This window comes from Cololabis saira, chromosome 13 (assembly GCF_033807715.1).
Source record: "Cololabis saira isolate AMF1-May2022 chromosome 13, fColSai1.1, whole genome shotgun sequence".
Lineage (NCBI taxonomy): Eukaryota > Metazoa > Chordata > Actinopteri > Beloniformes > Belonidae > Cololabis > Cololabis saira.
The window spans coordinates 23,614,227-23,892,124 of NC_084599.1; the positions used below are offsets into that span (position 1 = coordinate 23,614,227).

Below are 277,898 nucleotides of genomic sequence, written 5' to 3' on the forward strand. Positions count from 1 at the left end.
TTGCAAAACGTGGCCAATGTTACGATTTGCCCTCCTAAAACGTGAGATGTGAACGCGTTCCGTGGCTCATTCATTTTAATAGCTTTCGTTAGGTTTCGTTTCTGTCACGTGACTTTCAAGTTTTCGGCTGTGGAGGAAAAATAAAATTGCTGCCATTTCTTTGATTCTCGGTCTAAATTGCAATATTTTAAGATAGTTTCGCCATGAAAAGCAGATTTTATCATATTCATAGCAAGAAATATATTTTGGTTATTTTACCCTCATTTAATGGATCTTATTGACGGAAATGTATGAACCATGTGCTTGTTTTACTTCCTTTGAGTAATAAAACCACCAATTCTCTTGCATGGCCCCGTTATTAAAATATATGCCAGGCCCAGTGCTTAATTTGTAAAGTGGGAGGTCCCGGAGCGCAGACGATGAGTGGCTCCGGTGCGAGAGAAAAAAAACACACACACACACACACTGTTGAACTGTCCGTTTTGACGTTAACGGCGATTTTCACAATGATATCTGCAACATTTCTTAAGGCAGAAACACCACTGTATTACACAACATTAGTGGGTTAATTTCCTGCACATCAATTTTCATGTTTTTCCCTTCGATTGTGAGAAAAAAAAGAGTTGTTTCATCCTGAGAGCATCATGCCAGCCAATCAGAATCCTGGAAAAAACATCAACAAATGACACGTGTAACTTCCAGGCTGATTTATGGTTCCGCGTTACACCAACGCAGAGCCTACGGCGGAAGTGATACTAGTAGCTGATTGGCCGATATGTGATCATCATCATCATCATCACCACAACCATCGTCACCATCTTTATCATCATCTTTATCATCATCACCACCACCACCACCACCACCACCATCATCATCATCATCACCTTGATCACCTTCATCACCATCATCATCATCATCATCATCATCATCATCATCATCATCACCATCATCACCTCCATCACCACCTTCATCATCATCACCACCATCACCTTCATCATCATCATCATCGTCATCATCTTCATCATCACCTTCATCATCATCATCCTCATCATCATCACCATCATCATCCCCATCATCATCATCATCATCACCATCATCATCACCATCATCATCATCCAAGTCAAATTGCACGCGCGAGGTCCCGTTCATCGCTGCTTGCAGCTTTAATTTATATTTATATTTATATATAACTATTTTAACATTTCTAAACACAAAAACACGAAAGTGTCCTTGATAATTCAATAATACAATAAGTTCATGTTAAGGACATCCGTTTTAATTAGTTCTCCTTCGATTATGAGATGTTATTAATGCTCAGTAGGCACAGGAGGTTTGTTATGTATTGTTATGAGGCCTATTTCGTGTCTATTTTTGAACAGTTCACTTTGAGCTAGGAAGCTGAAATTCTAGACTCTGTATCAGGAGGTGACTTTCATCCACTGTGCGGATTTTCAGATCTGTGTGACCTTCGGAAGTGTCAAAGGTCACCGCGTCTGTTGCTTTTCGGCCTGCGAAGACCATTTCGTGTCTTTTTTTGCATAGTTCACTAACGCTTTGAGCTAAGAGGCTGAAATTCTAGACTCTGTATCAGGAGGTGACTTTCATCCACTGTGCGGATTTTCAGATCTGTGTGACCTTCGGAAGTGTCAAAGGTCACCGTGTGTGGTGCCTTTTTCAGGCCTTTTTTGTGTGTTTTTTGAATAATTCACTAACGCTTTGAGCTGGGAGACTGATTTATGACTATGTTGCAATGCAGAAGGCCCTTTGCTAGGATCTTTTGGTCCCGTGGCTGTACGACTTCCACAGAGCTAGTTGGCATTGCAGAGGGTTCACAGAGTTGAGACTTGGCAAGCCCAATCTAAGCCCCATATGGAGGCCACAGGTCGAGTTTTACTTGGTTTGGTCAAATATTGTGGCAACGGTGTCCGTTCGAATGTTGGAAAAGGTGACGTTTCAAGCCCCGCCCAACGAAAAGTACAGGTCTGATCTGCACCAAACTAACGTCTGTCTGATCAGGGGATGCCCCCAAACAACATATAAAAAAAGAAAAAGATTTCTATGACTTCTGCAACAGTGTTTCCTCTAAAACGTTCTGGCTGGTTAGGAGGGTGTAGAAACCTCTAGCTCTGAGAGCCTCCTGACTAATGGAACAGGGCCTATTTTGTGTCTTTTTTTGCATAGTTCACTAACGCCTTTAGCTAGGAGTCTGAATTTTTTATATGTTGTTTGGGGGCATCCCCTGATCAGACAGACGTTAGTTTGGTGCAGATCCTGTTGGCACAAATGGTTGAGCAGCTTCTCTGACAACAATCATTATTGCTCCTTGCAGGACCGTTGATGACCCACCCCAATAGGGTCCTCACGGCATATGGTCCATCACCTTCACTGTTTATGATCTCCCAGGGCTCCATAAGCTTTGGCGCATTAGTCCCAATTAAGACTTCCACCTCAGCATCCAAGTCTGGGATCCTGATATCTCGCAGATATTTCCATTTTTTAATGTCTTGCTGAGTGGGAATGTTGCTCCTTGACACAGGGATTGTTTCCTGTGTGTAGGTCTCTGGGAGCTCCACAAATTGATTTCCATCCAACTTGGATACTTCCAGTCCTGAGATCACTTGACTTTCCACAACCTTTTCTTGGCCCATAGTGCGCAGTAGGATGTTGGTTGTTTTGCCTTGTAGGTTCAGCTTCTTCACGAAAGTGTTAGTACAAAAGGTAGCTGTACTTCCAGGATCCAAGAAGGCATATGTCCGCAGCACCTTATCTCCCTTTTTAGATTTTATCTGTACTGGCACGATGGAAAGATTACAGTTGTCATCTCCGGCCCCAGTACAACCACATGCCTTTAAGGAGACAAGGGCACTGCTGACAGGTGTTTCTGATTCCTTGTTCTTGTCTTTCCTGTGGATGTGCAATATAGTAGGGTGTTTTAGACTGCACTCACTGCAGGTCAGACGGCTCCTGCACTCCTTACTCATGTGGCCAGCCTTCAAGCATCCAAAACACATTCCTTTTCTTCTCCCTTTGAGAAAGCTTGTTCAGCCTTGAACAATTGAGCAATGGGTGTGACTCCTGACAGTAGAGACAAGATTCTGAGGATGACTCCTTTGATGCTATTGACTGTCTGGGAATCTTGTGCACTGGGGGTTTGGTTACAGCATGGTCGGTTGCTGAAATGGTGGTTGCAAAACTGCTTCCTTTGATGTTGCTCCTGGGTAGCAGTTTGCTTGTATTTACAGACTTCAAGGTGTTTGATCGAACATCTGAAATATCACCAAACAGTGGATGAGACAAGACTTTGACTTGCTTCTCCAGAAAGCACACCATGTCAAGGAATGTAGCTCTGTAGCCTCGTCGCTCCTGTATGTCACAAGCTGTGGACCTCCACTTTTCCCGCAGCTTGTATGGCCACTTAATTAAGACATGCCTCATGTGAGATGGAACGTTCAACTCCTCCATATATTGTAACTCTGTCATAGCATTGCAGCAACCTCTTAGGAACAGCGCAAACTCCTGCAGTGCCTGAATGTCCTCTGTTTTAATTACAGGCCATCCAAATGCTTTGTTCATGTATGCTGTCGCTATTCTGTGCTCATTGCCGAAATGTTCTTTTAAAAGACATTTTGCTGTTTGATACCCTTGTTGCGGTGTCATGTGAAGGCAGCTTCGCACCAGCTCCCGGGGCTGCCCCCTGGTGTACTGTTCCAGGAAATACAAACAGTCTTGGTAACTGCTAGTTCTCTCTTCAATGCAATGCTCAAACGTTCTCATAAAAGAGGCAAACTGCAATGGGTCACCATCAAATATGATTATGTCTCTTTGTGGTAAAGTAGCTGACAGTTGTTGTTGTACGAGCATGTTGGTGATTTCATTCTGCTTCTGCATAATTCCACAAATAGCATCCTGGTCCACTGTATTTCGCACTGATGATCTGCTCTGTTCAGACTGATGATGTAGGGCATGAGACATTCCTGTGTTTGGTTGCAACTGTGGCCTGAGAGTGATATCCCTTTTTAGTGATGTCCCCTCTTCCTCCTTTAGGCGTGTTTTGATGTAAACTTTAGGTCGCACATCACCTATTGGAGTAATGGGTGGTAGAGCTTAGATGCAAAGCTGTGGTGTTTCCTTTCGGCACGAACTCACTGGCCTTTGGGTTGAATTCATGGCTTGGTACGTTAAATGCTCTGCTCACGTAAGAATTCATGCCATCCGAACATCTGCCAACATCACTGCCTTCCAGCACAGAAAGTCTTGCAGCAGCAATGGCTATTTGTGCATCAAGCTCCAGTTGCTCCTTCCTTTTCTTTAATTTGATTGTTTCTTGTCTGAGTTTTACCTCTTGTTCCTCCAAATCATGTTTCCTTTGCAGAGCAGCAGCTTTCTCTTCTAAAGCCGCTTTCTCTGCCCTTGCCTTTAAACGTGCAGATGAAACACTGGAAGCATATGATCTGACAGAGTGGTCTTTTCTGCTCGACCTTTTACTCGACACATTAGACACACTGTCACCCGGATTGATGTCATCACAGCATTTCAACTTTGCATTTTTATCACCACCAGCATTTTCATTTTCACCACAATTAGCAACAGCAGTATTTTCATCATCAGTTGCATTTTCATCACAATCAACTCCATTTTCCTTCAACCATGTTGATATTTCTTCCACAAACACATCATTGCAGGACCGCTTGGTGTGAAACCATGTTTCCTGTTTTCTCTGCTCCTCCTCTGGGAGAGAAAACTCAGTGAGCAATGTGTTGTGGAGATCAAAAGCCTTTTGACACAGTGTTTCGAAACTTTTTAGGTTTTGTTTAACAACAGAGACATTTTCCCTGGAAGGCAAGAGAGCAGTGATTTGTGCTTTTAATTTGCTTGCTTCTTTAAACTTCACATTCCTTTCTTTTTGAAGCCTTTCAATCTCCATCATGAGCCCTTTGACAGTACGCTTTCTTATTCTTTTTTCCACATCACATTGAATTTCCTTCTCACTTTCATCAATAATAATGCGTAAATCACTCATTTCATTTCAACAGATGTGTATTTTGAGAAGTTTCACGGATCAATATTGCGCCCTTTGCCAGCTGCGCAGAGCGTTTGCATCTCCAGTCTGTCCAGACAACACACTCCCGTTGAACAATGCCTCAATCCTCCACCACTTTGCATTGAAAGTCATCAGATCTGGCCGTTAATGCAGGACGGTCATGTTCATAGCAGCCCACTGCCGCATACAGCGTGAGTGATCTGAATTAATTGTGATGGTGATGGCTGGTAGAAAAGCTGTCTTTAAAGAGCGGTAAAAAACCCGTCACCCATGCATTAATTGGCCGCTCAGAACACCTGCGCCTAAATACAAATTGCACCGGTAGTGACGTGGACCCAAATCACCATCTAACCTGCCACCAAGTGACAACTTGTAAATAAACAAAAAGACTGAAATAAGCAGACAAATAATGGCTCCTACAATATGTATTTCTAGAAATGTAATCAAAACACATTTCTATGCAGAAACTAACTCAAGATATTGATTTTTTTTTCACAGCACTGTCCAGCAACCAAAAATGTAACGATTTCACGTTATTAAAAAGTTCCAGTTTTACATTATTCTGACGAGATCTGAAAAAACCTTGCAACCAGAGCAAGCAAGAGATTATGTACATTTATTGAGTGAATATTATGAAAGTGAAATATGTATTGCTAGAAATGTAATCAAAACGCATTTCTATGCAGAAACTAACTCAAAATATTGATTTTTTTTCCACAGCGTGTCCAGCAACCAAAAATGTAACCATTTCACGTTATTAAAACGTTTCAGTTTTACATTATTCTGACGAGATCTGAAAAAACCTTGCAACCACGAGCAAGCAAGAGATTATATACATTTACTGAGTGAATATTATGAAAGTGAAATATGTATTGCTAGAAATGTAATCAAAACGCATTTCTATGCAGAAACTAACTCAAAATATTGATTTTTTTCACAGTGTGTCCAGCAACCAAAAATGTAACCATTTCACGTTATTAAAACGTTCCAGTTTTACATTATTCTGACGAAATCTGAAAAAACCTTGCAACCATGAGCAAGCAAGAGATTATATACATTTACTGAGTGAATATTATGAAAGTGAAATATGTATTGCTAGAAATGTAATCAAAACGCATTTCTATGCAGAAACTAACTCAAAATAAGGATTTGTTTCCCAGCGTGTCCAGCAACCAGAAATGTAACGATTTCACGTTATTAAAACGTTCCAGTTTTACATTATTCTGACGAGATCTGAAAAAAACGTTGCAACCACGAGCAAGCAAGAGATTATATACATTTACTGAGTGAATATTATGAAAGTGAAATATGTATTGCTAGAAATGTAATAAAAACGCATTTCTATGCAGAAACTAACTCAAAATATTGATTTTTTCCACAGCGTGTCCAGCAACCAAAAATGTAACCATTTCACGTTATTAAAACGTTCCAGTTTTACATTATTCTGACGAGATCTGAAAAAACCTTGCAACCACGAGCAAGCAAGAGATTATGTACATTTAATGATTTGGGGCGGCAGTAGCTCAGGTGGTAGAGCGGGTCGTCCAATGATCCGAAGGTCGGCGGTTCGAATCCCGCTCTGTCCCAGTTTGCTGTCGTAGTGTCCTTGGGCAAGACACCTTACCCACCTTGCCCCGTGTGAATGTGTGTGAATGTGTATGAATGTTGGTGGTGGTCGGAGGGGCCGTTAGGCGCGATATGGCAGCCACGCTTCTGTCAGTCTGCCCCAGGGCAGCTGTGGCTACAAATGTAGTTTACCACCACTGGTGAGAATGTGTATGGATGAATAATGATTTCTGTAAAGCGCTCTGGGTGCCTAGAAGGGCGCTATAAGTCATTATTATGTACATTTACTGAGTGAATATTATGAAAGTGAAATATGTATTGCTAGAAATGTAATCAAAACGCATTTCTATGCAGAAACTAACTCAAAATATAGATTTTTTTCACAGCACTGTCCAGCAACCAAGAATGTAACCATTTCACGTTATTAAAACGTTCCAGTTTTACATTATTCTGACGAGATCTGAAAAAAACCTTGCAACCAGAGCAAGCAAGAGATTGTGTACATTTATTGAGTGAATATTATGAAAGTGAAATATGTATTTCTAGAAATGTAATCAAAACACATTTCTATGCAGAAACTAACTCAAGATATTGATTTTTTTTTCACAGCACTGTCCAGCAACCAAAAATGTAACGATTTCACGTTATTAAAAAGTTCCAGTTTTACATTATTCTGACGAGATCTGAAAAAACCTTGCAACCAGAGCAAGCAAGAGATTATGTACATTTATTGAGTGAATATTATGAAAGTGAAATATGTATTGCTAGAAATATAATCAAAACGCATTTCTATGCAGAAACTAACTCAAAATATTGATTTTTTTCACAGCACTGTCCAGCAACCAAAAATGTAACCATTTCACGTTATTAAAACGTTCCAGTTTTACATTATTCTGACGAGATCTGAAAAAACCTTGCAACCACGAGCAAGCAAGAGATTATATACATTTACTGAGTGAATATTATGAAAGTGAAATATGTATTGCTAGAAATGTAATCAAAACGCATTTCTATGCAGAAACTAACTCAAAATATTGATTTGTTTCCCAGCGTGTCCAGCAACCAAAAATGTAACCATTTCACGTTATTAAAACGTTCCAGTTTTACATTATTCTGACGAAATCTGAAAAAAACGTTGCGACCACGAGCAAGCAAGAGATTATCTACATTTATATATTGCTAGAAATGTAATCAAAACGCATTTCTATGCAGAAACTAACTCAAAATATAGATTTTTTTCACTAAAAAATGAAAAATGTCCACCGTGTTTGTTGGTATCACGGCCAGAATCTTAAAAGTCACGTGACTTGGACGCAAAACGAATAGGCAGAAAAATGTAACAGTTATACATTTCAAGCGCTAGAAAAATGTAACAGTTATACATTTCAAGGGCTAATATTGTAACCCCTCTACGTTTTTGCACTTTGGACCAACGTAGCCAGGGTACGTTTTTATATGAGACTGGGTTGAATCCTGAGGGGAGGGGAGGCTATGATAATGAGGCTCTGTGCTGATTGGCTGCTTGAATGACGTGTAGCAGGGGAGGGAACAAAGCCTCGCTCCGGGCTGAAGAGCCGGCTGCGTACACAAAGCGTGTCCCATGCGAGGGAGATTCTGCGACAAAATAAATTCCATTGCTTTATTTTTTTTGTATTGGACTGTCCTACTGGTCGCGAGTTTAACGGTTTCAGTGTGGACAGAGAGCGTCCCATGTCACGCAGCTCGACGCGATAGTCGGACGCTCGCATTCAGTTAGACGGTGTAAAAGGATCTTAAAGCCTGATTTACGGTTCTGCGTTAAATCGACGCGTACCCTACGCCGTAGGCTCTGCGTTGGTGTAACGCGGAACCATAAATCAGCCTTTAGTTACCTGACCGGGTCACCTCGTCTTCACACAGGAAGATTTAATTGAAGGTGTCGTTAAACAGCGTCAGGTGCATTGCTTGGAAGATCTGAAACCATAAACAGAAGAAAAATGTATTATTAATAGAGCTCCGGTGTTACCTAACGAGTGAGTGGCTCCGTTAGGGAACACTGGAGCCACCGGGGCCACCGGGAGCACGGTGAGCAGCTCCGGCAGCTCCGTGAGCAGCTCCGGTGCTCCGGAGCTAAGCTAAATACTTAGCCCATGCAAAGATCATACTTGTAGACAAATATAAATAACATAAAAAAAATAACGTCACTTACCGCTGACTCGTGTGCAGTTGCCGGGTCCGTGCTGTTGCTACTGATCCTTTTATGAGGGTAAATGTCGATTCAAAAACTGTCCCTCGCTGTGGAAGCAGTCACCGCTTCTGAACAATGGCGGAGCTCCAGCCGGAGGAGTTAGTTGTGGGCGTGGTTTCAACAGCGGAGGCCGACCTATGGAAATCTGCTCCCGTCGTGACTCATGATGGGAGGCCCGGACGTAGTAAAGGGAGGCATGAGTGAATGGGGGTTTGGACTTGCCGTAGAAGAAAACGCACCATGGGACACTGAAGCAGAGCGGCTGGGCATGCGTTTGTCGGCACGGCGCTCCTGGAGTCGGGTGTCCATCTTGAGCGCCAGGGATACAAGCTTGTTGAGGGTCGTTGGACTGTCACGGACAATAAGATCTTTCATGGAACCATTCAGACCTTTGCGATATGCACTCAGCAGGGCGTGGTCATTCCAACGGCTCTCCGCCGCAAGGATGCAACACTGCAGTGTATACTGGGCCACAGAACGTGACCCCTGGCGGATAGCTAGCAAACGGCTCGAAGCGTCTTGGCCGTCTGCAGGGTGATCAAATACTGCTTGAAACTCACTCTTGAATTGACTATAGTTGATGGCAAAGGCTGGGTTGTTCCCTACTGCGGCAATAGCCCAGCTGAGGGCGTCGTCGACCAACAAGGACATGACCAGGGCAATCTTCGACCCATCAGAAGAGCATCTTGAAGGCTGATGAGTAAAAAGTAACTCACATTGTGCCAAGAAGCCCTTGCTCTGATCAAAATTTCCATTGCATGGAGCGGGGAGACACTGGTTTGGGTGGAGGGAGCCTGGAACAAAAATAGTAGATCTACAATAGTAGATCTACAATAACACACACTTTAGAGACTAAACTTACTGTACCGTCCAACAGGAAAGGGTCTGCAAGGTAGGACCGGGGCCTACCTTGTTCATTCACATATGGTTATGCTTCACAATTGTGTAAATGACTATATTAACTTTTGTTTTACTTTTACTTTCTACTTAAGGTATATGTCATCTAATGTTATAGCAATCCAGTTGTGATTCCTGGCAAGGGCCAGAGGATTCTTTGAAATTTTTTGAAAGAGAGTGCACTTTCTTTTCCACACGACTGGTCATTTTTAACATGTTCAACTATGGTTTCCAACTTATTGTTTGTAAAATTTGATCTCAAGCTCAATCAAACTAAAGAAGAAGACTGAAGATGCTGAAGAATCAAGCAGCCCCTCTAGACACGTTCCCGTCCAACACGAACTGAGGAACAACAAGGAAGATTTCAACAGCCACTCATTCGCTCTGCAAAATAACAGCTCTATATGAAGCCAAATACTGTCATCATTTCAATCCTAATTGCTGTTCATGCCCAATGATCGGGAGGCTTTACAAGAATATTTGATTTGTGAATTTCAACCACCTGAAGATGTTGAATGATCACCTATAAAGAGTGGAAACCAAACATTTCAGCTGCTGATGTTTTGTGATCTTTATGATTGGGAGAAAATTAAGTGTAAATATATATTTTTTAAATACTATTAATATTGCTAAAAGCACTCATGTAAATTAGATGTCTGTCTGACATCATGCAGAAAACATTTACTTTGAGTTATTGCTGCTAAAGGTTGTTTTATTAAATCATGTGTTGTTCTTAGTGTTTCACACAATGTTTCTGTATTTTAAGGTAGTCTTTGTAAAATATGAAACTCTATAATGTGTCATATTGTTCGTCTGAGGTTGACCTAAATGCAAGACTTAATAAGAACCAGAGGATGTTTTTGTTTTCATGAAAAACTTAAAAACACCCAGCAGAGCAAACTTAATGGATGAATGTAAAAAGAATTAACAGACATTTGGTCCAGTTATTGCACTGGTAAGGAATGTGTTTATAGGAAGTCCTCTAAAATTCATGAAGTGTGACACACATTTCATGTATGAGCCAGATATGACCCAAGTTTCATAACTGCCACATCCACTCCACCTCCATACCTGTCTTTCACATTCACCTGTCTCACTCACCTGCCTGCACATCTGTCATTATGGTTTCTTCCACCTTCCACAGGTGTTTTCTGTTGTTTTGCTTATTACTGTGTAATTCGCCGACGATCTCTCACACAGACCGACGGTCGTTACGTTTGTATTATTATATCGTTACGTTTGTGTTAATATACTGTAAGTGGATCCATATAACGTGTTCCCTCACTACCGAAGCGGTTCGTGCTCCTGTTTCCCTGTCAAAAGCTTAAAGCGAGTGTGGTGGATTTAGCTCCACAGACTGGTTCCTGAGTGGGAAACAGTAGAACGGTGGTGAGAGATTACGCCAGCTTTCCTCCCCTCCTTACTAACCCACGCGGACAAGTTAGTATCATGGCCATCAGGCCTCCGATACTTTCATTTATCACTGGGTAAAGAAACCTTCCTCTGCAGTTTTGAAAAGCCCGTGTGTCCGCTTTCTCTCACACACACACACACACACACACACACACACACACGTACATGATCTGAAGTTTGTGTTTAATGTTTAGTTAGTTGTTGTTAATGTGAAGTTTAGCCATCAGAATTTATCACAAGTGTTGTTTCTATCTTTATCTATCTTCTATCTTTTAACACTTGTGTAAAAACATTCTGATTAATTTGAATGTTTATTTTAAACATATTGGTTACGGCTGCTGGTTGCAAAGGTCTGTATCGGACTCCTTCCTTCACTGTTATGGCGCTTTTCCACTAGTACCTCTAGTCGCCTCGCCCCCGTCTTGCGCTTCTCCACTACGGGCCGAGGCGGGTAGAGGCTGGCCGAGTAGGTACTTTTTCTGTACCTATTCTGCAGAGGTTCTAAGCGTGCTGAGTCGGCCCTGCATCTGACGTCATCACAATACACGCTACCGATTGGTTGGAGGGCGGGGCCGTCAGACGTTTGAATCAGGAAGCGGGAATCAGCGCAAGCGGCTCACGGTGATTTTATCCGACAGACAATGGTAGGGCAAACGTCTGTTTGGTGATCCAACTCTGAGGTGCAGATGTTCATAAACCTGGTGGCTGAGGAGAGAATTAAAAAGGGATGTAGACAGGCGATAAGGAACGATCAGATCTACCAGGTGCTCTGTTTTACTCTCATTCGCGGCTCCAGCTGATTTCTCATCAGCGCCGACACAAACAAATGTGTTGCGCAATCGAGTACGTCACAGCAGAGAGAAAGAAAAAAGCAAGAAGAGTTGCGAACCTGTAAAAGAATGTTAAAAAATATATGGTTTTGATGGGGAATTGGAAAGAGACAGAAAAAGGTAAAGAAAGCGTGAAGTTGGGGAGAAGTGCGGGCTGCAGCAGGGTGTGACTCTGTGTGTGTGTGTGTGTGTGTGTGTGTGTGTGTGTGTGTGTGTGTGTGTGTGTGTGTGTGTGTGTGTGTGTGTGACAAGCTGCAGCTCTCTCTCTGTGTGTGTGTGTGTGTGTGTGTGTGTGTGTGTGTGTGTGTGTGTGTGTGTGTGTGTGTGTGTGTGTGTGTGTGTGTGTGTGTGTGTGTGTGTGTGTGAGAGACACTGTCTCTCAGGCTGCAGCATGATCCAAGTCTGTGTGTCTGTGTGTGTGACAAGCTGCAGAGAGTGTGTGTGTGAAAGCACGCTCCGGTTTACGAGTGGCTGCGGGCTGAGAAGTGACAAGCTCTCCTTATGGAGGAGACGTAGAAATGGAGAAATATAGTTTGTTCTATCATTCTAAGTCCTGAATGAAGGCATAGAATCATAGAAGTTTCAAATTGGGTTAATTCATCATTTAATTTGCAGATTACTTTTGTAATACTGTATTTGACTTGGATTGTATGGAAATGTGATTCTTGCCATTTGTGAGTATGAGATGAAATTATTGGGTTGACTGTGACATGAATGTGAAACAAATCAATCATTTGTCCTTACTCTGTTTGTTGTGAAATCACTACTGATGATTGACAGCTTCAGAGGATGGGTTTCGTCCCGTAAAGTGAGCACCGCTGTATTTTTAGAATACAGTGGAGTGAGGCTGTTCATGAGCCTACTGTCATTTGCATGTCAGTGATATTTTAAACAGAAAGGGTTGTATGGAGGAGAAACAAACCCGTTGAACAATCTTTTTAGAAAAGAAGAACTCTGAGGGCCCGATTTACTAAGATCCTAAATAAAGAGTACTAAATTGCGTGTGCACTGAAAAAGTTTGCGCGTGCTGTTTGCGTGTGGTTTGCGGGTGATCAACTAAGATTGCGTGCGCAATTGATAACAGGTGCAAACAGCAGTATTTAAATGGGGTGTTGCGTGTCTTAAGGTTTGCGAGCGCAAACTCTGCGCCATGGAGTCTGGATGGAATGCACAGTCACAAGTCACAAGCGCAAAATGAAATTTGACGAGTTGGAGTTAGAGATATTAGTGGAAGAGGCAAATAAACACATTCATGAACTACAGCAAATAAATTTAAACATTACCAAAAGAAACACAATATCGGAGAAAACCTGCGATAGAATAAATGCAGTTGGTAACACAAAAAACGGAAAAACGTCTGGTTTTTCATATTTCAATTTTAGGCACAGATCAAAAATAAGAAATAGAAAAACGGGCCACATCTATTTATGAGTTAAGTTTTTATTCAGATGTCCACAGTATATTGCAAATATTATATATTATATAGCAAACACTGACAGTAAATGTGTGACAGACGGGACCATCATATGGCAAGAAGAGAAGAGAAGTGTTCAGAACAGCGCACAGAGCGCACACTAAAGGCTGATTTATGGTTCCGCGTCACACCAACGCAGAACCATAATTCAGGCGAAGCTGCAGTCTCTGCGCTGATCCTGACACAGCGGGTCGGAGCGGATTTGGTCATGATGTTTAACCTGTGTTTTGTGATTAATAAGCACGAGTTTTAATTAAATTAATTTACGAAGGATGATTTCACGTTCAATAAGATAAATAATCAATAAAATACAAAGTTTGGCACAAAGGCTTGGCCTGCTTGTGGGCGAGTGGAGGGGGGCACATTAAAAGAAGGTTGCAAGATATAAGGCGGAGAACTAAAGAAAAAGTGGCCTTTAATAAAACTTGTGCAACCATTTTTAAAATAGCATGCAGCAGAATAAAGACTCTCTCTCTGCATATTCTTTGATTTTGGATGTCGCCTCCTTGCCACAATAACAGCAGCAGCAGATTAGCACCTTCCTTTCGAACGTATTAAATACAGACGCAATCACAATACGCGCAATTACTTTCAGGCTTGGTAAATCTCATTGCGCGTGGTAAATGGAGCAATTTGCAGCTTCCCCTCCCAGTATTTAGGATTTCTGGCGGGTACGCCCCATATTGATTATTCATCAGGGCAAAAGTACTAACTGAATTGCGTGTGCAATTTTGCGCATTTCAGAGATGCAGTCCTCTTTGCACGCTGTTAGTAGATCAGCTGGCACTTTGGTTTGCGGGTGCTGTCAAGTTTGCACACGACACGCAAACCTTTAGTAAATCGGGCCCTGAGTGCATACTAGCCTATTCACACTGAAAATGTGTACATTTGTGATCAGTGTTGTTACCATTTAGTTTGGGAGTTAATTTGAAATGCACCAATTGAGTTTGCTTAGTTTAGTTTGAGGAGAAGTAATTTACACATATGCACTAACACACAAACCCACATATAGATGATCTGAAGTGTGTGCTTAACGTTTAGTGGGTTTTTGTCTATGTGTAGTTTACGCATAGGGATTTATCCCACAATTTTCTTAAGACTTCTATAAGTCTTCATAAAAGAGCATGCATTTGCGTTGCAGCATGAAAACAGAAGATTAAGAATCTCCTGAAGACTATATGATTCATCTGGAGACAATTTTCTGGCATTTCTTTTGATTTGGGGAAAATATAGCTCAACAACAGTTGAGAAGGCATTATTTGATAGAATGCCTCCTTTCAGTCCGACGTTTTGTGACAATTACTTATTGTTTATATATATATATATATATATATATATATATATATATATATATATATATAAGTTCACTGAAGACTACTGTTTACGTTGCAGGAGAGTTGCTGCACTGACAGTTTGTGTGGTGTTACTTTAATGAGACCATAACCCACTTGGGTTGAAATAAGAAAGTTTTGAAATGAGAAATTCTGTGGTCCTTGACTCAGGTAGAAGACAGAATTTAACAGGGTTTTGCCCCTTCTAATCTGGTGATGGGAGGGGGGATCTGAAGGACATAGAGACCTTCTTGTCCCTAGAGGGTCAGACCTGCCGACTTGCCAGGATGCAGAGGTCAAAAAGTGGGAGGGCCACTTATCTGGGGAGGAGTCAGGACTCAGGCAGTCCTGACCCCCTCTATCCCCTGTTGACATTCGAAACAATGCTCTTACAAAGAGAGAAAAGCATTTGGCTAAATGAAGGTGCTACTGCAACTAGCTACTGTAACTTCAGAAGGCCTTTGTCAGGAGCGCAGCAAACTGGTGCTTCCAAGGAAGTTGTTCCCCCTGGTGGCTAAGTTGAGCCATAGGGAGTTTCTATGGCTCAACAGGAGGGAGTAAGGGTACATAATAATAATAATAATAATAATTCATTTTATTTGGAGGCGCCTTTCACGACACCCAAGGTCACCTTACAGAATAAAAACACAAGAAATACAATTAAAAATACAATAAACATCCATACAAGCAACAAGACAAATAATATAACAGTAGACAAACAAACTGGTGGGAAGTAGTGCGTGATGTCCGGTTATAGTGAATGGGCAAGTTTGAACAGGTGGGTTTTGAGTTGTGTTTTGAATGTGGTGATGGAGTGTATTTGTTTTATGTGTGGGGGGAGGGAGTTCCAGAGTCTGGGTGCCGAGCAGCTGAAAGCTCGGGCACCCATGGTGCTAAGGTGTGAGGTGGGAGTGTAAAGGAGTCCAGCAGAGGTTGAGCGGAGGGTGCGGGAGGGGGTGTAATCTTGCAATAGGTCACAGAGGTAAGTGGGGGCTAGGTTGTGAAGGGCTTTGTGGGTAAGGAGGAGGTTTTTGTAAATGATACAGTATTGGACTGGGAGCCAGTGGAGTTGGATGAGGACGGGGGTGATGTGATCAGATGACTTGGTGCGGGTGATGATCCGGGCGGCCGAGTTCTGTATGAGTTGCAGTTTGTCGGTGAGTTTGGTTGGGAGGCCAGTGAGGAGGGCGTTGCAGTAATCAATACGGGATGTGATGAATGAGTGGACCAGGATTTCTGTGCTGGATTGGGACAGTGCTGGACGGAGTCTGGAGATGTTGCGGAGGTGAAAGAATGCAGTCCGGGTGATGTTGTGAATGTGAGGTGCAAATGAAAGTGTGCTGTCCAAAATGACGCTGACGCTCTTGACGTGGGGGGAAAAGGGTACCGGAAAGCCGTCGATGATGATGGGAAGGGCGGGAGAGGGTTGTGACTTGGTGAGGGTGGATTTGGAGCCCATGAGAAGAGCCTCAGTTTTATTGCCGTTGAGTTTTAAGAAGTTATTGCTCATCCAGGTATTGATGTCGTGTAGGCAGGTGGTGAGGGAAGTGGGAGGAATGGCAGCGGTGGGGTTGGAGGAGATATATATCTGAGTGTCATCGGCGTAAGTGGGAAAATGGACCCTATGGTGACGGAGAATTGAACCTAGGGGTAGGAGGTAGATGGTGAAGAGAAGTGGACCCAATACTGACCCCTGGGGGACACCCATTGTGACACCCGTGCACCCAGATTTATGGTTCCGTAGTTGGACAAACTGTTGACGGTCAGTGAGGTATGATGAAAGCCAGGAGAGTGCAACACCAGTGATCCCAATGCCAGCCAGGCGGTCCAGAAGTATTGGGTGAGAAATGGTGTCGAAAGCTGCGCTGAGGTCCAGGAGGATGAGGATGGTGAGTAGGCCGGAGTCAGCTGCATGGAGGAGGTCGTTGGTGATTTTAACCAGGGCTGTTTCAGTGCTGTGATTGGGGCGGAAACCGGATTGGAAGGGTTCGTGGAGGTTATTTGAATTGAGGTGGGACTGTAATTGTGCTGCAACCACCCTTTCCAGAGTTTTGGAGATGAAGGGAAGGTTGGAGATGGGCCTGTAATGATTGAGGTCGGATGGGTCTGCACCGGGTTTTTTTAGGGTGGGTGTGATGGCAGCTAGTTTGAGGATTGGGGGAACAGTTCCAGTGGTGAGGGAAGAGTTAATTATTTCAGTAATCATGGGGGAAATGGATGGCAGACATGCTTTGACAAGCAAGGTGGGGAGGGGATCAAGCTGACAGGTGGTGGTTTTGGCTTTACGAATGAGTTCTGAGATGGTGTGTTCTGATACCGGAGTGAAATTGGTGAGAGAGCTGGAGAGAGGTTGGTTGGTGGTAGTTATCCAGGGTGGGTCATTTGTGGGAGTGCGTGTTGAGGCCAGTTGATGGTGAATGATGTTTATTTTGGAGCTGAAGAAGTCCAGGAAGGCGGTGCACTGGTCTGTGGAGATGTCTGGAGGGAGGGTTTTTGGAGGCTGAAGTAAGTGGTTGACAGTTGAGAAAAGGACTCTATTGTTTCCTGTGGCAGAGTTAATGAGGTTGGAGTAATATGATGATTTGGCAGTATTAAGTGCATTTTTGTAGTGGTGGAGGTGGTCGGAGTACATTTGGTTGTGCACAGTGAGTCCGGTCTTTTTGTAGAGTCGCTCCAGTCGACGGCCTGTGGTTTTGAGCTGGTGGAGGTCGGGGGTGAACCAGGGGGCGGAGTGGGTAAATGAAACTGAGCGGGTTTTCAGTGGAGCCAGGGCAGTGAGGGAGGTGGAGAGACAGTTGTTGTAGTGGTTTACCAGGTCAGCAGGGGAGGAGGATGAGGGGGGATTGGGGAAGGAGCTGATAAGGGTAGAGAGATCTGTGGGGTTGATGTGTTTGATGTTCCTGAAGGAGATGATCCGTTGTTCTTTGATTTTGTGCAGTTTGGTATGGATGTCATAAAGTATGGCTTTGTGGTCCGAGATGGGGAAGTCCATGATAGTGAGGTTGGCGGGAGTTATGTCTGTGCAGCAGATTAAATCGAGAATGTGACCTTTGTTATGTGTTGGTAGGTTGACGTGTTGTGTGATACCAAGGCAGTTCAGGAGTGATGTGAAGTCGTTTGCCAGGGTGCAGGATGGGTCGTCAATATGAATGTTGAAGTCGCCATGGAGGATAACAGTAGGGGACATTGTGCATACAGATGTTAACAGTGATGAGAATTCAGTAAGGAAAACAGCGGAGGGTTTTGGTGGTCTGTAGATGGTGACAATGATGATGGGTTTGGGTCCTCAGAGTTTTACGGCTAGGCATTCAAAGGAGGAGTGTTGGGGGACAGTGAGAGCAGTGACTTTTGTGTTTTTACGGTAGATGAGAGCCAGGCCCCCCCCCCCTCCCAATGGCGCGGGGTTTACTAAAAAAGGAAAAAAAAAAGGGGTGGTTGCATTTAACTGGGTGAAATAATTCGGCTGTTGCCACGTTTCTGTGAGGCAGAGAATGTCCAGAGTTTTGTCGGTGATGAGATCAGAGATGAGAAGGGCCTTATTGGTTAGTGATCTGATATTGAGAAGACAGAGTTTGAGACAGGTGAGTGGTGTACATATGGTACATCATGAGGATTAAATACTAATTACCCTTTAAAATCTTTAGTAGGAGCTTTCCGACATGTTGCAGATACAACATGAAAGGACCTATCCATTTGAAGTTGTTCATATGGATTTCATTCTTGGAGTGAACTAATGGCCTGTTAAGTTAAGGCTCAGGAAAGCCATGGCCTGAATGCCAGGCCATTAGTCGAACAGTACATGAGAATGTTTAGAATTCTTGTGGGCTGCTGTTTTCTTCCTCTCTCCTTCTCCTAAGCAGGAACTGCTGGAAATGGGCGACCAGATCCTGAGTCGAGTGGTGAAAGCCTTTTGCTGTCCAAGATCAGGACACCAACAGCAGTAGAGGCTGCTGAATGATCTACTGCGTTCACCGGTTGCAGTGAAAGCTAGCGGAGAAACGTTCCAGGCTTGAGTAGTGCAGAGAAGTCGGGCGGTATCAAAACCTTTGCCCGCTGAAGAAATCATCTGATGCCTATCTCACCAGCACGGCCTGAAGAAGAAGACTAGCCAAACCGACTTGCGACAACAAACTAGGAGAGGAGTCCGAGGAATGGAAGAGACTTTTTCATTACTGAGTCATGCTGACATAATGACTGAGATTACGATTCAGATTCCGACTATTACTGTCTTTGTACTTCTCTGTGTTTTCATTATAGACAGGGTCAATTTTCACAAAATCAGAACCCCGAAGGCATTTTGCGAATATTTATAACTGACAACATTTCTAGGGGTATTAAGGGGTGCTGAATCCAAATCTGCTGTATATGAAGCTCAAAAATTACCCAAAATGCCTCAAAATTGAGATCCAACATGGCCGCCACCGCCAGGCTGAAATCTATTTTTCAGTATATCTTTTTGACTAAACAAGGTACAAACATGAATTAAATGTACTTTTGTAAGTTTTCCTACATGGGCAATTTGATGCCATATTCAGATTTGAGCTGTAATGTGAAAAAACTGCTTAGATATTGCAAAAATAGTTGTTTTTAACTACGAATAATTACTCAGTTATTATTATTATTATTAGGCTACTTTTACTTACTTTGTATTTTGTTTTGAGGTAAAATTTATCAAATGTGCTGGAATGGAACCTTTGCCATCCCCAATATCACCCCACCCCACCCCCCAAGCTTAGCCTTTCTCACACCTCTCAGAACGGCTGATCAGAAACATGAGACAGCTAACAGGTAAAGTCATGTCCAGTGTATATTTTGATAATTTGACATGTTTTATGTAGTTTAAATAATTGCAGTATATATTTTAGCATTTTTGATCACTAAAAGAAGCCTAACTACCTCATGTTAGTCAGCTAGTTGCTGGGATTAGCTAATGTTAGTGGCCAGCTAACATTACTGGTTCAATGAGCTAGCTAAATTAATACATATCGATGTCTTAGACTTTGCATTCGTATTCTAAGAAAACTCACTCTTTCTTTTAGGTCTGAATTAGTCAATTGGTGACAGAAACCATGGCTGAAGCAATAGATTATACTCAAGAAAGCTTAATGTCCTCGGACCCACAGTTATGCATCATATGCCAGGAAGACAATAAGCAAAATCTCATGACAGTTAGTAAGGATAGCCTCCAGTCAGCTGACACTATAAGACAACTCCGGATGAAATTACATCATGACAATTTCCGAGATGCAACCAATCGACTTACTGAGATACTTCATGGAGACTTGCCTCAGCAATTCTTATGGCATAGGAAATGCCGACCAAAATACATGAATGAACGTGAAATAGAAAGAAAATTGAAGGCAGAATCGAAAAAAGATACCAAACAAAGTTCCTCTGCATCCACCCCAACTCCGCAAAATGTTAGTCTACGGAGCAAAATAGCTCCAATAGATTGGAAGCAGTGTATCTCTTGCCAACAAGATCAGAAAGAAAAACTACATCTCATACAAGAAATGAAAGTCAGCAGCAGAATCCTACAAGCAGCAAAGTGTGATTCATTCTTAAGAGTGCGACTAGCTTGTGTAAATGATCTTATAGCTGCAGAAGGAAGTTATCACATGACTTGCAAAAACAGATTTGAACGTAGGACCAAACGAATGGAGTCACTTCCGAGCACGGAAATGCCATTAGAGTGGATCTGCCAAGAACTTGAACAATCAGCAAAGCAAGCGGATATTCTGGATCTTGTACATGTGTGGGACCGGTACTCTACACTAGCTAATGAGGCTCAATTAGATATACCATCTAGATTTCTAAGCCGAAGGAACTCCTTCAAGGAACAAATAGCTGATCGTCTTCAGGGCATATACGACTTTGTTGTACTGCATGATCAGCCTCGAAATGAACCTCGTACTGTCTTGGTTCCATCAAAATACCGGCACATTCCAGTATCAGCAATGGTGAAAGATGACACCTCCAATATTCATACAGTCATTCCTACATTCAAACATAAGGATCAAGATATGTTCCTGAACATGGTCCATGTGGCATTGCAGATCCGAAGAGATATGATCTCACATCCAAAACAAGAGGGGATAGACATCAGTGAAAACAGAGCAATAGACAGCATACCCAACAGTCTGTACATGTTCCTCAACTTGTTACTAGGTGGTCAGCGCCTGCTGGAGGATGACGTTGAAGATTATGATAATAACACAGCAAAACGACAGCTTAGAGTCCTCAGCATTGTGAGGAACTTGTCTCCACTAGCTGTGTACATAAGATCCTGTGCAATGCTGAGGACTCTAAACTGTCGTTTTGCTAAAAAGGTTAGGGTTAGGGTATTTTGATGGAACCAAGACAGTACGAGGTTCATTTCGAGGCTGATCATGCAGTACAACAAAGTCGTATATGACCTGAAGACGATCAGCTATTTGTTCCTTGAAGGAGTTCCTTCGGCTTAGAAATCTAGATGGTATATCTAATTGAGCCTCATTAGCTAGTGTAGAGTACCGGTCCCACACATGTACAAGATCCAGAATATCCGCTTGCTTTGCTGATTGTTCAAGTTCTTGGCAGATCCACTCTAATGGCATTTCCGTGCTCGGAAGTGACTCCATGCGTTTGGTCCTACGTTCAAATCTGTTTTTGCAAGTCATTTGATAACTTCCTTCTGCAGCTATAAGATCATTTACACAAGCTAGTCGCACTCTTAAGAATGAATCACACTTTGCTGCTTGTAGGATTCTGCTGCTGACTTTCATTTCTTGTATGAGATGTAGTTTTTCTTTCTGATCTTGTTGGCAAAAGATACACTGCTTCCAATCTATTGGAGCTATTTTGCTCCGTAGACTAACATTTTGAGGATTTGGGATGGATGCAGAGGAACTTTGTTTGGTATCTTTTTTCGATTCTGCCTTCCATTTTCTTTCTATTTCACGTTTATTCATGTATTTTGGTCGGCATTTCCTATGCCATAAGAATTGCTGAGGCAAGTCTCCATGAAGTATCTCAGTAAGTCGATTGGTTGCATCTCGGAAATTGTCATGATGTAATTTCATCCGGAGTTGTCTTATAGTGTCAGCTGACTGGAGGCTATCCTTACTAACTGTCATGAGATTTTGCTTATTGTCTTCCTGGCATATGATGCATAACTGTGGGTCCGAGGACATTAAGCTTTCTTGGGTATAATCTATTGCTTCAGCCATGGTTTCTGTCACCAATTGACTAATTCAGACCTAAAAGAAAGAGTGAGTTTTCTTAGAATACGAATGCAAAGTCTAAGACATCAATATGTATTAATTTAGCTAGCTCATTGAACCAGTAATGTTAGCTAGCCACTAACATTAGCTAATCCCAGCAACTAGCTGACTAACATGAGGTAGTTAGGCTTCTTTTAGTGATCAAAAATGCTAAAATATATACTGCAATTATTTAAACTACATAAAACATGTCAAATTATCAAAATATACACTGGACATGACTTTACCTGTTAGCTGTCTCATGTTTCTGATCAGCCGTTCTGAGAGGTGTGAGAAAGGCTAAGCTTGGGGGGTGGGGTGGGGTGATATTGGGGATGGCAAAGGTTCCATTCCAGCACATTTGATAAATTTTACCTCAAAACAAAATACAAAGTAAGTAAAAGTAGCCTAATAATAATAATAATAACTGAGTAATTATTCATAGTTAAAAACAACTATTTTTGCAATATCTAAGCAGTTTTTTCACATTACAGCTCAAATCTGAATATGGCATCAAATTTCCCATGTAGGAAAACTTACAAAAGTACATTTAATTCATGTTTGTACCTTGTTTAGTCAAAAAGATATACTGAAAAATAGATTTCAGCCTGGCGGTGGCGGCCATGTTGGATCTAAATTTTGAGGCATTTTGGGTAATTTTTGAGCTTCATATACAGCAGATTTGGATTCAGCACCCCTTAATACCCCTAGAAATGCTGTATATTATAAATATTCACAAAATGCCTTCAGCACTTTAAATAAGCACATTTTCAGAAATTCTGCCTAGACTATTACCTGTATGTTTACGATGACACTGGAGTGTTTTATTTTATTTACTGTGAAGTTTCATATGAACAAGAGGAGGGAAATGTGAGAATAATCAAAGATTTGAGGTTTGTCCTTATGAAACGATATGAAGAATCACAAACTGCCTGTTTATCCTCGTGACATTCTTTGACACACGCAGGAGGTTAAAACTGCTGACTTCCTCGTTGGTCAATTAACCATTGTTTTTAGGTGCATCAGTTTCAAGACCCCCATCACATGCTCTAAACAGATAACAGGGCAGCCACTTCCTTGGAGATACTCAGGGGGGTCGACTGACAGCCATCTCATTGTCTTTAAGGGTTAGTTGACCATCTCATGACAACAAAACCCCCTTGACCATTTCTTAAAAGGATGTCTGTTGCTCTGCACACCAGAGATAACTGAAAAGTCATAAGTGTGACTTTTCAACCATCATCTGATCTGTTTGACCATCTGTTTCTTCTAATTGTTCATTGTTTAGCAAATATGGTTTTTCCTGTCATCCTTGCTGAATAAAAAGGGCTCGACTGCAGGGAGAATTTGTCAGAAGGCCTGACGAGCTCTAAAGAGGAGGGCCGTGTTGCCCTAAAAGCTCCTCAGGACTTCTCTCCAACCTTCTGCAGAAGCGCCTTGAAAATCATTTCTAACAGTCTCTGTGTCTTTTCCTAAGTTATTAATGTAGGTTGATGATTTAGGAACCTAACAGAGGCGAGTGGAGGTGGGACGAGGCGAGTGGAGGCGGGACGAGGCGTGCCGAGTCGATGCGCGCTGAGTAGGTACTAGTGGAAAAGTGCCATTATTCTGTAACGCCCCCCCTGGCAAGGCTGGCATGTATGGAATAACGGTTACTTTAAGACTGATTTTACTGTTCAGTTATTGTTTTTCTGATGCCAGGTGGGGCCCCGTTTTGATTGATTCATTTTGATAATATATTGTGATAAGTCATCTTCTTTATTAATTATTAATAACTATCGTAAGACAATTATTAATACCTCTTTATTAACTGAACCAGCACCCCCTTTGTGGCACAACACTCTTCTAGATCTGCTCAATGATCACACCAGCTGTTTTCTGGTATTCGCTCTCCTGCCACTCTGAGCGTTATCACGATCATGACGACTGATCTCTGCTCTGCATCTTACTCTGCTCTATTGCCTGCTGTGAGGTTGCGTTTAATAAAGACTTTTACTAAACCCTCCAGTTGTGCTGCATTTCTGTCTGCCACCCTCCCCTGTCAATAAGTTAGCTTTGACGTAGGATGTGGCAAGTGGTGTGAGGGCCAGGCGTGGCCCAAAGGCCCAAAGAACATAAAGTCACTTTGAATCTCCTGACGTGATTGGGTCCTCAAGTCCAAATCCAATCCACCAATTATTGTAAATTGTCAGGTTCAAACAACCTAGAACATCAAAAACATAATATACAAAATACAAAAGAGGGAAAGACAAGAGGTTAAATTTTTACTTGCAAGAAGAAAGGACAGAGATGCATTCAGTTACAATCTCCTACTGCTCTGAAACGCACTCTGCCGACCTCTCTCTTTTTATTTCCTTAGGGTGGTCCTTAGTTACAATATGAGTTACAGCTCTAAGTATGGAGCTAGAACAGTCTCATAATTCACAAATGCACACGCTGATCCACAAATGCACAGGACAAGATTTACAAATGCACAGACCGAATCACAAATGCACAGAACAATTCACATGTGCGTAGGACAAGATACACAAATTTATTTTTGATGCACACACAAATATAAACTGATTTACAAACGTTTTTTAGTTTTTTTTCTGTGAGCTGCGCTGGATTTGCACGGAGGGATCTGCAGCCAATCAGATACCTTCCTTTGTTTCAGCCAATCATAAGAGCGCACCTCACATGGGGGACGATTTACTCGTAAACCAATCAGATTAAAGGGGCGGGCGGGCAGGCTCAAACCTGCTGTTTGAGCCTGCGTTTGCACCGTTCGCTTAGAAAAGTGATTCAATATTTCTAGTTGGTGGAGTAAAGATAAATAAACAAGACAGCAACTGCTCTGCTTTTCTTGTGATCTCGGTAAAGAAAACTGCGCGATCGGAGATGGTTTGTTGGGCCGTTCAACCAGAGCCGTCGGGAGACTGGAGAGCTCCAAGTCCTGCCGATGCAGCGACTGATGATGAGAAAAAGCGGAGATATTTCTGTATTGACGGTTGACGGTTGACGATTCCTCTCTGATCTTCTGACAGAGGTATCTATTCCTGTTCGTCTCTCCATCTCCCCTTCAGTCTCTGTTTCCCTTCCATGCGACTCATCCTCTTCTTTCTCCTCAAACTTTCCACCTCCAGTCCCGTCCACTTCCTCTTCACTCTCTGACATGTCAGACAACACCGGAAGCTGCTCATTCCGGATATCGTCGACATTGTTGGGCAAATGTTCTCTTTCCACAGGGCGTACACGTTCAGGTAGGTCGCTGTCCTCTACTGGACATTCGATATCAGGTGAGTCACTTTCAATTTTTCCTGTTTCATGTACTTGTTCAGTTTGGATGTCTCTTTCATTGGGTAAGTACTCAGTGTCACCCTGACAGCTGGTTCGTTCGTTAAGTGTCAGGGAACTGTCTGGTGTGCCTTCAGGCATACCAGGTGGTTTGTCAGTTTCGGGAATGCAATCAACATTCTGGGCATTTACTGGGGTCTCAACAGAACATACATCTGGAGGTTCAGTATGCTGTGTATCTTGTTCATTGGACATAGGTGGATCAGGCCGTAGTGAACTCTCATGGACTGAAGAGTGTTTGGGGGTTGTCTGTACCAGTAGACTGGAACAAGCTCGTCCTCCTCCGATGAAAAGTGATCAGCATCTACAGCAGGATTTGCACGAGTTGCTGGTATGCGCTTTGCAGGCTGCTGAACAGGCTTGTTGCTTTCCTCCGTAGATAAGTATCCACATTGTAGAAGCAAGTCCCTATGCAGTGTCCTTTGGGGACCGTCCTTGTTTTCAGGTTTGACCGTATAGACAGGAAGGGTACCTGCTCGGCTCACCACTACATGGACAGCTGACTCCCATTTATCTGAAATCTTATGCTTCCCCCATAGGCGGACATTCCTGACCAGCACTCGGTCTCCAGCTTTCAAGTCTGATGCAGTTACACGCCTGTCAAAACGTGTTTTGTTCTTGTGTGCTGTCTTTGCAGCATTATCCATGGCTATTTTGTAGCTTTCCTCGAGCCATGAATTGAGGTTCTGCACATACTCAGAGTGTGATGTGTGTTGGGTGTGATGCACTGGCAGTCCAAATGCCAGATCAACCGGCAGGCGAGGCTGGCGCCCAAACATGAGTTCATATGGTGAAACCTGTCATATCATTCTTGGTGCAATTGTACGCATGCCCCAGAGGTTGTACAAAATCACGCCAACGAGACTTCTCTTGGTTCTGAAGAGTGCCTAGCATATCTAGTAAGGTGCGATTAAATCGCTCAACAGGGTTGCCCCTAGGGTGGTATGGGGTTGTCCTTACTTTTTGTATGCCAGCTACTTGACAGAGTTCTTTTATCATACGAGATTCAAAATCAGGCCCCTGATCACTGTGTAGCTTTTCTGGCATGCGGTAGTGCACCATAAAGTTCTCCCACAGACACTTTGCCAGTGTGCGGGCCTTTTGATTAGGTGTAAGAATGGCAACCGCGAATTTGGTAAAGTGATCCGTGATGACAAGGATGTCTTTGATCCCACTTTTGTCAGATTCGAGAGAGAGGAAGTCCATACAGAGAAGCTCAAGGGGCCTTGTGGTTTTGATATTAACGAGGGGTGCAGCTCTCTCAGGCAGTGCCTTCCTCCGTACGCTGTACAAATAAAGTTTACTTACTTACTTACTTACTTACTTACACACTTGCCACAAGTCCTCACCGTCCGTTTCAAATCCGCAGCCATCTTTGGCCAGTAGAATCTAGTCCTTACAAGATCCATTGTACGGTCCACTCCCATGTGACTCATATAATCATGCAGGCTAGTCAGAACAGTGTCACAAAGCTCAGCTGGGAGTACAAGCTGGTAAGTTGTCTTGTGACCCTCTTGACGTTGTCTGTACAAGACATTATTCAAGAGCTCAAGGCGGTTTATTTCTCTTAGAAGGAGTGGGAGGTTAGAGAGTTAATTTCGCAAGGTGGGGGGTGGTTTGTCACCATGTTCAATTTGGGAAATGACATGCCTTGTACATTGGTCTGCTCATTGTTTATCTATCAGCTCTGCTTCAGATAGATATGGGATGACTAGCAATCCTCCAAATTGACCCTCTTGCTCATAGCTGTCTGGCACAGCATCAGCAGAGATGGCAAGGCATTCAACTAGAGCAACACTATCGGCGCTACTGTCAGCATCATCAACACTGTAGATGAAGTGCCTTTTGCAGATTGCTCGCACAACTGCTTGATCGACTGCATCAATATTTTCTGGATCAGACAGGTGATCTTGGGTGAATTTGAGAATACGTTCTCTTTCTGAGATTTGAGGTCATCCGCCAACTTTGCATGCGGTCTGCGGGAGAGACCATCTGCATCTCCGTTCTGCTTCCCAGACCGGTAAAGGAGTTTGAATGAGAATGTTGACTGTGCTGCCAGCCATCTATACACCCTACACCCTGCCATAGAATCCTTCTAGATACTTTAATATTTGTAAATATTCGAGTACTATTAAGGTTCTACCACATGATGAGAAAGTGAGTACAGCTATCTCTGATATTGTGGGAACGGTATAGAAGATGCAGAGGTCAAAACGGATCAATCTTTTTACAATTATGTGGGAACTCTTTATTATTGCTGGGATGTTTAAAGGCAAATCGAGGAAAGTTTACCATGATTAAATGCCATAAAATGTAGAGTACTCTGTTTTAACATTTTGTCTCAGGTGTATGTGAACTTCCAACAATTGCAGGTGTACTTTGTTTCACACATTAATTCATAGCTGGATTTTCTCATAAAGTCCATTTCCCAGATCTTTGTGAGCTTTTTGTTGCAGTTGAGCATTTTCATTTTAAAACACAAGAAGATAAACACAATAAAAACCTCAAATCAGTGAAATCCTATTGAGATGCTCTTTATTTAAAGTTACAGTTACAAACATACACATGATACCAGTGACAAACAGTGTTGTTCTCAAGCACACTGAGCAGTGCAACTACAGGCCAGATGAGCCTCTGTAGTTTCCCTCAGATCCACGCTGCTGTCAAAGATGCTGCTCGTGCGCTCAGGAGCAGAATCTGCAGAAGCAAGGAAGCAAAGCAATTAGAGACAGTTTGTTTTGAAAATGTTGTTTCCTACTGATTGGTTTTATTTCTTCTTAAAACTCACCAGAGGGCATACAGTTGAAGCCAACAGTGACAGGGCTGGTCTTGACTGGGAAGCAGCCAGGCAGACAGCGCAGCACAGGCTCAACAGAGAAACATCTGGAGTTCTCCCCTTCAATGTTCACCTGCTTCTCAAGCTGCACAGATTCAAGCTTCAGACGGCACTCTGTAAGAAATAGTACAGATAAATGGATTTCTGATGGATGCAGTGAGCCGATGACATGTTTAAAAACCTTTCATGTGCTGCAACATAAATATTAGATAAAAGTGGAGTAGAAGTTTGGAAATTAAGATAAAATGTCGTAGTTTTAATCTAAAAATGATTGCTTAGTGATCTTAGAGTTGTACCACTGTTGTCCCTGCAGCTCTCTGCAGAAAGAGTCCAGGAATGAGCAAAGCTGACTGCATTCTTGCTGACCCGTCCATTAGGTGTGCGATACTCCTCTCTGATCTCCCCATCAGCCTTTCCACAGAGTCCACAGGTCTTGCCTTTCATCCAGTCCACAACTTTAATCTACATTGCAAAATGATGACACATTAAGTGGTAGAAACATCAGACATATCTGGCAACTGTGAAAACTCCTTTGCTTCGCTGGTGTTTTGGTTTCTCCAAAATCACGCTTTTTTCTGATAATTTGTGCAGAAAGGTTCATCATGTATAATATTGTTTTTACCGTGTATGACTTCTTGTCAACATAAACCTCTTGAAGTCCGTGGCTAGGTGCAAAGACAGAAATGCCTTCTTCAGTTCTTCTGATCAGAATGCCGTCTGCAAAACAAGTTCTTATCATCAGTTTTTACAAGTAGTTTAATTCAGGAATTCAGGATGAACTATAAAACTGGAGAACGTGTAGCTTTAATTTTGCAACATTACGTTTAAAATGATCTTTTGTTAATGTAAAAAACTTTGATAGGACAAAGACTGTGTAAAGACACCTGTTGGATGGTCGTATGGGAGTGTGGTTTCCCTTCCATTGACCTTCACAGCCACTTCAATCTTGGAGAAGAGATCAATATCGCTACAAGAATAGAAGATAAAACCTTCATCAGTTTGATCAGCGTGCCAAGGAAATCTAACATTCTCTTTCATCTCAATGTTTCTGATTACTCACATGTTAGCAATTTTGACATTGATATGGCTTTGTCCAGTGGAGTCCTTCATCAGCAGAACCATGAACTTCAGCTCTTCGGTGCAATCCTGCGCTAAAACCTGGTAGCAAGACTGGGGCATGTCCCTCGTGTATGACCTGTTGTTGAATGTAATCAATGTGTCCTCGACTGATCTACATTGAGCTGGAAGAAACGAAAGTACTTTTAACCTTGGGTTGCATAAAAAAACATTAAAAACAGTGTCTACAATTGTGTTATGATTTATGCAGCATCAGCCATTACTTGCGACAGCCTTGGCAAAAACGTAGTGGGCCTTGTCAATGACTTCATCAAAGGGGGTGAAAGTTTTGATCTCTTTCAGAGGCAGAGTGACGGGAAGACTCAAAGTCATGTTGTAGACTGTACGCTGTCGAGGGAATAAATCTTGTTTATTAAAAAGCAGTAACATAAGTAGAACCTTAGGTAGAAAAACATGACTTTGCATACCACTGGTAATCTTGCAGTGAAGTTAAGTGCCTTTTCAGACGCTGCAATCACAGTGAATGAGAGTTGTCTGGTGCTGTTCTTTCCCTTGATCAAGTCAGCCAGCATTTTAGCAGGAACGTACTTATACACCCTGTTGAAGAATTTTTGTGTCAAGTATTTTGCAAGCTTTGCATGGAAAGGCTTTGGGCTTACGACAGCAAATATGAAATTTCTTACATTTCTCCATAGCGTCTAAGGGAAGAGGGCAGTCTTTCCCAGGACATTCTGAGGCGAGCTGCAGGGCTTGATTCAACAAGACCAGTTTCTCCAGAAATCATGGTGCTGTATTCCTTGCAGTTTGCTCCCCAGGAGATCTTAGCCTACAAAGAAACAGCAGGTACAAGAATAAGCCATTTTGCTTTAGAGGTAGTCCTCTTATTTTCATAAAAAAAACAAAACAATACAGTGTCTTACTGTGACTTTGTGTTTGCTTAGCACAACTCCATCAACACAGATCTTCCAGTTGTACTCAGTAGACAGAGGAGCGAAAACGATCTGAAGTCTGGCACTTGGTTTGTCAAGGTAGGCAGAGAGTTGGTATCCCTGCAGCTTCTTATCAGCTCTAACAGCTTGGAAGATGGCGACAACGGTGGCAGCCTCATTACCGAGGAATTTTTTCTGTGGGGAAAACCTTCGTGTGAGTGCTCACAAACCACCAGGGAAAAGAAGACTGGATAAGGATTTCTGATATCCAAATTTCACCTGTCTGTAAATGGCCTCAAAGCTTGAGTCACTACTCTTGCTCTTGGAATACATTGCAGAGTTGACAGCCTACAAGAAAGATATATCAACGTTAAAAAATGCCAGGCAAAGTATGTGAATGAAACTACACTTTCAAACATTACAATATAAACTTATATTTTGAAGTACAATACAAACTTACCTTCTTGTGATCCTTCTCAAACCTGTGACTTATCTGCTGTTAAGAACAAATATCATTATTTCCCAGGCACTCTACACTTATAATTTTTTTTTGCAGACTTACAAAATCATTTTTTATATTTTACCCTTGAACGACGATTGCTGGAGCTAGAGGAACTTGAGCCAGCACTGAAGAGTGATGTAAGGGTTGATGCAGAGCTGGATTTGGAAGAACGTCTGGAAGAGCTGTTTATGCTGCCGCTGCTGCTGGAGCGAGATGAGGAGCTGGAAGCGATGGAGGAGGAAGAGCTGCTTGAGCCAGATAAGGAGGACCTGCGGCTGGAAGCCAGGATTTTGTTGAGCTTCATCAAGACTGGTGTTTCCTCAATGATCTCTTCACTCAGGTTGATCTGTCTAATGAGCTTCTCTGCAGCCTTTACTCCAACCCTGACCTCCATCTGAAGTTTCTCAACGGCTTCACCTTCAACTGAAATTATCAGAACATTATAGCATTATAACCATACTTGTCCCTTTTTAAAATGCACAACATTTGTATTTTCAGCACTTACTTGGTGTGATGGATAAAGAAGCATGGTGACTTCCTGCCAGTTTGTACAGGGCAATGTCCCGGATAGATCCAGCATTTTTGGTGGCAACTTTGATACAGGCCTTGAGTCCAATACCAACATACTGAGCACAATATCTCTTTGAAAGGAGACGGATTTTGTGTTCCGTAAGCTTGGCATCTTCTACTTCCATGGAAATGGCCTCTTCAGATATTGACTATAAGAGGAAATAGATATCAATGATAATTGAAGATACTGTGTTAGCTATCAAAATCTTTTTTAATTTAACCACTCTCACTGTAATAGATGAGACAGATGACAAGACTTTGAGAGGAATGATGGGAGTGATTTTTTCAGAAGCAAGATCCTCGATATTTCTCACCACAGCAAAGGTCTCAACACTGTTGGGAAGGAATGTAAGTTTTAAATATGAGGCTAGAGGTCATTTTGAATCTTTTGATTGAACAATTGGATTTCTTTTCGTAAGTCCAGGGTGAATTAAACATGTAAGCCTTACTTCAGGGATGTAATGTTTTCAGGCACAGAAACTGGAAGAACTTCGATCTTAAAGTCACCCTCCTTGATGTCAAGTCTTGCAGCAATTTTGGATGGAACAATAGAGTTGAGCTTAACTCTTGATACCATGGTTGCCTGGATAATGGGGGTGTTAATTCCCATCACAGCAAAGGTATTCATTGCAACACTAGGAGAAAAATGAGTATGTTGTAAATAAGTATGAGTAGAGTGTTTTTGATATTGTCACATTAAATGGCTTCTGCTCATTTTGTGCCAAACAATAAGACACTGAACCTACCTTGGTTCGACTTCAGTCTCAAGCTGAATGTCAGTCTCCAGAAGGCTCACGATGGGGAAACCTTCTGACAGGGGTGGTTGTGTGGTGGGTTTGACTAAGCAAACAAATGAACTCATTAGCAATCAACCTTTCTTTTTCTTTTTGCATCCTTTTTCATATTATTATTTTTGTTGAAAAATAACTTATTTAGTATTGATAAAATATATTATGTTTCATGATATTCTATGTAGGACTTACTTTTCTTTGTTCTTCTACAACAAAGAAAAGTACGTCCAGCTGCTTTGATTCAAACCTTTGAGAGTTAGCAGAGAATCTACACCAGTATATATTATGATGGTATTTCCAGTTCTCCTAATTAGCTGAAAAAAAACAAAACACTTTTTTTCCTTACTCTTGACAACAGCTGCAGCTACAGCAGTAGAGTACAGACTGAGCTCCAATGGAAGACCAGCAGCCGTAGGCAAGATGCGTCGCACCTCAGCAGCCAGCACAGGCTTGGCATAGCTCAAGCTGACACCGGACAGCAGCAGAGTCTCAAGAGCCTGTCTTCCGTATTTCTTAATAGAAGGTCCACTGGCATACTGTAGGAGACAAATGTATCGTATCTTCTATCGTTGTGCTTTGCAAGACTTTTGTCTGACTTGAGGTTAACAAGTTTATGTACATATTACATACCGTAATAGCTTCTTGAATCAAGGTTTTGTCGATGTTTGCAAAGGCAATTTCTTGTCCAAACAACTTGACATACAAGGAAGCCAGGGGTTTGTCGGTGGGCAGAGACCTCCACTGAGACAGCTGTAGAGAGAGAAATATGATGTTTCATTGTTTGAGATTGGGTAATACTTTTAATTTGTGGTTTTTACTGGTGCTTACAGCCTTAAGGATACGCTTCATCTTGGTGATCCTGTCAGTTGTGTCAGTGATTGATGGGTTTTTCAGAAGAGCCTCTTGGAGGCCGTCAGTTCTCACTCCAATCTTAAAAAATCATCACACACACAATGTTAAAACAACAACTTCCAATTTAGTTATTCAACAGCTGGTCAAGTTTTAATTTTCCTTCACCTCCAGAACATCAGCTGCAGCTCCAGCAAGGAAGGCTCTGGTCTTAGCAACAACAGATCGTGGAAGAAGGGTGGCAGCATCATTGATGTAGAAAGCAGTGGCAGCCGCACCAAGCATCAAGGAACCTAATTTAGAGTTTGTAGAAGTACAATTAGTTGATGCCGTAAAACAGTAAAAAACCCAACATGATTGTATTTCACTTAGGTCTTACTGTCATAGAGGTCGACATGGACTGCTCTGCTGAAACGCATGCTCAGTCTGTCCAACTTTGGACCCAAGACTTTCATGGCCACACTGCAAGCTGCAGCACTATAGAGGAAACATGAAATAGATTCATAAACATGAATCCTTACGAGCAAATCGGCTTGATGATTAACAGGGATCTGACAGTATACTCACAGTGAAGGATGGATGATGGAGGGGCTCCTGCTCAGGGACTTCATGTGAGAGTAAGTGAAGCTGGCCACTTGCAAATTCTTCTCTGTCTTAACAATGTTGGCAACAGTTGTCACCAATCCCATACTAGGGCTTGTCTCAAACAGGACAATGCATGAAAGCATGCGAAGTTCTGGGTGAAGAGCCTTGTCCATGTAGAGCTGAAGAGCCAATTCCTGAACCTGTTTCAGAGGGGAAAACAAACTCAGTATGGACCTCAGTGTATGGACTTGAAGTTCTCTGAAATACTCTCCAGTATTCAGAACTCACCCTTCTGGGCTCTTTCTTTGCAATGTTCCTGAGGGCCAGGATGGCTTCAACATGGACTCTTAGTGGCAGAGTTACAGCAGTAGTGCCATGTATGGGTATGATCTTCGTGATTGACTTGAGACTTGAAGGATGTCCAGCATTTGCCAAAATCTTAACAAACAAGATGATGTTCTCTATCTCTCTCTTAGAAACAGCCTCGGAAAGACGGTCCTGGATGGGCTGTGGGAGGAAATGGGTTTATGAGATCAAAATTTCCTACTCTAAATTTTTCCTCAATGTTTGAAGTGATGATATAAATCAGGTAAACTCACCTTTACAAGTTCAACAGGACAGGCAGGTGTTTCAGCGCAGTATTTGGAAATCATTGTACCATAGCCGAGGAGGACAATCTCACGCAGAATTGGGTTTTCCAATATTTTGGGTTCCAGTGACAGGGTCTAGAACAGTGCAAATGTCAGAAACGTTTCACATATCTGTTGATGATATAAACAAAGTTACTTGCTCTAGAATCTACTAACCTCTACCAGCTTGATGGTTTCAAGGTTTGCTGACACCATGTGAACAGCTGCAACCAAAGCCTGAGATGCCTCAACAAGACTCAAGTCATCAGCCACGAATTTCTCCTTGATGAACCTAAGAACAGCAGGAGTTCCAGTGGCAGGGATTGCATCCAAAAACCAGTGTCTGAAAAAAGCAAGGATAAATTAAGTACACCTAGAGTATTTATAGTCACACATTTTTAAAAACATATATGAATTTTCAGTCACTCAAAAGCCACCTGTGGGTAGATATCTTTTTGTACTGGCCCCAGAACATTTCCAGGTCTTCATAGCGAGCTGTACGTAAGAGCTGAATCAATTCCAAAAACTTCATAGGGGCTTCCTCATGGACCTTCTCAACATTGTTTGAAACCAGGTGATTCAGAATCTCGACAACCTAAAAACACAAGAAACCATTACATGTGATTAGGATTCACATGTTTTGATTCTTTACATCACATCTTTTTAAGTATCCTGAAACAATACCTGGGCCTGTAAGTTACTGATCTTGATAAGCTGAAGGGGTGTCTGAAGAAGTTTGGTGGAGAACTCGTACTTGATAGATCCACGGGGAGTATACTGAGCTGAGATGGATGGAATAGGGTCTTTTGCAATCTCAAGGAACACCAGTCTCTGCCTTTGAAGTAAAGTGAAAAACAATCAATCTTCAACCCAGGTACACCAATAAATTACCACTTTTACGTTCTCAGTATATTTTGACATACTTGGTTTCCATTTGAACAGCTCCATGGACCTCAGAGAGAGGTAAGAATTGGATCAGCTCACTGACAGCTGCCTTCATGATCATGGTGCCGCTTGGAGATGGTTTCAAGGTGTAACTGAATGATGTTGTACCTCTAAGGTTTTTGGATTCCTGTGAATATGAGTAAAACATATGCTTATTTGTACAATATTTTGCTATCATACATGTATGTGTGGTACAAAATCAGTTTGATCTTACCTTCTGGCATTTGTCGCATGTCTCAGTGTATGCCAACCCGATGTTTTTAATGACCTCTTCCTGGCAGTGGTTCAAGTCCCTGGTCTTGGTCAGGAGGATACGTTCAGCCTTTAGATCTTCATTGATGGAGTAGAGGGTCTTGCACACACCCTGAGTTCCGGCCTGTGCAACAAAGCACCTGTTTAGTGGAGAATGGACTTCTCACAGTGGACTTATAATAATCTACCCAGGGATCTTGGACAAACCTCCTGCAGATCGTAGACATTGTGTGTCTTCTTGATGTTGAGCTGAAGGATGTTCAGGATGCCTCTGTAGATGTTCAGCACCAAAGTTGAGACTCCTTCCGGGGCCTCAATCTGTCCCACAATACCATTGGTGTATTGAAACTTGATGGGAATTGTGAGCTGAGGTGCCAGGGCTGCCTTTAGCTTGCTTGATGGAGTTAGAGGATCCTTTGGCCAAACACCACTGTACTCATAGAGCTCAGGTTCCGCAAACTATAATTTAGAAATTAGATTTATAAGAGGCAGTCTGCATTTCGAAGTTAAAATGCACATTGCTTGCTCGTGATATTGATCTTTACCTTCATCAGGTAAGTATTTTCAGACACTGCTCTGATGAGAACTTTGCTGGAGATGTTGAGTCCAGCCCTCGCCAGACCTTCATCAGGGAGACCCCCCAGGAGCAATGTCTCATACTTGTACACGTAGGTTTTACCAACAGCAAACTCAGGAGCTGTAAGCACAGTTTTAGTTGGTGAAAAGTGTTCTACCTCAGCCCCAAAACAGTTATGAGAAAGCTTTATTAGAAGAATTTACTAGTATCATTGCTAATAAGAAAAAAAGTAATATAGGTAATATAAAGTACTGAACTTACCAAAATTTGGACTTTGTCCGGCTGAAACGGAAATAAAATAAAGTTAATAATCCACTATGCAAATGGAATGTGTTATTACGCATCGCATTATTTATAATGTGGGGAAAAAAATACAATACATATATTTTAAATGTATATCTATCAACCATACAGTAGGATAATTACTTTTTCAAATACAGGTTCAGTATTTGTCTTACACATGAACAGTTTACAGCTATTGGCATTCTGATAGTGGATAGTGGATAGTTTGAAAGGGGCCTTCTCTCTTGTCTCCAGTTATTCAGCTATTTTTTCAAAATTTTCCAAACTCCCAAACCTTCATATTACATTCGCTACAACATTGTGTTATAATTCATTTCATGGTTAATTTAATCTATGTCAGAAATACACATGCTTAAAATGAACAACATAGTTCTATGTTACTGGCTAAAACTGTTAGTAAAACTGTTCTTTCAGTCCTAAATAAAAAAATAAAAAATACCTCTTTAGTATATTGCTCAAACCCTTGGAGACATTTTTTTTCTTTTTGGATAGTAAAGTTATATTACATTAAGGCTACAGAAAAGCATGGTGTATTAAAGCACGATATGACATGACAAGACTCCTGAAAGTTCTTCTGCTGTAAAGAGAAGCATCTAAAATCTAAAAGGTTTAAATTTAAAAAACTAAAGCAAACCACAAAGGAAGTTTTTCAAATAATGCTCAAAAGCGTATCTTTAAAAGTGGCAGTCTTTCACCAATGCAGAATGATTCTTACCCACGAAGGCCAGAGTCAGGGCAAGCACAACCGCTTTCATGGCTGATGGGGCTGTCACATTCTGAGGTGACGGGCAGCCTTTTAAAGGCAAAATCTGTGCTGAAAAAAAGAAAAAAGGATGCTTGTGATGTAATGATCCCTGCTGTTGCATATGAAAGTACATAGATAACTTATTAACTTTTTAGAGTGATGTGAGCTTGTGCTCATTTCAGCAAGTTAGGGCCACCTGACCTTGTTCTATTCAAATATGCCAGGGTTAATTTGATCACTTTGTTTCAAAATGTTTGCTGTGCATATACTTTTTATTATGATTGCTGCTTGAGCTAACAAATGCTTTACACTAGATTTTCCATGAAATGCTGTTCCAATTTTTTATTTTTCTACTACATGAAAAGGATGAAAAGTTATGAATGCTATTCATTACAGGCTGGAGTTAAAAGATATAAAACCTCCTTTTAGAATATGGAATCTGTGGTTTGTTGTTCACATATGAATGCTACACTATTGGTTAAATGACTCGATTAACTTTTTGTTTTACTTTTGTTCAAGTCTTCCATGTCAAACATTACAAAATTCCCCTTCAAAGATTAATAATATATATATGGGGGGGGGGGGGTGGAGCCAGAGCTTGTGCTGGAGCTTGCGAGATACCGACTACAGATAGTCGGTATCCACACATAACTCGGGCTCTGGAACCCAGCTCCTTGGAAGGGGCTGAACCCTCCACTACTCTGGAGTTGTCCAGGGTGAGAGGCGGCGGGCTGGTGTGGGCTTGTTTGTTGTGGGCTCGGGGACTTGACGTGGCTCGGGGACTTGACGTGGCTCGGGGACTTGACGTGGCTCGGGGACTTGACGTGGCTCGGGAACTTGACGTGGCTCTGGAACTTGACATGGCTGCAGGGGTACCCGGGTCCGAGGCGCCGGCTGCGGGGGTACCCGGGTCCGAGGCGCCAGCTGCAGGAGTACCCGGGTCCGAGGCGCCGGCTGCAGGAGTACCCGGGTCCGAGGCGCTGGCCCCCCCCTCAAGGGACAGATCCCAGATGTCCCCACAGTCCACATCCAGGGCGGGCGGGGGGGGCCTGGGCGCTGGCCGGTGTCGGTGTTGACCTCGCTTCACTAATGGTGGTTGCTTTGTTAAGTTCTTTAATTTTATTAATTTGAACTTTTATTTTTCATCACACGATTATTAATCTTGTGATTGATTTCCTCTGCAACCTTACTTCACTGAAGCTAATGCTACTGCTTCACTGAAGGTAATGGTTGGGTTTGCTTTAAGTTCTGTTAATTTGATTAACCTGAACTTTTTCTATCACTCAATTTTTGTTGATCTGTTTGAGTAATTCCCTTTTGCAACCAGGTTTCACGGAAACTAATGGTTGGCTCGCTGTAAGTTCCTGATTTTATTAATCTGAACTTTTATTGGTGGATCACTATTTTATTAATCTTTGATTAATTCCCTTTTGCAACCATACTTAACTGAAGGTAATGATTGACTTCAAGTTCTTTAATTCTATTAATTGAACTTTTGTTGATTACCCCATGTGAGTTATTAATCTTCTCAGATTAATCTCTACCGTGTTTTATTAAGTTGAATCTTTAATTTAAAAGTTGTTATTTAAAGATTCCTCCTTTTTAATTCACTTTATCAATTCCTTTCAGTTGGTTCTTGCTTCTAAGGTTATAACCAATACCCCAGTCTCTCAGGGTTTGTTATCGGTTTAATTTCTTCTAATCTGGGTGATAACGTGAGCTGACTTCGTTAATAAGTGTAATCTCTTGCCAGAATCCCAAGCGAAGCGCTGGTGTCTGGATCGTGAGCTGTGGTGTGGTTTATTAATGGCAGAAAGCTCCGCACCTCAGAGCACCGGGGGGGTCCCACGTTTGACCTTTTTAGCCAAAGAACACTGAACAGCTGCATTACCTTTTATGCAGCGGCCCCCTCGCAATTTTTCTGACCCAGAAGTGGAAGTCCGCTCCACACCTGGAAGGGGGGTAGGATACCTTGGGGCGTTAAAGAAAAATTCACGCCTACACACACTCCAGGCTTCCACAGCCGACATAAGTTAATTTGTGTGTTTTTGTCGCCTAGCAATTAATCGAAGAGTGGTTAAATTGTTAGCTTTTGTTTTTAGATACAGTGTACATACTGAAACCTAACTAACCTCTCCTTTTATCTTTCATCTACCGCACTTTAAGAGTGACATCACTGTGTTAGGTAAATTAATGATGTTATTGCTTTGAATATGTTTCTCTTTTCATATTTTTGTGCATTGCTCGCCTAGTGGAGGTAACCAGGCCACCTCACGCCCTCAATCGGATTTCATGATCACATGGACTCGGACCGTTTTGTTTTAGCTCCGACGCGGACCCTGCAGTCCTTCATCGAATCTAAAAGGGGGGATGTTGGGCGTCGCCCATATGCCCATGTGAACTCTGAACTTATAAATGTATGGACATTTTGTGAATGTGTATATTCAACTTTGAGACTGCTCAGCCGAAAATCGGCTGTAATGTGCCTCCTAAAATGGCCACCTTGCCATGAACTACAACCCCCAGCATGCCTTGCATGGAGGGGGCGGCGCCTACAAGCGGCGCGCATCCAATCGCAACAAGGCACTGATGACGTCACCGCAGCGTGCGTAGGATCAAAACGCTGCGCTGCTCCTTTTCCTGTCTCTTCTTCCTTCATCAACCGGTGGTCAGCATGTCCACTTTTTGGCTCCGGGCCAAAGGGACCACGACCTTTGGGGGGGTAAGAGGAGAGATCCGCGGCGCTGCGTCCCTCTCTCCCTTTTTCCTCTCTTCTCCACTTCATCTCATCCGAGCTGGATCTTTTGGCTCCGGGCCAAGATCCCATCTCCTTTTCTCCTCCCGGCTGGGGGGAGGTGTAAGGCCCGCGTCGGATCGGGCCGCTCCGTTGGACCTGTGGTCCACGGAGCCGCGGTCTCCGGGAGGCTCCGACCTCTCACTAAACTCTGTTCTGTTTAAGTTTTACACATCCGAGCTCACGACGCCCACGCGCTCCCGGCAATCAGATTGGGACACAGCTGCGACTGAACGCTCCGACTGAAGGCCCCCTCCCCGCTCCGAGCCCCTGTCTGCTGACCGCGCAGGGATCGGGACGGACGGCCGGCGTCTCGCCCGGTTGTGAGCTGGCCCGGACGGCCGCGCGTCGGCGACCGGCGAGCAGGGAAGCACGGCAAGGAGAGACCGGTCCCCCGCCGCGCCTAGGAATGCGCGGCGGGGGACCGGTCGACAAAACCCGCAGGCACCCGATCCGGATCCCAGAGGAGACGTGAGCCCGTGAGCAGTGATCAGTAGGATTTAAGAGCGTTCAGAACTGTGTGTGAAGTCATGATCCCTGGTTATCAGTAACTTAAGAGCGTTTCAGAGCTAAATCTGTGTGCCAAACTGAGATTACTGCATACATCATCATCATTGTTATCCTCATGACTGTTGTCATTAATTTGTAGTCATCACTGTCTGCTAGTCATTCATGTTTTAAAGCGCCGTTTCGCCAGTTGATCACGGTTTAAACACCGGGATCACCATCCGTTCTAATTGCACGTGTTACAGTGGTTACAGTCCCGCCATCTTTAAATACCACAGCCATCTTTGTGCAGCCACAATGTTTTAAACCGTAGACGTTGTTTATCATTATTGTAGCGACCCGCTACACGGCCCTTTTAAGAGTGACTGAAGGCGGGACTTCCGGGAGCTGTTATGTTGCTAGGAGACACAGGTTGACTCAGTAGTTTTTGGGTTAACTGTTCAGTTCGGACTGTTGGGGTCTTGAGGATGAGTGCTTTCTGACTTGTGTCTGGCTGAAGCTGTCTAATAAACCTGGATGTTGGAAATACCTGACCTTTTCCCTCTGCTGATGTTTCCGGGAACATTACAATATATATATATATATATATATATATATATATATATATATATATATATATATATATATATATATATATATATATATATATATACATATACATATAAATATATGTATATACTGTATACTGTAAGTATAATTCCAAAATATCGGATAACCCAGTATCTGCTTTTTTTTTTTAAACAAGAAAAACACCTGTCTATGATGACATACGGGTGCATCGTTGTCTGTGTCATGAGTGATTTGCATATGTGTGATGATAATTTCATTGCAGAGGAAAAGACATTGTGATACCATCAAAGCCAAATTTGTTGCCATAGAGATCTGGAAATTATTATTGGATTATTTCATTACATTGGACTATTTCAGCAGAACAATCTAATCTGCATATATTTTAACTGTTCTGTGTCATAGACACAAAGTGTGTGTGATTTGCAGTCCAAAATCTCCTTTGGAAAAAAATTATAACATAATGGTAGAGGTGAGTCAGAGAGGCTGAAATCTTTTATTCAGCAAGAATCGACAAATTGCTTTTCCGAACCTGAGAAAACAAATATCGCTAGTTAAGACATTATTCAAAAGTGTAAGCGTAATGTAACACAACTATTGTGTTTGTTTGTTTCTTGAGTGTATTATTTTATCAAATGAATTTAATGCATTGTCATGAAAATAATAAAAATGGTTTATAGATTTATAGATATAGAGTTCAAAGAGGACACGTTCTCTTTTCTTCTATTTTTTTTTATTTCTGTTTATATGAAGGGTAAAATAAATGAAACCATTATAGATTTAGGTTTTGTTGTATTTGAGTATACGCAGTATCAAAGTTCACTCCGGCAGGCACCCTGACTTTGCCTATTTGCTCACTTCGCTGTGGTCAGTATGACCACTGAGGTCATGACGTTTTAGCAGATCTTTCTGATCTTCCAATCCAATCCAATCCACTTTATTTATATAGCACATTTTAAAAAACAACAAGGTTACCAAAGTGCTTCAAAATGAGTAAAGCAAGACATAATAAAATAGTAAAAACTAAAAACAGAGTAATGTGGTGCCGAAGTACGGGAGTCGGAGGCGGAGTATAAATGTTGAAGGTAGGCGCTAGCCGTTTATTCACATCAGCCATTAATCCACAACACACTTAAAGCAGGAAGCTTGACGTGACGTAACCACGCTCTCTAACCGAGCGGAACAACATTAACCCGCAGAGGGTTCCTATGTGAATTATGTAACCCACTACACCAGCCCCCCCAGAATTCACCCATAGTCAAAATCCCCTCGTCTCGGGGGAACAGCGGCCCGACCACCACGGGTACGATAAACAGGGGCCGAGGAAGGAGGGGTCGAAGGTGCGGCCGCACCACCCACAGGGCTGGGGGGCAAACGTGCCGACAGCGGCGCGGGCCTCTCAACCGGGGGCAGGGAAGAGGGTCCAGGGGGTCGGCCCCTACGTGGGGCTTGCGCCAACTCCAATGGCCGGGAAATGTCCACGTGGGCCGGCTTAACCCTATCAACAGAGACAGTCTCAGGCCTGCCGCCAATGTCCACAACCAAGCTCTTATCCCCGTGCTGCAGGACCCTAAACGGCCCGTCGTAGGGAGGGCGCAGGGGGCCGCAGTGGGCATCATGGCGAATGAACACGAAATCCACTGATTGCAGACTGGGGGGCACCCTGAAGGGGGGGGAGCCGTGCTGTGATTTAGGGACGGGCGTGAACGCCCCAGCGGCCTCCAGCAGGGTGGCACGCTGCCTGGCTGCCGACCAGTGGGCAGTAGCGCTCGGAATTAAATCCCCCGGGACTCGCAGGGTCTGCCCGTAGACCAACTCAGCGGAAGAGGACTGCACGTCCTCCTTAGGGGCACACCTCAGGCCAAGGAGGACCCACGGGAGTTTATCCACCCGGTTGCCATCCGTTAGGCTCGCGCGGAGGGCTGCCTTCATCGAACGGTGGAACCTCTCCACCAGGCCGTTTGCCTGGGGGTGGTAGGCCGTGGTGCGGTGTAGCTTGACTCCCAAACCGTCCGCGACCACGTTCCACAGCTCTGCAGTAAACTGCGGGCCGCGGTCCGAGGAGAGGTCGGACGGGGTCCGGAAGCGTGCAACCCACGTCCCAATGAATGCACGGGCCACGTCGGATGAGGCTGTCGAGGAGAGAGGAATGGCCTCGGGCCAACGAGTCGTCCTGTCGACCACTGTGAGGAGATAGGTGAAGCCCTGCGAAGGAGGCAGCGGACCAACCAGGTCGATGTGAACGTGGTCGAACCTCCGCTCCGGAACAGTGAAGGTTTCAAAGGGGGCCCTGGTGTGACAGTGCACCTTAGTCCGCTGGCGGGCCACACACGCGTCGACCCACGCCCTCACGTCTCTCTTCAGCCCTTGCCACACAAACTTCTGAGAAACCAAATTAACGGTCGGCTTCCTGCCAGGGTGAGAGAGATTGTGCACCGGCTCGAAAACGCTCCGTCTCCAGTCAGCAGGAACAAGCGGTCGAGGTTGGCCAGTAGAGAGGTCACACCACAGTCTGACACCTGAGTCACCGACCGCGACCTCCTCCAGGCGTAACCCGGTGTTGGAGGCCCTGAGGGTCTGGATCCCGCGGTCCGAGGCCTGGTCCGCGCTCATGCGGGCGTAGTCGACACCCAACTGAACGGCCCCTACGACCGCCCTGGAGAGGCAGTCCGCGACCACGTTGTCCATGCCGCCGACGTGTCGGACGTCCGTGGTGTAATCGGAGATGAAGGACAACTGGCGTTGCTGGCGGGCAGACCACGGTTCAGCCACCTTCGACATGGAGAACGTAAGGGGTTTGTGGTCCACGAAAGCCGTAAACTTACGACCCTCCAGTAGGAAACGGAAGTGGCGGATCGCCAGGAAGAGGGCCAGGAGTTCCCTGTCAAACGCACTGTATTTACGCTCCCTGGGGGTCAGCTGGCGGCTGAAAAAGGCGAGCGGCTGCCAGGCGCCGTCGACCCACTGCTCGTGCACTGCGCCAACGGCGTAATCTGACGTGTCAGTTGTGACTGCTACTGGGGCCCCGGGCGCCGGGTGAGCCAGCACGGTTCACGATGAGGCCGTGCTCGCTGAGCCGTGTGAAGAGGCCTCGGAGGTGCGCCAGGTGCTCCTCCTCCGAGGAGCTGGCAACGAGAATGTCGTCCAGGTAGACGAAAACGTAGGGCATGTCCCTGAGTGTCGAGTCCATTGGAAGGACTGCGCCGCATTCTTAAGTCCAAACGGCATGCGTAGAAACTCGAATAAGCCAAATGGCGTGACTACGGCCGTCTTGGGGACGTCAGCGGGATGCACGGGGACCTGGTGGTATCCACGCACCAGGTCCACCTTGGAGAAAACCAGCTGACCCGTCAGGTGCACGGAGAAGTCCTGGATGTGTGCGACCGGGTAGCGATCGGGAGTAGTGGCGTCATTCAAGCGGCGGTAGTCACCACACGGCCGCCACCCACCACCTGGCTTGGGGGCGATGTGGAGCGGCGACGCCCACGGGCTGTTCGAACGCCGAACAATGCCAAGGCGCTCCAAGTTGGCGAACTCAGACCTGGCGACCTCGAGCCTCTCGGGGTTGAGCCGCCGGGCCCTAGCATGGACCGGGGGGGCCTCAGTCACGATGTGGTGCTCTACACCATGTTTGGTCGTGGCAGCAGAGAAGGTGGGTTCCGTCAGGCTGGGAAACTCACCGAGGAGGATCTGGTACTTGTCCCCCTCCGAGAGCGGGCTGGAGAGCCCACTGTAGGCCGTCTCTTCGGAAACACACGCAATTGTGGAGAAAGTCAGTGCGTCAACAAGGCGGCCATTCTTGACATCCACCAGCAAACCGTGTGCGCACAAAAAAGATGTCAGCAGTGACAAAGTCCCATGTGAATTGCTGACCCCCAAAACACAAGTTCACGGTCCTCGTGCCGTAGGAGCGGATAGGGGTGTCGTCTGCAGACATCAGCGGCGGCCCCTGGGAACCACCGGCGGTGTCGTTCGCCGTAGCTGGCAGCACGCTCCTCTGTGCGCCGGTGTCGCAGAGGAACTTGAGCCCAGAGATGGTGTTTCTGATAAACAACAGCCGGTTCGTCGTGCCCACACTCACGGCCGCTACTGAGCGCAGGCTTTGGCGTTTCCCGCCGCGTAGGTACAGGGGGGACGGCACTTGCTCGCCTTAGCGCCAAAGCGTGCATGGTAATAGCACATACCAGAGCTGGCACCGCCGTCAGCAGCAGTGAGTCCCTTCTTGGTCGGCGTGTCGCCACCCGCAGGTGCATAGCTGCGTGTCAGGGTTAGAACCTCCGGGGTGCAACGTTGAGGCCAGGAAAAAACGATCAGCCTCCTCAGCCAGGGCGCGGAGCTCCGTAATGTATATAGACATGGGTATGGATATGTGTGTGTAGGTGTATGTATATATATGTGTGTATATGTGTGTGTGTACGTACTGTACATGCGTATGTGTGTATATATATGTGTATATATACATATGTATATATTAAATACAATTAGTAGAGATACGGTAGAGCAATGTGCAATTTGATTATGCAGTTTATATTAACGACGGGTTTTGTGCAATATGTATACTCCATTTTGGTTCCTGTGCAATATAATTTATCTCCTCGCACTAAGCACTTTAAAATATAAACACTTTAACATATATCCACTATAACTGTACTCTACTGTTTAGACTCGTTTACACACTGGTCGTTGGTCTCCTGTTTTTATTCTTTGTACTGAGTTTCGTGTTGTGTTGTGGTATTATGTGTTTCTGTCTTTGTTTTTTCTTATTCCTTGTACTGATTTTCGTGTTGTGTTGTGGTATTATGTGTTTCTGTCTTTGTTTTTTCTGATTCGTTTATGTTCATGTTACCATCAACCTGCCAGGGGAAATGGAAATTAGCCTGAGGCTATAATCTGGCATATTTACATGTAAATGTTCATTAATATGCACTGTCCCATTTTAAATAAATAAATAAATAACCGTATTGGCAAGAGCTGTCTGAACGCGAGGAGGCATGTGGCGGAGGAACAACTCAATGAAAAGGAAGTTGGGCTCCTCTGTACCCAGCAGGCTTAACATCATCTCCATGAGCCCGGAAGGTTTACTGTCCCCAAGTCCCTGGATTGCAAACAGCCGTCTAGCCCGTTCTGCCCGCGACAGCTCAAAGGTCTTGAGGAGGTAAGCCTTAAAAGCTGCATATTTATGCTGGGCTGGAGGGACGGTGATGAAACTCAGTGTTCTGGCTGCAGTGGAATTCCCCAGCGCTGAGACCACGTGGTAATAGCGCGCATCATCATCTGTGATGCCACGGAGGGCGAACTGCGCCTCGGTCTGGGCGAACCATGCTGCTGCTGACGTCTCCCAAAACTCTGGCAACTTCAGAAAAGCAGCGTTGTTTGCCATATTCGGTTCAGTCTCTGAGTCTTCAGCGGGACTGACGTAGGGGTCACCAGTGTGGTGCCGAAGTACGGGAGTCGGAGGCGGAGTATAAATGTTGAAGGTAGGCGCTAGCCGTTTATTCACATCAGCCATTAATCCACAACACACTTAAAGCAGGAAGCTTGACGTGACGTAACCACGCTCTCTAATCGAGCGGAACAACATTAACCCGCAGAGGGTTCCTATGTGAATTATGTAACCCACTACAGTAAAATAGATAAGAGCACATAAAAGCACGAAATAAAAACACACCAGACAACAACCAGTGATTCATAAACATAAAAAACAGGACAGAGACCACACAACTTTCATGTTGAATTAAAAGCCAAAGAATAAAAATAAGTTTTAAGACGAGATTTAAAAATTTCGAGTGTGGGGGCCATTTTGATGTGGGGAGGAAGCTCATTCCAAAGTTTAGGGTCTATTGCTGAAAAAGCACGGTCACCCCTGGTTTTTTGCCTGGTTTTGGGAACGACAAGACGTGACTGAGCAGAGGACCTCAGATGTATTTTGGTGCCAACCCATTTAATGACTTAAAAACAAACAATAGTATTTTAAAATTAATTCTAAAAGAGACAGGGAGCCAGTGAAGGGAGGCCAGAACAGGGGTGATGTGATCATGCTTGCTTCCTGTTAAAAGACGAGCAGCCGCGTTTTGGACGACTAACTGTAAGCGTGCAAGGGAGGTCTGGTTGACGCCAGTATAGAAGGCATTACAGAGATAAAAGCATGAATCACTCGTTCAAAATCATTAAAAGATAAAACAGATTTAATTTTAGATAAAAGCTTCAGATGATAAAAACTGGATTTTACTACAGAATTTACTTGCTTGTCCAGTTTAAGATCACTGTCCATTTTGACGCTGAGGTTGGTGACTGTAGTTTTCAAGTAAATTAGTAGGGAACCCAGATCTATAGTGATCAATAGTCAATGATTTTGATAGTGATTTATCAGCTGGTTGAAAAATGCATCCCCCTGAATCCAGTTTTCTTTTCTTTTCTTTTTTTTATAGGATATGCATGTCCAGGATGTGCATGTTGCACAAGTTTATTACATAACTCACAATACTACAGAATGAAAAACATAAAGCATTAAAAACTCAAGCGTCAAATGGAAATGTGATGTAGCATGTCATCATACTTTGTACAGCTAAATAACTTTTTAACTCAAAATAACTGCTATGATGCCTTCCAGGTTTTAGACAGCACCTGTTAGGTTCCTAAATCATCACAACATTAATAACTTAGAAAAAGACACCAGAGACTGTTAGAAATGATTTTCAATGCCTTCTGCAGAAGGTTGGAGAGAAGTCTTGAGGAGCTTTAGGGCAACACGACCCTCCTCATAGAGCTCGTCAAACCTCTCCCACTTGCTGCTTCTGCAGGACGCTATTTATTGGTAAACTGACAGGAAACTTGACCATATTTGGAACAGTGAATGTATAGATGGACAATGGACAAAAACAGGAAACATGGTCACACAGTCATGGTATCAGATGATGGTTGAAAAGTCACACCTTATGACTTTTCAGTTAGTAAGTAACTTATCTCTGGTGTGCAGAGCAACAGACATCCTTTTAAGAAATGGTCTTGCCATCAGATGGTCCAACTAACCCTTAAAGACAATGAGACGACTGTCAGTCGACCCCCCTGAGTCTCTCCAAGGAAGTGGCTGCCCTGTTATCTGTTTAGAGCATGTGATGGGGGTCTTGGAAATGATGTGTCTAAAGACAATGGTTAATTTACCAATGAGGAAGTCAGCAGTTTTAACCTCCTGCGTGTGTCAAAGAATGTCACAAACACAGTCAGCTCTCTGATTTGACTTGATTCTGATTCTCATAAGAACAAACTTAATTCAGACTTTTGATTAATCTGACATTTCCCTCCTGTTTGTTCTTATGAAACTTCACAGTAAACAAAATAAAACACTCCAGTGTCATTGTAAACATACAGGTAATGAAAACACAGAGAAGTACAAAGACAGTAATAGTCGGAATCGGAATCGGAATCTCAGTCATTATGTCAGCATGACTCAGTAATGAAAAAGTCTCTTCCATTCCTCGAATTCCTCTTCTAGTTTGTTGTCGCAAGACAGTTTGGCTAGTCTTCTTCAGGCTGTGGCTGGCGAGATAGGCATCAGATGATTTCTTCAGCGGGCAAAGGTTTGAGTACCGCCCGACTTCCCGCCTACTCAAGCCTGGAATTTCTCTGCTAGCTTTCACTGCAACTGGTGAACGCAGTAGATCGTTCTGCAGCCTTTACTGCTGCCGGTGCTGTCGGTGTCCTGATTTGGACAGCAAAAGGGCCCGTCCTGACAGGTGATGACGTTTCACCACTCGACTCAGGATCTGGTCACCCATTTCAGCAGTTCCTGCTTAGGAGAGGGAGAGAGGAAGAAAACAGCAGCGTACAAGAAGACGATTCTCATGTACAGTTCGACTAATGGCCGTCATTCAGGCCATGGCTTTCTTGAGCCTTAACTTAACAGCCATTAGTTCACTCCAAGAATCAAATCCATATGGAAAACTTCAAATGGATAGGTCCCTTCACGACACAGACCTCTTTTAGGCCTCATATTGCCTTGCATGTTGTATCTGCAACATGTCGGAAAGCTCCTACTAAAATTTTTTAAAGGGTATTTAGTATTTAATCCTCATGATGTATCATATGTACCCCTACTCCCTCCTGTTGAGCCATAGAAACTCCCTATGGCTCAACTTAGCCACCAGGGGGAACAGATTCCTTGGAAGCACCAGTTTGCTTCGCTCCAGACAAATTCCTTCTGAAATTACAGTAGCTAGTTGCAGTAGCACCTTCATTTAGCCAAATGCTTTTTTATCTTTGCAAGAGCATTGTTTCTAATGTCAACAGGGGTAGAAGGGGTCAGGACCGCCTGAGTCCTGAATCCTCCCCAGATAAGTGGCCCTCCCACTTTTTGACCTCTGCATCCTGGCAGGTCGGCAGGTCTGAACCTCTAGGGACAAGAGGTCTCTATGTCCTTCAGATCCCCCCTCCAATCACCAGATTAGAAGGGGCAAAACCCTGTTAAATTCTGTCTCCCACCGTAGATTAGACTACAGAATTTCTCATTGAAAAAACGTTCTTATTTCAACCCAAGTGGGTTATGGTCTTATTAAAGTATCACCACACAAAAACTGTCAGTGCAGCAACTTTCCTGCAACGTAAACAGTAGTCTTCAGTGAACTTATATATATATATTGTATACATATATATAAACAATAATTCATTGTCACAAAACGTCGGACTGAAAGGAAGCATTCTATCAAATAATGCCTTCTCAACTGTTGTTGAGCTATATTTTCCCCAAATCAAAAAGAAATGCCAGAAAATTGTCAGAAAATTGTCAGAAAATTGTCTCCAGATTAATCATATAGTCTTCAGGAGATTCCTAATCTTCTGTTTGCATGCTGCAACGCAAATGCATGCTCTTCTATGAAGACTTATAGAAGTCTTAAGAAAATTGTGGGATAAATTCCCATGTGTAAACTACACATAGACAAAAACCCACTAACATTAAACACACACTTCAGATCATCTATATGTGGGTTTGTGTTTCAGTGCAAATGTGTAAATTACTTCTCCTCAAACTACACTAACCACGCTCAATTGGTGCACTTCAAATTAACTCCCAACCTAAATCGTAGCAACACTGATCACAAATGTACACATTTTCAGTGTGAATAGGCTAGTATGCACTCAGAGTTTTCTTTTCTAAAAAGATTGTACAACGGGTTTGTTTCTCCTCCATACAATCCAAGTCAAATACAGTATCACAAAAGTAAACTGCAAATTAAATGATGAATTAACCCAATTTAAAACTTCTATGATTCTATGCCTTCATTCAGGCTTAGAATGATAGAACAAACTATATTTCTCCAATTCTCTATGTTTTTTCCAAGACAAGAGCTTACTTCACTTCACTTCACCACTGAAAACCCCCCTTTTCCCAGCGAAAAGTTCTCTCTGCAGACACAGATCTTGCAGCCGCTCGTAAAGCAGAGCACCCACTGCTGGAGCACGCTTTCACACACACACATAGCGCTGTAGCCTTACACACACACACAGAGAGTCACACACAGACACAGAGCTTTGGGCTGCTATTTGTATCATTTTAACAAAAACTTCAACAGAGAGGAAATTCAACCCTCAACTCACGGACATGTAGTCTCCAAATGAGAAGACACCTCCCTCTTATGGCACTTTTCCACTAGTATCAGTTCAGCCCGGCACGGCTCGGCGCGGCTTTACACGGTTCCACACATGTGTTTTCGCACTGCCAGGGGAGAAGCGGGCAGGTTTGGGTGAAGCTGCTGTGACGTACTCGATTGCGCAACCGCTTTATTCATGTCGGCGCTGATGAGAAATCAGCTGGAGCCGGGAGCGGCTGAGAGTAAAACAGCCCGTCTACATCGCTTTTTTAATTTTTTCTCGACAGCCACCAGGTTTATGAACATCTGCACTTCAGAGTTGGATCACCAAACAGACGTTTTGCGCTTTATAATAAAATCGCCGCGAGTCCCCTCGCGCTGACTCCATGGATCGGCTGACTCCCGCTTCCTGATTCAAACGTCTGCCGGCCCCGCCCCCCGACCAATCAGAGGCGTGGAGGGTGGTGACGTCCCCGCCCCCCGACCAATCGGTGGCGAGGAGGTGGTGACGTCAGAAATAGTCCCTGCTCAGACCGCTTTCAGAACCTCACTGAAATGGTTACAGAAAAAGGTACCGGCTTGGAGCGGCTCTACTCGTCTCAGCCAGAGGTGGCAAATCCGGCTTCAGAAAGTAAAAGTCCTACCATGTATTTGTTCTGTCCATTCACTCAACCAGCTGATTCTAATCAGCACAGCTCTTCAGCCAGGTAGATGAGCTAATTAGTGAACTCACCTGGTTTTAGTGAATGGACAGAACAAATATATGGCAGGACTTTTACTTTCTGAAGCCGGATTTGCCACCTCTGGCTCTCAGCCCTAGTGCGAAAGCGCAAAACGGGTAGAACCGAGCTAAACTGATACTAATGCAAAAGCGCCATTAAGCTTCACTAAGCCTGTCATCTCATGCAGCTCTTCGTAAACGTGCAGCCACACTGCAGCAGAACTTTTACACACACAGACACAGACACACACACACACACACACACACAGAGACACACACAGAGAGCTGCAGCTTGTCACACAGACACAAGTCACACCCTGCTGCAGCCCCCACTTCTCCCCAACTTCACGTAGCTTTCTTTACCTTTTTCTTTCTCGCTAAACCTTGTCCCGTTTTGGACATTTAATCAGTTTTCTTTTAGTCTTAAATTAGTCCATTTACTTCTTTCTAAGTTCCGTATATTTGTCTCCATTTTCTTTACCTAAAGTTTTTAGGGACGTCTCCCATACCAGCTAAGCATCTTTTAGAGATTATTTAGGCATAAGTTTCAGCTTAACCACGCGTCGGCTATGTTATCTTAGCCAGTTATTTTTGCTTTCTCAAGTTTCTCTAAGAACATAAGTTTCCTTTTTCAACAGTTTGGTTTTAGCCTGATCTTTTAGTGAACAATTTAAATTTTTTCCTCTCAATTTTAGACAAACATTAGACAAACATAAAACACAACCATTAAAAATCATTCCATTAGAAACCCCCTCTCTTTATCCTGTACTTTTAAAGTCCCAGATTTCAAAAGCCGGTCCCCGACCGAGTTAGATGTTGGTCTTACGCACTGCTCTTAGGCAGTATTTTTAGAGGCCCCTATGCTTTCATAAAAATCGGGTCCCCGACCCGCCGCCAAACACCGTTTTCGCTAACCTCTTGTTAGTATACACAGAAATTTCACTCGTATTTTACACAAAAATACTTCAATACCCCAGGTATTTAAGTAAGAGGAGGTTTCTCACCAGCCTCCTAGTGCCTTCCCCTTGGCTCGGGAATCTCGTCGTCTGGACTCCTTGGAACAGCGCAGATCAATCTGGGCCCCGTCCCTGAAGTCGGGAACGGCTGTCGACAGATTTTAGATGGCCCCTTTTGATCGTACGCCGTGCCAATCGTCAGAGCTTGAGATCACGGGTTCTCGGCACCAAAATGTTAGGTTCCTAAATCATCACAACATTAATAACTTAGAAAAAGACACCAGAGACTGTTAGAAATGATTTTCAATGCCTTCTGCAGAAGGTTGGAGAGAAGTCTTGAGGAGCTTTTAGGGCAACACGACCCTCCTCATAGAGCTCGTCAAACCTCTCCCACTTGCTGCTTCTGCAGGACGCTATTTATTGGTAAACTGACAGGAAACTTGACCATATTTGGAACAGTGAATGTATAGATGGACAATGGACAAAAACAGGAAACAGATGGTCACACAGACATGGTATCAGATGATGGTTGAAAAGTCACACCTTATGACTTTTCAGTTAGTAAGTAACTTATCTCTGGTGTGCAGAGCAACAGACATCCTTTTAAGAAATGGTCTTGTCATCAGATGGTCCAACTAACCCTTAAAGACTTCAGCCCCCCTGAGTCTCTCCAAGGAAGTGGCTGCCCTGTTATCTGTTTAGAGCATGTGATGGGGGTCTTGGAAATGATGTGTCTAAAGACAATGGTTAATTTACCAACGAGGAAGTCAGCAGTTTTAACCTCCTGCGTGTGTCAAAGAATGTCACAAACACAGTCAGCTCTCTGATTTGACTTGATTCTGATTCTCATAAGAACAAACTTAATTCAGACTTTTGATTAATCTGACACACCACAGCACTGAGACTGTGCTAATGAAAGTGTTTAATGAAATATGTCTGAATACAGATGGTGGAAACATGTCGGTCTTAGTAAATTTACTGGATCTTAGTGCTGCCTTTGATACAGTTGACCACAATATTTTACTCAAACAACTGGAGAACTGGGCGGGTCTTTCCGGAACTGTACTAAACTGGTTCAAAACATACTTAGACAACAGGAGGTACTTTGTGTCAATAGGTAACTTTACATCTCAGCAGACAAGAATCACATGTGGAGTTCCCCAAGGTTCCATCCTGGGACCTCTTCTGTTTACATCTGCAGTGGGTATGGAAGATATTCACATCCCTTTAAATTTTTCCATCTTTGTTTTATTGCAGCCATTTGCTGAAATAAAAAGAAGTTCATTTTATTTCTCAATAATGGACACTCAGCACCCTATCTTGTCAGAAAAAAAAGATAAATGTAGAAATGTTTGCAAATGTATTAAAAAACAAAAACTGAAATATCACACACAAGGTTCTATTTTGGTTTCATCTGACCATATAACATTCTCCCAATCTTCTTCTGCATCATCCAAATGCTCTCTAGCAAACTTCAGACGGCCCTGGACATGTACAGGCTTGAGCAGGGAGACATGTCTGGCACTGCAGGATCTGAGTCCCTGGTGACGTAGTGCGTTACTGATGGTAGCCTTTGTTTCTTTGGTCCCAGCTCTCCGCAAGTCATTCACTAGGTCCCCCGTGTGATTCTGGGATTTTTACTCACTGTTCTTGTGATCATTTTTAACACACGGGTTGAGATCTTGCGTGGAGCCCCAGATTGAGGGAGATTATCAGGGGTCTTGTATGTCTTCCATTTTCTAATTATTGCTCCCACAGTTGATTTCTTCACACCAAGCTGCTCACCTATTGCAGATTCAGTCTTCCAGGCCTGGTGCAGGTCTACAATTTTGTTTCTCATGTCCTTTGACAGCTCTTTGGTCTTGGCCATAGTGGAGTTTGGAGTGGGACTGTTTGATGTTGTGGACAGGTGTCTTTTATACTGATAAAACAGGTGCCATTAATACAGGTAACGAGTGTAGGACAGAGGAGCCTCTTAAAGAAGAAGTTACAGGTCTGTGAAAGCCAAAAATCTTGCTTGTTTGTAGGTGACCAAATACTTATTTTACCGAGGTATTCACCAATTGATTCGGAAAAAATCCTACAATGTGATTTACTCGATTTTTTAAATTTTTTGTCCGCCCAACCCAACACTACCTTTATACAAGAAAGCTACTGTAGCAAGCTCGTTGCCACTGGGGCCGACCGACAGGACAGAGGACACAGGGTTTTGTGCAGGAACTGGTTTATTCACTCCTTCACTGCAGACACACATACACCAGCAACTTGAGCAGAGACCTCTTGCTGCTGTGCAGCCACGCCTTATGAAGGCAGGCAGGGTGGAGAGGTTGATGGGGCCTACCTGTGCACAATCACCTGAGTGGCTGCACCTCCACCCTGCCACACACCCCCATAGCCCAACTCAGGCCGGGGCCCGGAGCCTGTACATTTAGAACAGGGGTTTTCACTAACAACCTGCCATCTACCTGCAGAGGAGCTGGTTTAGTGATTGGTTAGAACAACTGCTGGACTGGATTTTTACTTTATGGCACCTGGATTATACACCTCTGGTTATTAGCAGGATGTCCAAGTAATTCACTGAATAGGCTCCAGCTGATCCAAAATGCACAGCAGGAGTGCTGACAGGAATTAAGAGAGCACGAGACCACGTCTCTCCAGTGTTAGCTTCGCTCCATTGGCTCCCAGTAAAACTCAGAATCCAATTCAAAATTGTATTACTTGCGTATAAAGCCCAAAACGGCCTAGCTCCTTGATATTTGCAAGACCTATTAGTACTTTATGTTCCTAACAGAGCTCTCCGTTCTCAGAGAGCAGGTTTATTCGTACTTCCTAGTAGGCTATGCCAACGATTTAACGCGGGACCATAATTCAGGCTTAAGGCACCGTGTTTGTTCTTGCTGAGCATCTTTGGTGTCTCCCACTTCGGGGTTCCTCCTCTTCCACTTCTTTTTGACGTTGCAGTTCCAGTACACAGTAGTCCGACCTAAGTATTATGAACGTATAGTGTGAGCAGACAGGTCGCATCAGAGCATCGGGACGTACAGTGTGAGACCATTACTCGTGGGCTGCGAACTTTTGAACTCAGCGATCTAGTCGTGCAGTGTGAGATGAGGCAGTCTCAAATGATTTAAAATACCGCACAGTGTATGCCCAGCTTTAGAGAGCGCCATTGTATCTGTCTCCTGCTCACTTGTCTCTCCGTCTTTCTTTTTGTCTCCAGCTCACTCGTCTCTCCGTGTCATCTCACTATATCGCTAACTTCCCTTTAAATCTGTTATGCGCCTCTTATAGAGTCACGCTGTTTACACAGATCTGATTGGCTGAGCAGCATCATGTGGGATGGCTTAACTCATATGCAATTGGTCTGTAAGGTCTGCTAAACAAATGCCGTAAAGAATAGTAAAGCTGCCCTGGTTAAAATAGAAGTGCCCCGTCAAAATATAGAATCCCTCGGTAATTTATTGATTACATGTCTGGGTCCGCGGAGGACGGCGTCTGGGTCCAGACCCGGACCGCAGTCTGCCTGTTAGTGACCTCTGTCCTAGAGTATCCAAATGTAGATTTGGAGGGCGGAGCTTCCGCTATCAGGCACCATTACTATGGAACAAACTTCCAATCTGGGTTAAGGAGGCTGACACCACCTCCACCTTTAAAACCAAATTTAAAACGTTTCTGTTTAGTAAAGCCTATAATTGGTGTAAACTCTAGTGTGTTTAGGGCCAGTAGTCATAGCTGCAGCTATAGAATAAGACTAAAATAGTTTGTCTCAAACATAGTTTCATAGTTGTAGATATGCTGCTATAGAGCTAGACTGCAGGGGGACACTAACTGATCCACTGAGCGGTGCCCATCACCCCTCCTTCTCTTTCCTTTCTCAGTTATTAATTATAAGTATTTCATAACCATCAAGGTTCTCCATTGTTCTTGTAGTTTGTTGTGCTGATCTGCCCCCTCCTTTTCTCTTCTGTGCATGTTTGCAGGCCAGAGGCTCAGGAGCTGCATCCTGACCTGCAGTCCCACCCTCTGATCATCCCACTGCTTGCTTCCACCTGTCTGTATGGATGTCTGGTGGATGCCTGCTGACATCCTGACTTGGGGTCCACCCCTCCCCGACCACATCAGTGTCTGCTGTCTACATCTGTTTATATAGTCATCCTTGTAGTGCACCAGTTAACCATTGTGTCTGTGTCTCTCCTTTCTCTGTTCTTCATTCTCTCTGTCTGTTCTCTCTTTTCCTGCTCTGCCCAGCTGGCCTCCAGCAGGAGGGCCCCCCCTTATGAGCCAAATCCTGCTCAAGGTTTCTTCCCTCCTAAAGGGGAGTTTTTCCTTGCTTAAGGTTCTTCTCCCACTAGGGGAGTTTTTTACCTGCCATTGTTTATGTTATGTTTATGTAATAATTGCTCGAGGGTCATGTTCTGGGTCTCTGGAAATCACCTTGAGACAACTTCTGTTGTAGTAGATGCAATATACCGGTAAATAAAATTGAATTGAAAATTGAATTGTGGACTTTGGGAAAGCTTGTGTGGTATGTGTCTGGAGATTGCGAGATTAAACTGTATAATTAAAATAAATGACAAAATGATAAAATATCTCTAAATTAAATGCTATGCTGCTGCAGAGACTGAACTCACTGAGGATGAACTGAGACAAGGTGGCAAAACAACCCTTTTTGTCTATTGACTAATGTTGGGCTTGCCTTGTTTTCTTTTCCTTGAGTTTTTTGGACTTTGTGGGCATTATTGCCAGCTCTGCATGTATATTATTAGTCTTTTTTACTTTCATCTGTATTTTATATAATTATATTTAGATGTGTGGAAGGTCACAGGGGACAGACCTTCCAAAAGGAATTATTTCTCCACTCAGTTTATTAATATTTACCACAACTCATACTTTGAAAGCTTTTTCAGTTTATTTAAGTTTACAATCTTGGAAACAACAATATAGAACGCAACATGATAGAAAGAGTTTAAGCACACTGAGCAGTGCAACGGCACGACAGATGGGCTTCTGCTGTCTCCCTCAGGTCGATGCTCTTCTCGTAGATACTGCTCAGACCATCATTGCTGTTCAAATATGAACCTGAAACGGTAATGAGAGCAAAGCAGTTAGACTCTGTGAGATAAAAACAAAGCCGATGTAATCCAGTCTGCTAAATGAGATGCCTCGCAAACTCACCAATGGGCACGCAATGGAAACCAACGGTGACAGGGGTGGTTCTCACTGGCATGCAGCCAGGAAGACAGCGCAGCACGGGTTCGACAGAGTAGCACTTGGACTCCTCACCTTGGAAGGTCATCTGCTTCTCCAGTTTCACAGATTCAAGCTTCATGTAACATTCTGGAAAAATATTTAAGTTGAGGGTGAGCATTTGTTATCATGCCCCTTCACATTCAGAGGTCCATGACTTTGGCCAAATTATTATATTTTTTGGTTTCAGGCTGTTTATCACTGTTACATGATAGTAATCATATCATTGCATTTAAACTTGAGATACTGTATTGTAAAGCTGCCACTAACCATACTGTGCTAATGAGTGGGGATGGATTGATACAATTTGTAATACCACTTTGTGCCACTAGAAATGCTTGTGATGTGCTGCACACATGGTTACAAATGGCATTGCTAAATAGAGTTGCTTAAAGGAAAAAAAGAGATCAAACGGGGACAGGAAGCATTACCGGATGTATCGCGGCAGCTGCTTCCAGACAGAACCCAGGAATGAGCGAAGCTGGTTGCATTCTTGGATACCCGCTCATTGGGTGTACGGTACTCCTGTTTAACTTCACCATCAGCCCTTCCACAGAGTCCACAAGTCTGACCTCTCATCCAGTCCGCAACTTTAATCTGTAAAATAAATAGACATCTGATTACGTCATAAATGGTAGCTTAATGAATGTTACTTGCCTAAGATGATGAGATTTGTTATATTACCTTCAGCGAGCTGAAACTGAAGAAGACTTCCTGAAGGCCATGGCTTGGAGCATGGACAGACACACCCTCACTTCTCTGTCTGATTTGTAAGTAGCCTATAACAAATAAAACAAATGAAAATATTTTATTTTTATTCTTAGCTTTCAATATATATTAACAAAGGTCTGGCAGTTTAGTTTAACTTGATTGAACAAAAACCTGCTGGATCCATATATGGCAAGTTGTTGGCAGGGATTTCTACTCCATTAACCTTCACCATGACAACACTGCCCTGGGCGTACAAGTCGATGTCACTGTAGAAAAACAGTTTATATACAGATTAAAGAGATTTTCTGAGACCTATTTTGAGTGATGTTTCAGTGTTTAGATGTAAGTTCTAGTTGTGAGTGCTCTTACCTGTTTTCAACCTTGACATTGATCTCATTCTGTTCCTGTGCTTGGTCCTTCTTTAGCAGAACCATGAATTTGAGTTCTGATGTGCAATCCTGAGCCAAGACCTGGTAGCATGAGTGTGGAGTCTCGGTTTTATAATTCCTCTTGTTGAATGTGATCATTTTGTTGTTAATCATGGCGCACTCAGCTGGAGTGATTAAGAGAAAAGAAAGAATCCCTTAAAATGTCATCAAAACATTCGACCATAGGGGAAAATTCTTCTTTTAAATTATTTTCACCTGCACCGGCCTTGGTGAGCATGTATGAGAACTTGTCCGTCCAGCTGTTTGGATAAGCTTCCAACTCAGCAGCAGTGTATCCAAGAGGCAGATACATGGGAAGAGCCAGTCCAAGCTTGTAAAGTGTACTCTGTAATGTTTCATAACAAAGGATAAAAATGAATGAAGGCAATTTGAGTAATGTAAGCATCATCTGTGTAAAAGCAAGAACACTTCCCAAAACCTTACATTTGGTGTCTTCAGCACAACATTCAGGCTTGTCTCGTTGGCGACAGCTACAGTCAGTTTAATCTGTTTTGGGACATTATTGATCTTTGTCTGGTTTACTCCATGTTCCACAGCGACACGGGAAAGATACTCAGAAATCCTAGACAAACAGGCGGGTTAGAGTGTTTGGCTTTTATATTTTTTAAAACAAGTAAAGAAAGTGTGGTTTTGCATATCAGTACATTAAAAAGGCATCCCGTCTCTACCAGGTCTTAAAATTGGATAAGTACAACCTTGAATTTACAGTTACGGATGAAGTATCACACATGGTATTCGTTGAACAAAATCTATACTAATATGCAAAAACTGAAGATATATTAGCAGTGTACTTGTCTGGAGCATTCCATTTTTTGTTTACACAAAGGAAAAGAGGAAGGAAATCAGCATAGACCTTGGAGAAGTTGCTCTCCATTAATCTAGGAAAGATTTAAGAGATATTTCCATCTTTCTGCAGTGAGAAGGATCATTCACAAATGGAAAACATTCAAGACACCTACTAGTCTTCCTGGCATTGGACATCCCAACATGTTATATGACTATACAAAGCTGAGAGGAACTCAAACAGTGAGCAGGCTACATACTAAAGAATAATAGTGCAATTACATAAATTGCTTGTGGCGTGTTTAGGCGGATTTCTAAGAAAAACCTTCTTTTCACTAAAAAGTGGCTATAGCTATAATGCACAGTACGATGCCAAATCCTTTTTCAGATAATTTCAAGACCTAGTAAGGACCAGATAATACGTAAAACCTTAGAACTTAAAGAGGATATACTTTCTTTGTCATATGACTATAGGTGGCTAGGAGCAGGACATTGTGCAAAACAAAGTCATGCCCTCATAATTTTAAATCTATGATATTTGAGACATGAAAATTATCCTTTTCAGATGGTCAATAGTTTGGTACATTACCTCCTTGCATATGTCGTCATGATCTTGGGGAGTCTTTCCCACATCAGTTTCACACGGACTGCAGGTTGTTTTTCCACAGCACCAGTTTCAACTATGATTGTTGTGTTGTATTGCTTGCATTGAATTCCCCAGGTAAGCCTGGCCTGAGAAAAATTTGTATTTTGTTTTTATTGAATCTAAAGCAACACATTATTTCCTATATTTATTAATACGTTTATGAGAGGTTTTTACCATCAGCTTATGGTGACTCAACATAACACCATCAGCGCAGATATTCCATTTGTCACTGGCAGTTAAGTTGGCGAAGATGACTTGCACTCTGGCATTTTCTTTGTCATAGTAAGCTGCAATCTGGTATCCCTGGTTCTTGTGGTCAGCTCTTATAGCACGGATCAGAACGGTAACAGCAGGAGAGATGGTGTTAGAGAGGTACCTAGCCTGAAAGAGCAAAGAAGAGACTAACATTAAATTTGTAATGTTTTTTTTTTTTTGCTTGTCTTTTTTTTCACTCATTTGAGTACCTAGAACTTTAAACAGCTTGATCTGACAACTCACCTTATTGTAGATAGCTTCAAAGCTGGAGGCACTGCTGCTGCTGTTGACACGTTCAATGGAGACTGAATGCTACGAACAAAGATCACACATTTACCCTCTCAGAAATGGTGCATGATATAGATGTTTCGCCCCGTTTGAAAAATACCTGGTGGATGTGGTTCTTAGCAAAGTTCATTTCAAACAGTACTTTCTGTAAGAAATAAACAAACACAAGTGAATGATGTCCTACACAATCTTTTGCTTTTACATGGTTTAGCGTTTGTGGCTGCCCACCTTTGACAGGGACCTGGAGCTAGACTGAAGAGATGACTGTCTGCTGGACAAGCTGCTTGAACTGCTGGAGGATGTCTTGATGAGGGAACCAATAAAATCAACTAACGTGTTTTCGCGGCGAGAAGAGGAGCTGGAGGACGACTTGGATGAGGAGCTGCTGGACCGAGAACTGGTCGACCTTGAGCTGCTGGAGCTGGAGGAAGATGCTGTGCTATTGTTCAGGCCAGGAACCAGAATCCTCTTCAGTTTCATGAGGACATTTCTGTCCTCGAGGACGTCCTCCTCTTCACTCAGGTTAACTACTCTAAGGATCTTTTCTGCTGCTTTTTCTCCAACCTGAACCTCGATTTCAATCATTTCAATAACTGGTCCAGCAGCTAAAATACAAATAAAAAGCAACTTTTAAAAGAACCCTGCAAACGCTTCTTATACATTTACTTTGGTTGTTAAGTAAACTTAATCAGCTTCACTTGCCTGGAGAAACCTTTACATAAACAGAGTGTTTTCCCACTGCAGCGTAGATTGGACTTTTTCTCAGTGAGGCAGCATTGCGAGACTCAATCTCAGCACAGGCTTTGATTCCAAATGTGTAACTTGCAGCACACATTTTCTTCACATAGCCTTTGAAGAGTTTCATCTTTCTGGCAAATTGTCTTGGCAGGTCAGCGGAAATGATTTCAGATGAAGCTGACTGTAAAATCACAGCAAAGGGTCACTATGTTGATTTGGAACCAGGTGCATTTTTGTATAGTAAAAGATGGAGAGTAAACCAAACTCACTGCACTCACCTCAAGAGAGGATAACATGCTAGAATTCCTTGAGGTGAAGTTCTGCCATGACATTGCATCTATAGGTTCAGCTGGGACAATTGGTGTTATTTTGGTAGCTGCAAGATCTTCCACATTTCTTGAGACAGCAAAAGTGTCAACACTTTTGAAAGAAAAGAAAAGAAAAAAAATACTTCAATAGTTCAGAAAGAACAAAGTGTTCAAAATACGGTAATGGACACATGTTCTTACAGTGCAGATGCAATCGTGTTAACCCCCTGAACAGGCAGGAGCTGGATCTTGAAGTTGCCCTTAATCAGGTCCAGCCTTGCTGCTATCTTTGCAGGAACAACTGTGTGAACTTTGGCTTTTGACACCAAAGCAGCCTGGATGAAAGCAGTATTCACACCCATGACTGCATAGGTGTGCATGGAAACACTGCAAGTAATAGTTCATAATAATTAGATGGGGATTTCTGAACATTGAGGGTAAACGTTTTTAAGAAAGAAATCAACATCTTTTTTTAGTTAGTCAAGTACAACTGTGCCACCTTGGAGCAATTGCAGCCTTCAGAGAAATATCAGACTTCAGGAGCTGGGTGAGAGGGAAGTTCTTAGGCAGAGGTGGTGACACAGTTGCTTGTACTATAAAAAAGGGAGACATGTTCAATTTCAGTATACATATTGTACTCAAGTTCACAATGCTTAAAGTAAATAAGTCAAATTTACCATCGACAGTTGCAGCTGCCACTGCAGCAGTATAGAGACTGAGCTCCATGGGTAAACCGACAGAGGTGGGGAGGATTCGACGAATCTCAGAAACAAGCATGGGTTTAGAGTAATGCAGCACGTAACCAGACAAGAGAGCATCCAAAGCTTTTCTTCCATAAGTGCGGATGTCAGCTCTGTTTGCATACTGTAAAATAAAAGGTTTCTTATGAGGAAGGGGATTTAGTTTTAAAAACTAATATAACCGCTCTTCACATAAAACTAGGAGATGCATTACCTGAATAATCTGTTCAACCATTGCTTTATCAATGTTTGCAAATGCAATTTCATGTCCAAGTACTTTCACGTATGCAGAAACCAGAGGTTGACTTGAAGGCTGAGCTCTCCATTCAGAAAACTAAAGTGGGAAGGAAAATGATGAGTTAAAACTATCTCATAGAAATACAATTTATTTTAATTATGGTTTTCATGAATGTGATTTTCAATGAACGTTTGTTTTCACTGTGACTCTTACAGCTTTAATGGCTTGTTTCATCTTGGTGATTCTGTCTGCACTCTCTGGGGTGTCACGGATTTTCAAAAGGGCCTCCTGGACACCTTCAGTTCTCACACCAACCTGTAGGGGGGGAAAAATACAGTTAAACAATCATTACAAGTTACACCAACCAGATATTCAGTATACTTTTTACAAATTGATTTATGCTCTTATGAAAGGATGCAATTTGTACACACAAGCAATATGTTGGAGATGGCTGTCATACCTCCACAACATCTACATAAGCTCCAGCCAGGTAAGTACGAGCTCTCGCCATCAAAGTTCTTGGCAAAACCGTTGCTGCATCATTGATGTAGTAAGCACTGGCAGCAGCTCCCACCATCCAAGGATCTGCAGGTCCAAAGGCAGAGTGTTAAACCTTGATTATGTATCTCAAGTCTGAGAAATTATAATTTTTTATCCTCTTACTGTAATAGGCATCATAATAGAAAGCTCTGCTGTAGCGGTAGCTCAGTCTCTCGTATTTGGGGCTGAGGATCCTCACAGCAACATTACAAGCAGCAGCTCTGAAAGAATAACATGCAAACATTTGTGTTTATTGCTGCTAATGTGTTGAAAAAAAAGATGAAATCATGAATATAATCTATTTTCTTACATAGAAGAATGGTCAGGGGATGTGGTCTTGGTAAGGGCCTTCAAGTAAGAGTAGATGAAACTAGCGACCTGCAGGTTTGATTCTTTCAAGATGCTCTGAGCGAGTGTAGTGACCAGACCCATGGGCAGCTTCGTCTCGAAGAGAACGATGGCAGCAATCATACGAAGTTCTGGGTTGAGAGTCTTGTACATGAATAGCTGAACAGCCATGTCCTGGACCTAATTCCCAAAGAGAAATGGCATTAGCACAACTGCACTTGAAAATAAGGGTGTTACGTTTGTTTATTGTAAGTGTGGGCAATAATCTGAAAATGTGCGCTGACCAATTTGGGCTCCTTCTTCGCAATTTTTCTGAGGGACAAGGCTGCCTCAATATGAACTCTGTGGGGGAGACTGATGGCAGAGCTCCCAAAGCCAGGTAGGAGCTTCATGATTGGCTTCAGACTGCCAGGATGTCCTGCATTACCCAGAACTTTGAGAGCCAAAATGACTCCATCATAGTCACGTCTCTCAAGAGCTCTGATGATGATTTCGTGTACAGGCTGTGGAAGAGAGAAAACATTCAAGTCACCCACAGCATTAACTCAGTATTAGTTATATAAATCATATCTTTCTCACAATACATACCCTCACAAGCTCAGATGGACAAGAAGGGTATTCTACACAGTATTTATAGACCATACTGCCGAATCCCAACATGGCAATCTCAAGCAAAACAGGGTTTTCTTTTATCTTGGGGGTCATAGCCAAGCCCTGTGGATTTATGAAAACAAAAAAACTGAACACTGATTGTATGTAGCAGCTACATTATGCAAAATAACATTATATATACATAAAGATGATTACATATTATGCATTGACATGCCTCTACAAGTTTGATGGCCTCCAGGTCAGGGGTCACCATCTGTAACGATGACATCAGAGCTTCACCAGCTTCAAGTTGAGTCAAATCACCAGCAATGAACTTCTCCTTGATGAACTTAAGAGCAACGTGAGTACCGATGGCTGGGATAGTATTTAGCACCCAGTGTCTAGGAAAGAGAGAGACTGTCAGTGTGATCATCTGTAGCACTTTTACTTCACAGTTCCTCTGAATAAAAGCAGCATTACCGATAGTCTTCTCTAGCTTTGAACTGAGTCCAGAGGCCTTCAATACTCTCATATCTGGCCACACGCATTAGCTGGATGAGCTCAATATATTTCAGGGGCGACTCTTCGTGGGCCTTGCCCACATTGAGGGTTACGAGGTGGTTCAGGGTCTCAACAATCTGCCAAGAAACCAAATATTCCCAAAATAACGTTTTCAGGTAAAAACTGAATCCAATTGAGATAAGGTTATTTCGATTTTATACCTGAGCCTCAGTGTTGGTTATCCTCATAAGCTGGACTGGTGTCTGCAGGAGTTCACTTCCAAACTCGTACTGCAGGGATCCACGGGGAAGGTAGTCAGCTCTGATGGGCTCCACTGGGTTCTTCTTGATGTCCAAGAAGGTCAGGATTTGCCTGTGAGCACACGTCAATATCAAATTCATCAGCACTGTGACACTTTGTGAAAAGTAGTGTGTACAGTACAATAATCGTGCACTTCCTTATAATTAAAAAGACATACTTAGCTTCCATTTGAGCGGCACCATTCAGGATATTGATCGGTGAGTACTGAATAAGCTCTGTCGCAGTTGCTTCCAAGATCAGGGTACCAGAAGCAGAGGGCTTCATGATGTAGTTTATTGCAGATGCTCCCTTCATAGTTTTTCCTCTCTGCATTGATAAAACCCACAAGATTATTAAAGTAGAAGATTGGTTTCTGTTGAAGAAAGGATAAAGTGGGAGGAAAATTGCACTTACAGCCTCACACTCAGCACACTTCTCTGTGTAACCTGTCCAGCCGATGTCCTTAATGATTCTTTCCTGGCAGTGATTCAGGTCCTTGGTCTTCGTCAGATGGATTCGGTCAGCTTTAGGATCCTCACTGATGACATAGTGGGTCTTGCACACACCCTGAGTTCCAGGCTAGTTTACAAAAAATCAAAACACAGTATGTGTGTAGGTACTGTAGCATTCTGAGTGTAGAACATGATGAAAATCAGACTTTTGTACCTCCTGCAGCTCGTACACATTCTGAGTCTTCTTGATGTTCAGCTGAAGGATGTTGAGTATTCCCCTGTAGATATTCAGCACAGTGACAGAGATGCCTGCGGGTGCAAACAGTTTACCGACTACACCGTTGGCATATTCAAACTTGATGGGTGCAAGGAGCTGAGCACCCAAGGCTGTGGTGAGCTTGGTGGCCGGACGGAAAGCCTCTTTAGGCCAGATCCCACTGTACTCGTAGATGACAGGGTCCACGAGCTGCAAGAAAGTAATGACAGTTTGGATAAAATGTGAGCCTCAGTTACTCAATGACAAATGCACAAATCCCATAAAATACGTTTTATAATGGAACTGCAGTAGAACATTACAAAAGTTGTTTACTTTCAGAACATAGGAGTCAGGAGTTGTTGCACTGATCCAGACTTTGCTCTGGATTTTCACTCCAGCCCTTGCCAGACCCTCTTCAGGCAGACCACCCAGAAGATGTGCTTCATACTTGTATTCATAGGTCTTTCCGACAGCAAACTCTGGAGCTGTAACAAAAACAATACAATCGTATTTCACTTACATGTTCTTATGTGTACACACAAAGTTCTTTGTATTGAATATGAAAAATACCTTAAAAAATACTTACAAAAGCTTAATTGGTTGGCAGCTGCAAAAATAGCAAAGTATTAATCAGTGTTCATGGACATTATATATTGTATGTGGAACAAAAGATACGTTTGTTGAGGAAAATCAAGGTGTGTTTTATTAAGAGTTTTTTTTATTTATTTTTTACTTTTTCTTTTTTTATGGCTTGATTTCTAGCATTGAAATCATTTCTATGAGAGCAAAGCCAGGTGTGTGTCTATTAACTGCCATTCTGTGGAAAGAATATAACTTTAAGCTAAGATATTTAAGATATACTTTAAATTTTAAAGTTTAAAATGAATTTAAACATACTCACCCACAAGGGCCACAGTGAGAGCAAACACAAGCGCCCTCATGACTCGTGGATGGTAAGGTCTGCAACCAGCAGCAGCTTTTTAAGGCAATTTATGTGCCAGCGCTATCCATCGAAATGTATCATTAACCAAATGTTGGCTATCACTGTTACTAATGTTACTGTGACCACCTGAGCACAAAGATTTGACCTAGTAAATACATTGATGAAAAAAAGCACAGACATAATACATTGTTTCTACCTAACTTTTGGATTTCACCAAACAACCAGATATTTTACCTATATAGTAAAGAGAATGCTATTTACACTATTTTCTAATATTATGCATCTATTACATTCCCCCCCATAAAACAAAGTACACATATAAGATTCTAAAAGTACCTTTTATCATACAGAGAAAAGATTTGTATCCAGATTTGTTACTTTTCAATAAGAAAAAAAGTCTTTCTGAAATTAAATAAACTCTTAAAAATAATCTACCTGGAAAGCATCATTCTGAAAACCAATGATTAAGTCGTGATTCAGTGAAATGTTGGCCTGTCTTGACCTGTAAAGTTTTCCCAATCCTGCCCATATTACTCCATGGATATTGATAAAACAACAGTCTACTAGTTAACTAGTTTAGTTAACTATGGTTGTCACAATGTTTCATACTCTTCATGAACAGAGTCAGATAAATCTGCTATAGCAGCTGATGCACCATCAGTCAAAATTTTAAGTGTATAGAAAGCGAATAGTATTGGCCTTTAAAAGGTTACTCTAGAAAATAAAACTGAAGCCCTTCTCAAATAGGAGTTGCATCATATGGGTGGAAAACACCTGTCCTCATGAAATTGGTCCCATTTGGTATTTCACATAGATGGAACTGAGGTCATTCTGCGCCACACCACTGTGTAAATAATTACTAATTATGTATAACATAACTTAGCATAACAGGCTTACTTTGCAAATGGGGCTCGTAATGCTTTTCAAAATTTGGAACAAGATTAATAAAACTGAAAGGAACTGGTTGAACTCCGGCTGAGGCCTTTCTGTGTAAAATGTTCATGTTCTCCCTGTGCTTGTGTGGGCTTTCTCCAGGTACTTCCTCTTCGTCTTAATTGATCCTAGGAGTGAGAGTGAGGGCGTGTGTTTCTCTGTGTATCACTGGGGTGGACTGACAACATGTCCAAGGTGTACTCCTGCCTTTTAGCTGTTCACAGTTGGGAAACCATAACGATATCCCCATGACCCGAAATAGGGTGACGCAGGTATAGATAATGGATTGATTGATAGTAATTTTTAATTTTGTTTGTTTATGTATTTGAGCACGTTGAGTCCATGCTCGTCATGTGAAATGTGCTTTATAAATACATTTGCCTTGCCTTGCCTAGTAAAGGGATTTTACAATTTCAGGGTGAAAAGAAAAAAGCATCATACAAATGCTTGGGAATCCTTGAAAAGGGTGATCAGGTTTTCGAATAATTTTAAACATTTTCAAGTTCGTCAACAGCCATGGGCTCCTTTTGACAAGCACATTGCGCTCTGAAAATGAAAAACACGTAGGATGCTGTAAGAAGATAAGTTGTTTTCAGGTGCATTTTTTTCTTATTTTATAATATCGTAATAATACAGCATTGAACAATGAAGATCCAGCTGAGGTCTGGAAGAAGAATAAAAGATTTCAGAATGAAGTAGGGTTGATGGACAAGTTATTCAAAACACATTTAAGGAGATTTGATAGTTGCTTAAGAGGTATGCTGGCCAAGCAAACATGACTTCAGTGAAGGAGGAGCCACTTTTCCTCTTTGCATATTTCATCATTCGAATTTTGCAGACACATATCTAAAAAAAAAAGAAAATTCTGATGTCTTTTGGGGGAATTTGAAATATAAATAAAACACAATGAATAATGAGAAGGTGCAGAATTCTCCACCTGTTACGCAGTTTGGGGGAATGACATGCTTTATTCTCGCTTTTCAGCCAGAGGGACAGGTAACATTTCCCCTGTGAATGGAAGAACAAAATTAATGGCATATTTTAGAGCCAAACAATGCACAAATGTAAAACAAGTGAAGATGGGAGGCTATGAAAAGTTTATCTATTCATTTTGCTGTTTAACCAGGGATGCCCTAAATATTGGTGCTGGAAACCAAGAGGATGAATTCTAGGAACAAAGACGTGTTTACGTTTGAATGTGTAGCAACCAGCAGCAACCCCTGAAAGGTCAGGTGTGATTGGGTCAAAATGACTGTAAACAATAGGAAGGTCAGGTCAAGCTCATTTGAGGTCCTGATATTTGGCATGACATGCCCCTTCACTGATATGTGCCAATATTGAAATATGCATTTGTTTGACAAAAACAATATGGCAGTCTGATTCAATTCAAGTCATGGTAGATGGTTGGGTATCAACAGGAAAGATCTCTGGTAGTGGTATGAGTTGCAGCCATAGACTAAACAGAGAATGTCCTCTGACTGAAGACTCTTGTCAAATCCCAAATTTATAAAGAGGATGCTCACTCTTGAAAATAATGCTTTTCATGATAATTTTGGTATGGTAAATGGAAATGTATAATTGAACATTAGGTGTTAACTTTCATTCCGGTGTTGTGCCGGATTCAGCACCCCTGCCGTGAAAAGCACCCCCTCGTCGTACACACTGTTTAGCGTCCAGTTTTGTGTTAATGATTCATGTTTAAATGCGCTCATGGATTCCACAATAGTTATACTTTCCCACAATCACAGTCACAGATAACAAAAATCGGGTAAATGGTTATTGATGTCATTAATTAATAGCCTGCTTACTGTGTTGTCTTCCATAATATTTGTAAATATATATAATATAAACTCCTAAGTATGTGTTCATGTGAGTGTGTGGAATGAGAATATAATTTTTGTCATTGTGTGTACGACAAGGGGGTGCTTTTCACGGCAGGGGTGCTGAATCCGGCACAACACCGGATACATGTTTACAAGTACAATTACAGTAACTAGTTTGTCCCATCTCGCACGCCGTAGAAACACTCACGAGACTCGACCGCAGTGGTTTCGATTATTTTACTTCATCATGGACTCATAAGTTGGGCTTCTTTTGTTCCTGCAAAAATGCTGTGGTTTCTTGTGTTTTTGTCCTCGCTGCTGGCGGTGTGTGGCTCCACCGGGTGTCCGTGCGAGAGAGCGGAGCTTTGCCAGCAAATACGTGACGACAAAAACTTTGAGGTAAAGCCAGCTGAAGCTGTTCAAACACAAACGATTAGAATCACAACCAGGTTTACTGGCCAAGTCAGGTCAAACGAGGTTATTTTCGCTCACTGTAAAGTAAATAGACAAATTACAGCTCTTATTAACATATACACCATTTTTTTTAAAGTGAAAGGTGCAGCAGTATGAGGTAGACATGGTTATTGAAAGGTGCGTGTTACAGCACAAGATTGTGGTTATTATTAATATTATTATTATTATTATTATTATTATTATTATTATTATTATTATTATTATTATTATTATTATTGCACAGTGATTGAACTACGACGGAGTATTAGGGCCAAACCAAGACAAAAAAAAAGGAAATTACGAGAATAAAGTCATAATATTACGATAATAAAGTCGTAATATTACGAGAATAAAGTCGTAATATTAAATATATTATAAATATATAAATATAACTTCACAAGATGCTCAATATTCCTAATTTTAACACAAGGAGAAGACTGCTCTTCCTGTTAAGATTTCTCATAAATGATATTTTCATAATATTACGACTTTATTCTCATAAATTACGACTTTATTCTCGTAATGTTACGACTTTATTCTCGTTATATTACGACTTTATTCTCATAATATTACGAGTTTATTCTATTACGACTTTATTCTCCTAATTTTACGACTTTATTCTCATTATATTATGACTATATTCTCGTAATTTCCCATCTTTTTTTGTCTTAGTTTGCCCCTAATACTCCGTCGTATTGAACACACTGGTCGTCACATAATCTTTTTGGTGAATGACATTATAGATATTGTCACACGACACACATTGTTGATGTATTTGTGACCCTGCTGATGTCGGACCCTTGGACTTTTAGTCATGCGACTCAAACCTGTGAAGTGTTGGATTTAAAATAAATAAGGGACATTTTCCGCCGCTGTCCCACCAGCCCAGCCGAGGTCCAGTATCCCCTTACATTTTTTGAGACAGGTTTCCAAGAAATCTAAAATAATCTACCTGTCAACGAATTACAAAATGATGTGCTCAGAATCTGATAGGCCGACCTTTGTTGTATGTAATTCCTATAATAGAGCCTACATGAAAACACAAAAGGGAATTAAAATACATTTATTTATTTAAAATATTAACAGTTTACACACATTGTCTTCAAGTGAAACATTTACATTTTCTTTTTAATTTGTCATTTTCACTCATGGGGCTCTCTGGCGCCGTGCTGAGACAGTAAAGTCGCAGTTACACATCTTTCAGAACGCCCCATCCTGCTCATTTTTAGGAAAGTTAAATTTCTATCCCATTTTTAAATATATTTACACGAAGTCTCCCTTTTTTTGGCAGAAATGCCTCCTCTCTTGTTACATCGATCCATCTCTGATGGTTGTTTCGAGTTTGTTCCTGTTCCCGTTGTCCCGCTAACCTCGCGAGAACTGCCACCCAGACTGCAGCCGGGGGCAGTTCTCGCGAGGTTAGTGACATTTCAGTTTGAATCAGAATCAGAAATACTTTATTTATCCCCGAGGGGCAATTTCAAGGCAACTGAGCAGCAAAACGTTGAAGGTATCAAATAGGATAATAAAAAAATAAAGATAAAATTGGAGGGGATGCTTTAAAAAATATATATAATAAAACGGAAAAATATTAATTTGGGAGGACGGTGGGAAAAAGTAGTAAAATACGGTAGTTTCCCGGCCAAAACGGGAGACTTGACAGGTAATACTGCATAGATCTGTCCCATGGATGTATTGATCTGTCCCCATACTGCTTGGAAGGAGTGGCTTTCCAGCAGCCAGGAAATAAACATCACATGGCTAAGCAAGCAGTGAAATTCACAACATTCATGACATCTTCAGCTCAATTTAGGGATGAAACGAAGATAACTTCCCAACCTCCCCAAACAAAAAATAAAAACAAAAATACTGTCTTTAACGTGTTTAGATTAGATTGTCCTTTATTCCTCCCTCCCTCGCTTTGTGCAGCAGCAGTACACACTACACGCACATACAGGGAAAGGGTAAAAAAAGTAAAAAATATATAATTACAAAATATAAACAGTACATACATTGGAATGAAAATAAAAGTAGTGCAGTACGAGAAAGAAAGAAAAACTGCAAAAAAGCAGGTAGGATGTTTATCAGGTAGACAAATATTGCACATGTTATTATTGTCCATTTTCTACTGAGAGCAGGCCTGGCTGTGGAGTCTGATGGCAGCGGGGAGGAAGGACCTGCGATGCCTCTCAGTGACGCATCGCAACGAAGCCGGTCGCTGATGGAGCTCTCCAGGGCTCTGACAGTCTCATGAAGGGGGTGGGAGACATTGTCCATGATGGATGCCAGCTTAGCCACCATCCTCCTCTCCCCTACCACCTCCACAGTGTCGAGACTGCAGCCCAGGACAGAGCCGGCTTTCTTCACCACTTTGTCTGATCTCTTCCTCTCTGCTCTCTCTGTTTGGAGGTATTATCAGTATAATAACAGAACCTTACACAATGCCATGCTTTGTGTTTTCAGGTGTTTGTGTTTGATGTGGGTGGAAAGTCATGGAAATCCTACAACTGGAGTATGGTGACTACAGTGGCAATGTTTGGAAAATATGACGCTGAGCTCATGTGTTACGCTCATGCCAAAGGTGCCCGAGTAGTCCTCAAAGGTACAATACGTTTGTTGTCATGCCCTGAAGAAGTGATGTCTTGTCTGAAAAATGCTGAAACCAAATTGAATCTTTCCGTTCATTTCTTCAGTAACCTTTTAGAGCAGCATCTTTCAGCAAATGATTATGTGTTTTATACTCCAGTGACTCTCCCTCTTCATTGACTTGTTCATCTCTTTATTTCCTTTGTGTGAAAAGGTGATGTTCGCCTCCCCTACATTGTAGACCAAGGCAACAGGACAGCATGGATAATGGAGAAGGTCAACTTGGCTAAAGGTCAGTTTATGGATGGGATCAACATTGACATCGAACAAGCAGTAGAAAAGGACTCACCGGAGTACTACGCTCTGACGGATCTGGTCAAAGAGACCACAGTGGCTTTCCACAAGGAAATTCCAGGTTCTCAGGTAACATTTTTTGTTGTTGTTTTTTTTTTAATCCACCTTTACTTTGCGCAGGTACAGTTGACAATATATAAAATCCCAACTTTTCACTTATATTCACCTGTCTCTGATCTCTAGGTCTCCTTTGACGTTGCTTGGTCACCAAAATGTATCGACAAGCGCTGCTATGATTATGTCACCATTGCTGAATCCTGTGACTTGCTGTTTGTGATGTCCTATGACGAGCAAAGTCAGATCACTGGGGACTGCATTGCAATGGCAAATGCCCCACTCACTCAGACTTTAAGAGGTTTGTTATCCAGTTTCACATTAATGAATTACAGATTTAAAAAAATAAGTTGTAAGACTATTCCAGACACCCACTTTGATACCTGTGTCTGTTATTTTAGCTTATGACAACTATTTGGATCTGAAGATTGATCCCAAGAAGCTGGTGATGGGAGTGCCGTGGTATGGGTATGACTACCCATGTGTCAACCTTTCCCAGGTACGATAACATGAATTGAAAAGTTACACACTATACTATAACACGGCTGTAAAACTAGCAATATCCCCAAAACTGAATGGAAAAAAAAAAAAACGAAAAAAAAGTGGATGAAAACCTTTGATTTTTATTTTGCTTTGTTTTTATCCTCTAACTTATTCTATATTTACATCACAATTGCTTTTGTCTAAAAACTCCGACTTCTAGTTTGTGGCACAGCTTTGTGAATAATGGGGTTGTTCCACCGGAATGTTGTCAGAATTTTCTCTGCTGTCTATGAGTGAACAGTTTTTCCCACACATTGATGGGAAGATAACTGTCATGAGATCATTTGTTTTAGTACGCTCAGAAAAGATTGAGATGGAGTATTGAAGATAATAAGAGGTTGAATAGGTAGAGGTAGAATAAGAGTTTTTGTTACCGTGGAACTTTTGATGGTTGTGTTTTGTGCTTTCATATGGTTAAAAAACATTTTTTTTAAACTTTTATGAAGACATTTTTTTCTTTCTTTTTCAATAAGTGTGGAAACACCTTTGTGCAATAAGCCTGGATGTAACGCTCCTGCCTTTTCTTGTGCTGCCACCTTGTGGTTAACATGAATACCTGCATTGGCTACGGATTTGTAGTCGGCTCAAGGGATCAGTTTACTCTCAAAGAGTGTGGTAAACAAGAAAAAATCCAGGCACTAGATTCCACTTTCAGTTATTATTGAAAAACTAGTGGTCAATGACTAGTCGGCTAACTAGTTCTCAGATAAACAGATGGCGTCATGGTTGTTAGATCTCTGGCTAAGAGCATCATATGAAGTCTGTTTATAATATTACAATGTTAGGAACAGGGTCGGTTTTGGCCTGCATAAAAACTTAAACTAATAACCAAAAAAATCCCCTTTGGAAAATATGTGAAAAGCTATTTAACAAACAACTCTGTAATTCAGGACTTATTCTTAACATGTTATAAGGGTCTGTTACCAAAACATATGTTTCTGTGCAAATCTCTGTATTTGTTTGACTCTGACTTTAATAAAACTGCATATTTTCGGTTTTACTTTTAAGGTTGTCTAATTAAAAGGCAAAGAGGGGGTCCAGTGCCATATAGACTGTGATATTTTCCTTTTTTTTTTACTATTAGTACGGAAACAGTAGAAAAATCTATATGCAAATACGCAGATGTGGATATGCTTTAATACGACTTTGCCTTAAATATTTATGAAAACATAATGTTTAAAATGAAACTACTGATATAGCTACAAATAACTGACTAAATAATAATATTTAGCCTTTTATTTTTCCTGTGATTCATTTAAGTCTTTATTTTTATATCTATAATATTCTGTTGAAGGCAAAGATCTGAGTACTAATTATGAACACTGAATCTGTTGCTGTTTTATAATGCTTATGTTTTTTATTCTCATATCAGGAGGGAATATGTTATATAGATAAAGTTCCTTTCCGTGGAGCTCCTTGCAGCGATGCTGCTGGACGGCAAAAACCATACAAGTGGATCATGAAGCAAATCCACAGCTCATTATCTGGGAGGCTGTGGGATGATGAGCAGAAGGCTCCTTACTTCTATTACAAGGTGCAACATCTTTTACACATCAGGTCTCTTTTAATATACAGCTGTTTGATATGTCATTAATCTCTTAATAAAAGACAGATGGACCCTCTTCCATGGATTATTTGTCTTTCCACAGTCCTATTTGATAAGCAAAGACATCTTGGAAAACATTTCTCTTGCTCACCTTTGAGGGAAATGTTAGTCTTTTATTATTGTCTCTTTTTGTCTTTTTCAGGACCAGCAGGAACAAATTCATCAAATTTGGTACGACGATGTTCAGAGTATTTGTACTAAAGCAGAGTCTGTGAAGGCTAAAGGTCTGAGGGGCATTGGCATGTGGAACGGCAACATTCTGGACTACAGTGATGAGCCAGTTGCTCGGCAGCAGACCGCAATGATGTGGAATGCTCTGTTAGGATGTTAGCTGGGATACACTGAACATTGCTGCAGGAATTCACACCACGCCTGAGCCCTCTTCTGTTTGCTGCCAAGTCAATATATCCTTTTGTAGCAACAGTCGGGTGTGGCGTCACTCGGACCACAGGGATACATGTACTTGCACATTTTTATCTTTATTATGATTTTGCCCTTGAATCTAATGAAAACTCCAACGTTTCTCCTTTTTTAGCCTCATTAACTGTGATTCTCCAACAAAGAAAGTCAATCTCTTTTAATGTGATTTGATTTTAGCAAATTTTGTTTATTGATCTTCATGAGATTTGTGCAATTTTAATTTGTTAATAAAACCTTTTTAGATCGAGTCTGGTAAATCAGTGACATTTGAAATAACTAATCATCTTTGTGTTCTTTTCAGATTTGAGTTGTTATTGCAACAACATACAATGTCCAGGAAAGATCTTCATAGACAAGAAAAAATTACAGCATACAGTTTCTGAAACTCAAAACAATTTAATCAGACAGACACAGTTGTAGACATTTTGGCATTTCGATCCATTTTTCAAGACCAGATGAGCAGCCTTAGTCACATTTTAGATGCAGCTGCTTTGAAGTGGTGCTCTGTTCTGAACGGTGTTTTGCATCAGTGAGGGATGAGATGATTGACTTTTCCTCTGGGCCAGCTCAGCCCTCAGTGCTCTTAGCTCTGTAGCTGCCTGCTTCCTCAACTACACACATGGGAGTGAAAGGAAAAAACAAGCAAATTAGTTCCGTTGTGCTCAGAGGTAAAACTTGTCTTCATTTGAAATATTTTTCAGATGCACCAACATCTCATTTGAAAATCAGTTACCTTCATCTCTGTTAGAAGTTTCATCTTGGCATCTTCTACCTTCCGCTTTAGGTCGTCAGTCTCATAGATCTCCTTCATGATCTGAATGATGACCTCATTCTGGAGAAAATGACCTTATATTAAGTATTCATGACAGGAACAAAAGCACCTTTGTACAGGGTATAGTGACACAGCATCATTACTATTTCTGTCAATATAAATAAAAAGCGAGTAATGGATGATTTCCAGAACACACTGATATGATACTGTTATAGGAGAAATTTTTCCTTTTTAAAAATAGTTAGAACTATTTTTAAGGACTTTTAAGTTTACCTTGCCATCCCCATTGTTTTATAGTAAAAAAAAAATCTTTACCTTAAGTTGGGTTACATTGTAGTCAGTTAAAAGAAAAAAAACACTCTTCGGCAAGTATCACAGTTTCTAGATGGACTCTCATCAAGCTCCTTTGTTGTTGTTTGGCTTTTTTTGACGTACTGTGAAAGATTCTTGCTTTTGTGATTTGCTGCTCTTAAACTATTTTCATCTGACTGTCAGAGAAATGCTCAACATTCCCCTGGCAGCAACACTTACCCGAAGCATCATCATGTTGTTTTAATTTAGTCAGTTCAAAATACATGTTTCTAAAATGCATTATTCTTATCCAATTCTGGTTCAAAATTATGCATTGATGGTGCAAGAAAGGCTTTCTCAATTACATTGCACAGTAGAGCAGAGCATGAGCATTCCAGTGTCTGTGAAATGTTCCTGGAGGTCTTTTGAAATAATGAGTTTTTATTGAGGTTCTTCCAAACCTAAGCTATTTTTCTTATGTGGGGCGGGGCTCAGGTGGTAGAGCGGGTCCAATGATCGGAAGGTCGGCCGTTCGAATCCCGCTCCGTCCCAGTTTGCTGTCGTAGTGTCCTTGGGCAAGACACCTTACCCACCTTGCCCTGTGTGAATGTGTATGAATGTTTGGTGGTGGTCGGAGGGGCCATTTGGCGCGATATGGCAGCCACGCTTCCGTCAGTCTGCCCCAGGGCAGCTGTGGCTACAAATTGTAGCTTACCACCACCAGAGAGAATGTGTATGAATGAATAATGATCTCTGTAAAGCGCTCTGGGTGCCTTGAAGGGCACTATATAAAACCAAGTCATTATTATTATGTGACAAACTGAGGGATTAGTCTTCTTGCAGCCTTTTTTTCTTTTGTACATCAGTTATCTCACAGCAGGTGCTGCTCTGAGGAATCTGTGGCTGCCCATTGTTGGGAAAAAGGTTTGAGGATTTAGAATATTTAAAAAGCTTTTGAAATTTGCAACACTTATTCTTTTAAGTCTTTAAAATGAATGAATAAGCCACAGTGCAGAGAAGTCAATTGAGTTCAGAGGCTTGGTGAGTTGGGAGACTTCAAACTTATTTCTTTACAATATTTTGTTTTACTATATTAAGCTTGTTAAGATATTAAGAGATCAGCCCATGGTATCACCTAACTCTTCAACTCAAACCACTATATGAGCACGGTGAAGTTGACGTCAGTGTTTTATTGTCCTGGTGGCACTTTCAACACCTAAACTCTTCATTAACAATATTTTAACCACATGCGGGCACTCAACATAGCCTTTTCAGTAGATATTCTTTACTCTGAATTAACTATTTATTATATATGTGCAATATTCCATTAATGTTCGTGCATACACAGATTTAACACAGAAATGTGGGATTAGACTGGACCTTTAATGAAGACGGTCCTGGTCGTCCTTGTTTTCCTCTGTAGTCTCTGGCCTGGAGCTGGTACAGGAGTTTGTTGTAATATATCTCCAGTTCTTGTCTTAAATCCCTCAGATTTTCTTCCAATGGTGCTGTGGCCTTCTTGGCTTCAAAGTATTTCTTTTTCCAGCGGTCACGCGCTATATGTCGATGAGGAAGACAAAGTTGACCCTTTTTTATGTACACATTTCAGGAATGTGATCTTTTATTCTTTTACATTTCTGAGTGCCCACCTAAGTTCCTGCGATGTTTGCTCTGAGCCAACAGGTCTTTGCCCTTTCTCAGCAGCTCTTGTCTTGTCCACTCTAGTTGCTTCCTCTCCTCCTTCATCAACTTGATTTCCTCGATTAGTGTCTCTCCTAACAGAGACAAAACATGCAATCTTTAAGAAGAACATGCAAAAAGCCTGAGGATATGACTGGTGTGAGAACTTACTGTTCGTGTGAAAGACTGAAGAACTAGAAGGCGTTTTGCTGGGGATCATCATCGGGTCTAGACCTGGTGCTGGCGAAATGTAACGAGCAGGGCGAGATAATGCAGGAGGAAGTTCTTCTACCTTAAGTCATATAAATACATATTTCCTCAATGCATTCTTCATGGCACGATTAAGATCTTTATTCCTTCTCTTTTTATCCTTCAACAAACATGTGAAGTCGATGAAGTGCTGGAAACTCTTCGACAGAAATAAAGATATTTACTGGTTTTTCCTGTGAGAACGTTCACATGCATATTTCCATACATTACCCCTGACGTTGCTTTGGCTCTGATAGTCTTGAGTGTATGTGCACCTTTGGATTTTCCAACCCTGTAAAACATAACAACTCTTATACAGAGCAAGCAGCAGGAGTGCTGCAGAGTAGAGGAGTCGCAGTGTGGTGTGAGATGCTGCAGCGTACCCATCTGAGAGTGAGAAGCCTGAATCCTTGTCCTCATGAGACTGGGGAGCTCCTGAGTTTCTGTCACTTTGGCATGGTTTCTTCTTTTTGCATGTTTCCTTTCCATTTGGTACCCGTTTCCCCTGAACGGACTCAGCTTCACATCTTCCTAAAGCTGTACGTGTATGGCAACTGAAGAGTTTAGTACAGTCTGTAAGGTCAGTAATGGTTTCAGTAATGCAATCACTAATCAATAATGACAAAAAAGGATAATTCTGATCCTGAACTGAAATAAGTGGGTTTCAGAATATATGCCAATGATTAGATCTTCTGTAGAAAGTTAAAAGTAGAAAATTAATTCAGTATTAAAAATAAATACATCGTTATTATTTAAAGTTCTCGGATTCACTCCTTGCTACCAAAGTGTGGGACCAAAGTCTGCAGAACTCTTGGAACCCTGCAGAATAATGGATACAGGTCTGGCATGTGTGGGTTTTTTTTTAAAGATCTGCAAAATAATTAGAGCTATGTTCAATAAAATCCTAAGAGAATCATAGAGACTATGAATATTTTAAATACTTGTCAAATAACCCATGAGTAGCTGCCCCATTAAAGAAGTCTCCAAGTTCCCCAACAGTTCATCATGAATTGTGCATGTCATCAAATTAAATAATTTTCTATAAAAGAGTTCTTAAAAAAAAAGAGTTATGGAGAAGCCTTGAATAAGACATTCTGCTAAAGAATGGTATATGAGCTCATACGACCTAATGTGTGCCAACTTTCTCCACAAAAATAATGACATAAATTACTGATTTTTTTTTTATCAAATAAACTATTTAGGAACCACATTTAGCTTCCGCAGACATTCAAAATAGTGTTTCAAACTAGATCAAGTCTTTGCCTGTCTAAATATTTCATTAACATGGGGCCTAACTATAAAACCTTATAGAGAAAATGTCATGTATTTCCACTTTAATTTGACCTTTTTTCAGTGAAACGAGCTGCAGTGTCGTCTGAGTCTGAGGTTTCCCTGGGCAACTCTGCTGCTCTGCTCTCCTGGTGGAGCACAGAGATTCCTCTTCATTTTCTGAGGAGCTGCAGCTCTGGTTGTCTTCATCCTCCTCTTCGTCCTCGTCCTCGTCATCCTCCTCCTCCTCCTCCAGCCCAGAAGTGGGAGGTGGCTGCTGGGAACACTGGGGGATGTGGGGGAATTTAACAGCTCCCTTTGTCCTCATTGGCAAGCTGAACATCCTGGGAGATGGACAGTACGTCTGCTCATCTGCGGAGCTGCTGCTGGTGTCCAGGGTGAAGGACTGGGAGAAGAAACTGCTCTCTGTCTCCACGGTGGGCAGCAGGTAAAGTTCTGGCTGTGCAGCCTGTTGACAGGTGACAGAAACTCTTCAGAGGTGCTGAACAGACACAAACTCTGAACAAAATGACAGAACACAAGTAAGAAACATGGACTCTACATACATAGGGTGGAGCGAATAATTTCACTTTCAGATCTCCTTCCTGTTTACCTTTCACCTATAACAAACAAGAACGTGGTTGTTGTAAGAGGTGCAGTAGTAAAGCTTTTGTTATTCCCCACATAGCTACACACAAAGTCTTCACACCATTTACTGCTGTGTGATTGAACAGCGCACTGTCTGCATTGTTTATCTCCTCTGTCTGTGGTTGAACATAATCAGCCCAACAAAAGGGCCCTTAACAGCCAGCTGTGCTCACCAGTGCCAGGCTCTGGCCCACACATTTCAGGAAGGAGTACTTGTTGATGCTCCTCTCCTTGCCAAGGAGAACACTCAGCTCGCTCCTCAGAGTTTTCAAGGTGATATCAGGGTAAACTCTGATGACCCAGTGAGAGACAAGAGGAACACACATGAAATCTTTGCACCAGTTTGAGTAATGCTGAAAGGATACATCTCCAACATCACACTGATAAAAAAGTACCATGGTATATATATATATATATATATATATATATATATATATATATATATATATATATATTTTTTTTTTTTTTTTTTTTTTTTTTTTTACAGGGTAAAAATTGCAAGATTCCAGTCACACTATTGTTTAAAAAAGGATACATCTCCAACATCACACTGATAATAAAAAAGTATCATGGTAATGAAACTTCACAAATAATACACAATTATATATATATATATTAATTATATATATATATATATATATATATATATATACACATACATACATACATACATACATACATACATACATACATACATACATACATACATACATACATACATACATACATACATACATACATACATACATACATACATACATATATATATATATATATATATATATATATATATATATATATATATATATATATATATATATTTTTTTTTTTTTTTTTTTTTATATATATATTTTTTTTACAGGGTAAAATTTGCAAGATTCACTCTTGCAAAGATTCACTGTGGCGTCACTCGGACCACAGGGATACATGTACTTGCACATTTTTATCTTTATTATGATTTTGCCCTTGAATCTAATGAAAACTCCAACGTTTCTCCTTTTTTAGCCTCATTAACTGTGATTCTCCAACAAAGAAAGTCAATCTCTTTTAATGTGATTTGATTTTAGCAAATTTTGTTTATTGATCTTCATGAGATTTGTGCAATTTTAATTTGTTAATAAAACCTTTTTAGATCGAGTCTGGTAAATCAGTGACATTTGAAATAACTAATCATCTTTGTGTTCTTTTCAGATTTGAGTTGTTATTGCAACAACATACAATGTCCAGGAAAGATCTTCATAGACAAGAAAAAATTACAGCATACAGTTTCTGAAACTCAAAACAATTTAATCAGACAGACACAGTTGTAGACATTTTGGCATTTCGATCCATTTTTCAAGACCAGATGAGCAGCCTTAGTCACATTTTAGATGCAGCTGCTTTGAAGTGGTGCTCTGTTCTGAACGGTGTTTTGCATCAGTGAGGGATGAGATGATTGACTTTTCCTCTGGGCCAGCTCAGCCCTCAGTGCTCTTAGCTCTGTAGCTGCCTGCTTCCTCAACTACACACATGGGAGTGAAAGGAAAAAACAAGCAAATTAGTTCCGTTGTGCTCAGAGGTAAAACTTGTCTTCATTTGAAATATTTTTCAGATGCACCAACATCTCATTTGAAAATCAGTTACCTTCATCTCTGTTAGAAGTTTCATCTTGGCATCTTCTACCTTCCGCTTTAGGTCGTCAGTCTCATAGATCTCCTTCATGATCTGAATGATGACCTCATTCTGGAGAAAATGACCTTATATTAAGTATTCATGACAGGAACAAAAGCACCTTTGTACAGGGTATAGTGACACAGCATCATTACTATTTCTGTCAATATAAATAAAAAGCGAGTAATGGATGATTTCCAGAACACACTGATATGATACTGTTATAGGAGAAATTTTTCCTTTTTAAAAATAGTTAGAACTATTTTTAAGGACTTTTAAGTTTACCTTGCCATCCCCATTGTTTTATAGTAAAAAAAAAATCTTTACCTTAAGTTGGGTTACATTGTAGTCAGTTAAAAGAAAAAAAACACTCTTCGGCAAGTATCACAGTTTCTAGATGGACTCTCATCAAGCTCCTTTGTTGTTGTTTGGCTTTTTTTGACGTACTGTGAAAGATTCTTGCTTTTGTGATTTGCTGCTCTTAAACTATTTTCATCTGACTGTCAGAGAAATGCTCAACATTCCCCTGGCAGCAACACTTACCCGAAGCATCATCATGTTGTTTTAATTTAGTCAGTTCAAAATACATGTTTCTAAAATGCATTATTCTTATCCAATTCTGGTTCAAAATTATGCATTGATGGTGCAAGAAAGGCTTTCTCAATTACATTGCACAGTAGAGCAGAGCATGAGCATTCCAGTGTCTGTGAAATGTTCCTGGAGGTCTTTTGAAATAATGAGTTTTTATTGAGGTTCTTCCAAACCTAAGCTATTTTTCTTATGTGGGGCGGGGCTCAGGTGGTAGAGCGGGTCCAATGATCGGAAGGTCGGCCGTTCGAATCCCGCTCCGTCCCAGTTTGCTGTCGTAGTGTCCTTGGGCAAGACACCTTACCCACCTTGCCCTGTGTGAATGTGTATGAATGTTTGGTGGTGGTCGGAGGGGCCATTTGGCGCGATATGGCAGCCACGCTTCCGTCAGTCTGCCCCAGGGCAGCTGTGGCTACAAATTGTAGCTTACCACCACCAGAGAGAATGTGTATGAATGAATAATGATCTCTGTAAAGCGCTCTGGGTGCCTTGAAGGGCACTATATAAAACCAAGTCATTATTATTATGTGACAAACTGAGGGATTAGTCTTCTTGCAGCCTTTTTTTCTTTTGTACATCAGTTATCTCACAGCAGGTGCTGCTCTGAGGAATCTGTGGCTGCCCATTGTTGGGAAAAAGGTTTGAGGATTTAGAATATTTAAAAAGCTTTTGAAATTTGCAACACTTATTCTTTTAAGTCTTTAAAATGAATGAATAAGCCACAGTGCAGAGAAGTCAATTGAGTTCAGAGGCTTGGTGAGTTGGGAGACTTCAAACTTATTTCTTTACAATATTTTGTTTTACTATATTAAGCTTGTTAAGATATTAAGAGATCAGCCCATGGTATCACCTAACTCTTCAACTCAAACCACTATATGAGCACGGTGAAGTTGACGTCAGTGTTTTATTGTCCTGGTGGCACTTTCAACACCTAAACTCTTCATTAACAATATTTTAACCACATGCGGGCACTCAACATAGCCTTTTCAGTAGATATTCTTTACTCTGAATTAACTATTTATTATATATGTGCAATATTCCATTAATGTTCGTGCATACACAGATTTAACACAGAAATGTGGGATTAGACTGGACCTTTAATGAAGACGGTCCTGGTCGTCCTTGTTTTCCTCTGTAGTCTCTGGCCTGGAGCTGGTACAGGAGTTTGTTGTAATATATCTCCAGTTCTTGTCTTAAATCCCTCAGATTTTCTTCCAATGGTGCTGTGGCCTTCTTGGCTTCAAAGTATTTCTTTTTCCAGCGGTCACGCGCTATATGTCGATGAGGAAGACAAAGTTGACCCTTTTTTATGTACACATTTCAGGAATGTGATCTTTTATTCTTTTACATTTCTGAGTGCCCACCTAAGTTCCTGCGATGTTTGCTCTGAGCCAACAGGTCTTTGCCCTTTCTCAGCAGCTCTTGTCTTGTCCACTCTAGTTGCTTCCTCTCCTCCTTCATCAACTTGATTTCCTCGATTAGTGTCTCTCCTAACAGAGACAAAACATGCAATCTTTAAGAAGAACATGCAAAAAGCCTGAGGATATGACTGGTGTGAGAACTTACTGTTCGTGTGAAAGACTGAAGAACTAGAAGGCGTTTTGCTGGGGATCATCATCGGGTCTAGACCTGGTGCTGGCGAAATGTAACGAGCAGGGCGAGATAATGCAGGAGGAAGTTCTTCTACCTTAAGTCATATAAATACATATTTCCTCAATGCATTCTTCATGGCACGATTAAGATCTTTATTCCTTCTCTTTTTATCCTTCAACAAACATGTGAAGTCGATGAAGTGCTGGAAACTCTTCGACAGAAATAAAGATATTTACTGGTTTTTCCTGTGAGAACGTTCACATGCATATTTCCATACATTACCCCTGACGTTGCTTTGGCTCTGATAGTCTTGAGTGTATGTGCACCTTTGGATTTTCCAACCCTGTAAAACATAACAACTCTTATACAGAGCAAGCAGCAGGAGTGCTGCAGAGTAGAGGAGTCGCAGTGTGGTGTGAGATGCTGCAGCGTACCCATCTGAGAGTGAGAAGCCTGAATCCTTGTCCTCATGAGACTGGGGAGCTCCTGAGTTTCTGTCACTTTGGCATGGTTTCTTCTTTTTGCATGTTTCCTTTCCATTTGGTACCCGTTTCCCCTGAACGGACTCAGCTTCACATCTTCCTAAAGCTGTACGTGTATGGCAACTGAAGAGTTTAGTACAGTCTGTAAGGTCAGTAATGGTTTCAGTAATGCAATCACTAATCAATAATGACAAAAAAGGATAATTCTGATCCTGAACTGAAATAAGTGGGTTTCAGAATATATGCCAATGATTAGATCTTCTGTAGAAAGTTAAAAGTAGAAAATTAATTCAGTATTAAAAATAAATACATCGTTATTATTTAAAGTTCTCGGATTCACTCCTTGCTACCAAAGTGTGGGACCAAAGTCTGCAGAACTCTTGGAACCCTGCAGAATAATGGATACAGGTCTGGCATGTGTGGGTTTTTTTTTAAAGATCTGCAAAATAATTAGAGCTATGTTCAATAAAATCCTAAGAGAATCATAGAGACTATGAATATTTTAAATACTTGTCAAATAACCCATGAGTAGCTGCCCCATTAAAGAAGTCTCCAAGTTCCCCAACAGTTCATCATGAATTGTGCATGTCATCAAATTAAATAATTTTCTATAAAAGAGTTCTTAAAAAAAAAGAGTTATGGAGAAGCCTTGAATAAGACATTCTGCTAAAGAATGGTATATGAGCTCATACGACCTAATGTGTGCCAACTTTCTCCACAAAAATAATGACATAAATTACTGATTTTTTTTTTATCAAATAAACTATTTAGGAACCACATTTAGCTTCCGCAGACATTCAAAATAGTGTTTCAAACTAGATCAAGTCTTTGCCTGTCTAAATATTTCATTAACATGGGGCCTAACTATAAAACCTTATAGAGAAAATGTCATGTATTTCCACTTTAATTTGACCTTTTTTCAGTGAAACGAGCTGCAGTGTCGTCTGAGTCTGAGGTTTCCCTGGGCAACTCTGCTGCTCTGCTCTCCTGGTGGAGCACAGAGATTCCTCTTCATTTTCTGAGGAGCTGCAGCTCTGGTTGTCTTCATCCTCCTCTTCGTCCTCGTCCTCGTCATCCTCCTCCTCCTCCTCCAGCCCAGAAGTGGGAGGTGGCTGCTGGGAACACTGGGGGATGTGGGGGAATTTAACAGCTCCCTTTGTCCTCATTGGCAAGCTGAACATCCTGGGAGATGGACAGTACGTCTGCTCATCTGCGGAGCTGCTGCTGGTGTCCAGGGTGAAGGACTGGGAGAAGAAACTGCTCTCTGTCTCCACGGTGGGCAGCAGGTAAAGTTCTGGCTGTGCAGCCTGTTGACAGGTGACAGAAACTCTTCAGAGGTGCTGAACAGACACAAACTCTGAACAAAATGACAGAACACAAGTAAGAAACATGGACTCTACATACATAGGGTGGAGCGAATAATTTCACTTTCAGATCTCCTTCCTGTTTACCTTTCACCTATAACAAACAAGAACGTGGTTGTTGTAAGAGGTGCAGTAGTAAAGCTTTTGTTATTCCCCACATAGCTACACACAAAGTCTTCACACCATTTACTGCTGTGTGATTGAACAGCGCACTGTCTGCATTGTTTATCTCCTCTGTCTGTGGTTGAACATAATCAGCCCAACAAAAGGGCCCTTAACAGCCAGCTGTGCTCACCAGTGCCAGGCTCTGGCCCACACATTTCAGGAAGGAGTACTTGTTGATGCTCCTCTCCTTGCCAAGGAGAACACTCAGCTCGCTCCTCAGAGTTTTCAAGGTGATATCAGGGTAAACTCTGATGACCCAGTGAGAGACAAGAGGAACACACATGAAATCTTTGCACCAGTTTGAGTAATGCTGAAAGGATACATCTCCAACATCACACTGATAAAAAAGTACCATGGTATATATATATATATATATATATATATATATATATATATATATATATATATATTTTTTTTTTTTTTTTTTTTTTTTTTTTTACAGGGTAAAAATTGCAAGATTCCAGTCACACTATTGTTTAAAAAAGGATACATCTCCAACATCACACTGATAATAAAAAAGTATCATGGTAATGAAACTTCACAAATAATACACAATTATATATATATATATTAATTATATATATATATATATATATATATATATATATACACATACATACATACATACATACATACATACATACATACATACATACATACATACATACATACATACATACATACATACATACATACATACATACATACATATATATATATATATATATATATATATATATATATATATATATATATATATATATATATATTTTTTTTTTTTTTTTTTTTTATATATATATTTTTTTTACAGGGTAAAATTTGCAAGAATCAAGTCACACTATTGTTTAAAAAAAAATTATCCTTTTGTGATTATTGAAATAAAACACTTCCAGTAGTTTTACCTGATGAAGCCAGCAGATACGAAGTTCTCCGTGGCTTCAGCTGGAACTTTATTGAGTTTCTCATTCCACTGGTCACTTGGCACATACAGCACATGGAGCTCCACAAACTACACAAAATTAATTTGACACCATGTTTAAGTGCATCTTGTCACTAATGAAAAATAGCTGCATTTGCTTTTGTATTTATTCACCCTAAACCTTTCCAAATCATTATTTTTTTTTTATAAACACTTTGCAATGAATAAATAAACTCCCCATCATACCTTGCAACTGGCTGGTCTCCTGCTGTCTTCTGCATATCTCACTGACTCACAGGAAAGCTCCATCAGCAGTCAGCTTCAGCAAACCGAAAAGCAGCAAAACACTGACACTGAGGTGTTTTTAGTGTAGAAGCAAGACAGCTTGTGTTTTCCATGTGCTTTGAAGACCCAGACTGCTAGGTAACAATCTGTTGTAATCAAACACACTGTTGTCCGGTGGAGGTTCTTTTATGAGAGTGCCAGCAGTGGTTGCTCTGGTGCTGATAATGACAGCAGCTCACAGAAAGATCCTTCCCATCATCTGGACCAAACTTGACACCAGATACACCACGTATATTTTTTGGTAACGTTCTATGTATCGTATCGTATTGTAAAGTTGTTTATTTTTATTTATTACAATTTTATTAATCCGTGTGTGTTGACACATTTTCACCACCAGAAGTCGCAATTTTTATTTCAACCACCGTGCAATAAAACTGTGATCTGATGCGGCATTCGAGTACTTGTGGGATTTGCCACAATTATTTAGGAGAGCCCTGAATTTTGTCCTCAGACATATTGGCTTACCCTTCTATATAGCCTAAATATGAACTAATTTGGGAGATAAAAAAAAATAAAAAATACAAGCTAGGTGTAGCCTAGGCTTGCAGTTTAAATAAAAAGGTTGTTTTTTGTCTGTTTTAAACACACGATTGAAATTATTTACAACCATACTAGCATGGCCACTTACCAGCAGAAATATTTATATTTCAGGCCCACAATATTCGGCTTGAGAGCAAATAAAATTTTACAAATAAAAACTTTATGATTCCTAAATTTGAGCTATTTCAGTTAGTTTACTCCATGCATGCAAAGTTTATAGACAGTCTTAACATGAAATGAAAAAAAACACCAATCGTTTATTTTTTTTAAAATGTTTTTCAGAGTAACCTACTTAAAATATCAACATAGGCAAGGCAAAATAAGTTTATTTGTATAGCACAATTCAACACAAGGTAATTCAAAGTGCTTTACATCAACATTAAAAGTGGCAAGACACAATTAAACAGTAAATAACAAATACAATTAAATACAATGATAAGAAAAGAGGTAAAATAATAAAAAGCACAAGTTCTTAAAAAGTAAGGGCAGTAGAATACGCTTCAGTAAAGAGTTATGTTTTTAACCCTGATTTAAAGGAGCTGAGAAATAAGTGCAAACACTTTCGACATTTACATTTTTGAAAAAGAAAACCAAACGAAACATTTCACATTTACGATCATCACCTGAAGGCAACACCAGCTGACACTCCTTTAAAGAAAACCGGAAACTAATTTGTTGAGGAAGAAGTAGTTCGTGACCACCAACATATTCATCACAATACTGAACTCTTTCTAAATCCCAACAATGTCGGGAACGTCTAACATTGTTGCGATGAAGAAAATTGTGCAACAGTTGCGCCTTGAAGCGGGCATAAACAGAGTCAAGGTAAGTGTTGAAGCAGATCCGTGCTAGGGCGTGAGTCTTTAATGTGTCACAGCTTTTTCTCGACGTTTAAACAAAAGGCTGATTTATGGTTCCGCGTTAAATCGACGCAGAGCCTACGCCGTAGGCTCTGCGTCGTTTTAACGCGGAACCATAATTCAGGCTAAAGAGCCCGTCAGTCCCTTGTCTTTGGTGAATTGTACTGGTGGAAAATTACAGAAGACAGAATTCTACTGTACTCATTGGTTTCATAGATGCATCAAAGGCATTTGATTTTCATTTCATTTTTCATTTATTTATTTATTCAAACAGGTTAAAACAAAAACAAAATAATCAGAATGCATAAAATGTATATACCCAAAAAAACAAAGAACAAAGAAAACCATAAGCAAAACAAAGCAAATTAAAGAGACAAATCTATATGTAAATAAATATTTCCTGTTTGAAAGGGTGTAGAATGAAGTTTCAAAAAAACGTTTCTAGTCCTACCCCTTCTAATATCCATACAGAGTAGTGTTTTTAAAGATTTGTTTAAACTTACTTAGTGATTTGCATGATTTCATTTCATCTTTACAGTTATTCCACAATTTGACTCCCTTCACTGATACACAATGGGTTTTGATGTTTGTTCGTACATGTTGTTTTTTAAAATTACATATTCCCCTGAGATGATGTTTATTTTCTTTTATTTGAAACAACTTCTGGATGTCTTGTGGCAACCGGTGATGATTTGCTTTGTGCATGATTTGTAAAGTTTGAAGTCGACCAGATTCTTGAATTTGAGTGTTCTCAGTTTGATGAAGAGTGGGTTTGTTGATTCTCTAAAGGCCGCTTTATCGCATAAATCATTCTAAATTGTTTTTAAAGTTACATCAGAGAGGAGTGCCTGGCACTTTTATAAGGATCCTGTCCTATTGGCACCATAACCAGAGCATGCAGATCAAATGGGGAAATGCTGTCTCTGCTACATTTGGGACAAGTAATGGCGTTAGACAGGGGGGGGGGGCTTTTATCACCGTGCCTTTTTAATATTTACATGAATGATCCCTCAGACCATTTAAGAAACTGTTAAACAGGTTGCATGGTTGGCAATTAACTTATTAATCATTTTATGTATGCCGATGATCTGGCAATTGTGTCACCTAGCTAGGGATGGGCGGTATAAAAAATGTATCACGATCATTTCTGGCATTTATCCCGATAACGATAAAAATGACAATAAAAAAATACCAATTCAACTCCATCTTTTTAACTATAAATCTATCTTGCTCTCAGATCCGCCATGTTTGTTACACAAAAATGTCATCAACGGGAATTTATCCTTCTTCCTTCCTTCCTTCCTTATTTTCTTCCTTCCTTCCTTTCTTCCCTCCCATCCTCCCTTCCTTATTTTCTTCCTTCCTTCCTTCCTTCCTTCTTTTCTCCCATCCTCCCTTCCTTATTTTCTTCCTTCCTTCCTTCCCGTACGTTGTGCGTGGATTTAACGCAGAACCATAAATCAGCTTTACACAAAAACGTCATCAATGGGAATTTATCGTTTTTACCGCGAGATGACAAATTCTTATCGTGGGGAATTTTTTTGACGGTTTATCGTGAACGGTAAAATATCGGCCATTCCTACACCTAACAGTGCTGGGTTACAAGAGCTTCTCAATATATGTTCTAATTATGGTGTACAATTTGATGTGAATTATAATGCTAAAAAGAGTTCTGTTCTTATTTGCAAAGTAAAAGGAGATAAGGACCTCACTTTTCCATCCTTTTACCTGTCAGGACAACTGCTTCCTGTTGCCTCTAAAACTAAATACCTGGGACACATCATCACTGATGACATGACAGATGATGAAGATATGAATAGACAATGTCGTATTTTATATATGCAGGCTAATTTGTTGACCAGAAGATTTTCCTGGTGTTCAGAGAGGGTGAAAGTGGGTCTTTTTAGGGCTTACTATACCCCTTCCTATACTGCACCCTTATGGTTTAAATTTAAGAAGGCCAGCATCCATAAATTACAGGTTGCGTACAACGATTGTCTGCGTATTTTGCTTGGGAAACCAAGATGGTCTAGTGCAAGTCAACTCTTTTTTTAAAGTACAAGTTATCACTTTTCATGCACTTTTGAGGCGATTGATGTTCAAATTCATATGTCGACTTAATAGCTCTTGTAATGCCATTATTATGATGTTAACCAACCCCGTCCTCAGTGCTGGAAGATACCAGTCTGCTATGTGGAAACACTGGTATGACTGTCTTTTTTAAATATTGTTGTATGTTTGTTTGTCTTTTTTAATGGACCTGAGTCTAAATAAAAAGATTGATTGATTGATTGATTGATTGATTCCGCAGGTGTCCCAGGCGGCGGCCGACCTGCAGCAGTTCTGCCTGCAGCACGCCCAGCAGGACCCGCTGCTCACCGGCATGTCGTCCAGCAACAACCCGTTCCGGCCGCAGAAGGTCTGCTCCTTCCTATAGCAGCTCCGCGGGGGTGAGTGCAGAAACAGACCGGCCTTTATTACTGGTGTATGTCGACTTCTCCCACTCAACCTGGACTGGGGTTTCAAGTTTAGTTTATTCATACATACATGGGTGCAGATTTCTGAAAAACATGAATTGTTCCCCCCAATAAAAATACCCTAAATTATTCAAAATTGAACAAATGTATTTTCAGACTTAAAAGTTGAATATGTAGAATATTTTAAAAAAAATGTACATTCACGGTGCGTTTTGAGGTGTGTTACAACCAAAAACGTAATAATGGCCAATAATGTAATAATTTTGGCCATTTCAAATCTAATAAAGCCAATAGTGTAATAATGTGCCAATATTATAATAAAACTTTTGAGTCAATAACGTAATAACTTTTTGCCAATAATGTAATAAGGCATTACATTATTGGCTGGTTATTACATTATTGGCCTGGTATTAAAAAAAACCTTTCATAATGTAATGCCTTATTACATTATTGGCAAAAAGTTATTACGTTATTGACTCAAAAGTTTTATTATAATATTGGCACATTATTACACTATTGGCTTTATTACATTTGAAATGGCCAAAATTATACATTATCGGCAGTTATTACGTTATTGGTTGTAACAAGGTGTACAGAATGAAAGCAATGGGTCCTTTTTTTTTTTTTTTTTTAGAACTGTTTACCACTATAACTGTGTTAAAACATGATCAGTTAGTTTAAACAACTTGTTTAGGGCTCCATATTTCATCCATATATCAATTGATCGTGCATAAAGTAGCCCCATAGGACAAAAGGAAGATGGTGGGAAGAATTTGAGATGAGTAGACACTACATGCCCAAAACCCTTAAAATTATGATTTACGAATATAACGGTTAAGTAAGCAGTGACACACATTGTTGGCTGTTTAGGACAAATAAACAAGAAAGGTAAGCACAATAAATGATTCCCTGTGCAGTATTTTTTGGCGAGCCTTTACCAATTTATGGCATGGTATGAGTTTCATATTGGCAAAAAATTAAAAATTAAAAACACGTTGGTGTCCCCCCCAATCCTGACATCGGATCTGCACCCCTGCATACATAGCCATTAAAATAAACGTATAAAATTGAGACCAATCCGAGATCTATAATGGTCCTTTGGCATGTATGAATGGGTGCCCCAAAGTAAGCTACTGAAAGCTTTTGGGAGGGGGCCCAAAGTGCAGTGCAATGTGGTACCGTTGGGAATATGAAAACAGTAGACATTACAATACAGACAATCAAACATACATACAATCATTCATCCCAATATCTCCATCATGTAGCAAGGATATTTTATAAATATGTAGACAATAAATTTACTTTTAGATTTCTTTTAAAAATGGAGAGAGAACACAGCATCTTCAGATCGTCATCAAGTCTGTTCCAGATCTGCGGTCCCTGCAGACAACACTCATACCAGTGCAATGTAAACGCTGTTGTTTACCTGTAATGAGGTGTTTGTTCCTGGTTTGGTGTTGGTGCTGGGGGTGGCAGATAGGGAGCAGGCCCATCAGTCTGGGGTTTGGACCATTTACAACTTCAAACATTCATGCAAGCATTATGGAAGAGATTGAATTCAGTGAGTCTTAGAAGACCATGGCGATAGAAAAATGGGCGAGTGGGAGTATCTATAGCAGTCCAAGACATGGCACGTATTGTTGCCAACTCCCTGTAAAATAAATAAGGGACACCTCATCGGCAGGGCCGGCCAACCTGATTGCCTTCACCCTTCCTGGCCCTTTTTTTTTTGACCCTTCATTGTGAGTGAAACGATTTTTTTAACTATTTGACTCTAACCTGAATTGAATTAGATGCATAAAACTAATTATTATCCAGCAATTCCCTTTAGTACAAAATAACAAAATTAACTGAATAAAATAAGTATATTTTCTTAAACAGAAACCTGTCTGGCTTAGCTTAAAATTGTATACATTAATATAAAACAATATAAAGAAAGCAATAAGCAATAATAAAAGGGCAAACAAAAAGTCTGTAGAAAACTTGTAAACATATTTGTGCCTCAAAGGCAATGACTGAAGGCTACAACTTATAAACTCAACTGCTCAATGCCATTTTCCATTGGCATTTTATGACTATTTTTTGACTCTCACAGTAATACGGGACAAAGTGCGTCCCTTTTCAGTTCAATACGGGACGCGTACTTTAGTTAAATAAATACGAGACGTTTCAGTTTTTCAAGGGACGATTGGCAACTCTACCCTGGAGGCGTTCTTTACTTGCAACCAGTCTAAAGAGATGTCACGGTTTATTTAAACTAAAAAGACACAGGCAAAGGATTTATTAATTTGTCAAAGTAGTTCACCATTTCAGTGGTGTCATATTTGATTTTGTCCACATAACTCACATTTTGCCACATAACTCAAACAAAGCTTCTTTTTTTTCTTTAAACTTTAAAATATTTATTTTCAGAGATAGTAAATCCTGTCAATTGCATGATTTAAAAAACAAACAAACATACAGTGAAGCCTCCCTGTAGTTCAACATAATTTAAAGATTTAAGTTTAAAGATGGACTTGAGTTTTACCAACTCCGGAGTGCACAACTTCACAAAAATCACTCCACTGATTTTGTTTTTTGAAGTTGAAAGGAGACCTATGTCTTGTCAAATTTCATAAGGTTTGTCAGTTTATTAAACCGCATTATAAATAAAGGATTCCAGAAAGGAGTCATTTTGCTTAAATATCCATCACATCATGTATGAGGTACATGGTAAAAGTAAAACTCATGCATCTTGTTCAAGTAAATTGTACTTTCTCACTATTGCATGTCAATTTTTTTTTGCAGGCTTTGGAGGTTCTGGTGATGTGGTGAACTGGACTGTAGGTTCCTTCATTGTGGACTGGATTTAACTCAGGAGTGTTAGGGAATTTGGGCCAAGCATCTAACTTAAGCCTTTTTGTTGTTTTGCCTTTTTTTTAAATCTACACAAATATTTCCAGGTGCTTATCTAGCCCAAGGAATGTCTTAACCTTCTTGGATAGAACTAACTCCTATGAACATGTGTGCCTTTTTTGAAATTTATATTTACATGCTTGATTAAAAATAAATGGTATCCCCATGTTTTAAACTTGTAGCTACATGTGCTTTACAAACCTACTCTGAAAATCCATTTTGTAAGAAGGCAGCTGCACAGAACAGTCTGAAGGCATTTGCCCATTTTCAGACAGGCGACTACTGTTGCACTTTTACTCATAGCTCGCTTTTATATGGTTTAACAGAGCAGATGCAGCAAGTGTCTGTTTGTAATATGTAAAAGAAAACGGGCTTTGTGAAGTCTGTTAAAGAGATGAAACTTAAATAAAAAGTCTTTAACCTGAACTTTACCTGGTTTCTCCCTGAATTCTGCCTCTTGTCAAGACTAAACCAGCTGACGGTTAAATGTCCCCACGAGACGACTGATAAGGACGCACAAATCAAAACTATTTGAATTTGTAAAATGTTATATCTTCCGACTTTATTGTGACTTGATATATTCATGACAAGATCATTGATGTAAAAATCAGACAATGTTCCTTTTATACTGCAGTGGACGTTAGGCAGTCTTCAGACTGTCACCCAGTTCTGAAACGCATCAAACACTGAATCATTGTCATGTTGCGGTTAGTCACACTTATGGGAGTTTCATCATCGGTTAAGTTGTAAATGATGGGATGACAAATGTGCTGCCGAAGCACTTAAGTTTCTCAACGTGAGATTTTGAAAAGAGGCTCCATGTAGTTGAGTCTTGACAAAAGTTAATGTATTAAACTATAAATCAAGAGAGATGGATTATGACGTTAACTGACCTACAGTTGTGTTCAAAATAATAGCAGTCTGTTTAAAAAAATTTAGTAAAGCCCAAAATCCTTATAATGGTTTTTATTTCCATGCATTGGGAACACTGCACATTATATACTAAATCAAAACATGAAGAAAAAAGCAGAAGTTCTTTACTCACTTTACAAAAAATGAAGGAAAATGAACATTGGGCTGTTCAAAAAAATAGCAGTCTGCATTTTACTTTACAAACTCATATTTACTGTATAAACTGAAAAATATCCAGGATTCAGCATTCCTATGAATCACTAAACTAATATTTAGTTGTATAGCCACTGTTTCTGAGAACCGCTTCATGGAGTCGACCAACTTCTGCCATCTGTGAACAGGTATTCCAGCCCAGGATGATTTGACAACGTTCCATAATTCCTCTGCATTTCATGGTTTTGCTTCAGAAACAGCATTTTTAATGTCACCCCACAAGTTTTCTATCGGATTAAGGTCCGGGGTTTGGGCTGGCCACTCCATGACTTTAATTTTGTCGGTCTGGAACCAAGAAGCCGCTTGCTTACTGGTGTGTTTGGGGTTGTTGTCTTGTTGAAACACCCATTTCAAGGGCATTTCCTCTTCAGCATAAGGCAACGTGACCTCTTCAAGTATTTTGATGTATCCAAACTCATCCATAATCCCTGGTATGCAATAAATAGGGGTGACACCATAGTAAGAGAAACATCCCCATATCATGATGCTCGCACCACCGTGCTTCACTGTCTTCAGAGTGTACTGTGGCTTGAATTCAGTGTTTGGGGGTCGTCTGACAAACTGTCTGCAGCCCTTAGACCAGGGGTCACCAACCCTGGTCCTCGAGGGCCGGTGTCCTGCATGTTTTAGATGTTTCCCTGCTTTAACACACCTGATTCTAATTAATCATCGTCATCAGCTTGTCATCCAGGGCTGCACAATTCTGTTAATGACACAGTCACTTGTATCATGGTGCAATGAAGCAGGGAAACATCTAAAACCTGCAGGGACACCGGCCCTCGAGGACCAGGGTTGGTGACCCCTGCCTTAGACCCAAAGAGAACAATCTTACTCACATCCGTCCACAAAATGTTTCTCCATTTCTCTTTTGGCCAGCCAATGTGTTCTTTGACAAATTGTATCCTCTTCAACACATATCTTTTTTTAACAGTGGGACTTTGCGGGGGCTTCTTGCTGATAGATTAGCTTCACACAGGCGTCTTCTAATTGTCACAGTACTCACAGGTAACTTCAGACTGTCTTTGATCATCGGCTGAGTTTTCACCATTCTGGCTATTCTTCGATCCATTCGAATGGTAGTCTTCCGTTTTCTTCCACGTCTCTCTGGTTTTGCTTTCCATTTTAAAGCATTGGAGATCATTTTAGCCGAGCAGCCCATAATTTTCTGCACTTCTTTATACGTTTTCCCTTCATTAATCAACATTTTAATCAAAGTACGTTTTTCTTCTGAACAATGTCTGGAATGACCCATTTTTCTCAGGTTTTCAGAGAGAAATGCATGAGCAACATGTGCTGGATTCATCCTTAAATAAGGGCCACCTGATTGACACCTGTTTTTTCACAGATTGAATGACTTCACTAATTGAACTCCACACTGCAATTTTTTTGAACACGCAACTTCAATTCATTATTCAATTACACAGACTGAGGAGCATACATATCATGAATGTTGGCTCTGTTGGTTTTATGACCCTACTACAGCAACTGGTAAATTATTTGCCATGCAGTAATATAATTTCTACCAAAAACAGGTAATTCATGTTGGACTGCTATTATTTTGAACACAACTGTATATTTTCCCACGCCTGCACAAAAGAACATGTTTACCAATGTTAAAATACACATTAGCAGACATTGATATACCTGGACTGGATTTAAAACTGTGGTTCATGTTTTTATTTAACTATTTTTACAATAAGTGATCAAAGTGGTGGGTTCTTTTTTTCCCCCTGACATTATCAAAATAAACAGAATGCACATATCCAGATTTGACTCAAGTCTGGTAGCTGTCCTGAAAACTAATGTATGATCCCAATCAGCTCCAAAGATCAGCATTAGACTCTTGAAACTGCTTTTAGGCTATTTAATTTTGACCTCAAACACAGAGTCTGTACCCTATGTGTCTTGTCTCTTATTTCCCACTCGTTCAACTTTAACTTAACCCTGACAAGCCCAGATAAAGGGTGGAGAGAGACAGCAACTGTGGATGTAACTTTATAAAAAATGTTTACATGGAAAGTACGACTCTTTGGCAGCACTTTGTTTTATATACCAGTTATCTCATCAAAAAAAGAGGTTTCAAGTCTTAACTGTTGCCCAAAGTATTCTTAAAAGAATCTGGGATATTATAAAGTCAACATGTGCAAGTCCAGTATGTTGAATAAAAGAGTCATCCTCCTCTGACTGGAAACGGTCCTCAACTCAAAGCTGAAACTTTCGTCTGCAGGAATCCATCTCATGGCGCTGAAATGAAGAAGATAGATACTTTTTAATTTTGCTCAAAAAGGCAGTATAAAAATAGTGTAATACAGCTGTAATTCTATTTATTTTTTTAATCAATTCGTAAATGCACTAGAGAAAAGTCAGAACACTTTAATATTGCTGCAGAAATATGTAATAAGCAGCATGATCATTTCTCAAAGGTCTACAAAACAGCCATATCCCACAAGGAAAAGAAAAGGCTGATTTAAAAAATATATATATATTTTTATCCAGATATTTTCCCCATTTTTATCACCCAGTGCTCCTACCTAAGTGACAGTCCTGGGCGTTGCTCCCACTACCAGCCCCGGGAGTTCCTGCACTGAGCTCATGTCTCCTCCTTAACCTGAGGAGTGAGCAGGCCGCTTCTTTTCACCAGACAGGGTGGGGCTTCTCTGGCTGGACGTAGCGCGTGGAAGGATCACGTTATTCCGGCCGGATCCTCCCCACCCCATCTGGCGCCCCGGCTGGCCAGAGGGGGCATGTATAGCCCAGGACTGCTGCATGTTTTTGTGAGGTTAACTACCCAAGGAAACATGGGGAGAACATGCAAACTCCACACAGAAAGGCCCTTTCACCAACCCCACCCAGGGTGTGGGCGCTGAAGTCATGGGGGAACTTAACACACATTCAGCAGCACCCACCACCAGGAAGTGAACCCAGGACCTTCTAGCTGTGAGACGGCTGCACTACCAGCTGCGCCCTCGCGCCCTCGTGCCCCCCCCCCAAAAAAACACAAAAGGCCTGTGATTTAAAGTGGTTTGACCTTAAACAGACTCACCTTCAACACCCACTCATACTCTCCATACTTGGAGTCAAAGGTGCCCTTCTGCAGAGACCGGAGTTTGAGAGTGAACCGAGGTCCCAGCTCCTGAATACCAACTTTCTTCTCATTCTTGAAGATGTACCTTTTTAAAATGACATTAGTTATTTATCCCTCTTAAATACAAAAGGATAACCAAAACAATAACAATGTGCAAGCTAAACCTGTAAGGAAAGTAAACGTAGAAAAGTGCAAAATGTTTACAGTATGTAACAGGTTTCGATTGAATTCACAGTTAAAATGTTCACCTGTGGAATCTGAAAAAGACAAAGTCTCTCTGGTTGTGGAAAGTAGCGACCTGTCGGCCAACGAACTGAGGGTTTTGAGGAAAGAGAGCAGCGAACAACCGCCCGATGCTGTGTCCCAGACGGGTGGTAAAGTTGTTGAGGATCACTTCTGGACAGTGCTCTGTTGGATCTTTACCTCGCCTCTGCAGAAAATAATAAATAAATAATATCAGCATTATCCAGGTAAGGTGTAAATATAAAAAAAAGTGTGCCCTCATATTTACAGGATATAGCAATGGTGCTCAATTTTGACAGATTTTTTACATAGAGAGAATAACACTTGGGGTCCTTTGAAAGCACTCAATGTTTCTGTTTTCCACTGTTTGAGATCAAATTAACTAAATCTACATTATTTTTCTGGGAAAATTAAAGCTGTTCACTAAAATCTGTCATTTTTCAGCGTCAGAGGAAACTAGAATCATTAAATAAAGGACAAATTAAAGGTTAGACCTTTTGCTTTCTTTTTCAAACATCCAGTTAGGATGTCTTGAAATCTGGGTGTACTGGATAACTGGCACAAATGAATGCCTGGTCTTGAGAATGTGGAATGCATCGCTCCAGGATTACAGCTAAAAGCACACACGTACCGTCAGGTTATAATGGGTTGAGTTTTCTGAGTTACGGTAAAATGTTACAAAAGTTACAATTTCTATTTTATCAAATCGGGGATCAAATTCATTTTACAGTCATGTTGCGAGCAGAGGGCGAAGTATCTAACAAAAATACACAAATTACAACCAAATTACACCAAATCAAATGGTGGAGCACCAACCGTGGAAGAACCTGTACAATTGAGGAGTGGACAGTAATTATTTAAACTCGCAAAATAAGGAGTTTGAGGTTACGTGCCTTCATTTCCTTGCGTAGTCGAACGCTGCTGACTTTGAAGTGTGCCGTCGGTCCATCAGGAAGATGACAGAGAACCAAACCATCTCAACATAACAGTTAAGGATATTCATGTGTGGAAATGATTTGTTTTTCTTTTCTTTAAGAAAAAAATACTTTTCATAAGAGTTTAACTTCAAACGGGAACTAAAACACCCAAAATCTGAAAAAGTTGCAACAGTATGAAAAATACAAATAGATTTTTTACATTTGCCTCTTTTCTTCCTTCACTGCAGCATTATAAACCAATATATGTGCTATTGTACTTTTTTCTGAACTTAATTTCATTTGTTAATATGCAAAAAGAAGAGTTGTGACAGAGACAGATTATGGCTATTATTATATATGAATAAATGAATGAAGTCTTACCAGAATGTATGACCTGACTACAAAAGCTGTATTCCCGATTAGCTTTGACCGTTTCAGTATCATAGTTATATCTATCTCAGAAATTATTAAAAAGGAACTAACACACATATAAAAGTCATTAAAACAAAAAAAAAAGCCTAAGTTACCTTGTCTCAGAGCAACGTATACATCTCTAGGTTGGGACGAATCTAGGATGGACCATCACATCATGGGAATGTGTATCATGGTCAAATAAATCAGGATTTAAATCCGTTTTAGAAGAAATTAGCACCGTGTGTTCCAGACTAAACCTGAAAACAGTCATCCAGACTTTTATCCGCTACATGTCCAAAGACAGGGTTAGTGATGGCACTGAGTTGCATCAATGCACTTTGCAAAGACAATGTACACTTCAGCATTAATTCATAAAAGTATATTGAGATGTTAGAGCAACTTATGCCACCTTCAGGATGACATCTCTTCAAAAAAGATCCATTGAAAACCACATTCAAGAAAGGCAGCAGAAGAAGAGGACACTGGTACTGAAGTGGACTGCCTGCACTCCTGACTTGTCCTAAACAAAGAACACGTGGAGAACTTTTTATGAAATGTGGCCATGCTATACTTTTAGACATGTGTGCAAAAAATGGTACATGCAAGTTTTCTGAGAAAAATAAAGGTCAAGGGCTTTTTTTTTTCATATGTTGGTGGGCTGAAAGGTGGGAAATTAGTAGCAGGGGGGCTGAAAACTTTCCCAACCATCATCAGACAAGGTCCATCCTGGAAACACAACCAGTCCCTCACTGGACTGGATGTATACCGACAACATGAGTTATTGACTAATTTAATTACGCTAATGGGACAAAACATAGAATAGATTGTCATGCTGTCTGCAATGAAATAAAAAAAAAGTCAAAGTAAATGAAAAAAAATAAAAATATCAGTAAATTTTCTATAATTTGCATCCCTCAAATCTTCGTGATCTCTTCTGATTTTGGGTTATAACTTTGTACAGATTAAGTTAAATGTTATTCTATGTAATTTCTGATGTTTAAAACAGCACTTTCACTGTCATCTCTCGTCAGTGGGAGGATACTTGGCACTAGACGATCCTCGTTGATGACCATCAGGTAGGTGAAGTTCCTGGCAACGCACTGGGGGACGATCCTCTTCAGCGCCAAACCTTTTCTGTAGTACACGTGGGAATCTGGGATTATTGTGGCCAGCTGCTCACAAAACCTCACCGTCCTCTGCAGGACAGATACCAAAGAACAATCAGTGTGTTGAAAAAGCAGCGTTTGAAATTCTTCTAAACAATATCTGAAATAAGTCACACAAAAATGGAGATCAAATGCATTCCACACGCTTGCTTTATGTGAGAACTTCAATGAAACAGTAAAAAAAGTACAAAAATAATTCGTTCATATTGTCGAACAGCAGCTTCTCACCCCTCTTGGCCTGTCTGATGTTGTGATGAGCACTTTTGGGTTCGTCAGCCCATTAAAGTAGGCAGAAAATTCATCAGTTCCTTCATCAAATGCAACCTGGAAATAAGGTTCACATACAAAAATCGAAGAGAAAATTTTAAATATATCTATCACAATAAAGGAGATTATTTGAGCCAGATGGGTTGAAAAAAAAACCCCCACCTCTTCATCTTCTGGGTCGACTGTTGTTTCATCATAGACTCTCTGGTTTTCTATCGTCTTGGGGACTTCCTTTGGTGGTGCCTACATCAGGAGTGAAAAATTCACAAATTATTTATTTATGAAAGAAAAAAGAGGAAGGTCAGATCAAGTCAAAAAAGTACATATATTCACTGAAAGACGAAACATCAACATATGAGGAGAACATTTGGTGTGCACAATAAAAACCTTTTATTTCAGCATATTTAAAGAAAAAAAGGATAAAAATCTTCACTTAGATGGAACTGTTTCCTTATGGGTAATTCCAACAGATTAAATTGACAAAAGACAGCACCACATCTCTGACACTGAGACACACACACACACACAATAATTCAAAAAAACTCACCTTATCACCTAAAGCCTCCCTTTCTTTCTTTCTTTTCTTCTTCATTTGCAGCTTTTGCTGAAAAGCACCACAAGAACACAGATTTATGACGTTACAAACACATTCTCACAATTTAACTCCTCTTACTCATGGATGATATGTCACCAAGTAAATACTCAAATGATTTACTGGAAAATTTCCTCTTACAGATATTCTAAAGTTTATACTTCATGTACAGCTGCAGATTCAGCTTTTCCAACAACTAATTACTGCTCTATCATAAATAAATAAGTTATTTGTCTATAAAATGTCCAACATTTGCCAAAATTGAAAAAAAACAACAAATGTCTTGCTTAGTGTTAGTAACAAATACATTAATGGGTTAATTTTTATTTCATAATTATATTTGCATCCGTGGTATTTCTTTGTGTTTTTAGTGAGGAGGTGTTTCCAGTATTGTATCCATTTCATTTATCATGTGGTTAACTGGTGTAAGAAGCTATTTTATTCTAGTGGCATAAACATAATTAAAAACTGGACTCCTTAGGAAGTGTAAAATATAGTCAGTCACAACAAGTTAAAGTAAGCATTGCTTGTTGTGAATGCTTACAAACGGCTGCATTAAGTAGTAACTTAATACCAGAACCTGTTGAGCAAAGCGTCACTGTCCATATATGATGTACTCGTTTTTTATTTCCTTAAAAAAAAAAGTTGTATCACCTTTTTTTTCCCAGATTGTACATAAAAATAAACAAACTCATGTATTGTATTCATTAGCCTTTATAAAACAAAAACAAATCAGTTGTAATTATTAGCTCATAATCAGCCCTTTCCCCCTCTGTAATGTCAGATTTAGACCGCGGTTGAATTGGTTTGATATTGGATATTCAACACCCATAAAACTTGTGATCCATACCACTGATTTTGGTCAAACCACTTGTGATGTGTTCATGGTCATCTAGACTATATATCACAAAACAGTAATTATTAAAAAATCATGTAAAAAAAAATCATATACCGGTATATGGGCTGATTTAAAAATCATATATATTGGCTGATTTAATGTGGTTTAATGAATTCAACACCCATAAAACAATCAGTGTTATGTATCACAAGTTTTATGGGTGTTGAATTCATTAAACCTCGTTAAATAAGCCCATATATATGATTTTTAAATCAGCCCATATATATGATTTTTTAATAAGATTTTTTAATAATTACTGTTTTGTGATATATAGTCTAGATGACCATGAACACATCACAAGTGGTTTGACCAAAATCAGTGGTATGTATCACAAGTTTTATGGGTGTTGAATGTCCAATATCCAACCAATTCAACCGCGGTCAGATTTAGTGCGTTACTTTTGTATCAGACCTAAACATTTTAAACTGTCCACAGATCGCAGTTTTCTTGGAAACAACATTTCCGCCCAGTGTCATAATCTATGCACTGAGTGTACCTTTCTTTTCTCCTGCTTGAATTTCATGAACATAACGTGTCTTCGCTGCTTGTTTTTGATTTCAGACGAGCTGAATGTTGGAGGAAACGCCGCCGCCGCCTGGCTGTTCTCCATCTTCTCCTCGTCTTTCTTCTCCACTCCGTTGCTCTCTCCGCTTCCCTCCTTACTAGCACTCTTCTTTTTTAAATTCTTATTCTTCTTTTTCTTACTTTTCCCGTCCTGATTTGCAGGAACCTCAGTAAAGTCCATGTTGAATCAGCAGTCTGTTTTGAATAGTTTTTCACGTGTTTGCGGCGCAGAGTAGTGCTCTCCGTTCACTTCCGGGGTCGGAAGGTGATCAACCTCGAGGTCGGTGATGAAAGAGTGCGACCCCTGGTGGCGAGGAGACGCACTCAGATTCAGATTCAGATTACGTTTATTTGCCATTTGTGTAACACACATAGGAAATTGTCACGTTGGTAACAGTGTGCCTACTCAGTATTCTTTTCACATGTAAATAAATAAAACACAGACACAATCACCGTAGTGAGGAATAAGCAAAAATAAAGTGCAGGCATATACATAAAATAAATTATAGTCCAGTTATGATTACTAGTATTATTATTATTATTATTATTATTATTATTATTATTATTATTATTATTATTATTATTATTATTATTATTATTATTATTATTATTATTATTATTATGCACCGTAGGCAGCACCGTAGGCAGACTTCAACCATTCTGTAGATTAAAACGTCAAATAGAATTCTATGCAAATAATTCAATGAAATATTTGCACCAGTTAACTCAATGTCACGTCTATTTTTTTAGATAAAATATAATAGTTTATATGATAATATTTTCAGATGAAAATATTCGGTTTTTTACTAACTTATCATCAAGTTGAGGCTCATGAGCTAAAATCTGATGCAGTTTTTTGACTGGCTGCTGGAGGCTGACTGCAAGAGCGAGTCAATCTTCATTGACTCCCACGTTAAAATGTCAAACTTTAGAGCAGAAAATGAGCATATTTACTGCCCGGTTCAAAAGACTGTTTTGGTCTCAACAGTCTTTGCATCATATGCAATTGATATAGGGTTTTAAATGTTTTAAAACCACTGCATTTTATTATTTCAGTAAAACAAGCCTTTAACTATAAATACTTACCATCCCTAAAGCGTGAGTATTTTGCATAGCTCCTGAAACTACGTCTTGATACAGAGGTCAACACTGTCAATCTGGTCCAGGGTTCCCTCTTTGGGTAGCAGCTTCGTTGTGCGACACACTGCAACTCCTTATGAAAAGTTGTTGGAACATCAGAGTCATATGAATAGGCATTGATTTAACAGTCATGACAACTCTGTGGAGGGTGAATTTTGGTGTTTACCATAACTTTGGCTATCAGCTCTTTCAGCGGATCCCCATCGAAATATCTCCAGAGCTGCCGGCAAATGTTTACAGAAGAATATACTGTTAGACATGTTGACTCAACAGTCAAATAAAAAGTTATTGTTTTGTTAAACTGACGCTGGGTCACTACAAATGGCTAATTGCAGTAACATGATGATAACAGATGAAGAAGTGATGGTGCATATTCATTGGCTGAGCCAACTGTCAATCAGTCATATTAGAAATAAATTTAATACTTTATAACTTCTCCTGGGTTGGTAGAATAAACTTAACTCCCTTTAGAGTTGTCATGGATGTGTAATTAAACCACTGAGACGAAAAGGGTTTTTTGAATCAGACTGTAAATATGTTTATTTCTGGCATTAAATTGGAAATTCATGGAAGTCAATGAACATTGACCTGCTTTTCAGTCAGCATCTAATGCCCAGTTGAGGAACTGCAAAGGGTCTTAGTTTGGGATGAGCCTCAAGCCGGAAATGAGATGGTTGGCATTTGGTGTTCACAAGTACTATCTTGAAGGTACAGTAACACATTTCTGGGTGATGTCACATCTGATGATATTTGAACAAAACATCATTAAAGCATGTAAGCTAAATTCCTCTCCAGACTTCCATGTGCTAGTGTTCGGGAGGATTCCCATTCTGTTTATTTAGTGTACTATGAGATGGTCATACATACTTTGATAAATGAGTAGGAAATATAAACTGAATGTTACTAAGAGTTCTGAGTTAGAAATTGTGTAGAATCACTTACTCTACCTTTACTACACATTTATACTGTATGTAGTGCTGTACAAGGACCAGCAAAAAGATAATGTTGGGTATGTTGTTTGACCTGGATGTGAGAAATACCAAGTGTGATGTGGAAGTGCTGCTTCTTTCCTCTCTGCGGGTGAGCTGCTGAAGTTTGCACAGTTTCCAGTTACTGGGGGGATGACTGATCAAGATCAAAATACAAAGAATCAGAACAACTCAATAATGTTCAGAGTTTTCGTTCTTTCTTTTAATTTATTCACTACAGATCTGAGAGTAACAATTTGGATTCTCTGTATCTGTTTTACATGAAGTGGAACAGAAATTAAAACACTTTGACTCAAACAATCTGCACAAAAAATGATACAGATGTGAATTACCCCATCAAAGTTGTGTGGAGGAAGTAACCTTAGTTTATCATTTATTCATATTCAGACTTTATTGCCATTACACGACAATTACAAAACCTTTGAAGAAATAACTAACTTTAAAATAATACACAAGCATATCACACAAAGCATCACTGACACCCAAATTTAAATGAAAAGAAAGAAAATAAAAGCCAGTTATGTTCCTAATATTTCTTGATGACTTGATCCCAGAAACGTCATTGTTTCCATCAGCAGCCCACTCAGATACCAAGCGGTTTGAGTGTGAATGAAGATGTCCCTGAATACGTCTACTGATTGATGTTGTTTTTTAATGTAAAAAGTTACTAAACACTACACACAAAGATGAGGGTTCAGCAGGTCATATAGACACAGAAGGACCTCGAAAAGTCTTAATCTCACTATAACTGAAAGACAGCAATACATATGGGATAACAATAAAACCATGGAGCAACATGGAATTTGATATTCAGTGTTGGCATTGGATCATATAGTCATCTACCTGTTTTCCATGGAGTAAAAATAGCTTGATTTTGGAACAAATAATGCTTAGGACATGATTTAAAATTCATATAAAACAATATTAGCATGCAACAAAATAAAGAAACATACACATTTCATGAGTCTTCAGTGCCTTTTAGTGTTTGGCACTCCATCTTTTTTCTCCTAGGTTGTGCCTTTACAGCTCTCTGTCTCTGGCATCACGGTGTAGCGACTTGCATGGCACATAATCTGAGATTAGTGCACGGAAAGCCCGTCCCACCCCAGGGTTGTCAGTGCATATTGCTCCACCGCCTCGACTCATCTGACTCTCCTCCCTGTTCATATCAGCAATGCAGGTCCAGCTACCATCTGCTGTCACACACCACTTTGAGTGATCCACAGTATTGCTGAAAGCCGTTCTCCCTGGCCACTGCACAAATGTTACATTGTAGACATGATGAGGGATGCTGGAGCTGCAATTGGAGGCCAGAGGTTTACGCAGCTTTCCCCAGCTCTTGACAAACAAATTCTGTGGCATGCTTTGTACAATAAAGCCAGAATAAAGATCTGCAGTATCGTAGAAAACAAAACAGAAAAACAATTGTGTTTACTCCCACGGTTTCATTTCAATAAAAGATGGAATACTGTGTAAAATGTAACTTTTAGTATGTTGTCTTTGCGTCGTATGCAATTGATATAGGGTTTTAAATGTTTTAAAACCACTGCATTTTATTTTTAAGTAAAACAAGCCTTTAACTATAAATACTTACCATCCCTAAAGCGTGAGTATTTTGCATAGCTCCTGAAACTACGTCTTGATACAGAGGTCAACACTGTCAATCTGGTCCAGGGTTCACTCTTTGGGTAGCAGCTTCGTTGTGCGACACACCGCAACTCCTCATGAAAAGTTGTTGGAACATCAGAGTCATATGAATAGGCATGGATGTACTTGAGCTGCAATCCTGAGAAATTGAATGAAAGTTTTTAATGCTTTTTTTTCCTTGTGGCCATGAAAAGAATGTATAAATATTGTTATCCTACCTATTTCTCTGAACTGATCGTAGGGAAAAGTCACACAAATAAATGTTTGAGCATTCATATTCCCGCTTTTTGGCCAGAAGTCTCTACGGCGATATGTTGGAAATTTAGGTGTACTGTGTGAAAGCCAAACTCCAGTTTGTCGATCCAAAATCACAATTCCTTCAAGAAGAGAAAATAACAGCAAAACAAAAGGCTTGTTACATTTTGATTTTTCCAAATTTCTGTATAATGAAAAGGAAGAATGCTGCACCCACCTTTACTGTGGCCAAAGGATGAAGCAGCAACATAAGGAGGTGGAGGCTGATCATTGTATAGCATATATCCAAAACCTTCAGTCTTTAAAAAGAAAAAAACAACAACTCTGAATTTCTGTCCACATCAAGATGCGTGCCTCTGTAAAAGGTTTTTGGTGCATTACTTTTTTGTCATAGAAGTCAAGCAGAGGTTTCAGAGTTCTTCCCAGAGAGCCAGATCTACTGTCGATGTCTTCTCCACTCTTAATCCACCCATCGCTGGTGTCATCCATGTACAAATATGAAGAACCAAATCCATTCAGATTAGGTTGCTTGTATAAAATATACCTGTTTTGGAAAGAAAAAGAACCCATATTTTAATAGTTATTGAGCTGAAACAGAGAGGAATCTAAATCAAAATCACCAAAAACTCAAATTTTTACCTACCAGTCAACGTCATGTCCCGTGTCATTCTTGCATGTCACATCTGAATGACACCCTTGAAGAAGGATCCCAACACTTGAGAAGAATCTCATCAATGATGTCTCAAAAAAAACAAAACAAACATAATCAAGTGGTACATGCTGGAACTTTCAGTAAAGCTGTAGCTCTTTTTGTTTTAAAGTTGTGTCGGGGCCATATTACCCCTCGACTTTACCTTGAGCCTTATAAGTAAAACTGGAAAGATTCAGTTCATTATAATTGCAAAATTTAAAAATTCATTCATTTTCTGCACCTGCTTCAGCCTTGAACAAGCAATCCGGTGTCATGTCTTAATTATTTACCTTTAGTTACAAATAAAACTATGGAAGCTAAGAAAGTTCACTTGATGAAAAATGTATTTACGACTGTTGACTAAATGAGTAGCGTCTTTAAAGTGAAACTGCTGCATCTAGATAGGGATTGTAAGAAATTATTGATGAGTCAAACTCTTCAGTGACCCTGCTTTAGGCAGATCATCTATGACCTAAGACTTTATAATTATCTGCCACCTGTATACATGATTTAGACATTAATATTAGATTCATTTTAGTGTTCATCGTAGTTTTTCATTGTTTGATTTTTTTAGAAATGTCGGACCAAAGAGGAGGGTGTGAGATCAGACGCCTGCATGACATTTGCCTGTCTAAAAAGCCGTTTCCTGGCCCAATGGGCTTAAGAGAGGCAACAACTACACCACTTCCCTTTTCAAGAGCACAAGTCAAACCGGTTGCCAAATCAGTTGGCTGCATGAAATGAAAGTGTATAAATGAAATGTTTTCAATGATCAATTTTCAGTTATTGATGACTTAAAAATATCTGTTCAAAAAGACCCAGTGGCTTCATCTGTTGTCAGTTAACTGAGCTCGCAATGAATGTTATTAATGATCTAGTCGTGTGTTTTATATCTGAATACATCAGAATCAGAATCAGAATCAGAAAAGGGTTTATTGCCAAGTTTGTTAACACACACAAGGAATTTGTTGTAGTGATTGGTGCAATACAATAAAAATAAAAATATAAAAACAAACAAATATGTAAGAGATAAAATAAGAGATCAAATAAAATGTATAAACAGAAATGTACAATATGAGGTTTTTAAAGTGCCGGATATGAGTCTTTACAAAAAGTGACGTAGGATGACTTAGGACAGATAAAATAAAATGTATAAACAGAAATGTACAATATGGGGTTTTTAAAGTGATATGGGGTTTTTAAAGTTTTACATTACGTTTCATAAGCAGTCATTTGTAGAAACTTTTATTTAGAAGTTACAGTTTATAACACTTTACTTGAGCAAGTTACAGTACTAAACCTTGTAAATTACCCGTTTTGCTAAACATAAACACAAATCCATACAGAACCTTCGCTGGTCAGTCTTTGCTGTTTTTGGCAAAATGGTTTTAAACTTTACTTACATATGAAGGCATTTCCATACGTCTCCAGCTGCAGGTCTGTTCTACAAAGCTGCCTCTGTCACATACCACTGATAAGGAAACTCACATCCCCGGCTCGTTTTTCTGTTTCACCTGTTTCCTTGTTGCTCATGAGCAGCATTTGAATTGGTTGTGCGTTGTGAACTGTAAGCGGCTGTCACTGTGAGGGTAGGACTTATTGTTTGAAACCGGAAGGATCAAGTTTAACTTGTATTTTCAAGCATGTTTACTTCACAGAAAGAGTAGTTATTGTGAAACTGAATGAGAACGTATAAAGCTGCACCCATCCATGGATTTACAAGAGATAACTCTTACTGAAATGATTTTAAACGTCCACCGATCTGCTCACTGCATCAGCCTGCAGAACACTTTTATTTTCTTTTTATATCATTTTTATATATTATTTTAAAATAATTTTTAAAATATTATTTTATTTTTGTCAACACCGTTTTGAGGTTCTCAGACATTTTGTTAAAGGGAGATTTGCAGTCCATCTCACCAACAACTGTCTTTTCTGTTAGTGTTTCATGAGCAAAGTATCTGAAGAGATGTTAAAAGACTGAAATAGCTCTGCATTATCGTGACGAGACACGGTGGAAACAACACCGGAAAAAAAAGGGAGACAAGGTTAGAGGTCAGAGGTCAGGATTAAAGAGTCATGTTGAAATTGTGGAGGTAAAGTTCAGTCTTGGATGAAGACGTGAAATGAAATGGATGGTTGTTTCACAACCGGATTCCACTTGACGTGAGCTTGTGTCACTGGGAACTTTTCATGAATTACTTGTCTTCATGCAACACAGAATAAGTCAAAAACCTCCCCAGCTCCTTAATGTTGACATTACAACACCTGAATCCGATTGGTTCTTTGTGGCGGAGAATTTATTATTCAGTTCTCAGTAAATGCTCAAGGCAATATGATGTAACAAGCCAAGACAATTCTGTCATGTTGTGGCAATCTTGCCACTAGGTGACACTGTTTACCTCAAGCATGTAATATTTCAGTTAAAATCCTTGTAAATAGTGCCCAAACTCTCCACCACCATAAAACAAAATAACCCCAAAATAATCAGCAGACACAGTCTGGGTGTTGGATGTCACTGGAAAGAATCCCGCCAACCTGACCCTCTTTCAACATTCCCATCTTTAAATGAAAGGCAGGGGTGCACCCTGGACAGATTTCAATCAGATGTTCCTAAAAAAAAACATAATTAAGGGATTTTATTCAGTGTAAAAATAAAAGATTGAAAAAATGGATAGAGTGAACTGAATAAATTGTGTCTTTCATGTACTGTATTACTCATAGAAACTTTGACAGTTTGAAGTTCTAATGCCTTAATTTAAACCACTTTTAAAGTAAAAAATAACAGCAAAAACAACACAGAAACAGTTCAAGATGGCATGTCTTAACATTCATCTACCAGTGAGTGAAACAAATGTGATAATCACAGTCTCAATATTGAAATTAATTCCCCTCTAAGATTTTCATGCAACAATACAGTAAATAATTATTGATTTTACTGCGCTGCTACAACATGTACAGCATCCTACTGTAAAACACCTAACATGAGGGCCAAATGATAAAGTAGATATAACAGCAACCGGTGGGTTTAGTTCACTTGTTGATGCTCAGAACTTGATTGTTTTTTGGTTATCGACGACTGTTCTAACAGTAAATCTTCTCATTTAGTCAAATACATTCAGATTCAAACTCAATCATCTTGTTATTTGCAGTTAATGTACCAATCCACCAGCTGTCTGAAAGCATTGTAAATCAGAGGGTTGTAGGAGCAGATCAGCCCCCCGCCACGCCACAGCTGGGCCTTCTCCCTGTTCAGATCGCCCAAGCAGGTAATATGGTCCTCATCAAGTCGCGACACGCACCACTTTGAATGGTCATGAAGGGACCAGAACAGGACGGATGAGGAAAGCCGAACCCTTTTGATGTTCATGGTGTGTTTGGGCAGCGAGCAGTTGGACAGCAGCTCATGACCTTTTGTCTGCCAAGACTGCACCAGAAGGTCTGCATCCAGGACCTGAGCCGCCCAGCCTGTGTAAATATCTGGATGAAAGCCAGGTAGTAGGTCAGGAACTGTTATCTAAAGATCGACACAATACAATCAAAATCATATATTCAATAAGTGAGACATAATTTGGCTCTTATGCTCTTGTCAGTTGTCCCTACTATTTATCAAATTGCATTCATTCCAAAGAGAAAAAACACATGGAAAGCTTGTGTAATCACTTTCTTCTAGATTAAAAAATTCAAAATAAGCTATGAAGTGATTTACTGCATATTTAAGGAAAGAATGGTTGTGCTCACGCATTCCACTATGTATGAAAAGACAGTCTCTTTACCTGATTATGAGCACAAAAGCACAAAAACAGGAGAGCACCAGGAATACGTTTTTGCCCAAGATTTGTACAGTTCTTAATTTTCCTTAATGGTATTCTTCAGCTTTGTCCTCATTAAGTTACAGGGGTTCCCCAAGGCTGCAAATTTTGGCCTATTCTCTATTCTTTACATATTCTTTCTTTGGGGTCCATTTTTAAAAAGCACAATATGTCATTTCATTGTTTTGCAGATGATCTTCAGACTTATCTGCCAATAAAAGCAGTTAGTCATATTAACATTCAGGCCCTGCTAAACTGTTTTAGTTATGTGCTGTCATGGATACACGTTGATAGATCTTGATGGATATTGCTTTGTTTATCAGTGCAATTTGTACAGGACTTTAGTCAACTTTTGTTGTTTTAAATGCACCATAAATCAGCTTTGACTTAACTTGACTGAATGATCAATTTAAATAGCTACAAGGCAACATGTAATTAAACAACAGTCCACGAGAAGTTTCTCACCATCTACATAGAGCTCGGATTTGGCAAAACTGACAAACTTGTCTCCGCCCAGAGAGAAAAGCTGCTGTAGCCTCTTGTTGGAGCTCAGCGGCAGTTTGGAGCCTTCACACAACTTTGCCAGCTCTGGCAGGTCTGCCAAGAACGTGGCAGGTACGGAGCAGTTATAGATGCGTGGGAAAAGGTAGACCAGCTGGCTTGCTGCAAGAGAGCAGAGAGAATGCAGATGTTGAGGTAGATTGGGGCACCGTTACTTATACAGCCATGAAGAAATTATGAGATCATTCATAAAAAATATATTTACATATATGTTTTATCTTCAAAACAGGCTTGAAGTGAATCATGCAAATGCAAGAATATATAGTTTAAAATTTTTTAAAACTTTTTGACAAACTGATTCTCCTAATTTTGAGATAAACTAATTAATGTATATCTCAGTAATATTACCATCCAGTCAGCAAAAATAAGAGGTTGACTAAGTCCTTCTTCACATGAAATCTGATAACCATAAAAGGAAATAATTTTGTTGCAAAATAATCAGTTTGTTATAACATGAAAACAACCTTTGTTATCGTAAGATACAGACCTAATACACTTGAAGTCTTCAGATGAAAGCATTAAAGGCTGATTTGCAGCCTGACCTTTCTCAGCCTCTGAAGAATTATTTCTTTTTTAATTTACAGAGGCCAAACGTGACTTACTTGGATACTGAATCTGTCTAACCCTCTGTCATCTACCATTCAAATCGATGCCACGTTTCTTTCAAGTTTATTAAATCAGTCCTTTAGTAATTTTTCTGTTCAAAGTTTCAAAGTTTATTTAGACGGGAAAATGCATATTAATTAACACTACATTAAGCAGTGTAAATACACTGGGTTTAGCAGAAATTCTTGTTTCCACCCGCAGTCCCCACAAGCAACCAGACACACTCACACTCACACCTACGGGCAATTTAGAATGATCAATTTACCTAGCATGCATGTTTTTGCGACTGTGGGTGTAGGTGTAGAAAGGTTTCATGTATGGCAGATTCTGCATAGTTTCAGTGAGCCAACACAAAATGGCACTAAGGAAATAGTCTTCACCTATAGACTAATTTAATATAATCTGACTGATATAGTTTATCTATATAATAAAGTAAGAAAGCCTAAAACTTATATTAATTCTAATGAAAAATCTCACTGAAAAATCAGGATGATACGATTCCGCATCATACACTGAAGGATGATTTTTGACTGGATTTTTGTTATAGAGCTGCAAAACACAATCAGAGAAACATAATTGGAAGACTGCACGTTTAGGGCTTAAAATATTGACGCTGCTGATGAACATGCAGAAGACAAGGTCACTTAGTTAATCTTTTCCTGATTTCAGAGCAGATGGAGGTCATGTGGGGTTGCTTCACTAGGGTTCACTCACCGATACGCAGGAGCTGATCGTATTGGTAGGTCACGCACAGGGCCGTCTGGCCGTTCACTTTACCTGAGGATGGGTAGAGGTAGCCCCTCTCAGGGAAGGAGGGGAAACGGGGAATGCTGTGTGACAACCAGAAACCTTGAGAGCGGTCAAATAGCAGAACCCCTACAGGAAACACAATGGCATAACTTATACAGGAAATCACATAATATGACACACATGTATGCAAATCAGTACATAAACTGGCAAACATTTACAGGATGTGCAAGATATAGTTGGAGTGTCTGCCAGCTTAGAGTCAACAGCAGATATCAGGCTGATGCTCTTTGGCCATTTTCTCCCCCTGATACTAAATAATATTGACCTAGTCTTTATTGCATAGTCATAGTATTGGAACCCCAAGCCTAAGAGTCTCCCATTAACTACCAAAGACACAGAGAGGACTAGAATTTCATCTAACTTTTACTCATCTACATGGTAATTTAATACATTTTTACATCAAGTACTTAGAACACATTATATTTACAGTGCTATCTGGGAGCAATCTTGGGGGTCAGTAGAGTATGTCTTCCACGAGATCTAACATGAACTGTAATATGGAAATCTGCTTACATTTCCCTCACTGTTAGATTTGACTTTGCATGCATGCAAAAACACGGGATACAAGGCTACTGTTCAGTCACTACATACAACTGACAAAGAGACAGGTTGTACTATAATAGATGCTATATAAAATAAAATAAAAAAAATAAAATAACATTAAAAATAAATAAATAAATAAAATAATATTAAATGTATTTTAAATATATATATATATATATATATATATATATATATATATATATATATATATATATATATATATATATATTAAGATATTTTATATTTGAAAAATAAAATAAAATAGAATTGATTTTAATTTAATTGAACAAAAAACATTCTGTCTGAATAAAGGGATTTTCTCATACACTACAAACTGGCTATAAAAGTATTAAAGTTACATTTATAACGACCCGCACCTTTAGTGTGTCCATATCCTTCCATGTATTTCAGGACTGGTGGTCCATCATTGTAGACCGCGTAGACTGAGCTATTAGACTGGAAGAGAATTTCACGTGCAGCGTTTGAAGAAAAAAAACATTTTAGAGATGTAATTTGTTTCAAGCATTTTATATATTGTAAATAATGACACGGAAAAATCTTATAGCTTTCAAGCAAATGGTTTTATAAATGTAGCCGCTGGTAAGTGACATACGAGTATAAGTTGCTATAGGTTTACTATTATCATTTTTATTGTCTCTCATCTCACATCAGTCAAGTTTCTGACCATCTCATTACAAAAAGCTCCCACTCAGAGGAGCAGGGACGTAATCTCACCATGTAAGCTTTTCCCTTGTACAGCTGATTCAGGGTGTTCCCCATGGCTCCCTGACTGCTGTTAATCATGAATTTACTCATCTGCCAGCTCCCTGATGAGGCATCCAGGTACATGTACTCCACCCCGCTGCCAACCTCACCAATTCTGTACCTTGGCATTTTGTATATGATAAACCTGTAAAATGAGACAGACACATTATGTGGAGAAACTTAACACAAATCAAATATAAAATATGTCAACTTACCAGCACAATGAAAGCAACAAAATCTGAAAACAGCATTGGTAGATCTATTTCACTATTGTTATCAACTCACCAATCAACTGGTTCACCAGCTTCATTTCTACAGGAAATGTCAGCTACACACTCTCTACAACACCATGATACCACAGTGATCTGGAGGCACCAACCGAAGAAACCCAAGTGTGAGACCATCCTGAGCGGCGTATGCAGCTGAAATGAAAATGCCAGAGAACAAAAAAGGGAAATCTGAACTCTATTTAAAGTTGGGGTGTTCATGACTGAGTGACTTAGAGAGTGAACACAGCGCAGCTGCTTGGACGTGCAAAACAGGAAATCACAAGTTGTCACATGATTGGGAAATACTAACAGTTCCTTAATGTTACTACATCTCCGTTAGGCTACTTTTAGCTGATAAAAAATAACGAATGTCAAATAATCTTTGATAAGTCTTTTAGTCTCTTATATACTGTAGGTCACATATATATATATATATATATATATATATATATATATATATATATATATATATATATATATATATATATATATATATATATATATATATATATATATATATATATATATATATATATACATATATAATATTTCTAAAAGAATACGTCCTAATTCATGGATTTGTGAACAGGACTTATGTGTCTTTATTTTCCAAACGTTTGGGTTTACCAGATGAACATCCAGTAGATGTTAATCTGCCCTCTCTCATCCTGGAGCAGCTCTTCAGAACATCTATGGCAAAATGCCTTTATAAACACCTTATTGATACATAAAATTAATGACTTCAGTACCCATAAAGAAATAGCAGAATATCATGTATCCATCGATACCCAGGGATCTGCTGGAGCTAATCCCAGCTCCTGTACCAGGTGAAAGGCCTGGGTCAACCCTGGGCAGGTCGCCAGTCTAGCGCAGGGCCACGTACAGACCAACGGCGACACGCTCTCATACTCGTTCATACAGCTAATTTACAATCACCAATTAATTTGATATACATGTTTTTGGGGAGTGGGGGGAAGAAAATCTACACAATGCTTTAGAAACTAGGAAGAAATCCAGGATCAAATCTACACAACCATGGGGAACATACAAACTCAACACAGAAAGACTGGGATTCAAACCAAGAGTCTGCTAATAACAAAACCTGCTTTATAAAATCCTAATCACACGTAATTTATTAAAAGAGAGCTCATTTAGATAAAACTAGCCTGCATTTCTTAAACAGAAAACGTTGCAGTTTTCTGTTGCTTAATTGTTTTTCCTTAGTTGTGAAGCAGGATGGAGATAGACATGGTGTAGTTGGATAAATCTACTCTGAACTTGGTCTGTGATATCATGGTACCCTGAAAAGCTAAACAGCTCTCTGAATTAGATCTTCAGACCTCGGCGTCCTCAAAGTGACAAAGGCACATTACGTTAGAACTTTTGAGATACTTGTCAGCCCAGCTGCAGAATTAAAGATTCTAAAGTACAAAGTAATTCAAAGCCAAACTGAATAAACGTGACCCTTATGTCTTAGAGAAATGTAAGGAAACATGATACTGTTAAAGTATTTTAAGATATATCACATCTGTAGGCCACGCCAAATATTTAATATGTAACTTGAATGTTTAGAACCTCAACTACCCTTTCTGCTGTAACATGGAGTTCAGAGTCAAAAACACATCAAAGAGGAAAACGGGACTGAGAAATTGCTTATTTTTTTTTTTTTTTCCCTTTTGGTGTGCATGTTTCATGTAAAATCACGCGTTCTTAGATGAAGAGAACTCCCAATAGTCTGAGTCCAAAGCTAGTAACACCCTCCCTACAAAGTCCTCCTACAAGGGGTCGGGTGAGAGACTGAGGAGGTCCAACACACATCAAGTGACGGAGAGGAAAGCACCATGGCAACTGCTGCAAATCAGGTATCCAATTATTAAGATTTGAGGATTATTACATTGATAAACGCATGATGACTTTTTTGTGGACAATGCAAATCTACTTTAAATGACACTCTGTAGTTTACCTCAACTTTGGGGTCAGTGACCACATGGCTAAACCCTAACTTCACATTGTGAAATGCGGTCAAAGCCTAACATGTCTCTACCCATAAGTCTTCTTATCATCAGAAACCATTATGTTTTCTTTTTTTTATCAGTTTTACTTTATAATGTTACCTTAACACAATAATATGGATTAAATAAAGCAACTGAATTTGAGGCTCATGCAAAAATGTCTACCAAACGCAAATATTCATCTACAATATAATCAAACACACAAACCTTATTGAGGAAGAAAATCACAGTAAATATGCAATTTAGAATATCAGAATGTGGTTAAGCAAAGAGAAACACATAAAAGTGTGAAGTGATGTTTGCACCGTGTTTTTAACATGTTCCGTCTATACAGAAGGTGGAGTTTGTGAGAACAGGCTATGGCAAGAACTCAGTGAAGCTGCTGTTCGTCAGGAGACAAGGAGCCCACCACTACATCATCGAGTTGAAGGCCGATGTGGAGATCACACTCAACTCACGCAAGGACTATCTGACAGGTGACAACTCAGACATCATCCCCACCGACACCATCAAGAACACCGTCCACGCACTCGCCAAACTCAAAGGGGTGAGTCAAACTTCATGAAAAGAAACGGGACAAAAACAAAAGAGCAGCTTTTACCTTGAATGAAGTAAGCTGAAGCAAAATGTTAACTTTCTTTTTTTTTAGCACTTGCTTTCTTTGAATAATATCAGAAAATACTGGGCAGCAGGGCCCAATGAGAAGCTTTAAAGTTCCATGATTTAGGATTCTAAACTATTGCATCCTTTTGCTATGAAAAGCTAAACTACAGATAGTTATTTCCAAAATGACATAACATTTGACCAGTTGAATTTACAGTTTGACTATAGAATATTTTCCTGAGAATTGAATGTGCTTTGAGGCCACTGTTAAAAATATATATGGGGGAAAACTGGGAAGAACCTTGTAACTTTGTATATGTTTTCAGGTGAACTTTTTTCTTCTTTAAGAAGAGAAAAATAGGCATCTAAGGGTTTCTAAGGTTAATCTAGATGTAAACATTATAACCGAGTTATTAACAGCTTAGAAAGTTTTCATTGATTGATTCCAAGGAAAAACGTTCTTTGTCAACCAGCTTTATGGAGTCAGAAGGTAAAGTGAGATTCAAAAGGGACTAAAAATATATATTTGTAATCTGCTTCACTGGGAGGGGAAATCAGGTCCTGCAAGGGCTGCAGGTTCATTTCGCTCATTAGTCAACTATACTTGAAGTATTGTTACCCAAACCGCTACCGAGATGATTTTCCTAACAGCCCGTTACTCCTGTTTTTGAAATCTGCATAGGTAAAAACCATTGAGCAGTTTTCCCTGGACATCTGCCACCATTTCCTGACCTCTTTTAACCATGTACTGAGAGCCAAAGTTTACGTGGAGGAGGTTCCATGGAGAAGGTTGGAGAAGGTAAAACATACCATCCTGGGATGAGCGTGTGGGTTTTTGATTAAACAGTAAATCAAGTGCACACTGACTCAATTAATTATTAACTGCAAAAAAATCCAGGAATTCTACAGACTTTAATCTTTGCTAATTTATAACTTTATCATATTTTTCCCAGAATGGGGTTGAGCACCCTCATGCATTTATCTACAGCCCAGAAGCTCATCGTTTCTGTGATGTAGAACAAAACCTCAGTGGTGATTGCACACACACATACACACACACACACACGTACAAAGATAGGGTTTTTTTGTTTTGCATGCCCTTTTTTGGGGAGGAAAAACCCTCCTTCCAAAGACAAATTTGATATACACAAATGTTATGAAATAAGTATTTCCCCTACGCTTCTGTATTTATCTTGCAGCTGCCCAAAGTTTTCTCTAGTGAATCAGAGATGCACAGGTGTACAGCAGAAACTGTATAATTATGCCCAGTTTAACTCCAGGGGCCTATTGACTACATTATTTAAGTGTTAGTGGTTCAAATACTGTCAAAAAGAGGGATCTTTACAGATAGAGCTAGATATGAAGTGTCAGTATTGCCGAGGCACTGAGCCAGTCTGAAGTTTGCTTTCCCTGCAAACATTTCAATGTTTACTTGCTCCACGCTCATCGACTCTGTGACCCATACAGGCGCCCCGGTGCTTCACAGTGGGGTCAAGAATATGAAGGTGCTGAAAACGACCCAGTCTGGTTTTGAAGGTTTCTTGCGAGATCGCTTCACCACACTTCAAGAGACCAAGGACAGGTTTTTCTGCACATCTGTGTATACCAGGTGGCGCTACAACAAGACTCATGGTGTTGACTTTGATGCTGCATGGTAATTATGTCTTTTTGGATTTATGAGGAGATCACAACATTTCCTACATTTCTATGGATCAGACATATGCAGTGGACTTTATCTACCTGAGTACATGAAAGAAAGTACATAAAGCAAAGTAAACATTTCCTTTATTTATGCTGAAAGACTTTCTAAACTTTCTAAAGGTGAATTTGCCACCCTTTTAGGGCGTGTGTGAAGGACACAATTATCGAGAGGTTTGCTGGCACTTTTAATGGAGGAGAGTACTCACCATCTGTCCAGAAGACCCTCTATGAAACACAGGTTCTGGTTCTGGAGAGAATTCCCGAGGTACATCCAAATACAATTGTTTCACCAGTTTTACCATGTGAATGATTATTTGCTACATATATTTTAGCCATGTCTCTGAAATCTGTCAAAAACCCTCCTTCCAAAGACAAATTTGATATACACAAATGTTATGAAATAAGTATTTCCCCTATGTTCATATGTATACGGAAGCAAATATTTATTGTTCAGTAGTTGCTGTGAACAATTTAGTAATCACGAATTAGAAAATCTGGTATAGTATTAAAAAAAAGGAAAAAACTGTCAAAAAGAAGGGCAGAGAGTTTCTTGCATTTATTGTGATGATCGTCGTTTTTGATTGCAGGCAGTATAAACCCGATATATCTGATGTTTTTTTGCTCCCATTTTTTGCATTTCAGGCCCACAACACATAAAACACAAAAAGAGATTACTTTTTTAGTGGTAATGAGGTACAATGAAAATATCTCAAACAAGTGATGTCGACAGAGGCTCATAATCTTAATTTGGCACAAAAGCTGAAAAAAGGGTTGATCCCTAAGAAACGTGTTTGTCAATCAATGTGAGTAATCCATTGAAATGTTTATAGTCTTTTTAAGGAATATTGAAACAGTATTCCTTAAAGAAAATATTAGCATATTTCTCCATCTACAGTAGAGAATATCATTAAAGTATTCAGAGAAATCCGTGCACTAAAGAACACAAGCCTTTGATTTTAGGGCAACTTACTGAAGATCGCCTTCATGACGATATCTTTTCCAAGGATATCCATGTATTATTTCCAATTTAACAATGCAAAACCAGACTCTGCACACATTACAAAGACAAGGCTGCAGAAAAATAAAGAAACACCTGTTTGCAATCCTGAACTTTCTTTGATAAAATCACATCTTACACTTATTAACAGAATTTCTTTTCAATGTTGTTGAAGGAATGACAACACTTCACGTGGTTAAAGTTTTACCTTGTAAATGTTTTCCTTTGGAAAGTGTTGCAGCCCTGAAATGCAGGAATGGATGTATATTACAGGCTGTTCAAAACACAGCATCTCACCTGGTAAAAATCATATCACTCCTGTACTGGCCTGTTTGCTATGGCTACCTGTCCATTTCAGGATCCATTTTAAGATTTTATTGTTTGTTTTTAAGTGCCTCAAAAGCACAGCGCCACCATATCTGTGTGAACTCTTGAAAACCTCACACTTAAGTTACTACAGATCAGTTACTCCTGGAGGTTCCCAGATCCAGACTGAAAAACGGTGCAGCAGTTTGACCCCGGATATCAGAGCTGTTAATCAGTTTTTTTTCTTTAGCTTTTAGTGGTGACTGTGCATGTGTATTTTTATTCTTCAATTTTAATAATTACTTAGACTATTTCATTACATCAGGTTTAATTGTCCCTAGCTCTGTATCTTTATCGATATTTTGTTAATTTGTGCAGCACTTTGGTTAAATTCTGTTGTTTTAAATGTGCAAAACAAATTTAATTTGACTTAACTGAGATAAAGTTAAAGTTTTTTATTGTTTTTTTCCCCCTCTTTTGACTGTAAAACTAAATCCTGTTTCAGGTGGATGAAATTGAGATTGTAATGCCCAACCAGCATTACTTCACCATAGACATGACCAAAATGGGTATTGTCAACAAAGATGAGGCAAGTTCTATAATTACATTCAGTCTTACAAGTTTTGTTGTCATGAAATAATTCGGTGACCGATATACATTTCTCTTCGTTAGGTGCTTTTACCTCTGGATAACCCTGCTGGCAACATCACTGGGACAGTGCGCCGTAAGCAGTTGGCTCGACTTTAAAAGTGCCGTCACAGCTTGAAGACAGAGCTGCATTGATAGTATTGTTATACTATAAGAAAGTGTTTGTACAAATATAAAACTGGTGATTCATATAACTGAAGTCAACATGATGCCACATAGAAAATTAATAGAAGCTCAAACATCAGACTCAACATAAATGACTACTACTGACTGTGTGATATGATTGTGTATCATTTAAGATAAAATAAAATAGCTATAAATGACATCGTGTTCGGTGAGAAAAGAGCACCATTTATTGCAAATTCAGAAATCCAAATTTCAGTGTTATGTTGCACATAAACATTGGTCCTACACACGTCAGTACAGCTGTCTATGCGACAAAGCTGAAAGCACCACAAGTAGAGACATAATAAGAATATATACACATAAATATTTTCATTTTAAGAACGACAAGCTTAAATAATGCAGGTGAGGAGAGACAAAGAGGCTTATGGCTAGGTCCTGGGGTCTAGGAAAACAAAAATGCACCATTGATACATGCGCAGGATAATTTATGGACTCAGATGTGCAGGTTATGACATAAAAATTCTATTTTGGGGACAAAACTTGTTATATCAGAATATTTTTATGCATTTATCAAAGTGTTTAGGTATGACAGAACATACAGTTTTCAACTATATATCATCTTATATACAAATACTTTTCTTTTAAAATCATCAGGATTATTCACTTTGCACACACACACACACACACACACACAGACACACACACACACACACCACACAAACGTCTTTTCTGCAATCTTCATTCCACATTTCCTTTTTTTTTATTTTAAATAAAAACACAAAAAAATACTTATCTAAAGCAGCAGGAAAAAAGAATGGCTGAAAGGGTAAACAGCAGACTGGATGCCATGTGCAGACCATTTTTGGGGTCCAGGCTATAAAAAACACACAGCATTCAAATCCTGTAAAGGTGCCACTGCGGGCGGAGGAGTCTCTGTGAAGCTAACCTGGAGTCTTCTGGCATGATTGTCAGTGAGGTGGGTGTGGGACGCCCGGTGATGCTACGAGGCATTGATTTTCAGGTGCTGAGTTTGCAGCGGTTTCACATGGTACTCATAGATCTTCAGTGCAGGACCAAGCTTTATCGACAGCCCCGTTAGGACGTCATTACGCGTCATCAGGAGCAGGGACTTGCCGTCAATTTCCTGTATAACGGGGAGAAAATGTTTGTTTTGGGATCCTATACTATCACAACCATTTGACTGGTATTTTGAGCAGGAGGAAAAAACAATACTCCAACCTGATCCTGGAATGCTATGGCTTGTTCCTCAAATCCTGTTGCTTTGAAATAATTGACAACATCAGCAACTCCCCAGCTGGACGGGTCAGGTAGCTGTCCGTTCTCCACTGGACTGTGGGAAAAAGTTTAAGGAGTCATCTCACTGAGAACAGTTTAACTAACTATTTCCAAATTTTCACAATCAATTTAGGTGATACTTTTTAGTGTCGACTGAGCCATTTGCCTTTTCTTCCATGGCAGCTGTAGAAATAAATAAAAATAGGGATGCATTAATATTATCAGCACTTTTAATTAGGAACTTATTAAGTAAACTGCGAAAGACAAAAAGATGCTTTTATTTATATGATAAATTGATTAAAAAAAAATTCTATTGAATGGGGTTGCACAATAGTGCACGAATGGTCTATTATTTTGAAAAAGCTATGCAATAACACTCACAAATAACACTCAATAACACTCACAAAACTTGTAAGGAATGACGAATAACAAAATTATTATTATTAATAATAATAATAATAATAATAATAATAATACACATGTAGATGAAGTAAAATGTATAAAAGTAATTTTCATGATTGTTTCTTGGAGGATATCATCCAATATTTTTAAAGGAGGCTGAATGATACAATTTTATTCAAATATGTAAATATATATGAATATAAAATATTTTACATGCAAATCTGTTGAAGTATTTGGTGTCTGGTGTACATTATTTCCTCATCAAGTGCAGTCCTGGAGTTATTCAAGAAATAACCTGAATTTGCTATCTAAATGAAAGGTCAGTCTGCAATGCACGGATAATTAAGATGAATTATAGAACAGTTGAGTGAATGAACAAATGAATACATAAACACATTACGAATCCAAACATGATTTTCACGAGGCACAAAGAGGAAGGGGTTAAGCGGCTTTTAGGGGCCTGCAGATAACACTATTGGGTGAATGGGTAGATTTGTTTATATTTATGTTCAGAAATGGGCAGCTAATTATATGTGTGTGTGTGTGTGTATATATATATATATATATATATATATATATATATATATATATATGTATGTGTGTATGTGTGTGTGTGTGTGTGTGTGTGTGTGTGTGCGTAAGTAGATATATACAAAGATATAAAGTAGATGCAGTAAATAGAGACAGTATGGTGTAAATAAGTATATTTATATAAATATTTATATTGGCAAGTTTGTACAAATATATAGAAATATTCAACTATGTGTATGTATGTATAGGTATGTGTGTGAGTATAATTACAGTATATAATAATAATAATAATAATAATAATAATAATAATAATAATAATACTGTTATTTAGCAGTGTGAGTACTTATAAATACGGGTTAAATGATTAGTGGGGTAGGATTAAATAAGTTTACACTTCTTCCTCCTCCTTTTTGCACATGTAAATTAAGATATCAAGTGTTAAAGTATGAATTATTTGTTTTGTTGTTTTGTTTTCTTATCTTCTCTTGAATTGTTGTTTTTTACATGTACAAAATAAATCAAATCAAATCAAACGCTGCAGCAAAACTGCTGGTGACTATGACACTTTGCAAGATCGCATGTATTTTAAGTTTAAGAGCTGTGAAACTGCTAAAATAAGCCTCTTACCTTCTGTATTGTTGCAGTAATTTTTCATCAGATGTCTTCTTCAGGACAACTCAGTTTGTTGGCAGTTCAAACACCATCATTGTTTTTGTTTTAATAGTCTGGCGTTCACTGGATGTTTCCGCTGGAATAACAGTGGGATAGTGTAATTGTTAATACATTATTTATAGGTACTGATTAAAATAAAACCTGTCATCTGTCAGTCACACTCATGTAAATAAAGAGCTGCGGAGTGAAAATCACTACCTGAAACTCCACATTATGAAATACAACAATGTTATAAAGCCACCCTAATGCGTTTATTTAAGTGTAAAATAAAAATGTAAAAAAAATAATCCTAAATATAGTACAATAAAGAAAACAATAAAGATATGTATGGTCCGCTCTTCGTGTTTTATATAAACGCTAACGTTGAGCTAACATGGACAGTTAGCTTCGTCTGCTAATACAACATTTAACAGTTACCTTGTTTAAGGAGATTCCACCTTGACAGCAATTGCTGGACCGAGATATACAAGTATGACAACCGCAAAAAGTTTCTTTACCCCCAAGATATTTTTTTAACAGATGAGGGATTGTATTTATTTGATAAAATCAAATTATAATCAAGTAAAGCCAACTAGCTCATTCGCTTTTGCCTTCTTCGCCCACGACCGCAGGTGCTGCTGGGAAATGTAGTTTTAATAACGCAAGTTAGAGCCTATCCGTAGTTTTAACTACTAGTGTGCTACATTTCCATATGATTAATTCACACTGAATGCACATACGCATATATTTTCATAAAAACAATATATTATAATGACATATCCTTCTTTACATAAACTCTGCTACAGAAAAGAAAATCTGGAAAATCTGGATAATCTAACAAACTGACCTTTCATCTATTGAAAATGCCATGTCTTTTTAAATGTACCAAAAACAATAATCGGTTGTGTGCAGTAATATATAATACATTTTCTACATATATTATATATATATATATATATATATATATATATATATATATATATATATATATATACATAAAATGTCTTTCCTTCAATTGAATACCACACCAACTTTTTTACTGAGGTCAAAAGTGAATATCCTGTGAACAGATATGGTTAAATAATGATATATTTGATAAATTAACAACAAAGCACTGACACATTTCTGCTTCCTATCTCGTCACTGTTTTGTCTGCGTCTTTGAAATTCAAAGCTGGAGTGCTAAAACGGAACCTTTGAGAAGTCATCATTGCTTTTCTTCCTTCACATAATGTTTAAAATTTGGTCATGTTAAAAAAAAAAAAAAAGATTTTTGAAACTGCTTGTCTCATGCATCTTTGTCTTTATGAACACGTACATGGCTCCAGGTCTTAAGGACGCCGGAATGACAAACAATGATTGCACAATTGATTTATGAACTAAATTCTTTAAAGACACCAAGACCAGTAAAAGACAATAGATAAATTGAATGCACATAAGCATATATTTTCATAAAAACAATTTATTATAATGACATATCCTTCTTTACATAAACTCTGCTACAGAAAAGAAAATCCCCCTTCAAACACAATATGGGTGGGAAAAACGTGTCAGCTTTCTAAATGATGTGCAAAATTTCAACAAACTAAATACACTTTTCTGGTTATTGATCCCATACTGGCACATGTGAATAGCTACAAGGACTCATAAACCTGTTTCCATCAGTTAGCAGTGTAAAGTGTTTTAGGGAAGGCTTCAAACTTTTACATCAAATCCGACAAACATTACATACATTGGAGGAAGAAAACAGCATGAAGAGCTGTGGCTCTTTTACACATTTTTCTGGGAGGATTTACACACAGGTAGTTTGGTGAGAGACATGCGAAATACTGAAGTGTACTTTTCAAATTTGTCTAAAATTAAAATATGGTGAGATTTTGAGGATTACGATTTTTTCACCACTGAAATTGGAAAGATTGTGTTGGTTCTCTTTTGATAAAGGTGACTTCATAAGTTGAAAAAAATATTAGTAAGGTTTAAGAACAGGCATCATTGTGAATTAACTATAAATACTTTGCTCCTAAAAGGGAAAATGAAGTTGCATCAATAAATTATCCGGTATATTAACAGTTTATAATACTTTTGAACATAAAACATCTGGAATCTTCTTATACTTGTATACTCCTTATATATACTCTGAGCTACACGTTTAAACATGGTAATTATTAGACATCTACAAATATAAATAAAAACAGTGTAAGAAACCATTGTGTTTTTGATATTAAATTAGGGCTACAATAAATGTCGCATCATTTTCCCAGACCAAGAAAATGTTCCAACTGAAACAAAGCATTGATTACCCAAATCTTTTTCACATTATGTGGTCTCGGATTGATGATTTTGGTTAAACTGCTTTCCCCTAACATGCAAAGACTCCAATGCCATGTCTAATAATGATTAAAACTTCTTAAAAGTTTCAAGACGTAACGTGAAAGACTATCAGAGGATTTATGCTTCAGACTCCGTGTGAAATATTTACTTCTCCACAGCCTTGAGAGTCCAGCCTTTAGAAATGATCTCAAACTGTGACTTCTCTGTTGACGACAGGTGGAGACAAACCAACTCGAAAAAGTTAATATAAAATAAAATGAATAAATAAAAATAAAATGCAACAAAAAGGATACTGTGGCGCCGTAGGTACTGAAAATCGTACATATTTTTTTTTGCCTTCTTCGATACAACATATGGACTTGTCAGGTCAACATGTTGTATAAAATGAAGGGATGTAGGGACTATATTTTAGCATCAAGGACAGGCAGTTTTTCAGAATTTATAGGCCTTGAATTTTGCTTAGTGTAAAACAAATACCTTATAAAACTTTTATTTCTCTAATGGGAAACAATATGCATTAAATATGCAGAGACTGCCTTAAGGACAATGTCCTAAATAAAATTATAATTTAAAAAAAACAAACTTTTTTTTTTAAACGTCATTTCTTTTGAAAATCATAATTTACTCCCATTAGTGCTCTCAAACTGACCTTACTCAGCCTTGTGAAGCAGAATGAGTAACTATTGTTCTATCACAGTGTGCAAGTTGGTCGGAAATTTTGCAATGAAACTGTATGTTATAACCCCAGAAAGAAGATGAATCAACCAAGTTGTAGCCAACATGAATGTATATTTTACATGTATATTTCTCTACACATAAATGGTTTGGTTTTGCTTCAAGTGGGTAACGGCACGCACATCAAAATGACTCATCCACTGTTTTGATGTCTCGGACTGTGACAAAATTTGAAGGTAACAGAAGAACAAACAAAATTGTGGGAACACTGTTTAGCCTGTTGTGACGCTGCTGTACAAACATAAACATGCACAAGTAAAAAATAAAATGAATATGGCAGATTTACATAGTATGCAGAGTATTCTACTCAAACAAAGTAGTTCAAAAAAAAAAAAAGAAAAACAAACAAAAAGCGACCCCAAAGGACAAAGTTTGTCCATGTGAGCAACAACGCTTTGTATTCGTGATATACTCTTAAGATAATCTAACAAACTGACCTTTCATCTATTGAAAATGCCATGTCTTTTAAAATGTACCAAAAACAAATAATCGGTTGTGTGCAGTAATATATACACATCCTCAGATTCCTTCCACTTGAAAAAGAGTTGTACCTGTAATATTATATAATATATATTATATAATATATATAATATATATATATATATATATATATATATATATATATATATATATATATATATATATATATATATATATATATATATATATATAATTTAATTCCTTCAATTGAATACCACACCAAAAGACTGAGGTAAAAAGTGAATATCCTGTGAACAGATATGGTTAAATAATGATAAATTTGATAAATTAACAACAAAGCACTGACACATTTCTGCTTCCTATCTCGTCACTGTTTTGTTTGCGTCTTTGAAATTCAAAAGCTGGAGTGCTAAAACGGAACCTTTGAGAAGTCATCATTGTTTTTCTTCCTTCACATAATGTTTGAAATTTGGTCATGATAAAAAAAAAAAAAGAAAAAAAAAAAAAAAAAGATTTTTGAAACTGTTTGTCTCATGCATCTTTGTCTTTATGAACACATACATGGCTCCAGGTCTTAAGGACGCCGGAATGACAAACAATGATTGCAGACTTGATTCATGAACTCTGAACTAAATTCTTTTAAGACACCCAGCCCAGTAAAAGACAATAGATAAATTAAAAAATAGATTTTTTTTTAAAAATCCCCTAATTTCCCCTATGCCTAAATATGTGCAACACCAGCTAATAAAGTCACTCTTTGTGCCTCTTGAAAAGGAGGGTAATATCAATTTTCCATGATGATTTTCGAATGGGAACTTAAATAAGAGGAAACACAGAAAATTAAAGATAAAAGACAAACAATGACAATGTGGTCTAGTACTTTTGTTGCAGCACGAGGGGTGTCTGCATAATGTGCCTGTGTGTAGATCAGTGCTAACTGCACGCAGGATTATGGCAAAAAGGATCTCATTCAGCTGTGTGGAATGATGGAACTCATTTTTATCTTCTGAGTCTGTAATGGCCTCTGTTCCATCTTAACCTTCAGTTTAGTCCAAATATCCCAAAACACCAGAGCCCTGTTGGGACTTTTGCCCATTCACTAGAAGTCAGCGAATTCTTTTGCACACTTTTCAGTTTGTGAGACGCGAATCTCCTCTTCTTCATAGTCATCAAAGTTGCTCGTGTCACCTGGTCCTCTGCACTTTGGCAAGAAGGGGGCTTCAACCTGAGAATGTATAAGGTTTTAAATGAAGATGTGGTGTGACGGTATGTCTCTGGGTTAACAAGTATGAAAAAATACTACCCCTGTTTGTTCTTCAGTGATTAAATCAAGTCCTACCTTTCGCTCATAAATGGCAATCCAGTCTGTTGTGGAGAACCACTTGTGGTTTTTGATGTCGTTCACTCCATTCTTCAGATTGCCAAACCTCTTTGTCAGGTCTACCTGGAGCAGGTTCCTTAGCAGGTCCTTCAGGTCGGAGCTGAAGTGAGAGGGGAATCGTACCTACACGACATGGAGAAATTAAATAAGAAAGTGTGGGTCATCAAAGACAAGGTGCAGACAACCAATGTTACAAATACTTTAAATTAAGTTTGTTTGTCTGCGAACCTTGCCAGATACAATCTTTTCATAGATCTGGATTGGCTGATCAGCAAAGAAAGGAGGGTAACCAGCAGCCATCTCATAAATAAGAACTCCAAGTGCCCACCAGTCCACAGCTTTGTTGTAGCCCTGAGAAAAAAACAGAAAGACATTCACTCATTTTCAAGGGTTTTACCTTAAAAAGACAAGAATAGAAGAAGTGTTTGCATGGGAACATGGTAGATGTGATGGTTAGTAGCATCTTAGAAACACATTTAAAAGGGGACCTATTATGAAAAACGCTTTTTTTTCTTGCTTTAACGTATATAAAGTGGTCTCCCCTGAGCCTGCCAACTCAGAGGAGGAGGAAAGCAATCAAATTCTGCAGTGTCTGTACAGCCGCCCGGATGAGCCGTCCAGTGTCATGTGACTTCTACGAGCCGTTCAGATTCGGTGCATTTTCTTTACGTAACCGAAATGCAAACCACGCCCACAACTATAAAAGCGTGTAACTGCATGCGAACGTCCCACTATCGCGTAGAGCTGGGTATCATCACTGACCTCCCGATACGATACGATTCCGATACACTAGGTCCCAAGACTATACCATTTCCGATACGATACGATACGATATCGATATTCTGGTTACAATAAGGGAATTACATGATCCTTCCACGCGCCACGTCCGGCCAGAGAAACCCCACCCTGCCTGGTGAAAAGAAGCAGCCTGCTCACTCCTCAAGTAAGGAGGAGACTTGAGCTCAGTGCAGGGCCTCCCGGGGTTGGTAGATGGAGCAATGCCCAGGACTGACTTAGGTAGGAGCACTGGGTGATAAAATGGGGGAAAAAAATCGGGATTAAAAAAAAAAAAAAAAAAAAAAATGTTTTAAATTGATACTTGGATTTATGTATCGATAATCGTTCCTACACATGCATATCGATATTTTTAACCCATCCCTACTATCGCGTAGCACTGCGTGACATCAGACGCTCTGTCCATCTCCCTCCAGCAGCTGCCACTTTATTGAGGTTTTTGTAGTGAAATGAGGAGGAATCATAGAGATAACTTCTCATTTCAACTAACTGGATCAGCCGTTCCTCATCCATGACTGTTTCCTACAGCGCTTTTAACCGGCTTTCAACTCGAGCGACAGGAAGAAAATAGAAGCAGGGCGTCAAATGTTCAGCTCAAAGCGGCGCGGCGCTGCGGCGCTGCGGACAGTCCAATAGAAAATAAAGCCAATGGATGGATGGAATTGATTTTGTCGCTGACGCTCGCTCGCATAAAGCCTGAATTATGGTTCCGCGTTAAATCGACGCAGAGCCTACGCCGTAGGGTACGGCGTAGCCTACAGTGCGCGTCGCTGCGTACCCTACGCCGTAGGCTCTGCGTTGGTGTAACGCGGAACCATAATCAGCCTTAACTCCGCCGGCCGTAGCTTCCACCATTTTTTCCATAGCGGTGTATCGCGTCATTCGCGTCATCACGTCAGGCAGCCAATCAGCACAGTGCCTCATTATCATAGCCTCCCCGCCCACTCAGAATCCCTCATAGAGAAAGAGGTTAGAAACGGTAAAAATAAAGACATGGCCCAGAGGCTGAATTTCTAATTTATGTAGAAAAAACAATCAAAAGCTTGTTTTTAAGACATTCAAGACCTGTTTAAAATATACATTAAATGCCATAATAGGTCCCCTTTAAAGACCGATTACAGTGTTGTACAGAATTGTGGCGTTAGACAGTTACATTGAATTTTATTATTTGAGGTCAGTTTTGAGACCACAGCTCTGTGATGCAGTGACTAGGTTTGAAATGTATGCAAAACTAAAACCGTAAAATCTAACACCATAATGTTTAAAAACAGACTTACTATAAAGCATTAGCATCAGACAACATCAAACAGCAAACAGCTTTGTGTCTCACAACTAGCATTTTTCCAGATTTCAGAAGTTTAAGAACTTAGGTAGCGTACTTAAATTGCAGGGGACTAATGAGAAGAAGAGCTGGATTCATTTTGCAAAGGACACCACTGAAACATGGTAACATGGATGTTGAGGGGGCTAAACACCAGCTCAGAGAACCAGATTTAGTTTTGGTAGAATAAAGGGCCAAGTTAACAAACTTGTGCACATCTATTAGATGTTACAGAATCAACGTCAGTTCAGCGGACACCACGAATGCCGATGTACAGTTGCGGCCATGGAGAGTTAAGAATCACTGCCATTTTTGACCAGGCAGTTTAACAAATTTTCCCTGAGATTGAAAAATTGCACAGCTGCCACACTTAACCACAGCGAAACTAATTCAGTCCTTCTGCTGCTAAAATGGTGCATAATCTGAGATCTCAGGTGCATCAAAGCAAACATACACACTGATGCAATCTAAACTGTACGATCTAATAATGCTGCTAACATAGTCCACAACTGGAGCATGACCCCCCCTCCAAAAAAAGATCATATATAAAAGATGTGAACCTTGAATTAAATTAGTCTCAAGTGATATCCAAATATAGCTGATCAAACCTTAAAAATTCCATTTAAAAATGTGATTAATTATTAGATCCACCTGGTATATCTAATAAAGCAGCCATGGAGTATGTGTTACATGGACAAAGTATTTGGCAACACCTGTTAATTATTAAATTCAGGTGTTTCAATCACACCCCTTGCCACAGGTGTATGCAATCAACCAACTAGACATGCAGCATCAATCTGGAAATATTTTTAATACAAAATTAGTGTTTCTGAATAGCTTGGTAACTTTAAGTGCAGTACTGTGATATGATGTCACCTTTGCAATAGGTCAGATCATGAAATGTCATCCCTGCTGAATATTCAATGGTCAATTGTGAATGATATTAAAAAGTGGAAGTGTTTGGGAACAACAACAATTCAGCCTTAAAGTGGAAGACCATGTGTAAAAATGACAGAGTGAGTGAGTTAACAGAGTGACTGTTAAGGTGTTTGGTGCGTAAAAGTTGCAAGCTCTCTGTTGATTCCACAGCATTGATGTAAGCACAACAACTTTGTGAAATGGGTTTCAATGGCCCAGCAGTTGCATGCAAGTCTCACATCACCATCATCACAATGGAGCGGTGTAAAGCACAATGTCCCTGGACTGTGGGAAAGAGGAACAATGCTCTGTGGAGTTTGGTAGTCAAGTAGGAAAGTCTGATTTGGTGGATGTCAGGAGAACGTCACCTTCCTGACTGCAATGTGCAAATATCATGTTTGGTGGAGGGATAATGGTTTTTCAGGGTTTGTGTCTAGCTCCTCATCTCCAGTGAGCTTTAGCATATTAAAGGTGACCTATTATGGCATTTAATGTATATTTTAAACAGGCCTTGAATGTCTTAAAAACAATCTAAAGCTTGTTTTTTCTACATAAATCATAAATCCAGCCTGTGGGCCCTGTCACTAGTTTTACCGCTTCTAACCTCTTTTTCTGTGCCTCATTCTAAGGGAAGGGGGGGTATGATAATGAGGCTCTGTGCTGATTGGCTCCCTGAATGACGTGTAACAGGGGAGGAGAATAAACCTCGCTCCGCCAGAGCAGCCCGAGCCTGTAAATAAATAAAACACTGAATTTTCACAAATGGAAACTTTATTGTTAAAAAAATAAAATATGAGTTGTATATAAATAACATTTATGCACTATTTAAGCCGGATCTACCCGGCGGATGCTGAACGCTGGCCGCGGAGCCACGCCGGGCGCCCGGGAGCAGCGCTGCTGGAGCTCCAGCAGCGCGCATCACCGCGGCTTTAACGGGGGAATCTGACCGGTTCCGACCGGCCGGGACCGCAGGAACCCGCCTGGACTGGTAGCAGGGACTCCCGGGGACCGACCAGCGGAATTTCAGCCGGATCTGCCCGGGGGATGCTGCGCGACGGGCGCTGCAACCGCACGGCGGGCGCACAGATCGGCTCCGGAGCGCATCCGCGGCGTATCGCCCGTTACAGGGGATCAAACCGACAGATTTGCCTGAAAATCTCGGAGGGTGAAGCTGGTCCGACCTGGGACAGACCCCCGAGGACCCAGCTCCCAAACCACCCGGGAACCTGGATGATTTAACCCGGATCCGCTCCGCCGCGGCGCCGCGTCCGACTGGCTGAAGGAAGCTCCGCTCCAGCAGCGGAGAGAGCTGGTTGTGGGCGTGGTTTCAGCAGCAGAGGCTGAACCTCTGGAAATCTGCTCCCGTCGTGACGTCACGACGGGAGCAGATTTTAATCGGCTCAAAAAAAACCACGTGACACTGGGGGACTCTGGATTGCGGGGGTCAGAGACCTTGCAGAAATTCATGGTATTTTGTCTCCCCTGTGCTGGCAGGGTGAGGGGAGACCACTTTATATATGTTAAAACAAGAAAAAACGTGTTTTTCATAATAGGTCCCCTTTAAGGCCCCGATGTGGTGTTTTCATGCGTTTTGGCCGTTCGTTTACACGAAAACGAAGCTCAAAGTCTCCAAAAACGATAATTTCTGAAAACTCCGGCCAAAGTGGAGATTTGCAAAAACTCCCATTTTCACGTTTGCTTGTAAACAGAGGGAAACAGACATTGAGGCTTCAGAAAGTCACATTATGCGACAGAAACGTCACCAGCATCATGTGTGCGACTTGTGTTTACAATTTGTTTGGCCACTGTTGTTACTCGTGTTATTTGTTGATGTTTTTTTCCAGGATTCCGATTGGCTAGCATGACTTTATGCTTCTGGTTATACTGCCGCCTGTAGGTTTCGCAGCTCATAGCGCCCCTTAACAGCGTATTTATGCAGGTTTTTGTAAATGAAGAGATTTTGAAAACGATCTGATGTAAATGATGGTATTTTTCAAAACGTAGAGGGGGAAATATCCGTTTTTGTAAATACCTGGCTATGTGTAAACGTGGCCTAAGACAGTTTGGACGATGCTATGCTTCCAACTTTGTGGTAACAGTTTTGCGGAGGCCCCTTTCCCTTCAGGCACGACTGCGTCCCAGTGCACAAAGCAAGGACTATAAAGATGCATCTGTAATTCAGTGTAATAGTTATGTTTCTAAACTACATTTGTCCATAATGTGTATGAACACAAAAAACGATAAAGTCCAGTTCTATTCATCTACTCAGAAGATGCAATGTTGTTCTTGGTGCTACACGAGTGTATGCTGAGGGGTTTCCTCTTGGTGAAGGGAGTTCTTGCAAAATTTGAGAATGATATCTCTCATATTCAGGGTCTTTACAATTATGAATGCCTTCCTTGGCAGAAATGTTTCCTGACTTCATACATGCTGGCTCAAGTGAAACATGTATTTCAAGTCTCTACTGTGGCAGCAGAAAGAAGGGTTCAGGTTTCAGGATAAAATCAAAAGCAGCCATATGAAGCTACCCTTCTGAGAAAAAGACACAGAACCTAATTACAGAATTACAGTCACCTTACAGCAGCCTCCCTTGATGTGTTTGATTCGGAAGAAGGCAGCACCTTCTTCATGTGGAGGAGGAGGAGGAAGGTTTTAGTTCAGGTTAGGCTACAGCCGGCTGGTTTCTGGTGTTACTGTTCAGTTCTGTAAAATCCCATTGTTCACATACTGTTTAACCCTTTAATCAATCTCAGTGTTTAAGCAACACCAATTGCTGTGTTAACAATGCCCCAACTGTCACAGTTGAAAAAAAAATAAAAAAATCTAAATTTGCATGATGCTGTGATATAAGAAGTGAGAGCACTATAGCTGCTCACATTTGATCTTACTCCATAATTTGGCCATTTTGCTTAGTATTCATTTCTGTTTTAATTGAACTGTTTCTTACATTTAAATGATGCATGAATAACTGCACCGTATACATACTTTAAATTCAGAGTTTCGCAATACTATTTCATGGGACTTTCTGTTCTAATGTTTTACAAGATTCTCTGCTTAAAACACACACGTCAAATTAATGTGCGTTTTTTGTAGTCTAGTTTAACGGGTGGCTGATGAGCTGATTCACCTGAATCAGATGTGTAAAAGCACGAAACACCTAAAAATTGCTGGGAAATGTGGGTCCGTTTGCCAGACTTACTATTACTGCAAACACAACTTTAAACGGCTATCTACCTGACAACACAACAGTCCAACACAATGAGGAATATGACTATACAGCAGATTGAGTGACCAAACCCATGTAGAAGACCTCGCAGGAAAAAAATAAAATAATAAGATTCAGATTAGATTCTTTTGCAACCTAGCATGCTATCACTTTGACGGCAGAAAAACATGACAACATTTTGCACCGTCTTCACTGGATTACCCTGCACCCCCTGTGAATCCTCTCCATGGACAGTTAGATACCCTGGTTTGCAGATTAATATAAACATGAATATATACGGCAGAGTTTTATCCTTCTAGTCACTATTTTCATTTTACTTGACAGGCAAATACCCTCAAGAACAAAGCAACGCCAATGGAAAACATTTGCCTGGATGATCCCGTACTAGATGTCTGCACTGTAGTAACATGGCTGACTGTGAAGGACTCACCTTGCTGAGGATGATCTCTGGGGCCAGGTACTCAGGAGTTCCACACAAGGTCCAGGTCCTGCCCTTTACCCGTTTTGCAAAGCCAAAGTCTGTCACCTGAGCAAAGAATAACACGAGTAGAAAAAGAAAATAAAAGGGAAAAGATTAAGGTGGACTTTAAAACACTTTTAAATTACTGTGTATCTATATACAGTAACACTACAACACTGTCTTCATGCACGCTAAAATTGGAAAGATCCACCATTTGCTCTGCACTTAGTAGTTGTTACAGCTAACCAGCCATAACAACTGCTGTAAGTGCTGAATGCTCTTGATTACCTTCTCCGGTACCACAGCAGTATGACTCATGCTTTCTTTTTTTGACACAAATACTCCACATAAATAAAGTACCTGGATATATCCATGTTGATCTATAAGCAGGTTTTCAGGCTTCAGGTCTCTGTATATGAGGTCTAAGGAGTGAAGGTACTCAAATGTGAGCACTATCTGAGCTGCATAAAATCTTGCATGGTGTTCGCTGAAAGAGAAAAATCAAGAAAGTTACACCGTGGTGCAATGGATGAGCACAAGTTTCTTTGGACGAGAGAAAAATAATGTGCAAAGCACCTGAACCTTCCTGTGCGTCTGAGGTGTGAGAACATTTCACCACCAGGCACGTACTCCATCACCATGTAGAGGTTTGAGTTGTCCTGCCAGAAAATGATCACGAGTGAAACTACAGTCACACTAACTTAATATTAATTCTTTTTTTTTTAAGAAAAAAAAGAAAAGCAGCATTCAGGAAGGATACAAACAATCCTGCACATGCTTAGATTGTTGACGATGTTTTATTGTTCTAATGTTTTGTTGCTTTTGAACATTGTTAAAAGCATCTAAATAAGAAAATGCTTCTCTATAGATGCAGAATTTTCATTGTGTATGAAAATACCTGGCATGAATAGAAACCAAAAACACGCCGCCTGGGTGTTTTGCATCATTTCATTTGTTTAGACAAATGATCCCCCTTTTACACCAAGCTGGTTCCAGGGCTGGTGCTAGTGCTGGTGCTAGAGCCGGTTCGCGGTTGGTTCTAAGTAAGAACCAGTTGATAACCGTTTGCTTTTACAGAAGCTGGTGCTGGCCAGCAGCTGGCCAGAGAGCCACGTCATCACGTTACTGTATACGTCTGTGTACGTCAACAAACAGTCAAATGTTCTGGGGTAGAAAACGAAAACATTATAGGACACTTCTGTTTAGTTTATTTAGGACTTCGTAAGCAGTAATTGTAGATATTAAGATACTTTGCTCTCTGTAATGGTGTCTCCTTTCATGTAGTCGCTCGGCTGTGCCGTGTTTTCATTGTCTGCATTTAGTACACGTGGTTATTTGTTAAAAGCTGGTTGTCTCCTCCACGGACCACTGCTGCTTCTGTTTTACATCCATTAATTAAATAAATGGATGTAATAATAAAAGAGTCTGCTAACTTAACCGCCGTCTTCAACGCTCCATTGTTTAAAATGGCGCTCTTCCGTGTTTACTCTGCTTGTTGCTCAGTAACACCGCCCCCAGCCCTTGACATAAGCACGTAGGCCCCGGCGTAACGTGGTTCTTTCCTCTAGACCAGCAAAGAGTTGGTTCTTGTCTAGCACCAGTTTTGAGAGCCAGGAGGCGGTGCTTAGGCTGTGTAAAACCAAAGAACTGTTGCTAAGTCTGGCTCTAGCCCAGAACCAGCCCTGGAACCAGCTTGGTGTAAAAGGGGTATGAGAGGATAGTATATAAAAGTGCTACTTTTGTTGTAGTTATTTGTTTTGCATGATTATGAGTTCTACTTTTAATAAGAAACACATTTTAAATGTTTTCTCTTGAGTTGACAAAAAAAATTTAATTCATGATTGTCTAAAACACTGGAAGAACAGGAAAAAGCAAGACTTATTTGGAAATCAGAGACAGACATTTTTTTATTTATTTTTTTTTTTAAATCGATCGTTACCTTGAAAGCATATTCCAAACTGACGAGGAAGGGGAAGGAGACGGCCTGTAGTATTCTCTTTTCATTTAGTGTGTGTTCTATCTGTTTCAACTTCACCACCTAAAAGCACAAAAATGACGAGTAAATAAGAATGACGCTGCATGGTACAGAGACAAAAGAAATCACACATCTACAAAGATATTTACATACATCTCATATCTAATTTCTTTGGACATGTATGACATTATTGAAGTGTTAAAATCAAAATATATCATCAGGGCCGACAACCCATTACAAACAGCAGTCTGTTTTATTACTGGCAAAGTCACTGTTACATGGCTGTGGCGTTGAAAACACAAACATTGTCTGCTATTTTATTTCAAGCTTCAAAATACAGACTTCTGAGTTGGAGTTCACTGCTATTGAAATTGTATGTAATGTGGTAGCTCTTTGTACTTTCTTTTGGCATGCAATGATTGTAAGACATTGGCTGAAAATCCCCTAATGATACTAGACCTGGTCAGAGTGCTTGGAAAGTTCCGGACGTTAATTTGCATAATGCACTGAAATACTTCAATGGAAACTGATGGATCAGCTGATGGCCTGATAACTTGACATTCAAACAGTCTTAGCAGGATACATTTCATAGAATCAGAGACAAAATAATAAGTATATTTTGATGCGGGAATTACAAAAAAGCCTTGAATTTTACACTTTAAAGGAAACAATGTCAGCGAGTCTGAGGTAAAACAGTGAGAGCTCAGTCAATCTTGTATGAGAATGTTGACACCGTAAGCGGTCAGTTCTGCAGCCGTTCTGCTGAACCGATACTAAACGTAGACAGGTCTACCTCTTAAACCAACCGCTAAAATTCAAGAGCAACGTGTCACCAGCAGTGCTGCACCGAGCACAAGCAAGACTGTCTTTATGACTTTCACATCAGTATCTAAGATCGAAAGCATCATGTGAAGCGCCTCTGAGGTTTTCAGTGATTACAAGCTAGTCGCACTACAGAGGAAGCACTCCATTTCCTCTTAGGAAATACACAGCATCTGTATTTATGTGAAGCTTTTTTTTTTTTCATTTTCATTTCTCATTTTCAGAAACTAGACTAATTAACAACACTTGCTCTCATGGATTTTATTTTATTTTTTCCAAACCCATGTACTTACTTTTTGCTTGTCCAAGATCTTCATGGCATAGAACTGGTTTGTAGCTTTATGTTTCACAAGCATTACTCGTCCAAACGAGCCTGTGCCCAGAGTCTTGAACCTGTCAAAGTCATCCAGGCCTGTTGTGCACTGAGAAAACACATCACCAGAGGTAATGAAGCCACAAGGTGATGCAACCGCTACATTTTGACCATTTCAGCTTCTGTAGATGCCACTAGTTTTGTTTTGCTGTTAACTAGCTCAAACTGACACGTAATATAAATGAACATAGTTTTAGTCCTAATGCATCTTATTATCTGCAAAGTACAATTATGTACTCAGCTAAAGTTTGAATCTACGAGACTGAAGTGACCTTAATACTGAAATCTTATTTTTCTCACCAAAAAAAAAAAGACAAAAAAAGAGCAGAAAGTTAAATCTGAATTATGCAAAGCAATGTGCTCATAAAGAATAGCTTACCTGTTGAGGATTCTCCCATTTTCTTAAAAAATCTTCTTTGGCTTTGGCTAAGAACTCTTTCACTACAAAAAAAACCACAACAGATTACGATAAAACAATTAGAACTTTGGAAATAACTGAATGTCAGTTAATATATTAAGGAAAATAAACCAGGGAAGGTAAATGTGTTCAGGAAAGACACACATACACACACACGCACTCACACACACAAAAAGCATTTCCTGAAGATGCTCAAGGGAAACAAATATATTTGAAAGTCAGGCCAAGCAAATTTTAAGTATTTGGGAGGTAATACTATACTTCAAACAAACAAACAAAACATGAACCAAAAAAAATATTTTCATTGCAAAATCAAAACCACACCCCTAAGCAGGAAATCTCAATACACAAAATGATGCAAAAAGCTCTGTGGACTTTACGGAATTGGCCAATTTCAAATGAAGCTATTCTGCATCCATTTCAAGTGTAGATGGGAGTAGGTGGGAAAGAGACAGTTACGATAGGCAGAGAGAAAAACAAAATGCACGTTTCTGATACTACAGGGCAGGCAACAAGAAAACAGTGCATTGTGAAAGTCACAGCAGGCATGAGATGTCCAAAGTCAAAGAGCTGTTAGGAAAGTGTCTGATAGCACTGATGAACATGATTATAAAAGTCTGATTATGGTCTAATGCACGGACAACGTTTGATACCAGGATCTGTGATTTTTCTGCAAGAAAGTTGGGATGTTCTATAAAATACAGAAAAACTCAATGCAATGAATTGTAGATAATGTAAACACTCTTCTAAAATGAAAAAAGGCACAAAGACTGTACATCACAAGTTGAAACAGACACATTTTATTTAATTATTTTTATCCTCTGTGTCAGCCCTTTTTGAACCAGCAAGTTAAGAGAAAGAATATAGTGAGAAGCACTATATTTAATTGTTTGGGTTTTGTTTCCGGGGTCATTGATGTGATAATTCAAATAAACCACTGTTAAGCCAAGGTTCAGAACCACTGCTGGATAGTTTTTGTTGTTATGATGGCTTTGCATTTAGGAAGAGTTTAGAAAAAAAGAAAAACTTGAAGAACACTTCAGAAACCGTTTTCATTGAAAATAAAATTTGATGTTACACTTCAATTGGAAGTTAAAACTTCCATTCAAATGGTGGTCTGAAAGTTTAAAGATTAAAAAAAATAAAAATAAAAACAGGAATATGTGTCAGTTTCCGCTACTGATATACCATCTTTTTAATATTTCCAAAAACATTTATGGTGAAGATGACTTGTAAAAAAAAAAAAGAAAAACAAAACTGCAGGTGTTTTAATATTTTTCCTTTTTCCTTTTCTTTTCTCCAATTTTTTACTTAATTCAATTGAATGTCTTTTCTTATTTCTTCAAAGGAAATATGCATGCCTGGTACACATACAAAATATTTGCTCTGTGACTTGGGATGTCTCATGAAAAAATTAGCGTACCAAAAGTTTCTACAGTTCACCCAGGGTTTGCAGGGATATTCACCCATATGGATGGAAATGATGGAAGAGAAAGAGAGGAAGACACATTTATGAAAAGCTAAAAACAAGAACATTTTAGATTCACACAACAAAACAGAACTGGAGACAATGTAAGAAATCCTTACCACTTAATAGTGCTAAAGCCTAATTAAATCATTCATAAATGGAAATAGATTATTTAAACAGTAGCCTGGAGTGTCTATAACTTGTTGTACGGCATGCACACTTTTAGTTGTTTACAATAGGCAACATAATAATGTTTAGGTCTTTCAGGTTTTTATTATGTGCATTAAGAAGTCTATATTTGCTCTAACTTTTTCTTCTTGCCCCTCGTGCAGGATTTCAATATTCCACTAAGACAAAAAGACAACACTGACTGAAAAGACACTGCACAAACTTACATAAAAACACATTTGATAGAGGCAAAACAGTACACAAAAACAAAAAGAAACAGATATTAAGATGGTGTGAATGACTGAATCACCAGAAATGGCCTATACCATGAAACGTTTGTTGCTGGTGTATCCAGAGTGCGTGCAATAACAGCAGTTAGGGAAATTGTTGAGGAAAGTAACTAGCGCAAGTTGTGAAACTATGATGCTTCTTATGCTTTTAAATACTGATGCAATAACATTGAAGAAAAAAGAAATCAGTAAAATCCATTATACAGTATATATATATTATATGATGAGTATACAGTTTATGAAGACAAGCCACTTGTTGTAAAAGTAATCAAGTAAACCTGCCGTCTTAGGCAAGCTGCAACCCATCCTGCTAAGAGCAACAGATACCAGATTACGCAGTAAAGAATAAAAGATATGCACTGCACTTACTTAACTTATCCCATGTGACGGTGAACTCAGAGATATGAGGCACCTCACTCTCCTGTGCTTTGTGCTCTGGTCCGGTCTTAAGATATTTGTGGATAAAACGGCTGGCAAAAGACTGATCCCTTGACTGGGCCATTTTGAGTCAGAAATCTTGACGTGTGAGCAATAATGTTCACATGCAAAGTAACCGTTTTCAGTCTAAACATTAGTGACACTAACTTCCTGTGTGAAGGCAAGTCCTTTGCAATGGTTGGTTAACCACAAAGTTAAACTTCCTGTTCAAGTACTCTGCCTCAGCGTCAGTGGCCAGATGCATGTCCAGTTTTTTGTTGTTTTTTTTGTCGTGTAGAGCCATTTCAAAGCACTTCAATTTGTCTCCAATGCAAGTTTGTGATCACAAAAGCATACACGTTAAACACTAAAATGTCAGCTACGTAATGCCTAGTCAAAAGCACAGCACAGATAAGAGATCTGTAACACCCACGGACCAATTGAAAGAGAAGTCATCTGCATGTTATTGTGCTCTCTGGTGGTTATATTTTACAATGCAAATTTTCAGTTTTCCCTGTCATTTAATTGGCACCATTACATCAAAAACTTTTCCCAGAAGAGCCCAAGATCCCAAGGGAACTCATATTTGAGTCAATATGTTCCAGTCAAAAAAATAAATATAATAACATTAAAGTTTTAAAATCTCAATAAAAGCCTCATTGACAGTAACCTGTTAACATAATGCAGTAGCTTGCAGCTTTCATTACAGTGTCACTGTACACAGCCATCATCCCCTCCCTACAGAAAGTGCAGGTGGTTTGAGTCTCACAGGTCTCTGGGACTGTGTGAACCCCTGCCAATCAGAAAGCAGGTCAAGATCACTTAAATCCAGGCACGCTACTAGGTATGGCACAGGCTTAGTCTAGTGAGGGCTTACACATACAACACCGTGCTTGCCTCTGGCTACGTATTTCAAGTAATGTTCAGGTTCTTCAACAGGTGGAATGTGACTATGAAGAGAGCTACTTGATGTTAAAGCATCAACTCAAGATCTTATATTATCTTATCTGGAAAGTGCCTAGAGACAACTTCTGTTGTATTAGGTGCTATATAAATAAAATAAAATTGAATCTTAGTATCATTGCATTTGAATTTGCAGTAACCATATTGACAGCAGCTTTTCTTTTTCAAAATAGGTAGAATGTTATACATTTTTATATTTATATATATGATTATATATGTGTGTGTGTGTGTGTGTGTGTGTGTGTGTGTGTGTGTGTATATAACGAATACTTAGCCTGATTCATTCAATAAAGCAATCCTTCAGTTAATCTATTTTCGTCTACCTGTAGTAAGCAGTTATCAGGCTCAGTACTGCAACTTCAGTGGAAACCAAAATCTTCTGGTCTTATCTGGGTCCAGCCACGTGATCTTAGCCATTTGGAAATCAAACATGACGGATTGATGACTTTATTTACACATGGCATTATACAACAATTAGAATAGCATTAGTTTCTTTATGCCAGAACAAATGCTGTGGAAAAAAGCTTCAATAACATGGTGAGGACCAATGTTGTGATATGCTCAGATTTCACTGTCAATTATAATAATAATAATAATAAGGTGACTGCATCAGTTTGTGGCACATGTTCCTATTCAGATAAAAAAAAAAAGACATGTAAACCAAAGATGTTTTCCTTTTTTCGTGCAGCCCGTGTATCTGTCCTGTCTGCTAAAGGCTGATTTATGGTCCCGCGTTACATCGACGCAGAGCGCTATGGCGTACGGGGCGCGTCTCCGCGTAACCTACGCCGTAGGGCTCTGCGTCGATTTAGCTGCACAGCTGCTAAAAAGGATGCTTCCCGAATGAATGCGATGAGCAAGCAAACAATTGTACAACTGTTAATATTAAACCGGACAACCGCTGGCTGGATGCTGTCCAAGAGCTCACCGCTTTCCTGTTCATTGCCTTTCTTGGCAGTGGCCGTGTTTCCCATCGTAGCAGGGCGATCCGCAGCTGCAGCAGCGATGATGGTGGCCGCTAGCCGAGACGGTCCTCCAAGAGCTAGTAACGAATATCAGCCTCTACGAGATGGGCCGCTTAAAAACGACATCAATGTTGTTTCCTCCGCGGACAGAACCTGGACGTGCTCTGCGGGCCGCCTCGCTAATCTTTATTTATAGAGCCCGTTTTATCGTTCACGTATGGCTCCGCTGGAATGACAACATGATCCAGACTTTTCACCTCTGCCTGCTGTCGTCCCGCGCTGCCTTCACGGCCCGTCGGAATGCCCACGGATGGATTTGGTGGATATGGTTGAGACGCTGCCTTCATGAGCCAGTCGGAATTAGTGGATGTAGAGCAAGGATATTGCGTTCATTTTTTTCTTCAATTTAATTCAATTCGATTTTATTATAGCGTCTATTACAACAGAAAGTTGTCTCTAGGCGCTTTCCAGAGACCCAGAACATGACCCTCTCCCGAGCAATTATTACATAAACATAACCAAGGGCGTAGGTTTGGTCTCAACATTGGTAGGGACGATATAACGGCATGTTCACTTTTTGCTGGGGACGGGACATTAATAAGACCAAACAGATTGGGTGAATGGGGGTCAGGGCTACATTTGTCACCAATATGAACCTAATTCATTGATAGGCTAAATGATCAATGCAAAATAAATCTGTTAAAAAAAAGTTAAAATTGTTATTTTCATGGGAGAAAGTCATCAGCCAGTCAAACGTGCGCTTGGGGGAAAAAAAATGCAGATTCATAAAGTGAAAAGGGGTAAATGTAAGTCTGAACATAATGAAAATAATTCACTTAATAATGGTAGGGTCAATTCTATCCTTACAACATTTGGGAAGACAATAAATGCAGATTCAGAAAGTGAAAAGGGGTAAATGTAAGTCTGAACATAATGAAAATAATTCACTTAATACGGCTGATCCAGTTAGTTGAAATGAGAAGTTACCTCTAGTGATACCTCCTCATTTCACTACAAAAACCTCAATAAAGTGGCAGCTGGCTGGAGGGAGATGGACAGAGAGCGTCCAATGTCACGCAGTGCGAGTGCGGTGGCTGTGCAGTGCGATAGTCGGACGCTCGCATGCATTTACACAGTTTTATAGTTGTGGGCGTGGTTTGCATTTTGGTTACGTAAAGAAAATGCACCGAATCTGAACGGCTCGTAGAAGTCACATGACACTGGATGGCTCATCCGGGCGGCTGTACAGACACTGCAGAATTTGGTTGCTTTCCTCCTCCTCTGAGTTGGCAGGCTGAGGGGAGACCACTTTATATATGTTAAAGCAAGAAAAAACATGTTTTTCATAATAGGTCCCCTTTAAATGTGTTTTTAACATCAAGACAATATTTTATTCAAAGGTCTGTTTTCGTGATTGTGCTTCAACACTTATGAAAAAACAGGAGTGGCAGAAAAACAAGCTCACTTTACAAAGGTTGCATTTATTGCAAAATAATTAGTTACACAAGTAATCAATATGTCACAAAATATTTTTAAAAAGTATTTAAAAAGAAGTACTAAAAGTATTGATGATATTCGATAAAACTTTCAATAGGAATGCTGTACATGACCTTAATGACCTCTACACGTGACCTGGCACGCCCATCAGCGGCAGGGTTGTTTTTAGCACCATGGTCAGCGACAAACTTGTTGTACATTTTTTCCTTTAATATGATTTTCTCTTTTATATTGCACTAATCACCATAACAAATTCCTTGTGTGTGTTTAACTACTTGGCAATAAACTTCTTCTGATTCTGATTCTGAGGTAGCTGCCTCGTGTTTGCATCATAGGTTAATATCAGCAAGTCGTGGAGGAGGAATTGCACTGCAACATGGATTAAACAGACTTTAATGTGTGGAAAGCATTATTACAGTTAAGTTAATACTTTTATATTTGCTTGTAACTTGTCAATAACGGATTATAACTTGTGCTAACTTGGAAAATAATGAATACAAAGCCGGAAATGTCCCGTTGGTGCAAAATAAATATGGAATTAGTTACACAAGTAATCAATATGTCACAAAATATTTTTTTAAAGTATTTAAAAAGAAGTACTAAAAGTATTGATGATATTCGATAAAACTTTCAATAGGAATGCTGTACATGACCTTAATGACCTCTACACGGGACCGGGCACGCCCATCAGCGGCAGGGTTGTTTTTAGCACCATGGTCAGCGACACACTTGTACATTTTTTCCTTTAATATTATTTGCTTTTTTATATTGCACCAATCACCATAACAAATTATTTGTGTGTGTTAAACTACTTGGCATTAAACTTCTTCTGATTCTGATTCTGATTCTGATTTGGAGGTAGCTGCCTCGTGCTTGCATCATACAGTAGGTTAATATCAGCAAGTCGTTGGAGGAGGAATTGCACCGAAACATGGATTAAACAACTTTAAGGTGTGGAAAACATTATACACAGTTAAGTTAATCCTTTTATATTCGCTTGCAACTAGTCAATGCTGTACATGACCTTGATGACCTCTAACTGGGACCTGGCACGCCCATCAGCGGCAGGGTTGTTTTTAGCACCATGGTCAGCGACACATTTGTTTGACATTTTTTCCTATAATATCATTTGCTCTTTTATATTGCACTAATCACCATAACAAATTCTTTTGTTATTATTATTTTGTTTGTTTTAACATCAAGACAATATTTTATTCAAAGGTCTATTTTCGTGATTGTGCTTCAACACTTATGAAAAAACAGGAGTGGCAGAAAAACAACCTCACTTTACAAAGGTTGCATTTATTGTAAAATAATTAGTTACACAAGTAATCAATATGTCACAAAATATTTTTAAAAAGTATTTAAAAAGAAGTACTAAAAGTATTGATGATATTCGATAAAACCTTCAATAGGAATGCTGTACATGACCTTAATGACCGCTACACGTGACCTGGCACGCCCATCAGCGTCAGGGTTGTTTTTAGCACCATGGTCAGCGACACATTTGTACATTTTTTCCTTTAATATTATTTGCTCTTTTGTATTGCAACAATCACCACACCAAATTCCTTGTGTGTTAAAAACTTCTTCTGATTCTGATTCTGATTCTGAGGTAGCTGCCTCGTGCTTGCATCATAGGTTAATATCAGCAAGTCGTGGAGGAAGAATTGCACCGAAACATGGATTAAACAGACTTTAAGGTGTGGAACATTATTCACAGTTAAGTTAATACTTTTATATTTGCTTGTAACTTGTCAATAACGGATTATTACGACGGAATATTAGGGCCAAACTAATACAAAAAAAAATAATTGGAAATTACGAGAATAAAGTCGTACAATTACGAGAATAAAGACATAGCCTAATGTTACGAGAATAAAGTCGTAATACTAGGGGAAAAAAGGCCTAATATTACGACATTATTCTCGCAACAATATGACTTTATTCTCATAATATTACAACTTTATTCTCGCAACATTAGGTTTTGACTTTATTCTCGTAATTTTACTACTTTATTCTCGTAATATTACGACTTTATTCTCGTAATATTACGACTTTATTCTCATAATATTACAACTTTATTCTCGCAACATTAGGTTTTGACTTTATTCTCGTAATTTTACTACTTTATTCTCGTAATATTACAACTTTATTCTCATAATATTACGACTTTATTCTCGCAACATTAGGTTTTGACTTTATTCTCGTAATTTTACTACTTTATTCTCGTAATATTACGACTTTATTCTCATAATATTACAACTTTATTCTCATAATATTACAACTTTATTCTCATAATATTACAACTTTATTCTCATAATATTACAACTTTATTCTCATAATATTACAACTTTATTCTCGCAACATTAGGTTTTGACTTTATTCTCGTAATTTTACAACTTTATTCTGGTAATTTCCATTTTTTTTTGTCTTGTGTTTGGCCCTAATACTCCGTCGTAGATTATAACTTGTGCCAATTTGGCAAATAATGAAAACAAAGCGGTAAATTGGTGCCAGAATGCAAACTTCAGCCCTTGATTCTCGCCCCCCTCTCTCTAACAGCCGATGGTTTTTCCCAGGACTCGCTCCAGCACTTACAGCCCACAAGAGGACTAATATCCTCCCCCTCTCACCCCATCTCCCTGCTGTTTGTCATTCAACTTGAGTTTTATGTATAAACACCGAAACCAGCGTGTTGTCATGGTACTACTTCTGGGACTGGACCGTTCTTCCTAACAAGGTGTTTTCTTACGGGGGGACCTGCGTCCCAATGAGTTCCTCGTAAAAGAGCTGCACTGCAAGCGCCGGGAATAGTAATAAAAAAACAAAAAGGTATGGTTAAAAAGGTTTGCTTTGTGTGACCAGTCGCTGCTGCCGAGCACTGCGGCTAAACGAGCGACCCGGGGTCGGGTTTCATATTCTCTGCTTGCTTGTAACTCTGGTGGTGTTCTATTTTGTTTGGTGTCAGGCACTGATGTAAGAGTTAGGAGGATGACAGATTGTTTCCATGTTTTGTTATCATCCACCTGACCCGAGCTAAGGGGCTAGCATCACCACAGCAATGCCTGAATTATGGGTCCGCGTTAAATCGACGCAGAGCCTACGCCGTAAGCGTGATTTATGGTTCCGCGTCAAATCGACGGCGTAGCCCGCTGCTGCGATACGTCAACGTCGCCGCCATATTGGATGTGGCAAGACTGCGCTGTAAACTAATACAAGTGAATGGACTTATTTTCATAAAGCGCCTTTCTACAAAGACATTTACGTTTTACGTCTCATTTATTCATTCACACACGCACTAATATACTTGGGAAACAGTTAGGCACCAAATATAATATATTTAATTTTCTCAGATGGCAAAAATAAGAACTTTATTGATCCCACATAGGAGTAATTCATAATATATCAGCTATAGAGAACAAGGTAGTGCCGAAAAACAATATATATCCCCCCTCACAAAAATAAGAAAAATAGAGAAACATATTTTCTCATCAACAAAACAAATTTTAAATTTTTCAAATAACAAAATAACATATTTGAACAATTTTTCAGACAATAAAATAACTGAAAAAATCTGAAAAATGGTTCAAATATGTTATTTTGTTACTTGAAAATTTTAAAATTTGTTTGTCATTTTTCTTATTCTCATCTATTTCTTCTCTTATTTTTGTGATTTTTCTTTATTTTTTGTGAGCTGATATAACATGAATTACTCCTATGTGGTATCAATAAAGTTCTTATTTTTGCCGTCTGAGAAAATTAAATATATTATATTTGGTGCCTAACTGTTTCTCAAGTATATTAGTGCGTGTGTGAATGAATAAATGAGACGTAAAACGTAAATTTCTTTGTAGAAAGGTGCTTTATGAAAATAAGTCCATTTACTTGTATTAGTTTACAGCGCAGTCTTGCCACATCCAATATGGCGGCGACGTTGAGGTACGGCTCAGCGCTCGATGCGGCGTCTACGTTTATATGTGTATGCGCGGAACCATAAATCAGCCTGTAGGGTACGCGGTGACGCACACCGTACGGCCGTAGGCTCTGCGTTGGTGTAACGCGGGACCATAAATCAGCCTTTAGCCACTGCTCGCTGGCGACTAGTGAAAAGCTGCATCTCACACACCTGCTTCAGCTATTGGTGTCATTTGTGAGCCAAAGCATTTATATGTCTAAGATAGCCACGGGATAATGTATAAAAAGACTCCAGTTTGCTTTCATCCTGTTAAGTAGGCAAAAATGTGTGAAGCAGGATGGCCTGTAATCCTCCCATTAGTCTGGAAGATACCATATGTGTACAGTAGTTCTCGACGCAGGTCACTGCAGTTGCGTCTTAGCTCAGACAAGCTCTGCAAGACCCCTTCATAAAACTGTTTTATATATTAGTCCAAGGCTAATCCCAGGCTGGATGATTTCATATGAAAGACATGAGCTTTGAGGATTTTTTTAACCATTCTGGTCTCTTTGTGGTCCACTCTGTGCCACTTACAGGACACATGGTGATGGAGCTGGAGATGTCCATCCTTAACAGAGCAGATGGATTACATAATGACAGAGGTGGACAGAGTACTCGACCCCAGTACTTGAGTAAGAGTACAAATACTACTGGTCAAAATTTACTCCGTTACAAGTAAAAGTAGCTCAGTCAAAATATTACTCGAGTAAGAGTAGAAAAGTACTTGCTTTTAAAGGAACTTAAGTATCCAAAAGTAAATGCTTTTAAATTTACTTTAAGTAAAAGTAAGAGTAAGAGTAAGAGTACATTTCTTATTTTCCACATCAGTAAATTACTATATTTTTTCTAAATTAGTTTAAGTTGTAAATGTCTGTGGTTTGTCTGTGCCGTCGTTTTTTATTCGGTCGAACTCAAACATTGAGTTAAGATACGGCCAAGGATTTTGTGAAAGTCCCTGCTCCGAGTCCGGCTCATTATCAGACTCAGACGACTCAGCGGATTGTCTTTCTTCTCCTGACGCAGGCGTAGCCATTGTTGCGGCTCTGTCTTGACAAACGCAGGCTACTTTGGCGGTATCGTTTTGAGGAAGCTTGACGTATTTACGCTTTACGTACATCCCAGTGGAGAGCGTGCACTGTGATAGGTCTCCTCCTTTGACAAAAACAGCTTGTGTTCAATAGGATTTTAGGGAAGAAGAAAAAAGAGCAGACCTGAAAGTAACGAGTACTTTTCAGCCTTCCTAGAAATTTACTCAAGTAAAGGTAAAAATATTTGTCTTGGAAATGTATTCAAGTAAGAGTAATAAGTACCAAAGAAATCTAATACTCAAGTAAAGTACAAATCCTCTGGATATGTACTTAAGTACAGTACTCAAGTAAATTTACTCCGTTACTGTCCACCACTGCATAATGACAGCTTAACATATGTGTTGTTGCTGACATCCTGCCTCCTGGCTAAAACCCAGTGATGCGGCTTAAGATGGATATGATATGAATAATCTGCTAATACAATGAAAGGACGTTTTTGAATCATGTTCTTGTGATGTCTGTTGTGAATGGTTTTCTTGAGGTCATTCAGCAGTATTTACATTGAGTTAAGCGAGGAAAATCATGTTCTCTCAATGATGGGCACTCAGTGGGTTCTCCAGAATGGAGATTGTGATACCCAACGTCATTTTGGTATAGTTTTAAAGTTTTCTTTGCCCATTTTCATCACCCAGCATCAGATGGGATTTATCTCAGAGACAACCCCTGACATATTTTTATAATACAAGCAGGTCATAAATGCTCCTTCCACTGTAGCCCATGTTGCTGTTTCTTTTCCTTTCTTTTCTTTTCTTTTCTTTTTAGTTTGCTTCTGTTGCTTCTCTGGTGGTGTCCTGCCATCAACTCCTCTCTCCATAAATGAAACCATTGTTTATAAAACACTGTTTTTGGTAGACTCTTAAGGTGTTAAACAACTCAGTTTCACGTTATTGCTTATAAATGCCCCATATTCACTTGGGCTGATCAACATCGAAACTCTTTTTTTATTTAGAATCACTTTCCATTTAATTCAAAGGAATATTGTAGTGAATTTAAGAATTAAATTGCATTGTTCTTGCAGCTGTTGAATTTTACATTTGACCATCCTTCCTAAACCACTGGGATTTTCTTTTCCTTTTTTTCCTCTTAAACATCTGTGTGTTGAAGTATGTCAGTACCCAGTGGGCTGACAGCTCCCACATTTGTTCCTCCTCTTATCTGGAGGAAGGCACAAAGCCAGAGTTAGGTCACTGATTCAGGTTAATTTTAGATCCACAGCCAACTCTAACTTTACTGTGACTCTTGCCGGCCAAACAAGAAAACATTGTTTTGGCTGTGTTCTGATAGATCCTAACAGGATGATTTAAAAAGAAAATCCATCCATTTATCTATGTCCGCTTACTCCCATGGTGATGGGATGTCTGTGGAAGCCTATCTTCAGGCTGTCTTTGGGTAAAGACAGGGGTAAACCCTGGAAACTTATTTTATTTTATTTTTTTATTTTTTTATTTTTTATTTTTTTATTATTTTTTTATTTATTTACTTTTTCCTTCCCTTGTCTGCACACATATTAATGGTTGATACTGGAAACTTATTTTAAAAGTTCAAATATTTTCTTTTTTTTCCAGATTCAGTCTTGTAAGCTTCCATGTGCCTTTTCAAACATCAAGTGAAAAGGATTTACACTGTTTAAAAGACAAATGGTCCATCTGCTTCACAAAAATCTGTAGTTTACATTTACTTATTATTGATGGAGACATATTGTCATAGTTGATTCTTTGTCTGTGTTGTTTGCCAAAAACGCTGTAATGGTAAGAAAAGGACATAGTGTATGTAAACAACTGAACTTGTATCTACTGATCTTACGCTTTCAGCACAACACAAGGGAAAGTGGGGGTTCCTCAAACCTTTCTGTTGATTTGGCATTTGATGGTTGCTTTGAAGCATGAAACAATTCCCTGAAGGATGCCCTGATGTTGTTAAAGGGACTTCTGTAATAGGTGTGCGGAAACCTGTTATGTATATCGAAAGAGTTTGCTGCTTCGGCTTTTTTCTTCTTGTTTTTTAACTGTCATAGCACACTGACTTTGTGACCTTTGCTGTGAGGGTTAAACAGATAAAGTGGAGAACCACTTCACTTCCTGATACAGTTTCAGTAAATGTTTAAGATGTACAAGGGGTGGAAGGCTTTGAACAAGACACTTATGTATTCTTATCATGAAAAATAATCTATGGCAAGTCAACAGTCTGTGATATATAATTACTGGAAAACTCCATTGTAATAGCTGGACAAACAAACATGCATTTGTTTAATTCAGAGCCAGTGAAACAAAGTGGTGCGGATGAGCTGCACAGACAGCTGACTCTACAATGAAACCATTTTGTGTTAAGTAGCGTGTGTGTGTGTGTGTGTGTGTGTGTATGTGTGTGTGTGTGTGTGTGTGTGTGTGTGTGTATGTGTGTGTGTGTGTGTGTGTGTGTGTGTGTGTGTGAGAGAGAGAGAAAGGGGGGATTAATTCACCGTCCTAGGGGCCGCCAGGATACTCTATTCAGCAATAATGGCCCTTTGGCTCCATCTGTTGTGGAAAAAGTATTATTGCATCACTGGATTAATATCCAACATCATGGTTTAGAAAAGTAATATAATTGAGATTCTCTTGTTAATATTAAACCAATGAATTAACAGTGATGACATTTTATAATGTCATCTTTAAAAAACAGCAAGAATAAATTGTAAACTCCAAACCAAATTTCTTTCATTTGTCAGTATCAATTAATTTATCAATTAGTAGTGTTTTGGAAAAAATCTGCTGTGACTGTCAAAGGAAAAATGAAACTTGTCCAGGAAAAGTTGTCCACAGTGAATTTATTAAATGTTGCGGCAGGAGAGTCGGTTTTACAGAGGTATCACCAATGTCTGCAGAAGTTGTCTCAACATGGCAGTTTTATAAGAACGTAATTGATGGTTTTTGGGGCCTCGTACTTGAGATGATGTGATGCAAGTTATCCAATGAGACATTTGCATTTTAGGCCTGATCTGCTCATGGTAGGCACCTGACGTGTACTGTCTCTTCGGTCTAAAAATGTGTGGCTGATTAGGTCAGGATGAAGTTGTCAGGAAACCTTGAAAGTGTATGATTTCTTTTGATACGTGGTTGGTTAGGTTGGGGTGCTCGATAACATTGAGAATCTAGTTTGAGCCTGTCTCCTGCAGAGTCTAACAAAAGACAAAACGCATAGGGTTTGAACATTTAAATATCTATATCTATTAAAGCGGTAAAGAATACATTCCTATTAACAGGAGAGGGCAAACGCATGCAAAGATATACCGAAAGAGTAGCCCATAAGTGTTTTACATAAGATGAAGTGGTTTAAAGAGTGATCTGGAGTTTATCTGAAAATTATTTGTCATAACTTTAAACTGATTGAAATATTGAATTCGTCAGCTTGCATGACCTGACTCCAATCTTGTGAAAGCAAGTTTTCTACTCGAGAATAATGACATTTTAGTCTTACCTCTTGCCTGTGTTAGCAATAGTAAAACATAATTTTTTATTTTAGAAAGTATGTTGTTTCCAGAATCAGTTAAGACTCAGTGAGTTGCCTACTTTATTTCTTAAAGTTTGAATTTGAAACCCTGCACTACTGTGCCATTAGATTAGATTAGATTCAACTTTATTGTCATTTAGGAAAGTACAGGTACAGAGTCAATGAAATATAGTTGACATCCAACCAGAAGAGCAAAGAAGCATTAAGTACCAACCAATGCAGGTAGAGTATTGTTGTGTAGACAACAGAGATCAATAATCTATAGTGTATAGTTGGATACATACAGGTGTACAGGAGTATATAAATTGAGTATAAATAGACACTCTATATAACCAATATATAAATATACATGCAATATATATTTACAATATATTGCACAGGTTTATGGGAAGGCTATGGGATATAAAATATGTATGTATAAATATATGTATAATATGGCATGTTAGCAATGCAAAGCCATTGCAGGAGTAAATGTAAACTGGTAAAAAGTGCAGTAGTAAAAAGTAACCAGGTAAACTAGAAACAGCTAGAGTGCAAATGATAACAGGAGAAGTTTTGTTCAGCAGTACTACAGCCTGTGTGAAGAAGCTGTACCTGAGCCTGCTGGTGTGGGAGCGCAGGCTCCTGTATCACCTGCCCGATGAGAGTAGACTGAAAATAACATGGTCTGGGTGGGTGGCATCCTTCACAATGGATTTGGCTTTGTTTGTACTGCGTTTATGATATGTGTCGTGGATGGAGGGGAGTTGGGAGCCAATAGTCCTTTGAGCAGATTTCACTACTGTGCTGTGGGATCAGCAGGGGCGCAGTTGCCGTACCATACAGAGATGTAGTTAGTGAGTATACCCTCAATGGTACAACAGTAGAAGTCTATTAGAATCCCAGATAGAGCTGTTCGATTAATCGATTTTAAATCGTAATCGCGATTATGTAATTAGAACGATGTTAAAATGTGAAAATCGTATAATAGATGTTTCAATTTTTTTTTTTTTTTTTTTTTTCTTTTTACCTTGTCTGCACACATATTAATGATTGATACCATATTAATGATTGATGGAAATACCTCTCAATACCTGCGACAAGTGCCCCATGGGAGAGGCTCTTTAGTGTAGGAGGGGGCGTTGTAACATGCCACCGGGCATCCCTCAAGCCAGATGCGGTAGACCGGCTCGTGTTCCTTGCAAAAAACTTGCAAATGTGAATAGCAAATGTAATGACTGACATTACACACCTCTACCTCCTTCATGGGTTGCATTATTATTTAGCATGCAAAGACCCAGTTTAGTTTAATTAGAAAATGTCTTGTTTTATTTAATTGGAAATATAACTTACTGTATGTTTGTAAGTGCTGATTTGCTGATTTTTTTTTTCAGAGATAAAACTTTATATTTTATTATATTTTTTCAAACTTTTTTTCAACTTATTTTACAGAGTTTTGCACTTTATTCATTCATTTTTGGTTTAATAAGAGCAAAGTTTGCACTTAAAGCCCAATGGGGCAAATGTTCAATAAAAAAACAGCATATTTGAAGTCATTTCTTTGCCTTTTGTCAATTCACAAAATAATCGTAATCGTAATCGAAAATCGGATTTTGAGAGAAAAAAATCGAGATTTTATTTTTGGGCAAAATCGAACAGCCCTAATCCCAGAACATAGGTGTGCTTTTTTCAGGGTTCGTAGAAAGTGAAGGCACTGATGAGCCTTCTTCAGCAGACTGGAGGAGTTGAGAGACCAAGAAAGATTTTCAGTGACGTGTACCCCAAGGAACTTAAAGCTAGACACAGGTTCCATGTCAGCACCCCTGATGTGGAGGGGGATGTGTGCTCTGCTTGTGGCTCTCCTGAAATCCACAATGATCTCCTTGTTCTTCTGGGTATTGAGTGCCAGGTTATTGTTATTATTTCTATATACTGTACACCTTTCATATTTGCCCTTGTTTCTGAGGGTTTACAAGACACCTAGAGACGGTGTTGTGTAGCTCCTGCTCACTGGGAGATGGGTAGATTGTCAACATCACAGCTAGCCTCACTTTATCACTCCACCTATTTGTGGTTGCTCTCCACCTCTCTGCTCATTCCATTATGGTCAGAATCAATGTCCTGTGCTCACCACAGACGGACCGAGAGGTTGACAGTGAAGACGACTGAGTGATCAAGCAATGCAATCAGATCGTTTTCTTGTTCAAATTTGCTCAGCCTGTTGATAGAATCAATAACATTGATCTACAAGTTAGATTGGTTCTTAAACTCACACGTACTCCATGGTCTCCCCGCTGAGTGATTGTATGGAAAGTAAACATTGCTAAGAGGAAAATAGTTCTTCCATATATACTATCACCACTAGAGGATACTGTTGATCTCTTTATGAAACTCAAAGAGGCTCGGAGAAACAGGGTACCATGGTTGAAGTTGAACTGCTTTATGCTACCCATGGCATGTGATTTATGTGCTCTTTTATGTAGTGTATATTACTATATTTGATGGGTTGATGCCCTAAGTATTTTAAAATCTTGTTAAGTATTCTCTATCTCCATTTTGTTTGATATTCTTTTTCTTCCACAAAATCATATTGTTCCAATATCATTTTGAAGCCAAAACATACGATAAATAACTTGCCATTTCATAGAAATGTGTTTTTATTCACGTAGATCCTTTTGGCAACAGTACTTGTCCTGGCTTGAATGGTTTGTTATTGGCTTCTAACTAGTTGTCACAATTTTGAGTTTATGTAAAGGTTTTGGGTTTAGTCACAGTTTTTGTGTTTAGGTTCCTGTTTTATTTTGAAATCCCATGTCCTTGTGTTTCAGTTACGTCTTGACTCCCCTTGTTCCCATCTGCCCTGATCGTCTGCACCTGTGTCTCGTCAAGCCTTCCGTGTATATCTTGTCTTTTCCTTCCTCCCTGCTGGTCCGAATTGTTTCGACTCGCTACGTGTCTTGTCAGGTATTTGGATTTCCGTCACGGTTAAGCTCTTGTTTTTTGTAAATCCTACTCAGCAGCGTTTTTAGGAACTCCTGTCTCCTCCTCGTCTGCTGCATCTGGGTCCTACTCAGCCACAACCTTGGCGCTAGTTAAGCCAAACAGAGCCAGAGCAACAATAACTGTATACTGGCTAATATATAGATGTGTGAACCTACTTTAGAGTATTTCACAGTAGCGTTTAAAGGTAAGGCAGGTAAACCGGGTTTACTGCATAAAGTAGCCGATAAGTACGCATTTCATAAATGTATCAGCAACTTACAGTGAAGTCATTGCATGAATACGCTGCCTGCTCAAATGTGATGTATGGTCTTGTCTGAGATCTTGAGCTGAGAAGTGTTGTGCTGTAAAACATAGACCGGTTATTTTAAATGGTAATTTGAACAGGTTATTTTAAAACACCCCAAGTGGATCTATGAATTGCAGTATATTGTGCAAAGAAAATGAAAAATCCATTTCCTTTTTAGCAAATAAACATGTTGATACACTCTTTTTCCTTTCTTGTTTGTCTATATTTACCCACGTCCTGGCTGACTAGAGTTGCTCAGAACAACAAACAGCATCACAAGTAAAATAACCTGTATCCTCATTATACTGTCTTGTTTGTACGCACTGATTTGTTTTCCCATTCCCTGTTCAGTGCTGTGTCCCGAAACATTATTAAAATTTTAGGTGTTTGCCTGGACAGCCTTGAGCACAGATAAAAGAAAAAATATTCAGCCACTTTTTTTTTTTCTTTTTAATGAAAAAAAAAAAGTAAGCTTAATTACCTCTTTGCAACTAACCCTACTGGGTGGGGAAATGTTCTGTTTGTAGTACCAAATTAAAAATGATAGTTTTCATTACTTTTTAAAACAAACAGAATAAACAAATGATCCATTTCAACAATTGTTTTTAATGTGTACTATTTTATTTTTTTTAAGTGCAATTTGGGCTTTAAATGGTTTGCAGATTGCCATTTTATTTTTTTCAAATTCAAAAGTCTTCGAACGTAATAGCAGTATAAAGTAACTGACATGCTTGAACATACTTAAACCAGGAATGCAAGATATACACTTTAAAAAAAATAAAACACTGTCCCATCTTTTTTTTTTGAAGAGTTCTGCTTGTAAAAATCACATAAGGATAGAATCACAATCATATTGTGCCTGTGAAAAAAATCCAGTCAGCACCGTATGTAGGCTTCTCCATCCAAACATGCAACATTTAATAAAGGTACTCAAAAGATCCGTTTAAATATAACTATATTAAATGGTGAACACCCCCCACGGAAAAAGCAGAAGCTGTGAAAACCTCCAATAAAACTGGTGAAACAGTACAAATTGCTGAGCCACTACCAGGCTATTTCTGCCACAATAGCTGTAATGTTGACACTGGTTAATTACCTCTGAAAAGTTTGAAGACACTCGCACTGACCACAGCTGAACAACAAAACTTGACTGGTGCTAATTTCCCTGCTGCTCATAGCTTCAGGGTATATTTTTAACAAACTACTTTAAATATACCATCTGTTTGAATAAAGTGACCTCGGAGTTGTACAATTAAACCCAGCTGACACAAGGCATAATGAGAGGCTGAAAACGCTTTACTAGACAAGGACATTAATATTTCAGTGATTCCATAGAACAATTACATCACCAGACATCATACAACTTTAGATTGTATTAGTATTTTTGTGTGTGCGGTATAGAGATGTATGTGTTCTGCTGTTGGTTCTCCAATGCACTCTAGGGCCATTGGGCCAAAAAAATCAAGACTGATCCACACTGTGCAGTGAATTGTATCTTGGTCAACTCAATACTACTGTTCTGCAGCTGTAAAGTATGTTTTTCTTTTCCTCCACAGGATTTCCTCTCCCCTTCTGTCCAACCCCTCCCTCTCTCCTCTTGGGGCTCTAAATAAGCCTGGCTGTCTGGACCCTTGAAGAGTCCTCCCGTCTTACACGTACCCACCACTCTCACCTTTTCTCTCCCCCGGTTCCCCTTCACTTCTCTTCTGGCCACTCAGACTCCACTGCTTATGCTGTTGAAGTGGGCCAAGGAGAAGTTCAGATGATCCGTTGGGCTACTCTGAACCACGCCGTTCACACTGCCCTGGAGTGAGACGAGCAACTAGTGTGAGTGTGCGAGAACCCTTTGAGGGTGCTGTGTGCATCCTGTGTGGTCCATCTGCAAAGCCTGGCAGAAAGCTTGGCTTGCCCCTTTACTCTTTTTACCCTTGAGATGCCCTCCCCTCCAAATGATGGAGGTGAGTAAGAGAAGTTCAACTTTCTCAGAACCCCTTAAATTGTCTTAGTTGTTGTAGTCTGCATGTCTTTGTGCTCATCTATTCATCCATCCCATCCGTCCATGCATGCATCCATCCTTTATAATGGTGGGGGTGCATGAATCTTATTCCATATACAGGTACTCGTATATAAATGTGCAAACACACACACAAACAACACTATCATGGTGTTTGGAGCTACACCAGACAAGACAGATAATCCATTTATATTTTATCACCATAAACAAGCCCCATTACATCCCCAGCAGAAATAAGGAAAGTAAATGAGTCACCTCCTGTTCCCTTTCCATTCTGCAAAAGCGGTGACTGTATTTAATTTTGCTGTATACTCTCTCTCCTCCAGAGGAACAAGGAGCATCCCCCCTGAACAAGCCATCTGTACGCTCCTACAAGAACAGCGGGAACAGGAAGGTGCACACCAGAAAAAAGAAAGGCGCCATCACTGCAAATGTCGCTGGCACTAAATATGAGATTGGTAATGCAACTAACATCCCATTATATTGACAACAGCATAGCAAATATAACTGCAAGAGATTTATACTACTAAATTTTGATAATAATTTAACATTATTGAGTTTTTTTTCTATTCAGGAACATTTGGATTTATCTGAAATCAGGGTTTTATGAATACTTTTGTGAGTAGGTATTTAAGCAAATGCAGACCATGCCTTCAAGCTGTGTATCTTGACAACTAGCAAACTAATTGTTCTGCCTTCATCACATAAATGGCTGTTCCATGAAATCCATAATTTGAAAACGTTGGTCTTTTTTTACTTAAATTGCTTAGAAATGTTGAGAAGTGGAAGAATTGGATTCATTTTGCAGCTCTACAGATGCTGGAGGGGCCATGCACCATCTCAGAGAATCAGATTTAAGATCAGTGGTTCCAAGAATCACGCTATTTAGTGAGTTGCCCAGTGTGGATTTGTTTTGTAAGGGTGCACAGTGGAGGTCTGGGAGTTGTGCACCTTCTCAGAGAACTTAAGAGACAGGAGCAAGTGGATCCTCTGTGGGTTGATGCTGCGGGGAGACTCACACATCACAGAATCACAGACAACACAAACACTATGGGGCTGCGTTGCCAACAAATGCTCACACTGTCAGTCTGAAATGCAAAATATAACAACACTGACTTATTTAGTAAATTGAAGGTGACAGATATTTAATATGAGCAGTTTGTGTGTTTGGGGTTTGGCATTTTGGTGCAGATAAAAAAGACTGAGCTCTTTATACCTTCTTACTGTCGCTCATTTAAAGTTGTCAAGAGATCTGTTGTCGGCAACCTCAGCGGACACTCTCCTGGCAGCTCAGAGCTGAAAACATTGCTCCTTTCATTGTGATTTTAAAACCTAATTTTATATACTTGGCAATTGTCTTAATCACTCATTTTTTCCTTTGTGATTGCAAGCACACTTTTTCTGTGATGTGAGGAACTCGGAGCAGAATTTCATTTCTGCTTCACTCAAACTTTAAAGAACAGATAATAAATGCCACTTCCTTTTGTTTGACTAATTCTCTTGTTTCTACTCCATTGTGTTAAATTCCTTGGTTTGTGAACTTCTTGATAAAAATTAGTGTGCAAGACCATTTTGCGCACATTTTGGGGTGGTCCTGCAGGTAAGATTCATGTGCTGTGACACAATTAACTTGACATTAAAGCTTGGAAATAGCTTTCAGCTTGTCTTAGTTAGTGCCTCAAAACACCACAAATTCAATTACAGTGTTTTCCCAATAATACAATCTAATTTGCTTTGGTGAGTTCATTGTTGTCTTAAATGAAATCTAAAAGTCTTGCAGTCCAGTTAACAGTCCACACAGAGAGGCTCGACCTTATATACATACATAAATCTTTGTTTTAGTCATTTAACTTGGCAGTTTTTTTTTTCTTTAAAGATTGGCTAAAAGAGCTTTGTAAGCACTCCTCACATGTCCAACATATTGCGTGGTAGCAGAGCTCTCGGGGGTGAACTACAATGTATGAAACTAAGGAGTCAGCAACATCAAGTAGCAGTCGGAGGCTGTTGGGATCCTGTAGGTAGATGGAAGCCCAGCTGTGAGTCAGTCAGCTAGCTGTGATGAGACCCTCGCATTGGCCATCCTGAGAGCAGTTGGGTTTATTTTGAGGGAAAATTAACACTGTGGTTCAGATTAACTGCTTGGTTTTGCTGTTTTTTTGCACCTGTGTTTTTTTTTATTTGTGAAGGTTAAAGGTCTGGAAAAATGGTATTTCAAATCTGCTTCATACTCACCAAGGATGGAATGTAAACCCTTGCACTTAAGATGCCCTCTTTGTAATGTGTTATAAAAAAAATTCAGTTATAGCTTTGTTGTACTTTGAGACCTTACTGGTAACGATGAACATATGCCTACTGGGATGTAAACGCTCCCTGTTCCAGTTAGCAAAACACTGTTAGTCTCTACTGACGTTAACAGATGGATGAGGTCACATCGGAAACATCTTTTTCCCATTCAAGTACCATCACGCAACATTAGGCAAGCCTTCTGCAGGTTTGCGGAGGCTTTCAAAAAATTAATTAATACCTTGTTTCGTTAGGGCATATGAAATTTTCATTACTGCTTGAATAATGAATACTTGTTGGATTAATGTCCAAATGGGCTGCCACCTATCTCTCATACTTTGGGGGTTTCCAGTGGGATTGAATACATTACAGTCAATTAATTGATCTTTTTCAAGAGAGGCATTGCGATTAGTTGCTTTGCAATCATTCCACGAATGGTTAATATTGCTGTGAGCTCACCGACTCATGTCTCCTAATGAATACAAAAACAACATTTAAGCATTGCAATATGTTTGAGTGAAATATTGATTTCCAAAGGATCTTCTATTTTAAGTCTAAATGATTTTGCATTGCTATTTTGCATCTTCAGCAACATGGGTGGTCAATCCTCAAGGGTATTTTGAAAAAGAAAAAAGCTCATTATATTCATGCAATACAAAATAACGTGTTTTATTTTCCCTTTTTGTTCCAGTGCGTATAGTTATCAAAGAGATGGACTTCATTAAAACACGTGATGAAGATGAGACTGCCAACCTCATCTGGAGTGACTCAGCCGTGCAGCATGAGAAAATTGCTGAGCTCAGGAACTATCAGGTATATAGCACTGACCATAATATAGTCACCACACCTCAGTTGGACTCACAGGGGCTTGAAGGTCAGATAAGAAAGCTTATTTGCTCGTAATATAGGAATCGAGAACTACACTGATAAAGAAATCATGAATTTTAACCTCTGCACTGGGTTCCAGTGAAGCAGCTCACTTACAAACAGCTGAATAACTATAAGATAGGATTTCAAGGGTTAAACTCTTAAAAAATAAGAGCAACTGTAAACTTAAATGTTTGGAAAGACTCTTTTAAAGAGATCATGTGTTGAAAAGCGTATCTAAAGAAAGGATATAAAAATTAAATAAACATGATGGCTACATTGAACCTGTTTTTGTTTTTTTCTTTGAATTTTTCATTTTAATAGACAAATATTTTTGCAGTAACACATGACATTTAAACTGTAAGAGGCTTGTCAATAATTTATTTATTTATTTTTTTCCTTGTCTGCACATATATTAATGGTTAATACCATACCTATTAACCGTCAATAACTTATAATAATACGATTATGTTAGAACTCTTAAACTTGCTGGCCTCCGCAAACAATGTGACTTTATTATTACTTTGTACATTATTCTTGATTTTATATGTTTGGATACATTTTTAGAGATCACTTTACTAATAACGCAATTCTAGTGTGTAAAGAAATCCAAATATACTATGAGAGATGAACCATTTCAAGTTGTATAAACACAGGGATACATAATATTAGTTCACTTTGAGGAAACCCTGGAGGAGAGATGAGGACTGACTGAAGATTTTCTGTTAATTAAAGTTAAGTTTATCATCTCACTATCTCAAGATCGAAACAGTAGTAAAGCCTTTACTCAACCATAAACAACTGAGGTTGATGAATTGGAAGAGTAGCATGGTGCAAGTTGTGTTTGGTTAAGGGATTCAGGGGGAAGTTGTTTTAAAGATGCAATATCTATAATCCTGACAGAATACATCAAAACAGAATGTAGAGAACTTCATATGACAACAGTAAAATAATAAAAGCACAGTGAAGCGGCCAAAAACAGTGGTGAGAGGACATAACTGAGCAAACTAATGAAAAAAAAAATCAAGAAACTATTACATTGTAAGAATGTAATAAAATATCGCAAGAATGAAAAGAAAAACTGGGGACAAGTGGGGGTTTTAGATGTGTCCATCTGCTTTTCCAAAGATCAGGTGGTAAAAGAGAGACATCAGATAGGAAGCAGTGGTGGACACAGTGAGAGGCTTCACAGAGATGGAAAGATTGACAAGAAGATTGACAAGCAGTGAGCAGCGGGGGCTGGTGGGTCGGGTTTCAGATGTCACAGTGATGGTGATATGATGGGTCCACACAACAAGGGCTGCTCTTTGTGTTGGTCGTGAGTTCTTTGTGCTGGTTTGAGCATGCTTACCTTTGTTTGACCCCTGTGAACCGCAGAATGAACTTGGCTGCTCCCCCTCAGCTCAGCTCTGAGCATTAGTGATCCATCTTCCCGAGTGCTTATTTGATTACTCTGGGCACTAATGATCGATTAAATCACAGGCTGGTCAGAGTACGGCTTGTTAGGATTGGGGCAGCAAGAGTTCAGCTGAGTAGACGGAATATTAGAAATATGGCTTAACGTGTATTAATGGTGCTAATGTCTCACTAGGAATTGATGCTTTGGTTTTAACTTTTATTCGCTTCCTGATGCATCTTTGGTGTTGCATGAAATCGTTTCTTAAAAGAAAAGTAGAAGTACCTCAACAACTGGTTTTGATTTCCTCTCACACGCCTTGTAGTCTTGTGGAATTGGCATAATTGTGCAATTTTGTTCCGAATCCCTAATTATGTCTTGTTTCGTTTGGATAATAATCATGCATTTCTTATACCCCCTGTATTCTTGTTTTTTTTTACTCTTCTCTTCGTCTCTCTTTAAATTTTTTCCTTTTGCTTCAGTGATGCACTGTTAGAGTTTGCTGTCAAATTTCAGTTCATATGAGTCTAATTAACGCCCCTGTTCAGGCTCATTTGGTCAAAGAATACAGAAAACCCAGAGCTTTCCCTTTACATCCACCCCCCCCCCCTTCGGCACATTCAAAGCAATTCATTCAACTGCCACTGCAGGAGCCTGCGATGCAGAACCAATTACCTTGGCCCCTCTGAGCTGAGATTGATTGTTTTTTTCTTATCTCTTCCTTCCCCAACCTTTAAAGTATTAAAAAAAAACATGGTAAACTAAATAAGGGTTGAGAAAGGTCTCAGCGTCACCTTTTTGTTTTGAGTCTGTAATTGGGCATAAATGTCAGAACATTGTAAGCTCACTTCAGGTTGCTGCCTTTTATGTGCTCATTTTTATGAAAGGGTGGGGGTGAAATTGAGTGGCGTAATGGCCCTAACAACATTATTATGTCTGCCTGTCCCTCTGCAGAGAATTAACCATTTCCCTGGCATGGGCGAAATCTGCCGGAAAGACTGCCTAGCAAGAAATATGTCCAAGTAAGTTTTCTGTCTCTCTTAACACATATACGTGATTACTTTGGATCAGTTGCAGATGCAGGAAAAACACAGGAATCTCAAAGCCTGCTGATGCTCTAAGAAGTTACAGCTGGGTACTTGTAACACTCCACAATTCAAGTCAAATAAGGAGGTACTGCTTTGAAAGTACAACATTCATCTTCAGTAACAAAAGAAAAAAAACACGAAAGTGGTGCAAGACTAGATTATTCTTAATGTTGACAATGCTTCCTCATAGGGAAAAGAACTGCTCACTTTTTCTTTCTTTTTCTTCCCAGAATGATTAAGTGCCAGCCTCAAGAGTATAGCTTCATACCTAAAACCTGGATCTTCCCTGCTGAGTACACTCAGTTCCAGAACTATGTCAAAGAGCTACGGAGGAAACGCAAGCAGAAAACCTTTATCGTCAAGCCTGCCAACGGAGCCATGGGTCATGGGTATGTCTGAGGCTAGGAAGTGTCCCAAAGCAATCTATACGCATGTTCTGTATCACTGACAGAAGGGGCATGGCTGAAAAAGCGAAGGAAAGAAAAGAAGGGTGGAGGGAAGAAATTAGTATTAGGACAAATACAACAAAAATAAAATAAGAGAGATTTTTGACCCTGGTATGGGTGTCTGTGGAAATGACATGATTGCTGGGACCAGACTGGGTATTAGAGCTAAGTGGGTGTAGTGAATTTCATTGTGGGCTTCATTGCCCTCGATGGTCACACTTTCCATGAATCAGAAGTTATCCCTGCCAGTGGGGATACACACACAGATACACGCTTGGTCTCTGGCAGTTCCTGTAATTTCTTCCCTGAAGGTCTCTACATGTGATTATTGGATTCCTTTATGAGGTACCATCAGGACAGACCAGACTATAAAATAGACAAAAGATGGCTGCTGCAGGGGATTGTCTTTCAATAGGATCTCTTTATCAAAAGATGAGCTGGTTCTCTTTTGTAGCATTCATTTTGTGTCTCACCATGGGGAGACGCCTCCTGCGTGACCTCATCAGAAGCTCAAATACCATTATGCCAGCTGAGCATGGCTGGCACCTGTGACATCTATGTCAAGAAGACCTAGTCGCTCCTCCTGCATATAGGGGAGACACAGCGTCGGCCGTCGTTCAAAACATTTTCTTGCTTCTCACAAGCCTGCTAAGAACTGTATAATCACATACTAAGCTAAACTCTTCACAGACTTGGTGCACAACTCGGTCACGTGATGCTTGTTCCTAGCGATACAGTCGTTAGCTAGTGAACGGAGAGTGGCAATACATTTCCAAAGCTAGCACTGGTGCAAGATAACAAGACCTTCACCTCTGAAATAGCAATATTTACTTCAGTTCATTCCAAGCAAGTTATCATAAAGTCAAAAAACAAAGGAAACTAAAGTTACATTTTGTTCATACATTTACAAAAAGGTGTGTGGGAAGACTTACAGGATTATTAAAGAGTATGAGTATTTCAATATTTAAATGCTTCCTTACTAACAGTCCTGTAATGATAATACAAAAAAAAAAATCTAAATCCTTCTGTGCAAATTGTATGTATAATTTAGAAAATGCATTAAGACGTATTAATTGCCAATTACTTGTTAAATACTTGGTAAAAGACAACCTTGTTGATTATCATACATCTTCAAACCTTTTTTGAAATTTGTTTTATGTCTGGACATTCCCTGAACTCCACATTTAAACCATTGCACAGTTTGACCCGGTAAACAGAAATGCAAAAACGTTTTCTTTTAGTCAATTTGAACTGAAATTGTCCTCTGAAGATATATCCATCTTCCCTTACAGTGAACAACTTTCGGAAATTAACAGACAACAGATCGTGTTTGGCCTTAAAAATAATTTGCAATGTCAGCAGGTCCACATGAGCTTTCAGTTTTATTAATGTAGACAGTAAAAATGAATGAGCAAGATCACTATATTCTGCCTTATGAATTCTTTTTTTCTTTTGCAAGATGAATCGTGGCTGGACTGTTGTATTGTAATTATGGCCCCAGACTCTGCACAGTAATTGCATTATGCAAGTGAGCAGGAGAGAGTGCAGTGATTTAAATCTGTAATAACTATCTGTAATATGTTTTGCTTGTGTATTATAGCTATTCTTTTTAAAACTTTACTCTTAACACAACTAATATGTGATTTCCAGCTCATTTACGTCTATTATCAAACCTATACCGGAATGTTCCATCAGGGTGAACGGGCACCGCTGAGCTCCCGCCCTGCGTTTGTACGAGAACAGGTTATATGCGGATCTCAGGATCCAGAGCAAATTTAGCTAATTCTGCTGGACACGTTCCCTCGCGTTCCGATGGTTCCCCAGGAGTTTTGTGGCAGGACAACGGGAGCAGAGCTGCGCGGGCAGTTGAGCAGCCTGTAATTGACCCACACCGTGCAGAATTAATCATCTTGGTCATGGATGAATTGGGTAAGCTTTGAAATAATTAACTTTTTTTTAAACTTAACACATAACTGCATCAAGTATTGTAACTACATCAGTAATAACTGATATATGGCTCTTGGTAAAAAAAAACACACAAAACCTCCTCCTTGGTTGACGGATAGAATGTAAGGAGAGAGAAAGAGAGAGAGGGGGGGAAACTGCAGGACATGCATAGACATTAGGAGTGGGAGGGATCATGAGAGTAATTGTTTTAAAAAAAGTATTTAAGAAAAAAGTGTAATTATTTCTATTCATGGATAACCGTTTAGACAAGCATTGAACTAAGACATGCGCAGACGGCATCTGTGAGGGGTAAAGATAAAAAAAAAAGTTTTAAGATACACTAAAAAAAAAACACAAACTCGTTTTTAAACAAATATTGAGCTGTGATATTTGTATTACAATAAGCCTCTTGTATTTGTTTATTTATTTTTATACTCGTTTTGAACCTGAGAATGAGGGACCACAGGTAGAGGATGAAAATCCTCCCCTACCTTTCATTGAGACACATTATTTCTTGCTTGCAACACCAGAAAATCGAGTGCGAGAACCCGAATCCTTCCCTGATTGTTATCGGGACGTAGATTTTCTCTCTGGTCAATTCAGCTTATGACTGTCTATTGAAAATGATATAGAAGATGTATTGTAAGGGATTTTTTTTTAAAAGGCGTGTGTGTACCTCAGCGTGTACCTACCTTGTGTTCCCTTTTTCCCAGTCTTACCTTACAGCAGTGTTTCCTAACTCCGGTCCTCTGCTCTGTAAAATGCTCAAGCTCAGTTAGCATTTGGGAAAAATCACAGAGATGTTGCACTTTGATATATAGAGAGATTTGTTTCTGTGTAGATTACATAAAAACCTTTCTCAAAAATAAACAAAGCCTTTTGGATATCCAGCCGAGCCGACTGATACCAAAAGCAGGGCAAAGTGCATCCTCAAATACAAGCTCTGTAAAGGTATTCAGTTGGAGCCCTCTGAAATCGAGGAACCCCGCCGAAAGACAGGTAGCCGAAGTGTCCGAGGGGAAAAATTGAGGATTGTGTGCTCCAGACACCACCATGTTATCCTTAGGTTACTAGAGAGAAATGAAAAAGAAAATTCAAATCTTTCTAGGCTGGAGGTTGATTTTGACCCTTGATTCAAGAACTGCTTCTCGTGTCTCATCCCTGGGCCCAGCAGACCTATGTTTCCAAAATGTGTTCCGATATATATATATATATATATATTCTGAACTGATGTAAACAAAGGAAAAAGTTCAATTTGTGGAGGTTAATGCCTGATCTTTTGAAGGTTTAACTTTGTTTCCAGCATATCAGAAACTCCTGCTCCTGCCACTCCTGAATTTGAGCTTCTGATGAAAGTGAGACACGTTAATCAAAGAAACTCGAGTTACATGCTTCTGTCATGATGCCAGCATATTTCATACTCGCTGTCCTGTGGGATGAGTGCATCCTCAGTTTGTGATGTTGCATTTTCGTTTTGGCTTTAGGAGTTTAAATACGAAGTACTTGCTCCGGCTTTCCTGAACTGCAAGAATGGTAATCTGGATTTTTGTGTGCATGAGGACCTGTTGTGCAATCAGAGAAAAAAATGTTGACAATCAAAACAACTTTTGAAGCTTAAACCTTTAAATTTGTATTAATATCTGTAAGGAACTTCCAACCCATAGTGCTCGCATATTAGAGTTGTTAGTAATATTTTACCACTTTAATGTGAGTAAATGAGGGTGGAAAATGTTTACATTTTGCGGTTACATGCACATCTAAATCAAGCTATTGGCAACATTCTAGCTAAGGATAAAAGTGGGGTTTCTGAGAAATCCAAGTATACATGCGCGAGAAGACAATCGATTATTGAGTGCGGTGCGTTCGATTCCACGATTATAGGCGGCGCCACACACACTTTTGCGTTGGTGTTCTTCCGGTTAGTTCTTTGTTGCTCGTTTTCTTCTTCTCCTACTGTGTTGATATTCTGGCTTTCGCGGTGTCGTCACTTCCAGAAGGGGGAGTCCCGGGGCAGTCACTAGTTCTATTAAGCGTGCGTTGCGTATACATGCCGGAATAACTCAAATTAGGACGCATTATCTTGGACTAATAGCTCGATCTCAAAAGCTTCAGTTTGGTTCGACTGACTACAGCCGGGCTAAGGTGTATACATGGCTTTTAAACATTTTATAGCAGTCGGATTATGGCAACAATTCGACTGTTAGTGCATGTAAACGTACTGAGTGAATTTTTTTTTTTATCCCCCTTTTCATATGGCGTGGAATAAGGGCCAATATTAAGACTATTGTGCAGCCAGCAGTGTCTACATCTTTGTCGCAAGAGGCTATATCCAATCTGATTACCAAATTAAAAAAAGAGTCCTTAAGTATTATATAAAGAAGTGTGTTTATTCAACTCCTTTTAGTACAGTAATCCGGTCTAGTTTTGAAGTGAATTGGACAGATGGTATGAATGATATTGAAAATAAAATGTGCCTTATTTCATTCATTCTGTGATTTATTGATGGTCCCTAAAAGAGACCTTTTCGGCTCCGTAGTGAATCCCCGCTGAAGATCCAACATAAAACTAACTTCACCGCTGTGACTATTGTCGGCTTTGGCACAATAGCTGTCAGCGTCTCGCTATAAATGCCCAACCCGTCCAAAGTTAAAGACAGCTGAGGACGTGCCTAATGCAGTGGGTGACCAGTGTGGGCATGCTAGCGGTTAACCTCTCCAATGGTAACGTACGTCGGAGACAGTAGGCGATCCAATGAATTGCTCGGTTCGACACCAAAATGACCAGCCAAGTAATGTGAGTAGTCGCCGTCTCAGTTGCCAGCCGCTCAGTTACCGGTGCAGGACTATCAGTAATAAGATTATTAGCCCAATAGTCTTCATTTTGGCCCTTATTCCGCGCCATACTTTTCATACACACACCAGTGAACACATCAAGGGCAATATGAGTTTCAGTGTTTTGCCTGAGGGCACTTAGACATATGGACTGCGGTCCAGAATTGTAGCTTCAACTTTCAGGTTGGTAGCTGACTGTTCTGCTTTTTCAGCCACAGCTGGCCTGCATAGATAGATAGATAGATAGATCTAGAAAGATAGATCTATTTATCTACCTCTTTTTCACCCACCCACCCTGATGTTATGCAAGGTTAATGCATAACATATCAAAAGTAAAGAAATAGAGGTATGTAAAGAAATGTATAGGACCACGGTATGTCGAGGCTGTGTTACATTTAAGAAATAAACTAAACTGTAAAATTCCCAGGCAGTGAAATACACAGACTATGAAACGTCAGTAAACAAATATACATTCTGAAATGCATATGTACATCTAAGTATGAGTGTAAAAGAGTGCACTGACAGAGCTTTTTGCAGACTTAATGGCACGAGGTAGAAAAGATTTCCTGAAACAATCCCTATAACAGAGCTTTTGGAGTCTTGGAGGAGAAACGCCGTGGTCTGTCCAGTGTGTAGTGGTGAGGGCAGTCGGGGTTATCCATGATAGATAACAATTTGTTCAGCGTCGTCTGTTCGCCACAGCCCCACAAAAGTCTCCTGTCTGCAGCCAACGACCTTCTTTATCAGTTTATTCAATCTATTTGTGTCACTGGCTGCAATACTGCTTCCCCGGCAGACAACAGAGAGGAGCGGACGACTGGCCACAACAGATTCGTAGAACATCTCCAGAATCTCGCTGCACACATAGAAGGATCTCAGCTTCCTCAGGAAATGGAGTTGACTCAGTTCCTTCTTGAAATTACTGAGATTGTGAAATTATTATTGCATTTTTTCGGTTGGTATTTTATTCTTTGAAAATGTGATATCTGAAGTGTATACATGATAAAATATTTTGGATAGCCTCCATCACAGGCACCAATAGGTGGGGATGTTGAAGTGCAAATCACTCAGTATGCCTTACCTCTCCTTCCAATTCTCTTTGAATTTGTCCTTTCTGGTATAATGTGAGTATTACTTATATCTCCATGCCGCACTAAGCCCTTATTTATTAAAGAATAAAGACTGAATTATTGCAATACATTAAGAATATAAAAGATGATGAGTTTAGCTCGACCACTCAGTGGCATTCAGCTCACGAGATTAGATTATTTTCTTTTTTTTTAATGGTGTGACGCGACAGGAAATTAAGTTATATCCCCCCACTGTAATTTATTTTTCTGTCGGCCAACTAAATGAAGTTATTGTTTATGTCTGAGCCCCAGCTTGTTATAAAGGAAACAAAATAAAAGCCCATGCAGAGCTTTAAAAGGGGAGCTCCCCTCAAGTACCAAATTAAATAGGCTGGGGAGAGTGGGCTGTGATTATCTGACACCACAGCTCATCAATCATGTCATCTTCTCCTCAGATACTTTACTCAGCTAACTAACACTGTTAACCCCGTCGTCGTCATTCAGCTTGCTGAACGCCTGTTAAGAGAGTTTTGGTCAGGCTGCAAACACTTTCTACATCTTTTTTTTTCTCCACTATTTCCACTTTTTTTACTGTAAGTGTTCCAGTTATTTGGATTGCAAGAGTAAGAGCTGACTAATGCTGAGGCAGGTCTACAAGAAGGAGAGGTTTCATTAAACCTATAAGAGGAGGAATGCATGCTGATCTTAGTTCAAGCACAACCTGGTTCCATCTAACTTTAGGCTATTTCTTGGATTTGTCCTTAATAAAGCTTTTTATGAGCCTTTCTTCAGTATGCTTTTGCTTCTTTACAGTTAAATGAGAAGGCTAATTATTTGTTTAATTTACAAAAGCATGAACTCCGTGTTTTCCCAGGAAACTTTCTTGCTTGGCTGTGATTACAGAAGCTCTAACAATGTTGCCCATCTGATGGATTGGTGCAAAAATGTATCGATATCTCAAACCATACACTTTGAGTAATCGATTGTTTATGTCTTGACCTTCACTGGGTGTGTGGTGTGTTTGCTTGCATGTGTACAATGGACCTACCCCCAGGCTGTGCATGCAACCAGTTTAGCCTAAGTCTGGCTTGACTATGACTGATGACCATATAGGTCAGTTGCGAAGCGAAGGATTGTTTAGAAATGACCCTGCACCCTCCACACAAATGCAGACAGAGACACATAGCTTTGAAAATATTACCCTTCACTCTCGCAAAGCTGCATGGATGTCCAGATGCTAATTCAACAAATGTTTTATTCCAGTAAGCAATGGTCTGCGTACCATAAGACCTGAGTTAAAGTGACATGAGACCTAAGCTAATGAATTTGAGTGAAGTTTAAAACTGAGCACGGTGTGTGCTCATATTAACCTGTGCACAGTTTTCCGGCTGCCAATGCATTTAATGCACAGAGGCATTCAGACTGATAGGGATTTGGCTTATGAAAAAAATAATAAATAACAAAAAAACAAACTACAATTTTCTCCAGATAAATACAGTATAGTTCACACAAGCCATTAATTGTATGTTACGCGTTTGTTGTGCAGGTGCACATTTGCATTTTAACAGTTTTAGTTAGATAGAAAAGTAATGAACATTATTCAAAACAATTCGAAATGCATGTGGCTCCACAATAAAGTAATAGTAAATAAACACATTGAAATCAGCATATTGTTTGCCTCAATTTTTAGCCTCAATGTGAATATATGACAACAAAGACCGTGAACAAGACTGATGACATTGGCGCTGTGCTCTCATCTGTCATTTTTTTAATTATCTTTTTTGTCTTTATCATGCCATATTTTATTATGCCGCTATAATTTCCCCTCAAGGATTAATAAAGTTTCCTGTCGATCTAGGATCTCACTTATCCGCAACTGTGAGAAGCTGCCAGCCCAGGAGCACTTTATCGTTCAGGAGTACTTGGACAAGCCTTTCCTGATGGAGGGCTACAAGTTTGACCTACGCATCTACATCCTGGTCACTTCCTGTGACCCACTTCGCATTTTCCTGTACAATGACGGCCTGGTTCGCATGGGCACAGAGAAATACCATGCACCCAGTGAAGCCAACCTGGTGAGTCACAGATAATGGCATTATTATCATCACTACTTGTAATGTGTTATCTTGGACATTAACTTTAAAGTTTTAGAACGTATTATATGCTGTGTGTAGTGTTTTTTCCCCCCTTTATTGTGTCCCATACGTATTGCCGTACTTATTAACAACAGATGGCATAATTCTGAGCATTTTACGGTTAAAATGACTATTTTACTTACTATATGCCTTGACTATAAGTTGTGGCTGTTTATATTTACATTCCCCCACGAGTGCAAGCAGAAGTTGCATATGACCTCAGCCACTTGGCTAATGCGAGACTCCAAACACATAGAAGCTCTTGCATCTGGTCAGGGACAAGAGCGCTATGAGGATTATGTTCTTTCATTTATTTAGTGCTTTCAAGATCTTCAAGTCTACACTACAAAAGGAAAACCTACAGAGATGGGGGTCGAACCACATCTTGTGAAGTGGTTCATGTCTCACAAGGAGGCCCCAGTGTATCTGGCTGAGGGCCAGCTCAGAGGTTGTGGTCACCAGCACTGCGGCTCCTCAGGGAAAATTTCTCTTCCCAGTGGGTCTGCTGTTGAATGATAGATTGAACTGGTCCATTGACAGAGATTCACTCTTCAGGAAGGGAGAAACTGCTTTTTTTTTGGAAGAGGCTAAGGTCCTTTAACATCTGCCAGAAGCTGCTTTTGATTTTCTACCAGTGTGTCATGACAAGTGTCCTCTTCTATGTTGTGGTGTGCTGAGGAGGCAGTATTAAGCCCTGAGTATTAAAGAAAGAGATGCACTACGACTGTACATGCTGGTTAGGAGCTTGGTTCTGTAGTGGGTAAGGAGCTGGGGCCTCATTTATAAAGCTTGCGTGCGCACAAAACAGGGCTTGAAAGATATGCACGCCACCTTCTACGCAAAGGTTGGGATTTAAAAAAAAAAAAACTAACGTGAAAATGTGCGTATCTTTACGCCAACCCTGACCCTAGCGCACGAACATTTTGAAGATATGGGGAACTGGCGACGCAGGCGGTGAGGTGGTGAAATGAAGCCAGATTCATGTCATACTTTTAATGTCATCACATATCACACTTATAGATCCTTGTACACCCAAGCCGGTGTTCTGCTGAGTTGTCCTACCTCCGCGAATCGTCCTACCCGTAGGATGAAATGATATACTTCTCTGCCGAGGTGTCCTACCTTGGCAGAAAATACTACCGTACGATCCCCGTTTCTTTTATCTCATAGATAAATGTTGATGTCTATGTGGAAGCGTGGTCTATGTGGAAGTGTGATCTGACAGGTTTTTTTCTTCCGCCGAAGCGTCGTACACATAGATCTATGTGGAAGCACATTCTGACTTCCTGCTGTTAAATCGTCTATTTGCATGAAAAATCCTTTTGAAAAAAAAGAAACTGAGATAAAAGATACGGGGATCGTACGTTAGTATTTTCTGCCGAGGTAGGACACCTCGGCAGAACACCGGCTCGACATACATGTATGTCTCATTCATCCCGACGCAGAGCAGAAACAAGCTGCAGGAAGCCGCTGCGCATGTTCAGCAGGCTCCCATAAGCAAACCTTCATTTCAGCATACAGTGGGAACCCCATCTTCCTCCAATGATTGGATGGGCTTATCTGATTTCGTTGACTGGAACTTCAACTTTGATCAAATGAGCCAGCAACCCCAAAACATGGTAGCTGGAACCCAGAGAGACGACCTACCAATGCGATGGTTCAAATACAATCATCAAGTATTTTGCATTGACCATTTATGGTATAATGTGGGCGTGTAGAGGGCGGGATATGAGGCGAATTCACGTGTGCAACCTTCCAGCTGGACTGTGATTTATAAAGCGAACATTGCGTGGAAGTATGCGTGCACACGGTTTTATAAATCCGGATTTTTTCGTGCGCACGCCATTTTCGGCTTTTGAGCGCACGTACACTTTTAGTATGAATCCTACGCACTCTTTTATAAATGAGGCCCATGGTCTTGTGGCAGGCTGTTGACAGTGACCTGCTATGGTGGTAATCACCAAACCAGGTGGTGTTGGGAGGTGATCAAGCTGAAGAAGAAGTCTTACAAGGCTTGGTTAGCCTGACACAGCCAAGGTGCAACAGGGGTCTGGTTTTTTGGCCAAAGGATTCCATCTCTTACTTTTTTTCCAGATGTTGTGGTCCTGTTGGCTTCATTGAGTCGTGGTCTTCAGCTTTCCTTGGAGAGGTTTGCAGTTGAGTGTGATTAATCAGAAATGAGAATCAGCACCTCCAAATCTGAGACCTTGGTTCTTGGTGGGAAAAGGATAGAATGTCCTCTGGGTTTGGATTGAGATGCCACCTTAAGTGGAGGAGTATAAGGAACATCTAAGGATGTTTTTCATGAGTGAGGGAAGAATGGAACCGGAGATTGATAGTGAAATCAGCCTGTACAGGTGTGTAGTAGTACTAAAGAGGGAGGACCTGGCTGGGCGGGAAACACCTCGGTAATCTCCCAAATCTTCTGATTGGTGTTTTTTTTCAGAGGGATTAAAATGCACTATAGTAAGATTGTAGTTGTTCACAGCTCAGACCCAAGGAGAACTGCTCACCGTGTATGAGAAGCTTTACTGCCAGAGAAAACTTGGTTACTCCTTATGGAATTGGTTTCTTTTATAACATGCTGTTTTTCCATAAAGCATTTATATATCGAGCCAACACACATGCTGCACTGTGGTAAACAAACCAGAGGTGGATGGGAGCCGCTGAAAATATTGATAAATATTCAGAGAACAAACGCTTTACCTGCAGCTCAAAAGCTTTTAAGCAGTTTTCTCTCATACATTTGCCTCAAATGAGGAAAAAAATAACTTGGTACTGCACCTAATTATCGAAGGTGAAACCATGAAAGAGGAAAGCTTGGACAGCCCCGTTATTTCTTTATTTAACAACACAATCTGTTGCTTTCCCGTGAACAGCTGTTCAGAAGTGAAATGAATCCACTGCTGAGCCAGTATTACTATCCATTAATGTGACTGCGGCAGTACAGATTCTTGCCAGTGTTGAAAGTGATGCATATATATTACCAGATCCTACCTAGTTAGATTTCCATCACAAAATGTTCCATAAGAAACCAGGGGCGTCATCAGACTTGAAACTGACATGTTCGGTTGCCACATCATGAAAGCGATGAATGTTTGAAAGAGACTTTAAAGGGGATTTTTTACACATGCCTTAAAGTTGATATCAGTAGAATCTTTGTTGTCTGTATATTAAAAATCTGGTCTCTGTGAAAGTTAAAGCACAGAACACCATTGACGTTACTTCTACTTGTATCCAATGCTCAGTGGGTAATTACAGTAGATGCACCAACATAGAACAAAGACTAATGTATAATAATCCTCATCAAAACATGCATCATGTTTCCAGTCAGCAGTTCAAAAATGCAGATAATTACAATTCAAGACAGATATTTAAGGTTAAAGATAGATATTGATTTCTCTCTACAGTGGATCATGTTTTCATACAGACACAAGGACAGAATGTGTAGTTGTATAATAAAAGCTGAGCATAAATGTCCATTCGGTATATTAGATGCCTCTCGTGAGGTTCTGCACCTGCTGAAGCAAACTGTTGCGGTTGAAGGGATACAAACACATCATATCTAAAATATGAACACAGAGACACAGCTCGACGTCACGCACCCTTCCTGAGATACAACCCTACAGTTCCTTATTCAGCGTGGCACATGATGGAGTAAGTCATGTCATGAAGATGGATGTTTAATCCCACAGTGAGTGGCTGCCAGACAGGCCTGCGGGCTCAGTATTAACTATTTAAGCTAAGGACAAGGATGTATTGTTTTCAGATGAGATGGTGTTTAAATATGTGGAAACAACAACGGTTATAAAGTGGATAGTTCTAGTCAACTATTCAGTCACATATTGTAGCCATGCACAGTGGAGACTATAGGGAACTGTAGTTTTGACGTGTCTGGAAGTTTTAGATTTTTAATGTATAGCGAGTATCATTTGCCATAAGACAAGTATCATGTCTATCAGCCTTCCACAGGATCTTGTAGAGATGCTCTGGCAAATGTCAATAAAGGAAACTTGTGATTCTAACATCCACATTGACTTTTTGTTTATTGTAGTAAATATAAATCCAACATATTTTATGTCTTGTTCCATCAACCTTATATCTTTTATTCATTTGTTCATAACATCCTTCAATGATTCAAGGAATCTGGAAGAATTTTAATATGTCACAAGCATAAGTAGGATTTTCCATGATCTTCGATCAACCAGATGTCATTGCATTAACAATAGTCACTCAGCAATGTGTAACCAAAAAGTCCCTGATGTTAACCTCGTCTTGAAGTCTTGTCAACTTTTCCGGGCTTGAAAGGATCTGCAATGGACCATCACCCATTGGAAACTTGTTGTGGTTAGTTGAATCAGCATTCCAGATCTTACCCAGACCAAAGATAAAAAAAGACTATCCCGACTGTTTTCAGCAAAGAGCCTGTGTGGGTGTGGGGTTGTATCAGTATCCTTTGCAAAGGTAATTTACACTTCTGTGGTGGGAGAATATTCATTTACAAAAGTACCTTGAGATTTTACAGGACCACGCTGCCTCTGAGATGAATTTCCTTTTTCATGGAAGATACAAAACCACATTCTAGACACATTACAAAGACAAGGGCTGAAGAAGAGGGTCAAGGTACCGGACTAGCCTGCCTGCAGTCCCGACCTGTCCCCAACAGAGAATGTATGTTGAATTTTAAAACAAAAAATCAAAAAGCATCAACATATACAACTTAATATTTCCAAAAAGGGTCAAAATAACAACTGAAAAAGCTTAATCACTCAGCATCTTCCATGACAGAGCCTCTTAAGTGATGTGACAAGGCTGAAAGTGCGTGAGAAAGAAAATACTGAGGAGAAATAATGTGGCAGCCATGGCCAAAACTGTTAATCAGATGAACATGTTTGAACTTTGTACTGCTGTTCAGATGATATGTAAAGATTTCATCCTTGATGCTGTTTGTAATTGTTATTCTTCTGGATATTCATGAAAAGTATATATGACCACTAAATTCACTGCAATAATGATTCAATGATGACGTTTTTTCTTTCTACACTGGAGATATGTGCAACTTCCAATGAAATTAATATTAAACTGTACCTATTCAAAGTAATTATGAGGTATGCAATCCATATGAGAATAGGAAAGATGAGAAAATGATCTTGATTTCTTCTTCAGCACAGCAATGACAGAAAATAAAGGAATATGACTTTCATATATCAACAACATATCCATCTGGTACAAATTTGTTTTACTGTTGCTATGGTTTTTAATGTTGTCAGAACTTATAAAAAGAGGTTAACTTGTCTTATGCAAAATATATTTAAGTCAGTTTTTGATCAGATTATCAAGAGCAAGGCTTGCTTTGAATGTTTTGTTTCATGTATATCTGCCAGCTACGTGGCCTGTGTAATACATAAAGCATCTGAAATGTGCCTGTTTCTTAGATGTTTGTCGCTGTGTAATCAATTAGGTTAATGTTAAAAAAAGCCCTTCTGGTATCTATTTGTCTCCACAGAGCCAGCTCTACATGCATCTCACCAACTACTCAGTTAACAAACACAACGAGAACTTTGAACGAGATGAGACGGTGGACAAAGGAAGCAAGAGGTCTATCAGCTGGTTGACAGAGTTCCTCCGCTCCAATGACTACGACGTCACCAAGCTCTGGGGTGACATCTCAGTATGTAGTTCACCCAAACAGATCCTAACATCTACACAGTTTCATGCACACGCATTGTTTTATATGCATGTATTCCATCTAAGCAAAGGATGTGCAGTATGATAACAAAAAAACTCCACATATGCAAGATCCAAACAACATCTGCAAATGTTATCTCATCGTGTACTCATGTATAAACAGGCTGTCCCTACAAGCCAACCGTCACTGCAGAGAATGCAGGAGTGGAGGAGCTGAAGTTGCAGCTACGATTTGTTATGACATTCATTTAAGGAGTTTGCTTAATTCCAGGAAGAGCTCGGTGAAAACATCATTCCTGGAGGGTGAACTTTTACTCTCTGGAACTGCTCTCAACGCATCCAAAAACCTGAAAGTTGTTCATTCTCTTTTTTCATAGTATGTCGGGGAAATTCTTCAAAATATTTCTACACTTGCAGCCCTCTCTTCCTCTCATGGCAATTTTTGTCTCTCCTTCTGCATTTTAATTTCGTATTTCTTTTGACACATCTTTTCAGTGATTTCACATCTTTTTTAAGTGTTGATCTTTTTTGATTTTAGATAGATAGGTACTTTATTTATCCCACAAGGGAATTTATCGTGTTTCAGCAGCATATCAATTTAGAGAAACAAGTAGAAATTTGAATAAAATTAAATTCAAATTTGAATAATATATACACAACAGGAAAAAAAGAAAAATATGGGTAATAATTTAACAAAAGAACATAAGCCCTGGCAATACAAGAAGGTACTTATTTAGATGTGCAGGTGTGATTATCTGTCACATTATTGTAGTGTTATGGAGAAGGGTAGAAAGGGCTTTCTTAACCATTCTTTATTTATCCATTTATCTTTACTTTTTTCGGTTCAGTTATTTGAGCTTTGTAGTCCCTTAGTGCTTGCTCTCTGTTCTCATGGTGCATTTAAGTTCCTGTAAAAGCCTTATTGGTCGTTGACGTCACATTTGTACATTCATATTTGTGGCCAGTATTTTACCTGTTGAGCTAAGTTCTCACACGGTTAACAGTTCTTTGTCCCTCTCTCACATCGGCCCTGTGTAACGTGGTGAGCTGTGAAGACCTAACACAGTCACTCATAGTTTAAGTTTGATAGTGCTGTGCAGTATGAGAAAGAAGAACCTTCAATAGCACTCTTCAGAAAACATGTGAGTGATGTCACAGGGGGATTGTCCAGCTATTTGTATATACAGTATATGGATTTAACCTCATAGGCTTCAGTTTCAAAGCTGCAGCTTTTCATTGTTGCTGTAAATTTGAGAGAGCGGTGGCGAAGACAGGGAAACATGGACAAATGAGAATGTGGAGGGGCTTATTGCATGTAAAATAAGTTAATCAGAGATGCGCGCAGAAACTTGTTAAACTAATATTTATATTTATGCAGATGAGGAAGATAAAACAAATGAAAAGTAGAGAAATTCAAAGAGCCTAACAGAATAAATAAAGCCCAGGGACACGGGCACACAAATACAAACATGAAGTGCTAGGCAATGGGCCAGTTCTGGAAGGCCAGGATAAGGAAAGAGGTGATGTGAGCAAGGACAGAGAACAAAAACACACACATGCACACCAGCCAGTGCTAGGGACTTTGGGCATAAATGTGGTAGGGGGACCAGGTGTTTGTGCTGTGCAGCCTGTGGGTCAAGACGGGTGGATGGATTGACATATATATGTGGAGGTGTTTGAGCGACACACAGATTGAAAAGAGAAAAGGGGGTGCACCCTTATCAGGCGAAGGCCAGACCACCATACCCCCTCTCCTGCACGCAGCACTCAGACTGAACTGGGCAAAACTGCAGACCAGCAGCACTGTGGGGGGCTGTCTGGTGAGGGGAGGCTTTGTGCAGAGCTTTCATGTGTGTCAGAGTTAACATGTTTGCCACAGATGCACAGTGGGGTAGGATGGTAGGTTGAATCCAGCAAGCATACGTGCAAACACAGATGCACAGGTTGCACACTACGAGCAACACAGATGGACCTCCATCAACACTGGTGAAAATCCTTGTCACAATGCTCTCTGCTAGTAGTACTAGTAGTTTCTTTTCTATTGTTGAAATTACAAATGACAAAGAATAACCGTGTAGAAATAATTTTTTTGTGTTGACACTGAGAATGTAGAGAGAGAATGTATATTCGGTCATGTTTGGTATGTGGAGTAATTGATTTATTATCTCTGAAAACGTAAAGCATTGTTATTTTTTTATGGTTGCAACCTACAGTTAAGAACATTAAACATTTTAATGACCATCAATAAAAGCCAAACTCTATGGTTCATTGATGTTAATTAACTGATCTTTATTACTACACTTTAGTGATTCGCTCTTTGTCGTTGTCCTTGCATGTGTCTTTCTAGGAGCTGGTGGTGAAAACATTGATAGTGGCTGAGCCCCATGTGCTGCACGCCTACCGCATGTGCCGCCCCGGTCAGCCACCAGGGAGCGACAGTGTTTGCTTTGAGGTCCTGGGCTTTGACATCATCCTGGATCGCAAACTCAAACCCTGGCTACTGGAGGTAAAACTCTGAATCTGCATTTGTTTGTTATGAGTGCACATGGCTTGTCACATTTCCAGGCATTTCTGCTTCCTGCTGCTGGAAAAAAGAGATGTTTTTTTCCCAACGTAATTGAAAAGAACCTATCTATTTTTATCACTTGAGATTTTCAAAAATAACAGAAATAACAATAATAATGTTTTTAAATTTCTTTCCTACCGCTGAAGTGACAGCAGCTCCAAAACTGGCTTAAGTAGGAGTGAAGGAGACATTACCACACACTGACAGAGAGCATAAACATACACTGATTTTGTTTGTACAGGCCTGTCTCCACACACAAACACCCACACAGTGTCAAGTATCTATTTACGGTCCTTCAAATGCGTGGAGATACCCCAAAAATGAAATGGAAAAATGAAAGCATTGCACACTGTGACAACCATGCTCGCACAGTTACATGCGTATTTGTATTCAAACATGCCCACGGATAAATATTTATAGAAACACATGCAAATCATACAGGAAAAAAAAAATAAAAATGCTCTCACACGTCATGGATAAAAAAAAAATATAGGTCATGATGGGAGGTTTACTCACAAGATACTGGCCCTTCATTTTGCCAGTGTTAGTTTCACTGAAGTGTCACTCATTCTGGAGATGGATTGAAATCCACCCCAGGATTTCTGTCTCACTGCTCTGATGTCAGCTAGTCAGTTAAAGTGTGACCTAAATCCGTTAACCCGAAGTGGCTGCACCCCCACCCCCTTTCCACAAACTGACTCAAGGATGTGAGACGCCATTGGAATAGTCGATTTTTTTTTTCTTCTTCCCACTTTTCCAACTCAAAATAACATTTTTTAAAAAGTCTCAGTTTTAGGGAAGAAGTGACATTTGTAAGTTTTTGTTGTGTTTTTCCCCAGTTCCTGGTTTTTGTGAGACATAGCCGAATTAGTGATATCATTACTATACCTGTCGCTTTTTTGTGTAACTGAGCAGAAGTAGTTTAGAAAAGAATGTGCAACGGATAGCAAGGGGATGATGTTCCCTTTGACTGCGGGTGCACTGTGCCATTATGTGTGCGTGTGTCTGTGTGTGTGTATGTGACACGTACCAAACAGCCGTGAATGCAGTTGTTACACTCCAGCAGTAATGATCCCCCCTGTGTTACTAGCAACTCTCTATAACTCTCATCAATTAACATCCCGTACACACACACACACACACACACACACACACACACACACACACACACACACACACACACACACACACACACACACACACACACACACAGCTCTCTTTCATGAAACATTTACATTAACAATCATTTATTTCCAAAATTCAGCTTATACATTTGGGCATAGTTCCAAGCACAGAGCCTTCAAAACTCCACTGCATCTGCCGTTATGCCTAAAAATAACTTTATAACTTCATAAAAATAACCACTTTTTAGCATGTTGCTTTCCACTTCTGCTCTGCAGGGATGAAACATGCAGGCAAACCCAAAGGCGGCTTGCCACAAACACTACCCTGTAGCAAGCCCTCAGGTCTAAATTGTATTTTTTAGCAGATATTTTTGCAACATTTTGTAGTAAACTTAATCTATTTCACACCATTTCACCATTTTTTTTTGTTGCTTCTGCATCGCTACAAGACAGTAAAAATTGTGTCAGAAATTGAAACACGACCTAAGCCTTGCAGGTTTGTTTTGAATTTGCAGACTCCACCGCTCCAGCTTCCTTATTGGTGTCACAGTGAATTACGTGTAGGACCCCTTGTTAGCCAAGCTGCTGTTCTGACAGTGTCCTCTCTTACTCTTTAAGATGTCAAAGCCAGTTGTTGGACATGCAAACTCACAGCCAGGAAATGAAAGTTCAACCTGTGTAGACTCAAAGTCAGTTGGATAGCTGAAAGCTCAATGGTATCGTATATAAGAGACTGTCAAATGACATTAGTAGTGTCCTTCACATTGCATTGCAGAAGAAACATGATTACCTTTCACATCCTCCAATTATGGTTCCAGAAAAAAGCCACTATTCAAAATAGTGTATCTCCAGACTTCTGTTATTAGAGGATGTATTTTCTTCAGCCTGTCACAGCATGAAAACCCCTGTGCACAATATAATACAGCCACCCTTTGTAAACAGAGGAGCACAAGAGAAATCTCTACAAATATACTGTTAACTAATACCCATATTTGGGGAGAAATGGTACACACAACGAGCACATATCTAACTGCTGAAAAAGCTTGTCACCGGGGGAAAAAAAATAAAACGCAAAAGCAATGAGATTCACACCAAGCTCAGGCATCAAACAGGCGCATTGTGCTCAAAACAAAAATCGAAAGGGGAGAAGAGAAGGGAAACGGAGAGAGATGGGCTTTTGTGTGATCCTTATCTTAATTCAGCAGTTTTCAACACAAGTTTTGCCTCCTATTGACATTCAAAACAGCAGCACTACATGGGGGACACATTTACGCACACACACACACACACACACACACACACACACACACACACACACACACACACACACACACACACACACACACACACACGCTCACTTACTCAAATGGCGTAACCTGAGACGTTCACTTTCATTAAACAGGCCCAGACAGCATCTGTGTCTCGTATAGGAGAGGCGTTTCATTGAGCCGTGATCTTCGACACACACACACACACACACACACACACACACACACACACACACACACACACACACACACACACACACACACACACACACACACACACACACACACACACACACACACACACACATACACGCACACGCACACACTCACACACAATCTGCCTAGACTTTCTTTTGTCAAAGCCAAGGCTTTTAGTTTAAGGGGTTCATTGAGTATTTCCTTTGTCTTCTGCAACCAAAATAAAAAAAAGCAGTAATAACATAATCCATGCACATTTATTAGCTCAGTGTAGGAGCTGCCTCATGACAGGCTTCACTTAAATATTCAACATGCATAACGTGGGCTTAAAAATTGGGGTGTTTGGGTCACAGAGAACGGCACACATCTCCAAATTCAGTGTGAGTCATGAATGAGGGAGGAGAGCATTTTATTTAATGGCAAAATATGGAAGTGAGACTCTATTACCCTTCATTCTCACACAAAACCCAACCCCTTATCCAGGGTCCATGTGCTGTAAACCAACATGACAAATGGTGTCAAATGTATTGAGCAATATCAAGACCAAACATTTGTGTTATATATATGTATATATATATATATATATATATATATATATATATATATATATATATATATATAAATATATTTATGTTCAGACATTCAGAATGCAATGGAAAGAGACCCGACACGTGCACACACGGGCTCCTGGTAGCGTAAAAGTTCATTAGCTTGTTAGGGCTACAATTGAGTTGAGAATGGGCATGTAAATATGTATAAATTATAAAGAGTTAACATCTGATAATCTAAATGTGATTTGCATCACATGTGTGTGTGTGTTGCATTTGGTGTTTGGTTTCCAGACAAACATAGATCATGGGAGACACGGCTAAGGATGAGTCTGTGTTTTTGTGTAGGCTCCGTCTTTGTGCGTGTGTGTGTGTATCTGGATGTCTGGTCTTACCCCCTCTGGTTGTAGCCTTCTATAATCTGTGTGATTGGCCATTCTCCAGCCTGCAGCCTGCCTTTTTATCCAGTCAGAGGGGCAAGAAGGAATTCTGCTTAAAAGACACAAGCAGACCATGTTAGGAGTCAACAGAATAAAAAAAAAAAAAGAGGACGAAACAAATTTTGTATAGTATAGTACTATATTAGTATAGTGTTTAGAACGTCATTGTTGGAATTGCGAGACCGTCACATCCATACTAGGGCAGCTTGATTATTGATGAGAACGACTAGCATCCCCTATCCAATGACAACCATCTCTCATGAGCAAAATTGTACCACAGTAAGGTCAACTGTTGCACAAGTTTACTTGTGTCCAGAAGTGTGTGTGTCTGTGTGTGTGTCAACAGGCATCATGGAAACATGCTGCAGCTGGACTGCTCCCCCAAGGGTGGTGATTCTTCACTCCTTCCTCTAACTTCCCTCTCTTTCTGGGCTCTCCAATTGTTTCAAGATGAGTTTGGTTCGCTTGTCTATCCCTCTGAGCCAAAACAATCCAGACTTCCTTTCCTTTTGAGCAGGAGTGCGTGTGCATGCGTGTGTGTTTTTGTGGTCGGTGAGGTATCTATGGGAAGAGATCTGCAAAAGTAACTATTAAGATGCCATAACAGACACAAAGACAAAAATAAAGCATGGATAGCTTTCACTCTCCCTGACATGCCAATACATAGACACACTGCAAATGATTTTCAAATGCTAAAATGACTCTTAAATTCTTGTATTAAATAAATAGTGGCTTACACTTTTGTAAACTTTCAGACTAAATTCTATTTCATCTCCAGAGACTGAGATGAAAACTGAATGTAAAGCGTATCATTTTAAAGTATAACTGTTTGTTAAGGGGCTTTTGAGTAAAAGGACGTCTAGTTAGCCTGCCTTCTATATTTTTCCTAAGGAAATCTGAAAATAATTTTCTAACCCCTACAGCAGCCAAGTCAAACATTATTAGGTATTCAGTTTGGTTAACCGGGGATTTACGTACTACTTGCGCTCTACAAATAATTCTCATCCGCTCACGACAGAATTTTGTGAGGTGAGAAGGAGAGATGATAATTGATGCAGCCTTATATCCTAAGTAATGTTTCAGTCTCTTTTGCCCGCTTGCAACACACATTCTCTCCCCTTTGATTAATCTTTTGCACTTTGTGGGATTCATTCTTGTTTAAATGTACATTAATATCATTTTTAACCTCTGAGGGGATGTCTTTCTGCTTGTGAACCCTAGGTGGCAGTAGTGACCTGTGTGGCAATCTGTGGTTTATATGAGCTTTATTAAAGAATAATTAGAGTGATTTATGGGACTGTCTGTCTCTATCCACATCCATTTTCCCCCAACATGACTATTTCATGGAATAACTATCAAATTAGGGGAGCACAGGCTTTGTATATGGGACAGTTGAAAACACACCCAACATTTAGTCATTCATCATCAGACTGGTATGGCAGTCAGTGACTGTGACCGTGTGCATGTCTGTGATTGAGAGGGAAGGTATAAAGTGCAGGTTTATTGACATGTGAAACTTTCCTGTGTGTGGTTTGGGGGTATGAGTGATTTGAAAGGTAAACTCAGTGTATTCTTGTATGTTTTTGACTGACAACTTTGGACCTCAGATGTTCTGTTGATTAATTTTTTTTTTTTTTTTAAAAACACTTAGTTGGAAATTAATTATTATGCCCTTTTTGAATACCTTTAAAGCCCCCTTTTGTGTCTTTGTCTGTTTTATATCTCTATATGTCTTTAAAAAGCGACTCTCCCAGCTCCCTGTCTTCCAGCCAGGCTGGTCAAGCGGACTGGCGGGGGCTGGGGCTAAGCATCAGCCTGCTCATTCCCAGGATCTGTACCAGCAGCTCAACACATCAGCTAGAGTTCCCCCGTGTCGAAGTGCACGACATAAAACGCCACAAAAAGAACAGAACCGAGATTGATAAAACGGCTGAAACAAGAGAGCGACTTAACGGGGCGTCCAGCTGTCTGTCTTTCCGTCGCTCTGCTACTCTTGCTTGTTTTTTTTTTCTCCCCTCCCTTTCTCATTCCACTATTGTGCTGCAACAAACACTCCATTCTGACAGCGGCTGAACTGTGCTGATACCCTTGAGTGTATGGGGCAAAATGGGGGGCTTGTCAAAGCAGGGGTTGTTTACCCTCTGCCAGGAATAATAAGAAAGGGTCATTTTTCTGTACCGATTAATCAGGCCGACCAGGCTTTGCGCTTGTTTCAGGGAGTATTTCGAACAGAGAATAAATGTTAATGTGGGAAGCAATTTGTTATGGAAATAAGGCAGCTGATTGCTGTTGGACCAGTGTGTTTAATATATTTTATTAAGGTTTGTGCGGCCACAAGAGAATCAGCCGGCACAAATTTCTCAAAGTCCATTGCGTGATGATGACTATTGTAAGTTTTATTTTCTTTCTGCTAGTTTTATTCTCAAGTGCAATCTGAGTTATTGACATTCCATAGTAAAATAATCAGTTTACTCTGCGGGTTTCCAGGAAGGCCCTGTTTTGGTCTTGATTTTACTGTCAAGCCATTATTTACTTACTAACTATCCTTGGGAAACAGACATAGCCCTCAGAAGCTCCGAGAGCCCGAACATTATTAGACAGCCCCTGCATCCAAACTAGAGGATTTTTCACTTGGAAATTAATAGGCTATATCAAATTGAATAAGCCATTTAATTTTGCTGTTTGCTTTTCCTCTCTTCTGTTTTTACTTTGCCTGCAGTAAAGATCAGAAGACAGACATGCGGATCACACTGCAGACAATTCAAACCAAATGGACAGGAAAAAAAAAAGAGAGGCTCTCCTGTGAAGGCTTTTAATTCAATTCTGCCTTCATGAACAATAAACAATGACTATTGTGTATCATATTCAGGAGCATCAAATAAAACATTTATATGTCTTGTTTAAATTTTTTAATGCGTTTGAACCCATTGTTTAAACTTTATGTATTTAATTGGCCGATCAGATGAGAATAAAATCATCTCGTGTAAAATGAAAGACCCCTGCTCGCGTTCTGCTTACTGACCGAATAATATTTTGGCTACACTGATGTGATGCCGAGCCAAATCATTGAATGAGTAAAAATAAGGTTCTAATCTTTTCATCTGACATTTTTATTGAATGTGTCTTGAAGCAACCAAGAGGTCTTTTTAAACTCTGCCAGAGTCACTTAAGGAAATCAGAGTGGGGGTTTTGGGAGCCTGCAGGGGTTCATTAGGAACAGACTGGTCCAACTTCCTCTGCCAGGGAAGAAAATGAGAACACAGAAATATGGAGAGAGAAATGTAGAGAGGTCGGAACCAGACAATTGGGGCTAGAAAACGGAGGTGGTAGCAGTGTGGGGTGTGGGGTCAGCAGTGACCAGTTAGAGAACATGGTGAAAGACATCAAGAAAATAGGGTGGGAAAAGAATTGAAACAGACACAGAGGAGTGCAGTTCACGGGGAGTAGACGGAGAAAGGCAAAAAAACTAAGGGAAAACAAAGAAAGACAGCGAGTGCAGTGGTGCCAGTCTACCCTGTGACAGCCTGACACCACAAATCAAACTAAGAAATGAAGACAAGTAACGAGACAACCGTCGCCAGGATCACTGCCAGTCTGCCTTTTACCTATGGGCTGCGCCACTCTGAAGCCGTACGCTTTTCATTGTAGCTGTCACACTGGGGAGTGCTCTAAATGAAAACAGAGCCATTCCTTTTTTTTTCTCCCTCTGTAGTGTTCGAGGTAAGGCACCGAGGGTCGAAGCGGAGCTCCGTCCTCCTTAACACACAGAGGGATGTATTGTATACTTTTTTCCTTTGAGCAAGGGGGTTGGCTGGGGTCTCTGTTCCTGTTTTCCTCTTTGTGCTGGAAGACATTCATCAACACACCTTTTGATAAATGGTTGTTGTATTAAAAAAAAACCACACATATGGGTGCAGGGACCCTTACTAAAGCACTTCCATGTAAACCTCTTTCATGTTGGTAAGGATTTAGTAGTTCACCTGTTGATTTACTGCCCGAACAAGCTCAGAAGCTCAAAGTGCTAATAAAAATCATTATTCTTGAAAATTGGGTCCTTACATTTAATTTGACTTCTATACTTTTATTTTTGCATGTCATGCCTGTAATATGTTCGAAAAAAGTTGATACAGTAAAGCTTTTACCACCTAATAATGTTGCCTCACAAAACTTAAAAGCTGCTTTAACATTGAAGATACCAAGCAATGAAGTGTTTCAGTCATTATTTTGTCTAATTCTTCCTTCAAATACGTATTCAGCTGTGGAACAATACAGGGTTGTTATAACCTAATCTTTTTCCCCCAAATTCTTCTCACATTCTCTGTTGGGGGCAAGTCAGGACTATCGACAGATGCCAATACCATGTTTTTCCTCAGTCATGCCTTTTTGATGTGTGCAGAATGTGGTTTTTGCATTGTCTTGCATTGTTTTACATTGACCACATATTTCTGAGGGTGTCCCTTTGGAAATATGTGGTCATGTGAAGGCATCGTGTGTTCCTCTCAGTCTGTGTACTTTTCCATGCTGCCATCACAGAAGTGTAAATTCACTTTTCCATGGGCATTGATGCAAGCCTTTACAAAGACAGATTCTGGCTTTTGGGCTGGGTGTTTTCTTCTCTTTGAACTTATGGAATTCATTTTTTTTTCTCCAAAAAATATCTGAAATACTAATTCAACCCCAGACAAAGTTAACATAACATTTTTGTTTTCCAGTAAAGTTTCAATTAGAATTTATGAAATCAGCTGTATTGTAGTACTTGACAAATGTTTCTGACGTTAATCTTTGCTTAAATGATTATACCAGCTTTTGATTCCAGATTTGTTTTCATAATATTAAGCACCGTAACAGGAGAAATATGCAATTATCTTCCTATCTTTATAAGACTATTGTTCTTAAATATTTCAATTATTCTAATACACATTTTTTGACTTACTGAAGACCCTCTTTATGCTAGATAGTGTTTTTGTATAAAATCATCATTGTAATCAGTTACAATGTAAAGTTCAGAATTGCTTTTCTCTCATTTATTTTTTAATTTTTAATTTATTTTTTATTGTTTTTCAATACCATCTCAACTTTTCCTGATTCATGCGTGTACAGATACTATCACTGAAAAATAAAAGCTGACTTTTACAACCATATTCACAAGCTTTTTTGGTGTTGGAGCTGAGGGACTATTTGTATGTAAGCAGCAGTATTACTGATACTGTCCATATTTTTGTTCTCCTCTTTATTTACAGTTGATTTCAAATCCTAATGGACAATATTTCAGTTGTCACCTTCCTTTTTGGGCTACAAGCCTCATGGTTGACAGCACAGCCAGTACTCTGGGCCCCTTGGTTATTGGGAGTTTCGTTGTGATGTACATATTGTCTTACATCACTGTTTCCAAATCTGCCACACAGCAGTAACTGCGTTTGTGTCAGGATTAGTAACGGCTAGTTCAGAAAGAGAGAGACACACGCACGCACGCACGCACGCACGCACGCACGCACGCACGCACGCACGCACGCACGCACGCACGCACGCACGCACGCACGCAGGAGATTGGGTTACTGACAGTTCCACCCTGCAGCCCTAAAAAAAAAAAAAAAAAGCCAAAGGAAAAAATAAATAAGGATTTCGCTGCTCATTTCCAGAGCAGAATCTTTTTGATTAAACAGGGCTTGATGTGACACTGGTCTGTTTTCTCACAGGCTTCTTTCAGCATCCTTTACTCACAATTCTGGTTTACACTCACTCACTCACTCACTCACTCACTCACTCACTCACTCACTCACTCACTCACTCACTCACTCACTCACTCACTCACTCACTCACTCACTCACTCACTCACTCACTCACTCACTCACTCACTCACACACACACACACACACACACACACACACACACACACACACACACACACACACACACACACACACACACACACACACACACACACACACACACACACACACACACACACACACACACACAGATAAATCTTTGCTCCATAACTGAGATCACAATTTGTGATTGGCTGTTGTGTTCATCCATGTCCAATGGTTTTCATGAAAGAAGATGCTGCAGAAACCAGACAAATAGTGTTCCTGTCTCAAATACTGATTCTGATCACAGATTAATGTTAATGAAAAAGTTGAATTTCTAGCAAGACTTCCAGATAAGCAGTCATTATAACCTGTAAAACAGATCTTTCCAGCTCTTCAGAAAGATATCTAAATTAAAAAAAACAGACTTTTCCAGACGTATTAATTCACATTAAGCTAATTAACGTGCAATGTGACAACCAGAATTAGTTGATTTAACACGCTGAAAAGGATTGTAAATTAGTTCTTGATTATAATTTGCTTGCATTTAATTTTTATTACAAGAAGCTTCAACAGCCAGGTGAATAAAATCTCATCCCTTCTATTTTTTACACACTCACCTTAGTTGATGCATATTGTAATCAGGCCACTGTCACTTGTGGGTGATGTTCTGTATCGTGAATCAGTGTACATCTTTATTTCTTTGTGCAAAGAATAGATTCAATAGTAATTCAGGCTCAAACTAGAACCTGTTCAACAAATACACATATTAAGGCTACTGAAATACTATTTCAATCAAAGCACCCATTTAAACCAATTGTTCTTACATAAAAAACAAACTGGGTGGCCCAAGCTTGTTGGATAATACCATAAGCAGACCTGACTTATCTCAGAAATCAAGGTTTATGAACCCAGGCCAGCCTTTCGGTGGACATCTGTTGGATCGTCTTATGAAGTCCCCTCATAGAATCTCACCATTCCAATAACGGCTGCCAGATTTGTTGAACCTTTTGTTGTCTCATAAAAGCTATTCATCTCCACAGGAGGGGGATACATCAAGGAAATTAACAAAGAGAAGAGTAATTCATTTGTTGTGTGAGGTTAAAAAACTGATAATTAAATACTATGCATTGGTGCTTGTAATTGTTCTGTTGTGAAAGGAAAGTTGCTCTTGAAGTAATCCAGCTTGTGTGCCTTGAATCACAGGTGGCATACTTCGGACTTGCTTAGTTGATGTCTTTTGATTGTATATGATCAAAATACGAAGTTATTGGTGGCTGTCTTGTCATGTTAAACTGTGGTGTGTAAAATATAAAAAAGTCCCTCAGCTTGATGTACGACGACGTACACATCAGTGCCAGACAGGATTCGTGCCTTGAAAAAAAGCCAAAAATAGCCTGAAAGTGTCCCTCAAAAGGCAAAAAAATAAAAAAAAAAGTCTTCCATCTCTATCTCCGTTTTTCTTTCATCTCTTTCTTGTAGGAACATATTTTCTTCTTCCAAATATGCACTAAAGCTGCATCTGTAATTGCTTACCATCTCAGTCTGTTGAAATTAGACAAAAGGAAAAGAAAAGATGAAGCAGAAATATGAATATCCTTTGAATTCCTTTCTTCTCTTTTCTTTGACAGATCAATCGAGCGCCGAGCTTTGGAACCGATCAGAGGATTGATTACGATGTGAAGAAAGGGGTGCTGCTTAATGCTCTCAAACTCTTAAACATTAGGTATTGTATTCTATCACGACCATTTACACACACACACACACACACACACACACACACACACACACACACACACACACACACACACACACACACACACACACACACACACACACACACACACACGCACACAGGCGGATAGATGTGCACAAATTGTATCAAGTGGCTAATCAGTTTTGTGTGGAGAGGCAGACAAAGCTCAAGTCAAAACCTTTATTTTGCAGGTCTCTAAATGTTTAAAGAATTCAATCGATTCTTTTAGTTTACCCAGAAAACTTCAAAATTACTTTGATGCATGGTGAAATTCAGTCCTTGTTCTTGGTTTTTACATTGATGAGGCAGTAATTGTGTGAACGTAACATGAGGTTTGAGCTTTGAACACATGAATGACTGTTGTTAAATTCATGTGTTGGTGTTTCTCTGTTGGTTACAAAGAAATAATGCCAAAGGCACAAAGCCATGTCTCTGTTGATTGTGTGGTTTTCACTTCAGTCACACATCCTGCAAGTGCATTTGAATTAGTGTCATTTTTACCTGTAAACTGTGCTATCTGTAGTTTCAAATCTACGAATTCAAATCCACAGTGTATTTACACAGGCGTCCTGTCTTGCTCTTTGTTGCTTTGAGGGTGTATTAGTTTCCCTATTTTGCTTACACTTACTGTTCTTTTCGTCTAATGTATTTCTTTATATATATACTGTTTGTAATGTATGTGTGTGCCTGCTGGCATGCTTTTCTTTCCCCTGGCTACAGTGACTCTACTCACTGATTGATCATTGTACACCAGACCTTTGGATCTCTGCTCTCTTTTTTTTTGTTTTCCCTCTCCTTGTCCTCCCCTTATTGCCCTAAATATAGTCTCAACTGTACTGGTCACAGACAAACACAAGCATGCACACAATCAATCAAATGTTGCACCCTAGGTCTGGTTTGGCCAAATCATTGGTGCATTGTGCCACCGGACCACATAAAATCTCACTCCATCCTCCCACTGAGCATCAGGTGGCATGAAAAAAACAAAAATCTAAATGATTTGTTCCATAGCTGACGTTTGCTGTGTTGCCATGTTTCACGCTACAGATTAAAAGGGGAGATTTGGTTATTTTTGTTCATGACAAATAAAAATGTTCATGGCCTTGAACGGCAGTAGAAAGTCTTTCACAGAACAAGCTGCTTTTGTTCATGGTGTGAATGAGGGATATGCTGTACCTTTCTCACTTTTCCTTTTCATAGAAATGACTTTTCTCCCCCAGAGTTTCGGGTTGGTGGTGTGTAGAGTTAGGCTTGGTTCTTGAGTCTGCTCGCAATACCAACTGTATCAAATGTGATCAATTCAGACCCATCTGGGCATGGACATTGATAAACCTCAGCCCCCAACAGCACTCAATATCCAATTTAAAGGGCCAGCGACTGAGTAAAATGAATTGCCCTTTCTCCAGACCACAGTACCCCTCTTGTTCTGAATTAACTGTCTGATTCTGTTCATCTATGGGTTGTTTTTAGTTTCAGCTCCATTTTCAACTTTTATTTTTGAATTTCAAAATTGTTTTTATTACAACTTCATTTTAGTTCTGTTGTTGAAATTAAAAAAAAAAAAAAATCTTTATTTACTACATCCTGTATATGATGATAAAATTTTCATCAGTCCATTAGCTTGGGATCAGCACAGCAAGCTTTTAAACTTTAGTAGAGAGCGCAGGATTATTCTGTGAGAACCCTTCTCTGTGCATGTTAAATTTTCACTGAACAGAAACTCAAGTTCAGTCTTTTTTCAGCAGATCTGCAGAGAAAACATAAAATCTATTTTTTTTCTCCATTCTTAGTCTGTTTTTAAAGGGTGTGGAAATCCTCAAAAAAGTGTATTGTACTTGTTTCATGCCGATCTAGGGCCAGTGATAAGAAACGCAACCTGGCTCAGCAAAAGGCAGAGGCTCAGAGACGGCTATATGGACATGGCTCCATGAAGAAACTCCCAGCAGCTTCGTCGGACTGGGAGAAACAACGCCACACATTAGAGCGAAGAAGAGAAGAGCTGGTAAGGTGGCAAAAAAAAAGTTTGCTGAAACTGTGTTTTGCAATATCATTAGTTTGACTTCAAATTTTCAAGTACAATCGCTTTTCTGAGACACGTTCAGCAAAATATTTAAGTGATAAGTGATTTATTACATTGCCCCACTTTTTCTGTTATGCAGCTGTGACAAGCTACCAAGCAGTCTCTTAATACCACACAAAACAGAGCATCCCACAGAGATTCTTTAGCTCCCGGTCCCATCGGAGGGGAGGTGTGGGTGTAATGTATTCTGAATCTGAAAGAACTGGCAGAGTTGATTGTGCCAGCTCGGGTCAGTGCTTGTGTGGCACTTGCTGGTGATACACACACATTGTGTGAAACACCAAAGATAAGATCGGTGATACTTTTCTTGCAGGTCGCAAGGTAGTTTCTGGGGAAGATAAAATCAATCAGGCTAATTTTCTAAAATCATATCAATATATCAACATAAGCAGTGGTATAAGACCAGAATTAAAATGAGCAAAAGGTTTTAATCCTGGATAGGGTGAGATCCAGATGTGATTAGTGTAGTTTTTGCCTCTTTATTTTCTTTATTTTTTGTATAGCCCCAAATTATCAATCCCAATTGTCATCCCAAGGCACGGTATACAGCAGAGAAGCATTAGCAAATTTCTTTACAGTCCTTTAAAAACAATCAGCTTCAGTCCAATTATCTTCATTTAAGTTCAATTCATTGCTATTTAGTTTTAATCCAGTTGAAATCAGTTGAGTCCAAATTTGGAATTCATGTAATGCCAATTCATAAAGACTTCCAAAGTAAGAACCCAAGATTCCATCAAATATTCACTGCACAAGCCCATCCTTGACAAAGAGAAAGTGAGCTGCCTTCACTGCTGGGGGTCCTGGATTCTTAGATGACAGGGAAGGGTGATCAACAACACATTAGTCCAGGGATGCAATATCTGCCTATGAAACACAGAAGAGAACAATGTTAAGCGTTAAAAAAAAAAAAAAAAAAAAAACGAAAAATCTGAGAGCAAAATGCTCTGCTGGAATGATATGGAACTAAGAATCTAATGTTGGGGAAATATCATAACTCTGGCTGATTTAAATAATTTTAGTTATTTTCTATAGTTGGCAATCCATCCACTGATTCTTGTTTGTGTGTACATTCAATGGCGCCTGTGTGTGGCGTTTTATCTGTGTGCACTCTAACGTTTTACTAATTTCTTACATTGTATTGGTTTTACACCACTATACTAAGTACTAAGTATATGAAGTACTAAGTGGGTGTTTTTCCACTGCACATGGCTCACTTATAATAATCACTTTCCATCATTTTTATCGATAGCTTTTAATGAAGTCCCCTCTCCCACAGCCTGTGGCCATTAAGAGGAGTACGGACGTTGTGCTGAGCTTTTCTGATGGCTAGAAGGGCCACTGGACCTCAGCCATTGTGCCCTCCCTCTACCCTGATTGTTGTTGGGGATCCCGTGATCAGATGTGAACTTTTTCAGTACTGTCGCACATTGCCTTCCTGGAACCTGAGCTTCTGACCTTCTGAAATTACTGACCAAGCTATTGGCATCTCTCCCATCTTCAATTACTCAAATCCCATTTAATGTTGGGAGTAATGATGAAGTTTTTAAGCAGTCTGAGCTGACCAAATTAGATTTTGGCCAGCTCATTAATTTTTTAAACCAGTCCGGGAAAGCAGTTTGTATCTGGTTCCTCTCCCACACTTGGCCACCGCTCTGACCATCTTATTTGACCTCCTAGTCTCCACACTTGGGTGCAGTCCACATTTAGATCCAATAACATTGGTTTTATTGACAATTTCAACTCTCTCTGAAATCCCTGGCATTTTTTTCCCCAACAGAGATGGTACTCATCTAAACTAACATAGAAGTAAGATGTCTGCAAATTGTCAGCACCCTCTGAAAACCCACCTACATGATTTACATGTTAACTTCTCAGACCTACTTTATTCACAAGCCCTTTTGCTTTTATATGACGAGTTCAACACAATTCTTCTTCAATTCTTCTGAATGGTCATGTTACCTCACTCCTGCGCATCGTTATAAGTTTTTCCTTACAGCTTCTTACCACAGAGATGAAATAAATCAAAAATCAGCACAAGGGTAACAATATACAAGAACCCCTCCAAAAAGATAAGAACTAAAAAACACCATCACATGTGTTACTGAATATGAGATCACTCCCATCTAAACCTCTGTTGGTAAATTACTTGTTTTCTGGTCATAATATTGATTTATTCTGTATCATGGAGAACTGGCTGCATCAGGATGATCATGTTAGTATCAGTGTTTTTTTTAACTAGGCGATCTACAACTCATTTCCATTAATTGGCTCTAGATCCAGCCTTAGTTGAAGGTCTTTTGAGACTCGGTCTCTCTCACACAAAGTGAAAGTCATAAGCCCCTTTTACATTGGCAAATACCCTGCGTTTAACACTGAAATCTAGCATGTCGCCTGTCCTTTTCATTTGACTGACGCGGGGTGGCGTGTCAAGCTGGCCCTGGGAATAACTCGCCTCCGAGGGTGCGCCTAATCGCGAGTCAGGACTAATGTAAACAGATCTGATGTAGAAGAGGCTGTCTGCAAGCTCCTCATCTTTAGAGCCGTGGATGTCATAAATCAGCATATTAAAGAACCGTAATCTGCTACTGGGTAATAAAATGACAGACTGCGACTTTGCAAGACTTGAAACTCGGATAATTAAAAAACTTAAGAGTCTCAGAAAGAAGGTATTTGTGGTCAACGAAGGGGCAGAGGGAAACTGCTGGTCATACTTGTGCAACGCGATGTGGGGGAAGTCGCTATTCAGCCTGGTTAAATTGCCAACATTTGGCAATATTACATCAACTTTGAGGGTTTTCTCATGTATTCACGAGAGGAATTTCTACAGATCACAAGATTGAGGGACTCTAAAGAATTTTCTACACGGATCAAGGATCAAACCCAGTAAAGCTCTTCAGTCTGTCAGATAGCACTGCAATGAAAACAGACATGATCCACTGAAATGATTTAGAAACTCCTCTGAAAACCACTGCCAACCGACCTACCGTACTCTGTTGCTGCATGTACAAATGCCCGGTAAAACTTTACCATGCAAAGAAAAAGATAAGTGAACTCCAAAACCAGCTAAAAGACTAAGGTGGATGATATGAAAAGATTACCAATCAAAACCTGAAATTCTTTTTGGACACCATGAACTTTGAAGAGGTATGGATTGTTTCGTATGGACTTTTCAACCAGTATGTGGATTTAAAGCAAAACAACTGAAATCCTTATTCAAGACAAAAAAGATAAAACATTTCACTTTCAAAGCTGCAACAAGTGGTTTCCTCAGTTTTCACATGGTGTTGTCAAAAACGCGACGCTACACAGTTATAAACCTGCAACGATCCAAACTTCCTTTACACCTGTTGCTACGATCAAATTTAAAGCAAGCATTTATTTTTCTTTAAAATGTTCTCTTCTCTATTGAGTTTAGAGTTTAAATGATCTGTATTCTGTCGCACAAAGAATTTATAAGAGGATTGTGGAGTTTTCAAAGAAAAAAATATTACATTTTCCTACAGTAAAACAATTTTTTTTTTAAATTGCTAGTTTTATATAGACTTAAAAATAAGGTGTAAAGGTCAAACAAGAAAAGTAGAAAGAGCAGAAACCCAATTTCACATGCTTCTTACTCCAGTTAGAGTCAAAGTTTTCTTAGACGTGCATACCATTTAATCATTTTCTCTTTGAAATGAAGCAGCTGGGGAGCTTTCTTCATCTATATGTTGAAAAGTGGCTGTGGTAAGTGCCTCAGTTCCTCCCCTCTTCCTTGATTAGCCTTTTTGATAGCCACAGCAGTAATCAGTGGGTGAGAAGAAAGAAGGCGTAATGGAGCTTTTTTTTTTTTAATTTTTAATATAAATCTTTGAGTGCTATTTTGGCTAAAGTGTGATATCAGGTTTAGGTCTATTGAAGGCACCTATCACTTATTACCGTACTCAGTGATATTGCAGTAGTCCTTCCACTTTTCGTTATTCTGAATTGGCCAGCTGACCACCACGATTACTTATTTGTAACACAATAACAAGATAATAAAAGAGAAGAGTTATGAGTGGGATTTGTTTTTCTGCTCTTTCTCCTGCTTTAATTCTATTGTGCCAGAATGAATTCTTTCTTCAGTGTTAGATATGTGGTGAAGACTTTTACCTGGAGCATTCTCTGTTTTCTTTTCTTCGCTGCTCTTCTGTTTCCAGAAAGAGCAACTTGCACAGGTTCGCAGGCAGATTTCCAGAGAAAACCATGAAAAGCAACACCTGGGAAATTACAGGTAAGAACGAGACCTGCAACTCAAAAGAGAAGGTTTCCCCTTCAAGAGATCCACTCACTTTAGTTGTGCCAGCTCCCATTTATGGGGGTCATTTGCAGAACTGCACACTTAAAAAAAGGCACCAGAAATTGTAATAGCGAGACTCAAACTTGTTGTTGTTCCACCACAGTGTTCATTTTGTTGGATTTTAAAACTTTAACCTGTTAACCCCTAGGGATTTTGGAGGTGAATTTCGCCTGAACAAGCCTATCCAAATTAAATCAACAATATCTCCACAATTATAAGGACAATATGCATAATCTTGGTTTCAATGGATAGCTACTATAAGACCTCCCAGCATACATTTCCAGTATCACAAAAATTGTGAATGTTCACATGCCTGAGCAAATTGTGATAAACCAAAGAAAAAAAATGACATTTTTATTCCCGTCTAATTTTCAAATTTTCTTTAGTTTGCACAGTGGAAAACACCATGATAGCAATGCATAAAATTATAAAGATACCACTGCCCGGATTCAGGAACTCATTGATTAAAACTGTACCAAGTTGCATGAGAATAGCTTAAAGCACAGATTTTATAAAGGTTTTAGTGTAGATAGTACCAGGCGGACTCTCTGTTTGGACACTTGGATACCTATACTCTGCCAAAATGTGCCAAATGTGTTTTTTACCGTTTTTGAAGGGAATATGGCTATAAAATACTTTGATGATTTGATGATACGTGATTTGGTAAATGTAAAATCTCAATCCAAAAATCACTGCGCTCTGTGCTAGTCTCTCGGTGCGTCTCGCTCTATTTACTGTGCAACTGTGCGTCACTGATCCAAGATGGCTGCCGCGCTCCAGAGTTCTAGCTCAACGGTAGAGACCTGATGGACGAAGTCTTGTTCAAGTGTAATGTATCGTTTGAGAGTTTGCGACATGTAAAATGTCAACAAAGTTTACGGAAATTCCCAAAAGCCACGAGAAGTCAACAAAATGGCCGCAACCGGCAGGATATGAAATGACGGCGGATGAAGCAGTTTCACTACTATGAAGGATTAACCCGTGAATTTTGGTCAAAGAACGGTGTGGATAGACTGAAAATGACAACAAAACGGTAAGGAAATAAAATATACTGCTTTTGGGTAGATTATCTTTGGGATTTGCTGACGTATTGTGTGATGAATCTGAGAGGCGGGCTATGAAATGTGAATTTTAGCTTTCTGTTTGTTTTAAGATTGGCACGAAGTGGTCGGGCCAGAAAAGATTTTGTTCGGTATCATCTGAAAGTGTAGCTTTTCTAGTTTCATATGATACCCGCTGTGGTGGAGAAAATTGATCTTGCGTTCTGTTGCGTTTGTTACAGGTGTTGCTCATGTTGGGGGCGCCATCTTTGTTGCATATGTATTTTTAAATTGTTATAAATCAAATACTTCGTTGACAAAACGTACTTGTAGTTTTCACATATTGGCTTCAGGGCTTCTTGTTTGAGAAACAGTTGAAAGAAAATACCCTGACAGCACTTGGGTAACTTCTTCCACACATGAACTGGTGCATGCAGCTGCTGGACCTGGTACCGGGTCCATCAGGGGGAACAGGTTTAATCACATAAATTTGGCTTGCCAGTTTCAAGCCATTTCTTCTCTCTCAAACTTATTTCATTTTCTCCTTAAACTCCAGCTGGGGCTCTGGAAGACAGTGAGCTTGTCGGTTTTTAACCTTGCAGATGGAGCAGATTTACAGTACAGCACGGAGAAGCAATAAAAGCACATTCAGATTTACTGCTTCGTTCTTTTAGACTTTCTCCTTCAGTCCCTCAGTTTGTCTTCAGCCAGCGTGCAGACACCTACACAATTTCAGCTTAGGATTCTCCTTTCTCTCAATCTCTTGTTAACATAAAAACCCCACACACATACACACAAACGTTTACAAATACAAACTAGATAAGACATACTTACCCGTCTTGCTGTCTCCCCAAGTTTGAGTGACTTCTTGACTCATCACTCAACTGAATGGCTGGTCAACATGCTGCTAGAGGGCTGCATGAAGTCCTGTCACCTCCCTCCTCTTTCTCGACAGGCTGCCAGACAGTCAATCAGACGGACTGAGGTCTGTCTGGAAGACCCCTAATAAAGACCTCTTAGCATTCAAATGGTACCCCAGCGCTGCACTGAAGTCTGATTAACATTCAGCTTCTCATTAGATGAGTACGGTGATGAACTCACGTTCGGCTATTAGATAAAATTTGTATCGGGTACAGACAAGCCAGGACTCTGTGTGCTCACGTACACCACCACACCATAGACAGACAGACAGACAGACAGACAGACATGTCAAAGCATTCTTGGCTCACTACTAGTCTATCAAAAGTAAACTATATACCAGTACATTCATGATCTTAGGTGAACAAAGAACCAACAACATGAAATGTTCTACCCAGAATAGATAAAACATTTACTGACATTTCACCTTTGTTAAAATCCACAAATGGGCATGCTGCTCTGTGTCAGGATCTCAGGAGTGCTAATTACATATATACTTTTTTTTAAAGTGACATTTTGTTATATGGAAAGCTTTTGCTGCTTTTATATCCTTGAAATACTGGCCTTAACTATATAGATTTATAAGCAAGTCAATGAATCAAAATATCAATTCCAGGGCAGTTTAGCTCTCGGTACATGTTTGCAGATTCCTAGCTTTGTCATTCACACTCGCCAGTGCTTATTATGGTTAAAATGATGACGTTATTTAAATTTGATAAAATGATGATGATAGGATGTTTGGGGATATGTTATGAGGATAATTTAGACAGAGGTTTATACATTGTTCTCCTCCCCTGAAGCCTAGGATAAACTGTGAGCACTGTTAGATTAGTCTTCCGGACACAAACATGGTATGTGTTGGAGCATTAGTGAAGACTGCAAAAAGCAGGGCGCATCTCAGTTGAGTGTGTGTGCAGCAGTGCACTGCGCTGTGCAAAAAGACTCACTCAATTGCAGTTTCTCGACTCAAGGTCTCCAGTAATTCTTGTATTTTGGTGTTTTTTTTTGGCACTCTGCCTTTTCATTCTTGTTCCTTGAACCTGTGACTCTTTCTTTTGTCTCACTTGAAATCTTTCACTGAAATGTTTTCTCGATCTATATTTCCTGTCCTGCTTGCTCTTTTTCTGTCCATCCACTGCACTCACCTGTTGTGCTTCACTCCATCAACTCGTCTCTTCCCTAACATTTACCTTTTCTCTCTCACTTTCTACATCTATATCTCTGCCATTACTGATCTTTCACTCTTTCCCAACCCTCTCCCTCCTTCGTTTGCCCCTTTCTTAACCCTCATCTCCCTCTCTTTTTCTCTTTCTTTCTCCTGTTACCCCAAACCTTTTGTTTCTGTTCTCCATCATTTATTGCCTCACTCATTCAATTCCTGATAACCCTTATTCTTTGCTTTTCCTTTCTCTCTATCTTTCCACTCCTCACTCATTCTCCTCGCCTCTCTCTGTCTCTACGGCCTACAGACGTATTTACCCCCCAGACGACAAGCTGCTGTTGGAAAAGTATGAAAGCCTGCTCTCGGCCGCCTTTCAGACCTTCCTCGCCGGGCGAGCTGCCTCACTTCAAAAGGAAATGAATAATCCTCTGAAACGAATGAAGGCACGTACGTCAGTGGCAGACTGTCACGGACACACACACACACACACACACACACACACACACACACACACACACACACACACACACACACACACACACGGACACACACACACACACAACAGAAACCTGAAGAGACTCAGACCTGAACATTGCACACACAATCTAGGCACTTGTAGACAAGAGGAAAAGGAATGCATGTTTCTATTACTATTCTGCCCACAGAGATGAATAAGAATGCACAAATAATGTGCAAAATGTGTTATAGTCCTTGGTTGTTGTTTTTTTGACAGATTGACAATATGTGCCTTTTCTTCTTTTCCTAGTGTAATTCTTACAGTCCCAAATATTTATTGTACTGCACAGCTTTTAAAAGACAATCAAATACCACAGAAAAATGTCTCATACAATGTCATGTTGTTTATAGTTCAACACTGCTGCCTGTGTGTGTGTGTGTGTGTGTGTGTGTGTGTACACACACACACACACATATATATATATATATATATATATATATATATATATATATATATATATATATATATATATATGCATATTTTCTTTTTACAAGGGATTCAGGGGTCTGAACATAGGCCTCCACACACGTACTCAGTAATGTCACGCATTTCATGAGCAGTTTTAACTGGGTTAGAAGTCAAAGCCTGCATGTACTGCAAATGCCAGACTCTTCATTAGCAGGAAATGTTGCTAAGTTGTGAAGGTGAAGATATGAAGAAAAACTGAGAATGAGTGAAGCCGAGTGAGAATTACGAGGAATGTTTAAGCAATGACACGACCAAGAAAAGATGATAAGCTACCAACAGAGATATTTGGTTACAGTTGTTTTCTATGAAATAAAAATAAAACAAGTTCCCCAAAAATTGAAAATTCAACTTTTTTTTAAAATTGTATATCAAAAAAAGACAACAGTTAATTTATTTAAAAAAAGAAAAAGGCATTTACATCAACTCACTATCATTCGCAATTATTGCAACTTTTGTCAAAACTACCTCAACCATCTTTAGCCCACAGTAGTTTGTCTTCCCAAAAATCATTGTTTGGTCTTTCAGGACGTGAATATCTGCAGAGACCGTTTATGGAGATATCAATCAAGGGTTGGGCTTAGCTGAAATACCAAGATTTTTTAATTTATCCGGCACAGAGATGTGGATTTTGTTCAAAGCATGAAGCGAGAGGGAGAGTAGCTCCGCTGTGTCCTTATCTGATAACACAATCATGAGTGACAACTGGACCATCCTTATTAAGGGATAGAAAGTGAGATACTAATCTTGACCTTGAATGAAACGGAAGCAAGGCACCTGTCGTCTAGTAGAATAATGAACAGACCATAAATATTAAATTTTATAAAGATATACAGTTTACACATTCACAGTTGGGATAAAGTTCTGGTTTGTGACCAGAAATTATTTACGCAAGTACTATATGTGAATGTGGTTTTGTTGTTGTGGTTGGGGTTTTGCCTTTTCTTTGCCAACATATTTAGCCAGTTGACAGCTGTGACCAAGGCCACAATGTTTTTTATCTGTGTCCTTATTATCTCCAAAAACAACTTGAGGTCATTTCCTGAACTCTGGTTTTAGTGGACTAAAGGCTGAACTCTTTCATTGGTGCTCATTCTGCATGTGACTGCAACGTCTTAAAACACGTTTGGCTACAGTATCATTGTGACATAATCAGCGCCAATGCTTAATATGATTTCAATGTTTTTCATGGGTCAGAACCATAACTTATGAACAAATGAAGATGTGGATATAACAGCATGACTTTAGTAAATATGAGCTGTTTATCATTTTTAGTTAACCAAACTTATTTGACTTATTGTATTCACCAAAAAACGGTTGAATCTGTTTCAAGATTTATCAAGTTTATTCGAAATCCCGACGTGTTTAAAGGGCACCTATTATGACATCTAACACCTATTTTAAACAGGCCTTGAATGTTTTAAAAACAAGCTTTTGATTGTTTTTGCTAAATAAATTAGAAATTCAGCCTCTGAGCCATGTCTTTATCTTCCCAGTCTCTAACCTCATTATCTATGCAGGATTCTGAGTGGGCGGGGAGGCTATGATAATGAGGCACTGTGCTGATTGGCTGCCTGACGCAATGACGGGATACCCTACTATGAAAACATAGGCGGAAGCTCCGGCCGGCGTATGGAGTAAGATAACTTCCAAAAAGATGTGTCCATGTTATAACTATTCGTATTCGTAATGATAAACATTTGTATGTAAATAAAAAAGTTGTATCCAAAATTCTGCTGTCACACACATGAGTCTGATAAATTATTAGGGTTAGGATTGTTTTTATGTGAGTATGAATCTAAAAGCTGTGAGTGCAAAGTCTTGTGAATACAACTCTAATTTCTACGACTACGAGTCTTCACTGTGAACACGAATTCAAGTTTATGGGTACGAGTCGAAAAACTGTTGAAATGACATCCAGGCAGTTCACAGCATAGACATAAGAAAAATAGAGAAACATATTTTCTCATCAACAAAACATATTTTTAAATTTTCAAGTAACAAAATAACATATTTTAACTACTTTTCAGATTTTTTCAATTATTTTATTGTCTGAAAAATGGTTCAAATGTTATTTTATTGTCTGAAAAATGGTTCAAATATGTTATTTTGTTATTTGAAAAATTTAAAATTTGTTTTGTTGATCTATTTTTCTATATTTTTCTCATTTTTGTGAGGGGGGATATATCAGACAATAAAATAACATGTTTTGTTGATGAGAAAATATGTTTCTCTATTTTTCTTATTTTTATGAGGGGGATATATATTGTTTTTCGGCACTACCTTGTTCTCTATAGCTTTTATAACATGAATTACTCCTATGTGGGATCAATACAGTTCTTATTTTTGCCATCTGAGAAAATTAAATATATTATATTTGGTGCCTAACTGTTTCCCAAGTATATTAGTGCGTGTGTGAATGAATAAATGGGGCGTAAAACGTACATTTCTTTGTAGAAAGGCGCTTTATGAAAATAAGTCCATTTACTTGTATTAGTTTACAGCGCAGTCTTGCCACATCCAATATGGCGGCGACGTTGAAGCCATATTGGATGTGGCAGTTGGCTAAGCACTCGATGGGGCATCTACGTATATATGTCTATGCTGTGAACTGCCTGTGACGTCATTCAACAGTTTTTCGACTTGTACCCACAAAATTGAATTCGTGTTCACAGTGAAGACTCGTAGTCGTAGAAATTAGAGTTGTATTGACAAGACTTTGCACTCACAGCTTTTAGATTCATACTCACATAAAAACAATCCTAACCCTAATAATTTATCAGACTCATGTGTGTGACAGCAGAATTTTGGGTACAACTTTTTTATTTATATACAAATGTTTATCAGTACCAATACGAATAGTTATAACATGGACACATCTTTTTGGAAGTTATCTTACTCCATACGGGCGGAGTTAGTTGTGGGCGTGGTTTCACGCAGAATCTGAACGGCTCGTAGAAGCCACGTGACACTGGATGGCTCATCCGGGCGACTGTACAGACACTGCAGAATTTGGTTGCTTTCCTCCTTCTCTGAGTTGGCAGGCTGAGGGGAGACCACTATATATATGTTAAAGTAAGAAAAAACATGTTTTTCATAATAGGTCCCCTTTAAGTGACCGTGTTTTAGCACCGTTATCTTGTACTCATATTTTGTGATTGCAGCATTTATACAAAAAAGTACATAGAAATTTTAGACAAACATTACGCTGCTTTCACAGAATCTTTTCAGGGGACACCCCTTATTTTTTTTCAAAAATTCAGCACACTTAATAAAGGCATGGCTGGTGAAGAAGGAGGCACTGATAAGGAGCATGCAGACCATGAGCATCAGCTGTTGCACTTTTTAAAGTCTTTCCATGCAAAACAGGACAAAATTACAACTGTAATTCTTTATTGGTTCATATCTAGGTTAAGTATATTACCCAGTTAATTGAAGTTGACAAGAAATTACATGGAATGTCTTGAGTTCATAGTGTCGAAAAATCAAAGTTTAAGTAAATATAGGAATCACAGCATTTAAAAAAAATAATTTTTTATCTACATTTTAGATATTATCCTTATTTTTTCTTATTTGGTTCTTGAATTCAGTTCAAATCAGTAATGCCTTCTTAATCCCTGAAGGGAAATGATATATTGCAGGAGCTCTCAGTAATTGAGTTTCTTTAAAGATTCGTCGGAGATGGTTATGGCTGTAGGCAGGAAGGATCTCCTGTAGCGGTCTGTGTGGCAGCCGATCTGAGGAAACCTCTGACTGAGGATACTGTGGGTTGAATCACTGTGTTGTGAAGAAGATGCTCAGGGTTATCCATTATGTTTTATTTGTTTTATGAAGCAGCCTTCTTTAAAAACGGGCTCTAGAGGTTGCAGAACAGACCCAGCCTTCATTATCATTATATTTTTTCTCCTAGTTCAGTTTTTTAGTTTAGTTTTGATTTTTAAGCCACGCACTCTGATGTTGCTACCCCAACAGATGACTTCAGATGAGAGTGCACTGTCCACAACAGACTGACTAGATATGACGTATCATGCTACAAACACTGGAGGACCTAAGCTTCTTCAAGAAGTGTCCACTTCTTGTAGACAGTATCAGAGTTGTGTCTTTAGTCCACTCAGCTTTTCAGGTGAACACCAAGGTATTTGTACTCCTCGACCACCTCCAATTCTTCTTTTACTTGTTCCTTTTAAAATCCTAGTCATTTCCATTGTTTCGTTCACTTTCAAGATGAGATAATTGTTCGCTCTGCTGCAACGCAGTTCACCAGAGAATACAATCCCCTGCTCCTGTGGTGTTGACCAACTGCTCGACACTCAACCGTCCCGTCTCATAAACTGTGGTCTGTTTGTCATGTAGTCAGTAATCCAGGTGATTTTGGAGGCATCCACCTGATTTTAGGAATTTCTGACATTGCAAATGAGCCTGAATAGTGTGGAATGCCCTGGAGCAATCAAAGAACCTGATCCTGACAGTGCTGCTTACTATGTCCAGGTGACTGGGTTTTTTGAAGCTGGTGTTTAACGGCGTCTTTAACGTCAACCCCATAAAGATAAGCAAACTGCAGTGGGTCCTGAAAGATGATTGTTTGCTTACTCAGTTGGGACAGTAAAAGTCTCTCCACAGCAATGAAGCAGGGCCAAGATCCGAGGCCAACGTGGAAAATGAGACAGTTGAGGTTTGACTGGGAAACTGCGTGTGATGAGAGGATGTTTTGGCAGGTGAGGAAAATACTGAGTTTGTACCGGAACTGGAGCTTTTAAAGAAAGGTTTCCTGATTTCGATTCATCTGTCCCTCCCTCTGCATGAATCCTGTGCTCTTTGTCATCCCTGACCACACACATCCTTCATTTCTTCTCCTTGAGTTTCCTCTCCATCTTTTTCTTATACACTTCCTTCTTATTTCTAATCTCGACTTTAAGTTCTATTTGTACTGACCTCAGTAATCCCCTGTCTTTCCCTCTTAAGGTTTTTTTAATTTATTTACTTGTTTACAGTTTATTCAGCTTCCTACGACCACCTCCTCGTAGTTCATTTAGTCACAAGTTGATTCTGAACAATTGATTCACAGGCAGAGCGGAGAAAGATCAGATTATGATCCGTCTCAGCGACAGTAGTTATTGCAGAGGAACTGTATGCATCTGTGCGTAGAACAAATCCAAGGTTTTATTTTCTCTTGTGGAGCAGTTGGTGTTATGTTGAAATGTAGCAGAGAGAGAGGCACGGTTCAAATCTCTAAAGTTTGCCATCAGTGGACTAGGGTTTTGGGTTATGTTGTATTAAAACTGAGCTGATGACATTAGATGCAGTGTTGGCACCAGCTAATGGGAGGATGTGCACTGCTGAAATACAACTGGTGAACTCTCAGTAGATAATTTGGATGAAAAACAGGCTGTCTCACAGTACCATGTCCTGGATTACACCATTTTACTGTTGACAAGCGTTGAAATTCCAACTCCCTTGCTCTTGATACTCCTTTTCAAATCTCTGTCTACCTGTATAGTCTGAAAGCTGGACAGAGATACGTTGAGTTTGAGTTTAGGAATGTGCTCCTGCAGCCGTGTCGTGGTGAAACATGTAATGTTCCATTCCTGACACTCTGGCTGGATCTTCATCATCACTCCAAGCTCGCCCATCTCATTTGCAAGTGATCTCACATTTCCCATTAAAATCGAAAGAAAAGATGGTTTAAACATGGTTTAAAAAACTACTCCTGTTTATAGATAACATTTTCTCTGCTATGGTTACTCATCATAACGTGATAAAAAGAAAAAAGTGCTGCAGAACAGTATCTAAACCAGGGGTAGGCGGCCTGGTCCTCGAGTCCCAATGTCCTGCATGTTTGAGATGTTTCCCGGCTTCAACACACCTCATTCTAATGAACGGGGCTCAATATCTTGTCATCAAGGTCTGGACAACTCTGTTGATGACACAGCTCCTTTTATCACGGTGTGCTGAAGCAGGTTGGCATCTAAGACATGCAGGACGGTGGCACTCGAGGACCAAGGTTGCTTACCCCTGATCTGAGCCATGATGAAAACTATTTTTTTCTCAAAAATCAATGTTTCAATGAAGAAAACTAAGAAGAAAACAAACAAATAATAAAATAAGATGTACAAGGCTACTGATATGACAGGAGGTACATCAACAAGCTGCCACTATGTGTGGTGCTGTTTTAGAATCAGTGAGGTTTTCACACACTGCTTACACATTTTGGCTTTGTTGTTATAGAAATAATGACACAATGTGATTTTTTGGTTCATTGTTTTTCATCTCTATTTACCTAATTTTAAGTTCAGCTAAAGGCCAAACATGTCTATTTTATTATCATGTGTTGACACATAAAACTCAGAAGATATTTTATTTTTCACGTGACAGTATGTAAGACTTTGTCCTTAATTAGTTCTATTCAATGGCACAATGCCTTATGTGTGCCATATAATATATAATCTCGCCTGTATTGTATAGATGTTTTTTTTTTTCTTTTGAAAGAGGCCAGATGTAATTTTCGAGCATACAATAAACCTATCAGTCAGATATTACAAAAACGATCCCTGGAATACTCACGGTTACTGCCTCTGCATTCTTTTCAGGGCCATGTATTGAAAAATATCAGTCTGTGACACGATCAAAAAAGTAAAGTCTGTGTCATAATCCAAGTAATAACACTTTGATTGACTGCAGAACACCCTTCTGATTTCAGCTGCTGTATTACAAACAGACCAGACATGAGTTACACGGTTTTCTGTAGGGATTGCATCACCCTTCTCCCTTACTTCCATTATAGTTGGTTGTCACGAGCATCAAATCGCAAGTTCTGTTAAGAATGTGTCTTTTCATCCCCTTAGCTGACAATGTCTTTCTATTCTTTAACTTTCTTTCAAATAAATACTAAAAACACAAGACAATATGCTCTGTCAGGCAGGTGGAGGCTTGACTTACAGACCTGTGGTCTTCTGTCAGTTAATAAAACATTGCACGAGATCACAAAGTGCAAATGCTGTCTTTGCACACCTCAGTTGTTCTGGATGGTTTAGCCCCAAAGTGGCAATATAAAGCATTTGTTTAGCATTTCCTACTCTTAAAACACTTAAATTATTTTCAGTTTGTTGTATGGACTCCCAAATCACGGATGCCTGTATTCTGCTTGAAGGCAGCGCGGTTCATTGAAGTGCACAATTCAGTTTAATGTAGAATAGATGGAAATATTAGTACAAATATAAACAAAAAATGAACTGCTCAAATGAACTGCTAATTAAGCTATTCATGAGGCAGATTGAGGCAGATTAAAATACACCAAATTAATCACCTGAAAATTAACCCCAGCCAATAATATACAGGACTATTTATCCATATTATACGACTGCAGAGCATGTGCATTCAGTTTCTCTTGTTTAGTGCTAAAACATAACATCTGCAGCAGCATAAAAGTGTATACCTAAATATGTGTACTGTCTATATGCAAAAAAAAGAGGGAACAGTAAATCTTCATACCGTACATGTAATTTTTTATTGCCACTGGTTCTTATGTGGAAAAAAAGTGCATTTTCAGCTTTAAACTGGACCAGTAAACCCAGTTTTTGTTGGCTCAGTGGTATGAAGAGTCTTAGAAGTAGAAAACTGACTATCACAACAGAAACATTAATTATATTATTATTTGTCAAGTGCCAATATTTAAGCAGCCATAGAAGTTGATGCCTTTTTATCTTAAATACTTTGCTATACATTTAAAATATTGGGGGGCATACAGCCATTTTACAGCCATCTGTTAGTTTAAAGACAAAAAATGCACTATATATGCAGCCCTGATTACTTAGTATTTTTACTATGGATTCGTAAATACAAATACAGATCCTAACGTAACATTACATAACAGGTTGTGGGCCTTTTTATTTGTGCACAAAATATAACATAACATAATTGAGAACAAGATTTACATAATATTCCTCAAATGTAATGCTTTGTGGCCCCATTCTGAGTTTTCCTCCATCCATGGTAGAAACACAAGGACATGTTCTTCAGTTCACTTAAAATCTTTTAATGTTTTAAATACACACTTAAATGTACTGAGGTGTTGTTTTAAGTTGTTTTCTAAAACAGTACCATTGAGAAAAGAACAAAGAGAGCAATTTCTTGTCACAATCTATCTCACTGCCCTTACTCATTGGGAAGGATGCTTGACCACAGCAGCTCACGGAGCGTGTTGTGTATTCTAGGTAGGGTGAAGGGGCATGAAGGTCTGTATTTAAGCAGCTAAACCTAAAAATAATAGTTTTTACAAAGTACTGTGGATATGAAACCTGAGATGACAAAGAGAAAGGTAGCGAATGTTCTGAAGGTTCTTAGAAATCTGATGTCTTTTTTTTTTGTGTGTTTGGGGGGGGTTATGTCTGAATAATTAGGATTGAACTAACCTGTTTGAATAGGCTTTGAATTGAATTTTCTTTATTTACTCTGATTCTCCACTTTTGGTATCTTGGCATCCCAACTGTGCTTTTTGTACTGTATGTATCAATTAATAGGAAGAAGACATCCTGGGTTTACTGGAACAATGTGAACTGGATGACGAGAAGCTGATGGGCAAATCCTCCAGACAACGAGGCCCGAAGGTAAGGGTTGAGAGGCAGCGCTGGAAGTGTATGTGCCACATCCCTCATGAGATTTGGGTGGGGTGGGTGGGGGGATTGTCAGAGGGAAAGAAGGAAGGAGGAGAGATGTAGATAGTCACAAGTCTGAAGCTATTGCCCACAGAATGCACATCGGACGTGATTCAGAAAAATAAAGAAGGGGGGGCTGAGGGTTGAGGGAAGAAAGGGGAATCAGAAAGAGGCCCAAAGAAAAGATCTAACTCCCCAAGGGGACAGCTGTCAGGCTGCCTCTCCCGCTCTCTCCGTACCATCCTTCTGCTACCATCACCCTCTTTTTCTGTCTCCCTCTGTCACATCTACCCCTAAACCCCCTTCAATTTCGCACGACAGCACATTACTCCCTCTATCACCTTGCTTCAATCTCCTCCCTTTACCTCTCTGTCAATTTCTTTTCCAACACATCTACAGCCATTCCTTACAGCGCAGTGGCTAAATTGTCTGGGACACTCAAGGAGTGTGTCGGGGACTCGAAGGTGAAGTTTGAGCGGCCTAAGCTAAAATGAAGACTTTCATTCAGACACAGTTACTGTTGTCCAGATGAATTGGGGGCCCATCAGTTTTCTAGTTGCCGAGCGTATGGAGAGAGACGTACAAACCACCGGAAAGAAAGCGCTACGGCTGACTGGTTTTTCAGGGTTGTAGCGCCCAGGTCAGGTTAAACTGAACCAAAGTGTGTGAAAGCTTGGAAGCGTTTGGAAACGTGATCATGATTCACCCTAATGTTTGCTGTTGCTCATGAAATGTTTACGCAGACAGGACAGGAGGTCAAGAAAAATGATTATCTCCTTTCAAAGTCAATGTATTTGACTCCAACGAACCTAATTTGTTTTACCACATTTCATTTTGTGACGTTGTCCTCGTCTTCTTATTTAACTGTTTAGCTTGAGTGTCTCTTTCTTTGCCCTTCACCCCAATCCAACATTTCTCCGTCATGCTGTGTTTTGTCTCTGCCTCGGCCTCAACTGCATATTTACCGTCTTTTCTAGCATCCTTTTATCCCCTCCGTCATGTCTGGAGTCCCTTTCTCGCCGTGTTCATTTCCGCCTCTCTCAGTCCTTTTCTATTCCTCCTCTGTGTTCGTCTCTGCTGCCATTCTGAGTCACCTTGCCCCCCTCTTTATGCCTCCACCTCATCAATCTGATGTTCCCATCTTCCCTTTTATTCTCCTCTCGAGTATTTCATCTCTCTCTTTCACTATCCTCCTCTATCATTTACCTTCACAACTACCCAGCGGTGACTGTCTAAGCCCTGTGATCGCTTCCTGCCCATTAATTTGGGCGGCCTGACCGCACTGCCGGAGCCGACTGTTGAATAACAGATGTATAAATGCTTTATTAATGCTGGCCCTCTCCCAAAAAAAAATAAAAAGGTGAGCTAGACGAACGTAATGAACTTTAAAACTAACAAAAACATCTGTTTGTGAATTCATGCACAACTGTTGAGCCCACATAAGTATTTTTACCTTGTTGTTTTTAATGGAAGGATTCAAGCAGGTTGGTGTCAATGAAGCACTCAGTGGTTTCAACAACCCTTGTGCCCACAGTAATTTTCCTTTTTATTTGCAAAAGCAGATATGTGAAATGTGGTGTTAGAGAATCAATAAAACGTTGACCTCGACTCCAAGCTTGACATTTGCAGGCAGATAGAATTTTTCAAGGTATCAAGTCAGTCATAATGGTTATTATAGTGACAGTTATTTAATATCAGCCAAAGGGAGGTATGAGTGTTTGTGTGTCCTTGTTGTAGAACTTTACAAGGACTTTTTTTGAAATTAGGTCATTTGGAAACTTTTAGGGTTGGTAAATGATTGCATCAGTTTCAGGTCCTATGATGACAAAAGAAAACGTTTGTGCGTGTGTGTGTGTGTGTTTGCTGTCGTACCAGTTTTCTCACCTTCCTTTGCATGTCGAACATCTCGTGTTAGTTTATACTTTGCCCTCTTCATGGATAAAAGTGTTGTTTTCTGTGTTTGTGTCCTGCATATCCCCACCAGCCTTTAACAGCCATGCCAGAATGCAGTCAGACGCCCAGACGCCAGCGACCAGACTACCTGGCTGACTTCACCAGTGCCAGCAGTGGCGAGAATTCCTGCTCTTCGTCTGATGAAGAGGAGGAAGAGAGGAGGAAGGCAGGAGAAGGAAGAAGTGGAGAGAAGAGAGGAGAGAAGAAAGTTTCCTATGACCTTAGCAAGGAGAAGAACTTCGCTGAGCGCTCAGGTAAAATGTCTGAAAGTGCTTGGGAAGTCTTCATTAGGAAGACAGAGTTTGTGGATTTGACAAGGACGCCTGCTTACTCTGGTTCTTCATCTCATACTGCCTTTCCTCTGCCCTGATCAAAGGTACACACTGAGCCTTGTAAAAGCAAAGTTTGCACTCTGCTCCTTTGTTTTAGACAAAGACATGTGAAAACGGTTACTTTCACTCTTCACAAAATATGTCCCGCTTCACTATCACTTTAAAAAGTCAGTGATAGCGGAGGAACCTATCTATGCGTGGCATAATATTAAAGATGAATGTACTAAATGGACTAAAATGACCTGAAATTGTATTGTATTTAGTCAAACTGGATGTTTTACTGTAAGTTACAGACATTGATCCTGTAAGTGATGTGGAGACCTTGCGTTTTATTAAACAATTACCTTTTATTTAACATTAAATTTGAGTATCGCATTAAAAACATCTGAAACTCTCAAGAGTCAGATTTCAGTGTCTACACGTCACATGTTTGATTCATTGACAAGTGTAAAAATCGGAAAATGGTGAAGCCTGTTTTTAGTTGCCACAGTAAACTTAACTGTAACGAGGTAAGGATCTTTCGTTGAAACTCTTCTGCTGATCTGGACTTCTTGTTTCATATAAGTCTGTATGTGAAGCTTAATATTGATTAATTTCTGTATGATGATCATCGAAAAATATCAGATTATTAGGCTACTCTATATGGGGTGGATATAGGCTGAATTTTTTATATAATATCACACTAGTTACCACACTTGAGACTATGCCAGGAAAGAGACAATAACGGCAACAAGAGAATTAGAATAAAAAAATAAAAAATTGATTCCAGCCTGCATATCACAGAATAACTGACACATCCATTTGGATGGGATTATGGTGAACTCACAGACGTCCACAGGTCTCCAGATAATGTTAATCATCTCATTTTAACACTTAAAGCAAGATTGTTGATCTTCACAATGATAGCTTGAAACCAGGAGAACTAGGATTAGTTGTGGTGGCTATTGCTTCTTCACAATGAAGAAGCAATGAAAGAATCTGATGCTCCATTACATAAAAAGCAAGTAGCGGTAAACACTTAAGTGCTCGTGCACTTTCTACTGTATTCAAACTAAAATAAAACTCTGTCAGCTTATAACTTTGTGAATGTACATCTAAACAAGTCTTATGTATTTCTGAAATAAGTGCTGGAATGGGAAATACTTGTTCAAATATGAATTTGGACATTTGGTGAGAGTTCCTGGAAAGTGCAGTTCTGGTGAATAGAAGTAAAACAGAGGAGCAGAAATGAAGAGAAAGAAATTTGTTTACAAGAGAAGAAAAAGGGGGACTTTCTTATTCTTTGCCTTGAAAAAAAGATGAGTTGAATGTTAAAATGCCCTATTTTTCAGCGAGTTAAGCATTCCTTCAAATTTCCATCAACCGTAAGCTGTCAGAAGTTAGAAAGAGAGCACCTTTCGAAGCAGCACATGTACTGACCTTGGAAAAGAAAAATATTCTGGTTGAATTATGAATAGACAGTTTTATTGCTCAATAGTGAAAACCCTTGTATGAGCTCATTCAGTTTGTCACTTAATAAGGGGCATAGTAATGAAACAGCCCACGTTTTGGACAAAGTATCTGTTGTCTGTGTGTATGCATATGTGGACAGATAGAAACAGAAACCTTGCCAAGCCCTTCTCTATACCAAGCCGCCAAAGGGCAGCTACAACTAAGCCCCATAATGCTCACATTTGGCAACGGTCTAACCTTGGAAGGTTCAGCAGCAACACACACACACATACTTGTAAGCATCCGTGATATTAGACACACACTCTCACACACACACACACGAATGCACTGGCTGGTAAACAAGCTGGAGACGTTTCAAGGGTGACAGAGTGTCAGTATGGATTTTCTACTTTATTTTCCAAGTACTCGTGTGTACTTAACGTGTGTGTGTGTGTGTGTGTCTGTGTGTGTGTGTGTGTGTGTGTGTGTGTGTGTGTGTGTGTGTGTCAGGCAAGACAGTGGTCAAGGTTTTGTTTATACATGCTAATAACACACGCTGGAATGCAGGACCAGCAGGTGGAAGGCAGAGCAACAGCTTGATAGTAGCAGGTTCTAAAGAGAGAAAAAGTGAGTCAGTGTACCCCATTATTCCTTCTCTATCTCTTCTGGGTATTTTTTTACAGGCCGCATACACTGGAAACCTCAGTCACTCAAAACCAGCACTGCTCCCTCTGCATTGCCAACACTTTCTGGTCCAATCAGACGCTCCATCTCCTGCCCTCGCTCCATTGCCTCCCTCTCATCCCCCAGTGAGGTGCGAGCGTTGTCCACCAGGACCTCTCCTGCGGTGACCATAGCCACACCCCTCGTCAGGCCGAGCTCTGCCGGGCTACGCTCTCATTCGCTGAGCCGCAGTGGTTCTGCACACCGTGTGCCTCACAGCAACAGCCTGGGGACCATCCACTCCAGTATGGTAGGAGACTCAACACAAACACATACACACTAGGGTTTTCAGAATGTGTGATGGGTTATCAATGACAGAAAACAGTAGTTTTGAGATGACATGACATACATTTATTGTTCAGTCATCATGGTTTCAATTCTGTTGTTTTTGATCTTGTCTTCTTCTGGTGCACACATTATCCTGGAACACCGAGATGCTTTTAAACAATTAAGTTATAATCTTTTATCATGGAGCCATCTGTTGCTTTCTGCCTGCGTCCTTCATTAAGTGAGGCAGGTAATTCCTGTCATTGTGACCAGAACAAAGCTTAAGACCTTGACTGAAAGACAATTGCATGCATGTATCTTAACACAGGTGTACAGCAGGGCCGGTTCTAGACGGACATTTTTGAGGGGACACACAGAAATGTGAAGGGGCCACATGGTGATGAGCAAGGTGGGAAAGGGGTGGGGGCTGCACTGGATATATTTTGTATTTTTGTATATTTTGAATTCTTTGGGATACCCTTAGCAATGGTTTTATAGCTTCTCATCCTTCTCTAAGGTATATTCCCTCAGTTTTAGACAAAAGTCCCGAAGCAAAGTCATCATCATTACTCACTGCATCATGTCTCCAAGTTTCTGCAGTTCCACAGAGACCCAACTCATTTACACAAAGAAACATTGTAGCTCTACCAATATTCTGGATATAGCACAGTGTTTTTTCAGGTTGTGTTTTACCAACCAGTATTGAATCCACAGTCCCCCCCCCTGTGGCCTCGCTGCTTTTATGCCCAGTCCAGATGGTTGAAGCATGGACATGATTTTGCCTGGACACATGCCTCTGTAGCCCTTTGTCTTGATCAAGTGCAGCTTTACAGTTGTTAAAACCAGTTACGTTAAAAAAAATTACATCCCTCTCATTGACATTGCTGCCATACTTCCGACAAGGAAAACGGAGCGCATGCATCCTGCAAAAATAGGTTGTGTGTAGTGCCAGGCAGGATTGAATTATGTCAATGTTGTACCAAATACATTTTTGGAGTAACTATCCAGTATTGGTCGGGTTGTGTATTGACATTTAAGTCACTGGGTAGCTGAGCGGGTTGCTTTGGGGCAGTAATCGTTGGCAGTGGTACAGGAGAAGGAGAAGCAGTGCTTGTTGATGCCACAGGAGTAGATGTGCGAGCGTGTGTTTCTCATGTACCAGCAGCAGCATTGTTGCTACTGCTCTTGGTACAGGCAGTACCACACTTTTTAAAAGCTCGGAAAAAGATGCATCTCACAGCATTAACTTACCGTTTGTGAGCTTCTGGAGGAATCTGGGGTGGAAAGTGTGTATTGTAAAGTGAATAAGCTTTACTAAAATCACTGTTATTATCAGAACATGAAACGAGAACACTGTGGAGTGTAAAGTTGACAGCAGGGGCAGGGCTTTGTGTCGGGGTCTGATACAGTCGGCTCTATGCAGTAGACAGGCTCATGGTGGTGTGTGTGGGCTCGAGAAAGAAACCCTTCCCTAACAGACAAAAACAGTGAGAAGAACAATGGACTATTCCCCAGTTGACTGTACAAATATAGATTGTAATTCTTAGTTGATAATTATCTCACGAGTCACTATGATTTGGAGGACAGAGATTTGCTGGTTCCTCGAAGTCTGTCGCTGTTTTGCAGCTCATTTCTACTACTGAGAAACATCACAGCGGCTCATTTGCATACTGCCAGTGATTGGATGTTTAACTGGGTGGAGGGAGAGTGGGGGATCTGTCGAGGGCTGCACAAAAACAGGTCACGGAGGGAAAGAGCGAAGAAGACATGAAACCGATCATCTCATATTTGCCTTTTTCAGTGTATCTTTTTCAGCTATTGTGGTAAAACTTGTCTGTATTCAGTTGTGGGGATATCTATCCCTTTCTTTCTCAACTTCTAAAAGTTTTATTTAAGGGGGCAGGACGTTTATTTAAGGGGACATTGCCCCCTCTCGCCCCAGTGTACAGTCCTATCACAAAGAATACACACTCTTTTGTGAGATTTTACACATAAAGAAATGCAATAAAAATCCCGAAACAAAAAAAATTCCAGTCTAGTGTGTCCTTTAGGACTTTTTTAAGCAGTAGGGTTTCCATCCTGGCATTCACATGGATGTTGTTTTAGTACTAGCCATCTTCCTAAAACTTTTTACACAACAGTTTCACCCCCTAAATAGCAACACCATTCCCCCAAAGTAGCTACCTCCCCCAGCAGGTCAGCGGTGGAGCCCTCAACGATTATTTGGGGGAGTGCACAAAGAACACAACAAGCAGTCTGAGAGGTTCATTTGGTTCCCATTCTACCCAGAGACCAGTCTGATGGGACCTGATGGGACCCATGGGAAGCATCCCAATCCACAGAGACCCCATGCCACAAGCCATCGTGCCTAAATGATCTAGTGCAAACATGCCAGTACCAGACGCAGCAGGACACACTCAGATCTTCTTTGTCCACATCCTGACTGCTCAAAACCCTTTTTGGAAGCACAAGGATGACAAACAAACTGAACAATAAACAGATGATCATAATGTTTTGACTGATCTCTGTATGTATGTCGAGTAAAAATATAAATAAAAGTAACCATGGAAAATGTTTTTCTTCATTCAGTAAAGTAGCAATGAATGGGTGGTGTAAGGTTTTATACCAAGTAGCAAATCCAGCACTTAGTGGAAATGTATAATCATAATGATTACTGTTAGTAGTGACACTGGCTAAGGATAAAAAGTATTCAGATTTTATTAAAATCCAACACAAATAGGTATGAATTTGGCTGTCAAGAAACCTAAGTATTACAGAACAGTAGGCAGCTATTTCCCTTCAAAACATCAGGGCCCAACTACTGTGCAGCGTGGTATGTAAATACTGAATTTATGTGACTGTTTTTTTCTTTCCATCTCAGAGTTTTCTCTTTTTTATTGAAATTATTAAAAAAACGCACATCTCTTTGTTTGAGGAGATATTTGAATGCTGGCCGACTGTATCTGATAATCAAATAGAGTAATACTCTGTTTTATTTAGAATGTGAGCTGCATTTTTACTTCTGTATTTATTCAGCTGCACTGCAGTGTGCAGGCCAAGATATTGTTTGTGTCACAGTAGTGATTGTTTAAGTTGCTGATTAGGAAGGGAGGGTGATCAATAGGAGGTGGGTGATCTTGTTATCGAGGGAAATAACGCTTGACTCAGATGAAAATTCAGATGACCCAGCTTTCCACCAGTCCTTAAATGCACCAAGTACGGAAGAATCTGTGAGGCTTCTTGGAGGCGTGAAAAGTCTCAAAACCATGTGTGCGTATCTAAAGCTTTGTGCGTGTGTATCAGGCGATTCGTGCATATTTAACGATTTGTGTGTCTAGGAGGCTTTTTGAATTTGTAATTAGCGTTTTGTCCGTAACTTTGAGCAAGTTCTGCATGCAAAAATCTAATAATACGCACAAATCAAGTAGTAAGCACAAATCAGATAATATGCACACACAAATCAAGAGCTACACACACATAAATGTTTTGAGAGGATTTTCTCTCCATAGTCTTGCCCTTGCTCCCTGCTGGTCGTACTGTTTCCTTCCTCCATGTGCCATGTCAGGTTTGTAGCTCTTCTGTTTTTTTGTCAATCCTGCTCCGCAGCGTTTTTGGTTCTTAAGTTAAAATAAATCACGTTCTTTGGAACTCCTGCCTCCCCGTCTCCTGCATCTGGGTCCTATCCACCACATCCGTGAAAGGATTTGGATGTTGCTCGTTTCCTAAATTTGTTAAATGTGTTTATCAAACAAAAGAAACTTATTTTTGGCACAATTATAAAGGATCTGTGCTGTGTCTGTATTTCTCATTTCTGGTGGACATTTCTCTAGCACCATCTCTGTATCCATTTTTATTCCCCATGCATTTTTTTTTCAATTTATTTTCTTTTTCGTCTACCTTTAATCTCACTTTTTGATCATTAACTGTACTGTAATATGCCAGATTTAATGTCAGTTTTTTTCTCTCTCTCTGTTGGCAAATTCTATGTAAATTTGCGAATATAAAGAGAAAAAAAAGAAATTACATCAGCTTTTCCAGCTCTTACAGGAGGAACATTCCCTTCTATTTTTTTTTATCACCAACTGCTCTTTGAACTTGTGAATAATTCAACTTAGTGTGAATATATCACAGATGAGTTTATGGCCAAGGATTTATAGGAATTGATGAACACCTAGATGTGCAGAACTACAACAACTACATACATAGTAATGTCTTATTAAAGGTAGAGTAAGTGATTTTATGCCCTTTCTAATCAGAGAAATCTTTTGCCACAGTCGGAGGATATTTCCTAACCAACTGCCACCCAAACATTTTTTTCATACAACTTTTTTCTACAACTATAACCCTAAATCCTCAGGTTAAGGAGGAGACCTGAGTTCAGTGCAGGGCCCTCCCAGGGTTGGTAGAGGGGAGCAATGCCCAGGACTGTCACTTAGGTAGAGCACTGGCTGATGAAAATGGGGAAAAAATCGTGGATAAAAATATTTAAAAAACAAAACAAATTAAAGCTGCAAGCAGCGATGAACGGGCCCTCGCACTCACGGCCACCGCCCCCCATAACCATATCAGAAATGACACCACCCACGACTTCCTATGTCAAACCATTCAAAAGTTATAGCAGAAAAAAGGGACAACGAATCAGAAGAAGGGGCGGGGCTAATTCAGGCCAATGAAGGTCAAGGACTCCATAAAGAATCTGATGACACCACCCACGACTCTCTATGTCAAACCATTCAAAAGTTATAGTAGAAAATAGGGACAACCAATCCGAAGAAGGGGCGGGGCTAATTTTCACCAATTATGGTCAAGGACTCAATACCGAGTCCCATGACACCACCCACGACTCTTTATGTCAAACCATTCAAAAGTTATGGCAGATAAAAGTATTCTAGGGGGCGCTGTTGAGCCATTAGGCCACGCCCATTAATGCAAACCATGAAATATCAAATTTATCGCCAGGCCTGGCTTGCATGCAAAATTTGGTGACTTTTTGGGAACTATCAAATATGGATCAATCAGATGAAGGGGGGGCACGCATTTTGGCATCTAGCGTCGCCACGGTAACACTTTTGAAAGAGAAAAGTAATGCGCGTAGTCACAGGATGGAGACGCACATTTTGATGTATAACACACCTGGGTGCACGTTACGGTTCAGGCCGTATTAACTGTCGAAGGAATGGCATAAATTGCTCCAAAATTACGCGATTAATTCAGAATGTTCAAAATGACCGACTTCCTGTTAGGTTTCAGCCATGGCGCTAAGAGACTTTTCTTTAAGTTGCGACATGATACAGGTGTGTACCGATTTTCGTTCATGTACGTCAAACCGTTTTGTGGGGCTTGAGGCACAAAGTTTTCTAGGGGGCGCTGTTGAGCCATTTTGCCACACCCATTAATGCAAACCATTAAATATCAAATTTTTCGCCAGGCCTGACTTGCATGCAAAATTTGGTGACTTTTTGGGCACGTTTAGGGGGGCAAAAAGGCCCTCCTTCCGTCAGAAGAAAGAAAAAGAAAAAAGAAAGAAAGAAAGAAAAAAAATTCCTACAGATACAATAGGGCCTTCGCACTGAAGGTGCTCGGGCCCTAACTATAACCCTAATTTGCACATAACTTTGGACTTGAGTCATCACAGATAGATGACCTTATCGTTCTCTTGAATGGTGAAAGGAGATCTGCAGGATTACGGCAGTGACACACTGTTAAACATCAGTAGCTCATCCCTGGAATATCATCTGTGCAATGTGCAAAGGACCTTGTTTCAGAGGTCTTGCGGTTTGTAGAGATGTAACCTTGTAAACTTAAAACACTTTTAGACAGGACCCCCACCCCCAATTTAAAGCAAAGGTGATTTATGTTAATGTGACCAAAAAGTGGCCACAGCTAACAACTCGCTAGCACGCGAGTATGATTAGTGGTAATCCATTAAAATGAGTCCAAATTATAACAGATCGTTTAGTGAATTCTGACCGGATGTTGCGGTAGCCTAAATAAATAATAAGGTCACTGCATGATGTGTGTCACACAAATAATCACCAGAATTAATCAGAGTACTGCTTATGTAGCAGTGTCCAGGAGAGTTTTATGTGGGACCACAGCTGTTGGGAAGTTCCACAGCTGTTCAGGATGTGCACCGCAGGAGTGGCTCGCTCAGTCAATGCTGATGACTTTTAACAGGCGATTCCACCCGTTGACATCAGAGCAAAGGGATTTTAGTTCAGCCTTTCTGGAATCATCGGGCAGCAGAGAACTGGGCAGAGAGCTGTACATTTTTTGAAAGTCGCAGTTCCATATCATTCAGGCTTTGGCGACCAGCTCATTATCCAATCCACTCACACTCATGCAGCTCTGTGAGCAGTTTGGATATAGAATTAGGAATGAAGAGACGGGTGTCAAGAAGCTAGTCGGCTTCAGAATGAAGCAGAGCTAGAGACCTGCTCCTCAGTTTCCTGTCCTCGGCAGCCACAGCTCAGTGTTTTTTAGTTGTCATCCTGCTCCAAAACACCATCAGAGTGTCATCAAGATCTCCACAAAACTGCTAATGACCCATTCATTTGAATAAAGTGTACTGGAGCAGGGAAACATCCAAAACGAATGGAGGGCAGTGGTCTCCAAGGACCAGGACTAAAGAATACTGGCCTAGAGATTCTTAAATATCTTGTTTTGCACAAATGGGCCTGAATGTTGGATAACATTTGTTTAATGGTATTTAAAGGTCACATTTCCTCTCTCCTGTTTGTCGCAAACTGTTAAATAAATAGATTATCTCTGAAAGTGTTAAGCTGTGCTTTTTGCTTTAAAAAGACTCTTACAGGAACCCTTACAAACATCCAATACACATGTATTCTTTTTTTTAGTTTTTTGTACTTGCATGAACCTTTTTAATTTAACATGAAAACCAAGGTGCATAGAGTAGGATATGCTCTTGGGTTTTATACAGTTTCTCAGACCTCTGCACAGTCTGACCCTGGAGGGAACTTGGACATCCTCTTCTGGGAACTTAGTCAACTCCCTTGAATGTTTTCCATTTCTGAATAATCTTTCTTCCAGTAAAACGATGGAATTCTTATTCTTCGGAACTGGTTCCATAACTCTTCCCAGATTGATGAGCAACAACAATTTATTCTCTTAGATTGCTACTGATGTCTTTGCTCCTTAGTTTTATATTAAGATACAGCTGGATACTTCAGAGCAGGAAGCTGGCAAAACATTTGCTTTTATCAGGGTGTTGCTTTTTCTGATGATGAGTTAATGAAGTGTATTTGATTAGCAGCACCTGGCTGCGACTCACCCCCTTTATTCGCCTTGAAGAAATCTGGCTGTATTTAGTCTCTCTTACACTGCTTCTGCACGTTGGATTAGTTTTTGTTCAATAAATAACAATGCAATTGGTTTGTTTATCAGTGGTTGTATTTACCTAATTTTAAGACCTGTTAAGGACCAGAGGATATTATATTATGTCCTGATACTTGTTACATTAGATGTGAAAGAGAGTGCACTTGGTTTTTCACATGACTGCAGGTATGAATCATTTAAAAATTAAGAGGATGGATGGCCTTGAGCCGCTCCAGTTTGAGCCTGATCGCAGCAGGAAAGACGGGCAGTTATTGAGATGATTGGAGCTTTTCACAATGGTTGTGCATTGCCTGGTGTAGGTGTAGTCAAATGAATTTGATAATACCTTATTCCCAAAGGGAAATTTCATACGTTCTAGTATAAAATTGGATTATTTTATAACGTAAAAGTAAAAAAAAAAAATTATAGAAATTTCCCATCAAGTCAGGAGACAAAAATGCATAATAAATGGAAACAGCCTGACAGTGTGCCAATGTAATGCTATAGCTTGTATGATATAAAATGTGATTCTTATTTGAACGGTTTTTGCAGGGTGATCCGCTGATTAACCTGAGGAATAAAGAGCAGGAGGCAGAGCTGGTGCGTCAGACCTTGGCAGCCCTCACAGCCATGCGGATAAGGTTTCCAGGGAAAACTGAGGAAGAGGCCGAAGCTGTGCTGGACGAGGTTAGTACAGGATTTCCACTGGGTGGTGTGTCAGTGTATATGCATTTTTCATAAGAAGAAAATAAATTGCGAAGGAAAAAGGAATACAAGGAGGGACAGATACCCAGACAGGTTGTGTTCCCAGAGCCCCACTGTGACCAGTTGCGGTCACTATCTAGTGTAACTAAAAGTGATGACCTCGCCTTTACAATAGCCTCTCAGTTCAGGCTTTGTTCCCATTGTATTTCAAACGAGCCAAGACAACCTGCTCGGAGGCCGGCAATCCGACAGTATCCCCTCCACTCTTTGTAGCATTTGCTTCCTCTGCTTCTGCACAGAAAACACTGTGTTACCACTACATGGTTTCTTGTGTGCTTTTGGTAAAGCTGTTACTTCCAGTTAAGTTTTTTTGAGCACATTTTATATATATAAGTTGTTTAATATAGCTTATTGTAATGTAATGCCCCAGTGTTGCTGTATATACATTATGTTAACTCTGAAGATAAGATATAAGCCCAGAAATGGCTGATTAAACAACCAATACTACAAATTTAATTTTGGTACCTAAATATCGCAGTGTAGCTCTAACACATTCTACATGTTTCTACATTCTGCATGTTTTTACAACTATTGTAGATGAAGTTTGGATACATGGTGCATTTTGGCAACCAGGCAATTCAAGGCTTTACATAATACAAATTTGAAAAGTAAAGAGGAGAGAGAAAAAAAGTTACCCTTCTACACAGATTTTGACCTCTGTTACAGTCATCGCTTTTTTCAGAACCAGCCGTCTGTTCAGTGACACATTTCCACAGTGAAGAGAGAGCAGCAAGCAGCTACACTGGGTTTCAAGGATAAGTGACTAAAGTGCCACCAAGATATTGAATGGACAACTTTTTTTGTATGTGAAATATACCAAAACAAGCATTATTCTTATATGTCATATATTCGGGGTGAAGTGGAAGGTCTTCCTCAATTGACTCTTTCATTTTGGGAAAACTCCAAGAGTGGGTACTGCAGATGCTTTTTGATAACAGCAGTGAAATAAACAGAACCAACATCGTTTTAGAGTGACAGCATGATGTAGAAGCTCCTTGTGGTCTGGTGAAAGTAATGATAGGACATGGTTGCACAGCTTTATTTTATTACTGTGAAACACAGTTTTAAAGGATGTGCAGTATTTAATATTCATCTGTTGTGCCCTATGTTAGCTGCGGTAGGCAGGCTGAAATCCAGATGTTGGGACACCTGCATTGCTGAGTTATCACCATCAGTTGTTGTTTTGGAACCCGTCTTAAATTTTCAGTTTTATTCATATAAATAAATAACATTTTCATCATTTGAAATGTCTTCTGCTTACTAGAGAGGCATTTCAGAACAAATTAACAATCATTTTTTTATCTTTTGCTAATTAAAACTGACATTCTTAACACAGATATGAAGAAATTTGCTCTTTGAAATGAACATGAAGTTGTTTGTTAATTCTTAAATTAGAGCAAGGCACTGACAAATTACAGTGTCCTCACAAGAACATCAGGAGGAGTGTTTATGTGTGTGCATTACGTCTGGGTGTGTCAGGGTTGTGAAAGACAATTTCCACAACACCTGTACTGTTAACAAACACTAATGAGAGCACCATGGAAACACAGATGAGAAACTGCACCTGTACGGTTGACTCCTTGCCTCAGGAGAGGAGTGTGCACTTGGCATGAAAACAATCTTGTTCTGAGTAATTGCCTCCCTCATCTTTCGCTCAAAACCGTCTTTCGTCGCAGTTGGATCCAGTGAAAGATGAAATGCGTCATGTGCATTTTTTTTGTACCTTAATTGGCAGTAATTTCTATGAAACACAATGTAACTATTAAGCGTGCAGCCAAAATAGCGAGATACGTTAGTGATGTGCTGCAGTCAACAATTTAGAGTTTTCCAGCAAGGAGATCCGCTGTAGCGTGCTACTCCGTGTCATGTGCCATGTGCACTACTTGTGTAGTCTAAGTCAACAAGACAACAATGAAGGCAGCTGTAGGTCTGCAGACACACTGGCACCAGGGGAAAGTGCATGGGGATAGACCACAGCTTTAAAGCACAACAGTTCTGTACTGTGTTACCTCTGTCCCCCAGTTGTGCCATTTGATTCACCAAAAAGTAGAGGACCAGTGTTAATTCATGTGTAAAAACTATTTTGAGTCTGGCAATACTTTCAATGCTTAGCATGGATTCATGAATTGATATGTAACCCTACTTGCACCGATGATGAGACAATAAGACGGTTGTTGATGAACACCTTGAACCTTCATGCAACAAATAAATTGATGTTCTAAATATTGTGGAAGCGTTGGAGCCCGACTTGGCTAATGGTCCTGCCATGTTTGAACAAGGAGCATTTCCACAACAGGAACTGATATATGGAAGCCACAAATAATTAGTAACTGTCCCACTAACCTGGAAATGCTGGCGAGTATTGCACGGAGACAACCCCTCTAACAAAATAAAAGAAAGAATGGAATTTTCAAATATTCACATTTCTTCAGTAATAATTATGAACTGCTCTGATTTGCTAATCTTAACCTGCATTTAGATAAAAGTTGTTGGTTTTATTTCGTTGTTTATTTTCAATACTAATGTTTCAGATCCTCGACAACTGGAGATACCATAAACCAAAGGTTGCCTCCTATTGGCTGGTGAAGTTGGACTCAACCAAACAGCGGAAGGTGAGTTTTTATTTTAGTGGAACCCAAACTGCAATATCAAACCGGAGTTTAGTAGGTCTGGCAGGTTTGAAAAAAATGTCATACCCCATCACACAGTGTTAGACAGTTTTAATACCTCCTATAAAGACGCACTGGTGAGCCCCTTTCCATTCTGCCTCCACTCTTCACAACCGACTGCTTTATTCAGACTGTGCTGAATAAAACATGCTGCTGGAAGCATGCCAAAGAAAGAAAAGTTTCTACCCCGTTGTTCCCGTGCAAGACGCGCAGCAGATCTGGGCTCGGTTTCCACAGTGCTGTTGGAGTTTTTGATGTCACTGCAGCTGGAGGAGGCAGCTCCAGCCTGGTTGGGCTGGAGGAGGTTCCTTCAGGTTCTCACGGGTGGCAGCAGGGAATAGTTGAGATTTTTTACTTAAAAATAATTGAGTCTGTAATTTTATGACGACTAATTACAGGGTTTCAAACCAAGTTTAGTCGTGATAGAAAAAAAAGCAGTGAAATGTGCGCAAATTTGGATTTTGGTGGGTAAAAAATTGGAATCACCAATCAGGTGTCCACAAAATAATTTTAAATTACACAATTGTTTTTTTTTTTGTTTAGATTACTTTATCGACCATAATGGTAGTGAAAAAAAATCAGAGCAGCTTTTCCAGCTTTCAACATGTCTGTTGCAAATGCAAATGTTTTCATATTATACTGTAGAAGTAGAAGCGTTAGTGATATATGATGTATTTTATCTAAATGCTTCATAATAAAGGTGTAAGTGTGCTGTTATCCCTCATAAATGTATCCTTAAAATGATTCTAATGAAAAGGTTTTATGGCAAGTTGAACATATATTTTAGCTAAAATTTATTTTAAATTTAGCTGCTCATTTTTCAAGGTTTTCCAGACGGACCTAGTCTCATATGCCCAGAGGTTAAATTTTTTTATTCTAGTTTTAAGTGTTAAAAATAGGACACACTCTTCTTTTCCCACCTGCCCTTGCTGCCACAGGTTTGATACTGTCACCTAGTGCATGAATGAATGTTGTTAAAACCAGTGAATATGACAAAATGTCATAACTCCTACCTATTCCTTTTAAAAGTTGTTCAAAAGGTTTCAAACACAAAAATATCCCCAAATCAAACTTCAGAGAAAAGATGAAAAAAAAGACAAGCATAAGGATCATTTACTGTGACAGACCAGGAGAAGCAGAAACACCCAATAAGATGGAAAGTAAAAAAAATAAAAAAAATAAATAACGAAAAAAAAAATAAAAAAGAGGACAAGACATGAAATGGCATCCAGAAGGCGTGTCAGTAATGATGTGATCTCTCAGCCGTTGCTTTCTGCACCCCTGTGCTCAGCTGCGTTGCATGCTGCGGTGCTGTGAGCTGATGTTTATTTGGAGTGAAACAGCCTAATGATCAGCAGGCAGAGGTCAGAAACGTCATGCCCACTCTGCTGTCTGATTACCATACCAAAACATATGTGCGTGTGTTTACTCATGTCTCAGTTCGGCTTTGTGTGCATGCATGTCTCACTCGCCTCATATCGCTGTGGGGTGATCAAATTCTTTACATTGCAAACACACACACACATACACACAGATGGATGGGCACTTCAGTAATGAGAAGGGAAAAATCAAAGTCAAAGGAGGCTCAGCGCTGCTCTGAGTGGGGTGAAAAGAGGAAAAAGATGGAGAAAAGGGAGAAAGAGAAGGCAGTGTGGTGGGAGGGATGGGAGAGGAGAAGAGGGGAAGATGGAAGGCTGGCGCAGGTGTCCATAGAGCAGCCGGGAACTTCTGACACCTCATCTCCAAGACTGACGTTGGTGCAGCAATTAGTCCTGTTCGGCGCTCTCAACTGTCGGCCCCAACACCTTTCGTCCCGCCAGTACCACAGCTCCTAACCAGCACAGAAATTAGACATACTGTGGGCTTCATGTCTGTTCAAACAGACTTTTATAAATGCGCACACACATGCTCAAATAGTTATTATGCAATGTGTTTGTAAGACCTGATTTATTAAAGTAATTTTCATGTTTGTGCTATCAAGTTTTCATTTCTCTGAATTCATCCAGAAATGCGATCTTGCTCTTTGGTAGCATGTAAATGCATTAGGTTCTGTGATTTATTATTTCAAAGTGTGATCAAGTGAAAAGAGGAACATATCGTCTCAAGCAATGCTGAGTTGTTTATGTGAATAAGGAATGGCATAACCTTTTTGCATCTCAACATTTAATTTCTTCTTAATATATACTTTAAATTTCAACCTGATACATGTTTTCTCTTCATCTTCCACTCACTCCGTTTGTGTCTCAGGTGCTGGATATTGTGCGTACCAACGTCCGCTCAGCACTGCAGCGCATCTGGAGGGAGCCAGACGTAGAGAACCTCCACCTCTACCGACTTTTTAACCGCGTCTTCAGCCGCCTGCTCTGGAGCCACGGCCAGGGCCTGTGGAACTGCTTCTCCAACACCAGGTTAGCCCCTTTGAGCAACACGGGTTGACTGTCAAACAAACAGGGTATGGGGGGAGGGTAAAAGTGCCTAATTTAGCCAGAAGGTGGCAGTAACGGGCAGCATTTTGATTGGATGTGAAAAGCAAGATTAGTGCTCATTAACTCTGGCAAAAAGAGGAATTTTAGACAATTTACAATTTTATTTCTTCCATTTTTTTTTTGGTATTGTTAACATTTCATGCCTAAAAGCACAACAGTTGATCATTTACTTGATCACTCACACCATGTGATCAAATATGTGATCTAGTTAACAGTGGAGATGTTTTCAAATGGTTGTGTGTTCGAAGAATTTCAATCTTGTTTCTGTTTTCGCACACCGTGCCAAATTGTCTGTGTAGGACAATGTAACAACAATGTAACTATTTCTACATTAAAAACACCATCATCCCTTAACGTCCGTGGGAGTTCGATGTCTTGAACTGAGACCACCGAAGGAAGAAATACAGACAGACAGAAAGCATCAGGGATAGTCATGGTTCAGTGATTAGAGTACGTGGTCTTCCAACTGTAAGGTCAGCAGTTTGATCTCCATCTCTGTCGCATGTCAAAATGACCTTGGTTGTGTACACACACACACACACACACACACACACACACACACACACACACACACACACACACACACACACACACACACACCAGAAACCTGAAGAGACTCAGACCTGAACATTGCACACACAATCTACTTTTTTATATATATAGTGAAATAGTTTTGCCAGTTTCATTTAGTATGACCGTAGAAAGAATTCAGGCTGAGTGACAGACGGAGCAGACCTAACTGCACTCCCTTTAAAGCTTCCTCATCATTTGAGAAAAAAAAAAAAGAAGCTTGTTGGGCTGTGGAGACAGGGTGTAAATTATAGTCACAAATTGCGGCTGTTAGGGCTTAAAAGAAAAAGGAGAAGGGAGGGATGGAAGCAAATAGGAGGTAAATTAAGGCTTTTTCAGTTACAGTTGTTATCTCATACTCTGGTTCCTTTATTTAATGACTTTATGAAGTAACAGACAGCTGGTTGGCAATAATGAGTCACTGGCGTTACATCTCACTCCATGATTCCACAGAAGAACACTTCATTGTGTGTTTTTTTTTTTTTAAATACACTGTATTTTGCATCTCTCACTCAACTTGGACTCCAGTCAATTATTTCTTCAAATACACACATGAGCGCTGGCAAACAGACTTTCAAATGAAGAAACACACATGTAAAAAAAAACCTTGACATGCACACAGCTGCTGTGCTGGTCGCGTTTCATCTCCTCCGTGATAAAGGTGTGACCATCTCACATCTGCTGCTCCTCATATTCTTTACAGTTCAGTTGTTCAGTGGCGTGCTTCCCCTGACACAGAGGACTCAAAGCGGGTAACTTGAGTCGCTCTCCTTTTTTCTCCTCCCTTACTTCCTTAGGAGCCTTAATTGAGGTCGAGTGTGGACGGGAGTGAGCAGGTGACACAGATGAAGTGGTTGATAAGCAGAGCGAGGGAGAAAGACGGACCCGGTGAAGAAGAGGGGACAGAGAGTGTCTAAAAAATGAGATATCTTAAGGAATAGTAGAGAGGGGGTGGGGGTAGTGGCCAGCAAGGATTAGCCTGCTGAGCTACCCCCAGCATGCTGCGCCCCAGGCAGCCTTTGTCTAATCACAGCACGCCCCGAACGATGCAGCTAGCTCGCTAGCCCGTCGCCCAGCCCCGCCGTACAACAGGCCGGAGCAGCAGCGCGGAGGAAACCAACAGGGGGCCCGTATCACGCGGAGACAGTGAGGCGGCGCAGCTCGAAAAGCACACTCTAAATCCGGTCTAAAGCCCCCCTCGCTACTCTTTGCCTCTTGTTTGATATTTTATCTAAGGGACTTAACAACAATCAAATGGCCCAGCAGCTATTGTGGGTGATGAATTCAACAGGCTTTGAAAACGACTTAGGAGGAGGAGAATGGAAACACAGTTTTGAATCCTTTCAGAAGAAGCACATCCCACGTCCCAAGGAGTGAAAAGGGGAAGACATCAAAAGTACCCCCTAGGGTTGCGTGTCTCAGTTGCTGAAGCTCTCTCACAGCCAGGGGTATGTCTGGGATTGTAAAAGGGGTTAACTGTACTTGGATTTGTTTAATCCTTCCTCTGTGTGTCTTCTTTTCTGTGCACAGACAGATGTATGCAAAAAAGTACAGTGAAAGGGCTTACGTGTAAACGTGTGTGGTCATTACGCACTAAGTATTTATCAGTACATAATTGCGAGGACCTGTTGATGTCTGTACCTTGCATCTGATTTAGAATTTCTGTTCTCCAGTTCATCATGGGAGGCGACTTTCAGCAAGAGCAGCGAGGTGGTGTCACCGCAGGAGCTGCAGTGCTGCCGCCGGCTGGTCCAGCTGTGCAGAGACTGCCTGTTGGTCGTCTACAAGTTTGTCTCCGAGTCCCGGGGCTCTTTGACTGGACTCAGTCCTGAATGGGACGACACCAGGTGAGAGACAGAGAGAGACCTCACACCTTTCTGTTACTCCGGCTGCAGTAAAGGCTTAAACAGTCAAGGATACAATAAAGAGTTTTTTTCCCCAGTTCAAGTTGCGCTCACTCACCGTCCTTGTGCATCTTGGAGAGCTTTATCTCTGCAAAGAGTGTTTATCTATAGTAAAACCCTGAAAAGCACTTGTAAGCTGTTGTTGAAGAAAGAAATTAAGTTATTTTTTCTTTTTATCATAGTTCTTGTCTCCAGTCCTCCAATCTGGCCTGCGTATTATCCAAGTGATTTAATGAGCATGTACACTGGTGTATTGCCATGACAAATTCTAAAGAAGATAAATAATATAAAAGCATTCGTTATACACCAGGATAATAAATAAAGCTCACAGTAATGCGTTATATGTGTAATGACAACAGAAGACATCCTTTTTGATGGATCTTTACTTGTGCAGGTGGGAAGTTCGTTATGCCTTTCCAAACCTCCAAAGTACAGAATAATGAATTCCCTTTAAAAATCTACCATCGGCTATGATACAGTTATAATCATTAAGCCTCTCCTGCTTCCATGATGCCTTGAAGCCATCATCGTCTTCATAAAACCCTGATAAAACAAACAAGCAAGAGTCAGACTCTTTCTATTTTTAACGCCGATCCCTGCAGGGGACAGCAGCTCAAGTTAGGAATGAATGAACTTTTAAATCACACATGCTTTGGGCTGGCAGACACAGTGGAAGCAGGGCTGGTGGGGGGAAAGAGAGAGAGTGCGTGCTGTTAACAGGAAATAATGGCCCACAGATTAGCGCTCAGGTTAGCCCGAGGCCTCTCGGGGCCATCTTAATTCAATTAGAGTCCAGATGAGCCTGAGCACTAAATGACCTTACGAGAGAGGGAGCGAGCGCTTCTTTTTTTTCTTCCTTTTTTTTTTCCCGGGGCCTCGCTTTACATGATTTGCAACTCTTACGCATATTTTAACAGACTATCACTTTGTGCCTGCTCTAATAAAAACCTAAGTATGTGGTGTATGTGTACAGTTAAATAAGTAGCTGGCTTTGTTTTATTGTGAAAGTGTTCATAGTGAAACATTTTTTAGACTTATTCCATTTTCATTTCCAACTTGTTCCGAGACTACAAGTGTGTCAGTGTTGGATTTCATAAATCGATCATGCACAGAGCCATATATTTGCAGTAGGTCTCTCTGAGAGTAGCTTTAAGCATGCATTGGTCTGTTTCTCCTTAATTCCTCTGTGTCTATATATGTCTGTGTAAAAAAAGCTTACCATTTGCCGCTGGACCAGCCTCTACCCATGGCTCCACTCCTGCCGCTGCCGCTTCCTCTTCCTCCTCTTCCTCCGTCTCTTCGCCCCTCAACGCAGGTCTCTGCTTGGTCTAGTTCTGCTAACCCTCCTCACTCTCGAGCACCATCCCTCCCCACTGCTCCCTCCAGCACCTCACCGGCGTGACGAAGGCTTGATCCCATACGCCCAAGATGGTTGCATTGACTGTCGAACCAACAATCTAGCGTGGTCTCCTCTTCCTCTCATTTACTTTTAAAATGAAATAAAGGATTCAAGGCAGCATGAGAAGGAGTTTCTAATGATCTTATTACTTTTTGCCAAACAAAATGTAAACATGGTTTTTAAAAAGGAATGATAAAGGAAGAGGAAGCACATTCAGACTGTTTGGAGCAATTTCGGTCAGTACTGCAACCATTTAGCCAGCTTGTAGTACATCACCAGCCAATCACCCAGCTGCCACAATGTCTTTCACTCCGTGCTTTAATAAAGAGCACCGTACAGTACCCTGAGTGCTTTTTTCAGTAGATGTGGTCTCAGTGGGAACTGAGCAGGTCGCCTACCTTCCCTCAGTGCCATGATCAGCATGAGCTGCCCTCTCTCTTATCACCAGAGAACAGGAAAAGGTTCAGTTTCCATCATGCACTTCCATAACACTAGTGTCTCCATCAGGCATGCAAAGGGCCGGTGCAACCCACTACAGAAAAGGCAATTAGGAATATTTTCTCGTTAGTGCATATGCTTAACATAAGAGGGCAATTTACATGTGTACGAGTGTGTGTGGGTGTGCATGCCCATGTCCTGTGCAGTGACACAACAATCATCCCTCTCTTATCACGGTGGCACTCTAGTGGACTTCAGACTGTTATTCTCAAGCTGTTTTCACATCCTAGAGAGATGTAACTGTCTACCTCAGACTTCTGAAGCCTCATTTCAGCTCCAGCTGGACGTCGCTTGGGTTTTGCTGAAAAGGGGGATCGTTGATGTGGCCCCCTGCATGTTAAAGGAAACAGGAATTAGTAAGGACATAAGCAATAATTAATGAAGTACCAGTGTGAAAAGTGTTTGGAAAGATGCTGAAATGTAAGTAATGAACATATTGATATATATAACATTTATGTTTACTATATGTTCCTTACCAGGACTTAGATATAGGTTATCACCTCAGATGAGCAACAACTGAAATATTATTCTGAGCCATTTTTACCAAACAACAACAAACTAAATCTTTGGGAGTGAAAATATAACCTATGATTTAATAGCAAGTAGAACCACCTGTAGTATAATTAACCTGAAGTTACTTTTTCTGCCTTGTTAATTACAGTTTACAGCCATTTATTTCTGCACAGCATTTCAGTTGGGTTTGGGTCTGGACCGTGACTGGGCCATCACAACACCTTGAATAATTTAATTTGTGTTGTGGAGATGTTTGTTCCATGACTGAGTGTCAGCCAAGCTTTAGCTGTTGGACAGATTGAGTCACATTTGACTACAATTCTGTTAAGTGTCGAGGATTTCACGATTGACAACAAATCAAGGGTACACTGAAAAATTCCAAGTTCTCTCCTCTTAACTACTGAGCTTGACAGGGTATTTGCTGTGCTGGGGTCCTGTATTATATGGCCAAAGATTTCCATATTAATTTTTTCCTCTCTGTCCAACAGACATTGTTCCAAGGTCTTGTGAGTTGTTCAGATCCAACAGAATCTGGGTTTCAGCTTTTGGGGATTTTTGCACTTTCTCTGAGCATTGCACTGAGCATTGTCTGAATTTGGGGTGAAGTTTGTGGGATCGATACTCCAGGGAAGACTGGCAACAGTCAAATATGTTCCAGTTCTCACTGTAGGGAGATGGATTCAAAATGTATGTGCTTCATCCCAAATTGATTAGCTGCAACTATTGTTTCTCTAAGATTCTTAACATGTCTTTCCTCATTGGCATTTAGTCAAAGTAAAACAAAAGACTTTTGCTCATGTTAAAATATCTGTTTCAATTTCACTTGAGGGGATATTTGCTTACTTTTATGAAGCATCATCTGAGTACAGTTTTCCGTTCCCTTTGTGGTTCTTGGTGGGCCAACTGCATACTTTACAACGCTATGTCACGCATCAGCAACGCTGAAGTAAGCTTGCAGAGCTCCAGTGAACATCTTGCCACAGGCAACTCACTCAAAGTAATTACGGAAGGAAAGAAAACGAGAGACTAAGCAAAAGACAAACAAAAGTAAATCTTAAACAGAGATGTAAAAAGCAACTTCACCTCCACCACCATTAGAGAGGCCCAAGAAAAAGTTCCTTTGTGAGGCTTTAAAGTTGAATCATCCAGATCAGAAAACTATCCAAAGCACTTTTTGAAGGTACCGTGATTTAACTTACTGATTACTAGTTATGGTGATCAAGTGCACTTGATCAGCAACCGACTGCTCCTTACTGTCCTAATTCCTATGGAAGCAGCAAAGTTTTTTTTTTTTTTTTTTCTTTTTTCTCCTACACTGCAACGACATTGTGGCTTAGTTTCTGTTGAATTCGTAAAGCTGTCTAATTAGATGAAAAGTTGGGCATACTGGGAGATTTCTTGATGGGCAGACCCTTTTTTAACCGTCTTCTTCTTCAACCATGTTTTTGTACCTTTTGTTGAATGGGTTTAGCAGTGTCTTGTTGAAAAAAGCATGGACATCCCCGGAGAAGATGTCATCTCGAAGGCAGCATGTGTTGCTCGATCATCACTATACTTTCTGGCATTTAAAGGAGCAATGTGTAATGTGAAGCAAAAATGTAATTCATACAAGTAATCCCACTCCAATCAAAATGTGGGCAGTATCCCTGCACAAAGCGAGTTACCATCAATGAAAAGCAAGAAAACGTACAGTCCCTCCTTGTCAATTCTGTCGCGCCAATTCGATTCAAAAATACTTCTTACCCAAAGGGAAATTAATTAAATGTATTGTGAATCAAAACCCCTAATCTGAGTATCAAGCTACAGAATCTCTAACCAAGGAATAAAACTCTTTGACCAAGAGTGAAATCATTTCTCTTACACTTTTCCTTTCTCACCATCATTTCTAAAACCATCTCCATCATGTCGGTCTACTTCGGTTAGGTGGGACCTAGTCAAGATAAATACAGTTGGCGCCAGAGTAACTTGACTTACTCTACCATCAAAAATGTTTAGCAAAACAAAACTCAGCAGTGGTTTAGTTAACATATAACTGGTACTACGAGATTGGGTGGATCAAAGCAAATTATTTAGCAGGCTGATGTGGTAAATATCTCAGCAGCTAAATAAATAGTCAGCACTAATTTATTCTCATTCTCTTGCTGCATGAAGGTTATTTTGGGATATTTTAACCTACAATTTTACTCATTGCTCCTTCAAGTGGCCATGACAGCAGTGTAAATTAGCTTTTCCATTTACACTTATTACAGTAAATGTAAATGGAAACTGATACATTCCCATAGCATCACAGAACCTAGCTCTGAATGGTCATTTGTATTATATGTCAACTTGTATTTATGACATCTCATGCATTCATCCACCCAGCCGTCCAGGTTCAGGTATTGAGGGCAGCCACCTCACGGTGGGAACCACTACCCCAGAAACGGTTCCCGAGCCCGGAAGGGCATGGAAGCTACTGTCTACTGAGGAGAATCCCAACATACAGGCTCCCAGCCAGGGGGGCTACAAGTGATCCCAGCTCGATGGCTCTCACCATGGATAACTCCAGAGTGGAACAAGTCCCAGCCCCTGCCAAGGAGATTGGTTCCAAAACACATGTTGTGTGTTGAGTTGAGCTCCAACTATATTTAGCCAGTACCTCTCAATCGCATGTACATCTCAGGTTATTTCCCCACCAGAGGGTTGATAATCTGTGGTCATACGTCAGCTTCCATGACTGGGGGTCGGGACACCAAGGCCCATGCCTTCTGCTGCTACCTGATCTGCTACTGGCACCTGCTGCAGGTTGTGGGCCCACGTGATCTGTCCAGGCTTGCCTGGCCGGGCCTCATGGGCAAGGCCAAGCCACCAGGCACTCGCAAACAAGTCCCTTTACCAGGTCTGGCTCCAGGGTGGGACCCCGGTAACCTTTGCCTGGGCAAGGTTACCATGCTCTTTGATTTAACTTGGTTATATATGTCCGGTTGAATCACTCTTAGACCGGAGATATACTTGCAGTTCAGAACGCGTACGCATCACGGCCGCCACGCGTATCCTGCTGCTCATTTGACGAACAGTGCTTAACAGTCAGCCAGTCAGGACAGCTCTGCAACTTTCAGCACAGAACTAAATGTTTCTGTTAACTGGGGTTCACAGGGTCTCCTCAATTGACCACACCTGACTGCTCCTGTTCAAGCACCCTTCTTGTTCAGAGAGCAGTGATCAAGTATTCCAGTGGGCTCATGGGCTAGAGAATAGTCATTGGGTCTGTGTGGGTGGATGAGAGGAAGTAGCCAAATTGTCCCACTAATCCACTAATGAGGTTTTTAGTTTTTTTTTTTAAGAACACATTTGCTGTCAAAACTTAAAGATGATTTTCTAACGATCACAAAAGTTCAGTTTCTATTAACTTTCATTTGCCTGAAAGTATATGAGTAATTAGGTTTAATTGGGGTGTTGGAACTGAATGTGGGCTGCAGATAACCTTTGTCTCTTGGTTTATTATTGCATCAGCCATCGCTGAAGTCTCTCTCTCCATCCTTAGTCATGGTATTCAGTTTGTCAGGCTTCCTTTTAATGCACCATGGCACTTGCATCTCAATGGAAGACTTGTGATTGGCCTGTCAGAAGGAATAGAAGTTGATAGCAGCCTTAGATGTATTGATTGGAGTACACTATCTGTCCATGTCTGCTGATGGATTGAAGTAAAGCAAAAGTGCATGAAAAAGCCCCCCCCCATGCTTTCAAGAATGTACATAGTTTCGCAACCCTTCTTTGCGATAAAAAGAACTACAAACCTGGAAGATGCGGAATGGAGCTCCAATTAAATATAGCCTGTAGATACAGCAGCTCTTTGGAAGTGTGAAGCCCCCATTCCACTGCTAGCCAATGCAACCACAATGATCTTTTTTATGAGCCGAACATTTTTCAAGAGAATAACAGAGGAGCTGAAATACACACTCTGCCCCACATGACTGTTCAATATTTGATTTTTCTTCTTTTTTTTTTTGACCACCATTTCCATGCCGAGGCTTTCAGTTTCCAAATGGAGGAGTGAAATCACACCACAATGCCCACGGACACAATCCCAACTGATGTCAGTGAGCCTCATACAAGAGAGTGATAGCATGAAAGGTGTTGATCGTGGGGGGAAAAGGAACACAGAAAATAAGGCAGAAATGAATCCAGCGGTGCTACTGAAATCACAGCACTTCTAGCACTATCAGCTATTTAGCAGAAAGAAACGGCTGAAAGGAAGGCTTGCCCACTTCTCAGGTTTGAATGGAGAACTTTAGGAAAGAGTGTCAGACTGAGACATTGTTCACCCCATCTGGGCAGCGACGATGAAGCCCATGTGCTGGAGGGATACATATAGCCCACTTCAAGGACGCTCTCATTGGACTCAATCAATTTAATTTGAATCTCTCTTAACTCTCTCGGGTCTGAGACTGTGTTGAAATGGATGCCCTCAGCGACATGTCATCTTCCTTTTTTTTATTCAGTCTACTTTACAAGAAGCTCCTCAGCTAATGTTCCCAAGAGTTGTCAGAAAAAAATGTGCCATGGCTCCACAAGCTTTAAAGAAGACATTATTCCCTCACTCTGTAATCCTGAGCCCCAGTGGGTCCCTTTTGATTAGATTGTCACATCTTAAACACTTCCACAGGGACCACTTCTTATGACCATTGTTCTTGCTTAACTAAACGAGTATTAGATGCATTTTCATTGGGTAAAAGTCCTTGCTGAAAATGTAGCAATAGGGTCACTGAGTATATGATTTGATGACATAATGGAAAAACCCATAAATGAAAGGTATTTGTTGAACCGTTCAGTGCAGAACATTTTAAAGTCTCCATGTGATGTTTTTCTAAACGGCACCCCAACATCTTCCGAAGCTTCAGTTAACCCTGCCCAGGATCTGATCATGTCATCTAACATTGTTCTGACAACCATATCTGACTCATTTCCAGTAACTAAGGAAAATGGGATCAGGGCTTAGCCCTCCTTGACTCTATCTCAACCTGACACTGGTCTCATTCTCAGGTACTGGAACGCTGTTAGCAGGAGCTGCCTCACTGCTCTGTCTCGGTGGAAGGTGTCATAGAAAAGTCTTAGATCGGTACTGACGTCTATGCCTCGGAATGATAGGTGAGGATTTTCTGCTCATGATACCAGAAATATAAAAGGGTCAAATTTGAAGATTAAAAAAGCTCAAAGACAGTATGAGGTTCACATTTTATTACACAGGACTGTAGTTACACAGGACTGTAGTTACATGCATTTTGTGTATTTTTCAATTTAATATATTACACAAAAGTAAAGTAGAACAGCAGTTTCATCTTTGCTTGAATAATTTAGGTTTTTCTTTTCTTTTTATTTAGTTTTGTATTATAAAAACTGAATGCATTTGGGGTTTTGATGTTTGGTCAGACCAATCGACATTTGGAGATGTCATGTTGGCCAATGGCAAACCAAAATCAAAACCTTTTGATAAAGATTTGCAGATAATTCCAGTGACTGATTACCTGTCCTACAAATATAATGGATCCGTTTTTCTTTTTTTTCTATTTTTTTTTTTTTTAAGGCTAAGGAGTGTCTTAGTGTTGTGACTTCACCAGGACATTATTGAAATTCACTTGTGCAAATGGTAATGGCCTTACATGGTGGAGTCACTATGACAGTATGCTGTAGGCCTTCTCCGTGCCTACTAAAGTGCCCCGACCTCTAAATTATGACCTTTGCAGGACTAATCCCCTCATTATGTTCATCCTTTCCCCTAATCCCTCCATCCCTCGCTCGTGTCTGTCTGTTCAGGTACCTGCTGCCAGTGACTTCCCAGTTCATCATGAAGTGGCCTTCATCCAGCTTTGGCCGCATCTCCTCGGCCGTGCCACGTTCCCGCAGCCTTTTTGACGCCAGAATGGACCACTTCTGAGATCGCCACGGCAAACCGGCCATGGCTCCTGACACCTCGTCTTTTGACCTCAACCCCATCTCTTCCTCCACTCCAACCCTAGCCAAAAACCAGATTTGAATCCCAGTATAGATCTGAATTCGGTGCAGCTATGGATGCCAGATAAGGGCCTCAACTTTGCCAAATCGCCTTGTGGAAGATCAACAGAGCCACGTCAGAAGATTTTGGGCTACTAAAGAGTGTTGTCCAGTTTGGCCCGGCTCAGACCAGCAGACAACTGGTATCCTCTATCCGTCCCTTCTGCCCCCGTAATGAGGCGGTGGCTTCACCTCTCTGTTCTTATTTTAATTGCTGTATGATATTTCACTGTACAAGTCACAGTACTGTAAAACAAATTAACATTATACTAAACAATGCAAGGATTATTTATTTATGTACTTTTTTATTTTGTACGCTATTCCATGAAGTCAGTGAAATGTAGTGCGGAATGCAGATAATGAATAACAAAACTACAACTCATTTGAATAAGTGGACGTAACAAAAAAAGATTATTTTTGATGACTGTAATTATTTATTTCTGTATTCAGATTTTAATTTATTTCTTAACTTATACCAGAGGATTTATGTTAACAGCCACGTTACTTTGTTGTTTTTGCATTGAGAAAGGTGATGCCCAGAGAGCTTGAAAATGTTTAATTTCTAAATACTAATGTCTCTTGTTTTACTTGTGATAATAAATGCAGCACTACTAAATGACAGGTTGTTTTGAATGTCAGTGTAGTAAGGCCAAGCCTCTTTGCCTCCTAGAGCATGAGCTGACTTTAATGTCACAGCGTAAAGAGCCAAACCTCTCAGAGATCACCCACTAGTTCCTGATATACACTTTGCAGTTTGTCACAGAAGGAGAACACTACTGCACATTAGTAGAATATGCATGCCTAAACTTTAGTCTCTTTAGAAGCAGAAGTAGTGGTTAGACAGAGGAGTGGCATTTGGAATATACTTGAAGTTTTGTGTCATCATTAATTATTGTGTTATTGCAAGGAGGACACTTCATTTTCACATTTGTCGTCTTGAGTATGGATGTCCTAATGACAGGAGGGATGTGTGTCACGATTCAGAGATTGTTCGGCACGCTGAATGATGCGGCTCATTAGCTCATACGTACTGTACTGCAACAGCAGTGATTTGCCTGGGATGAGCAGCTGCAGCCTTTCCCCCCACTGCACTATGGGTACAACAGCCAGGGATATTATAGATGTGGCAATAATAAGCACATCTACTACATGCATTCACAGCTGGATTTATTTTAGACTACTGTGTTTTTTTTTTTTTTAATCAACTGCAGAAAATCAGTTCAAGCATCAGATATTAATACAAAAAACTGCTGTATGTTTACTTACTGTGTGTACAACTTTTAAAGATATTTCTGTACAAAACGGCACAGAAAAAAACATTTTACATTATTTTAACTAGTAAGAATAGCAGCAATTATCTGTAATGCTGTTCAAGACTCCCTTTATATCAATTTCACAATGCCAAAAAATGCTTGTTTTGCCTGATTTTATTTGTGTTATTTAAGACTATTACTTTTTCATTCAAGTTTTTTTTTTTTTTTTTTTACATTGCAATAAATTGTTGAAACAATGTCACCTTCTTGTCATGGTTTCTTAAATAAGAAATATTTTAGATTATCAGTTTCATTGCAGACATACAATGTCAGTTAATTGGATTTTTATAACAAAGTTTTCTGATACGTTCTCTACTTTTATTCATTAGATCGCCGTGGTACTGTCAAGTCACGGGTGCAGCCTACCTTAGCTGAATTTCATCGCATTAAAATAGCCTGCTACATAAAAGCCACCGACTCTGAAAGTCTTCATCTTATTCTGCACGTAAGCTTGCTGAGAAGCGCAATCAGACATTCAACAGGAAAAACTGCCCCATTAACATGAGTTTGTTGGGTGAACAGGTGATTTATCTCCCGGACAACAGCATGTTAATGTGCTTGCGAATGTCACTTCAGTCTCGCTGGATGCTTTGCATCGTTTCCACTCTTCACACTGTCTGCTCTGACATACAGGCTTCCTTACGAATGCAATGGAAGTTTTATCAAACTTTCTCTGATGTCACACTCAGCCTGAGTCCATAAGAGTATGTTTGTTGTGTTTGTGGTATTGGGAGCTGTTAACTGAATTGCCCATAAGGGACAAATAAAGTTTTCTGAACTGAACTTACTTGGACCCTGATTCCCTCCAGTGAAGCTCTGAAACTCCACCAGCTACTAAAAAAAACACCAACTCCCACTGTCAGTTTTAAGAGCAGGAACATCTCAGATGTCTTTTCTTTTTCTCTCCTTTTAAACGCAAATGTTTTAGAAATTCATTTGAAGTGACTGACAATGCTTTCAAAAGAAAGTGTCGTTTCAGTTGGAAACAGTGCCATTTCACCCTTGTCCCTTTAAATTAGGAATTGTTCATCCAAGTACATGGTTATCCATCCGCTTTAAATGCAGCGAAAAGGATGTTTGGGTATTTAACCAGCTGCAGATGGGCTTTCCTGCTGACCTCGAACAAACTAACGGTGTATAGCACTGGAGACATTTTCCATGGGATGATTGGTTGAAAGTCAGCTTGACCTGGAAAGGTGCAGAGAAATAGGGGTTTCATCATCAGAGGATGAAGCACTAATATCCAAACACAACGAAGACAAACTGGATTGGAAAATCTTCATGATTTTACAGTAAGTTTCTCAGCATGACAAAGCTGTGTCCATTACGACTCATATATGTATGTATGTAGATCAACAACAGCACAACTAAGAGCATCCCACAACTTAAGACTGGTCCACATATTTATAAGCCTGTTCTCAAGTAACAGCATTTTAACATGTAAAATGGGGTTTGTGTTTGGAGAAGGTATTTGCCTTTGACACTAAACGTTTATTTTGGGGTAGAAAAGTTAGGGGGATGTAATTGGCCACATGAAATGACAAACTGAAGCACACAAGCCAAAGAAAGAGTTGTGACAAATTTCCACAAAGCTTTTTTTGCACTGTGTGCTTTTAAATCTGTCTGTGATTTATAAGACTTCCTGCCTCCAGATATTAATTACGTAAGCAGCTCCTGGTCTGTCTGGATGAACCTCAGTGAGGTATCGCAGCTCCCCAGCAGAAACAACTGTGGACAGGAAACACCCCGACCCGTAACTCACCTGAGTAATGAGTGTGTATTTTCAGCTGATCTTTCATGTGCCATCTTCACTCGAGAGCCCCCCTGCACTTGTGCTTGTGTGTGTGTATACACCAAGAAAGCAGCATCAAATTTATTTAGAGCTGTAAAGGCAGCCTCCTGTGCCCTCCCTACGCCCTGCTCATCCATCTCCAGTTTGTCAGCAGAAGAGGTGCAGTGTCTGACCTCACAGCCCTCCGCCCTTGGCCTTGGCCCCTGGAACCATTCAAGAGCTCTGGCAGTGACTTCCTGGTTTCACGGTCCTGGCACACGGTCCAAAATACATTTCCCCAAGCAACATGATTGTGCTGTTCAGTCCCAACCTTTCTACTCTGTGCCCCCTCTCTTTTCGTACCTGTGTGTGGTCCAGGCAGCTTCGCCCGCCAGCATCCAGCCCTTTATTTTGAGGCAAATGTTTTAAGCAACACCCAGATGACCCAGTTCCAGGGTCCTGAGCCGACTGACCTCTCTGGCTCGGAGAGTAAAAGAGCGACTGGACGCTGTGTGAGAGGTGGATGGTTCAGATGAGATAAGGAAGCATACTGCCGTGCAAAAAACACAGATGGCCGGGCTTCAAATCTGTTCTTAATCCATTATTTCATGACATAACAGAGGAAAAAAAAATGAGTACGCTGTTATTCTGTTATTACAACTGTCTGAGTGAGGTGTCCAGAGGAAAGGCTGCCCTCCACAAATGCTTCAAATGTGGAGCCCGTGGTGGTCTGTGTGCTTTCAAATGAAAAAAGTGACCTTTCTTATCATACAAGTGTAGCCTGTGTACAGCTTGTGTATGACAAGAGGTGTGTGAGTGTGTGTGTGTAGATTATGTATCTGCTGTACCGACTGTGTGAGCAGCATGGACTGCGCGATACACCAATGAGCCAAAACATTATGACCAGACCTGCCATCTTTGCTGTTGGTCCTTCACTTGCTGCCAAAACTGCTCTGACCCACAAAGGCTGGGCTCTACAAGACCTCTGAAGGTTTCCCGCAGCACCTGGCACCGAGGATACAAGCAAATCCTTTAAGTCCTATCAGGTGTGATGTGGTCCTGCCATCGCCGAGGCTTGTTCCAGCACATCTCCCATCTTATGTTCATGATTTGTCTCTCCTTGGACCCATTTCAGTTGGGATTCAGGGCTGCTGACTGCGGGGACCCCACAAGACTTCACAACATGCTCTGACCCAGTTGTCTGGCTTTTACACCTGCCCACCTTTCCTGCATCATGCTAGGAGAACAGATTGTTCACTTACTGTCTAATATATCCCAGACCTGGGCATGTAGTGCTGTTAAGAGATAATCAACGCTTTTTTTTCTTCATCTGTGAGGGTCATACTGCGCTGGCTTATTGATGTATGAGTGCATAGATTTTCCACATATGCTCACTGCTGTTTTATTAGTTTTACAGGCCTCACACCTGCCCCACTGTCCTGACATTTGCATCTGTTTGTGTTTTTGTGTGCAGCCGTATGTGTGTGTCTGTATTCTCATAGGAAAACATTCACTGATGTCTGCTGGAGTACATCATGTGTGGTGCCTTGCCTACAACATCTTTGCTCTCAGCAGGGGTCCGGCGAGTAACCCACACATAAACCAACAGATAAACATATGCCCACAGAGGAGCTGGATGCTCTTTGCTCAGATCCTCCCATTTAGCTTTGGCTATTTACTGCGCATGATTTGTTTTTTTGTTGTTTTTTTCTTCCCTTTCGGTTTCATTGCAATTCACTGGTTGTTTTGAGAGCTTTGGTAGACATTTAAAAAGTGGCTACGAAACAATTTTTGATGCTGGTTTTTTGTTCATTTCCCCAGGAAGCTCACTGGCCATTCAGCATGACATTTCCCCACATTCACCTGCTGTTCTGATTCATTGGCACGAGGATATTACGATCAATAAATGAATGTGACCTGCTGAATTGAATTAGAAAGATCCAAGAGTATCTCATGCCATTACCTAAGCAGATACGGTAACATTTAGAAATGCATCACTCTTGTTATTGTACGTGCAGTTTCTTTATCTTAGAAGAAAAGTAGAATACATATTTGCTGTTTAAAAGGTTTTTACTCTGAGTTAGAGCATCAGCTAGTATGTTTACACACAAGCATGGCTATGTTTCTGTGCTTCATGCTGGCCTCAAACATCAGAATGGTCTCTGTTTTCTGGTTTGCCATTGACCAAAACAACAAAAAAATCATGTTGTTGCACTTTCATGCTCTAGAACTTGACCAAGCATGTTTTAGTAATAGTTAAAGGATTCACCAACTCTTTTTGAAGAGGAAAACAAAAATAATGTGGAGGATCACATTGCCAGATAATTTTTAATCTGAAAAATCCACTGTTGCGTTTTCAAATTCCACACGACATTAAAGTTATAGTAAAAGAAGAAAAATTAGGGTTCTTAGTTTGTCACATTACAGAAAACTATGTTATTAATCATTCAGTCAAATCTATAAAATTAGGTCTCAAAGTCATGCAAAAATAAGCAACATTCTATGCTCAGAGGCACGGAAAGTGTGTCCGCTAAGGGCAATGATTGACAGATCTAAAACTAACTTAAATGAACCGCACTAACGGGGCAAACAGCACTGAGTGCGTGCACATAACGTCCCGTAACAACCACGTTATGAGATCGTTAGCTTGGCCCTTCAATCTGCCAGCATGGATCTGATTTTGTGAACTGGTGTGTAGCCCATCCATCATCTGCAGCTCAGTATTTCAGCTTCAGTCTTACAAAAATTATACCAATTCTTCTTCATCTCATCATTCCTCTGTAATCTAAACAGGCAGCTGGAGCTCTGTAAATTCTGATATTCAAGGAAGATGATGGAAGCAGAACAGCCATCCAGCTAGTTGTCAAACACACCAGATGGTTAGTTGGCCAGCACAAGGTTATACATTGTAATAAGCCTTTTTAATCAGTTTATAAGGCTGAGGTGTTATGGGTGGAAGTGGCTTTGCCTTGCCTTACTTACTTTAAAAGGAACCCTGGTTATTAAGACTTGTAGTCCCTAATTAGCCACAATTGTTCTCTTATACTAAAATATGTTGTTAGAAACACATAAAATAATCTAATTGCTTTAAAAATGTACAATGTTTATCACATATTTTGACCTGCGGGAGGCGCCATGCATTCTGGGGGCGATAACGTAGAACGGTGGCTCTGGGAAGATAAGCTGCGTTAGTTTAACTGCGACAGGTATCTAAAACATAGATGAGCAGCACTCTCCCGGCCGTGGAGGCTGACGAGGGAGCCCATAAGACGTCTCGGTTCAGGCAAACTGGATCAAAGTTCTCGTGTGCTGTGATGCACGGGAGATCTGCAAAAATGATCAAAGTCGTGCGCATCTTACCAGTGCATTAGGCTACGGCGTCAACGGAGGCTACGCTGTCGACGGCGTAGCCGTGGCTCTAGAGCCTGCAGCGCACCGCCACCCGCTCTCCGCTCTCCACTCTCGCCGGGATGGAGACGCCGGTGGGCAGGACGCACGTTTGGGTGGGCATAGCCCACCCCTGCCCCCCCCTAAAACCGGCCTCGGGGCTGGGTCCACCGTTTGATGACAGACCAGAGGCTGAGGGGACTGGCCCGGGACTTTGACGAAACGGGAGGCGCAGACTCAAATAGGCAAGAACATCTTTATTTAATTTAATGACGCCAGATCTGGCTGGGGTTTTTATTGTAGCATCAGCTATCTGCTAGTTGAAACATGTGGTCAGTTAGTCTGTCTGAGTTTTATGGTGTTTTTATAGTTCATGCTTTATGGTGCTGTATTTTTTTTTTTTTTATTTATTTTTTTTTACTTTTTTGTAGGTGCGCCGTCACCTTAATGTTTTTAGCTGCATTTTCATCTGTGTTTCTGTTGCGCCATCACCTGTTTAGCTGTGTTTTCATCTGTTTCTGGGTGTCAAAACAGTGTACAGGGGCTAGCAGGTGCCACCGTCTGATGTCACTACCCAGAATGCATTGCGGTGTAAACAACAATGGCGACCTACGAGTTAAATTATATTTTCAAATTTTATAAAAACGAAGACATCAAAAAGGTTTTTATATCACATTGTTATAATTGATACCAACATTTATCTTTTAAGACCTACATGTCTTAATAGCCATGGTTACCTTTAAACATGTTTTAAAAATCCTAAACCAAAAAACTCTATTTTTCCCTTTAAAAAAAATAAATCATTTAGCAAATTAAAGCAGTCATTTTCTAAACATGCATAACATGTCTTTATGTAAACCTTGCTCTACTGCAATGATAATCTCTTTCACTACAATATTCTGCCGTGAAACTTCTGTGCTGGCTTTGTGTACACGTTACCTCGTCAGAGTACCTGCCAAAGAACATCAGCTTCCTGCAAGATGAGATTCTCCGAAGCAGCTTTGAAAACAGAGACACGGGCGTTTGCCAAGTCTCCAAATGAACTCTCTAGGAGTCAATTTATGTGAAAATCAATTGGACGTGGCGGATCCCTGCACTATAATCCCCAGAAGTGAAATCATGTTGCATTATTTTTTTCTGTTGTTTTCCGTTTTCTTTAGTTGAATTTCACAAATCACTGGTGACATCAAATAAAAATAAAAAATAATTTCTGAAAAATATTTGCTGCAAATGTGAGGCTTTGAAGTAATGTTAATATAATAAAATAATAATAATCATCTTAGGTAGTCATTCAAAATGGTTAACTTAGAAAATAAAACAGCACATTAATTTCTAATTACAGCTTTTTAGCAGCTCAATTGATCTATTGTAATTATAATAACCTCTATTTAAAGGTCACCTCTGCATCATGTTTCATGTTAATTGGCTAAGTAACGAATTATAAACATGATCAAAACATATGCATCAAACTTGAAAAATGTGAAATTTCTCGGGGTGAAGCTTTTTACAGCACACACAGTTCTTCTTGTTGCATTAATGGGATTTGTATGTGCGATGTTGTTCCTCTACTGTCACATAGTGACTGATGAGGGGTTTCTTGGAATCTGTGTCTCACCCAAGGCCACGTGGAAGATCTGGATCAAACAACTGGCCTTCTGACTGGAGGATGACTATCACCTGAGATGAGACACGGCCTACCTGACAAAAACATACTTTTGAACATTATAACAATTAAAAACCCTTGTTCTGTGTACTGTACAGGATCATCTACACAGTAACTTATGGTTTATCAATTTTTTTTCTTTTTAAGATTTTTATTTAAATCAGAAAGATACATTGGAAATACATGTTTTCTTTATGTACGTCCTAATAAATGTGGTGCGGGCTGGGTGATATGACCTCAAATCAATATCACCATATATTGGGCAGTTTTATCTCGATAACGATAAATGCCTGATAACGCCCTTGTTGAAATGCGTGAGTCTCACACTACAGAGCCCTGTTATGTAAGCCGCTTCTTCGTTTGAACCATCAGCCTTTTCTTGGGTTTCCATTCTTGTTCAGACTGGATGGGTGGAGTCACGCGACGCTGTACACCATCTTAAAGGGAAATGAAACTAGCCTATCAGCACACAGTCAAAACGGACACAAAGACGTTTCTTTTCTTTTATCAAAACACAGAATTTACCAACATGGGGAAATTGATGACGGTCATCGCAGTGAATGTCGGTAACGGTAATTATTATTAATAATAATTATAATTATTATTATATCACCCATGCCTATGTGGTGATACAAAACAACATATACAAAAAAACAATTTTAATTGTTAGAACAATATAAAGGGAGAAAGGTTTCAGCAACCCCACTCACTCAGTACGTTTACATGCATTAAGAGAAAGTCGAATTGTTGCCTTAATTCGACCGATATAGAATTTTTAAAAGCCATGTATACAACTTAGCTGGACTGTAGTAGAACCGAACTGAAGCTCTTGAGATCAGGGCCATTAGTGCCAGATAATGTGGTCTAGGGCTGAACGATATGGACAAAATTTCATATCTCGATATTTATGCCAGATATCTCGATATCGATATGATACGATATGACTTCGGTTCGGTGAAAACCAAGCATTTTTCAGAAAAATAAAAACATCAGAAATCAAAAGAGTGCAGTTTTATTGATTAGAACTCACTGACAGTCATCAACATTAACATAAAGTCACTCAATAATAAATAATAATCAAAATATTTTACTGTAGCTCCGCTTTAACGATAAATAACCAATGCAGTTAGAGTTAGAGTTCAGTACATGTTATTGATTGGACGCTGCAGCTGAACGGACTGTCACAACATCACTGCAGTTTCATGACGGAGTGAAGACAGATTACAGATTAAACTCATGTTTCACTCCCAGGTTTCATATTTGATTTATTTTCTGTTTCAACAATTAAATATCTAAAAATGTTAACTTTCAATCTGATCAACAAAAGAACCAGAAACAACTTTCTTAATTTATTACTGCGCATGTGCAATCCCCCCATTTGTCCAATCCTTGTTTTTCAGTATCCTCCAACGAATAGGAAATAGAGAAAAGAGTTTTCCACTCGCTGTTTTAATTCCCAATTTCGATTTTCAAACACATCAATGAATTTTTTATTATCAAAACAAAAGATGGGGAACGGATTATTTTGGTTTATTTCTCTATTTTTATTTTGTAATTTCAAAAAAAAAAAAACGGATGGCTGCGAAATACACGTCGCAATTTTCACCAAGCACGACTTGCACAACACCTCGCTCTGGTCGACATCATCCTTTCTAAATCCAAAATACCTCCAAATAATGGAGGATGATTTATGTTTTGGCACAAAATTAGATTCTGCCGGCCGCATTATCCTCCGCATTCGTCTCTTTTCTTCCGTTTGGATTTCTCCGCTCTTCTCCGCTCTCCTGTGCGTGTGGCTGTGTGCATCTCAGTCTCCCTCCCTCCCACCCTCCTATGTTTGTCATTGGTTGGCTTCAGCTGTCGATCAACAGCAAGCATGAAATAAGCTTTGTGGTTGGCTGGCCGTAGTGGTGCGTTCAAGGGCAATCTTAAAAGTAGTGTTTAAGGAGACTGCTCGAGCTTTACAAGCAGGGCGAGCGGAAATATATCGTTTATATCGTTGCTTTTCCGTTATTAATGTCTTGAATGTTCATATCTCGATATAGATACGATAACGGTATATCGTTCAGCCCTAATGTGGTCCTAATCCCAGTTATTCCGGCATGTATATGCAACCCACGCTTAGCTAGTGATTGCCTCCCCCTTCCGGAAATGACGACACAGCGTAAGCCAGAATATCAACACAGTAGGAGAAGAAGACGAAAACAAAGAACTAACCGGAAGAACACCAATGCAAAAGTGTGTGTGGCGCCACCTGGGATCGCGGAGTCCAACACACCTCACTCAATAATTGATTGTTTTCTTGTGCATGTATACTTGGATTTCTCGGAATACTTAGCTAGATTGTTGCCAATAGCTTGATTTAAATGTGCATGTCACTGCACTGACTGAGTCTTTGTCGTCATACCCTTGGTTTGTCCAGCTTCAATCTTAATGGTAAACTGGCTGGTTTGGGCTAAATCCTCCAGTGTTTTCTCCTTTGATCCACCCATCAAATTTCTCTCTCTCTCTTTTATCCATTGGGGGGAGAGTTTGTGCTGAGCATGCATGCTTCTACAAACCTGCTTTGTTTCACATTCACTTATTAACTTACTGCAGTGACTGCTGTTGGGCCAAAAGCAGTCACATGATTTTTTGCAGTGGTTGCATTACAAGGGGACCGAGTTACCTTCACCTTGGGTGACTAAAATTCACACACACAAATCTAACTTTAAACCAGTGACGGACTCACACTGCACTGCATCACCTCTAAATGTTAACCTTGGTTGCAACGCTCATGAAACACAGTGTACTTTGTTCCAGCCACAGGGGGTTATAGATGAGCACAGCTCTGCATATGGCCATCATTCACAGCTCGGGGCTCCCCCCGAGTGTGGTCCCGAGCATTTGTAACAAATGGAGGCGAGCAGTAAAGGTATTAATATGAGGGAACAAGTTGTAGTGAAAGTGGAGCGGGAAGTCACGTTCCCTCCCATCTGGCTTCTAACAAGATGGAGGGGAGCAGGCAGGTGTGAGCGCTGGTCTGCACCTCCTCTGGCTAGATTAGCACATCTGATGGGAGAGGAGAGAGGAGGACAATTCTCAGCTCGAGTTGTCATTTTCTTCTTTCTTTTTCTCCATCTGTCCATGCCCTCCCTTATATGTCTGCTCACCTACTGTGTGATCATTCCTCACTGGCCCTCGCTCCGTGAAAGGGGAGACTCAAAATGAGAATAAATGAGGTGTGGGGAAGGCTCCCTGGCAGCGTGCCTGTTTGTGTATGTCGGTGCATGCATGTACTTGCCATCAAGGATGTTCAGATCTCTTACTCTGCTGCGATGTCTAGCTGTGGAGCGAAAAGACCATCCAGGGACTCTTCATCCACTTGCTGCTGAATGCCTCCGGGGACAGATTGAGCCTTGCAGGCAGGGATATTATCAATACAGCCCCTCCAGGCTGCCTGGGAGACAGGAGACAGAGCCACTGACTCACTCTGCCTATTAGTCTAGTGCTGAGCATCAGTGCTATGGCGAACAGCTGGTTTTACTGGAGTTTCTGCCAACTAGTCCTCAATCTCTGCCTTGTTCTTACTTTTTCAAAGTCTTTCTCAAAAGCCAGCTTAGCCTTGTTTCTCACTTTGATTATGTCATTTTACTTAAACCTCCATTGTCAATTTAAAGTCCCTCTCTAGTCTTGCTCCTTCATCACACACCTCACTTTATCGCTCTCAAACAATTATTCTTTTCTCCTCAATTTCCCTCCCTTTGACAGAGCCAAGGCATAGCTACACTCACAATATGCCTCCCACTCCTGCAATTATATATGCCATGCCCTCTTTAAGAGCCTCATCTCAGGGGAATTATCTTCTTTTTTTTTTGCCCAGTCTCGTGTTAGTATCACTCCTTCAGTTTTTTTTTAATCTCCATCCAATACTTTGTTACAGAGTTGTTTTATATTCCATTTGTGTAATGAGAAGGGTGACCTTGTATTAGCACTTGTGAAAAATATGGAAATAGTTGAAACCATCCAAGTGTTGAATGAATGCCAAAGAACTCAACATGAGATTTCAATGAAAAATGGTTTGCAGTGATTTTCTGCCTCTTCAATAAACAAGGTATGAATACGCTGCCTCATCCGCTCTAAAAGTCTCCAGTAAAATGTAACACAGACACAAATGGATGACATCTCACACAGCATCTCAGCAGGAGCCAACTAAGATCGGTGGGTATAGTATTTACCACTTACTAACATACAATCCGTTGCTGTCCTCTGATTATTTTTTTATGAAACAAAAACAGTTCTCATTGCTGCCAAGTTGTGAAAAGCCAAATGAGTCCTCATTTTCACATTAGCCCTGATGAGTCACAGGGACACATCTCTGGCTGATCCACTTGCAGCTCCTGCACAGAGGAAATTGGAGAAAGTAGCAACAGAAACCACAGCCTTGGCTGTGCAGCCAACAACCAGGCAGGATCCTTCTCAGATGACTTAAACAGAACTGATTTTTTGTTGTTTTTTTTAAGAAAACGAGAGGAACTTAAAAATTGTGACACTGCTAACCTCAAAAAGCTGCAGGCTTTGTTCCCTTCCAGTGCCTGCAATCACTTTATCTGCTGTAACTTCACGTCTCCTGTCTGTCTTTGTTACAGCTCCCAGGTTCCGTCATTGTCCTACAACAAGACAAATGCATGTCACTGTTGTTTTCAGTGACCTTTCTGGTGGAGGGAAGGGAAAAACCTTCCTGCATCAGGAAATATGCCTAAGTAACTCAAGAATAGTTTTTCTTCCACAGCTCAGTGCTGCAAGAGTTTAATTTACAAGTCAAATATTTCTTTTCTTTATTAATTGTGTGCTGTTTTTGGTGTCTTTTCACACCTGTAGATGGTATAATTCACTAAATAAACATAGTTTTCTGTTTATAGGAAATAAATGCAAGACTCCTTTTTGATTTCTTGGGTTTTTTCTGGGTCTCTAATAAGTGCCTCAAGAATCAAAAAATCTCCAGTGTTGCAAGACGTGTGATAGATGTATGTCCTGTGTATTTGGTAAATGAGTGTTTGTGTTTCAGTGGCACGTCAGAAAAATTTACCCGATATCACCGGAGGGGTTATTTTGGTCCCCGCCTTTTAGAGGTGAGATGCTAAGTATACATTTACTCACAGGAAGACATTCACCACTTGATGTTTCTCAAAAACTGGTGTTTCCTTTTCAGCAAGCGGCAAAAGGCGAGTACATCAAAGCGTCTTACGCGAATGTAAGACTTACTTTCACTTGCGAGACTGACGTTAATTACCCTAGGTGCTCAATGGGAGCAAATCATTCTAGAGTATCTGCAGCTTTTCACCGACTTAAACGAGTTCAGTTTTCAATAATTAGCTGAGCATTCTCGCAGCCTTTGCAACTGGAAAATAATTGGCTCCTCAAACTGCCCTCGTGTCTGCATATCTCAGGCTCAACAGCTTCATCCTCAGTTCTTCATCTCTATTGCATGAAATGACCTACATGTGGAACACCTGAGATAGATACCTTGTAATGTGTGGAACTACTTATGCACAGTTGTGTAGAACAATAAATACATTAGTAGTACATTTTGTTATACATCAGTATGTTTAAATGTAACTCGAGGTATGTGTCTGTTTTCAGATTGTTGTTGGTACGTGATGATGGACAATATAAGAACTACCTCCAATTAAACTATAGCATTTCACATTTTTTCTATGAAATGCATAAATTATAGTTATCAATTATGTAAAACTGGCACCAGCTGTTCAACGTAATGAGGACATAATTTCATATCACATTCAGTACATTACGATTATGAGCAGTTCTTTTTAAAAAGAGATTAATTATTCACTCAAAAAAATAAATACACTGGGGTTTCTTTTCCTGTCTCTATAAAGGGTTATTGCTTTCTTATGAGTTGTTTCTAGTAGCCGTAATAAACTGTATATTGCACTAGAATACCCATTTTAAGCCACTGTTATGGTTAGTGGGTATTAATGGCCTGTCGAGCGGTGGGAAAGGACATGATCTTTGGTCACTCCTGGTGTCACAGGAATTTGCTATAATCTAAACTTGTCAGCTTTAGTTCATTTTTACTTTTAAGGGTTTACACTGTTGAAAATTAGGAAAATATTAAAAGTTATTAATCAGAAAGTTGCTCAGCTGCAATTTCATAAGTATGATTTACTGTGTCGGACTTTTACTTGTGCTGGAGCATTTTGAAACGCCTGGTTTAGTACTTCCTTTCATACTTCTGTATTTCTACTTTTGCATAAGTAAATGAATATATGCTGAATGATTGCTACTAGTTTTTCTTGGTTTTATGTCTGCAGTATTAGTCAAACAATTTGTTAATTCACCAACCAGAGAATAAAGGTGAAAAGAAAAATCAAGGCTTTTATAAATATGTATGTGTAATTTCAATGTAATTTAAGTTTTCCCACATAATTTCAAATAATTTCATTGTTTTCTAAACCTGGTTTGGAGAAAGTGTGACAATGACAGAAAAATGCATATCTACCTTTTTTGCAAGAGGAAGATTTATCACTTAGTTATTTGTCAACGTCAATGACAAATTTAGTTATAAAGCACATTTAAAAAACAACCAAATTTTTTGTCAATTTCTTAATAATAATAATAATAATAATAAAATCACATTTAATCTTTTCACTGTAAAAAGGTTCTCAAAAGAGCCAGCTAACTGTTATTGCAGAGTATGACGCATAAAAATTTGACATATAAAGTTGTCAAACCTTCAGCTGAATTTCGAGAAAACGTATTGACAGACAGCAATAATAAGAGGCAAAATATTGCTAAGTTATGTAAGTGCAAACTGACTTGTAAGCTTCGCTTGAGTTCCATCTGTGTTTACTACCCGTCTTCTGTTTAGTGTTTGTACAACTTATCATTCATTTGAGCTTTATACCTTATCCATAAATGCGACAGATGCACCAGGTCTGAAGCCATGCATGTTTTGTTTTTTTGCTTTTAAATGTCTTTCTCAATGAAACCCTGCTCCATCTGCTTAAGTGGATGAGCCAGCCCTGCTGTGCTACACTACGATTAATCATTTACTACGTTCCTGTTATAGTGACTTACAAAATGAAAGACAGTTGGTTGCTGGCATGTTTAATGTTGAAGCATTGTTTTCTTCTAATGGCGTGGCACTGCAACATTTACTTGGATACCTGAATACTGCTTCCATTCACTGTCCATGCCCATGAAGGAACTTACACGTTCACAATCTATTGCAACCCACTAACACATCAGCACTCAGTATACACAATATCCTTTAATCTGTCTAATGTCGTGATATCATTGAGTAAATATCTTAAATTAAATTAATAACATGGCAGCGGTGTGGCTGAGGTATAATCATTTATAGAGTGATCGGTGCACACAGTCTCTAGTTTAGCTCTCAAACAGTGCAGAAACTAACTTAGAATTACACTGATATACTAAAGGCAACACAGTTTGGTAAACATTAAATCTTTTGAAGCAATAATCAAGTTAAACTGAAGCCTAATGAGAGCTAGTGCACATGCAACACATGAGTGAGTATTTAAGGATAATTCTAGTAATATTCTAGGCTGTTTTCAGTGCCAACAAATCCCTCGTAAAGAGCAAAACCAACATGCAACTTTTCTGGGCCATCAACACTTGATTAACTTGCTCCTCTGAGCCACAGAGGCCCGCTGGTGTCCAAACTGTTTAACACATCAATAGGATACATTATTGCGCTGGTTGACATGTTCCTTCAGTGTGAGCTTTATGGTTTATTTTGGGTCAGCCTACATAAACCTTCTTGCAACTGAAAAGCTGTGTCCTAAATGAACATTCATCTAAAGCGGAGAGTAATCCCATTCAAAAGCACAGTTTAGTCTTGTTCAGCATTTTTCCTCTCTGCCAGAAGTCAAATAATATTTTATGATGCTACAACCAGCATCTGGTCAGTTTTGCATCACAGCATCGACCAGAGGTCACAACACATACCTTATAAGATCTCTAGCTAAAGATCAGTAATGAGCATGCTATAAACTTATAAACATTTACAACCTGAAATGTGAAAATATTGACTTATATCTTTAATGAGAATTATGAGCATGACTATTTCAGTTGCCAGGCAACCAGCATTGCCTCCAGGAAACTACTGCTGCCTTCCAAGTAACAGTTCAACATGTGTGCTGGAGTCGACACTGGGTTTTTAATGTGGTGTAAAACTATTTCCCACAATGTCTTATGACTATTTCATGGAAAATAGTACACTGAAAACATACATAAGAACCAAAGCATTGTGGACTTTTGAAATTACACACTAAAACCAAGCTTAAAATGTAAATCCCTGATCAATGTCTTCCCTCTGACAACCTCTCTTGTATTGATGTTTAAATGAAAATAATGACTATGATATGCTTAAGTGCTATTCAAATACTATTCAGATGTTTAGAGGAACGCTTAGATGTAGCCCAGGGCTTCTGGTGTAAGCCTTCTTTAGTAGAGCTGCAGAATTTCTGCATGAATCTTTCACCGGAGGATGAATGACTGGATTAATAACCTATTTCTGTTCTCTTTCGTCATGAACCAATAAATGCATTTATGCCATAGGCTCCACGGCACAAGGATATAGCTTAGAGGAGTTTACTTTATTAGGGAGCATGAATGAGTGCATGAATCTATTCTGTAGATACAAAGACAAAAACAAAGAGGGCAAACAGAAAATATACAATTACATTTCTAAACAAGGGACTGTAAACTATTTAAGATCTTACACAGATAATTTTCCACAGATATTTTGAAATTTTAAAGGGATTCAAGCTCCCATGATGATGTGAAGGAGAAAAAAATTGAAAGAGCGGCCTTGAATCTTGAATTGTATGCAATAATTGATCCAAATCTTTTCTCTTTTTTTTATTCCTGTGATCGAATGCATTCGGCAGATTCACTCTTTTATGGAGTAGAAAAACAGACATGAAGAAAGACACAGAGACAAATGGTTGGCTTTGTCTGTCAGACAGGGGGAAGGACAGATGGGGAGCAATAGAATTTTTTTTCTGGAAGTAAACATGCCAGGACCAAGTAATAAGCAGGACCGGTACGCCAGTGATGATGCCAGTGCAACACTGATCATAAAAAACACTTTGATGTGTCATGTTTTAAAAATCAATGCATCAGTCAGAAGCGTATTCGTGCCTCCATCTTTGATTTCAGAGCTAGCAACACCGAGCTGGCCACCAGCAAACTTTTAACGACCTAACGACGAACCAGTGCCTGCTGCCATGGCAACGTCCCACCGTGCTGCATTCACTTTCCTCAAGGTGACAGGATGATGATTTTCAACCAGCTGGAGAAACCACAGCAATGTGCCACGTTATTTGTTGCTTTACGAGCTCAACATGCTGCTGAAGTTCCACAGTGTCAGGAGCTAAAAAACAGAAGGAGTGGGAGGAAAAGATGGAGGAAGATGTTTGGCAAGATGCAGTAGCAGTCAACAGGGGTCAGTGAGAAGGTACGGCAGAGCTGTAATTACAATAATGGCAAATGTTGGATTTTTCTATGTGTAAGTGAATTGTATATCATTATTGAGCTTCTGGTTTAGGAGTTTAATATAATTGTCAACACCGTGTAATTGTTAGCAAAAAAGATAAATACATTTCCAATAGTTTTAAAATATCAACTTTTTCTCCTATGTAACAGTGATATGTAATGATCTCATTTAGAGAAATCCACCCAAAATTCAGCCTAAATTCCCACGAAACCCGACTTATGGGTTGGGTCTATTCAACTGCATAGAAATATGGATGGTGTCTTTGATCAAACAGTGCTTTTTTATTTACTTTAAATGAAAATCTGACTGCATCTGTCCACTGCTTTATTCTCAAGCGAACAATGACCCCCACTGCCATACACATGCTGCATCATTACCAAATAATGGTTGAAGAAGAACTAAGATTCATGTTTTCATATTGAAGACAACCACCAACATCCCAGAGTTGAAGTGTTCTGGGGGAATGAGCTAAAATTCCTATAAACTAAGGTAAAGGACTCTTCAAAAGTCAATGAAAATCATGAGTTGCAATCATTCATTGCACAAAGTTTAATGGAACATGCTGCATATTTGCTGCATATTTGTCTTCAGTATTTCAGTATAATTAAAATCATCAAATCCTTTCATGGCCTTGTATGAAAATCTGAATTTTGTTTTAGATCATATTCATATACTTGGAAATAGGTAGAATCTAGAAAATAAAGAAAATACAGGTGACATAAAAGGTCACTAGTATATGTTTACTCCTATTTATTGGACAAACACCATTAAGAGATGTCATTTAGGAGATGCACAACCTGTAATGACTCTTCCGGGACATGAGAAACGATGCTTTAAAGTCGAGGTAGGAATCATTTGAAACTCCTTGCTTGGTTATGGCTTTGTAGGGTGTAAAAGTGTACCACATTATAAGGATATGTGTATGGAATATAAACGTATATGTGCCACTATAAGTTTTTCTGCAAAATCAATGTGTCCTCAGCAAGTAAATGAGAGTGAAAGGGCCTCAGGGGCCCACATGGGTTGGCAAAAATAGCCCCAGGACTGATGAGGAGTGGAGGAGGGACAGGGTTTTAAAAACCTGCTCATTACCACACCTGTAAGGTTTTATAAGTAGTCTTTGTACCGAGCCCAGCTGCTCACATCTGCCAAGAGCCACTTGCAATCCTCCAGGGACAAGTCATCCTCATGGAAGACGGTGACTAAAGTGGGGGAAAACTCTGGCCTCAATTCATAAATACAACAATACTGTCTGAATTTTCAATAAGATCCTCAATGGATTATTACCATTCCAAACATCAAATAGAAAGTTTCTGTTAAACAATTTTCAGATCCCTGTTCTGCCATGTGGGTAATGACCGGAATGTTTGACAGCCAAATGCACTAGCCACACAACTAAATGAAAAACTGACAGAATACGTGGAAAAGAAATTACTTACGACTCCTTTAATACTAGTGTTTAAATAGCTCGATCACGGCTGATTAAAGCTGTCCGCTACTAAATATATGCAACTCCCAGAAAGTGGTGCGTGGTCCCATTATTGAACCAGCAGTCTGTGGGGTCTGAGGAGCCTACGCCCCTCTGTCAGAGCACTGCTCTGCAGGCTCAGCCTGCCTTGACCCCGGTTGACTTCCATCAGCCCTCCTGCTGAGACAGTAAAACAAACTAACCCCCTGCAGACAGGCTGTTTAGAAATGCGCTGTACTGAAGGCTGTCCCTGGGTGACTGTTGAAGGGCTGAATCAGAGGAAACAACAACTACAAGTGGAAAACAGACATGCAGTGTGACAACACCAAGTACAGGAAATGAAACTTTTCACACAGTTACAAATTCAATCCCAATACTTATAAATAATTTAAATAGTGTTGCCCCTGGTGTGTTTCCAACCGAAAAAGAATTTGGATTTTCATGTTTTGACTACTAAAATTAGATATGTGAATACCTGGATATTGGTACAAGATTGAGCTGAGAGCTGGGCTTGGATTCAGTCCAGGATGTTACTCACAATGTGATGCCTTTGCCATGTTTTCAGTTATTTATGCTTTGCAGCCATTTTCATTTATCCTTAAACTTTTCCAACCCATACACTAACTATATACAGACATACATGCAAACGTTCTTGAGCCTTATTAGTTCCGGTATTCTGCTATCTTTGGTCAAAGATAATAAATATGTGATGGCTATTGATGTTCCTGTATTCATTGGTAATTTTTCAATATAGTTGAAAAAAAAATGGAGAAATGGAAAGTGGGTGTTGTTACATGTAGACAGTGTGAGATGCGTCAAGGACAAATCCTCAGTGGACTGCACGGCATGAAAAGCCACATATGTATGATTTCTATGTGGTTTCACATGTTTGTAAATATCTGTATTCATCCAGTCAAGGACATCCAACTTTGCTCACTGTCAGCCAGATGTAAATGACGTCTACAAATCCAGAGTGCAAACGGCCCGGGATAATTACATACATCTCCCTTTCAGCTTCCAATAACCTGCTTCCCCCTGCTCATATTGTGCACATACATGCAGAAGGCATGGACAAAGTATGCACATTCACCCCCAATTCCTCGCATGCATGTGTCAAACACAATCTTTCCATCCTTCAATCACACACCCATCCTTTAATCTCTACACAAACACACACACACCCACACACATACCTGTGTACACACACAAAACTCACAGCTGTATGCTTTCACCTAATCCCGCTGTCCTCTCATGTTATAACAACTCTGAACCTGAGCCCTCAGAGGAGGGGGCTCGCCCACACTGTGTTTTCACAGACTGCAGCATCTGGACTTGTCCACGTCACTCCTACAGTGTCCTGTTTAGGGTCAAGGACACACTGGAGGATCAAACAAAGAGTTGCCATATATCACTTTCTAAACATAATATACTCAGAGATAGATGAGAGTAACATGATGAACTGTTATGAGGAATGGTTTAAGCACTGCAGGACATCTCATAGATAAAAACCAAAAAATTGCTTTTTTTTTTCTTTCTATATATCTGTTTTCTGTCCACTGAGACCAAAAACGGAAACCATATATAAAGACTTGCATACCGCACAAACTACTTTGTCCTGTTGATCCTGGTAGCATATTCTTTGTTTCAAGTCCTTCTCTTGTCTTTCCTTCTAGTTTGTTTTTATGTTGATCTTTCTTTTCCCCCTTTCGTCTCTTTCATGTCTCTCCGCCTCCTTCTGCATCCCTCCTGTATCCCTCATGACCTGCTTATTCCAGAGCACACAAACATATTTTCTGTGATGTCTGCCAGCTGCCCAGCTTAGCTTGGCTCAGCACAGTCAGCTTATGCTCAGTTTTGTCTGATGACCATTGCTGAACTGCCTGGCCTCTCTGAAACAATCAGATGGCCCTCAGCCTTTTCCAGACGTTTCCTGGGTCACCTGTGCGATAGGCAGTCCTCCTCTCCCCAACATCCTCACAATCTCATTCCCCTCGCTGTCTCTTCCTGCCTGGTTTGAAAGGTCCTGAGAGGGGTTAGAATGGCCTGGTGCGCAAGAGGGAGTCATACTGTGGATATTTATTATTTCATTGGAGTCCCGCTTTGCTCTGGAGAGTAGACAGGCCCTGGACGTCTAGCATGGGTTGAAGCAAAGTTCACAAGGTGACCATGTCAACTGTTAAACTGTGAACCTGAGATGGGTCAGTGTGTCTGTGAGAATGCTTTCAAAAAAGCCCCCTGAAGGGTTTAGCAACTATGTTTACAGTACATAACATAATAACTTCAGAAGAGAGTGCATAATAGAGCAACCATGCACATACAGACATTGTGAGGGAAGAGGAGGATTAGGAGGATTTTTGTGGTAACTAAATAATTTAGAAATAACATTTATTACAAATATCTATATACTGTACAACCACAAACATGCACACAACAATGATACCACTACCACTGTCACTACTATATCAATCTACACTAGACTACACAATTAGACAATATGAATTTAACGGTTAAAATATATTTTGTTGTTTTTGTTTTTATATTGTTGGTGAGTTAGTGTGTATGTTTTCTTATTTTTTGTTTTGTTTTTTTCATTATTTCTTTTTTTGGTATTATATAAGTAGTGATTGTTGAACAGACGGACAGACCATCTTCATATGAATTTTTTTTTTTTTTTTGAGAAAGGGGCTTGGTATATAAGGCTTTCTTCTTCTTGCCCCTTTTCCATCGTGGAATGGAACATGTGTGAACTGTTTCCATGATATGGAATAAATAAAAATGAAATGAAAATGAAATGAAATGAAATCTACTAATGTTAACTACATTTCCAATCAATCGTGACGTATTCAGACCACCGGTTTAACGGTGCAGACACAGAAACACTCAAGGACCGACAAAGGTCCAACAAAGCACAAAATGGTCATGTTGAGATGATCAGTGTTTAAACAAAATCGATTAAAAAAAATACATATATAAATGTCTTAGGCAATCCTACAATGACAACTGTTGGAGCAACAGTATTTTTTTCAGCTTTTCTTTGAAATTTAGGATAGCTACAGTCATTTTCCTTAATTTGTTTTATGTCCAAGAACAGTCAGATGATCAGAAAGTGTTATTATCCAAAAACTACACGTAATTTGTACAACAAAACTTTTCTTACCGCTAGAAGTGTTAGCCCATTCACAACATGTTGAGTCAATATAATTTTTCCAGTGTAAAAACTATATTCAAATATAACATAAGTGATTGTGCTGAGGTTATAATGAACGATTGGGGGACACACACAACACTTAAAGTGCACCCGCTTTCGGCTTTCAAGCTCTGAACTTCAGAACATCAGCGAACCAGCTGTACTAACATTCTCAGTCTCTCGCTCACCACCCAACACTGGCAAGAGCCAGTTGTATCCAACAGGGACCTATTTCAGCGTAACGCATTATTAACCGAGTTAAATCACTTTCCTAGGTCATCCTGACATTAAAATCACTGCTATATAAACCACAGGCCAAGGAAGAGGAGAAGTAACAATCCACCATTCACATTTATTTAGTGATTAAAGACTTAAACTTTGTTATAAATCTAAATATAAAAAAAAGAAAACCTTATTTTAGCTTGGCCAGCCCAGAGTGAGTGTTATTTATTTCTTCTATTGGTAGCCCTTATTTTGACTTTCTATTTATTTTTTGTCTCAGAGCTAAAGACAAAGTCTTTATGGTGAAAGTTTTTAATATTCACATGGCTGTTGAAAATAACCTTTAATTCTCAAAAGAGACCTACCTAATCTATTCTTTATACTCTTGATCTTGTTCTGACATATGGAAAAGGAAATGAGCAACAACAATATTTCCCTACAACCCTCTGCTAATTGCCAATTAAAAACAAAACAAAAAATACTTTTCAAATAGTAAGCATTTATCAAAGAAAACAATAAACAAGTGTAAAGAAAATCATCCCATTACATGTGTATGTTTTTTTCTACGCATATAATGAAGATCAGCTACCTAAACTTCACATTTAGATATCTAGATGTTAAGTTTTTAATTGACAAAGCAAGAGTCTCAGTGAGTATAATATTTGTCAATGTTGCCTGTTGAGTCAAATGGTTCTTTGGTTTAATTTACAGCTGTGTCCTTTAAAGCAGACTATCAAAATCATTAATATTGCAAAAATCTCACCAAGTCTAGCATAATTTTTTTTTTTCGCCATCATTCAAGGAAAATAAGAACAGCCTATGGTTTCTTTTCAGCACTGTAGCCATGCTATAAAAGCTTTGATGATTTTATACATCACGTTTTCTTCAGAGATGTTTTCTTCACTGTATCATTAACTTTAAAAAGGAATGTAGAAGCTGATCTGTATGTAGACCTTTCTGTCCTATACAGCTGTCTAAACTAATAACTACAATATCGTTAGTATGAACTTGACTCTTAAGTTCCATACAAGCCCAATGTTTAAGGACATCGTCATTGATTTTTACTTTGATGTATAATCAATCATTGGCAAGCTATATACGGTAGCTAAGACTTGAAGGTTGCTTTCCTTAAACCTCTATTTTAATCTCCATTTTATTTATAAAATTCTTTAAAGAATTGCAAATTCCTTTTGTGAGCATTTGCCGAGATGTTATTATATGTATATATGATGTTATTATTATATATCACTTTGTGTGCCCGAGTGATCCTAGGAGCTATGTTGTCGGGGGCACTTTCGCCCCTGGTAGGGACTCCCATGGCAAACAGGTCCTGGGTGACGGGCCAGACTAAGAGCGGTTCACAAAGCCTACCATGAAGAAGAAAAGACCAAGGACCGTTACGTCGCCCGGATCGGCGTCACCGGGGCCCCGCCCTGGAGCCAGGCCTGGGGTCGGGGCTCGTAGGCGAGCGCCTGGTGGCCGGGTCTTTGCCCGTGGGACCCGGCCGGGCTCAGCCCGAAACGGCGACGTGGGTCCGCCTTCCAGTAGGCCCACCACCCGCAGGAAGGACCATGGCAGGCCGGTGCATTGTGGGCTGGGTAGCAGTCGTGGCGGGGTGCCTCGACGACCCAATCCCTGGACATCAACCCTCACAGTGGGGACATGGAATGTCACCTCGCTGGGGGGGAAGGAGCCGGAGCTTGTGCGTGAGGTTGAGAGATACCGGCTAGAGATAGTCGGGCTCACCTCCACACATAGCTTGGGCTCTGGAACCCAGCTCCTTGAAAGGGGCTGGACCCTCCACTACTCTGGAGTTGCCCATGGTGAGAGGCGGCGGGCTGGTGTGGGCTTGGTTATAGCCCCCCAGCTCAGCCGCCATGTGTTGGAGTTCACCCCGGTGAACGAGAGGGTCGCTTCCCTGCGCCTTCGGGTCGGGGATAGGTCTCTCACTGTTGTTTGTGCCTACGGGCCGAACAGCAGTGGGGAGTACCCGGCATTCTTGGAGTCCCTGGGAGGAGTACTTGATAGTGCTCCAACTGGGGACTCCATTGTTCTACTGGGGGACTTCAACGCTCACGTGGGCAATGACAGTGATACCTGGAGAGGCGTGATTGGGAGGAACGGCCTCCCCGATCTGAACCCGAGTGGTGTTTTGTTGTTGGACTTCTGTGCGAGTCACAGTTTGTCCATAACGAACACCATGTTCAGGCATAAGGGTGTCCATCAGTGCACGTGTCACCAGGACACCCTAGGCCGGAGGTCAATGATCGACTTTGTTGTCGTTTCATCTGACCTTCGGCCGCATGTCTTGGACACTCGGGTGAAGAGAGGGGCTGAGCTGTCAACTGATCACCACCTGGTGGTGAGTTGGATGCGCTGGCGGAGGAGGAGGTTGGACAGACCGGGCAGACCCAAACGGATTGTGAGGGTCTGTTGGGAACGTCTGGCTGAGCCCTCTGTCAGGGACATCTTCAACTCCCACCTCCGGGAGAGCTTCTCTCGGATCCCGGGGGAGGCGGGGGACATCGAGTCCGAGTGGACCATGTTCTCTGCCTCCATTGTCAACGCGGCGGCTCGAAGCTGCGGACGCAAGGTCTCCGGTGCCTGTCGTGGCGGCAATCCTAGAACCCGGTGGTGGACACCGGAAGTACAGGATGCCGTCAGACTGAAGAAGGAGTCCTACCGGGCTATGTTGGCCGTTGGGACTCCTGACGCAGTAGGTAGGTACCGGCAGGCCAAGCGGGCCGCGGCTCGGGCAGTCTTGGAGCAAAAACTCGGGTCTGGGAGGAGTTCGGGGAGGCCATGGAGGAGGACTTTCGGTCGGCCTCGAGGAAATTCTGGAGGACCGTTCGGCGCCTCAGAAGGGGGAAGCAGTACTCTGCCGGCACCATTTATGGTGCTGGTGGGGAGCTGTTGACCTCGACTGGGGACATTGTCGGACGGTGGAAGGAATACTTTGAGGATCTCCTTAACCCGACTGACATGCCTTCCACTGAGGAAGCAGAGGGTTGGGGCTCGGAGGCGTGCTCATCCATCACCCAAGCCGAGGTCACCGAGGTGGTTCGTAAGCTCCTCGGTGGCCGGGCACCGGGGGTGGATGAGATTCGCCCTGAGTACCTCAAGTCTCTGGATGTCGTAGGGCTGTCTTGGCTGACACGCCTGTGCGACATTGCATGGAGGAAGGGGACAGTACCGCTGGGGTGGCAAACCGGGGTGGTGGTCCCTCTGTTCAAAAACGGGGACCGGAGAGTGTGTTCCAACTACAGGGGGATCACACTTCTCAGCCTCCCGGGGAAAGTCTACGCCAGGGTACTGGAGAGGAGATTACGGCCGATAGTCGAACCTCGGATTCAGGAGGAACAATGCGGTTTTCGTCCCGGTCGTGGAACACTGGACCAGCTCTATACCCTCCGCAGGGTGCTCGAGGGTTCATGGGAATTTGCCCAACCAGTCTACATGTGTTTTGTGGATCTGGAGAAGGCATTTGACCGTGTCCCTCGTGCCATTCTGTGGGGGGTGCTGAGTGAGTATGGAGTCCGGGGCCCTCTACTAAGGGCTGTCCGGTCTCTGTATGATCGAAGCAGGAGTCTGGTTCGCATTGCCGGCAGTAAGTCAGACTTGTTCCCGGTGCATGTTGGACTCCGGCAGGGCTGCCCTTTGTCACCGGTCCTGTTCATCATTTTTATGGACAGGATTTCTAGGCGCAGCCAGGGGCCGGAGGGGATCCGGTTTGGGAACCTCAGGATTTCATCTCTGCTTTTTGCAGATGATGTTGTCCTGTTGGCTTCATCAGACCGGGACCTCCAGCATGTGCTGGGGCGGTTTGCGGCCGAGTGCGACGCGGCAGGGATGAGAATCAGCACCTCCAAGACCGAGGCCATGGTTCTCGACCGGAAAAGGGTGACATGCCTTCTCCGGGTGGGTGGAGAAGTCCTGCCTCAGGTGGAGGAGTTCAAGTATCTCGGGATCTTGTTCACGAGTGAGGGAACAATGGAGCGTGAGATTGACAGGCGGATCGGTGCAGCGTCCGCAGTAATGCGGTCGATGTACTGGACCGTCGTGGTAAAGAGGGAGCTGAGTCGAAAGGCGAAGCTCTCGATTTACCGGTCAATCTACGCCCCTACCCTCACCTATGGTCATGAACTTTGGGTAGTGACCGAAAGGACAAGATCGCGGATACAAGCGGCCGAGATGAGTTTCCTCCGCAGGGTGGCTGGACGCTCCCTTAGAGATAGGGTGAGGAGTTCGGTCACCCGGGAGGAGCTCGGAGTCGAGCCGCTACTCCTCCACATTGAGAGGGGTCAGCTGAGGTGGCTTGGGCATCTGTACAGGATGCCTCCTGGACGCCTCCCTAGGGAGGTGTTCCAGGCATGTCCCACCGGGAGGAGACCCCGGGGAAGACCCAGGACACGCTGGAGAGACTATGTCTCTCGGCTGGCCTGGGAACGCCTCGGACTCCCCCCGGAAGAGCTGGAGGAGGTGTCTGGGGTGAGGGAAGTCTGGGCATCCCTGCTGAGGCTGCTGCCCCCGCGACCCGGTAACGGATAAAGCGGGAGAAGATGAGTGAGTGAGTGAGTGAGTTATTATATGTTTAAAGTCAGGATTTAGATCATATTATCATACAGAAACAGCGCTGCTGAAAGTTACCATCAATCTCTTCACAGCCTCAGACAACAGATTTATCTACAGGACTGTCTCAGAAAATTTGAATATTGTGATAAAGTTCTTTATTTTCTGTAATGCAATTAAAAAAACAAAAATGTCATACATTCAGGATTAATTACAAATCAACTGAAATATTGCAAGCCTTTTATTATTTTAATATTGCTGATTATGGCTCACAGTTTAAGATTAAGATTCCCAGAATATTCAAATTTTTTGAGATAGGATATTTGAGTTTTCTTAAGCTGTACGCCACGATCAGCAATATTTCAGTTGATTTGTAATGAATCCAGAATGTATTACATTTTTGCAATATAGAAAATAAAGGACTTTATCACAATATTCTAATTTTCTGAGACAGTCCTGTATACTTGTTTAGTTAGATTTCATATCATTGATCACAATATTCTGTTACATAGAAATTAATATTTCAAACTGATCTATTGTCTTAAAGAAATTGATGGAATTTCTTTTTTTAAATTAAATTAACTTAGTTTGGCTGGTGAAATTCCTTGTTATCAGATACATTCCAATTTTTCTACATTAATGAGTCCTCTTAATTTACTAGATTTAAGATGAGATAAGAAAACCTTTATTTTTCCTACAATGGGGAAATTGCAGTTTGCAACCAGATAGAATAATTGATAGATTAAGAGAGTTTATTGTGGAGTCTAATAGCAGCAGGAAGGAAATACCTTCTATATCTTTCCTTGAAGCAGTCCATCAGTGAAGCTGCCCCTCAGTTCTGTCAGGTGCAGCGATGGATGACACTTTAGCCAGTACTCACCCATCTCGCTCACTGAGTCCAAATGGCAGCCCAGGACAGAACTGGACTTCCTGATGATCTTATCCAGTTTTTTCCTCTCCTTCTCTGTGATGCTACTGTTCCAGCAGACCAATCCGTACGGAATGGCTGATGTCACTAGAGTCATAGAAGGTCTTCAGGAGTGCCCCTTTCACTCCAAAAGACCTCAGTCGCCTCAGAAGGAGAGCCTGCTCTGTCCTTTCCTGTAGAGCGCATAAGTGTGATGTGTCCAGTCCAGTTTGGTGTTGAAGTGAACCCCCAGGTACTTATGTTGTGCAACGCCCATGTGCTCATGTGAACTCTGAACTTATAAATGTATATGAACATTTGGTGAAATTGTATTTTTAACTTCGAAGTCGGTCCAACCCCGATCGGCTTTAATGTGCCTCCTAAAATGGCCGCCGTGCCATGAACTACAAACCCCCAGCATGCGGGGTGGGGTGGCGCCTGCATGCGGCGCGCATCCAATCACAAGCGAGGCACTGATGACTTCACCGCTGCGCGCGGAAGGACAAAACTCTGCAGCTTCAGTTTCACTCTCTTCCACACAACCTCTCATCCTGAGCAGCTAGATTTTTGGCTGTGGGCCAAAGATCCCACCTTTCTCCCGCCCCGCGGCTCCGGCTCCCACTAACTCTGTCCTCTTTAAGTTCTACAGATCCGAGCTCACAACGCCCACGCGCTCCCGGCCATCAGATCGGGACACCGCTACGACTGAACGTTCCGACTGAAACCCCCTTCCCCGCTCCGAGCCCCTGTGTGCAATCAGGAATCGGGACGTTTTCCTGGACGGACGGCTGCCGTCTTGCCCAGTTGTTACTGCTTTCCAGGGCCCGGACGGCCGCGCGTCGGGACCGGCGAGCAGGGACGCACGGCAACGAATTACCGCCCCCCCCCGCCGCGCCTAGGAACGCGTGAGAGCCTCCGTTGATCCGGAAGCACGGCCCGGCACGAGGCGGCACCCACCGCTGTCTATTCCGTTTCAGGGGAAGGGACGGGGACCGAGAGACTGACTGGGAAATCCCCCAGCAGGACCGCGACCCGCAGTCGACAAAGCCCGCAGGCACCTGATCCGGATCCCGAGGAGACGTGAGCTCATGAGCCCTGGTGATCAGTATAACTTAAGAGCGGTTCAGAACAGAGTGTGAGGTCGTGAGCCCTGGTTATCAGTAATTTGGAGCGTTTCAGACAAATCTGTGTTCAGAACTGAGATTACTGCATACATCATCATCACTGTTATCATTATTGTGTTTGATTATTTTGTAGTCGCCGTTTTCTGCCGTAGTCACGTTTTAAACACCGGGATCACCATCCGGTCTAATTGCACGTGGCATGGTTACAGTCCCGCCATCTTTAAATACCGCAGCCATCTTTGGCAGCCACGTTGTTGAACTGTAGATGTTCGTTGATATCATGTTATTGCTTTGATTTCTTTTCATTCCATGCATTTAAGTTTCATTTTTATTGATTGTTGTTTTTCTTGTTAGTTAACGTTTTTTGTTTATCGTAGTGTGCCATCAGGATTTATTTTGGGTATTTATTTGCATCTGCTTTGATACCCGTATGTAAATAAATTCTGATTGATTTTTAATGAGTTGTTTGTGTTGTTTCATACAATTTTGGTCACATTGATTGTTTGACAGAGCCAGCGCCGAACTAATTGCTTTCAATTGTTATTCTGTAAGTGATAGTAAGATTTGCTATTCTGCAGAATAATCCTAATCTCTGAGACGGATTCTGCTGTTAAAAGTGATCATTTTCCTGGTTAAGGCCCAGGTGGTGCCCCGAGGATTATTATCATTTTTGATCATTGAATTTGATAAATAGTCGACTTTATTAATTATTAATAATTGTGAATAAAGTTATTAATAACCTTCTGATAACTGGACAGCCAAGCTAACCTGTGTGGCACAACACTTATAAGAGTCACCTTGCTCAAGTGCAGAATTACGTCTGCAAAAATCCAGCACCATCTCCTTGGTTTCCCCCAGGTTGATCAGGAGGTGGTTTCGGTGACATCAAACCACAAAGTTCTCCGCCACTGTACTCTGTGTTGTCATCGCATGTGATGGGGCCAACAATCGCAGAGTCGTCGGAGAACTTCTGCAGTACACAGCTGTCGGAGTTGGGTCTGAGGTCTGCTGTGTAGAGGGTGAAAAGAAAGGGGGCCAGGACAGTCCCTTGGGGGGCACCCGTGCTGCTGGTGAGCTAGGCAGACACACAGTTCCTCTTTCTCACAAGCTGTGGTTGGTTTGTGAAGTAGTCCAGGATCCATGAAGACCACATCCATCCTCTCTAGTTTGTCCCTCAGAATCTTCGGCTGGATGGTGCTAAACGCACTGGAGAAGTCAAAAAGGTGATTCTCACAGTGCTTTTCTAGGTGAAAGAGAGCTCAATGTTGCAGGAAGATAACCAGAGTCCTCCACTCCAACATTAGGATGGTTGGCAAACTGTAATGTGTCCAAGGAAGTATAGATGCACCGATCGATTGGCAAACGATCTGGATCGGCCGATAGTGCCCCTATCTGATCGGAGTTCTCAAAATAATAGTTCAAAGCAGGCGGATCTGATGACGTTTACGTCAACAAACTGCAGCCAGGGCGTGCATTCCCACATCTCAGACCGAGGTCTCCCGTGGCATCAACACTGAAAATGGTGTCACCGGTATGGGAGTTTTAAAATGTCCGAAAAGGACAACAAATTTGCAGTTTGCAAGGTGTGTGCAAAGGAAATACCCCGAGGAGGAATGTTATAAAAGAATTTCATCAATGAAGCTGATAAGACATTTGAAAGTTTCTCACACGAAGGAGTATATTGAGTTTTCAAAGTTGGCTGCTGTAAAGCAGAAAAAGAAAAGGAGCGTGCAGCAATGGCACTAACTCAGCTGAATGAGACCTAACGACAGCAACAAGAGCATGAAAAATAAAGAACTATATCATAAGGTAATGGATACATATGCCTTGACCATCAGCCGTTTTCTGTTGTAGAAGACATTGGGTTTAAACGCGTCGTTAGCTGCTTGGATCCGTGCTGCCGAGACGTAAAAATTTCACTGATGAATGCCCGCCGGAGTTAGTCACATTCAAAGCCTTACGCAGGACGACAGTGTCGGTTTCACGAGTGACATTTGGATGTTCTAGTGTGAAGAGTTGTGCTTCACTCACAAGAGTTTCCTCACTATGCTATTGCTAAAGCTTTAGCTAAGCTTAATTATTCATAATTCATTTTTTATTTTAAGATTTAATTCCTTTTTCCACAGGAAAACTAAGGTTTATAGTTTACAACTTGTATCAACTGTAAGAGTGGCATGTCTACTGTTGTCTGTGTTGGTGCACTGCACATGTGTTGTACACATAATTATTGCCACAAGAAAGCTTACCGGTAAGCTAGTAAACTACACTTACTCTTTGTAAGCTGAGTCTAAGTCGTCTAAGAATCTCTAGAGTGGGAAGTATTGCACATTGCCCCAGCCTGCAATAAAACAGTCAATTCATGATACTTTCTAATCTCCTAATTGTTATACCTAATAATACAATGTCAGTGTTGTGTACATGAGACAACAATATTGACGAATTTATGGATTTCACGCTATGATCGGCAATACCGGGATCGGCAAATACAGCTTTTGGTCATCGGTTATCGGCCCTCAAAATCCTGATCGTTGCATCTCTAGAACAAGGTGGTTACATGCTAGAGTTAAGTAAAGGACCAAGGAAGTCAGCATACGGGGACTCAACAGGTAATACACAGGCGTACATTTAAATTTTGGACACTTCTTGTTCCATCAATCAAAAGCAGTTTTGGTGATAATAAGCTCATTATCACATTTTTTTCTACAGGGGAGCCCCATCAGTTGCATAGCAAGCTAACAAAATAGCAATACAGCTGGAAATAAACAAAAAACAAATAATTAAAAAAAAACAAATCTGTGACAAGGCTACATTTTGTAAAGCTGCTCTGTCAACTGCTATCCAGGGAACTTGAAACATGATTTTGGTATTTAATTTAGTAAATAAATTCTTATAATTAAACTAAATACTGTTCTTTGGCGTTTCATTTTTTTTTATATATTATATTTATACCTGAATAAATGTCCTCTAAGACTGACGAACCACATTTTTTCACAGGGGTTGTAGAAAAAATTATGAAGGTGTTGATAAAGAAATCCAGGTCTCTATTTTATGTTTTTGTATACACAACTGATGGTGTGGATTCCTGTCTGTTTGCACACGCATATTTTCATTATGTCTGTCTGCAATGTAAACTGTTTGGGGAAATTTCGGTGTAGTCTGGCCAATATCAGCTTCTTCCCCAAAGCCAAATGGAGGCTGTCCGGGGAACCCAAGCTTGACAAACCAAAGCAGGCTGGAGTCCTAACGTCATTATGGGGCTGAGAGACATAATAAAGCCAAGTCTTTGGTGATTACTACTGCTGCAGCCAGCGTTCATTCCCATTGCTTTCTGGCTTCCACATTTGATCTTTTAGTCCAGCCTGGTACGACAACATGATAGATGATTTAGTCTCGAGGCTGCATGTGAGCTCATCCTGGTTTTCATCACCCAGAAAACCAAGTGATGCATTGATGTCTCTGCTTATTACAAGTGTGGGCCACCACCTTTGGGAAAAAAGTTTTTACAAGAGTGACTACAGGCTTTAATTTCTGGTGGTAACATGTCAGCATGGATGTGAACTGGCTCAGTACAGGACGTAACAGATGAAGGTATCGCTTAGCGGAACAAGACAGGGATGGATTCCATCTGTAACCAGTTGCTCCTGGGCAGAAATAAGATTAATGATTTTATAGACATGATGAATGGCTGAGATCAGTGATGACAGGCTGTGAGTGACAGCTTACAGGTGTAAACTCTCCCAATTCCCAAAACTCTTAAACCCTACAGTCACTCCTCTCTTTTCTCCTTGTGTAAAAACAACTGCGACAGCCGCTCGGTGTGGCCAAACCGCCTTTCCTCTCTGGCAAGCCATGACAAACCACTCAGCCTGAGGTTATTAGGCGATGTGTGACCTCTGACCCAATGTAATAAACACAATTATCCCTTCTATGAAGTCTGGCTGTCGGTAGTCACGAGCTGAAGTCCTGGGACTTTGCTGCTTGTTTGTGGCACTCCATCTTTGCCAAGCAGAGAAACAGTTAAGCTCTCACATATCAGAGAGGACAAGTAGCAGCATTTTGTGCAACACAGTACCAGTTGGCCCAATTGTTGAGTTGAAAAGCAGAAAATCAAAGGCCTGTGAAAACAGCTGCGGATGAGGTTAGAGTTACAAAATAAAGATGACAAGGACCAGACCAGACTTTGGTCATTTGTGGGAGACTGATTGTCAAGGTTTTAAAGCCATTAGAGAGCTGCCTTTATTCAAGCATTGACGAGATGTCACCTTTCACTAGCTTATTCCATCAACACTGCTTTTGATATGGAGTGGCATCAAAATATAGGTGACAACACATTGAATTTTTTTTAAATCATGCCACCTGTCATCTCACTGTGCTTCGTCAATGCCAACATTCATAATGTTTAGCTTCTGCTTTTGTTGCTGAATGAAACATTTCTTTGACCAGTCTTAGTGATAAATTGCCTGACTGATAAGACTTATTCCTTTATTTATCCCTTCATGCAGGCTTTTTGTCTGTTATGGGAAAACAAGACATCAATATTACTGAGGAACCTACGACTGTTTTCAATTCATATTGTGGCCTATTAAACTTCTATAGCTATCAACTTAAAGTTTTTCAGTTTTGAAAAATTCAGACTGATATCTTTAACACATCAAAACGCAGTTCCTAGAAATGAGGAATTATGATTTTTTTTAAAAAGGAGGTTGTATGATATTTTCTCCTTGAAAATAAATATGGAACATTTATTAACTGTTTTAGCTTCAGTTTCATTTCATGATTTGCGTTCCTTTATATGATGAACTAAAATGAAATTTAGACATGCACTGCTTTCCCTCCCATTAATTTGACAGCATCTGAAATTGCTGACTTCATGTTTGACTGATCACCCTGGTAATTCTTCTATATAATCAATCTTACTGGTCCGGACAAAGTAACATTTTCACAGCACTTTAAAAATGGCACAAGTCTGAACTGTATACATTCACATTAATCAATTAGCACCCGTAGCGATAGGTCTTCATTTGACATATGCTTTGCTTTTCAGAGGAATCACACATCACTTCATAAATACCACGGCTGCTCAAACATTCGTATCATTTTCCTATCATTGTTAGGTGCTGTTTTAGTACAATGATTGCAGTACATTAGCTTTGTCTCTCATATTTTGGTCTCTTATGTCTAGACTCTTCTACATGTGATACACAGTCAGTGGACAGTGAAGGGGCAGCGGCGGAGACCATGAGCTGAGAGAAATTGCTCCTCGCTACATAGTCTTATTTTCCTCCTGAAATTCTGATTGATATACAGATAATTGTGCTACCCTTAGCGAAATGCATTACAGCACAGATGGATGAAAACTTTGCTCCAAGGGTGGTGGAAGAGCTACGTTTAGCTGTTTGTCAATGTCTTGTTTATGCACACAGAGAACTACCATGACAACAACAAAACCAATGCTAAGCTAAGAAGTTGCCCTAGGTGAGGTAATGATTACGTTAATATTAGATAAATAGATATTTACTGATATTACAATTGCCTCATTGCACTAATTCTGTCTTCAAAGTATTCAAGGTATTAGTTCAGATATTGATTTTAAACATAATATAATTTACCATTTAATCAACTATCCCACTTTTATACATTTGCAAACTAAATATAGTCTCTTTCTTTGACTTTGGCATCTGTGAAATGTACTGCAAAACATATTTCAACTCAGTTTTTGCAAATTCTGGTGGTCACACACATCTTTTTACAGTTACAAAAACAGGCTAAATGAATGATAAGACTTCTGTTTGACTTGAATGCAAATCATTTCTTTAACGAGAAATCCCTGATGTGCCGTCGTGCCTCATGAGAATGGTAAACGTGGTGCTAACAGGTGTGTAACACTGAAGAAGTCATTGGTGTTGCATGTTGCATATTTAAAAAGGGATTTTCATTGTTTTTATTATTTACATTTTAAGCAAAATAATAAATTTTTGAGAAACTGATGTCTTGCATCTTGTATCTAAATAGGAATATGAGGAAAACTAAAGGGGATGCAACAGCAAATAATACATCTATGCTTTCATTGGTTGGATATTATATATTAAGGAGGGTATGATTATATCATTGCTCTACTACTTTAAAGCAAGATTAGTCTTCTCTCCCTACAAAAGGATTGTACAGTACTATAACAGGTTATTGACACTATATACTGCCATAACTTCACTTGAATGTACAGAAATCAAGAGGAAACAGACATAACAATCTGGACTAGACAGTAGAAGAGATCGCATGAAAGCATAAAAACTGCTATTCTCTCATGAGTTCAGTTCAAATCGCCCTCTACACAAGCTGTAGTTTTTCCTCTGATTCAGAACGAAAGGTAGCAGCAGGGAGCACATGGGGCCTGAATCATACCGCTCTGTAAACGGACCTGACAGCCTCTGATATTGCATTCTCTTTTTCCTCTTCCATGAAAGGTCCAGACTTTCCCCCAGTTGCTCGCTCTCCCTCCGTTGTTCTTTCTGATGCCCTGCAGAATGCAGAGGCTGTGTGGTTAAGAAGTACTGTACGGTCTGAGGTCCAGGGCACATCAAACACATACTAATACTTGCCAAAGCACATCACCAATAATGGCACAGCTTATCAGTAAGTTGTGAAAAATATATCTAAGAGCAATTTAAAAAGAGTCAGGTCTTAAATTCTTCTCCCTGAGCATCTCATTTTCTCTTTTCTCTGTCTTCGTCTGCTAATGACCAGTAGATGCTGAGAGACATGCCAGCGAATGACAGAAATGTAAATTTTTTTTACGCAAGTGAATAACTTAAGGAAAATAGGACAATGGTGATCAGAAATCCCCACACCCAATGAGAGAGTTATTAAACCATACAGGGAATCTCTACCTCCAGTTTCAATGTGCAAACACACAGGCGTGCACAAACACAGACACACACACCTGCAAGCAAGCAGAATAACTTGCCTCGAGTCAAACTTTCGTCCCCTTTCTTGCATGTACACACTGATACACATGCAGAAAACCCAACTTCACTCTTTACTGAAGCTTTAGGCTACTGAAAACTCCGATGTCCAATCTTGCTGCCACGCGGAGCTCATGGAATCTGGTTGACAAGCATCCTTGACAAAACAAATCCCAATCTTTGTGCAGCTTGAGCAGAGACCTTGTCAAATGCTAATGCCAGGGACACTTCAGAGGTTGTATTCCTCTGCAGTTATTTTTTTTACAAACAGTGCCTCTCCCCCAGTCTTCCTGCTTGTAGAGCAGTACTGGTGTGAGCCAGCTGGTGGCGACGTCCACTCTTGCTTTTCCAACCACTCCCTTTTGCTTTCTCTCTTTGCCCTCGCTTCTTGTTATTCATTAAAGCGCCTTGGAATAATAAGTCCCCAAGAAACTGGGAACATGTGATGAAGTCGTAGTTAATAATGTATATACCTCCCCACCCCTCTATCGTTTCTCCCCTCTTCTCCCTCTGCCTCTGTTCCTTAACTCTCTCCCCCGTCTTCCAACATACAACAGTATGCTCCACTACACTCAATGCACCATGTCCCTGTATAAAGGAGGGGTAAACATGCATTAACATATTTATACCTTAAAGCTCTCAAATGAAAAAAAAAAAAAAAAACACTACGACAACATGGAGGATGTAAATCGGTTCATTTGAAGCCTTAAGAACACAATTCTTTTCACACTTCAATGCAGCTCTTAAATCATGCAGTCCTCGTGTCCTGGTGAACCCTGCTGTCCTGCACGTATCCACCAGAAATGGTCACTTGGACAGTTGCCCTGTTGTGGTTTTCTTGTTGAAGTAGTCCCACATGTGTGTCATTATAAACTCGCACTTTTGCTGTTGCTCAGTCTTCTGCTGCGTGTGAAAAAACAGATTTATGTGGGTGCTGGGAA

At 40.2% G+C, this 277,898-nt stretch overlaps 13 protein-coding genes across 18 annotated transcripts; 4 read left to right on the top strand and 9 right to left on the bottom strand.

Annotated features, from left to right (window-relative positions):
- Window positions 1-27,949: 27,949 nt before the first annotated feature.
- LOC133458478 (vitellogenin-1-like) lies at window positions 27,950-36,956 on the bottom strand. Its single transcript, XM_061738377.1, has 34 exons — window positions 36,917-36,956; window positions 36,160-36,180; window positions 35,867-36,018; window positions 35,529-35,780; window positions 35,284-35,445; window positions 35,048-35,196; window positions 34,809-34,959; window positions 34,562-34,719; window positions 34,302-34,467; window positions 34,095-34,220; window positions 33,784-34,002; window positions 33,478-33,695; window positions 33,290-33,387; window positions 33,079-33,203; window positions 32,890-32,991; window positions 32,692-32,811; window positions 32,408-32,597; window positions 32,017-32,110; window positions 31,720-31,905; window positions 31,501-31,603; window positions 31,206-31,419; window positions 30,783-31,123; window positions 30,659-30,694; window positions 30,478-30,546; window positions 30,190-30,393; window positions 29,953-30,095; window positions 29,737-29,866; window positions 29,533-29,656; window positions 29,253-29,433; window positions 29,077-29,159; window positions 28,815-28,909; window positions 28,489-28,654; window positions 28,145-28,306; window positions 27,950-28,053 (listed from the first exon to the last, which is right to left on the bottom strand). Exons 1-34 carry the CDS (start codon window positions 36,954-36,956, stop codon window positions 27,950-27,952), a joined length of 4,884 nt encoding a protein of 1,627 aa, XP_061594361.1.
- A 20,066-nt stretch (window positions 36,957-57,022) lies between these two features.
- Window positions 57,023-66,407, bottom strand: LOC133458479 (vitellogenin-2-like). The gene is made up of 34 exons (XM_061738378.1): window positions 66,368-66,407; window positions 66,053-66,073; window positions 65,800-65,951; window positions 65,425-65,676; window positions 65,173-65,337; window positions 64,937-65,085; window positions 64,680-64,830; window positions 64,438-64,595; window positions 64,193-64,358; window positions 63,955-64,080; window positions 63,651-63,869; window positions 63,329-63,546; window positions 63,142-63,239; window positions 62,939-63,063; window positions 62,692-62,793; window positions 62,455-62,574; window positions 62,178-62,364; window positions 62,000-62,093; window positions 61,702-61,887; window positions 61,471-61,612; window positions 61,157-61,373; window positions 60,683-61,059; window positions 60,555-60,599; window positions 60,410-60,478; window positions 60,086-60,292; window positions 59,855-59,997; window positions 58,906-59,044; window positions 58,678-58,807; window positions 58,403-58,586; window positions 58,205-58,299; window positions 58,007-58,101; window positions 57,754-57,919; window positions 57,251-57,412; window positions 57,023-57,154 (listed from the first exon to the last, which is right to left on the bottom strand). Exons 1-34 carry the CDS (start codon window positions 66,405-66,407, stop codon window positions 57,042-57,044), a joined length of 5,013 nt encoding a protein of 1,670 aa, XP_061594362.1. The 3' UTR covers window positions 57,023-57,041.
- A 2,955-nt stretch (window positions 66,408-69,362) lies between these two features.
- ctbs (chitobiase, di-N-acetyl-) lies at window positions 69,363-75,428 on the top strand. Of its 2 annotated transcripts, none has more exons than XM_061738380.1 (7): window positions 69,363-69,564; window positions 72,082-72,220; window positions 72,419-72,627; window positions 72,742-72,913; window positions 73,014-73,111; window positions 74,528-74,689; window positions 74,904-75,428. In XM_061738380.1, exons 1-7 carry the CDS (start codon window positions 69,451-69,453, stop codon window positions 75,090-75,092), a joined length of 1,083 nt encoding a protein of 360 aa, XP_061594364.1. In that variant the 5' UTR covers window positions 69,363-69,450; the 3' UTR covers window positions 75,093-75,428. The 2 variants fall into 2 exon arrangements, with proteins under 2 accessions (XP_061594364.1, XP_061594365.1); XM_061738381.1 differs by having other exon boundaries at window positions 74,531-74,689.
- A 167-nt stretch (window positions 75,429-75,595) lies between these two features.
- On the bottom strand, window positions 75,596-81,404 carry LOC133458777 (spermatogenesis-associated protein 1-like). The gene is made up of 10 exons (XM_061738977.1): window positions 81,391-81,404; window positions 80,264-80,381; window positions 80,009-80,062; window positions 79,518-79,911; window positions 78,557-78,710; window positions 78,449-78,465; window positions 77,894-78,019; window positions 77,625-77,800; window positions 75,915-76,013; window positions 75,596-75,792 (listed from the first exon to the last, which is right to left on the bottom strand). The coding sequence occupies exons 1-10, from the start codon at window positions 81,402-81,404 to the stop codon at window positions 75,658-75,660; spliced, it is 1,287 nt and encodes a 428-aa protein (XP_061594961.1). The 3' UTR covers window positions 75,596-75,657.
- On the bottom strand, window positions 81,395-87,448 carry LOC133458778 (spermatogenesis-associated protein 1-like). Its single transcript, XM_061738978.1, has 11 exons — window positions 87,098-87,448; window positions 86,835-86,941; window positions 86,063-86,180; window positions 85,808-85,861; window positions 85,317-85,710; window positions 84,356-84,509; window positions 84,248-84,264; window positions 83,693-83,818; window positions 83,424-83,599; window positions 81,714-81,812; window positions 81,395-81,591 (listed from the first exon to the last, which is right to left on the bottom strand). The coding sequence occupies exons 1-11, from the start codon at window positions 87,158-87,160 to the stop codon at window positions 81,457-81,459; spliced, it is 1,443 nt and encodes a 480-aa protein (XP_061594962.1). The 5' UTR covers window positions 87,161-87,448; the 3' UTR covers window positions 81,395-81,456.
- A 930-nt stretch (window positions 87,449-88,378) lies between these two features.
- Window positions 88,379-94,394, top strand: LOC133458481 (guanine nucleotide-binding protein G(I)/G(S)/G(O) subunit gamma-5). The gene is made up of 3 exons (XM_061738382.1): window positions 88,379-88,561; window positions 90,908-91,046; window positions 93,861-94,394. The coding sequence occupies exons 1-2, from the start codon at window positions 88,481-88,483 to the stop codon at window positions 91,031-91,033; spliced, it is 207 nt and encodes a 68-aa protein (XP_061594366.1). The 5' UTR covers window positions 88,379-88,480; the 3' UTR covers window positions 91,034-91,046; window positions 93,861-94,394.
- A 1,873-nt stretch (window positions 94,395-96,267) lies between these two features.
- On the bottom strand, window positions 96,268-103,489 carry rpf1 (ribosome production factor 1 homolog). The gene is made up of 9 exons (XM_061737158.1): window positions 103,172-103,489; window positions 101,733-101,789; window positions 101,348-101,428; window positions 101,147-101,242; window positions 100,795-100,948; window positions 99,315-99,397; window positions 98,427-98,608; window positions 98,137-98,263; window positions 96,268-97,337 (listed from the first exon to the last, which is right to left on the bottom strand). The coding sequence occupies exons 1-9, from the start codon at window positions 103,418-103,420 to the stop codon at window positions 97,296-97,298; spliced, it is 1,071 nt and encodes a 356-aa protein (XP_061593142.1). The 5' UTR covers window positions 103,421-103,489; the 3' UTR covers window positions 96,268-97,295.
- Window positions 103,490-105,552: 2,063 nt separating this feature from the next.
- LOC133457814 (deoxyribonuclease-2-alpha-like) lies at window positions 105,553-109,643 on the bottom strand. The gene is made up of 7 exons (XM_061737159.1): window positions 109,365-109,643; window positions 107,914-108,011; window positions 107,652-107,814; window positions 107,488-107,569; window positions 107,234-107,392; window positions 106,963-107,154; window positions 105,553-106,759 (listed from the first exon to the last, which is right to left on the bottom strand). The coding sequence occupies exons 1-7, from the start codon at window positions 109,380-109,382 to the stop codon at window positions 106,389-106,391; spliced, it is 1,083 nt and encodes a 360-aa protein (XP_061593143.1). The 5' UTR covers window positions 109,383-109,643; the 3' UTR covers window positions 105,553-106,388.
- A 321-nt stretch (window positions 109,644-109,964) lies between these two features.
- Window positions 109,965-115,520, bottom strand: LOC133457815 (deoxyribonuclease-2-beta-like). The gene is made up of 6 exons (XM_061737160.1): window positions 115,344-115,520; window positions 115,029-115,203; window positions 114,671-114,749; window positions 113,655-113,816; window positions 112,239-112,436; window positions 109,965-111,441 (listed from the first exon to the last, which is right to left on the bottom strand). Exons 1-6 carry the CDS (start codon window positions 115,460-115,462, stop codon window positions 111,104-111,106), a joined length of 1,071 nt encoding a protein of 356 aa, XP_061593144.1. The 5' UTR covers window positions 115,463-115,520; the 3' UTR covers window positions 109,965-111,103.
- A 1,530-nt stretch (window positions 115,521-117,050) lies between these two features.
- On the top strand, window positions 117,051-122,425 carry uox (urate oxidase). Its single transcript, XM_061738383.1, has 8 exons — window positions 117,051-117,189; window positions 117,674-117,886; window positions 118,625-118,741; window positions 118,896-118,974; window positions 119,410-119,596; window positions 119,785-119,908; window positions 121,452-121,535; window positions 121,619-122,425. The coding sequence occupies exons 1-8, from the start codon at window positions 117,169-117,171 to the stop codon at window positions 121,691-121,693; spliced, it is 900 nt and encodes a 299-aa protein (XP_061594367.1). The 5' UTR covers window positions 117,051-117,168; the 3' UTR covers window positions 121,694-122,425.
- A 14-nt stretch (window positions 122,426-122,439) lies between these two features.
- On the bottom strand, window positions 122,440-125,368 carry samd13 (sterile alpha motif domain containing 13). The gene is made up of 5 exons (XM_061738384.1): window positions 125,039-125,368; window positions 124,577-124,697; window positions 123,157-123,199; window positions 122,960-123,071; window positions 122,440-122,864 (listed from the first exon to the last, which is right to left on the bottom strand). Exons 2-5 carry the CDS (start codon window positions 124,602-124,604, stop codon window positions 122,721-122,723), a joined length of 327 nt encoding a protein of 108 aa, XP_061594368.1. The 5' UTR covers window positions 124,605-124,697; window positions 125,039-125,368; the 3' UTR covers window positions 122,440-122,720.
- A 2,902-nt stretch (window positions 125,369-128,270) lies between these two features.
- Window positions 128,271-144,350, bottom strand: prkacba (protein kinase, cAMP-dependent, catalytic, beta a). Of its 5 annotated transcripts, none has more exons than XM_061738389.1 (10): window positions 144,030-144,350; window positions 139,757-139,812; window positions 139,298-139,426; window positions 138,147-138,245; window positions 136,784-136,866; window positions 136,568-136,694; window positions 136,178-136,273; window positions 129,716-129,838; window positions 129,446-129,610; window positions 128,271-129,331 (listed from the first exon to the last, which is right to left on the bottom strand). In XM_061738389.1, the coding sequence occupies exons 1-10, from the start codon at window positions 144,073-144,075 to the stop codon at window positions 129,206-129,208; spliced, it is 1,050 nt and encodes a 349-aa protein (XP_061594373.1). In that variant the 5' UTR covers window positions 144,076-144,350; the 3' UTR covers window positions 128,271-129,205. The 5 variants fall into 5 exon arrangements, with proteins under 5 accessions (XP_061594373.1, XP_061594369.1, XP_061594372.1 ...); XM_061738385.1 differs by lacking the exon at window positions 144,030-144,350 and adding an exon at window positions 142,091-143,186 and having other exon boundaries at window positions 139,757-139,818; XM_061738388.1 differs by having other exon boundaries at window positions 128,272-129,331; window positions 139,757-139,818.
- A 3,812-nt stretch (window positions 144,351-148,162) lies between these two features.
- ttll7 (tubulin tyrosine ligase-like family, member 7) lies at window positions 148,163-242,340 on the top strand. Its single transcript, XM_061738391.1, has 23 exons — window positions 148,163-148,398; window positions 158,920-159,321; window positions 159,704-159,835; window positions 162,352-162,473; window positions 164,878-164,945; window positions 165,242-165,400; window positions 173,164-173,380; window positions 178,947-179,111; window positions 181,476-181,634; window positions 192,714-192,808; window positions 194,693-194,840; window positions 199,094-199,167; window positions 202,661-202,796; window positions 211,852-211,938; window positions 213,971-214,193; window positions 216,386-216,675; window positions 224,580-224,714; window positions 227,324-227,404; window positions 229,709-229,869; window positions 232,191-232,364; window positions 233,636-233,736; window positions 239,854-239,929; window positions 240,625-242,340. The coding sequence occupies exons 2-23, from the start codon at window positions 159,297-159,299 to the stop codon at window positions 240,743-240,745; spliced, it is 2,949 nt and encodes a 982-aa protein (XP_061594375.1). The 5' UTR covers window positions 148,163-148,398; window positions 158,920-159,296; the 3' UTR covers window positions 240,746-242,340.
- The last annotated feature ends 35,558 nt before the right edge of the window (window positions 242,341-277,898 follow it).

Bases quoted from the DNA above. Each gene is read 5' to 3' on its own strand.
- LOC133458478 (XM_061738377.1), bottom strand. From the start codon at position 36,956: ATGAAAGCGGTTGTGCTTGCCCTGACTCTGGCCTTCGTGG. The intron at 34,720-34,808 runs GTATTGTTTCAG...TTGTGTTTTTAG, and splicing joins TCAGTAACTTACAGGCCCAG to GTTGTCGAGATTCTGAATCA. The intron at 28,054-28,144 runs GTGAGTTTTAAG...TTGCTTCTGCAG, and splicing joins CTTCAACTGTATGCCCTCTG to ATTCTGCTCCTGAGCGCACG.
- LOC133458479 (XM_061738378.1), bottom strand. From the start codon at position 66,407: ATGAGGGCGCTTGTGTTTGCTCTCACTGTGGCCCTTGTGG. The intron at 62,094-62,177 runs GTAAATTTGACT...CCTTTTTTATAG, and splicing joins GGCAGCTGCAACTGTCGATG to TACAAGCAACTGTGTCACCA. The intron at 58,587-58,677 runs GTGAAAATAATT...TAATCACTCCAG, and splicing joins GCTCACCAAGGCCGGTGCAG to CTGAGTGCGCCATGATTAAC.
- ctbs (XM_061738380.1), top strand. From the start codon at position 69,451: ATGCTGTGGTTTCTTGTGTTTTTGTCCTCGCTGCTGGCGGTGTGTGGC. The intron at 72,628-72,741 runs GTAACATTTTTT...TCTGATCTCTAG, and splicing joins AGGAAATTCCAGGTTCTCAG to GTCTCCTTTGACGTTGCTTG. The intron at 72,914-73,013 runs GTTTGTTATCCA...CTGTTATTTTAG, and splicing joins ACTCACTCAGACTTTAAGAG to CTTATGACAACTATTTGGAT.
- LOC133458777 (XM_061738977.1), bottom strand. The intron at 80,063-80,263 runs GTGAGCACAGCT...TGTTTGTTATAG, and splicing joins TGGGCCAGAGCCTGGCACTG to GTGAAAGGTAAACAGGAAGG. The intron at 78,711-79,517 runs GTCAAATTAAAG...ATACACGTACAG, and splicing joins GCTCGTTTCACTGAAAAAAG to CTTTAGGAAGATGTGAAGCT.
- LOC133458778 (XM_061738978.1), bottom strand. From the start codon at position 87,160: ATGGAGCTTTCCTGTGAGTCAGTGAGATATGCAGAAGACAGCAGGAGA. The intron at 86,181-86,834 runs GTAAAACTACTG...CTGGGTCATCAG, and splicing joins GTATCTGCTGGCTTCATCAG to AGTTTACCCTGATATCACCT. The intron at 85,711-85,807 runs GTATGTAGAGTC...ACCTGTCAACAG, and splicing joins AATTATTCGCTCCACCCTAT to GCTGCACAGCCAGAACTTTA.
- LOC133458481 (XM_061738382.1), top strand. From the start codon at position 88,481: ATGTCGGGAACGTCTAACATTGTTGCGATGAAGAAAATTGTGCAACAG. The intron at 88,562-90,907 runs GTAAGTGTTGAA...TTGATTCCGCAG, and splicing joins CGGGCATAAACAGAGTCAAG to GTGTCCCAGGCGGCGGCCGA.
- rpf1 (XM_061737158.1), bottom strand. From the start codon at position 103,420: ATGGACTTTACTGAGGTTCCTGCAAATCAGGACGGGAAAAGTAAGAAA. The intron at 98,264-98,426 runs GTGAACATTTTA...CATTTTAAAAAG, and splicing joins GTCTTTTTCAGATTCCACAG to GTACATCTTCAAGAATGAGA. The intron at 97,338-98,136 runs GTGAGTCTGTTT...TCTTCATTTCAG, and splicing joins AGTATGAGTGGGTGTTGAAG to CGCCATGAGATGGATTCCTG.
- LOC133457814 (XM_061737159.1), bottom strand. The intron at 107,570-107,651 runs GTAATGCACCAA...TTCTTTTTAAAG, and splicing joins TTGACTTCTATGACAAAAAA to ACTGAAGGTTTTGGATATAT. The intron at 106,760-106,962 runs GTAAGTATTTAT...ACGATACTGCAG, and splicing joins ATACTCACGCTTTAGGGATG to ATCTTTATTCTGGCTTTATT.
- LOC133457815 (XM_061737160.1), bottom strand. From the start codon at position 115,462: ATGGTCTCACACTTGGGTTTCTTCGGTTGGTGCCTCCAGATCACTGTG. The intron at 115,204-115,343 runs GTGAGTTGATAA...CTCATTTTACAG, and splicing joins GCTGGTGAACCAGTTGATTG to GTTTATCATATACAAAATGC. The intron at 113,817-114,670 runs GTGCGGGTCGTT...TGTTTCCTGTAG, and splicing joins AGGATATGGACACACTAAAG to GGGTTCTGCTATTTGACCGC.
- uox (XM_061738383.1), top strand. From the start codon at position 117,169: ATGGCAACTGCTGCAAATCAG. The intron at 118,742-118,895 runs GTAAAACATACC...TATTTTTCCCAG, and splicing joins CATGGAGAAGGTTGGAGAAG to AATGGGGTTGAGCACCCTCA. The intron at 119,597-119,784 runs GTAATTATGTCT...CCACCCTTTTAG, and splicing joins GTTGACTTTGATGCTGCATG to GGCGTGTGTGAAGGACACAA.
- samd13 (XM_061738384.1), bottom strand. From the start codon at position 124,604: ATGAAAAATTACTGCAACAATACAGAAG. The intron at 123,072-123,156 runs GTATCACCTAAA...TTTTTCCCACAG, and splicing joins GGCTCAGTCGACACTAAAAA to TCCAGTGGAGAACGGACAGC. The intron at 122,865-122,959 runs GTTGGAGTATTG...CCCGTTATACAG, and splicing joins CCATAGCATTCCAGGATCAG to GAAATTGACGGCAAGTCCCT.
- prkacba (XM_061738385.1), bottom strand. From the start codon at position 142,223: ATGGCCCAGTCAAGGGATCAGTCTTTTGCCAGCCGTTTTATCCACAAA. The intron at 138,246-139,297 runs GTAAGTACATGG...TTGTGCTTTTAG, and splicing joins AGATCTTGGACAAGCAAAAA to GTGGTGAAGTTGAAACAGAT. The intron at 129,839-136,177 runs GTGAGTCCTTCA...TTTTTTTCTCAG, and splicing joins CAGAGATCATCCTCAGCAAG to GGCTACAACAAAGCTGTGGA.
- ttll7 (XM_061738391.1), top strand. From the start codon at position 159,297: ATGCCCTCCCCTCCAAATGATGGAG. The intron at 165,401-173,163 runs GTATGTCTGAGG...CTGTCGATCTAG, and splicing joins AACGGAGCCATGGGTCATGG to GATCTCACTTATCCGCAACT. The intron at 202,797-211,851 runs GCACGTACGTCA...ATCAATTAATAG, and splicing joins ATCCTCTGAAACGAATGAAG to GAAGAAGACATCCTGGGTTT.